Here is a 231,192-nt window from a genome sequence, read left to right on the forward strand (position 1 = left end):
AGAGGGGATGGGTCCCTAGAGCCCATCCATACCTCCATGAGCCAGCCTGTGCCCCCCTCCCTGGGACTGAACTAGGGCCAGCACCCCCTAGAGGGGTCCTGTAGCCTCCTATACACCAGTGGGATTTTGGTGCCAGGCCCTCCCTCACGTAGATCCTTCGAACTGGGGGTGCGAGGAGGGTGGATTGGTTAGGTCCGAAGCGTCCCCCCATAGGGCTCCGCAAGCTTGGGGGAGGGGCTGAGCAGATGGGAGAAGGGGGGGCAGGAGGTAGCTGCTGGGTATCAGTCTCTGCCCCTCGCTGCCGTTAGTTGGGCTGCATTGTGGGCTGGCGGGCAGCTCCCAGGACTGTCTCCTTTGTGCAGGGGCATCTTGATCGCAGCACGAGCTAGCCAGGGCATGATTGCTGAAGCCTCCCCCCACCCCGCGGTTGTTCCCCATGTTAGCCAGACTACAGTGAGCTGGGTTATGCCGGCCTGTGCTGTGGTCACATCTTCGCTACCTGTGTAGACAGCCCCATAACCACTGGAAACTGAGTTTCTAGTCTAGCCTGGTGTGTGACCTTGGGCATGTCGTGGGTCCCTCTGTACCTCAGTTTCCCCAGCTGTAAAATGGGAACAATGCTGGCCTCCTTGGGAAAGCCCTCTGAGTGCTGCCAATGGGTGGAGCGAAGGCTGGCGAGGATTAGCCTTGGTCATGTGGGCATGGTACTGTTCCAGCGGGTGGATGGGGCCATCAATTGCTTGACAGCGCTTTGTGTCCGTATGAAATCAAGTGAGGTGGTCCAGTGACAGGTGGGTGAATGGCTAAGAATCAGTGGGAAGGGAACTGGGTGCCAGGCGCTAGGTCACTGGCAAATTGAGCATATGGGGAATGAGGGTCCCCACACCCAAGTTCCCAGCACTTGCGGGTGGAGTTCACAAATGACAAAGCTCTTCTCACTTCCCTGCCAGCCAAGCCACCACTTTACTCTGGGTCCTTAACATGGGCTGTCCCTTGCCTTGCCTGGGCACTGCTCCGGGGTGGGCTTGACTCTCCTAACCCGCAATCACAGACGTGCCCAAAAAGTGGGGTTGGGGGGCACAAGCACCCAGACCCATGATCCCCCACCCTGCTGTTCTTGCCCCAAGGCCCCACCCACACACTGTCCCACACCTCCAAAATGCTCCTGAGCTACCTCTTCCTCCCAGGACCCACCCCCTACCTGTGCTCTTCTCCTGCCATTGCCTGCCTTTACACGCCTCTGGCCCCCCACTCCCTGCTCCGTGGCCCCTGGCCCTGGCCTGCCAGACCATGGGCTGGAGACTGGCATGTTTTCTACCAGCTGATGCAAGAGAGTGAGTTGTGGGATTGCAGGGGGGTGACCAGAGCACAGGCCAGGGGCACTCATAGCCCCAAGCGTTTGCATGATGTGGCCCATGCTGCTAACAACTAGCCAACCATGCCTGCTGGGGGCACCCGGCTAGGGGCTGGCAGCACAGGCACACAGCTTCTTGCCCTGCGCTGGCAGCTGTTCCTGCCCATCGCCGGAGGGGTGTTGTCCCACCTCTTCCCCCAGAGCCAGGAAGTCCCAGCTCTCCCCCCCCACCCTAACGGAATCCCCCTCCCGCTCCCGCAGAGCCAGGCACTGGAGGTACTGGATGGAAAACCCTACCTTTGAAGTGGCCGCTCCCGCCGTCTGGCCCTGCCTTGGAGGCTTGATTGCACAGGGAGCACGTGGCCTGCCAGCTCCGGGCTCACTGCAACGTATGGGGATGTGCGCTCCACTTCCACCCCAGCCCGGCACCCCTGTAGCATGGCACCAGGGGGCAACTGTTCCCCCCTCCCCACGCCTCTGCCTCCAGGAAAAAGCACACGTGCTCTGGTGGCCACTTTGTCCATAGTAATCACAACTTAAATGTGAGATAGCATTCAATGAATGTGGACGCTATCTTTCGAAAAAGCAGATGGCTTTTTCCTTGCGCTTTTGCTATGTGGACGCTCTTTTTCAAAAGACATTTTTCCGGAAGATCTCGTCCGGAAAAGCTTCTTCTGAAAGAAGCCTGCAGTCTAGACATAGCCCCACTCCTACACAGCAAAATGTGATTTATTGCCCTGCATACTTGCAGAAGTGCTACCCCAATGGTACTTTCTCACTCCAAACTGATTTGTAATTGAACAGTTGCAATTAGGACTCATCAGCTTCCACAAAGCAATTGCTACATGCCTCTCTGCCAAGAGAACAACTCTCATTCCGGTGTACTTGTGCTGTAGATCAGAGGCCAGCTCAGCACCCAGATTACTTTACACATCCAAAGGTTCTGTAGACACTGGTTTTGATCCCACACCTGCATGGCAATGCAATCCCACTGAGTGCTAGTTTCCCTAACCCAAAAGTGACTCTCTACTGTGCACAGTGGCTCTGTGACAGCCCAGTGCATTGCCACTTTGCTGCTGTCCCTGTCGCTCACATTGTCATCTGCATCTGAGCCTTCATCCTCTGCTGTTAAATGCATAAGTAGCTCTGCTGCAGTGTGTGATTTCCAAAACACATTGAACACAACATGGCTGAGAAGCCTGGGATCCATGATTTCTCACAGAAGATGCTGGAGATCGCAGCAAGGACTGTCATTCAAGTGGCACGAAAGTAAGCCAGAAGCCCCAGGAGAGCTGGGAAGTTTATTCACATTCCCAAAATGCCTAGTACTATGCTGTGTGTTCCCACAGTGCTTAGCGACTGAAGGTGATGCCGGACTTTGTGGGATGCTTACTCATATTGCTGCACTTTGTCTGTTGATAGGAGAGTTAACAATGTGGCCATGATATGTTGACAATGGGTGGCAGAAAAACAGGTTTGGCAAGTTTTCAGTTATGGCAACTTTTGCATGTGGGCAGCACTTTTGTCACCAAACCTTTCTGGTGTAGACATAGCCTCTGCCAGCTGTTGCACCAGAGTTTTAAAATGACATCAGATTAGCTGCTGGTTCTGGAAGAGAGGCACCTAGAACAAAACTACATTTTAAAAATACTCCATTGTTGTTACTTATACACACAAATTGAGACAACCATGTTTTCTAGTTTTTAACACAATTTTCTCAACTGAAGATGTACACTGTCTTTGGAAAAACTTTTTTCCAAAAAATATTTGTAACTTATGTCTGTGGGAGGCTCGAAGAGGAAACACCCAGAAACCAAGAGTAGGATTGTTTATAAAGGAGACAAACAACAGGGAACGTGACAGAAATATATATAGATCTATCTATCTATCTATAAATAAATAAAGAATATGTAGAAAGTAAATTGTGCTCTATTTGTCCTTTTTAACATTACAGTTATGCAGTGAAATTGAAATATAGCAGATTTAAAATAGGAGGTACTTTTTACAATTAATAGCTGAAACACACTGCCACAATATATTAAAGCCAAGTGCTTAACAGAGTACAAAAAGTGGATTAGGTATTGGCATAGATCAAGAAAACATGAGGTCTCAGGTCATTTCTTAGCACTGCTACAGCCTTCTTGCATACCCTTGGACAAGTCTCTTAATCTTTCCTTGCTTCAAGTTCCTACATGTAGGAATGGGGATATTTATTTATTTTCTTCCACCTCTTACATGCATTAATGATGAGTTCTCAGGGCAGGGACAATACCAAGCAAGCACAAAAGGCTCTCAATCTCTAGGGGGCTTTACAGTCTCCTGTAGTACAACAAAGTAACAGAAAAATTATAGAATTATAAATCCTCACACTCCCAGACATAAAACAGCATCTAACTGACAAGGATTAGGAAGAAACTTCCTAGTGGGCAGGTTATTTTGTAACTGTTCAGCATGGGGTTCTCGTATCTTCTTACGAGGCATATGGTTCCTTTCTCTGTGAAACAGAATACTAGACAACATGAATGGCTGGTCTCAACCAGCGTGAATGGTCCTGTGTGGAAGAAGACTTAGAACTTTGTAGGAAAGCTATTGGGGATTTTTCATATCCTCTGTGGAGCTGTGATGATGCATTGGATTGGACTTTTCTCCTTTTCCCAGTTAATAGGAAATTAAGGAAGAGGGAATCCCACTTTCTCACTGAAATTAGAGAGAAGGGCTGAGGCCCCTTTTCCCATTCCAAATTTAGCTCTATTAATCTGGGCCATGTCTGCAGTAAGGGCTCCTAATCTCTACCTCTACACATACACCTGTCCTGAATTCCACAGTGACCTGCAAATTGCACAGCAGCTTGAAATGCCTGGAAAGCCATTTGAACTCACAGGTTTGTATTCAACTCAGTTCTGCAGAGTCAGTATAATGCTATTTTAATATTCAATGAAGCCTCAATTTTTTAATGTGTCTTTTATGCTACTATGAGATTCAGCACCGTGTCAAAAATCAGGAGACTTTGCCACAGGGGGCTGATGTGTCACAAAATACATGGGGCACTAGTTATTATCAGTGTTAATGGAAAACACACCTATCCTCCTTGCACCAAACATTAAAGACACCATCCAACACCACTAAAAAGTGGGTGCTAAAATGAAACTACCCATCTCAGGTGCAGTGTGTAATTATCCACTCTCCACCCTCTTTCTCTCCATGAAAAATGTAACTGGCTATGTATATTAGTATATAGAAAAAGCAATGATTACATAAGGCAGGGGCGGGGAACCTTTTTGGGTTGGGGGCTGCTGAGCCACAGAAAAAACAGTTGGGGGCTGCACACAAGTGAGAAACAAAAAAACAAAACAAAAAACCCCACTACCAAAACCAAAACCCCCCTTACTGATGTAGTCCCCAACTAAGGGAAAAGACACTTCCCACATTCCCCGTGCACAGAGTCTATGAGGGCCCAGCCTGGTAGATTTTGTATTTCCAGCCCCGTGCTAGGGCAGCTGGGGGACTGGAGTGCCAGCACAGGCTACTCAATGATGGGGTGGGTGGCCCTGAGCCTCAGGGGCAGCACCCAGGCAAACCTGGGGTCACATCCGGGTGGGCCTTAGGTTCCTCATCTCTGTCATAAGGGAAGATGGTAAGCCTGTGAACAACAGCCAGAAATGACGAGCAGCAAGGACAAAGTGAACTTTTTTTGAGTGGCATTTTGGAAAACGCTAATAAAAATCAGCCTTGTGGAATGGTGATAGGGCTAGACAGCAGGAAGCTTCAAAGAGTGAAACTAGGTCTGTATCATTTATTGAAATGTAACATTTTACATTACATTAAAAAAATTTTAAAGGATGACTATCCTAGAGGGTGCCCTGACAACCATTAAAAACACAGGTCAAAACAAAGCAGCAGCGCCTCCCTCCCTGAACAGCAAGAAACCTTAACAAAACTGCCCCACCCCAGAGATTGGGAGAAAATAATTACATTCCACCCACACCCCCAAATGCTTGTTCAAATAAATGTCTATGCAGCGCGTGCTGAAGTGCAATAGCTTGTGAAATGGTTTCTGACCTGGGGTGCAGGAAGGGGCTGATATGTCCCTAAATCCATTGCTTCTGCTGATCCCTTTGCCCAGGAGGAGCCGTGATTTGTCTATTTTACAGCATGTACAAATTGATGTTAAGATAGACAAGTCTTCTGCTTGTATTGACAGTTTTTATTTCACCCAGAAATTATTGCTCTAGAAGCTCTGACAGCCACTCCCTCCCCTTTTTTAAAGAAACAAAGATTTGTAGACTTGTAAAAAGTCTTTGTCAGGGCTAAACAACATTTAAAAGCTTTTGTTACACCTAGACTCTGACATTTACAGTGCAGAGGAATTACTGGCTCGGAGGAAAAAAAATCACCGGACCCTCTCCACATCTATGGGCCATCCATTTGCAACTCCCCGAAAAAGAGTGGGGAAACCTTAAACACCAGAATGGCCATATTGGGTCAGATAATGATCCATCTAACCTAGTATCCTGTCCTCTGACAGTGGCTAGTGCCAGATGTTTAACTCTTTTCTCAAACATAGTAGAATTATCTAGTGTAGATACAGCAGCATATAGTCCCAATTTGTGAAAGCGGTGTAAAAGTATAAACTACATGCATATTACTGGTAGGAGCTAATCCCCAGAAGCCCCGTGTTTTCAAAAATACAGAAAAATATGTAATATGGTAATTTCCAGCTGTATGATATTACTGCACAGCTTATCAGAATTAATAACTTGCTTTTCAATGTTGGCTTTATTGAACGTCTAAGGCTAGCTAGCACTCTAGAGACCCTGTGCATCATTTACACTGGGTTGGGATTCAGTTGTTTAGCAGACGAGGAAATACTGTAACAAATGCAATGACTAATATTTAATATTAAGAAAGGGAGAAAATGGAGGTCTTAAATGAGGTGGGCAGGCAGATGACCATAGAGAAGTTGTTTCAGGCACTGTAATGGAGCAGGCACGAGCGAGATGAAAGAAAGGTACTGCCAGATACATGGGCAGGGCAAGAATAGCCTCATCCTTTCCTTGTGGCACCTCACACAAATGTAAAGTCTTCTTGTCTATTTCTCACTGCTCCACTGTGGCCTGATTAACACATTGGCTCCTCTCCCTCAATGATCAGGTACTCGCTTTGAGGGCAATACGTACAGATGTAGTTGCCCTAATTCTCCCTGCCTCTCCCATTATGGAGACAGAGAATGTGCAGGGGGAGTATTTTTACTTGAGTTGTGAGTGTCTCAGCACTGAACTGCCACTGTTTAGTGCTCTACATGTCATCACTGGAATAATTTTATCCCCTGCCTCAGCCTCTCATTAAGAAATAAGAGCAAAGTATGTCCCATCCCTAAATTGAATGTAAACTTTATCACAAATTCAAATTAAAACCAGCTTTAGCTTGTATTCTCCTTATCTAAGCATCTGGCAACACTGACAGCTTTCTTCTCTCTAAGGGTATGTCTACACTACCCTCCTAGTTCGAACTAGGGGGGTAATGTAGGCATACCGCACTTGCAAATGAAGCCCGGGATTTGAATTTCCCGGGCTTCATTTGCATAAGCAGGGAGCCGCCATTTTTAAAACCCCGCTGGTTCGAACCCCATACAGCGCGGCTACACGGGGCTCGAACTAGGTAGTTCGGACTAGGATTCCTAGGTGTACCGGTAGTTCGGAATAGGAATCCTAGTCCGAACTACCTAGTTCGAGCCCCGTGTAGCCGCCCTGCACGGGGTTCGAACTAGCGGGGTTTTTAAAATGGCGGCTCCCCGCTTATGCAAATGAAGCCCGGGAAATTCAAATCCCGGGCTTCATCTGCAAGTGCGGTATGCCTACATTACCCTCCTAGTTCGAACTAGGAGGGTAGTGTAGACATACCCTAACTGATGCACCTGGCCTCCCACCTCACCAAAAAAGAATAAAAAGTCCTTATCAAACACTGCACACTAGTCAGAGATGTGCTGTGACAACAACCAATAGTGTTGCTCCATCCATTTCCCCTGAAAACATCATCGGGCTTTTACCGCTGTTCTGTGGAAGCAGAGGATGCAGGGAAACTGTTGCAAGTTCTGCTGGCCCACTGGAGATATTGGCTTTGAATGTTGGGAGACCCTGCAAAGTGGATGCTAGCAGATACAAACAAAGAGAAGCTGAAAACTATCTGGGAATTATATTTATGTAACGTGACAGTTCCCTCCCAAATGGAGTATTTGGACCTAAATCCACTTTAATCCAAAATACTTGTGATTTGTCCTTTTCATATGTGTTCATTTTTTTTTAATTGTATCCTTTGGTATATATGGCTGTGACTATTTTCTTCCACTATTTGATCTGAGGAAGTGGGTCTGGCCCACGAAAGCTCATCTAATAAACCATCTTGTTAGTCTTTAAAGTGCTACATAGTCCTGTATTTTGTGTTAGTCTGTAACTTTAAAAACAACTTTTAAAAATGAGTAGACCTGTGGCACTTAAGAGACTAACAAAAGGTATTATGAGCTTTCGTGGGCAAAACCCACTTCTTCCTGGGTAATGTTGGCTATGTCTATGTCTAGACTACGGGGTTTTTCCAGGATACCCTGCGCTCCCCAGGCAATTGCCCTATCCTCTAGAACCCATCTCACCTCCCTACCTTAAGGACATCCCTTATCCTGCCTTTCCAATACCACAGCCTGCTCCATCCCTGGGGAAATGTTTTTTCAGAGGTATCCTGGAAAAACTCCTCCGCATCCAGGGAATGCGTCTGCTATTCCACTTTTTTGGGGGGAAGAACAGACGTGCTCTTTTGGAAGCCCTGTCTTCCTCCTCCCTCAAGGAAGAAAGACTCTTCCGAAAGAGGGTTGTTTTTTTTCCAAAATTTGTCCCAGTGTAGACGAGCCAAATTTTGGAAAAGCCTCTTCTGAAAAAAATATCGGAAAAAGGTACACAAATTGCGGAGCACAATTTGCATACCTTTTTCCAGTAAAGCCCCATCATGTAGATATAGCCTAAATCACAGAAGTCCAAAGTGGTTAAAATACCCCATCTGTAAATGGGGATACTAACTTCCTTCAAAACTGAGATGTAGGGATGTGTGCTATAGCCATACAGTATAGTAAGTCTTTTTGAGGAACTGGAGTGGGGAACTATGGGTAGGAGCTGCTTGTCTTCCAGTCCCTCTCAAACATCCCACTGAAAATGCTGAAAAGGGAGAATTGCAGTTGACTTCAGATTGTTATGACACATGTGCACATCATGCATTGCAGGTTAATAAAAGAAAGGAATCCCTTCTAGTAATCCAGGCTATGTCTACACTATGGAGTTTTTTTCCGGGATACTTAAATTCTGCCGTATCCAGGGAATGCATCTGCTCTTCCAAAAAAAATTTCGTAAGAGCAGACGCGCTCTTTCAGAAGCCCTGTATTCCTCATTTTATGAGGAATAAAGGCTGTTCTGAAAGAGGAGGTTTTTCTGACATTTGGCCCCGTGTAGACGGGCCAAATGTCAGAAAAGCCTCTTCTGAAAAAAGAATCGGAAAAAGGTACGCAAATTGCATTTTGTGTACCTTTTTCCAATCCTCCCCTCCCCAGCAGTGTAGACATAGCCCTAGGGGCTCAGACTGATAAACACATATGACTCATGAGTAGTCCCACTGACTTCACTGGGACGTCTGTGCATAGTGTGTTTGTAGGACATACATAAGGAAAAATTATACCGAGAAGTTTCAAACTGTAAAAGAGCAGCTCCGAGCTTTTATGCTTCTCCTTGTATAGTCTCCTTTTTTCACTTATTCTATAAAAAGTAGAAAGAGAACAGCAGCCATTTGAAAGTGTTTCTAGAAAGATATGTCTTTACATTCTACAGGGAGAATTATTGTTTAGATTTAATTTGTGCCTTCTCCCTAACATACTCCCTTTGGTTGGCGATGAAAAAGCAGTGGTTGTCAGGGCAAGATTTGGATCAAAAGGAATAGCGCCAATATTCCACGCTCTAATGGGGGGAAAAACACTCCTGGCTACTGTGGCACCTTAAAGATGTATTTGGTCTTAAACTTTTCTGAGTAAAAACCATCTGACAAGTGGATTTTACCCATGAAAGCTGATGTCCATCTAAATCTGTTAGTCTTTAAGGTGCCACAGGACTCCTCGGTGTTTTTACAGATACAGACTAACACAGCTCTGAGTCTTGGCTACAGCTGCTATCAGAACAGCCCATGGCAGCCATACCACGACACTTAGCAACTACCCCTGTGGTTGTGTCAGGACAGCTAACAATAATCTGGGCCCTGTCCCAGCCAGGAAATGAGAGAGTCTGTCACCCACACCATTTAGGGCTGAATGTAGCGGTGATAGAGGCAAGTGTCAGTCATAAAATGGAGGTAGTCAGTCTTTCCTCTTCGCCTCACTCTGAGCAGTTGAGGTACCAGAATGGAATCCTGCCCACATAAGAAATCCTTTGGGACTGAAGAGCAACTAGGACATTAATCCAATACCTTTCCCTGCACTCTCTGAGAAAGAAATTGAATTTATCTACAATTGTCTCCTTTTGTTTTCCACATCTGCCCTTTAGCTTCGCACAAGCCACTCTCCTCACAGTCCCCCTGGTAGATGCCTGAGGCACAGACCCTTACTCCTGGAATCCACACACTGTGTTAGTATTAGTAACAACACCAAAGGCAGTTAAGGAATCAAAATGGCCGGTGGATTTTTGTTCAGTGCCACAAGTCAGTCCACCAATAAGACTCCTTGCTCAAGAATAAACCAGGCTAGTAGGAGCCAGAAACAGAAGATTCCAATAACTGCCAAAGGTGCCATCGAACACCCTCTTCAGTGTCTTCTCCTCAGAAAGAAAGGCGAGAAACATTTGCAGTTGTCAAGATAATACTTAGGTAGCCATTTCTTACCAGCTGCTCAGTTAAGGGCTGCTGCCACTTTGCCTTCCAAAAGAGAAGCCCTGATAATCTCTGCACAGAGTCTTCCCACAATTTTTTTACCAAGCAGGAAGATCATAAAGGTCAAAATGTCAAGTCTTAACCTAGACCTGCCAAGATCTTCCAGAACTTCACAGAGTGCAATAGATCAGACGTAAGCAGGGAAGACTGCTTTTGTACCTCCTCCCAAGCATGGTAATGCCCTGCTGCCACAAAAAGGGTCAATGCAATCTGCATCAGAATAATCTTACATACAAAGTGGCTAGAAAATTCCCCCTGTGAGAGAAATGGAGGGAAATGTTCTTATTTAGAGATGGGGAAGGGAAAGAAACAGATGGGGTTGGGTAACAGGGTGGATGTAGGGGAAGAAGAATTGAGCGCGATTTAAGAGTGACAGGGAGGATAATGGAATTTGACATTTATGAAGGGAGGAAGGAGACGGTAGAGGAGGAGATCAATGTTTGCTGTGCTGAGAGCGGACGTTGGGACATTGGGGGCGGGGAGGGTTGGAGACTTGAGACTGAAGGGAGGAGTTGGGAAGATCAGAGGTAGGTTGGGATGTCCCCAATACCGCTGTAGGCATGAGAAAAGAGGACGTTTCCAAAGGTTAAAGTAAACAGGGGACTGAGGGATCTGAACAGATTGTCGAGAGGGGTATGGGAGCATTTGAAGAAGCTGGAGAAGCAGAACCAGAGTGGCAGGTTTGTAGAAATGTTGGTGGTGCCCAGCACAGGCCCAAGTCCCCCCATCCCAACCTATCTCAGGCTCTGAGAGGAAGCCTGAGTGTGGCAGGGGTCAAGGGTGCAGGCTCTGGGACAGAGTTTAGGTGCTGGATGCAGGCTGTGGGCTAGGCAGGGATTGAGGTGCAGGAGGGAGTTCAGGCTCTGGGAGGGAGTTTGGATGTGGGAGAAGGTCTGGGGTACAGGCTCTAGAATGGCTTTTAGAGGCTGTGGCAGGGGATTGCGGTATGGGAGGGGCTCTGGGAGGGCGTTTGGATGCTGGACACAGGCTCTGGGCTGGGGTAGAGGGTGGGGATGCAGGAAGGAGTGAGGGCTGAAGGCTCTGGCTGGGAGTTTAGGGGCAGAAGGGATTGAAGAGGCAGGGGTGGAGGTGGAACTTAGCTGAGGCACTCCCCTCTGGCAGTGGCTCCTAGGCAGTAGGGCAGAAAAGTCTCAACGTGCTGCTGCCTGCAGACACTGTTCCTGCAGTGCCCACTGGCCACAGGAGCACTCAGGGGCAGGGGCAGTGCATGGAGACACTCCTCCCAGAAGCACAGGGATATGCTGGCAGCCATGTGCAGAGCGAGAGCAGGCAGGAAGCTGTTCTAGCCCCATTGCAGTGAGGTGGTGGCAGGGCCCCCAGGCCCTTTTAAATCACCCAGGGGTGGCAAGTGGGGCTGTGGGATGCATGAGGGGAGGTGCACAGGAGCAACAGGCTGGGCCGGGGGAGAGACCCAGTCCCAGACCTTTACTGGAGAAGGGGCCCCAGGCCAGGAATATTCCTGGAGCCCAGGCACCATGGGTCTATATAACTTGCCACCCCTGCCCAGGAGAGTTCAAGATCATAGCAATCTGAAGACAGGAATGGTAAATCATGGAGATTTTGGACTCTTCTTTGTTCACTGGGTATTTTGGAAAAGCGACTGGCTGCGATTATGCAAATGAAGCACGGGAAATTCAAATCCACGCTTCATTTGCAATTTCGTTTGTCCTCGAAAGAGAAATGCAATACTCTTTGGCTACGTCTACACTGCAGGCTTCTTGTGAAAGAACTTGAAGAGCATCTACACTGCACATGCATTCTTAAGCAAGTAAATGTACAGTAAAGCGTCAGAACAGAGGGCTTCTTGTGCAAGAGTTTTTCCTCTCCCCATGAGGAATAAGCCCTCTTGTGCAAGAGCTCTTGCGCAAGAAGGCAGTGTGGACGGGCAACAGGGGTTTCTTGCGCAAGAAACTCCTGGGGCTAAAATGGCCACCAGAGCTTTCTTGCGCAAGACAGCGTCCACACTGCCATGGACGCTCTTGTGCAAAAGCACATCTCTTGCACAAAAGCACGTGGCATTGTGGACGCACTCTTGTGCAAGACATTTTGTGCAAGAACTCTTACTCAAAACAGTTCTTGCGCAAGAAGCCTGCTGTGTAGACGTAGCCGTTGAGATTAAGGGAAAAGATGAGAGCAGAAAATGAGGCTACATCTAGACTGCAGACTTCTTTTGGAAGAAGCTTTTTTCAGAAGAGATCTTCTGGAAAAACTCCTTCCTAAAAAGACCATCCACACTGCAAATGTGAATTGAAAAAGCGATCTGCTTTTTCGAAAGAGAGCGTCCAGACTGAATGGATGCGCTCTCACATGTAAGATGTGATTACTATGGACGGAATGGTCATCAGGGCACCTGTGCTTTTTCCTCTTTCCTCTTCTTCTGAAAGAACTCCCTCTTCCCCATCCACATGCGCCTTTTTGAGAAAGAGCTCTTTCGGAAAAAGTCTTCTTCCTTGTAGCACGAGGATTACCAATGCCGGAAAAGCTCCTGTTCTTTTGATTTTCTTGTGGAAGAACGCAATTGCAATGTGGACATTCCTCAAGTTTTGTCAGAAAAATGGCCGTTTTTCCGACAAAACTCTGTAGTGTAGACATACTCTGAGGCAGAAAATGAGGAGGTGAAAAAAGAATAGACTGAGGAATAAGAATCTGAGAGTAAGAGAGGTCTCTCAGGGTAAGAAACGCTCCAGCTAGAAGGAATCAATTTTTCCTGGAAGAAACTGGCACGATCCTAGATAAACAGGTAAGTATCACAGATATCGAGTAAAGAGGAGGATGTCAAAAGCAGAGAAGAGTTGTATGGGGTTGAAACCACAGGAGTCAGACAGGAAAAGCGAAGGTGCTAAAGCAGCAAGATGACAAAGGGGAAAGCACAATTTGTTTTTACTGCAAATCGCATACTGTCCCTTGCTTTCATGGGGAGGAGTCTGTAACTAGAAGAGAAAGTCAGTGGAATTGGATGCAAGAGGAAAATGAAGGAGGTCTTAGGGCTGCTGTTGTTTGTGGGTCAGATCCATGAAGCTCAGGAAAAGAAGTCAGGGCCATCTCCAGGAAACCATTCTCAAAATGAAGGTCCCTTCTCTTACAAGCCACCCAGCACACGTTGTGTACCTACATGTGTTCTACAATGGAATCCCACCTAAATCTCCATTTGCAGCCAGGCCAGCCTACTGCAGCAGCAGCAGAAGTCCTGAGCCCTTTAAATCACCACTGGAGCGCCGTGCCATGCACTCCAGGCAGCTTTGAGGGCTGGGGGCAGCATTCCACATTTTGGGTGGTGCTGAGAGTTGGTTGCCCTAACCCCACCCCTTCCACCTGAGGCCCCACCCCTTTCAGGAGTGCAGCACAGGCCTCTCCACACCTTGCCCAGAGGGGCAGAGAGGCTGTTGGCTCCCCTGTTTGCTGCATTGCCCATTGGGGCAGGAACATACTTCTTAGTCTGTGTTTGTATAGCATGTATATAGCATATCTCATTTAACAGTCAAGTGTGGCTGGTAGCCCATTTTCACGGCTAATCATTGCAGGTATAATGGAGGCCTATTCTGAGAGTGCCTGCCTATACCATACTCACTAAGCCATGAAAAACCCCTCCTCAGGTCCACCAGTGCCTGTTTTCTCTAGCTCTCCTTATCCCCATTTATCTTTCCAAATTTCCTCTCTTCTTAAGTTCACCCCCATCTCTTGCCTCTAAGATCAATCCCTCTCTACAGCCTCACTGTCCCTATCACTTCCCCATTATCATGGTGGAAGGAAAGGGAGAACATTCAGCTGAGGCCTTCCCTGGCTTTTGCTCTCAGTTAGTTCAAGTAATAGGGCAGGGCAAACTATTTTTCAGAAAAGGACGAGTTGCAAAGAAGTACAAGAGCACTCCCTGGAGTTAGGAGGCTGCACCATAGCAGTCTCCAACTTTTGCACACATAATTTATCAAGCCAACTGCTGTGAAGACGTGTTTGGTATTATTACAGCTGCAGCTAAATTAAGGTGTAGGTTTTGCCCTGTAATGCTCTAAACAGTTTGGATTCTTTGTGCCATGGAGGATTTGCGCCTCCCCTTGTAGGATACACCATACTTCAGTGGCAATTAGCTGAGATGATGTGATGGGGTCCAAAATCCCTGAGGATCAGAACTCCTCCGTATGGACTCCTCTAATTTGGAAAGCTTGCCCAAGTCTGCTGGAGACCACAGTTCAGGATCTGGTGAAATACTGGGAGCTTCTCTGGTGGGATGGATGTTTTATGGGACTGATGGGTTAATGAGGGTTCCTGAGCAGGTAGAAGGGAAGTACTTTGTTTGTGCAGGTGGGAAATCTTTAATGCTTTGGTATAACACCAGTACTGAATACAATACATCTTATACTTTTTTGCAGTCTTCACATCTTAATAAATAAGTGTTATGCTTATGCCCCACTCCCTCACTAATTGCCACTCAGCCTCTCTTCAGCACTATGAACCCTGTCAGCTAACATCTCCTCTTAGACCCCACTTTCTTATTACAGAAAGCAGATCCCTAACAAACCTACTTTAAAGTTTTCAGCTGTACCTTGGCTCTTATATAGTATATTGAATGCTATCAGTTGGACAGGTAGCTAACCCAAGGCCACCACAGTGGGGTGAATTTTTCATTTTATTTCATGTTCTTTCCCACTGGCCAAAAACACAAGGTTCTACCAATAGGCTGGCCAGCTAGGGCATCTCTACCCTGGGGAGTTTATTTCAAAATAACAAGGCAAGCATCCACATTACCAAGCCTGTCATTTTGAAATAATGGGCTTGTTATTTTGAAATAACTCCTGCTTTTGAAAAGGAATAAGCTTATTTCACAATAGTTATTTTGGGAGTTAATATTTTGAAGTAACCTGGTAGTGTACACATAGCCCTAGGGTGCTACACTACAGAAAGTGCCCATGTCCCCCTGCAGGTTTATATACCCTTCTCCTCTTGGCCTTACTGATTCCTTAATCTTTCTCTCCTATTCTGCTGTGCACAGCTGTAGCAAGGCCCTGGTGGTCAAAGGGCAGCCAACAATGGCCCTCCCACCCATTGCTGGCTGCCCTTCTGCCTCCCAGTCTGTGAAGGAGAACAAAATAACTTTCTGCTCCCTATTGCTATAGGGCCCCCACATGCTGCTTTGAATCCCTGCTCAGTGCTATTAGGAGTGTAGTAGGCGTTGTTGCCCACAGAAAGAAAAAAAATCTAGAAGGGATGAGAGGAAGGTGGGAAAGGATGCTTAGAAGTTATTGGAAGGGGGCAGACAGTTTAGAGAGAGAGCCTGAAAGGGAAATCCTGAAACGCATCATCTGTATGTGCTCTGGTAAGAGACCCGTATTTATTTCCTGGTCTCAGACAATAGAATTAATATCCCCAGTCACCCTCCATGTATCTATTACACAAGCTTAGGGGCATGGAGGAACCCTGTTTAAAAGGAAAAAAAAAAAGATAGTGAGCTGTTGGAGGACAGGAATGTTACCCAGTAAAGAGGAAAGAATATAAATTACATAAGAATGGCCACATTACTGGGTCAGACCAAATACTGGAACTGGGGCTGCTACTGCATCTTCTGGCTTGAAGCAGTTTCCATTATATATAGGGTTTATAGTTTGGTTCATTGACTGTCAGCATCTCCACTATAAAAACTGTTCCAGCACCCCTGCATCCAGCCTGGTATCCTGTCTTTTGCCAATGGCAGGTGCTTCAGAGAGAATGAACAGAACGGTCAATCATCAAGTGATTCATCCCCTGTCCTCCATTCTCAGCTGCTAGCAAATAGAGGCTGAGGACACTTCAGACCATGGTTTTGCATCACTGCTCATCCTGGCTAATAGACATCGATGGACCTATCCTCCATGGCTACACGTCTATACTACGCTCTCTTGCGCAAGAAAATATTCAAATGAGGCAAAGCGGTAAATATTGTCGTGCCTCATTTGCATACTTAATGAGCCACCATGTTTGCACAAAAAGGAACTGTGTAGATGGCTCCTTTTTGCACAAACATGGTGGCTCATTAAGTATGCAAATGAGGCACAGCAATATTCACCACTTCACCTCATTTGCATATTTTCTCGCGCAAGAGAACACAGTATAGACCTAGCCCCAGAGTTCATTTAGTTTTTTAGTGATCTGGGCCTTCAAAACATCCTCTGGCAAAGAGTTCCACTTGTTGACTGTATGTCAGGTAAAGATACGCATCCTTTTGTTTAAATAGGCAGAGGCTTTAAAACAATTTGGTGATACCTAGTTCCTGTGTTATGAGGAGTAAATAACACTTATTTACTTTCTCCACTGTCATGATTTATATCTCTCCTTAGTTGTTTCTTTTCCAAGTTAAAAAGTCCCAATCTTATTAATCTTTGCTCATATAGAAGCTGTTCCATACCCTAATCATTTTTACTGTCCTGTCTCCAGTCTCAATATATCTTTTTTGAGTTGGAGTAATCACATCTATATACAGTATTCAAGATATAGACAGACCATGGATTTATATAAGGGCAATATGATATTTTCAGTTTTATTATCAATCTCTTTCCTAATTATTCCCAACATTTTTTGACTGGTGTTGCACATTGGGTGGATGCAGGAGTGGTCCGAGGCCAGCTGCGGCAGCTGGCGCCCCAGGTGAAAGGCACAATCGGCGCCCCCGCCTGCACGGCCATCAATGGCCATGACGTAATCACGTAGCACCCCAGGATGGGTGTTTTCAGAGAACTATCCAATTCTAAGATCTTTCTTGGTTGTAACAGCTACTTTAGACCAAATCATTTTATATGTATAGTTGGGGTTATTTTTCAATGTGCATTACTTTGCACGTGTCAACACTGTGAGAAGGGAGAAATAAGAAAGATTGGAGAGTGGATAGCAAAACTTGAGAGGCAAAAATCAACAAGGGTCAAATATTAATAGACGGGTGGAAGAAGAGAAATGGAAGATGAAATACAATAAGTGTAAGGAAAATAATAGAATGGAGTGAGATCTGGCAGAAGGGTGAAAAGGATAAGAAAAAATTAAATCACATCTTTCACATTAATATTTAGTTTATATTTGCATGAATGCATACATGTCACAGTACAAAGGGCCATCTGTGCTGAACAACAAATAGATTCTTTTACCTGAGAGTCTACTTGAATAGGGATAGTACAGTATAGAGAGAAACAAAGCGGAGCAAACCTGCACTGGGCTGTGGTAATTTATTGATGTTCATTCCAATCTGTGTATTAGGGGAAGGGCTCATGAAGAGATGATATGTTTTTAAAAATTGTTGACTACTTTCCCTTCACCTTGTCTGGGTAGCAGGAAAATGCTTCAAAAATACTTTCTGAGAGTACCATTACACAAAGTTTGGTTTGCCCAGAACAGGGAACAAATGCATGACATTTGCCCCTCTGCCTCCTATAAGGAAGGGAAAGAAATAACATTCTTCCCTCCTCCCCCAACTTTTTAGGGCCTGCCAACAAAGAGAAAAGAACTTTTCCCCAACCCCTGCTTGAGAGCAAGGAAAAGAGAAACTCCAAGCACATGCTTTAAAAAACCACCCCTATTTAAATACCAATATTGCTTGTTAATCGTGCATGCAAAATAAACGCATAAAACAATCACAGCGGTCTGGGATGGTTTAGATTGTCCCTCACCTCAGGCTTGGGGCTCCTCTTGTGTGGTTGGTTAGTGGGGAGAAAATATTAGCAATTCCTCTTCTTCTGAGGCTTGGGAATGGGGACGTCTCTTGTATCTACCTGGTCTTATGTGACTGCTGCAAATGCACCTCACATAAATTGCGATTTTGCAACAGCCACTGGAGAACAACCACTCCCTCCAGCCCCCACTCCTTTTGCCCTTGTTTAAACAGCGAGGGCCCCAAGAAGTGATTTGTCTCCTCTCCTCTGTCATAGCATAAGGAGTCAGGGTTGGGAGAAAGGAGATAACAGAGCATTTCTATTGGGTGGGAAGGGACAGTTGGCAGCTCAGTGGGGGAGGGGAGGGTTTTAGGCAGCTGAAAGAGAGAGAGGGTAATGCACTGGGAATATACACATCTCTATTGAACCGCACTTGCAGACCACTGGAGATCTGCATCTCACAGTACTTAAACTATTCATGCTGCCACTAGTTAACAGAGGGTTTAAAGTTTCCTCAGCTATAATTATAGGATGATTTTTTTTTCAAACTTATGTCATTTGAGAATAAAGTGTGGCAAACTTGGTTTTAAACAAGCAGGTTTTGAAGTTATAAGATCACATTTGTTATGAATATAAACAAAAAAAATGTTTTTGGGCTCCAGTAGAACAACTCCCCATTTAACAATCTCCCATTTTCAACCAAACATTTGCCTTTGTGATTAAACTGAACATGATATTTCAGTTACAAAAAGGATTTTTTTGGGGGGTGAGGGGGAGGGGAAACAAGATTTTGGAATGTAAACTTTCTGGAAACTTTGTCTCTCTCTGATAGTGGTGTCAATCTCATTTTACTAGTAACTAGTGCTAGTTCTAGCTTCTACCCTCTGCATGTTTCCCTCCTGGGTTTTGGTGCCTTTCCAATAAAAATGATTACATTGTTAGATGCCCACAGTTTTGCATAATTTAACTCTGCCTTTCCCACCCCTCACACCAGCAGATGAGCAGCAGAAGAAAGTGACTTTCTTGTTTCCCAAAGCTAGAAGTCTAACAATTAAGAGATACCAGAATACAGTTGTATTTTAAAAGCAGAGGCAGAAAAGAGTCAGCTCTTAAGTTAAAAAAAAACAAACAAAAAAGCCTCCCAGTTAATTTTGTGCACTGTATCATCATCATAAATGCACCATTTACACAACTGGATTTAGATTAGAAGTCCAATATATGTTCTTTAAGGGAAATGTATTCCACCACTGCCCTTAAGTTACGTGCTAGATTGATAAATAGGAGGAACTTGTTTTATGAGCATGTGACTGTCATTAACTCTATTGGGTTAAATAACTGATTCCTATCCAACCTCCATTCTGTAGATTCCACAGTATGAAACTGACAGCTATAGTTTTATAGATAAAATGGTGTATATGTGGCCATCTGTCACCCATAGCAACAGTGTAGGTCTCTGACTAGTAGAAAAAAAATAAAAGCAGTAACTTTGCACTTACTGTAAAACAGAATACAGGCTAAAATGATTTGTTCTAAAGTTTTCCAAAGGACAGTTCTATCTCAGATAGGGTTGCCAGATGGTTTCAACAAAAATACTGGACACACTTGACATTACATCACAATTGACATTACATATTATTTAGAAAATACTGGACATTTATATTTTCTCCATTTGTTTCCCGAACAGAAAGCTCAAATACTGGACTATCTGGTTCAAAACTGGACACCTGGCAACCCTACCTACAGCATGCAGAGTTGGGGTGCATACAAGGTGAAATACCTCTAATACTCATCAGTCTAAAAGGCATTTATTTCCTTTTCCTTCCACTATCCTTTGGTACAGCCAAACACATTGCACAGTATTAGCTAGTGTATTTCTTAACACTATTCAACAGATTTGCTAGAATATGGGTGAAATTTGTCAGAAAGTACTGTGACATTTATTATAAAGCAAACAAATATTTGTGAGACTATTTTCTTTTACAGTAAAGAGACAAGACCAGTGACAGCTTAGTAAGGTAAAATAGATTAATTTTCTTATATTAATGCAAATTTCAGTTGTATCCAGCTGAAAATGTGTCAGTACTTAATTGTACTGAAACTAATAGGTAACTAAGCATTAAAGTTCTTTTCTGTATGCTGTGGAAAATAAAGATGTTAAACTGTCACCTGATTGCAGTGATAACCATAACTGATGGCCACTCAGAAAACTTAATTTGTGGCCATGTTTAAACCATTTAGCTAATTTTACAGGTACACTGCAAAGGAAAAAGAACTATAGCAAAGTAGGCAGAGATCAGTTTGAAAATCTTAAGTGCAGTGTCTCAATATTTAATTTCAACAAATGCCTCCTCTCACATAGCAACATCATATCATTATTCTATTTCATTGACAGTATGAGAGAATGCGTAATATTTTGGTTCTAAGAAAGCTTTATATCCTCAACATGTATGATGACTAAAGAGGGCAATAACGAAAAGTCTATAAAAACAACCCACAGCAAAAAAGGAGGAAATAATGCTTAACAGAAATGGTGGATGTTCATAGAATTATGTCTGTAAAAAGTCAAATTAAATACTACTAGTAAAATAACTTACTCTAATGTAACAAACATTTAACTAGACAGAAGAGGGAAATAGAAAAACCTCAATCTAGTAACCTCCCCTCTCAAACTCTAATAAAAATCTAAAACCAAAACAAAGGAAAACAGTAGTACTAAAAAAGGAAAAAAAATAGTGTAGATTAAAAAAATGTTGCATATTGAGCTATGTACATGTAGCCTTAGACTCTGGATTAGTGATTTGGTAAGACGACTATTCACTGCTAAACATCATTTGACCCACAACTTCAAAATTGCAAGCAAGCCCTATCTTGTTTTATCATCTCACAACAAACCATGAATGACTTACCCAAATTGAGCATGTGTGTACACTAATTCAGTGTTGCATTGTGGGTAACAAAAAAGTTAGGCTGCCATTTTTATTTTTAGAAGATGAAAACCCAGATGCTCTTTGATAATTTTTATGGTGGTTTCATTTATAATCTTCCCATCTCTTTTAATCACTCAAAAGTTTGAGAAAGTTATTATTTTAGGATAACGTTTTCATGCTTATTTTCTGCTTTAAAAATGACAAGTTGGAGGTATGTGTGTGTGTATATATATATGCACATATAGGGAAGGAGTGGCACTAATTAAAAAATGGTATCCTCTCAGCCCCAATAATTAAGATAGCTAAAATCTGATACTTGACAATTAACTAGTTCTTGCTGGAGTACATCCATGAACAAGCAGTCCTGTGGCACCTTAGAGACTAACAAATTTATTAGGTCATGAGCTTTTATGGGTAAAACACATTTCATCAGAACAAGTTTGTATTAAAAAAACAAAACAAAACCCACAATCTAGAAGTTAGTTGTGAACATCTGAAAGTTACTTACTGGACAGGGAAGACAATGTCACTAATTCTGAGAATTTGCACTTAAACAAAGATAGTGTTTGTGCTTTTTTCAATAGTGAGCATTTAAAAATGAACAATAATAGCTACAGAGTAGAACTTCAGTTAGTCAATATGTTCTTTGGTGAGGAACTGAGTAGGCACCTGTTGGCCTCTGACTTATTTGAGGCTGCTTTCTCTTATCAGTTAACACTTTTGTCCTATTCCTACTATTTTTAGTTACCACTCTCAGCCCCACTACTTTCCCTCAGCAAAACAAAAACACAAAAACTCAACATGACCAAAAAATTCCCAACTCTCTAGAGAAATATATTTATATAAAACAGACTATACATACTCAAAAGATTTAACACAACATTAAGAACTCAGAATTAAAACTTACAAGATCAGGATATGAACGAACTCAAAGAACTAACTTAATTTGATCATGTTATTAAATGTAGTGTTTTCTGTACCTGTTTTTTCTTAACTATGTAGCTTAATGAATGTATTTTGATATTTTAAATCTTAGAAGGATATGCACTTGGGTTACCTTCACAAAACCCTGTGAACTCTAACCTCAGTTATCTGATTTATAGTTTAAATTAGGCAACTTTAACACTGTATTAAATGATGTTATTTTGCATTTAACTTACATTAGTACAGAAGTCAACATTTTAATTTCCTATTTTGAAAAAAGATCAAGATCTTAGTTTGCCCATGATCTTATGATTTTAGCTCATTTTGATTTTAGCTTTGACTATTATTTAACATTTCAATCGAAACAGCTATGCCTCTACAAAAGAGTGATATAAAAACAGATTTTCTGAACCTTCTTGATGCTATTATTGAATGTTAAAATGAGTAATATCCAATGTTTCAACAGCATCATTCAAGGTCTTGCTTTAAGACAAAAACAAAGAATAAAAATAAACTGAAGTATTAGTATGACTTTGTAAAAATTAAGTTGTTTTAGCATTGTTAAGTTACATCAAATAATGTAGACACTATTCTGCATTTAAACTGCCACACATAAAAAATGGTCACTGAATGTTTACATATAGGTTGAAGTTTTGTAACAGGTCTGATGCAACAAAACTGATTTCCCCCCTGGCCTCTGTGACCCCTATTATATTACTTTTAATGTGCCTTCAGTGACCTTATTTTTAAAAGTGTGAATCACAAACCCCATACAAGTTCACCATGCAATAACAAAATACAATGAATACAGTATTAAACTTCTAGCCTTGTCTAAAAATAGTTTAGTTTTTCTCTGTATTTTATTGTTGCTCACAGTTCCAACTTTAGTTCACAGGAGTCTTTAAATATGAAAGACACATGGGTAAGCTGTTTCATTACTTATACTTTAGAACATAGGTTTCATCTCTTAGATTAGACATTTTAAAACAGCCTTTAAGACAACACAACTTGGATGTAAATTAGAGGTTTTGAAATCAAAATTAATAAGTTCAGGAGTAGCAGTATTTTCCCTTACCATATTAAGTTATAATTTGTGGAAATACATGTAATTATGATGATACAGGACACTTTTTGATTATGGGACTTTTTCCTTCAGTGACAAAGAATTATATTGTTGAAACATTGGTTATCAGTCTAATGAAAAAAAAATCTTTGTAGAAGTCTTAGTTACTTGGTTGGACCAGATGAAGTTTCTGAACATCTGGAAACATAAATAAATTTATTCTGACTACTTAACACTTTCAGTTCCATAACTGAGTAAAAAGGATGGTCTATGTAGTTTCATTATATATTATTGTGCAAATTATTTTATGTTTACAGTGGTTATATGTCTACATCATTTGTAGCTGGATTTTCTTAACATATTTTAAATAGCAACCAAAAAAGCTAACCAGTTACTGAGGAAATAGTTATGATATAGGTTACATGAAAAACAGACAACTGAGGACAATTTGTTTATAACTAGGCAAAGAACAGTGAAGTGACAAAAAATTACTAAGGGTATATAAGCATTGCTGTCTTCAGGAGGAACCAATAATATTGCAACTCAGTTTTTCTAGTGTATTTAGATTACCACATATCCTATTATGTATAATTTCAGCTCTTCTGCTAAATTGTGGTAAGAATTGAAGAGCAACACAATTGGATTGCAATTTAAATTACTTTATGATTTTGAGAAAAATAAAAAGCAGGAAGTAATGAAACCCTAATGCATTTTTTAAAAGTTATTGATCAAATCTTTAAGGTGTAAAATCATAAGTAACTAATTTTATCTTGTAAAGAACTATTTTGTTATTATTTCCTGGAAATGTTTACAGTTCAGTCCAATGAAATACAACTGGTAAAAGAGAGAAACAAAATCTAAACTAAATATTAATTAACTGAAATACTCTTCTCTATCTCAGTCTACAGATCAGTTACTTATAAGACATAGGACTAATTTAAAACATTTTATTAGTACTGTAAATCCTAGAAAACTTCCCAACATTAGTAAGTTTAACATTTCTTTTGTTGACATCCCAGAACAGAGTACTATTACAGGTGTAAGTCTTCTGGAGTTTTGTCAAAGACTGGCACTACATCAAATTTTTCCCACAAATCATGAGCTACATTTTGAAAATCTTACCAAAAGAAATTTAATCTATAGCTGTTGGTTGTTTAGACAGAAAGAACAGACCAAGATTCAATCATAAAGCAGTATTAAAAAAATAAATGTAAGGCTCCCTTCCTATAAGCTATGGATATTGAACAATATAAGGGCTATGTTCATCAGGTACCTCTGATGCTGAAGGATAGCTGAAAACATCAGAATGTGTTTTGCTTTATTAATATGATAGTGCAGAGCAGCTTCCCATTGTTCTCTCCAGTGGGATTTCATGCTTGGGTTGCTGTCCCATTTTATTTCATTAGTTAATACATTTTTTCCCTTGGCAACAGATCAAATGAGTAACAAATAAGAAACATACTTTGACTTCTCCCAAATGAAAAAAAATATTTAAATTAGGACAATCATTTTTATTGTCTGTGAAATAGATACTTAATTTCTTGATTTCTTATAAAGGGTTCAAATACCCTTTATTATAGAGAGGAAGCCATATAAACTATTATTATTGTCACTTGATCAAATATATCTTTGCATTTTCCTGGTTTTTTAATAGATGTGTGTTACATGAGGTTTATAGTTTCAGAGATATATTTTCAATACAATCACTATCTTCCCTCCTATGTAGTATCTATAAATTACCTACAAAATGTTAAATATTAACACACTAAACATTTTAAAGTAATTTTGAAACTCAAACTTGAAATCCATTTGTGCCATGCAAATTAATCTTGTGTGCATATCTACATGTATATTTACATGTAAACAATGTTGTATGATTAGGCTACATTTATCTTATGTAAACACACAAATATAATGAGGTTTTCATTTTACAAGATCTATTTTGGGAATGTCTAAATTAGTAAATAGAGGAAACCAGTTGCTGTATAAAAATATTCTTCCATGAAATGTAAGAGCAAGTTATTTAATTTTCCATCAAAATATATTGCACTATGACTACATTGCAATTATTTCTTTCAGATGATATTGAAATATTTATTTTGTTTCTACCATTATATTAAATTGTCTTTACACTCTTCAACAGTTCTTCTTAGCATTACAAATAAAGAGAAAAATAACTTAACTTTTTGGTATATCAATCCACAGGAGTTAATCTCCATATATTTTTATTCAGTGAAAAATATAAACAGATTTCTTTGTTATAATTATTTTACCCTAATCACTAAAGCTTGAGATAATTGAAAATTATCTACCTCGTTATTAGTAAATAGAGCACAGTACTGGTTTTGTTCATTCACTTATTGTTATGGATTCAAGATTAAAACTTCAATAAAATAGTTAACTACATAAATGTACTTCTGTAAATAGTCTAAAGAATTTCAATACTGTTGTAACTTTGCTAATAGTTAACACCAAGAAAGTATTACAATGTATTTCATCCCAGTTCACTACGTAAGATATGACCAGTTTCTACTATTTATCTGGATTTCATATTTATTTAATTTAGGTAATTTTCTTACATGTTTTTAAATAGCTATTTATACTAGTATAAAATACATCATTTAGCTCTCACTGGAGGTTTTCATTCAGTCTTACTAGCAACACAAATCAGTATGACAGGTAATGTGACCAGTGTGATTATTCCAGTTAAAACTGGGAAAAAGCTTGTGTATGCTTATATGCTTGATGATTTTGGAATGCAAGTACTAGCAATATTGATCAGATATTGGACTGTTATGTAATGGAATGATAACATCAACTGCAGCATTTTGTTGAGTGCACTTTTTCAGTCTCTCTGCTGCCCATCTTGAAGAGACTTCTGTCATTTGTTTTCTAGCTGGATTTGTTTTTATCTTAACACCAGACAATTTTTTGCAAAATTTTACAAAATTAGGCTGCATCCTCCATCCTAGAACTAGCTGTTCAGCCATAAAACTGCAGCAACCTTACCTATCCTGTAACTGTTTCAAACTAACAAAAAAAAAAAAAAAAAAAAAGAAAAAGGTTTTATAAAAGTATTGTATCCACTAAAAATAATTATGTACTGTGCTGTTAGTCTCTTTCGGATTTTTTTAAAGTATTTTAACATTTAGCTATGGAAACTGGGGAAAGATACCGGTTCCATTAGAAGCGTTTGAATATTAGCATTAGGCATTTTAAAAGTATTTTAAATACTATCTTAACGGCTAACGCAGTCAAAATGTAAAAGAGAGGCACACGACAACGGCGAGAAGCGTCACTGCTTTGTGTTGCAGCGTGGTACAAACTTACACGTTTACAAAGCCCCCAGCCCCAGCCGAACCCTCCATCAGACATGAGGGTGAACGAATCGCAGGGAGATCTACACATTGTGTCGCTGCATCCTACCCAGTAACACTTTGTTTCCTTTTTTTTTTTTTTTTTAAGGGGCCCAACGGAACAATCAGAGGAAAGAAACAAAAAACACTCAAGACAGGAAAGGGGACTGTTTTCGCGCCACAACCCCTACAGCTGCAGGGAATGCGCGCAAGAGGCCAATGAATGGGGAGAAGCGCAAACAAATCAGGCAGCCAGTGGCCCCAGCACAAACGAGGCTGGGAAAGCTGGTAGGTGCAGCTCTTAGCCAATAGGATGCAGCGCTCGCTCACAGCCTCAGAGTCATCGCTGTGAGCTCAATGCCCTGCTTACTACGATTACTACGGCTGCTCCCTCCCAGGCGCCCTGCGCTTGTTGCTAAACTGCAACCTTGCGCCTTTGCTCTACTACGTGCTGAGTTTGCTCAACTGGCTTTTGTAGCTGGAGGCGGGCAGTTTCCAGCTGGCAAAGAACTTCTGCACGATCCAATCCGTTGTCCTTATAATTAATTGGATCGTAACAATAAGGTTAATATTTATATATAGCATATATGTCTTCTGCAGCTCGATTCGTCTGTTTCCGTGTGAAATAATGTGGTGCTGCGGCAGGCAGTGAGAGATTCCCCTCCCCTCTTCAACTGCCTTTGGGGGTGTCCTCTTCGTCTAGGGTGTTAGCTTCATGCACGACTCAGTTATGCATCCATGTTCAAGCCAATTAAAGCTCTCTGCAAGCTGTAGGAAGCTTTAGTTGAGGCAAAGACAAGGCAGGGCCTTGAAAAGGGTGGAGGTGTTCAGAAGGGGGAGGGAAGAATGAGAAGGCACCAGAATGCTGACCCATTGAATTATATTTCTAACACTTGCTAATTGTGGTTTAGAGTCAGTACAGTCTTCTTCCCCCTCTCCCTAAAATTCTATGCACCTATGTTTCCTTATTTGGGGCCTAATGAAAAAAAACCCGAATCCCCTTCAATGACCTTTCAACTTGTTGCATTATATAAGACACTGTTATATTCCTAAAACAAGCACATAACCTATTCTTCACACGATTATGGATGCCAGATATAATCTTATATTCTAACATTTACCTAATGTAAATTGAACTCTGTCTAAACAGTTAAGAGTTTACTAGATCATTTGCAGGCCCTTGAAATACCTTTCTCCAATATCATTTCTATTTTTTATAACAGAGCTCAATATAGTCCTCAGTGTTTCTTTTAAAATAAAAGATTAAACAATGATCTATAATTATCTACAGAATACATACACACCTGTATCTTAAAAAAATTAACACCACCCAGTGACAGAAAAGTGTTAAAAAAATCCACATCTCATGGCAAATGCTATTGCTTCATATAAATCTATTGTGGGTACTAGTATTATGAGGAAAATAATTTCCCCAACAGACTTGTTTTCTTGATATCTATAAAAGGTAGCACGTGTTTTGTCATTGAGGGAGGGGACTCTTTAGATAAATGATTACACTTTCTGCAAGTGATAAAAGTTTAGTACAGATACTTTTACCTTTCATTTTCCTAATAAAATATTGTTTTGAAAGGCAATTGTACCAATTAAACGTTAGTCTTGTTCAGTTTCCCCATATGCGATAAAATTCAGTAACTTACATTTTTCTGTACATACTTTAAAAACATGAAAATTAACAGCTCAAATGCTTTGAATTTGGTAAAACTAGATCCAAACATTTTTAGCATAACAGATTTGCTAAATGTATAGTTAACTACGAAAATCATACAATATTTAATTTGGGCTTAATAAATAACACATCAAATTATGAGTTCTGTCAAAATATGGTCAATTAAATTTTAGGGTGCTAAATTAAATTTGTGTATGGTAATCAGAAGAGTCCCATTTATCTAATAGCACAAACAATGATTTATGTTAATGTTTAGGATTTAATTTTAAAAACACTAGCCAATTCACTTCTTTGTATTACAAATAAAACAATACAATATAGTTCTGTATAAACACGTTAAGCAGTTTTTGCCCTTTGTTATAAAAATATATTTTCAGTACATGTGGCTGATGTTAATATGCAGGCTCCCCCTCCTAACATTAGACAATTAAATATTTATCAGTTGTTGGACAACTAGTGTGTATAGACAGACACATTTCCACCTCTGACTTTAAAAAAAAAAAAGTGGGCAGCAAAACAGATTAGCAAGTTAGAAAATTAAATAAAATGTACAGATACTACATTTTAACAGTGTAAAGAGAAAATATTTGCACTGTGATTTTTAGACCACACATGTAGAAAAGAGCACATGGTGATGAATGATAAATTCAGTACAAATCCAAGTTATAAAGAAAACTAGCCAATTTTAGAGAACGCTAACTACTGTATAGTTTTGATTAACAGATAATTTAAAAAACTCCTAAAATGCATCTGTTTTTAATCAGACTATACAAGATAATATAATAAAATACAAGCTCATTTAAGAAAAATGTCTCTTCCAGAGCATAGTGCTGTAAACTGGTACTGTTGCATGAAGATTAGCTACACTAATGAACTATTTGTCCATTTTCTACAAAATGGAAATTGTTTAAAATCTAAAAGAGTGGCACACACAAATTCCTTTTATCAACTACAAGTAAAAGTCATAAAATTAACATTAAACATTGATTAAAATTATACAGACTACTTTCTTGATAAGCACTAGTAAAATTATGCATACTAGCTTATGACAAATTATTCCTTGAAAGTTACTGAATGTAACAATCCACATGTGTTTTTCACATTAATATTCCCATTTTAAAAAATGCCACATTTAATTATTCCACTCTATGCTAACTCTTCAATAACTATCTTTGCTGTGCCTTTTGTAAATTAATGTCTAGTAATACATACTGACTGTGGTGTCCAAAGTACAAACAACAAAAAAATTGTCAACATTCATCAACAACATATTTTCAGGTTAAATTAAGTTACATATATTTACTTAGTTTGTAGACATGAAGTATAAAACCAAGATATTTCTGTTTATGAATATTTCCATATAAAATACAGCTCATGTATATTTTCATTCACTGTTAACTAATACACACATTGAACTATTTTCCATGGAATGCCTATTAAAATCTACCATGGAATAAATGAAACCTTCAACTAAAGTGCATTGAATTATTAAACAAAACCTACTATTTTGCTATATTAAATACAGTGCTGGCTTTCATTTCCATATCCTTTCTTCATCTTCAGGCAACATTTTGTTTGCACTGGAAAGGCTCCACATACCCAAACCCCTCCCTTCCACAAGCCCACCATTGTACTCTTTACAAATGTTGAAAATTATGAATGGTTCTTTAAACCAAAAGGGGGAGGGGGATATCGCAAAATCGGAGGGTAACGCTGGTTGGCCAGTCTTCACATTTTCTAAGATCAGATCCACCATTAACTAGATTAAAAGAAAGGAGGACACATTTTTTTCCTTTTAGTAGAAAGGAGAAGAGCATGTTATTCTCACTCTGGACTCTCCCACTTCTTAATCATTTTCCAACTGTCCTGCGTCCCACCCCTTTGTCCTCTTCTCCGTACAGCTCCATTCCACATACATTGCAACTCATACTAATCAACCCACCAGAAACATTACCAGATGGGGGGCTCCTTCTAGGCTGGAAAGACCCTCATTTCCCCCTTCCCGCTCCCCTCCCTCATTCAGTCCCTTGTCTTTCCCCAGCGCTCAGCCAATTGCAAACAAGAAACCAGAAAGCCACCAAACATGAAATCGCAGGCAAAGGTGCTGCGCATGGAGAGATCGCTCAGGGAAGTGCTAATAAGAATATTACCCCCGCAGTTTTCCTAAGTACCCCTCCCCTCCTCGCTGGTGAGTCACCCTCGCCAAGGGCTCGAGCCAGCTTGCAGGGAGAGCAGAGTTTGCACGAACGACCCCTAAGAATAATACTGGTGGCTTCGCATCACGGGGGAAGGGTGGGGGGCGTGGGCATTATAATGGCATGTTTCCCTCCTTCCTGGAATCCCCTCGGCGATTGCCCCCGCCCCGAGAGAGCGTGCGTCTTCTCCTCCCGCAGCTGTTTGTGCTCGCTCGCTGCTCGCCGAAGAGACAGAGTTGGCCGCAGCAAAGCGAGGCCGGGCGTTATTTGCGAGTGGGCGTGTGCTCGGGGGAAGGGCCGAGCCGCCGGCCGCAGCCTGGAACAGGGGCTGAGAGGGAACACGCGCTCGGGGCCAGCGCCCATCAAACTCCCGATCTCCCTCTTTCTAGTCCCCAGCCCTCTTCAACTTGTCCCTGTGTGCTGTGCGCAGCCCGCCTCTGCCTCCTCCCCCGGCCTGTCCCTCACCCAATCTCTCCGCCTCCTCCGGTGAGTGTGTGTGTGTGAGAGCCGCCGAGCTACGGCCGCTATCTAATTGAGGAGCTGGGATTCCTCACGTGAGAAGTTGATTTGTAGTTTGAACACGTGGCTCATTCAAAAAGCCGGAATATTCAAGTAATTTTCTTCCTCCCCCCCTCTTGGTTTTTTTTTTTAATTGAGAGGCGGCGCCTCCATGCACGTAGTGTGACATTTTCGTAGCCCGCCTGCTGTCGCCGTTGCCAAACGGGCTTGGGGGCAAGACAAAAAAAGTAGTTTATCTCCCCCTCCTCCTCCTTTCTCAGCCCGCCATCCTAGTCCCCACGCTGGGTGTTTCCCCCTGGCCTCCCCTCCGCGCCCGGCTCACGCAGCATTCACTCCGGATTCCGATTTGGAGACAGTTTTTTTTTTTTTACCCCGGGAGAGAGCAAGCAAGGGAGGGTGGGAGGGACTCAGGCTGCAGATCTGATTTTTTTTCCACCTCGCTCTCTCTCGCTCGCTCTCCTCCATCGCATTTTATTTTCTCCCCCCCCTCCCCTCCTCACCTTATTTTTGCAAGCCCGGGCTGTAATTTGTTGCGCGTGTGTGGATTGTGGGTGTTTTTTTTTTAAACGAGCAAGACCATGAACAAGCTGTACATCGGCAACCTCGGCGAGAGCGTGAGCCCGCTGGACCTGGAAAGTCTCTTTAAGGAGTCCAAGATCCCCTTCACGGGCCAGTTTCTGGTGAAGACGGGATACGCGTTCGTCGACTGCCCCGATGATAACTGGGCTATGAAGGCCATCGAGGCACTTTCAGGTGAGTCTCTTCAGGAACCCCCCCCCCCCCGTCTCATTGCCCCCCGGCAGCTCCTCTTCCCTCACCCACAGAACCCCCCTTATCTCGCCGCTTCCACGCCGGGGAGACCCCGCAATCTGTCCCTGCCTTGCCAGGGGGGTGGGGGCGAGGTGGGTGCGCTGGGGGCTGCAAGGCAGGAGCTGGGGGGGGGGCTGCGGTCCCCGGGCACGGCGGCAGGTAGCGGGCACGCCGGGGTGTGACATCCCGCTGCTTTCTGGCCTCCGCAGCTCGGGGCTTGCATTGCAGCCGGGGGGCCATAGGAGGGGGCCGGGGTGCGCTAGGCTGGCTCTGGCGGCGCGGGAGGTGGCCAAGGCGGCGTTTCCCCCCCCATCGCTTCCAAGAGGCCGGGGCAGAGGCACCAGCCTGGGCCCAGACACCTACCACGCCGGGGCTCCCATAGTCCTTCCCCCGCCCCGACGGACAATCCTGGCTTCCCTGCGAGCGCCCGGGGACGCGGGGGACTTAGCAGCAAGGGGAGGCCGTGCCGTGCAATGGTTTCGGGGGGCCACGCCAAGGTTAGGGTGCGGAGGGGAAACAGCCCTTCTTCCGGCATAGTGCGCAGGGGCGGCGGGCGAGCCCTGCTCTGTGCACACAGCGCGCACCCATAGGCGCTCCCTGCCCAGCGTGTCGCCCCGGCAGCCGGGCTGCGGGCTTGGCAGAAGCCGCCTTCTGGGTGCACTTGGAAGGAGTTGGCTGGCGAAGCTCCCGGCCCCACGCGGGGTGTTGCACGGAGCCGACGCATGCTCCAGCCTTCCCTGCAGCACTGGAGAGTAACCCAAACTCGGGAGAGTAAAGGCCCCCACCCCGGGGTGAGGAGCTGGCAGGGCTCGGCGCTGGAGGGCTGCATTCCTTCGGGATTATTTATTTCGCTTTCCCTTTGCCTGCCTCTCCCGCACCCCCCGTCACTTGCAGCAGCCAGGCCGCCTCTCTGTCTCTACATCCTGTTTTTGTGAAAAAGGCAATGTAGCCTGCTTAACTCGGTTTGCAGAGGCTTGAGGAGGGGAAGCTCCTGGGGCTTTGAGGCCCCCTCTAAAATCCTGTCTTTTCATCCATCCCTTCTCCAGAAAATGCCATGAAGTTTAAATCGAGGCCTGTCGCCCTGTGGGACGCGTTGGAGGTAGCCGAGGGAGGGAGGGGTGCCCAGAATAGGCAAGTAGGGGAGACACAAGCGTTTTCACACAACCCTGAAGCATTCCCAGTGTCTTCTCTCTTTGAGCTCCAGGGCTTTGATCAGCTCATCCCAGCGAAATTTGTATCTGTATTACAGATCACTTCGAGAAAATGGGTCAAATACACGTAGAGGTACCTTTTAAAACAGCGTCTTTCACTTACCCTTTCGGCCAATTATTGTGCTAAAGGACGTATTAAAAGTGAAGTCTCTTGGCTTGTGGTTGCAATTTGCCACTATACTGTTGTTACACCAGTTATTAATAAATAAGCGAATGTGTTGCACTTTTAATTTCCTGTGCTGTTTTAAAACACCACATATTCAATTTGAGAAGAGGGGGGCAATGAGAGAGTCCTTCAAACACATTTAAAAACACTTTCCCCTAATTTTGTTTTTATTTTCAGGTAAAGTGGAACTGCATGGTAAACTCATAGAAGTTGAACATTCAGTCCCTAAAAGACAAAGGTAAATATTTTTTTTCTTGCCCTTGTCTGCTACAGCAAAATCAAAACAAAATGCTTAAGTTATGTTTGTTTCCTTGTGGATAAATGAACTACTTTATTAAATTAGAAAACCACTATTGATATCAGAAATAAATCCAGAATAATCTCTTTATATTTTTAACATATTAGTCTGCAGCCTATAGAAGCCAACCTCTTCATGGAGGAAGCAGGTTGTGATTGAAAGACTAATAATTATTACCAATGATAAATTCCTGAGAAGTGTTAAATTTTGTACATTTGCAGGAAGTGAAATGGGATGTTTTGAGCTGTGTAACAGGCAAGCACGTGAGCTTTGAACAAAGCATCTTGCAAATATACTTGTATAGATATAGTTTTTTGATCCTGCCATGCTGGAGGCTGCAGCATTTTATAGTTAAGTAGTGTAAGTTTCGTCTAGATTTAAGGAGGAATTTTCTTTACTGTTTTGATCTGGCATGTACAGACATATGAGGGAATGCTGATTTCTTTTTAGTAAAGGCATGATTTATGCACCCTTTTTTAATGTATGTGTAATTTTTGAAAAGTGAGTACTTCAGGGCTCAGTAGCATGTAGGTTGTGGGCCTGATATAAAGAACCAACACTCAGATTCTTGCAGCAAAGCAGATTAATAATTATTTACGGACTGTAGTGTTGTGTTCTCCTCCTCTCCGCCCCCCCCCCCAAGAAATATTTAGATTATAGTGTGCTCTAAGTTTTCTAGAGAGTATTAACAAAATAGATTAAACTTTGCATTTACTTGTCCCTACTCTTCATTATACAAACAGCCATACTTCCTAGATAAAATAACTTTATTTAAAAAGTGCTCCTAACACATCCGTTATACTTTTACGAAAGTATAAATTTCTAAAACAGTTTTATAAAAATGTGTGTATAAATACTAGTGGCTTTATTGTTGAGATTCTGATTGTGGGATTCATCTTTATTTAGCAGTGAAGGGAAGCTTCACTTAAGAATGTATGGTTGTTGGGTTTTTAGTTGGTTTAATGCTAGTAGGAAAATCTTTAAATGTGTGTTTATGTTGTCTGGTTAGTTTTGTTTCATCATTTTTTAATGTAGTGTTATATGCAATGTTATGCAATTTGAATGTGTCAACAGCAAGTTACAGTAGCATATTTTTAGCTTTTTGAATTTTTAGCTTTTTGAATGTATAATTTTAGTTAAGTACTTTCTTGTATACTTAAAAGGTTATTGGGGTTAACAGAAGAAAATGCAATGGCAAATGCAGGAATTCATCAGTCTCAAAAGTACATTCTAGTTTTTGTAATATATGCCAACATTGCAATTAAGTTGTAAACAGAAATTTATTAATCTGAAATACATAGAGTACACTGATACATACACTATATTAAAAAATGATTTTATGATCACAGATGTAGCTTAAAAAACTTTCTGTACCATTTTTTTATGTGTTTAAATGCATATTTCCCTGATATTAATAGAATTCAGCTGCAAATATAAAAAAACATTGTTCTTTGTGTTGGGGTTAGGCATGTTTTCATATTTGTGAACTAGCACTCCCTCTTCTAAAACTCATTTTTTTTTTTTTGGGTATGTAATTCTGTAAATTGTCAGAAACAACGTATAATACTGAGACTGAACTTAAGGTTCCAAAATATGTTGCAGAGGTACAGGTACACTCCTATTTTTATATTTATGAATATTTAGTTACCAAAAATTTCCCACTGCAATTAATGTTCGTTAAACATCATACAAACATGCTGTGTCTGGTCAGAGTATCTCTGAATTTTTTTCATAGAAAATTTGATTGCATTTCTCATAATTGTAAATAGATTTCTGCAGGTGAGAATTTTTATTTTCAAGTAAGTCAGTAACATTCATACAAAAGTAGTTTTCTTTCCTTTCAAAGCTGTGTAGTACTTCCTTTGCACCAGCTCAACAAGTTTGTTCCCCGCCCCCCCCACCATCCTTCAGTGGATCTTTCTAAGTATTGTCTACTTGTTGTGTTTCCAGAGTTACTAGATGACTTTAAAAAGTTAAGTCTTAAATGTTGAGCTACATCAGTAATTTAGGGGAAAGGAAAGTTATTTACATGTGTTCAAAAGTATGGATGTAAAAGAGAGATTTTTTAAAAAGCCTATATATCTATATGTGGTAAATATGGCAGATATAGTTACAATGAGGCAGTGTAGTCACAATTCTGTGGAGAATCCTGTGTAGGGGTGTTCAAAAGACCTATCCAGTTTGTTAGTAGGTTGAAAGTGTAGGGTTAGTTTTCTGTGGAGCCCAACTTCTACCATTGTGGGGCATTTGGTTAAATAGATGTTACAGTAAAGAAAATTATGTGAGCTATAGGTCATATCCTTTTAGCATACATAGCTATACAGTATGATAAAATTATTTCTGCATAAGAATAACAGCAAAAGTTGTTTGTAGTGCATTTACATTGTTCAGTGTATACTGATGTATTGACCTCTATCACTATGTAGTGGCCGAGTGGGAAGTTTGTACTTAATTTTTTAAAATATGCATTTTTGCATTTGTCTACATTTTCCTCCCCACCTTCTGGGGTTGGAGAGACTGTGAAAAAAGGGTGAAGATAGGGAGCTGGTAATGCATAACCTAATCATGGAAAGGAAGGTCAAGAGATGGTGTCAGTTAGGGTTGTCATAATATTGTGTTGAGTCCAGAAGGCTAGTCATTGTGAAGTGTGATTTGTTATTCCAAGTGAAATTCTTAGACTTAGTAGTCACTGTGTTTCAACCTTTGTTGTACATTCCATTCTGAAGTGAGCACACCCACATTTGCAAAAGTTACTTTTATACCTGCTGTGAAAGGCAGGCTGGGAATATGGTACTGTAGAGTGCCTATTGGAGCGTTAAGACAGATCATGGTTACATTCCAACTGTAGGTAGTGTGTGCGGTGAGCTGGTAAAGGTTTACTTGCAAGAAGAGTGGAGATTTTTGTGTGTGAGGTGTCTACTGTTGAATAAGCCAAAAGTTGATCTCTGTTTTACTACTGAAATCTCAAGGGAATGTGAAAGGGCAATGTGGAATTTTTGCATTCAGACCTTATGAATCATGGAAGACTGTTGCAGTACTTCATAGAACTTTAGGTCACTTCATTCAAAACTTGGAGAAGGCATTGTAACAATTTTGAGTGCTAGTCCTGCTTCCCAAGAGAATGCAAAGCATTGTGAATTCTGATAATCACCTCACATTAATTTGGTGTTGAGCAGCAAAAATGCAGCAAGATTGATATACATGTACACTTACGTTGGAGCCCTGCAGTGACCCCCTTTCTGTGATTCAAAAGCAGCTGGTATCTAGTGGGGCAATGTACATGCTGCAATCTGATTATTCAGATAGCACTGATGTCACTGGTGTGATGTTCAGATTCATGGCAGGGGGAGGGTAGGAAGCTGACACTAGCCACTTGAGGACTGAACATTGAGTCAGTCCTTTAAAATTTCTGAGAACATTCTTAAATCCCTGTAAAATGTGTTGATCTTACTTTACTTAAAATTGTTTTGTTTTTTTTTGCTTGCTGTGACTTCCTTTTTAGAAGCTTAAAACGCTTAGTTTACACTTCCAACTCAGATGATATGATACTAGTGAGGCATTTTCATAGCTTGGAGGTTAGATACTGTTCCTAACAGTTTGTTTTGTTTTTAAAAACAAATTAATTATCTTTTCTTTTCTTTTTTAATTTTTTGGTATTGGGAGAGAACTGATGAGGTACAAAAGGTAGATCACATTGCATTTTAATCAGTCATTTTGACCACTTGTTACAGGAAATCTAAATACGTTTCTAATTATACTTCACCTAAAGTCCCAATATGAAGTTTGGTTTGAAAAGAAATATACTTTTTTAATATAATTGCTTAGTGAGATGCATATAAGCTTCTGTCAATTGTGGATTAAAATTTGTATAGTTTTAACATGGATGTGGTAGGTGTGTTGGGAGGGAGGGAATGAATGATTTATGTTTCAAATGCTAATGGGTGATTGAGCTGTATGTGGTTATTATTTGTGAAGTGATCACATTTTTAAGTTAGGGAACAGAATACTTATGGATTTTGAGAGAGCATGTGAATATAAGGCAGGGTATGATCACCATGCTAATGTCACATGGTGTTAGTACACTACATAAAATAGCAAAATACAGAACATTATTTTTATGGACATATTCATGATCTGTTAGGCACAGTGTCGTGTTAGGTGGAGCAGATGTAGCTGAATCTCACTCATTTTGAGCTATGATAGATAATCTGTTGGAAGAATTAAGACTCAAAATTCTGCTTAACAACTCTGGTTCTTTGTGTATCATCTACATTTGTTTTTGCAGATATGAACAGTAGTGTGTTTTTTTAAGGGAATCTAATTATTAATAGTAGAAAACACAAATTTGGTCAGTTGTAGCTCTTAAACTTGTAGTATGTAGCTATAGTGAATAGAGATTATATACCCAGGTTGTGGAGAATTATATTGCGAGGAGCTACAGAAATGCAGTTTCCTACAATAATAAGATGAAAGAACCCCTTTTGTAGCAGTCTCTTAAAGTGGGGTGAAGTATAAAAAGCACATGGCTCTTAAAGTTAAGCTTTAAAGGGTTTTTTCTCTCTAAGCGGCATATAGACTCATTACTCTGAAGGCATGCTAAATGTCAATCGTTTTAAGTGAAGCATAATTGAAGGACTGTAAAACATGGTCAGGGCGTGGTTAATCAGACTTTTTCTATTTCATAATTAAAACCCTTGAAAACTACTGCAGTGAGTTCTACATGGGGGTACATTTTAGATGTTCCAGAAGCTGAAATTATTGCAGAATATTAGTGCTTGCATAGAGAGCAAGTTATTTCAGCACTACAGTCTTTCCTCAATTCCAATTAAACTCCACCCAGAAACTAGGTGGTTTGTTGTGACCTATAAATCCTTAAATTATTCGGGACTAAACTACCCAAGAAATTACTTCTCTTTTTGTGATACCTCTCCTGGTTGCAATCAGTGATGCTAATGTACCTGCAGTTTAGAAGATGAAGGGTGCCTGGTGGCAGAATATTTTCTGTGGCAGATCCTCAACTGTGGAAGTTGCTCCCCTCCCTGGCTCAAAGATTACTTCATTTTCTTTTTGGCCTTTTGTAAGGCATTGTGTGGAGATAAAGAGATATCAGAGGTCGTGTCATGGTTTGCAATTTGGGCAAATATGACATGTTGGGTGTAGAAGATTATTGGGGTGTATACACTGCAGTAAACACTTCTGGGTGGCCCAGGTTGGCTGGCCGTGTCAGATAAATCAGGCTCATACGTATGTAAAATTGCAGTATAGACGCTTGGGCTCAGGCTGTAGCCTATGCTCTGGGACAGTCCCTCTTGTAGATCCCAGAGCAAGGGAGGACTGTCCCAGAGTCCAGCATGCAGCCTGAAATAAGATGTTTACATCACAGTCTTACAACCTTGCAAACCAGGCCTTATGAGCCCAAGTCAGCTGACATGGGCTAGCCATGAATATTCAGTTGCAGTGTAGATGTATCTTTGGTATGTTTTATATACTTAAAACTTTGTTATGTAAGAATACTTAGACTGAGAATTAGCCATTCTAAAAAAGGTAAATAAATGAAAATTGAAACTGGCTACAAAATATTTGATATTATGAAGCAGAAATAAGGACATTGCTTTTCATTTTTTTCTGATAATAAGACCTAGGAATATTTGAATGCATGACAAATATTTATAAAAAGTTTACATTTCTATAATACTTCCTCAAAAACCCTCAAGGTACTCTCAGTTTTATGGTTTCTTAATTTCTATATGCATAAAAATCTATTCATGTTTCTGAGTCAGTTAATTGTCTACCACTTTATGCAGATTTGACAGTTAACTGTTGTTGAAAACTGGTATACAAATGTGACTTTTGTTCCTGCCTCATTGCTGAAGGAATGAATTTTTTTTAGAAAACTGGCCTTGTCAAGTGGAATATTTAGGAATTATGTTTATACTTGAGCCTCACGGGTCTCTTTGTGTATCTTGCCAGTTGTCAAGCATATGTATTTGTCTTGCCTTCTGTTCTGTGGTTGTTTCTGTTTGTGAACCTTCCTCTTCCTATCTGAATAGGGCAGAAGATTTCAAAGAGCTGCAGCATATAATAGAATTTAATATAGTCTTGCATTGAAGCTTATGCTGGAGATGGAGGTGATAGTAAGTAGTTCCATACTTACCAGTGTCTCTGACTTCCAATTCACCTGTTCACTGAGGCAACTGCTGTTTCCTTCTCTAAATTCATCTACTGAAATGACCAGTTTGGCTTCTAAATACTGCTTGGAAAGTAAAACTTCTGTTTTACTTTTGGCAGGTTAAGACACTTGCCACAGCTTTTAAAATCCATTTAACCAGACTTTTTTTTCTTCAGTCCACTTAATTAGTTAGTCAAGATTTGAATCAGCTAACTAATAAACACAGGAAATCTTAATGTGTACTTACTTAAGGTGTTTGTGTTATGAATCTGTTACTGGAGGCTGCTAGAGATAACCTGCATTATGGGTTTTACACCTATTATGCTTTAGTGGCAAGTGAGTTATGTTCCTCTGTATAAGGGGATATTCATCATGTTTACAATAGAAAATTTATAGTATAAGCTAAAATAAGTTATATTTTTGTCACTTTGCTTAAGCTATTTCCCCTTCAAAATGGATGTGACAAAAATCTGAACTACTGAATGTAAGTTACCTTGTGTTCTGTGTAGTTTTTTTTTTAGGAATCTTCCATATTCCCCTTTGTTTGCATGCCTACTGGTTTTAAAGGTCACTTTTTCATTTTAGAGGGTATTAGTTGAGTAAAATCCCTCTAAAAATGGCCTTTTGTAAAGATATATATGGCTATATGAAATTGCTCAAAATAAGATGGTCTCTTCAAAATAAGTATTTGGTTCTAATACTTGTAATTGGACTTTGGGTGGAGAAGTAGATGTGTTAATGTATGCTCTTGTCAAATTATTATATATGTTACACAAAATATAATTCCTTTTTTATTAGAAACGGAAGTATTTCCACATTCAGACACATGAAAGAATTTAAATAAATGAGAACTTCAATTTCTCATTTAATATTTGTTTTGGTGTGAGATGTTTGTGATTACAGTATTTCAAAGCAATCAGACAATATGCAAAACAATGTTTCAGATAAAATGCCTTTTAATCGAGGTGACATCATAATAAACCACTTGCTATTATTTAAGTAGAAAATGGTTTAGTGTCTAAAGAATTTATCAAAATTTCCTTTCTTCAGTATTAGTACAATTGTAGTTGAATATTCACTTTTGAAAGATTAATTTTCATGCTCAGTTGAACTTGTGGAATGCTATTTTAATATCAGTAAGCCTACCTTGCGTCCAATACATATTTTCCCTCTGGAAATAGCTAATTTTTTATTGTTTATGAAAGTAACACCTATTTACCAATTATGTATGTGTAGGTAAAACTCAGAAGTGGTATTTGCTAATGGTGAATTCAGAGAATTCGTATACTGCATTACCGAGTTCGTCTACTGCATTGTCAAGTACAAACTGAAAGTCTGGTTATGGCAAACCTGCACTTATGGTGTTCCATGAGCAACAAGATTTCATTGTCATTTTATATCTACAAAACTTGGTTTTAGTTTTGTTCAGTTTAAATGTTCAGAAAGGCATTTATCTGAAATGTTCGCATAAATACTTTAAAGCTGAGTTTATTTCTTTGTAACAGTTCTGTATTTATGGTATCCAAAAGGAATTTTAATCTAGCGAGGCTAGAGGACCAGTTGAAGGAAAGTGTGAGATACACAAACACTATATAACAACTTTCTCATAATGAGATCTGATCTTGCAAACCTTTTTTTCCAGCTGTGTAGTCTTCATGTGACTTTGAAGGCTTTTAGAGGAGTATGAATTGTGTCCTATCTTGGGGACTATAACTGCACAAGAAACCCAGGAAAAGTAGCCAGAGTTTTAATTGTGTTTGGTCCCCACAGTTGCCTGCTTCTTTAGAAAAAATAAAAGTTTAAACTGTTGTGGACGTTTATTTTCAGGGTAGAGCTGTTTGCTTACAAATCTTTAGTGTTCATGCTTTGAATGTGTTTTGGATGTGAAAGCAACATGATGGTTTGCTCCTTGTGAACAAACATTTCTCTTTCTCTTCCTTTTAGAATTAAGAACTATTCCAAATTAACATTATTTACAAGAAAAGAATTTTTAGTCTGTTAACTGACTTTCCTTAGCTACTAAACTTAAAACATGCTGATATCAAATACTTTTGTAATTTATCCTTCATTTTTCAGGTGAGTATAGCTACTCACCTGAGTAAAGAATGTAAGTATAATTCTGGTGGAAACTGATGGTGGCTGTTGCAGCCCTGAAATAGCAGAAGGAAACTTAAAAAAAATCCCTTATCTTTTAGAATCATATTACTCACTTTGAAGTTGTCTTCCAAATGTCTAGTTGCTAATATCGCATGTACTGTCCACAGTCTGACTTCTTGCTGTATGTGTTGCTTTGCTGCTGTACAGTACAGAACACTTAAGCTTATGCCATCCTTCTCTTCCACTGAGTTGATTCAGATATCTTGACAATGATAGTACATACGCTGTGTGAGCTTGATTTAAAAAAACAATATTCCAGCATGTGGAGAAAGCTCTTCAGTGTGTGGTCTTTTTGTTAGTGTAAATTTTGTTAGATTTTCTTAAAGCTTAACAAGTGAAAACAATTCAATATTAAAAGTATTTTGCAGCAATGCTAGTCTCTTAAAAATAAGATATTGTGTTTAAACCAGTTCATGTGACCTGCTTCACAGAAGTGATTTCTTAATGAATGTTAAGATATTTTCTCCAATTGTATAATTCAGTGACAAAGAGAAAATTTGCCATCCTTAATCAAACAAGATTCTGTTGAAGTCACCAGAAGCTTTTCTTGATTAAGGATCGTAGAATTTGGCCCTAAAAGAAACCATTTTATTTAGAATTTGCATTTGATTATATTTCATCATATATGTGCAGAAGTTCTTAACCTAGAATACTTGTAAGGGAACTAGTAATCTTTCTGCCAGGTTGGTACTTAAGTAAATATGTACCGATTTAGATTTTTATGCCCTATGAATTGCATGGTACCATAAACTAAGTATGTAATTGAATTGTCTGAATATTGGATAAAAGTTAAAACGAGGGGATCCAGAAGTGTAAGTCTGTATAGCAGAAAACAAAAGTTACAAATACTGACTTCATTATATGTCAAATCAGACAGATGGGAAATACAGCAAGCATTTTGGTTGCCTTTTTAATAAATCATGGCATTATTTTCTTAATTTATGTTTTGTCTACCAAACTGATAATTCTCTCAACTCCTGATGAGTTGAATCCCGCTTCTCAAAGAGTCAATAGCAGAGTGATATAAAGAGATCTCAAATTGTGAAGTCTCACTTTTACAAAACAAACATTTACTAGTATACTAAGTATTATTAAAGCAACAGTAATCTACAATTTTCTGAAATACAGAAGTATTACACAGTACAAGTGTGTATTACTGGTTCATTTACTCATCAAATACCCAAATTTGGTGATCCTCAGAAGTCTTTTTAGCCATTGATGGAAATTTGTAAAGTTCTGCTTTACTTCTCAATAATCTCATTTTAGATTGGCTATTTTGTGCTTGTTGGCATAAGTCTACCTGCCTTTAAAAAAAAACAAAAACAAAACAAAACAAAACACAACCCCCAAACATTTTTGGTGGGTTTGACCAATATTCAGTTTGTCTAAATATCTATGTTGTGGTATTTGGCTACTGTGGTGCAGTGTTTATTTTGCTGTTGAAACATTCTGCAAACCTTGCATTAAGTACAGAAATGGAAAGTGCCCTCTAGTATAATTTGTGTGCACGCATGTGAGTCTGCAGTTAGAGTACCGCTAAAATTGAGCCATTGTCATCTGCATGGGACAGTATTACTAAGATACGCTTCAAACATAAAGCAGTTGAATAAGTAACAGCAAAGTGCTTGGCAAAATAATAATTATGGCAGCTGTTCTAGAACTAAGATTAGTATGTTGACCCTTTTAACTACATAGATATTGACTAGTAAAGGTAACTTTATGCATGTGGCTTAGTACAGAAATGTGTTTTTTATATACTCTATTTTTCTTTGACTTCCTCTCTGACCAGTATCTTTCTTGAACATTGTTTTTTGTTCCTGCTTCCCCATTACATCATTGTATATACACAGTTCATTTATTGCACATCTTAATACTGCTGCACACGTGGGATTAAATACAGTAATTTAGCATCAGGGATGCTACTTTTCAATGCATGATCAGTAGTAGAGGTCTGTTTTACTACCAGGACTACAGGCAAATTTCTGCTGTATACCAGTGCTATGTTTTGAGTAGAAGCTTTTCAAAATGGCTATTGAAATTAACATTAAGCTATTTTGACTTTCATTAGCTGTTGAGAGTTGCTTGAAATCATGTGCGGGGTCCTGTGTCAATGAGGATACTTGTTGACTAAAACTGACTTGGATCATTATAATTTTGGGTGAGACCTCAGGGAAGGTGGGCATGTAAGATGCTGTCCAAAATTTAATGATGCTTCAGCGCATAAAGTTCCTGCAATCCTGAAAATTTAGTGAGACACAAATGGCTTAGAATGGCGTCTAATTTTTTGAAGTCTGCTATGAGTGCCCTGTCATAGGCAATATTTAAACTTAAGGTAGATAAAGCTCTTCTGATGTATTTAGTTAAGGAGAATCTTGTCTAGTTCTAAAGGACTGATTAGAAGACCTGCCTATATCTTCCTTCTTTAACATCAGTTCTATACACTTTACTTACACTCTATAGATAACATGAATTCTGTTCTTTAAGCCACTTATTTTGAGATCACTTTCTCTGTATTGAGGTTGAAAACTATAGTTCTTATTACTGCTAATTTGATTGATTGATATTGCCTTGTCAGTACATGGTATGAGTAGGCATTCATTGTTTTGAAATACTGTAAATATAAATATTTAGTTATTTTTTATGATGCAAACTAATGTAAAAATTGGATAGTAACTCCTCGTAAATACCGATAGCCTCATGTCTGGATTTTGAATGTTATTAGATTCTAATATAGCATTCCTCATGATGATCTTGGGTAATCCTGTATTTTAGTGCTCTCTTGCCTTTTCATAGTTAATAGTTTGAAAAGGCACTTGATTTTATTTAGGTCCTAACTTTTTTGTATTAGGGTGAACAGCTGATTGTCAAGATTTTAAGTGTGTTGTATTTACATTATTGTGCAAATTTCTGTCTCATGAAAGATGAGTGGAATTGTATCTTGTGGTATGGAAAGTAAGCAGTTTATCATCTTTCTATGGAAATAACACATTTTGTTAATAATGGATCTACTGAAATTATAATGTGACAAGACTATATTGTGTTGTTGGAAATTATATCTTCTCTATGTGGTAGCTAAGATCAATTTCAGTGTTCCTTTGATGTTATCTTTGAGGGCAACACAGGTAGAAATGTATCATTCCTCTGAGTAGCGTAGTTGTCAGGATAGTAGAAACATACGGTAACTTTTGGTGTGGTTCTCTGATTGTACAGTAGAATGCATGTCCTAGGGTTATGCTGTACTGTAACATGAAAAATCCTTACTTTTTTACCAGTGCAGTATCTGTTCTTTTAAAAGTTATTTGTTATAATGTCTTCAAAACATTTGTTTTCAGGCAAGTAGAAAAAGAAATAGCTTGTTTGAAAGTTTATGGTTTGGAGCTTAAATTATCTTTGTCTAAGTAACTCTTTAAACTCCATGGTAACTTTTCCTAGTCTTGTGAAGCCAATGGATGAAAATCTTTACCTTGTAAAATAAAATTCACAGCTTTTGTGCGTTTAAAAAAAATACCACACTTATATAATTTGTATATATGTAATCTTACTGTAATATATAATGTTTTGGAGCGACATCTTAAATATTATGTAGAATGATGTACGACTAAAATATCAGAATTAAACTTTTGTGATAAGTTCAGCTTATTGCCAGTGGAATGGCATATGTTAGTGACACTTTCTGTAAGGCTTGATGTAGATTTTCAGTGAACATCTTTACAATGTCTGTGAGTTAGAATATTGTTTAAATCAATGGCATAAACACAGCTTATGAAAATGCAGCATAAAAAGTAGAGCACTAAGTTACAATAACTTTTGTCATATCTGAAAAATACTATTTCTAAAAATAGTTTTACATGCTTACTGAAGTAAGCTACCTTATGTATTACCTTAAAGAAATATATTTGGGGGACATGATTTAAACACAACTTTTGTGCCAGTGCAGTTAAAGCAGTAAGACACATCTTTCTTGCCACAGTGTAGGCACAGATAAGTGTTACTTCTTTTAGACTGATTAAATCTTATTCCCCTATAAGAAGGGGGAATAGTTAATATTGGTATAAATGCATCCATGCTAGGAGTTGTACTGGTATAAATTATTTAGGGAAAGCGTGTTGTGTCGGGGATTCCTCCTTGGCTTATATGCAATGTGCCTTAAGTGGGGCCAGATTTGGTCTACTAGTTGGATCGATAGCTTCCCTTTGTCAGCGACTGACATGATGAAGTGTGAAAACTTAAAAAAACAACAAATGCTCTAGCAACACCTTAAAGACTAACAATACATGTAGATGGAATCATGAGCTCGTGTGGATACAACCCACTTGTTCAGATACAAAGAAATGTGAAGGGAACACTCATCCATGTGCTGAGGGACGTCTAATACAAAAGGTTAACATTGATACCAGATATTGTGTTGGGGCCAGGCCTTATTGTATAAAGATTTTATACGTATTCCATATATTTAGAAGTGCAAAATTGTTAGATATTGGTCAACTTGCTGAAGAAGAGAGTGTATTCTCTATTTTTAAGATGATAGGGAGTTTATTTCCAATCTGAAAGCTCTTGTTCTTTTGCCCCTTTTTGTAGGAAAAAGGAGGCAATTTTTTTTAAATCATACTCTTTAAGTAATAGAGGGATTATAGATATGGAACTAATTCCAATAGAATGTTGTTAATCTGCCCTTCCCATAATTCAAACACAATCCAGGTGAGGTTTCTAACCAGAAAAAACATTTAATGGGCATTTAAGGTAAAAATGACACTGTTGTTTTAAAAACTTGTAGGTAGTTTTTTGATAAGCAATCCTTAACTATTTACTATTTAAAACTTAGTCTAGAGAATTATTATTTTTGCTTAATTTTATATGCTCCTTTTGAAAGTATTCTGTAGTTGGGAGGTAGCAAAGAGACATGATTTAAGTTAATTTAAAAATAGATTTCAGTTTGGTGATACAATTGAATTTGGCCCTATAAGCTGTTGCTATTTCCTCTTACAGCTATTTAGCAAATTATTGTAGAAATACTAACATCTACAGAACAATTATTAAAGCATTATCAACTAATAACTAAAGTTGCCAAAATATATGAACCATTTATGATGCATTGGCTTGTCTTAATATTATTTGCTTACTGAATTTTGTAAAGTAGCAAATAAAATAGTTCTCTTACTGGTTAGTGTGAATTCGTAATTTTCTGCTGTGCTGAATAGTTTGAATGCAAATAAATCTCTGGGTAAAACTTGTTTTAAAAAACTCAAACTTGATAATGGGAATCTTCCTGTTAAGTTTACTAGGCAATCTCTTCTGTTTTGCAGGAGAAGTGAAGTATAAATTTACTTAGACTTGTTCCTGTATAGTGTCCTAGATCTAACAGTAGTCTACATCATTGTTTATTTTTTCTTCTTGGAAAGTTAGAGAGTATGGGTGAGAAGGACAGGGGGATATTTAACTACTACCAAATATAGCTTAGACAGTTAATCTCTTCTAGAAAGAAAATATTGTATAGAAATATTAAACTGTGACTTCTGTTCAAATGTGTAACCATTAAATCATTGTCCAAATATAGTATATTTTAAAATGCACCACTAGCATAAATTAGTATGAAGTTACTCTTGTAGTTAGAGGGAGGTTTTTTATTTAAAAAATAATGTGTGTAAGGTGTATCCATACAACTACACTTCCACAGCTTGTCTCCATTGGTCAAAACTTTCAGTTGCCAGAGGTGATTAGATATGGATAGAACCTAAAATAGTCATTATTCATGTGACAGTACTTTAAATACAGTGTTTGAAGAACTAAGTGCTCTTATACATTCAGTTTTTTTTGTGGGTAATACTTCCGTGTTTAAAAACAATACTTCCAAGCATTAAAAGTGTTCAGATTTTTATCATCTAGTCAAAGAAAGTAATCTGAATCGGGGGCTTCCTAATCAAATTAGAACTTTTCTCCTGTATCAGAGGTAAAAATAGCATTAATTGCACGTTTTCCAAATTGCCATTGTAAACACAGTACTCTCACAAATGTGAATTTCAACTTACAGTTAAGCTTTCCTGAATGTTCACCAACTTCTGTTATAACACTAAGATTTGTTTATCTTATGTGTTTTCCCACACTCTGTATAGTCAAGTAGAGTCCTCTGGTCTTCCATCATGGGGCTCATTCCAGTATCAGGGTCTTATTTTTCCCTCTTTGTTACTGTCCATCATATAGCAAGATGTGAGAGATTTTTTTTTTCTTCTGGAAAAGGAAAACAAGCGTGTAGAACAGTAATACTCAAACTGCAATGGTTCTGTAACCAAATTAGTTATCAGCATTACTAAAAGAACCTCAGTAGTATGAATTCATTCTCTCATTTACTGAAGTATTATATATTCATATTTAAACAGCATGATGTAATCAAATATTATTTTATTAATTATGATTGGTTAATGTACTAAAAGCATCCTCGTCAGTTAATAATTAAATCAGTGTTTTAATGTCATGTGATGCAAAGAATTGCAGCCCCACACACATTGAGAGGTGGCTTGTGGCTCCCAAGTTTCAGTCAGACTATCACTGATGTATAAAAACAAACCTCCAACTACGGAACAATTGTGTGTGTGGGGGGAGGGGGCGCGTTTTGGGACAAGTGTGCTACTTTATATAGACCTGTTGATTTCAAGGTCTAACTCTAAAAGTTTGAATCAAATTTGTATTAGCAAAGGAGATAGATCAGGATAACTTTACTTGCTAACTTTATGCTGTGGAACCTGAAGAACAGATCAGCAGAGTGTAATCAATTTTCATGATTTTACTCTAAGACTCACAGTACTGTTTTTTTCAAAGCCTTGGATACTGGCATCCTGTGGCTTGTGTGAATTTAAGATTCCATTGAAAAAAGTTTCTAGCCCTTAAAATTGTGGAGAGAACCTTGAAAATGTAACCTTAAGGGTTAAAAAACCAGAAGGCAAATGTATTTAAGCTCATCTCATGACTTTTGAATATATCTGGTAATACTTAGAAGAGAAGCACTCACTGATGGTTCAGCAGTCTTCGGGGCAGTTCAGTGACTCATCCTTCCTGGGTTAACTCTACATCATCTCTCCTTCTCCTCCTCCCTCTTTTTTTTTTTTTTGCCAGTTTTTACCACTATTGTCAATGAGTTAGATCAATGCATGCTTACTTCAACGAGGAGCTACTAGACATAGTCAAAACATCTATTTCATAAATATTCCCAGAAGTTATGGCATGTGTGCTGCCCTTTAGCTAGAAGCTGAATGTGAAGTAACTGTTAGACTTTTAAAATTACAGGCATTAGTGCGTGTATTTGCCCACAAATTGCTTTAATATATGCTTAGATGACTCTTCTTTTTCCCTCTTGTAGTGTAAAAAGAATAGAACTTGCTAGTGAATATTGTAAATGCCTCCAAACTGGCTACTGTTTCCAGTAGAGACTCTATATACACAAGTTTCAGCTTGGACCTGTTTTTTATGGCTGACTGGTGAAAACTGGTTTGTAATGGAAATGCTGATATCCTCAACATCAGCAGCACTGGTAGGCACTCAAATATTGGAGGAAGTAGAAGAGTTAATAACAATGTTGGTGTTTAAAAAAAACAAGGGGAGGGGGAGGAAGAGGGTAGAGAAGATTAACGTGTTGTTTTTAAGGAGTTTGACATCTAGGCTGTTCAGATAATTCATAAACTATTCTTTTACATGTTTGAAAGTGTCTTTCTGCTTGGAAAAGGAGGTGTTTGGTTCTTTAGGTGGATATCTTACAGTGATCCGGATACTAGTTGGTGGGGAGTGAGAGGAAAAGTAGCAAATGCTTGTATTATTTCAATACAATGGCTCAAGAAAATGAGCTTAATGGTGCTGTTGTTTGAGTGGGGGTGGAACAGGGAGAAACAGTAACTTTCAGTAAACTTGCAGCTTCTATGAAAGTGTAGTGAATGGGAATAAGGGTGAGCTGTAGAGTACAGGTTGGATAAAAGATTTTAAAATGGGATTTTTTTGTTCAAATCATCAATAAAATACAAAATTTCTCATTTAAAAGTAAGTTACAATTCAATCTTATCACAAACATGCCAGCCCTACTTAGTCTCATAAAAATGAATTAATGCCTCTGGTCTGTCCAGCTTAACTACCAGCTCTTGTTTCTTGACAGTTCTGGGCTCTCAATTTCTGTTGGTCTCCTGAGAAACGTGCCGATACGGACTGAATAGGATTGTTTTTGTTCTGTGCTTATGTGGTGGTGAACTTGGATCAAGTATAGCAGAGTTAGGTAAGACATTGTCTACAACCAGAGACAATATATAGACATTTATGGAGGCAGAATAGGAAGGAGCGTTGGAGTGAACTGGAAAGAAAAAGGAAGACACACAGTTTCCTATATTCTCCCACGTTTTTGCCACAGAAAAACTGTTATGACTTCTGGGTGTAAAAGAAACCCTATTTGGCAATATTTCGAAGAAATTCATTCTCTGGGTATAAAAAGAAAACATGTCAAGTGTAAGCAGTGCAAGAAGATGGTGCAGGACCTAGCTGTAAGAATCAAACAACATAAGGAAAACTTCTTATTGGGAGAAAATGATATGGCTATATCTGAAGAGCCATTTGGATCAACTTTGCAGTGCCTCATTCTTCAAGACTCTCTGTGCCTTTTAGAATAAATAAGATTTAACAAGTAAATTCCTAAGCTGTCTGTTACGTTGGATGTTGCTAGAAAAAAAAATCAGCTTAGTTGATCTTTATGGCTTGTATAATTAGTTAACTAGGGTTAGAATCTATCACCCAAGTATACAATACAGAACGCTGCAGTAAGAGCTACCTAGAGTTGCCATTTGCCACTAACTGTGGCTTTCATGGCCAGAGAGCCTGATCACGTCATTCTGTTGCACAGCAGGAAAATCTTTTTTTTAATATATATATAGAGAGAGACAAGCCTCTCTCTCCATCACAGACCATAATGGTGATGGCATAAGTTTATTCCCTATTTTACTTCAGCATAACCCAGCTTTCCAAAAGGAACTCCATCGTATATATGTTTTCAATAGGTCTTAGCCCTCCTCTTTTTCCACTCAAGCTCATCTGAGGTGGGTTTTGCCCACAAAAGCTCATGATACTATATGTGTTTGTTAGTCTCTAAGATGCCACAGGACTACTCGTTCTAAAATTAATTACACTTTAAGCACGGTCTTAGCTTGTTTTGATAACTTGGAATCATATCTGCATCAAAATGACAGTGGAAGTGGGAAGATGAGAGCAAGTTGTAGAAGTTTTAAGGATACCGTATATTTAGTGTTCTGAGGACTTGGATCAGAGATAATAAAATTTGAAAATTATAAGGACAGCCATGAGCTAGCAACTCAGGAGACTGCTGCAATTGCAAGTGCGAAACATGTAACATTTAGGGATGTAAGTGACTATTCGAATAGTCTCATTGGGTAGTTGAGTCATTACTTGACTAGTTGCTTGCCCCCCACACTTGTTGCCTCTATCGGAGAGGCAGTAAAGTGGGGGAACAGGAGCTGGTGCTGGGGAGAGCTGGCTTAAAAGCCAGTTCCTCCCTCCCCCCAGCCTTGTCTCCACAGAAGGAGACAGGGGAGGCAGAGGTGCAGCAGGGGGACTCAGCTGATTCCCAGCTCAGCCCAGTCCCCCTGCTGCACCTCTGCTTTTTAAACGTATTAAGAGTCATCAATGTTTAAAAGGCAGAGCTGCAGCAGGGTTAGCTCCAAAGGCTGGGAGCTAACCCCACTGTGGCTCTGCAATTTCCCCACTTATTGATAAATTCCATCCACTACTTGATTAGCTCATTAAACACAATTTAACATCCCTAGTAACATGTAAGAATTTGTTTAATAAAAGTGTGTGTGAGAGTTCTTACTATTCCTAATGTACTGCTGCTGTACCTGCAACTTGACACCAAGTTTATGTTGGTGTAAATGTTGTAAAATGCTATCCTTAGGTGTGAATTAACATATTTTAGTAATCAGATTTGCACTATTGTCTGAAGAAATATGTGAAGAAGTATAAAGGGGAAACTTGATTTAAATCAATCATTTTGTTTTAGCGATTTAAATCGCCTTGGTTTAAATAGGGATGTGAATGAGTAGTCGGCTACCTGATAAAGCAGGAGCTTATTGGGTAGTATCGACTATCACACATACACCACACCCTCCCCGCAACTGCTCTGCACTCTTAAAGGGCCTATGATTTGAGTGTCCACTATGAGCTATTTTGAACAAGTTGATCAATAATAACTTCTACATTTCATGCATTCCAGCAACTCCCACCCTCAAAAATCTAGTCTATAAAGCAGAAGGCATGAGAGAGGCGTTGCCTTTCACACACCCAAAGATTTCTCTCTTCTAATATAAATCTACACTGAAACTACATTTCTCTGCTAGGGTCAAGTAGTGTGACTGGTAAATTGTGACATAAGAATGGAGATATATAACCTTAGCCATACATGTACTTCATAGTTATTCTTAAAGTCTTTGATAGAGATCCACACACATTTAGGTATTGTGTACATCTGAGGTGTGGGGGAAATGATCTCTCTCTCTCTCTCTCTCATAAAGAAGAGGGGTAATGTCTCTTCAGGTGGTAACATAATGGCCACATTTTCATCTTGAGTGCTGCATATATAGGTATACATCTGTCCAAAACTGCCTCTGTAGTTAGGTTTGTATGTGCAGAAGGAAAATGAGAGATACATGATGCATCATGTCTGAGGGCTTGTCAATACTGGCAAGTTTTGTTGCCATAAAACCCTTCTTGGGGTACGTCTAGACTACATGCCTCTGGCGACAGAGGCATGTAGATTAGGCTACCCGACAGAGTAAAATGAAGCGGCGATTTAAATAATCGCCGCTTCATTTAAATTTACATGGCTGCCGCGTTGAGCCGACAAACAGCTGATCAGCTCTTTGTCGGCTCAGCGCGATAGTCTGGACGCTCCCCTGCCGACATGAAAGGGAGTTGTCGACAACCCAGGTATGCCTCCTGGGATGAGGCATACCTGGGTTGTCGACAACTCCCTTTGATGTCGGCAGGGGAGCGTCCAGACTATCGCGCTGAGCCGACAAAGAGCTGATCAGCTGTTTGTCGGCTCAACGCGGCAGCCATGTAAATTTAAATGAAGCGGCGATTATTTAAATCGCCGCTTCATTTTACTCTGTCGGGTAGCCTAATCTACATGCCTCTGTCGCCAGAGGCATGTAGTCTAGACGTACCCTTGGTGACACAATCTGGAGAGCATTCACATTGCAACGTGACAAAAGTCTCCCCAAATGCCCAGTTTTGGTGACAAAAAACTTCTACCTCCGTTTGATATTTGTGTGTGTGTGTGTGTCTGTGTCTGTCTGTGTCTTCCCCTCACCCTCTACTGTTAAGTCATGCACTGTGTACTACAGTAGTGTGTTTTTTTTTTTTTTTTTTGGTCACGTTCATTGAACTCCAGAATGTTTCCCACAATGCCTGATGAGTCACTCTGGCCAGCGCTTTGCACTCTGCTGCTCTGCAGCCATGTAAACAGATACGCCATTCTCATCTGTAAACTCTGGTAACTTTTAAAATACATTTCCTGCTGTCTGGCTTATTGTGTAGTGAGCACCCAGGAGATTTTGAATTTTATCAGTGTATGGGATGAAGAATCGGTGCACAGCTTTGTGTGACCCTTTATGTGAACCGGTATGATCGAGACACTCTATAGGTTGAACCTCCCTAGTTCAGCACCCTCGGGATCTGAGCGGTCCCAGATGAGGGAATTTGCTAGATCAGGGAAGGTCTCCTGCTGGCTGGGCTATACAGCTGCCCTGGACTCGCTGCCATAACCGTGGCTCCAGCAGGCCTGGCATAACTCAGCTGTGGCCCCACTGCTGGCCAGCATGTGGCCCCAATTGGGCTGCCGACCTGCTGTGGCCCCAGCTCCGCTGCCACAGCCCAAAACAGGCTTCCCTTGTGGGGCAGCCACAGCCAGGTTGCCATGGCTCTGTCCCCACTGCTGGGCCAGCACGCAGCCGCCATCGGGTTGCCACAGCACAACCTCAATGCTGGGTCAGCATGCACAAGTTGTTCTGCCCCACCTTGCTACCACCAGCTTTACCTTGCCTGGGGCTTTCAGCTGCTTGCCCTCCTGTCCAAGAACTCTCTCATTCAACAACATCCATGGTGCAGTTGCCGGACGGACGAGAGTGTCCCGGTTTAGGGAGGTGCAACCTGAACGATGCAGTGCCAGGATCAAGGAACTCCAGCAGGCATAGGAGAAGGTAAAGGAGGCAAACAGCGGTCTGGTGGCTCACCCAAAACGTGCTGCTTTGATCAACTAGACTCAGTCCTGGGTGGGGGCCCTATGTCCACAGCCAAGGAACCTGTGGATACTTCCTGTAGCACAGTCAGAAACAGGACTTAACCTAGAGGCTCTCACATTGTCATCTGCATCCAAGACTACTTCCTCTGGTACTCAGTGCTTAAGTACCTCTGCTGCAGTGTATGACGTCCTGAACGCACTGAACACAATATGGGAGAGAAGTCTGGAACCCGTGATTTCTCACAGCCTCACTCTCCATCTCTCACAGATGGAGTGTGCAGCAAGGGCTGACGCTGGAATGGTGCACAAGTAACCTGGAAGCCCTTGGAGGACTGGGGAGCAAATAGGTGGCTGAGAGCATGTTTTACACATTCCCAAAATGCCTAGTGTTACATGGCACATTCCCCCAGTACTCAGTGACTGAAGGTGGTGCCAGGCACTGTGGGATGCTTACCCACGTTGTTGTATTCTTTCTGTCGATGGGTGTTAACCGTGTGGCCATGATATGTTGAAGGAGGGTGGCAGTGTAAACATGATTTGGTGACTTTCTTTTTGGCAACTTATGAATGTAGACAGCACTTTTGTTGCCAGCTCTTTCCAGTGTAGACATAAGCCTGAGATAAGAATCAGATCCTCCAATTTAAATCTTGCATGCTTTGCATTTTTAGAGATTTCCCTTTGTTGAAAATTTAAAACCCTTCCTGTTCTGCATATAGTGATGCATGGAAGGGTGTTAAACAGGGGGTAGGGTGGGGTGCAGAAGTGTGCCATCTGTGTGTGTAACACAGCTTGTTTTGTAGGCCTCCATTTGTGAGAGTGATAATATTAGCCTCAATTGCAGCAGTAGGATTTGCAGTTCAAGGTTGTCTTCTACAGTAAAATAAAAATAAAATGGTGTATCTGTATTTTGATATAAGCTATTTATACTTAGCAACTATCTCTCTTTGGGCAGTTTGATTAAACTTGTTCATCTAGCATTTTGAGGGGAAATACTTAATTGTTTCAGGAAAAAAATCTTCATCTTAAATACTAGTAATAGTATAATGTAGGCAGCTTAAGTATTAGAAGCCTGTTCCCCAGTATTTCCTCTTCTAGCAAGCATGTTGGTTGGTTTTACAAGCTTACGGCCCAAATTAAGGTAAAATATGGTAGTTATTCCTCTTAATGTGTGTTTCTTTAGAATGCATTAGAATTTGCTTTTCTTTTTATAGAAATAATGTGAAAACTTCACTAGCCATTTGTCAACTCTAAACATAGTTTCCAGGGTAACAATCTCAAGTGTGTGTATTTTTAAAAGCTACCCAGTGTAATTCTCCTTTTAGCAAAGAGAGATGAAAACAAAATTTGGTTTTTAAAATATTTTTTCCCCTCAGAATTTCTCATTAAGAGCAAATGAACTACTATGGCCATAATTTTATTTGGATCTCATAGGTGACTTAAAATCAGAGTATTTATTCAATGTCTTTGTTAAAATGATTTTGTTTCTTGTGTGTTTCTTATCTGGTTAAAATTTAATCCTTTTTTTTTTTTTTTAAATCGTTCCAATCTCTCAAAATCACTTACTCAACTTAACTGGCAAACAAGTTGACTGTAATGAACGTTAGTTATTCCTTTGCTAGCTTAAACCCTCTCTTCCCACATTGTGATGCTACATTGGTTAGTGTTTGGTGTGACCACTTTATATTTGCTACACAGAAAATATCGTGTGTTCTTGTGAATAACTAATTTTTGTAACTGCTGAATGTGGCCCTGATTCTCCCTCTCAATCAGGAGTAAATCTGTCATAGTGGCTGAAATGATCATGGGCAAAGCAGAGGTGCTGTAATGAGTAGCCTTTAAAAGAACTCTACAGAGTGAATTAAAATGGTTATTAATGCAGTTTTTTGTTTTAGGATTAAACAGCAGGTGTAATAAATAATAAAATAAATATGTTTTTCCTGAAAGCAGCAAAATCATTTGAAATCTGATTCGTTGACAGGAATTTGCTATATGGGTAGGTGAGTGGTTAGCTTGACAATCATTGTGTCTGGAGAATCCAGTTTGAATATCTGGGTAGCTTTTTATCTACTTCAGTCCATCATTACACCACATGCTATTTGTAACAAATCTCAACTTTACATTTTAAAATACCGTTATTCATTGTCTTTTACCAAGTTCAATTTAAGTCATTAGTCAGCATATGAAGACATGGGAGGTTGCCATTTACCAGTTCTAAGTAAGCATATCTGAAATGAAATATCTTTGCATTCTTCACAAAGTTCTTACCTGTATAAATCAAGATGACTTATTTTCAGCTTTGTTTGAAGCTGAAGCTGTTGCAGGTGAGTTGAAGTAAAAGTGTAGATAGTCTAGCCTTCTGTGACTATTTGTGACCCTTTCAAATGTATGAAGTGATTTCTGTCCTATGTGAAAACCATTTTGTGTATTCTTATTCTGTATGGCTGTTGATCAGATTGAGTAGATGAGCACTGTACTATAGCTACAAACACACAACATAATTTACAAAACAGTTCAGATACAAACTCTTTGGGATAGTGAATTCATCGCTTTTTGGTGGAAGGGGTTTGTAAAAAGCTATGTGGACAATAGCAGTATATAGCACAGTCTTTTTTTAGTTGCTATAAAATGCTGGATATAAAGATTAGGAATCCTGAGCAAAAGATGGATATGTTTTTGGTATTCCCTGTAAACACATTTGCACATCAACATCTTAATCTTCCCTTCTCCCCTTCCTCTGGAAAAAAAAATTCTGTGAACTTGTTTTGGCCAGATACTACTCATTTCATCATACAGGAATGAGAATGCTGGAATTTTATTTAAGATAGAAAGCTGTGCATGACCAGAGTTTGAGCACCTTCACCACACAATTAGTTCTTGAGAAATGATAAAAGCCAATCATTTTGGTATTTCCTTTCCTTGCCAATCTCTTAGTGCTACCCTAAACCTATAGAATTCTCCTTGGCCACAAGCACTGTGGGGTCACAAAACATGTTTTGAATATACTCTCATTCATGAGTTTGTTCTAAGCTATAGAAAAATAGCTTTATAAATTTAGTAATCTGTATTGCACTCCTTTAAAGAAATGAAGTGCAATTTTCTGTCTGAGCACAGTGAAATCTGGGTAAGCATATAAAATTGATGTGGGCGCAGGATAAATCTGTTAAAAACCTTCTTCAACTCACCATTGATCTTTGTATTTGGATCCAGTTTCCAACTCTGCACCGAAAGTACAATTGAAATAAAACTATTAAAAGTTATCCTCCTCTTTTCTTCAGCTGCAGTTTTAGAGCAAGTCTAGTGCAGGAAGTAAAATACATATATATTTCATCTTGTCCAGTAGAGGGCTGTTGTGTGTATTTTGAGAGAGAGAAATGAAGGCAGTTTACATATGTCTAACTTTTGAAAAGTAACTGAACATTATTTAGAATCAGATTCATACAATCAGATTGCAATAAATATGTAACTCAAGTGAACAAGAGAAAATTGGTCACACTGACTACATTGATTCTTAAAGCTCTATTAAGATGCTCATGCACTCTTAATGTCAGGTTATCAGCAAAAATTTCATTCAATAAGCAAAACCTTAGTGTCATTTCTTTAAGTTATGGGTGACTTGCAATTGGCCTAATTTTTATAAATTATTAATAAACATAACAAAAGTAATTGAGCAAGACCAAAGAGCACAATCACATTGTAGTATTAAGCCTAGCATGCTATACATTGCCAAAGAGAGCAGTAGCAGTTAGAAGGTGTGGATTTTCATGAGCTAACAGTTAGTGAAATAGACAATGTCTCTGGAATGAGGTTTAGATTTCCATCCTCCCAGGATTGAGGCATCTTTTTTTAAATGGGAATTGCACACTAGGGATGTGACAGGTTTACTGGTAAACATCAACCTTAATGAGTGATGCTTTCCAGTTCCTGTTAACTGGTGGGGGCTGGAGTAAGGATGCAAAGTGATTAGTCGACTATCCGATAAGCATATGCTTATTGGATAGTTGACTTGACTAGTCACTTCCCCCTCTCCCCCTGCTGCCTCTATTGAAGAGAGGCAGCAAGGTGGGGAACAGGAGCCGGTGCTTGGAAGGGACTGGCTTAAAAGCTGGCTCCCCCCAGCACTGTCTCCGGGGGGAGCAGGGGTACAGAGGGAAAGTGGTGGTGCTTCTGCCTTTGAAATGTAGCAAGAGCAGGACTGTTGCTATATTTCAAAAGTAAAGCGCATGGGGCCAGCGGGGGACTGCTTGAGTCTGCAATGCCCTGCACTGGTTGCTTTTGAAATGTACAAGAGCCCCGCCCAGAGCTCTTGCATATTTCAGAAGCAAACATGGGCATAGACCAGCTGCTTGCTCTGTGCATGCTTTGTACATTTCAAAGCGGGAGGGGGGCGGCTCTTGTACATTTCAAAAGCAAGGAGCATGGCAAACTGCTTGAGTCCCCTGCTGGCCCTGTGTTTGCCATGGTGCTTCTGCCTTTGAAATGTAGCAAGAACCAGCAGGGCTCTTGCTACATTTCAAAGGCAGAGGGGCCTTTATTGACTAATCAAATAGTTGATGCAAATTGCATCGACTATTCAATTAGTTGATTGATCTAAATTTAACATCCTTAGGCTCTCCCATCTTTGATCCGTTAACCTGTTTAACATGTTTACCAAGTTAACAAATTAAATGGGATATTACTTCCCTATTCCACATATTATACACTCTAAGTGCATATTTTCTAAGAATAGAATCCTGCTCTCATAAAAGCTAAAATCAGTAATTGGGAATTGTCCCTTACTATGTACAGTATTAACAGATTTTGCATGTAATATAATTCATGCTGCTTTCTCAGATGTTATTGAAGTAAAGTTTCATGGTGATCCTGCTTGGGTATGTGTATGCAGATCTGATTAATGTAATTAAGTAATATTTTATTGGCATGACCAGTTGTACGATATTAAAGTACAACAGCGGTGGTAGGTGCTATCCTGTCCAAATATGAACAGCCTAGGGCATCAGGCATTCATCATGGGTGTACATTCTTGATCCCTCATGAGCTGCTATAAGGCATGATAAAGCATTGCTCTCCCACTTTTTTTTCCATATTGCTTTTTGGTAAAAAGCCTCAGATGTTTTTACTTAAAAGAAATAATCTTTGCACTCTTTCTACATTGTAGTAGAAAGTGTCTGCGTCTTTTCTGTCACGTTAGCTCTTGATGGCTCTGGGTTTGGACTGAAATTTCTGTGTTCTAATTGCATCTACTACAAAACAGTAATCGGAAAGGATTCCCCCACCCTGACCTTTGTACTTATATTTTTGTGATTTGGGAAGAAAAGCTAGATGATGTAAAAGCATTTTTGGCATTCCCACAAATTATAGGGGATCTAGTCATTTTCTAATGTCTTTTTTTTAAAATGCTTATATCTATGTGCTAATAAGTCAACTATTTTTGTCTCTAGTCACTTTAAAAATTGAGACTTGGTACAAGAGGTCATGAATAAAGAGAGAAAATGAGTTTTATTATGTGTCTTGTGCTTTGAGATGAAATTGAAGAAACACGATTTTCTTGCTAGATGAAATAGGAGAAGGGAATTGGGGACATGAAATTCAGCAGCTGATATGCATTCATAATTATTGCCTAGTTTTTTATCTGGTGTTGAGCTCTTTCAGTTAAGCCTGTTGATAGCATGTGGTGTGTCTTGTCAGTACATTTAGATCCTTTTGTTGCAAGTGGTGACACTCACTTAGAACACTTTAGTGAATTTTAATTGGAATCTACAAATGAGCAAGATTATAATAACATACTTTGAACCACACTGAATGGCATTTAGACTGGTACTTTACCTTGAAATGTTCTAATGCTTCATACTGTGATTACAGACTTGACTGTAAATATACATTCATTGAGTTTTAAAGTTGGGGTGATGACTGAGAGAATAGTTTGAGAATGCAGGACAGGATAGGACAAATGTGGACTTTTTAATCTCTTAATGAAAAGCCTTTAACGTGAAAGTTGCCAGTTTGCAAAGATGTTCCAAAAAGATTCATACTTTTCACATTGCTCCTTGGGCTAAAGTAGCTCCAGACTATTGCCAGTAGATTTTTTTAATTTCCAATATTTCTAAATTCAGGAGTCTGATTTATTTTTTAATTCACTTATTTTACTGAAGACCACTTTTATTTTGTCCACTTGATTGTGAGCTCCACCATGAAGTGATCAAATGTGTGTTGACCTAGTTAAGAAAGTTGGCATATATAAAATCCTTATACAACTACATTGCAGTAGGTATCTATTCATCTTCTCCATTAACTTTTGAGATGATAGCTGCTATGTTAGTCAATTTAATTGCCTATCAGAAATGGTTTATATGGAAGTGAGCTGTACAGCTAGAATACTGGGGCTAGGAATTAGCTACTGAGGAGAATGTTCATACACCAAACATGCTAAGGATACAACTGGAGTTTGGTTTAAGACAAAAGTCCTTTTTAGACTCAGTATTTCAAGATGCAAAAACTAGCCTGGAGTGGTGAGGGGGAGAGAAATCCATTCTAGCAGAAATGGTCACAGAGAAAAAGAATGCCTTCCATGCTATTGTTAAGCAAGTCTGTTCATCATAATACACTACTTGCCAGTCTGTTTTAATTGTTACTTTTTTGCAAAACCATACAGTTTTTACACCGATCACATTCTTCATAAATAAACTTTGAACTTTTAAAGCATTGAAAAAGCAAAATTGTATGTGCTTCAACCAACTATATTGTGTATTCTGAGACAAAGTTTCTTCAGCTATTTTTAGCCACCTAAGACTTAAAGCTCGTGAGGGATATAGAGTGAGACTAAGTGATACTTTTTATAGTACAGTGTTATCAAATGTAGTAATATTTTTTTTACAATGCTAGCTTACACATGCACACACACACTACCTGAGTACAGCTAGCACTGTGTTAAATCTACACACATTCTTAAGAATCCCAGGGGCTATGTGGCATCTCTGGCATTTATTTGTTCTCTTGCTTTGGGGGAAGGAAGGAGACAAAGGATTTGGCTGTGAATCTAGTCAGAATATCACTGGACTTCACTATTGTTCTAAAAACTAAATATTTTGACTGAAAACTAAGATCCATTTGAAATGAAAATATAATTAACTAATTTGTTGATTTCTACTGTGGAAGCAAAAAAAGTCAGGAATTCAGGTGTTAAAATGTGATCAATTAGGCAAGTCTTTAAATCTCAAACCAAACCTATTTATTCTATGTGTTTTTTGCAGAGGCTGTACAATACAGTAAATATTTGAAATTTCTTCTTGAAAGTGTCCTGGTATTTAAAAAAAAAATTCTCAAAAAGAGTGAGGGGTGACAAACTAGTATTTTTGTCTATGCTTTTGTGTATAGAGAGCTAGATACTTGTGTGTCTTGAGAGGTTTAAATGAAAATAGCTTTCCACTACATGTTTCTATGAAATATCATAGCTGCCAAATGTAAAACAAGTATTACTGTAACAGTTTGGACTTAATAGGGTTTTGATCAAATTTCCTCCCTTTGTTCTTAATTGTTTTGCCTTTGAGTTTTGTGGATCTGGTTCTGCCTAATTTGTTAGAAAATATGCTTAAATGTACATTTTTTTGCTGTTAATATTTTTCTGTTAACTATTTTCTTTAATTTGTCTGCAGGAGTCGAAAACTTCAAATCAGAAACATCCCACCTCACTTGCAATGGGAGGTATGAATTCACATTTTTAAATTAAGACATCCGTATCAAAAGCTTTTTCTCTTCTCCATATGACTTCATCCCTTCCCCCATCCTTCGTTGGCTTCATACATGCTGCATTTTGTTTTTTGGGGGGGAGGGGAAATCTTTTGAAAGTGTGAACAATAGTGCCTTCTAAGCAGTTCAGATAACTGCGTTCATTTCTTCTCTCTGAGTTAACATAAAAAATGTTGAAATAGATTCTTAGATGCATGCAGACTTCCTGATTCAGTCTCCTTGACTGAAGGTTTGTCTGTTCCAGTATTTTCTGGTATAGGAATTCAGTAATCTTATGAAAGTTTAGATTTAAATACTTTGGTAAAAACTTTTTAATAGCAAAACTTCAATATTAGGTCTTTGTCTTTCAAATATTTTTTTTCTTTTCCATCAGTAGCATCATTATGGTAATTCTACAAATGGGAACTGTAGTTTTCTAATACAATTAAAACATTCACCCTGTCACCAATCCATTTCCATAATAATTGCATATGATGCCAATGGATAACGTTTTACAATAGGTTGTCCTGAGGAGATACCCATCAGCTAATCTAGGACAGAGGGATACTTGAGAAACACTTACTTTTTTTTGTTTTGTAGGAAACTGTAGTAAGTCGTCATGCAAGCAAATGGAGACATGGGGGTAGAAAGAATAGTATTTATAACGTCTTCATCTGATGAAGCAGGTTGACCAGGCCTGTTCGGTTGTGTCTCTGCAGCTACTTCATCTACAAAACATATACTAGGTTTTGCCCTGGATTAGAAGAATGCAAACACAGCTCTCTCCAGTTCAGGTTCCACACTTAGTGCTTTGTGTGTGTGATCAACACAGCCCTGTTCACCTAACCCCTCCTTCTGGTTTTCATTGTCAAATCTGGAAGTTGCAAAATAAAATATGGCCCAACATTTTGATTTTAAAACGTGTCATTATCCACTGATAAGATTTGCAGACAAATCAACTCAAACTGAGGGCGTAGTAAATAACAAGGAGGATAGGGCACTGATACAGAGCAATCTGGATCTCTTGGGAGACTGGATGCAAACAAATATGGAGTTTAATACAGCTAAACATAAATGTACGTGTCTATGAACAAGATGGGGTGTTCTCTCGAAGATTTGAGGCTTGTAATAGATATCAACTGAACTTGATCTGCTAGAAGAGGTCACGTGATCTATAGGTGGACAAACAGGAATCTTGTGTAGGAATAGGGAGGTTATATTATCTTTGTATTTGGCACTGATTTTGCTGCTGCTGGAACACTGGAGTCCAAGGCTAGTGTTGAAAAATTGGAGAAGTTTCAGAGAAGAACTGAGATTTAAGGATTGGAGAATCTGCAGGACAGTGATAGACTCTAAGAGCTTGAAGCATTTATTTTAAGAAAGAGAAGGCTATGGGATGACTTGGGGGGAACAGATACCCAATAAAAATGGGCTCGTCAGTTTAGCAGAGAGAGAAGCTTTGACATACTGCATTGGCTAGAAGTTGAAGCTAGACAAATTCAAACGGGAAATAAGATGTAAGTTTTTAACAGTGAGTAATTAACAATATGAACAACTTACCAAAGGTCAAGAGAGATTTTCCATTACTGTCCACTTTAGAATCAAAATCACAGGTGCCAGAACTAGAGACGCTGGGGGTGCTGCTGCACCACCTGACTTGAAGAGGTTTCCATCATAAATACGGATTGCAGTTTTGTTTAATGGGTCTTACCATTCCCGCAATACAAATAGTTCCAGCACCCCGATCAAGATTGCTTGTTATTGTAAAAGAGATGCTCGAGGAATTACTTTGGGGAAGCTCTGTGGCCTATGTTAATGCAGGAGGTCAGACTATAGAAGATGATTGCAATGGTCCTTTCCGGCCATGAAATCTGTGAATCAGAATATCCATCATAGGTCGCTCCTCTGTTTCTGCCAGTAGCCATCTGGGTACCTTCGTGTGTTATACTACCTCTATCATTGTGGTGACGGCTTTCCATTTAAAGGCATTAGCAACAGTGAATTCACTAGTGCAGGGGTGGGCTGATGGGAGCTGCGATGGTAGGGTAGTGCACAAAGTCCCCTCCCTCCTTATTCCCGCATATGGTGTAGAGAGTCACACGGAGCAGCCAGCTGCTTTGAGCAGTCTGGGGCTATGGTACCATTGGGCTGCTCACCTGAAGCCACCAGTGTTTAACACCTCTCGGCCAGAGCCTGCCTTTGGCACCCCACCCCCTCCGACATGCTAACTCCCTGCCTCAGATCACCAGCTGAACCCTCTGTGGAACCCGCTCTCACTCCTCCCTGCGTTGCAGCTCCCTCCCTGACACTGCACCGCATCCTGCATCCTTCCCTTGAGCCAGAATCCTCTCGTGGACCCAGGTCCTGCAGTCTAATCCCCTGCCCCATGTTCCAACCCTCTCCTTCACCCAAACTCCTTCTCAGACCTCACATCCTCTCCTGCACCTCAGTCCTGTACCCTGAGCTCCCTTCTGCACTAGAGATGTGACAGGTTACTGGGTAATGCTTACCGGTTCCAGTTACCCGTTAAATGGTGGGGGCTGGGGCCAGCAGGGCTGGAGTGGCCTCCCCACCTGCTTCCCTTTTAACCAGTTAACTAATTAAACAGGATTTTACAGCCCTATTCTGCACTCAACTTCTATCCCAGACCCTACAACCCTCCACAGAAAAGTGCAGCTCTTGGCCACTTGCCAACATCTTAAAAATTATTGCTCACCTTTGTTCTAATGGACTTTATGGATTCTCTGACACTGCTATTTTGAGGGTAAAAACTCTGCCTGGGAGGGAAGGTAGGGTTTTTGGCTTTGAATGTGTGTCAGTGTTCTGAGGTTTTTTAGTAGCTTGTTGTTGTTGTTGTTGTTGTTGGTAATACTTACTAAGTAGAAGGTGGTGTCAGTATTGTCATTTTTCAGTGTCAAAACTTTTCCCCGATTTCTGAACTTTGTCATGCTGGTTGTGTCCAGTTCCTTGAAATGCTTTTATGTACCTCCATCTATTCATTGATCTCTGATTCTGGAAAAAGATAGATGTTGAACCACTCTGGTCCAGCAACATCCATGGTCTGACATGATTTTAGTTAGCTAGATGTCCACTTACCATGGATGTGGCCAAGTTTCCTGTGGTCTCATAAAGTGTGTTTACAGCCACCAGTCCTGGCTCTCTGTGTTCTGTGCTGTTACTTAGCTCTAATTTATCTCAAATGTCTACTAAGAGCCCAGTAAACAGTGAAAGTGTGGTAATGCTGCTGGAGAATATTAACCTCCCGCGGTTCAACAAATTCTCTGGTTAGGCACCAGTTGGTCCCATTACCGTCGATATTTCTAACATCACTGATAGATATCTTTCCTCTTTTTCCCTCAACTTCTAGTATACTTGATACCCCAAAATGTTTGTAACTGTTCTATGAGGGCATTTTGGGTGCATTTCAGTTAAGGTGAGCTGCTTTCTGTATGGGTTGCATCTTCCCAAAAGGTTCCTAAGGCCAGATCTACATAACGAACTAATATCTGTATAACTTCATCACCCAGGGATGTTAAAAATATACATAGCTGAGCAATGAAATTACAAGTTGTACCTCCCTGAACTGGGTCTCTCTGTAGGACCACAGATGTTCTTGGACCAGGGAGCCCAGGTATAGGGAGGTTGTGCCACGTAGCGGGGTGTGTGTGTGTGTGTGTGAAGACTCAGCTGGGAGCCAGGGTGTAAAGGGGAGGGTGGTGCAGAGGGAGTTCTGGGCTCTGCAGCTAGGCAGCAGCGGAATTCTGGGCCCGGCTGCAGAGCTTAAGGGCCCACAGCAGCAGGCAAAGAGCTGTGGCCCTGGCCATGGAGCTCGTGGTAGCAGTAGCAGCAACCATGGAGTTGGGGGACAGCAGCTGCGGAGCTCTGGCCCCAGTGGCAGCCAGGGACCTCTATCCCTGGCTGTGGAGCTCTGACTTCAGCAGCAGCAGCAGTAGCTGGGCAGGAAGGAGCAGGGCTAGGCTAGATCCTTACTGGGAAGTAGCAGGACAGCACAGGCCGTGTTGGGAGGGTCCTCCCCTGTTCTAGCAAATCTCCTTGTTTGGGACTGGTCAGGTCCCAAGGATGCTGGACAAGGGAGGTCCATGGGAGGGGAGGGGTAATACTGGTTGTAGACAGCCTTTGGTCTAAGGAAGAGCTTCTTCTCTTGTCATAGAATCTGTTTCACAGGGAGGTGGATTAACTATGACCAGGAAGAAGCTCTCCCATTGACAAGCATATGAGCATGTTCCCTAATTGTAGTGCTATATGTGAAGACAAGCCCTGAATGTCCAGTGACTTTAAACCCTGCCTATTTAACATCTCTTATTCACATGTTGAGACGCCGAAATCCTCCGTGTCTGTCTGGCTGTGTGTGTGTAGAAGCAGAAGCATGCAGGAGAGATACTTGAAGGCTTTGTCTACACTGCAGGGTTATTGCGCAAGAAACCTTTTGCGGAAGAGTTCTTGTGCAAAAACTTCTTGTGCAAAAGTGCATCCAGACCTCAGAGCACATTGCACAAGTGATGTGCTTTTGCACAAAAGAGTGTTTACACTGCATAGGCATTCTAGCGCAAGAAAGCTCTGATGGGCATTCACTGAATGGCCATCAGAACACCTGTGCTTTTTCCAATAGGGGTGTTTTGCACAAAAACCCCTCTGTAGCGTCCACACTTGCCTGTTTGCGCAAGAGCTGTAGCACAAAAAGGAGTTATTCCTCGTGGGGAGAGGAATAACTCTACCAGCAAAAGCCCTCTGTTCTGTCGATCTTCTTGCACAAAAACACGCTTGAGGTGTGGACACTCTGCTGGTGTTTGCACAAAAACAACTGTTTTTGCTCAAAAACCTTATAGTGTAGACATAGCCTAGAGGTATTTCCAGAACATGTCTATTATGTGTTCTATATCATTAATGGCCAATATGCTCCTTTTCAGTGCTTGCTAGAAGCTTTTTTTATGGGACTGAACTTGCCCTACCTTTGTGCAAAGCTTGTACGTTGCAGAGTGGTTCTCAATTGCCATGTAGTAAGCAATCATTGTTTCTCTTGATTAACCTCCCTGTCACTGCAGTCTGTTTAGATCTGATGACAATATCCCTGTGTCATGAGGGAGGTCACTTTTTGGGTCTCATTAAGGTAAATTTTTTAAATAGTAGAAGAAGATAGGGCTAAGCCTTCGCTTTAGATTATTGTAGTCCATGGGAGCCAACCTAGTGCTAAAAGCCCTTGCCAAGAGTGCCCTTTGAGTTCTGTTGAAAGGGTTTTGGATTTGTTACACTTGAAACTGCTTTTCTTGTGGCCACTTGCTTGGAGAGGAGAGTAAGAAGACTTTAAACCAGGGTTGGGGAACGCTTTTTGAATCAGGCTGCTGACCAATAGAAAAATCAGTTGGGGCCGCACATAAGTGAGAAGCTGGAGGCGTGTTGGAGCACCAGCACGGGCTCCCCAATGCTGAAGGAGAACCCTGAACCTCAGGGGGCAGAACCAGGCAAGCCAGGGGCTGCATCTGGTCCCTTGGGCTTAAGGTTTCCCACCCTTATTTTAAACTCCTTTGTCTTCATAAGGGCAAGTCTTTGCATGACTTTTTTTCTGTAGGTAGCCCTGTATGCTGTGGGCCACAAGTATCCATTGTTTCTGATGAAGATGGTCATTGCTATTCAAGTACCTGTTCTTTGAGCTGGCATAATGGAAAATGGATCCGTTTTACCTATTATTTTTTCTTCTCACAGTTGTTCTGTGCTAATCTATTTATTTTACCGTGCATATGTTGCATTGGTAGAGTTGGGGCTGTTTTAGTTCTTAGGGTTATTTTAACATGAAAATATATTGCTGGTGAAGTTTCTAACCAGTCAGCCCTTGTAGAAAGAAGGTGACAATATACAAAATCTTTGCTTTTTCCTATCTCCATAAGCTGGTGAGAGAACTCAATCGACTGCTTGCAGTGGCATAGAGGGACTTGGAGAAATGAAGTTACAAGGTAAAAAATTAATATTAGTGTGTGAATTGGTCTGTTTGTAACAAAGTTGTTTTAAGGAGGTTATTACCCTATATTGTTTTCTGTACTAAAGTCTTTTTTCAGCTCCCTTGAAAGGAAGGAATCCTGAGGGATTTTAAAAATAGGGCTGCATTTTACATGAGGAAACCCAGTCCAGTGTACTGCTGTATTGAATGGTTAGTGTACTCGTGTAGTACACTGGCGTCTTGTAGTTGGCTGTTGGTAAGTTGTATTGCGGTGATACCTAGACCCGTCAAGGATCAGGGCCCATTGGACTTAGATGTCCTTTCCCACACACCTCCATACGCCTAAAAACACACAAACTTAATTGTTTACATGCAGGTCACTGGAGTTGTGTAATTGGTTTTGTGCTAGGGAGATTTGGAAGAAGGCTCTATGAATTTATGCATTTAGGCAAACACTTGAAAATGGCTTAAATGAAGGTCATGTCTCTTTATTGTCTGAATGTAATGGCGTTACATTGTTTGAGGCCGCAATCTGCCCAAATTCAGGTCTCTGCAGGGAAGATCCTAGTTTTGCCTCCTCACTACACCAGGTTGGACATAGATCAAGTTAGAGAACTCACCAAAGATATGCAATTATTTAACCTGAATATATGCATGTTTGTATTGTGGTAGCATCTTCAGACTTCAACAAGTCAGGCACCTTTGTGCTAGACTATGTAGAAATTAGGATTGTTAGAAATCGTTTAATTTAGTAATCATGTAACTGCATCAATTCTTAGTGGTTATGTGATTTAGGAATGTTAAATATCGGTTAATTGACTACTCAATTAACCTAATGAATTCTTCTCGACTATTCTGTAGGTCCCAGGGGTGGGGCCAGTAGCCAGTACACTCCGACCCCATTCCCGAGGAGCCCTCTGCCTGGGATGCCAGGCAGAAGCTGGTCTGCGAGGGCAGCCATTTCAAAATTCAGCTCCCCTTGCATACTGGCTGACGTGATGCTGCTTCTGATACAGAGGCAGCAGCGTAGGGTGGTAGAAGCCCCTTTCTGGGGCTGGTCTGAATTCCCAGACCCTGTGCAGGCTGGAACTGAGCTGGACTGCTTGCTTGGCTGGCTGCTAAGACACTTTGTAAGACCATAAGAATGGCCATACTGGGTCAGATCAACAGTCCATCCAGCCCAGTATCCGGTCTGCCAACAGTGGCCAATACCAGATGCCACAGAGGGAGGGAACACAACAGGTAATCATCACATGATCCCTCTCCTGTCACCCATTTCCAGACAAACGGAGGCTTGGGGCCCCATTCCTAACCATCCTGGCTAATAACCATTGATGGACCTAACCTCCATGTATCCATTTAGCTTTTTTTGAGCCCTGTTAAAGTCCTAGCCTTCACCACATCCTCTGGCAAGGAGTTGCACAGATGGATTGTGCACTTAGTGAAGAAAAACTTTCTTTTTTTGTTTTAAACCTGCTGCCTATTAATTTGGTGACCCCTGGTTTTTATATTGTGGGAATAAGTAAATAACTTTTCCTTATTCGCTATTTTCACACCAGTCATGATTTTATAGACCTGTATCATATCCCCCCTTAGTCTCCTCTTTTCTAAGCTGAAAAGTCCAAGTCTTTTTAATCTCTCTTTATATGGGACCTGTTCCAAACATCTAATCATTTTTGTTGCCCTTTTCTGAACATTTTCCAGTGACAATATATCTTTTTTGAGATGAGGTGACCACATCTGTACTATTATTCAAGAGGCATTAAGATATTTTCTGTCTTATTCTCTATCCCTTTTTAAGTGATTCCTAGCATTCTACAGGCGGTCCCCGAGTTACACGGATCCGACTTACGTCGGATCCGCAGTTACGAACGGGGCCCGTCTCCCTGGTCTCCAGCAGACCAGGGAGAGGAAGCAAAGCGGCGGAGCATGCGGGCACCGGACCAACCGGCAGCGCCCCAGCTGCTGTACCACAGGCGTCCGGAGCAAAGCCGCGGAGCACGGGGGCAGCGGGACAGCCCAGACACGCCGTGGCTGTCCTGCTGCCCTCGGGCTCCGCGGCTTTGCTCTGCTTTGCTCCCCGCCTCCCTGGTCTGCAGACCACGAGGACGGAGAGCAAAGCTGCGGAACACGTGGGCTGCCCGCGTGCTCCTTGGCTTTGCTCTGCTTTGCTCCCCGTCTCCCTGGTCTGCAGACCAGGGGGACGGGGAGCAAAGCGGTGGAACACGCAGCCAGCGGACAGCCCAGATGTGTCTGGGCTGTCCGCTGCCCGCGTGCTCCTTGGCTTTGCTCTGCTTTGCTCCCCGTCTCCCTGGTCTGTAGACCAGGGAGACGGGGAGCAAAGCAGAGCAAAGCCAAGGAGCACGCGGGCAGCCCACGTGTTCCGCAGCTTTGCTCTCCGTCCCCGTGGTCTGCAGACCAGGGAGGCGGGGAGCAAAGCAGAGCAAAGCCGCGGAGCCCGAGGGCAGCAGGACAGCCACGGCGTGTCGGGGCTGTCCCGCTGCCCCCGTGCTCCGCGGCTTTGCTCCGGACGCCTGTGGTACAGCAGCTGGGGCGCTGCTGGTTGGTCCCGTAGTGCCGCTCTGGGCGCTACTGGACCAACCCGGCAGCACCCCAGCTGCTCTGCCCCAGGCGTCCTGATTCAGCCACTGCTGGTCAGTTTCAGCAGCTGCTGAATCAGGACGCCTTGGGCAGAGCAGCTTGGGTGCTGCTGGGTTGATCCAGTAGCGCCGAGGAGCGGCGGCGCTACTGGACCAACCCAGCAGCAGCCGAGCTGCTCTGCCCCAGGCGTCCCCAAGTCAGCCGCTGCTGAAACTGACCAGTGGCTGACTACAGGAAGCCCCTGCCCCGGGCTTCCTGGAATCAGCCGCTGATCAGTTTCAGCAGCAGCTGACTTGGGGATGCCTGGGGTTCTTAAGTTGAATCTGTATGTAAGTCAGAACTGGCATCCAGATTCAGCCGCTGTTGAAACTGATCAGTTTCAGCAGCGGCTGAATCTGGCCGCCAGTTCCGACTTACATACAGATTCAACTTAAGAACAAACCTACAGTCCCTATCTTGTACATAACCCGGGGACTGCCTGTATTTGCTTTTTTGACTGCTACTGCACACTGAGTGGATGTTTTCAGAGAACTGTTCACAATGACTCCAAGATCTATCTTGAGTAGTTGTAGCTAAATTAGTCCCCATCCTATTGTACATACGGTTGGGATTATTTTTTCCAATGTGAATTACTTTTCATTTATCAACATTAAATTTCATTTGCCATTTTGTTGCCCAATCACTTAGTTTTGTGAGATCTTTTTGAAGCTCTTCTCAGTCTGCTTTGGTCTTAACTATCTTGAGCAGTTTGGTATTGTCTGCAAATTTTGCCACTTCACTGATTACCCCTTTCTCTAGATAATTTTTAAATAAGTTGAATAGGATTGCTCCCAGGACAGACCCTTGGGGGCCCCCACTAGTTATCTCTACTCTGAAAACTTACTGTTTATTCCTACCCTTTGTTTCCTGTCTCTTAACCCAGTTATCAGTCCATGAAAGGACCTTCCCTCTTATCCCATGATAACTTACTTTGCTTAAGAGCCTTTGGTTAGGGACCTTGTCAAAGGCTTTCTGGAAATCTAAGTACACTATATCCACTGGTGTCAAGTATCAGAGGGGTAGCCGTGTTAGTCTGAATCTGCAAAAGCGGCGAGGAGTCCTGTGGCACCTTGTAGACTAACTGCAGTGTAGGAGCATAAGCTATCGTGGGCAAAGACCCACTTCGTCAGATGCATGTAGTGGAAATTTCCAGAGGCAGGTATAAATATGCAGGCTGGAGATGATGAGGTGGATCCAATCAAGGAAGATGAGGCCCACTTCTAGTAGCTGATCTGGAGGTGTGAATTCCAAGAGAACAGAAGCTGCTTTTGTAGTTAGCGAGCCATTCACAGTCTTTGTTTTAATCCAGAGTTGATTGTGTCAAACTTGAAGATGAACAGTAGCTCAGCAGTTTCTCTTTGAAGTCTGGTCCTGAAGTTTTTTTGCTGCAGGATGGCTACCCCGAGATCTGCAATTGTGTGTCCAGGAAGATTGAAGTGTTCCCCTATAGGTTTTTGTATGTTGCCATTCCTAATATCAGATTTGTGTCCATTGATTCTTTTACGTAGGGACTGTCCAGTTTAGCCGATGTGTGTATATAGCAGTGGGGCATTGTTGGCACATGATGGCATATATTACGTTAGTAGATGTGCAGGAGAATGTACCAGTGACAGTATGGCTGATCTGGTTAGGTCCTGTGATGGTGTTGCTGGTGTATATATGTGGGCAGAGTTGGCACTGAGGTTTGTTGCAAGGATTGGTTCCTGAGTTTGAGTTATTATGGTGCGGTGTGTAGTGGCTGGTGAGAATATGCTTCAGGTTGGTGGGTTGTCTGTGGGCAAGGACCGGCCTACCTCCCAAGGCCTGTGAAAGCGAGGGATCACTGTTCAGGATGGATTGTAGATCACTAATGATGCGTTGGAGAGGTTTTAGCTGGGGACTGTAGGTGATGGCCCGTGGTGTTCTGTTGGTTTCTTTCTTGGGCTTGTCCTGTAGCAGGAGGCTTTTGGGTACACGTCTGGCTCTGTCAATCTGTCTCCTTACTTCCTCGTGTGGGTATTGCAGTTTACAGAATGCTTGTTGAAGATCTTGTAGGTGTAGGTCTCTGTCTGAGGGTTTGGAGCATATGCGGTTGTGTATCAGTGCTTGGCTGTAAACAATGGATCGTGTGGTGTGTCCGGGATGGAAGCTGGAGGCATGCAGGTAAGTGTAGCAGTTGGTAGGTTTTCGGTATAGGGTGGTCACTTATTTGTACCGTGGTGTCCAGGAAATGGACCTCCTGTGTAGATTGGTCCATGCTGAGGTTGATGGTGGGGTGGAAGCTGTTGAAATCATGGTGAAATTCTTCCAGAGTCTCCTTCCCATGGGTCCAGATGATGAAGATGTCATCGATGTAGCGTAGATAGAGAAGGGGTGTAAATGGACGAGAGCTGAGGAAGCGTTGTTCCAGGTCAGCCATAAAAATGTTGGCGTATTGTGGGGCCATGTGGGTACCCGTAGCAGTGCCACTGGTCTGGAGATATATGTTGTCACCAAATCTGAAATAGTTGTATGTGAGGATAAATTCACAGAGTTCAGCCACCAGTTGTGCTGTGGCTTCATCAGGGAAATGATGTGGCATCAGGGAAGTCAGCATCAGCTTATGCTTCTACACTGCAGTTAGTCTATAAGGTGCCACAGGACTCCCTCGCCGCTATATCCACTGGATTCCCCCTTGTCCACGTTACTTAATCCCCTCACAGAACTCTAGCAGGTTAGCAAAGCATTTTTTCCCTTTACAGAAACGGTGTTGACTTCCCCCAACAAATTATGTTTATGTGTCTGACAATTTTATTCTTACTATAGTTTCAACTAATTTGCCCAGTACTGACGTTAGACTTGCCAGTCTCTAATTGTCAGGATCAGTTCTAGAGCCCTTTTAAAATATTGGCATCATGTTAGCTATCTTCTAGGCATTGGGTACGGAAGCTGATTTAAAGGATGGGTTATTAACCACTGTTTATAGTTCCGCAATTTCCCATTTGAGTTCTTTCAGAACTCTTGGGTGAATGCCATCTGGTCCCGGTGACTTGTTACTGTTTATCAATTTGTTCCTAAACCTCCTCTAATGACACCTCAATCTGGGACAATTCCTCAGATTTGTCACTTAAAAAGAATGGCCCAGGTTTGCACATCTCCCCAATATCCTCAGCTATGAAATCTGAAGCAAAGAATTCATTTAGCTTCTCCGCAATGACTTCTTCATAGAGTGCTTCTTTACCATGTTGATCGTCCAAGGACCCTACTGGTTGTTTAGCAGGCTTTCTGCTTCTGATGTACTTAAACATTTTGCTATTACTTTTTTTAGTTTTTGGCTAGCTGTTCTTCAAACTCCTTTTTGGCTTTTCTTATTATATTTTTATACTGAATTTGACACAATTTATGGTCCTTTCTATTTTTCTCACTAGGATTTGGCTTCCACTTTTTAAGATGTCTTTTTATCTGTCACTGCTTCTTTTACTTGGTTGTTAAGCCACGGTGGCCCTTTTTTGGTTCTCTTACTGTGCTTTTTAATTTGGGGTATACCTTTAAGTTGGACCTCTATTATGATGTTTTTTAAAAGTTTCCATGCAGCTTGCAGAGATTTTACTTTTGTTACTGTACCTTTTAATTTCTCTTTAACTTCCCCATTTTTATGTAGTTGCCCTTTCTGAAATTAAATGCTGAGGCTGTTGGGCTGTTAAGTGTTGGGCTGCTGAGGTTTCCCCCCCCCCACAACAGGGATGTTAAATTTTATTACATTATAGTCACTATTTCCAAGCGGTCCAGGTATATTTACCTCTTGAACCAGATCCTGTGCTCCACTTAGGACTAAATCAAGAATCTTTCCCCTTGTGGGTTCCAGAACCAGCTGCTCAAAGAAGCAGTCATTTAAGGTATCATAAAATTTTATTTCTATCCCGTGCTGTGCTGAGGTGACCCATATCCAGGCAGTATGGGGATAGTTGAAATCCCCCACTATTGAGGGTTTTTTTTATTTTGATACCTCTAATCTCCCTTTGCATTTCATAGTCACTATCTTTGTTCTGATCAGGGAGTCGCTAAATATCCCTACAGCTATATTATTGCTATTGGAGCATGGAATAAATATCCATAGAGATTCTATGGAACATTTAGGCTCATTTAAGATTTTTACTTCATTTGTTTCTACATTTTCTTTCACATATAGTGCCATTCCCCCACAAGCACGACCTGATCTAGCCTTCCAATATATTTGGTATGTCTATGTCTCATTGATTATCCTTATTCCACAAAGTTTCTGTGATGCTTGTTATATCAGTATCCTCCTTTATAACTAGGCAGTCTAGTTGACCCATTTTATTATTTAGACTTCTAGCATTTGTGTATAAGCACTTTACAAATTTATCATAATTTATCTGTGTGCCATTTCCTGATGTTACTCTTTTTCATTTGATTGGGTCTCATCTGATTTGACACACATTTCCATCCTCTCCTCTTGACTAGAACATAGAGCATCTCTATTAATAGACTCTCCCCTAAGAGATGTCTCTATCCGATCCATGTGTTCCTCCACACCCGTCGGATTTCCCCTAGCCCTTAGTATAAAAACAGCTCTACAACCTTTTTAATGTGAAGTGCCAGCAGTCTGGTTACATTTTGGTTTTGGTGGAGCCCATACTTTCTGTGTAGGCTTTTCCTATCCCAAAAGTTTCCCCAATTCCTAATGAATCTAAACCCCTCTTCTCTACAGCATTGTATTATCCATGCGTTGAGACTCTGAAGCTTTGCTTGCGTATCTGGCCCTGTGCGTGGAATTGGAAGCATTTCAGAGAATGCTACCATGGAGATCCTGGATTTCAATCTCTTTCCTAGCAGCCTACATTTGGCCTCCGGAGCCTCCTACCCTTCCTATGTCATTGGTACCTACATGTACCACAACCACCGGCTCCTCCCCAGCACTATACATAAATCTATATAGATGTCTCGAGAGATCCACAACTTTCGCACCAGGGAGGCAAATCACCATACGATTCTCCTGGTCATCACAAACTCAGCTATCTATCTTTCTAATGATCGAATCCCCCATTACTAATGCCTGCCTTTTCCTAATGACTGGAGTTCGCTTAGTCGGAGATGTATCTTCAGCGTGAGAGGATACCATACCATCCTATGGAAGGAGGGTCCCAACTATGGGATCATTTCCCTCTGCTCCAGTTGACTGTTCTCTTTTCATCCTCCTTAACAGTATAGGGGCTATCTGACTGGAGGTGGGACAGTGTCCCAGAAAGCCTCCCTTAGCTCCTCCAATTCAGCCACCCTGGTCTCCAAAGCCCATACATGGTCTCTGAGGGCCAGGAGCTCCTTGTACCGAATGCACACACATGCCACCCCCCTACAGGACAGGTCATAAATAATACATGCTATATTGGGTGCAATAAACAGGATAGCCCCCACTCTGCTGCTGGGCTTCTGCCTGCATTTTCTCCTACAGCTAATTAGGTTATTGATAGGGTTTTAATTTAAATCCGGTAGTTTTGGTTTTAGTATAGTTTAAAAGTTTTAAGGAATGGCAAGTGTACCTCACCCCCTGCAAACTCCCCTTCAAAACTCCATTTCAAAACTTCCTGCTAGCTGCTCCTGGTCGTTATGCTCCCTGGTCACTTGCTCAAGGGCTTTATAAAGCCCTCACCTTTCTGATAACCCTGCCCCCTGGAGTGATTATGAGACCTTTGAGATAAGTGGCTGTTTGTAGTGTGTGTTTGTGTCGGGGGTTGCTTGCTGGTTGCCTGAAAGAAACTATGTGCTGAGCATGTGTGTGTCTGTCTGTTTGGAGAGTCAAGTGCTGAGCTGTTTGTTTGAAGGACTGTGCGCTGTGGCCAGCAGTTGGAAGCTGTGAACGTCTTAACAAGGATTTGAAATCTAGAACCCTCCGTTCATTGGTCTTTAAATGCAGAGCCTCAGCAGAAGTCGGTCCCGGACTCTAGCGCAAGCTGGGACTGAGCTGGGCTGCTGGCCGGCCTGCTAAAAAAATTTCCTGGCTGGGGAAGCGAATGCGTGAAGTCTATAGCATTAACCTGTAAGCTTTTGCTTATTGATTCATTGACTACACTATTACATCCCTAATGTGATTACTCGATGCCCCCTGGTAGGGTTGCCAGGTGTCCAGTATTCACCTGGACAGTCCGGTATTTTTGGCTCCTGTCCGGTTAAAAAAAAAAAATTCAGAGAATACCAGACACCTAAAATGTCCGGTATTTTCTGAATTTTTCCCTGGACAGGAGGCGAAAATGCCTGGTAACCCTACAAACACTCAGCGCCTGGCCTCCCCCAACTCCCAACACCGCCAGCCCCCATGCTTATCTGGTTCCCCAAGGCTGCCAGCACAAAAATGGCTGCCGGCCAAAAGACCTGGGTCTTAGTGCTCAACAGCTCCTACCCTGCACTCACTTTTAAAGGGGATATGCAGTTTTAATGCTGTGTGGTTTTTTTTTTTTTTTTTTTTTTTTGTGGCTTAAGTCCTTGGAGAGGGGTGTGTGTGTGTGTGTTCGTGTTCGTGTTCGTTCGGTATTTTTGTTTCAACCATCTGGCAACCGTACCCCGCGGGGGTGGAGCAAACAGCCAGTGTGCTCCTTGCCCCACTCCTGGGGAGTCACCTGCCACCCCGTACTGTATCAGCGGTGGCAGACAGCTTCCCTGCATGCTTTTCAGTTAAAACTCAGACCCACCGGCTGGGACTGAGCTGGCCTGCTAGTCTGAGTTTTAAATGCAGAGCATGTGGGAGAGGGGGTGGGGTTGTTGTAGTTAATTGGGGTCACTTAACCAACAAGCAATAATGTGGCTGCTAGCTGGATAACTGTTTAACTGATAACATCCCTAGTACAAATATTGGCTCACTCCGGAATCAAGGCAGGAGAATGACTTGTGGCTGAGCATTCAGTTGTCCCAGTTGATGGCTTACTCTTGGAAGACTAGGTTAATAAGCGTTAGAAATTAACTAAACAAGATTTTTTTAGAGTCTTTTTTTACCATATGTTAGCATTATGCACTATATAAAAGTCCCTGCCACATGGTTAGCCCTCTTCTCTTTATTTGGAGGTATTAAAATGAATAGCAAAGGATAAGCGTAGTTCCTAAGCTCTTAGAGAAAATCACTTGCCAAATGACTGCTGCAGAACTCTGCTGGTATCAGCAGCAAAATGTAAGATTTTAAGTTATTTTTCATAGTTTTTGAACTATATGTTCTGCTTGCTAGTGGCAAATAAGCAGCTCTCCAGTGCGTGGGGGATCTAAGCCATAAAATTTCTACTGAAACTTTTTAATTTGGATGTTACAAACAAGTTAATTTTTCTTAAATATGAGCCACTGTAAACTTTTATGTTGTCTTTATGACAACTTCAATGCCTGTGTTGCTAGTAGCTTTTCTAGGAAGCAGCAGAAAAATTTCAGGTCCTTGGGTTGCTTGACTACTGCTTTGTAGATAGCAGTAGTGAAACTGTTACGTTTTAGGTCCATTTCACACAGCTTCATGGGAGAGCTATAAATAGCACCCAAAAAAGGAAGCTTAAAAAAAAGACAAATGAGGGGATTCATTTCTCTTGACTCTTCCTTTTGCAGCAGATTGGATCATGGAGAAGAGAAAACTAATTGACCCTTCCCAGCACCTTTTTTGTGGATCTTCATTTTATCGGACATGTACTAGTTACAGGCTGGTGCAAAAACGGAGCTGCTCTGCAGAGTCCACACACAGCAGTTGGGTAGAAATCCCAGTGTGCCCCCTCTTGGGCATGACTTTCCTGCTCATGTAGCAAGGATTGTGACCACCAATTCTGAAGCAATTCCTGAATGTGGAGGGAACCCTTTCTCCCTTCCCCAGTGGAAGAAAGTCTGCTTTCTGTGTGGAGTGCTCTAACTCATTTTCCAGCTCTGGAAGACAGTAACACATGGGGATTCAAGCACAGAACTAACTTGTACACTTCAGTCTTTTCTGGTCCCATTTTATAGTTTTCATCTAAAAAGCCACAGATATTTAATTTGACGCCGGAGTTGTGCACATTAATGACAGGCGAACAGACTTTGTGGTAAGGACAAGACATCTTCCAAGTCTTAGGGGCAAGGCAGAGCCAGCTTCTATTTGATTGTACCTACACATTATGGGGTAGGGTACTATTAAGAGGAGAAATGGAACCGAAGCTAGAGTGGTAGAGAGATCACTCCAGCCAGAGTAGTATTAGTTTTGCTTCCCTGTAGATTTCCCATGTATTGCTTCATTGCCTGTCCAGCCCAAGACCTATCACACTTGCCCCTGCTCTTGAACTGTTGCCAGAGATTTGCTCTGGATAAGTAATATAATATCGTACCTATTTTAGGGATGTGAATGACTGGTCGACTAGTTGACAAGCAAATGTTTATCGGATAGTTGACTAGTTCCCCCTTGCTACTTCTATCAGAAAGAGGCTGTGGGTTGGGGGAGAGGAAAGGGTATTTGAAAGCGGCAGTGCTGTGTGGAGCTTAGGGCCAGACCCTGAGCTCCATGCGGCACTGCTGCTTTGAAACACAGCATGCAGTGCAGGGCTAGCTGGGGTGTCCCCAGAATGCATGTGGCATTTCAAAGTGGTAGTGCTGCATGGAGCCTAGAGTCAGCTGGATACTTCCTTGCTGACCCCTGGCCCTGTGCAGTGCTGCCACTTTGAAATGCAGTGTGCAGCTTGAGTCTGGGCTCCCTGCGGCATTTGAAAGCAGCAGCATCGCAGGGGAGTCCCTAGCTGACTCTGGGTTCCACCTGGTGCTGCTGCTTTGAAATGTTCTGGGGAGCACAGGGCCAGCGGGGGACTGCCCCATTGGCCCCATGCTCCCTGCAGCACTTTCGCCTTGGAAGTGGCAAAATTCAAAGGTGGAAGTGCCCATCAACTAATTGAATAGTCAATGCAAATTGCATTGACTATTATTTTAGTCAATAACTCAATTTAACATCCCTAGCCTATTTTAACAAAGGGGGAAGAACGATCTAGGAAACTACATGCCTTCTGGTTTGAAACAAATTGGAACAAATTTTGAAAGAAAAAGTAGTTATGGGCATAGAGCTAAATGTTAATTAGGGTAGACTACAACATAGCTTTACAAAAGGTAGATTGGGGCAGACCAACTGATCTTCTTGGAGGAAATAATTTTCCTTTTAAGTCAAAGGAAATGCAATAATCTTGTCTACCGAGATTTTTAGAAAGGGATTTGATACAGCTCCACATGGGAAACTATTAGTTTGTTTCATGTGAGAATTGAAAGTTGGCTAAGGAACTGGTAAAAGGGGACATTATAGTAGATCATGCTGAAAAGTGAATTGTGAGACTGGCAGGAGGTTACTAGAAGAGTTCCTCAGGGATTGGTCTTGGGACCAATCTTATTTAATGTTTTCATTTGTGACCTCTGGCACAAAAGGTTGGAGTAAGATTCTAGACTTCTCTTATGGCACCACTTAAAAGATCATGTGTTCCCAAAGCATGGATAAACAACCTCTAAAATGAGAAGAATGTGGACAGAAGTTACTTTAAAAAAAAAACAACAACCTTCATTGCACTTTCTTGCTTCTGCCTCTGACTCCTTTTCATCCTACAAAAAACTGTAAAATTGTGCATGTTACTTGCCAGATATTGAGCTGCTCATTTATTTAAGGAATTTGTATACTCTGTACTCTGAGTAAGCTAGCTTAAAGTAGGGTAGGGGGATTAGATGACTCCATATAGAATTAATTGGAATCCTGGAAGAACATCTGCAAAAAGGGATATATTTGGCAGGTAAATGGGAATTAAAATTGCTACCTTCTTATCCTATTTATCTATCACAGCTATCTTTCTAGAGAAAAGAGAACTTTTCCAGGCAAGTAAAGCTGCCTTAAATATGACAGTCCAATCCTATTCGGGTTTCTGTTTCAAAGTGTGCTACAGAATTGGTATCTAACATAAACAGTGATGATCAGTGAAAAGGATTTCTTCACAATTAGCCAAAACTACAGGAAGAAATACAGAGATGGTTCCTGTAGCTCTCCGCACAAGGAATATTACATATTCCTTGCCAATGAAAATCTGGCTTTGTGCAACCAACAGACACACACAGTTAAAAATTCATCCTTAAAACTGATGCTAATGACATTTTATTCAGATATATCCGCAGCCTTCCTCAAATCAATTGAAAATCTTGCTATCTCGTGCATTCAAAATGTGATCTTCTTTGGCTTCCACTCTACTAAATGTTATTGCTTACACGTTGTAAGGAGACTGTTTTTTCGGGGAAATTAGGAAAAGCTGTTTGCGTAGGAGTTGTAGATACTAGTAGAAGATTTTGGGTCCAGTCTGACATGCAAGTCTCAGAAAAATAGAGCACAGTAAGCCCATACCAGACTGTTCTTTCTTATTGAACAGTAACTTGGTTCCAGTACACAACTTCACCAACATCCCAGAGAGTTGTCTGCATATCTAGTGGGCAGGCTGGTGTACTTTACAGCAAAGTGGGAAAAATTTCACTTAAGTCAGTTGGTCCTAGAAATAAGTCCGGGTTTAAATTCTGAAAATGAATCTAGAATTTCTTGCTATTTTGGATTTAGACATTGCAGAAAATACCCTACTATTAGAAATTCTCACAGTGTGGTAATGTTATGGAGATGCTAACTCAGAATTCCCTAAATATTTGAGAGAGTTGAAGTTTCACACAGAGATCCTCAAGCTAGGGATACAAAATCCTATTAAATTAGTTAAATGGTTAAACGTTTAAATGGTTAAAGGGTGAGGGGACTGTTCCAGGAATCCCAGACAGGAGCTGCTCTGGGGAGTGCCTCTGCCTGGGGTGCATCATGGGCCTGCCGCAGACCAGGGCTATTCCAGTTGGGTTGGAGCAGCCCACTGCCTACAGTGGACCTTGCAGTACTGAAGGTATAGCAGTAGCTATTAGCCAGGATAGGTAGGAATGGGGTCCCTAATTTCTGTTTCTCTGGAGGTGGGTGACGGGAGGGATCAGGTAAGGATTACCTGTTGTGATCCCTCCCTCTGGGGCATCTGGTATTGGCCACTGTCGGCAGACGGGATGCTGAGGTAGATAGACCTTTGGTCTGATCGAGTATGACTGTTCTTATGAAGCAACCCCCTGCCTATGACGGGTGGGAGACTGCTTCAGCCCCTACCGGTTAACTGTAACTGGTAAGCCTCACCTATTCAGGCTGAAACAAAAGACAGAACTATGTAGCACTTTAAGACTAACAAGATGGTTTATTAGGTCTGGCCCACGAAAGCTCCTCACCTAATAAACCGTCTTGTTAGTCTTCAAGTGCTACATAGTTCTGTCTTTTGTTTCAGCTAGACCAGACTAACACAGCTACATCTCTATCACTATTAAGGCTGAGGCTACCCGGTTCACTATTAACATTCCTACCTGAAGCCACTTCACTGGGATACTTATTGATCTGAATTTGTCTGGAAAGAGAGGTATCTGCCTGTTGAAATAGGACTGTGCCTCTAAACCTTTCTGCTGATTCTCCTCAAGTAACAGTCATTTGGGTTACCTACAATACATGGTATTAACCAAGTTACTAATTATTGTGGTAGGAAAGTTCATATCCCCTAGTGTAGCTACACCCATATTTGGGTACCTTATTTTTATAGGTGTTGCTACAAAGTAATCAGGTTGGCATTACTGGCAGGTGGGTTAATTCTCATGAACAAGTTGACCAAGTTCTGCCTAGTCATTAGAATATAGAATTAAGGAGTTCTAGGAAATCTTCAGAGAAGGACTCTGTCAAGAAGAGCACCCATAAGATCTAGACCCACTGTAGATAATGTTTCAAATGGGTGAAGTTAGGGAATTTCTTATGTACTAATGCACTTGAACGCCTACCATCATGAGCAGGAAGCTACAGGGGCACATGTACTTCTATATGCAACTTCCAGTCTCTTTAGTAACAAGTGAAAAAATGCATACTGTTATCCTCACACAGCGGATAACCCCACTGAAAACTCCTACAGGGCATCTGATGCCTACAGAAGAAGTTATTCCATATAGACTATTTATTTTGGTCCTGGACATCCAGCACTCTGGTACTCTGAAGAAGTGAGCTGTGCCCACGAAAGCTCATGAGACCATCTACATGTTGTGTTAGTCTTTAAAGTGCTTCCAGACGATTTGTTTTTTTTTAAGTGTATCCTGTACAGATTAACTTGGCTACCCCCTGAAGATACTGTCTACAGTTAAGCAGACAATACAACTAGCCAAACAGTGGGCAACATTATGCATAAAGCTTGATGTTTTCCTAACTAACCGTGATAATTTCCCTCTGTAGTGAATCCTTAACCCTCTATGTGAGTGGCTGAGTATTAGAAAAATGTATTCACAAATAATTTACTCCGTTGATGGGCAAGAGGGGAAGCTATTGAATAAACTGTTAAGGAATATCACAACTTGCCTTAGCAGTTGGGATCCGATTGCCTCGTTGTAGTTCCCTAAGAATTGAGTTTGCATTTGTTGCTTGTCACATTGAGCTACTGTGGTGCATGCACATGAACGGAGGGGAAAATGTATTCCACATCGCATCCTAAAGTGCTGATAGAATGGGTGGAAAAATACCTGGCATTTTGTAAAAGGGATCTTAAACATGAACAGATCAGGTTAACGGAAAATCTCTGAAGCAGACATGTTAGGGTCTGTGCTAACACAAGCAGGGACCATCACTGTCCCAGAGAGCTTATCCTTGAAAGTTTATTTTTAAATACCTTTTAATGCATCAAAGAATACTTGGCGAGATTAGACTTGTATCTGATTTGCTCAGTTGTGTTACCTGAATCTCTCTGAATTCCATCTTACTACGAAGTGGGTGCCTTTTCTGTGAATGGGGCATTTTTTGACTAATGTCTACAGGTTGTGTCTGTATCTCATTTTCTTTAGATTAAAAGAATGTTCAAACTTTCTTTTAGCACTGCTTTCCTGGTAGAGATTATGTATCATGTAGATCAGGGCTACTCAATTTTTGAAGCCCTGGGGGCCACAGTGATACTCACAGCACATGCTGAGGGCTGCAACTTAAGTGTGGTTGCATATACATGTAAATGTATATGCAAATAGCTGCTTTCACCCTGATGGGCATGAATACGGAGATTAAGCCTTAAGTCATGGTGCCAGACCCAAATGTGGCCAGTGTGAGCCAGTCAGCACCTCCAGGTTCTGCCCACGAGACTAAGCAGCCAGCACTTCCCACAATACCCCAGCACTCCTGGCACCTCCTCCCTGGGGGCTAGAAATGCCAACACCCTGTACCCATCTGTTCCAGCCAGCCCATCCGCTTGCGTCTTTCACTGCTTACCACCTGGGAAATGCCTGTGTTGAGCCCTGTGTAAACTCAAACTGTGCCGTGGGTCACGGGTCGCATGTTGAGTAGCCCTCATGTAACTCATGTACCGCCTCTCGAAGTGTGAAGGAAAGGGCTTTGTTTTCTCTTTTGACTCTAGAACATCAGTAACTTTTGTTTTCCAAACTAGAATGTTTAATAAAATGTAATGGTTGCAAACAGTTGCTGTAGAATATTGGTTAAGCCCAAATGTAGCTCACTTGTGAGTTTTTGTTCTTGTAACAGCACCCCCCTCTGATCTGGAGAGTTCATGACTGCCGTATCTACCCCTTTTCCTTCCTCCTGTTGACTACTTGGACTCTTGTATTCTGGATGGGGGATATGCAGTGTAGAGAAAAGGTGTTGTATTTGTTAATTTCTCAAAACATTCCTTTCTCATTTGACTTGTGTTTTGTATTTGTATACTTTCAGGTTTATTTGGTCAGGGTAATTGTACCTCTCTGAGTTGTATGTTGACAAGGACAGCACAAAAATGCTAGATGAGCCATTACAAATTGAATTGACACTTGCATTCCAAATTTCTTGGTGGGGACAGGGATGAAGCAGTTAAAATGATGTTTTTACAAATAATAAATATCAAAATCCTGATTGCAGGCATTGTCTACATCAGTGGTTCTCAAATTTTCTAGCCCTTGGCCCTCCTGTCTCAATGCAAACCTTTCTGTGGACCACCAGTTGCTAATGAAAACTTGCCATTAATTACAAAATGCCTGAGCCATTTTGGTACTGCTGCAGCTAGGGAGAATGGTTTAATTTAATCAGTAAGAAAGGAAATATTAACTTAAATTATTAAACCGGTTAAGCCCTTTAACTTTCTCATGTTAGTTTATCAAACTTGATTTTGAATAAAGTAAAATATTAATTTATGTCCAGCAGAAAAGGTCCCTGTGTTTTTTTTTATGGCAGGTATGGGGGAGCCTTTTCTGGGTCGGGGACCACTGACCCACAGAAAAATCATTTGAGGACCACACAAATAAGAAGCAAAAAAACCCAAAACCTCACTCCTCCAAAAAAACAAAACAAAACAAAAAACCATCCTCACTGATGTGGCCCCAACTTATAGGCCAGACTTACTCTTCTTGGGTTCCAGGATTAGTAGTAGATTTTGTGGATCCCCCTAGGCTCTGGTGTTAGGACAAAAATGGGGGTGGTTCAGTGTGTGGGACAGGGCTGCCAGTGAGAGGGATGGGGGTATAGGATCTGGTTGAGAGGCAGGGTGTAGGAGGAGGTGAATGTGCGAAGTCTGGATGGAAAAAAGGGGGCAGAAGTGGGCTGGGGGTAGGATGTCTGGTTAGGGGGGAGGGTGCAGGAGCGGGTTGGGGGTGTGATGTGGGCTCCCCACTGTGGGTGGAAGGAGGGGAGCTGAGCGCGAGTCATGGACCACCTGGAAGTTGGCTGTGGAGTGCAGTTTGAGAGCCACTGGTCTACACTGTTTAAAGTGTAGCTGCGGCAGCACTTCAGACAAAGTGTGGCCAAGGCATGGGGGAGATACCTAGTACGGTATATAAACCACCTCCACACTGGGGAGAGGTAGTCGGCAACAGTGCTTGGAATGCAGCTCCCAGCACTGTAGCCTGGTTCACACTGACACTTTACAGCTTTGTTACTTGGGGGGGAAGGGGGGCCGTGAAGTGTTTTTTCACACCCTTGAGCCGGAAAGTTACAGCGCTGTAAAGTGCCAAGACTTAAGAAGAGACTTAGCTGAAGAATCTTAACACCCAGTTTAAAGGATGTCACTCCAAAGCCTCCATATTCTCCCCAGTAGCCTGCAGTCACTTGCACATCAAGAACGCTCTAGACATATTTGACCCCTAATGTTTGTCTGCCCACAGATGACCACAGTTCAGCTTACATGACAGCGCCAAGTGCTTGGGAGGTACATTTGTAAGGCAGTATTATCAGCCTTCTAAAAGTAGTTTTAATATCACCATATTTACAGTTTTCATTCTTATCACAGCACACTGGGAATCTGTCATTCTAAAGCTTGCCTTGTCCTCTTATTGGGACCAGCTGAAAAATAACTATAATGGCATGTGTGGTACTGCGCTAGTAAAATGACTGACTCTCTTGCAAAAGCATTTATAAACTAATTTCCTCCAAGTGTAAGATACTTAAAGTTGCCTTTCAAAATCTATATTCTGCATAAATATAATGAAATTAAATTACGTGTCAGAGTGTAACTTCTAAGCTCTCTAGTCTAGGGTCAGTATTAGAAACCAGTTCTCCTACCTCAGCAGACAGCCAACAGCTGCAGATGCGTTTTCTCCCCTCTGCTGCTGTCTTCTAGTTCCACTTTCCTCACCAGCTTACATGGAGCAGATAAACAATCACTGGCAGTAATTAACTTTGTTGATGCCAAGTGAAGCTTGTAAGCCTGTGCAGTATTAAGGAACTAGATTGACTGAGCAGAGCAACAAAGAGGTACACTGACATCTAGAGATTCTCCACCTTGGCTTGGCCATGTGACCTGCTGGCTGATTTTGAAGAAGTATGAACTGATACTATTTCTAAAGATTGCCAAAGTAGGGTTTTGACCCACTTGCTTCTCTGTATGGAGAGAGCAGAAGTAAAGCTCCTCAGACATACAGAGTATTCTGGGGCTCTGAAGCTGGTTGTATTGAGTTCTCAGTGTGTAATGAAGAGGGGACAAATGTGGGTCTCTGGAGTATGAGTTGGACTGTTGGATTTTTGGCCCATGTTGGAAGAGTGAAGACAGATTAACATTTTCTGCACATAGCATAGAAAGGAATCAGTGTTTCCTTTACTTCTGAAGGAACTGAAAATTTGCCCTTGCTAAGGGTATTTATTAAAGCGCAATACACATGTGCTGGGGCAACAGGCAGGTTGGTCAGAGGTTTCTAGCTTGAATATTTCTTGAATTAGTTTCCCTTTCCAGTTTTGTTTTTTATGTAAGCTGTGTTTAAAGTTAATCTTTGGATCCCTGCATGGATACAAAATTTGGTAACCGCATCAGGATCTGCAAAAATGAGCTGTGGATACAAAGCAAATATCCACAAATTTGAAGGGTTCTAGGTTTTAAAAAAAATTGTATCTATATCTGCATTCATACCCACAAAAATGAGCCGCAGATATCTATGGATTTGCGGAGCTCGTCTAATCTTGCTGAGCAGTGCTTGTGAATCCAGTAGCTAGTAATGTCAAAATATCAGAACATTGGGGTGATGTGGGGTAGTGCCTAGTATTTGTTAAAATGTTAGTACTTGAGATATTTTATAATATTTTGTAACACGCTTTATGAATTAGTTTATATAAAGCAGAGGGAGAAAGAGCCGAAGTAAAGGGTGGGGGTTTTCAGTAGAGAGATTTTTAGGCGAAGGAGAATTCAATAGCAAAGGTAGTGTCATGACAGAAAAAAATAAATTACTTCTAAATGAAGCTTGAGCTCACAGCTTAATCCATTACATTATTATTAAAATTTATCCACACAACACTGACCTGTGCAGCTAAATGGAATGCCAGATGCACATAGGTAGTATTACCTTATAGTCAATCAGTCGGGTTAGGTATAGAAAGACTTCTGTTCTGTTCTTTCTAGTGCAGGCGGCACCCAGTTTGCATCAGTCCCAAACCAGCTTAGATTGTTTGTGCTGCAGTGTGCATGGTGTCCTGCGTTACTGGACCTATTCACCTAAGACACAGCTGAAGCCTTTATAATAAAGGTTAAAAAAGACCTTGAATGATTGAGGAGCCAAATTAGCGTGCAGTTGAATGCAAACCTAATCTTATTGTGCTTTCCTTGATCTTTATGGACTCAAGTGGTTGTAGCAGAGTATCATTCAACTCAGCTTAGGTACTCATTTCAACCTTTCTCTTTCTCTCACTCTCGCTCTCCCTTCTCCCTTCTCCCATCCAGACAATTATTAGAAGGGATGTTTGCCTGGTTTGGATGACAGTCTGAGTAATGCTCTGTAGCACCCTTTACCATTAGCCAGATGAACCTGGTGGGTTCGCTAGCCATTCCCCAGTGTCCTCATAGTCGAACATTACTATCTTCAGGATTCACAGATGCTGCTCAGCAAGATTGATTTTTACAGTGCTTAAATGTGAACCAAAATTGGAAAGGGAGACTCTTATTTTTGACTAACAGATGTATTGGGGTATAAGGTTCCATAGGAAAAACCCACTTGAGCATATTATTATTATTATTATTTTATTATAATTAATAATAATAAAGCGGTTAGTCTCTAAGGTGCTACAGGACTCCTCAATGTTTTTGCAGATACAGGCCAACACAGCTACGTCTCTAAGTCTTAGTTTTTAATGATCAGCAGTTCAATGTTTTGAGTTGTGCTTGTTTCACAGAATGAAGTTGGACTTGAATTCAAAGTGGGCATTAGTTGGGGGGGGAGTATCCCTGTGCTGGATGGTCCAATTTTGTGGATACTCAAATATTATGGCGTGCCTTGGGGGTTTTATCGCTTAGGGTAATTCTGAAGATGGTGATCATAGTGAAGGTGTGTATGAAAGAATAAGCACCCTTTGTAGCTTGCTGAAAGTGGGGAAAAAAGTAGACATTGAATAAATATGTTGTTAAAACACTTTTGGACACCATGAGAGGATTATTCGTATAAATGTGGTGAATGCAAGGCTTACTGCTGTAACTAGGTATTTTTGCGCCTGGGGCAAAATATTAATTATGTGCCCCCTCTCCTTAGGTTAGGACCCGTTGCACTTTTTACTTTTACAGCTTATTATTTTTACTTACTGCGTCTTTGCACCTCAATTTATGATGCACCCACGGCAAGTGCCTCGCTTACCACACTCTTATGGTGGCCCTGACAAGGCTCTTCCAAGTCTAGGTTTAATGTTGCCATTGTGACACTGTAATGATATAAGCAAGGAAAGTCCTAACAAGCAGAAATCTTTGTTTTTTAGGGGCTAGAATGATTTTTAAAAGTACAAGCACTTTTTTTTTTAACCTTCAAGCTTTACCCCAAATCCTCAAAGTAGCTACCAAGCCTGTCCAAAGAGTTTTGTGAGGCCCAAGGTGGTTGGCTGTGTCACGCAGCCAGGTGTCTCCCAGCCTGGGCAGTGAGCGAATGGCCAGGTGGGCGGATGTTGGGTAGTATGGGGCCCTGAAGGCATGCCTTGCTTGCTTTGCCCTAAGGCAAGGGTGGGCAAAAGGAACTCCGAGGCCGAATCCAGCCCATCAAGCGGGTGGATCTGGCCCGCAGGGGAGCGCTTGAAACCTTCTCCGCTCTGACCCCGCCCTGTGCGCAAGTGGCGTCCTTCCACTCTGCCAGGATCATGTCTTCGCACACTCAACCGCCTCCAGGCACATCAGGGTCTGGGGGCAGGGGAGGTGTGTGAAGCTTTCTTCACCCTGCTCTGGCCCTGCAAGGAGCCTGTGGCACACTCCCCCCAACCACCTGATTGGCCTGGGGTGGGGAATGTGCCAGGCCTCTTCCAGGGCATGGGTGCCTAGTCGGTGGGGGCAAAGGGACTCTCCCACCCCCAGACCAATCATGATCTGGGGGTGGGCAGCCCTGCGCCTTCTGGGGTGGCCTGGGGCTACTTCAAAAATTTTTGACGTGGCCCCCGTGCAAAAATTATTGCCCACCCCTGCCCTAAGGCCAGGCCTGGTAGCTGCTCCTAAAATGATCAGAAGTCTGTGTTTAACAATTAATAGTGATACTCTAAATAACCATTTGATTGAGTTAGCATTGTTACTGGCAGCAGGTAATCCACCCTTGTCATGTAGCTATAGGTTTAGGAAGACAGCGCTGCAGTGGTTCACTTTGGGTAGATGATTTTTATTTGTTACTTATATTACAGTTATTCACAGAAGATGAATTGTGCTGAGCACAGTCTAGATAAGGTAAGGAGACAGGCTTGCATTTCTGAAACCATAAGGACTAAAACACATACTTTTTGGTTTCAGAGAAACCAAAGGTAGTATCCCTAAAGAAGTGCTGGTATGGCTTGTATGAAACCATATTGCTCTGTCTCTTTCAGCATGCATTATTGAAGGCATGGGTAGGTGATAATTATTTGAGCAGGTGGCCTGTGTGGAAATGGGGGATTTAATTATTGTCATTGAAATTATTAGATGCTGCATCCAATGTCCAAATAGAGAAATGTATTCTCTTGGCTGTGATTGGCTAAAATCTTAAAATAGTAACTAATGAAAGCTAAGCATAACTATTCCAAGACAAAGACTATACATCTTGGAAAATCACACACAGTCATTTTCTTTATCCTGAAAATATCCCCTTAAAGAAATAATTGTGTTTAGTGCTTAAAAGCCATTTATGATTCCGTGCAATACATTACTAGTAATTAATAAGTATTTGATCCTGCTTTTTCCTATGTCTTCTACATTTTCTCTTGATTTGGTGAATACAGAAATTCTGCTTATATAAAAAAAAATTCTCAATCTTGCAAGATAAAGGAGGACACAACCCCATGGTTCTGTAACTTTCACAAATATTTTCTCAAGATGTTAGTTAATCACAGTGAACTAATGTGATGAACGATTTTTTTATCATGATTAACTTTTTAGTCTCAATTAAAAACAATTTAAATAGCATTGTTAAACAATAGAATACCAATTGAAATGTATTACCTTTTTGGATGTTCTTTCTACATTTTTCCAAAACATGTATTTTGGTTACAACACAGAATACAAAGTATATAGTACTCACTTCAGTTTATTTTGATTGGAAAATATTTGTGCTGTAAAAATGATAAACAAAAGAAATGGTATTTTTCAGTTCACCTCTGATGGACAGGAGGAGTGCTGGCCAGCATTCAGGTTGACAAAAGGGTTAAACTCAGGTAGGTAGGGGGTGCGGGCAGGCAACCAGGAGAACCAATGGCAGAAACTGTTTAAATTTGAATTGAAAAGATATACCTGCCTGCTGTTCCGTTTATGGGAATTAAGCTAGGAGCTGAGGGAAGCAAGATGAAATGCAACAAGCAGAACTACCATGCCTACATGCCTGTTGATATGCGTTTTAGTAGTTAAATTCCTGGACTGTCATTGCTTATTCAAAGCGCTGTTAAATGGGTGGAAATCAGGTAGATATTGCATTTTATTAATATAAGCAGAACTGACCAAATGGGGCCTGCACATTGTGTAGTCTTTCCTTAATCTTTGTATTCATGCCCATCAGCGTGAAAGAAGCTATTTGCCTATATATTTGCAACCACACTTGCGGCAGTTGGCATGTGCTGTATCATTGTGGCCCCTGGGGCTTCCAAAGCTGGGTAGCTCTGCTATAGAGGCAAGGTATTTAGGATCTCATGTGGCGTGCTGGAGTGGTGAACATCCCTGACAACCTCATAGAAGTACTGTGGTGCAGTTTCTTTGTTGTGAAAGTGCAATTTACAAATATAGAATTTTTTTTAATTACAATAACATAACGAATGATGTAAAACTTTAGAGCCTACAAGTCCACTCAGTCCTCCTCCTTATTCAGCTAATCACTCAAACAAGTTTGTTTATATTTGTCAGGAGATACTGTGGCCCACTTATCATTTACAATGTCACTCAAAGTTACAACATGCACTTGCGTGGCACTTTTGTAACGGGCAGTGGAAGGTATTTGTGCCAGATGTGCTAAAGGTTTGCATGACCCTTGATATTTCAGCCACCATTCCAGACGACTTACTTCCTGATGACACACTTTAAAAAAATGCATTAATTTGTATCTGAACCCCTTGGGGCAGAATTATATGTCTCCTGCTGTTTTACCCACATTCTGCCATATATTTCATGTTATAGCTGTGTCGGATGATGCCCTAGCGCGTGTTGTTCTTTTTAAGAACACTTTCACTACATATTTGGCAAAACGTAAAGAAGGTACCAGCATGAGATTTCTAAAGAATCAGAAGTGTCTTCCAAAATAGGAGAGCAATGAGGTGTTGGAGTATGCTTTCAGAAGTCTTAAGAGAGCAACACTCTGATGTGGAAGCTACAGAACCCGAACTGCTACAGGGGAAAAATATAAGCTAAAAGGCCACCACAGTGGAGAGCAGTGTAACCGATGGAAACTAAGTTGCTATGGAAGAGAGACAGACGATGTCTGAGTCCTGATACTGAATCTGATGATGCCACAGAAATCACATGAGAAACGATGATGAGTTGACAAAAGTGGTTTTGTCAGAATCCTTAATTGTTATAATTTGTCCAAATGCAGCTGCATCCATAATTATGGGTATTTCTGGCAGCTACAATTTCTCTGTGAGGGGAGGGGGAGAAGAAAAAGGAAAAAAATGCAGGTAAGAAAAAGCAGATCACACATGGGGACTCAGTTGTCAAAATGTGGGCACCAACACTTCACTTTCACCAGTCAGTCTCAAATTAGTTTATCCTCTTTATCTAGTGGCAGCTGTAACACAGTGATATTCAGAGTCAGGCTCATGAATTGCAGGTTGCTTTTTAATGCATCTCCTGCAGCTCTTTGTAGCACATATTAAAACTAATTTAATTGTTAACCAATCAGGATACGTTTACTACTCTATTAACCAATTGTAGTTGATAAAATAATACTTGGTCAGTCATTTTGCTCTTAGATAAATATATGTAAATATTCCCTGTCTCACCGTTGAAATATGACCATTAGCAATGTAAGCTTCCCCCACCCCTTGCTGCTTCTATCAGAGGCAGCAAGACAGAACGGGGGAGGGGTGAGCAGGAGCTGGTACTGGGGGGAGCTGGCTTAAAAGCTGGTTTTCCCCTCTTTCCCCACCCCACCCTCCATATTGCAGACCGGGCATGAGCCGGGAATAAGCTGTCCTGGCTCACACTGGGTCCCTCCTGCTGTGCATCAGCCTTTTAAATGTATTAAGAGTCAACATCCCTAATGACCATACTGTGCTACAGTAAATTAGACAACAAATTCACACTATTCTGGCTCTTTTACATAATTACCAGCTATGATTTCTCTCCACTTGATGAAGGTGATAGTTGCAGAGACTCAAAGTTCAATTTAATTTCCAATAATAACACTAGAATGAAGAAAAGACTTGACATACTACAAGATAATGTCAGTGCTGGGTCTGTGTGTGCACGTGCGGGTGGGGGCGCAGGAGTCAGAGCGGGGGACTGAAAGGCCTGTGGGGCTGTTACTGGCTGGTGGGGCTCTCCTCTGGTCCAGCTCTAGGGATGTCAACTACACGGGTTAACCGATAAGCATTTGTGGCTTGGTTTATTTTGTTGAGTACATGCATCTCCCCTGCATGGGAGCTGGTTTTTAAACTGGCTCTCCTCACGGACTGGTTTCTGCCTGCCACCCTGAACTGTTGCCTCTAATACAGAGGCACCAATGCGAGGTGGCAGGGGGCTCCCCAGCAGTAGTGCAGGGAGTGTACTGGCTGCTGGCCCTGCCCCAGGGACTATCGAATAGTCATGTAACTGCTAAGATTTCATGTGGTTACATGACTATTCACTTACATATCTAACATGACTATTCACTTACATATCTAACATCCCTAGTGGGCACTTACCTGGGCTGGTAGGCAGCAGCATGGAGAGCCCTAGCCCTGGCCCTAGCTAGCCATTCTCTTCCTGGTGTGACCATGCTCCTGTGGTCATTCTGCAGTACAGCTGCCCGCCACACTTGATGCCCCCAGTGGTCATTCTGCAGTATAACTATCTCTCTTATCAGCCCCTCCCTTTCCATGTTACAGAAAACAATCACATTTCCAGCACATCCCATTTTCTTGGCACAATCAAAACCTGGATTTTGCTTTAAGTTAGGGTAAGAGGAAGCTGAATACCGAATTTGGTGCTCTTACCGTTTAGAAGAAGTTGTTGAACAAACGGTCCATGGATGGACTCAGACAGACAGAGGCACAAATGCTCTAAAGTATAAATATATACATTACATCACTTTTTGTCCAAGTGAATGTGTGACCTGATCTAAAGCTTCTTGCTCTTTAAAAACAACCAAAATGGTTCATGCTGATGATTTATAATAGTGATTGATTTTCTGCTGCTTTAGAAGCTCTGAAATGTTCTTCTTGAGCATGTGACCTTGGAGGGTGTCATTTAGTAGGCTGTGCCTTTACATGTACAAGTCCTATAACTTGAAATCAATTAATAGAGATTACATGTAAATTGTTGATCTTTTGGGCACTAATGCAGCTAATCTGAGCCTGGTAACCAGAGGAATAGAAAAACATTGAATTATACTAATGATTTTAAAACCATCTTCTGTACTCTATGCAGTGAACTACATTGTTGTATAAATATAAACAGAAATATTGCACACTGTCCTCAAATCTGTGTGTATGAATGCTCAGTTATGCAACTAGATAAATTAGTGAGATAAACCACTACAATTAAACAGATGAAAATCTAACCTTCTGATAATTGGGATGATTCTGATACTTTTGTCTTATAAAGGTCAACATACAGTCATAGGAAACACATAGCTTATCAGTGGAGCAGACCCTCTTCTAGACTTCATGGCTGCCAAAAAATGTTACTCCTTAATCTTGTGTGTACTACATGTAGTACCTAACTTGTTTTGTGTAGTGAAATGAAAATAAAGTATGCTTATTCCTAAGGGTCTGATTTCATGTTATCTTCCTTTTGTCTTTTATGGAAAAGACTGCATGCTTTTTAGTTCCTGAAGAAAACCCAGGAATCGTTTATTGAACTAAATTTTTGGTACTAATGAATAAAGCAAAATGATCACTAACTTTTTTTTCTTCAGAAGGTGCTCTCTAGTAGTATGCACAGAACCATTTGAGCTTCAGTATTGCTCTGTGAATTGGTTGATTAAAACAATCAAGTCACATGCACAGTCCTTGTTACTGTGTTCCAAAAATGTTGCTTAAAAAGGATGTGCAAATGGTTGTATGTGCCAGGAACTGGCAAACTAACCAATTTTGTTACTGGAACGGAATTTGACTTTCTCACTTCTTAAATTTCTCACTTGAGTGGAAGTAAACACATCAAAAATGATCAGCAACTATCATCATGCTATTTAGATTATTTTCAAATGTTTATGCAGCAGAGAACATACTCTGTTGGGCTTTTAATTGCGTTTGGCTAATGTCAAATGACTGGAGTGAGCCAGAGAGGAAACAGCTGTTTTACCTGTAACAGAAGGCTGAGTTGCTTAATGTCCAGCAGAGTTTTCCAACTCAAAATAATATAGTTAATGCCTGTTGTGTTTTTGTGCACTGTTGGCATTCCAGCTAATAATTGCAATAGGTTTCTATAATTTCATTCATTTGGTACTGCTGCCTTTTCTTTTCTTGTTGGCTTATGATGGTTGGTAATTTCACATTATTTTTTGTTATAGTTTTGGAACTATCAAAATGGAGAGTTTGATGAAGTCTTTAAGGGTACTAACTAGGAAGTCCTTCACACAATGACTTTCTTTTTAATTGTCTAACTGGAGCAAATAAATACTCTTCTTCGTTGCTTCTTGAATGTTCCTTTTTGCGGTAGCCAGTAACTTCTTCACAACCAAGGTGGAAGACCATTTTTTAAGCATAGGTTTCAGGAGGAACACTTACTGTTTCAGGAGGAGTTCTTGAACAAACGGATTCACGGATGTATGGACAGATTCATATTTCTAAAATATGTAGTAAATGATACTCAGTAATTTAATTTTTCATTTTTACATCTTAAATTGGAGTAAAGGAAATTAGGGTTATAAAATGATTGAAAACTAAAGCTTATCAATTCCACCATTTCAGCTAGAAAATGCTTTTGAATGTATTTTAAAAATGCTATTCTGGTACCATTGCTGTATGGTCCAGAGGCTTTTTATAATAATAAAGTTTTAGGCTTTTATCATGAAATGAGCAATTTTAAAGGGATAGCATCAGGTTGTATAGTCCCCAAATTTAGTCTGGAAAGAAGAAAAAGTACAGAGGTATTAAGTCAGTTTTTCTTCACATTATGTGGTTTAAAACTTAATGCACATTTTCATCTCAACATTAATCCTGCTCTGGAAGAAATCTAATGAAGTTGTATTCACAAGAACCTTGAAGTCATCTGCTCAAAGTAGTTCAGTTTCTCTGTCCAATCTGCCTCTTTTGCATTCTAATGAGGTGTTAAGGACCGCTAAAAATACCCTTGAAAATGTATATGTGTATATATAATCAATACACAGTTGGATTGCATATATCATATATGCATTATCATTTTTTTTATTGCTTTAAAATCTGATTCTCAAATTGACATTCAAACCATTAGGAAAATAAGTTGACCTTTCATGCTTATCAAGGCTTTCTTGCTGTGTCTCTTGTATAGTAAAAGTTATTAGTGATTATTGTGAAATGTGAGAGGAGGGATACTGGATAATCTAGGGAGTTGGTGTCATAGAAATGTTGCTGATGGGCTAAGCAATCACAGTAAGAATTGGTCATGGAGAGTACCATAGATACATTTGCACAGTTCTCCCACTAGAGTGAGTTAGAACTCCACTCTACAAGAGCTATAGGGAGATAAATTCTTGAATCTTAAAGGCATTTTATTTTACATTTTGATGTCCCATCAAGCTCAGAGTTGTTGCTTTTTTGCCTTGGACAGTCCTTGGAAAGCAAATAACATCATGGTGCCTGTCTCATTGGTACTCGCTCAGAGGTTTCTCCAGTACTAGTTTACTTACTAGTACTGTGAAGTCAATTGGCTCAGCTGAAACATAATTTTATATTATTCCTTGAATCAGACATTTTGTGTGCATGCTTAGACAGGGTTCCATGGTTCCCTATTTGCCTCTGTTACAACTCATTTGGGGGAGGCAGGGGAGATTACTTGGTTTACTACTTGTCCCATGCTCCAGGGGCAGCAAGCAGCTGGAGGGGAAAGGGGAGAGTCCTCGTAATTGTCTGCCTCCCCAATTTTCCAGGAAACACATTGTCACTTCAGAGTCATGTAGTATACAGCTTTCCCAGTACTCAAGCCTGAGACTGAGAAACTGGAACAGGTAACTCAGTCAAACTCTTCAACTTCTCCTTTTGTCCAGAACAATTCCAGTTTGGATATTTTCTAAATTTAACTGGAAGAAATCTGATTTCACAGGCCTAGAAAAAGTAAAACTGTAGAATTAGTTTTATGGTGAGCTCAAGAGGCCGATCCAAAGATCTAATGCCTCAAAATTATTTGATTTTATTCTTGAGGGTTTCTTGTAAAGACACCAGCAGTTAGCTTCCTAGGGAATGTCAAAACTGTTTAAAAAATCTAAATCAAAACACCACCTTCAATAGCAAATCTCAGAGTGCAGGTCCACAGCTTTGTAGAGGTTTCAGCTAAGCTAGAAATCCAGCTCTGAAGCTCGGGACGGGGGGTAGTTTAGGACTTGAACCAGAATGTCTATTCTATGGGGTGGCTTTCAATCAGAGCACAAGAGGGAATCTGTAGATCAGAGCTCTGAGACTCGCTGACATTCTTCTCCCCTTCCTCAATGTGTTCTTGATTGGGGCTGCTTTGCAGCAGTGTCCCCTATTCCCCTCCCGCCCCACAGACACACGGCATCTGATACACAGCAAGGGGGGCAGGTGGCTCCTCTCAGCACCGGCTCCTGTCCCCAACCTTGCTGCCTTTCATAGAGGTAGTGGCGGGGGTTGGTGTGCCACAGAGAGCATGGGGATAGTGGGGACTGCTTGAGTTCCTGCTTGCCCCGTGCTTCCTGCACTTTTGTGTTGGAAATGTACAAGAGCCCTGCGGGTCTCTTGTACATTTCAAAAACAGAAGCACCATAAGCAGGAGTGAGGACTGCTTGAGTCCCCGCTCGTGCCATTTACTGCTGTGCCTCTGTACCTCTTGCTACCCGCAGAGATGGTGTTAGGGCGGGGTGGGAGGAGGGGAGAACCAGCTTTATTGGTTCTCCCCCAGCACTGGCTCTTGCTCCCTCCCCACTGCTGCTGCTCTCTGATAGAGGCAGCAAGGTGGAGGGGAGCGACTAGTCGAGTTGACTTTTGGATAAGCATCTGCAACCAGTGGGACTCCGTGGCCTACTGGGGCTCTGTGTGGCCTGACACTCATTTTGTTTACCTTTGCCCAGGTGCAAGGTTGCCAGATTCCACTGTTTTCTGTCCACGTAGTTTTTTCCTACTGATAAGCACGTGAAATGAGGTGTGTGCACTGATTGCGTACATTGACTGTGAGAGCCATGTGTTTCCTCCGCATTGTCAAAGCGCTGCGATAGTTCCGTTGACACCCCTCCCAAGTTCTAGTTATGCAAGCGCAACTAGAAAAAACTACTTTATCTTGGGAGACCGTCTTGGTTACAATATTCTTGTGGGCTCCTGAAATGGAGGGCCACTCATGCAGCCCGCTTACTAGCTTAGGTTGCCCATTGCTGGTCAATACTGCTGCAGAAACCTGTTTAAGCAGGAAGGACTTCATTTAAAGGAATGTTGACCAACTTTTTTTTTTTAAACTTCTACTAGTAACACTTCAGATAATTAAAACTCATTTTTAAATAATTCTCTTATTCCTGTTTTTGAATATCAGTCAGATTGAACAGTGACATTAGACTGGTCTGTTTTGCTTGTTAGCTCACCATGTACTGACTTCACAGAATTGCTGAGTAGAAATATCTATCCTCTCCGTTGAAAGTAAAACAATTTCCATGAAAACTGATGTAGTGCTGTTTTCTGAAAGAAATTTTGAGCCTGAAAATCAAGTTTTTAAAAAAGAATAGATTTGCATTAAGACATGCTCATATTTCATAATGATATTTTAATATTAAAATTAATTTTTCTGGATTAAATATATATAAATGCTTTTCATGTGGGGGAGCAAGAAGGTAATCCTAATTCTAATTTGATTCCTTAGTGAAAATGTGCTCCTTTTTTTAAATTTAATTTATTTTTTTTTAAAACCAGTAACAAATGAGTATTCTTCCTGATGTATATCCTGCCTCTCGTGATAACTGGAAACGTACTGTTAAAAAGTTTTTCTGTTTTTTCTGTCATTACAATTACTTGGATCTTGTTTAATGTTAATTTAGATTTCGGTGAGCTCTGCTTTTTACACTAGGATTTACCACAGTGTTTGTGGTGCATGTACGTGAAACTGAATATTAAAATGTGAATGGCCGTTTTGGATAGCTGACTGACCTGAATCTTCAGACCTAAACACTAATCATATCACTTTGAGAAACTTGGAAAATTTTTTTCACATAATCAGAGCTGGAAGTGTATGATAGAAATGTTTAGGACCACAAGGACTAACTATACTGTGGATAATAAATTAGCGTTAAAACATAACCTTTGTTCATTTCCATGCTGAGTAGTTAGCAAGCTATAACGTCCATAAACTTCTTCAGCTTTTTTTCATAACTGTGCATGCTTGATTCCTTGTGGGTTTAATAAAGTAGGACTTGCATTAATAATTGCCAGCTTTCTTCATCAGGCTTTACTGAAATGTAAAGTAGCACAAGCATTATTTTGCATAGCAATTGGCTTTCAGTACCCGGTTTCATCTTGACTGATTTAAAAATGACTGATTTCTCAATTCAGTTTCTAGTGAAGTGATCGCACCAGATATAATAATACCTAGCTCTCTCATGTCACTCTTCAGTCATAGCTTTCAGGAGAAGTAGGCATCCTTATTCCCACTTTTACAGATTGGGAAACCAAGGGACAGCTGGTCACTCAGCAAGCCATTGGAAAAGTCCAAAATAGACTATAGTATAAATGGGTATCCGTTATGTCCAGGAAGCATATAGCCAGCACTTCCCTCTCTTCTCAATCTGCTGTGTGTGGAAGCAGAGCTATGTGAGAAATGTTAAGTATTCTTTGTTCCAGAGGAATAGCCATGTTAGTCTCTTTCAGCAAAAACAAAGCTAATCTTATAGCTTTCTTTGATAGGATAACGAGCCTTGTAGATAAGGGAGAAGCGGTGGATGTCATATACCTAGACTTTAGTAAGGCATTTGATACGGTCTCGCATGATATTCTTATTGATAAACTAGGCAAATATAACTTAGGGCCACGATAAGGTGGGTGCATAATTGGCTGGATAACCGTAGTCAGAGAGTTGTTGTTAACGGTGCTAAATCCTGCTGGAAAGGGATAACAAGTGGAGTTCTGCAAGGGTCTGTTTTGGGACCCGTACTGTTCAATATCTTCATCAATGATGTAGATATTGGGATAGAGAGTACGCTTATTAAGTTTGCAGATGATACCAAACTGGGTAGGGTTGCAACTTCTTTGGAGGATAGGGACATAATTCAAAATGACCTTAGCAAGTTAGAGAAATGGTCAGAGGTAAACAGGATAAGGTTTAATAAAGAGAAATGCAAAGTGCTCCACTTAGGAAGGAACAATCAGTTCCATACATACAAGATGGGAAGCGACTGTCTAGGAAGGAGCATGGCGGAAAGGGATCTAGGGGTCATAGTGGACCACAAGTTGAATGAGTCAACAGTGTGATGCTGTTGCAAAAAAAGCAAATATGATTCTAGGTTGTATCAACAGGTGTGTTGTAAGCAAAACTCGTGAAGTCATTCTGCCACTCTACTCTGCACTAGTTAGGCCTCAGCTGGAGTACTGTGTCCAGTTCTGGGCGCCACATTTCAAGAAAGATGTGGAGAAATTGGAAAGGGTACAGAGAAGAGCGACAAGAATGATTAAAGGTTTAGAGAACATGACCTATGAAGCCAGGCTTCATGAACTGGGCTTGTTTAGTTTGGAAAAAAGAAGATTATGGGGGGACATGATAGCGGTTTTCAAATATCTAAAAGGGTGTCACAAGGAGGAAGGCGAAAATTTGTTCCTCTTGGTTTCTGAGGACAGGACAAGGAGTAATGGGCTTAAAGTGCAGCAGGGGAGGTTTAGATTGGACATTAGGAAAAAATTCCTAACTGTCAGGGTGGTCAAATATTGGAATAAATTGCCAAGGGAGGTGGTGGAATCTCCCTCTCTGGAGATATTTAAGAACAGGTTAGATAGACATCTGTCAGGGATGGTGTAGACAGAGCTTGGTCCTGCCTTGAGGGCAGGGGGCTGGACTCGATGACCTCTTGAGGTCCCTTCCAGTCCTATGATTCCATGAGAGAGTCCTTTGGTACCTTAAACACTAACAACTTTATTCAATAGTAAGCTTTTGTGGGCTGGAACCCAGCATTCCCTTTAATTTTTTATGTTAATGTATGGAATGAATTGTGTTGTGTGCACTGATATGGAGATATGCCACATATCATCTCCATATTGGTGCGCATAACAAAATTCATTCTGCGCATGGACAATCTGTGGTGGAGGTGGGACCAAGGGTTCAGCGTGTGGGAGGGGGATGAGGGTTCTAGCTGGGGGTTGAGGACTTTAGGCATTTTGGATGCAGGAGAGACCTCCAGCCTGGGGCCAAGGAGTTTGGAGTGCATGAGCAGCCTAAGGACAGGAGGGGGCATCGTTCAGGGCCTGGGCTGGAGTTAAGGTATAGGAGGGGGCTCAGGGTTGGGATGTGGGGTCTAAGAGGGAGCTAGGATGGTGGAGCAGGTTCAGGGTTGCGTGACTACTTTGGGGTGCAGGGTTTTGGAGGGATTTAGGGACATAGGGTGCAAAAGCGGACTTGGGGTTGGGGGCAGGGATGTTTACATGGGGCAGCTCCTGTTTGGTATGTATGGGAGGGAACAGGTGACTCCGTGCTTCGCATACTGCCCTGCGCTTACTCAGTGGCTCCCGTTGTGCTGATTGGCCATGACTCCCAGCCAATGGGAGCTGCGGGGGCAGTGCCTTGAGGCAGGGATGGCGTAGGGATAGAGCTTCCCAGTGACAGGGCTCCAGTAGCATGAGGGAAGGAATGGCAGCATGCAGAGCAACTCCCTCCCCTGCCACCCCGTACCATGTAGGGCTGTCCCAGAGCACAGGGGCATGAGGCTGTAACCCCTAGAGCCCTTTTTGTAATTGGGCCCTGCTGCTGGGTCTGGAGGAGTGTGCATCTCCCCGGCTGGGAGCTTCCACGGTTGGCAGCCTCCGTGCAGTAGTCTTGAGCTCTGCAAATGAGCCCAATTCAGTAAGGGTGGATTTGGCCCATTCCCAACAGTCAATGACAAGGTGTGAATACCAAAAGAGGAAAAATTACTTTTTGTAGTGAACTAGCCACACCCAGTCTCTATTCATATCCAGTTGGATGGTGTCAAGTTTGCATATGAATTCCAGCTCTGCAGTTCCATGTTGACATCTGTTTTTGAAATTTTCTTTGAATATTTTTTTAATGAAGTCGGGCAACTTTGAAGTCTGTTACTGAATGTCCATGGAGGTTGAAGTGTTCTTGTACTGGTTTATTAAATGTTGCCATTCTTGATGTCCATTTATTCTTTTATGTAGAGTCAGTCTGGTTTGGTCATTATAGATGGCAGAGGGGCATTGCTGGTACATGGTGGCATGTATCACATAAATAAATGTGCTGGTGTGGTTTGGCCCTATGATGGTGTCACTTCAATAGATGTGTGGACTGATTTGGCAGCTGGGTTTTTTGCAGGGATTGGTTCCTGAATGGGAGTTTCTATCAGTAGTTGCTGGTGATCATGGACTCCTTCCTCTTTTGCTGGTCACCCATCTCTGGAGGAAAAAAGGCAAATGTATAATACCAAGTTGACTCTTTTTCCATGTTGTTGAAGGCATTGCAAACCGCACAGCAGTCAGAGGGCTGTCTGTCTGTAGTGCGATGTTTCCATGTTGCCATTGGACTCTGTCTCATCAGGTCATAACTTATTCTAGGCCATCACCATGTCATATGATGCCTGCATTGGACTTTTTCACTACCTTGTAATGACTTGTGAGCTGGCAGAACTGTGGTAACTAACGTAGCAACATCTATTACATTTTTTCCTTCTTTCTGTCTTTGCTAGCAACTTTACTCATCCTTAGTTATCTCTTGTTGGCTTTTATGACTTGTGGATATCTGGCAGCATCCTTTGTAGAGGGGTTGCTTTTCAGTTCCTTCTCTGAGTGACTCCTCCCTCCTGTTACCACCACTTTCCTCTTGCCGATGAAAATACATACCAAGCAATTCTCAGTGGGAAAGAAAGGGTTTTACTTCCAGACGTCAGCCAGAAAATAGGATGTTTAAAATTAAGTGGAATGTGTAGGAGGCCAAAAACATGTATAAATAAATTTCACAAATCAAAGGTTTGTTTGTCTCCAGTGTTCATTTAATCAAAATCAGGGCCATCCGTTGGGGTTGCGGGGCCTGAAACAACCCTCTACCCCTTCCCGCCCCTGCTTTGCCCTGTCTCCATTCCAAACGTTTCTTCTTCCTCATCACTTTTTCCTGCTCTGCCCCTACACAACCTCGATTGCACGCCTTCCCTGAAGTCCACTCCCTCAAGAGACGCTACTCAGAGCAACCTGGACTTGCTGCGCTACCTTGAGCTTGGCTCCCAGCTGTGTTGCTCAGAGCAGTTAGCGGTGTTACTTTGGTGTGTGTGCGCGCGCGCGCGTGTGTGTGTGTGTGTGTGCGCGCGCGTGTGTGATATCGATCTGTGGGCTTTACCTCCATGAATCTGTGCTTTCTCACCCTTCTTCCCCACCTATAAAAAAGATGTTTGTGTCTTGGAGGAAGAAAACATCATCTGGTGAAACACCCTTGTTTGTAGAAAGATCCAGTTTATTCAAACTGGCTAATGAATATGAGGGAAGGAGTCTTTCTCTCTCTCTCTCTCTCTCTCTCTCTCTCTCTCGATGAAAGTGCATTCTACAATAAACTTTTAACATGCCTACATAAGGCAGTAGAAAGAATAAATGACAAAATTTACAAAAAATATACCATTAATGGTTTCCCATAGTCTTCCTCTACTCCAGATTATAGTGCCTTGTTCCTAAGCCATTGCTTTATGTGGAGAGGGAAACTATGTATAGGCTTCTTATGGCTTTTTAGTTTTTGCTTTCAGGGAGAACTTAAAACCTTAATGGTAACTGCATTTGCAAATTCAGACTACTAAGGAGATTAGAAAAGTTCAATTATTTAAAAAAAAAATGCCCCCAAGCCCACAAACTAAGTTCTTATATATCTCTAATTAAGTTAATGTAAAAACTGCATAGCTAGTGTTGGGATTGTATAAAAATTATTTTTTTGAAATCTAGTTTGTCTGGAACACTTGTTATAAAATTAGTGCGAAATTTGATATTACTCAGTTAATGACTCAAGGGGATACAGTCAAACCAAAAAGTTAAAAGTTGTTTCAGGAAATACACTTGCTCTAGACTCTCCAGGCAAACTTGATACCAGTTGTCAATTTAAAAATGTTTTCTCTTTCCTGCTGCTCTATGAAAGACCACACAAATGGGATTGCTGACTCCAAAGAAAAGTGAAACTCTCCACACAAAAAGTACTGGCAAATGAATAATTTAAAGAAAAAAACCAAAACAAAAAAAGCATATGCCAACTTAACAGGGACAAAGAGCTGACTTGATGATGTTGAAAATATTTTAGCTTGTCTTTCCTCCTCAGTAACCAATAATTCTCTGTCCCAGGAAGAAACAGTTCCCTACAGATAGGTAACGATACTAAAAAAAAATGCAGAGGAAAAAAGTAAGTTAACTTACGCTGTTAACTGGCCTCCTAAGGAACTGCTTTCTGCACTGCCGCCTCTTCTCCCTGCAAAGTAAAAAATTGTCATTTTATCAAATGTTGTCTGGATTATCTGAACCAGGTGGGTAACAACCTTGCCTTAAATGCTACAGAAAACACAAAATACTTCAGATGTCTGGATCTTTATTGACATTTTTTGTAAGCCGGTGCTGAAACGCTTATCTTTTAGGTCATTGAATCATATGAGTTAATCTAAATGTTACTGGTGTATCTGGCAGTTGAGTGTAAGCACTGGATTTTGAGTAGCTTTATTTTTGGATTCGTGTGAATTGAGTTGCACTATATTTCAGTGTTTAAAAACCAAAGTTGACACATACTCGTTTGATTACAATGGGGTTTAGGAACGTGTTAAATCATAACCACAGGATTACAGTTGCTGGGGTCCAATTGGAAGATTTTTGAGTTGTTCTCAGTTTATGGACACATCTCAAAGATTGGTCTTTATGTAACTGCCTCTACATTGCATCAGAGGGACAAGGAGAGTGAGTTGGTAATGTTCATTGGATCAGTTTTCGCTCATGAAAGAGACAAGGTTTCAGATCTGGGATAGGTACTCTCTGTGTCAAAGATACAGGGCTGCCTTTACCGAAAAACAAAACACTGAACTGCATAGGGAACCATAAAATGTGGGCACCAAATTGCCCCAAATGTTAGGGTGCCCTGTGAAGGTGGGTGCTGCTTATGAGCCCTGGTGGCCTGCCCATCCACGCCTCTCCAACAGGCTCTTCCCTGCCTCCACTTACCAAGTGGCAGCAAGTGGAGCAAGCACAGGTCAAAGGACTGTGGCCACAAGCAGGAGACAGCTGCACAGCCGGCACCTGGAGAAAAATGGCAGTTTCCCCTTCAAAGTGCCCCTTCTCTCTGGCCAGCATTGTGACCACCCTCTGCTCTTCCACAGTTCTCCAGCCAGCACCTGTGCTTCCCATCTGGTACCCTAACGCTGTCAGATGAGCCTCCCTGCCCTTCTGTCCCCCCCCACCCAGAGAGGAATTGGTTCCCTTGCCCTTTACCCCCACAGAAAAATGTGTGCCGGTGCTGGGTTGAATAGGACACCAGCATTGGTAGGGATTCCCTGCACAGATAAAAACATATACTGTATGTACCATACAAGTTTTACCTTAAAAAATCAAGAACTAATCATTTTTGGTGATGTTTAGTCATGTACTAGAACTATTTACCATAAAATACTTTTTTCCTTTAAAAGACATTCACTATAAATGTTTACAATATTTTCTACTTTAATTTAAGATTACATATATATAGTTGGTTTATAAAGAGTTAATAAATGACTAAAAATAGCTGTAACATGGTCATGAGTAGTATGTTACAGATGGTTATATGGTGAGGCAGGGATACTCAACTTTGGAAGCCCCGAGGGCCACAGTGATACTCAAAGCACATGCCAAGGGCCGCAAGTTAACTGTGGTTGCATATACATGCAAATATATATGCAAGTAGCTTCTTTCACATTGACGGGCATAAATAAAAATATTAAGACAAGACTACATAACACACAGGCCCCATTTAAGTCAGTTCTACTGATATTAATAAAATGCAATATTTACCCGATTTCCACCCATATGACAGCACTGACAATGAGCAATGACAGTCCAGGAATTGAACTAATAAAACGCATCTCAACAGAAGACCATTATACTGACTCGCCGTTGTGGAGTGTCTTCCTAGCCTCATGCTGAGTAGTCCTGATCCAGGGCTTATAAACAATTTATTGACCTGTTGTACTCTAACACTTTATAACAATAAGTGAGTATAAAAAGGTTAAAACATTATTTATAAATGAAATCTGAATTCCATTCTAGATATAAAGTGAGCCATAAATCATATATATTTTATATAATACATACCACTTCTTTAAGCAACGATCTTAACTTAAATTTATACTCTGTGAAGGATAACAAGAAAGGTTTCTACAGGCATGTTAGCAAGAAGGTGGTGATCAAAATGGGTGTGGGACCCCTAGTGGATGAGGGCAGTAACCTAGTGACAGATGATGTGGGGAAAGCTGAAGTACTCAATGCTTTCTTTGCCTCTGTCTTCACGGACAAGCTCAGTTCCCAGACTAATGTTCTAAGTGATGCAATATGGGACGAAGGTAGACAGCCCTTAGTGGGGAAAGAACAGGTTAGGAACTATTTAGAAAAGCTAAACATACATAAATCCATGGGTCTGGACTTAATACATCCGAGAGTACTGAGGGAGTTGGCAAATGTCACTGAGGAGCCTTTGGCCATTATCTTTGAAAAGTCGTAGAGATCGGGAGAGTTCCTGGATGATTGGAAAAAGGCAAATATTGTGCCCATCTTTAAGAAAGGGAAGAAGGACGATCCAGGGAACTATATGCCAGTCAGTCTTTCGTCAGTCCCTGGAAAAATCATGGAGGGGATCGTCAAGGAATCCATTTTGAAGCACTTGGAAGAGAGGAAGGTGGTCAGGAATAGTCAGCATGGATTCATGAAGGGCAAGTCATGCCTGACCAATCTGATTAGTTTCTATGATGAAGTAACTGGCTCTGTGGATATGGAGAAGTCAGTGGATGTGATCTACCTTGACTTTAGCAAGGTTTTTGATATGGTCTCCCACAATATTCTTGCCAGCAAGTGAAGGGAATGTGGATTGGATAAATGGATGGTAAGATGAATAGAAAGCTGGCTGGAAGGTCGGGCCCAGCGGGTAGTGATCAAGGGCTCGATGTCAAGATGGCGGTCGGTTTCTAGCGAAGTGCCCCAGGGTTTGGTTCTGGGACCAGTTTTGTTCAACATCTTTATTAATGACCTGGATGAGGGGATGGATTGCACCTCCAGCAAGTTTACAGATGACACTAAGCTATGGGGGAAAGGTAGACATGCTGGAGGGAATGGATAGAGTCCAGAGTGACTTAGACAAATTGGAGGATTGGGCCACAAGAAATCTGATGAGGTTCAACAAGGACAAGTGTAGAGTCCTGTACTTGGAATGAAAGAATCCCAAGCATTGTTACAGGCTGGGGACCAACTGGCTAAGAAGCAGTTCTGTAGAGAAGTCCCTGGGGGTTACAGTGGATGAGAAGCTGGATATGAGTCAACAGTGTGCCCTTGTAGCCAAGAAGGCTAATGGCATACTAGGTTGCATTAAGAGGAGCATTGCCAATCAATCCAGAGATGTGATTATTCCTCTTCACTCTGCTCTGGTGAGGCCACATCTGGAGTATTGTGTCCAGTTCTGGGCCCCCAATTACAGGAAGGATGTGGATGCATTGGAGAGGGTCCAGCGGAGGGCAACCAAAATGATTAGGGGGCTGGAGCATATGACCTACAAGTAGAGGCTGAGGGAGTTGGGTCAATTTAGTCTGCAGAAGCGAAGAGTGAGGGGGGATTTGATAGCAGCCTTCAACTTCCTGAAGGGAGGTTCCAAAGAGGCTGCAGAAAGGCTGTTCTCAGTAGTGACAGATGGCAGAACAAGGAGCAATGGTCTCAAGTTGTGGTGGGAGAGGTCCAGGTTGGATATTAGGAAAAACTATTTCACTAGGAGGGTAGTGAAGCACTGGAATGGGTTACCTAGGGAAGTAGTGGAGTCTCCATCCCTAGAGGTGTTTAAGTCTCGGCTTGACAAAGCCCTGGTTGGGTTGATTTAATTGGGATTGGTTCTGCCTTGGGCAGGGGGCTGGACTTGATGACCTTCTAAGTTCTCTTTCAGTTCTATGGTTCTGTGACTCTGACCCTCTAATTCTCTTAATCCTGTTTTTTCCCCCCTGTTGTCTTGTTCACTCCTTTTTCTTCTCCTCTAGATAGATTACCAAAGTTCAGGTTACTATCCAGGGTTGTGACTGTTGACTGCTGGAAGGCATGACAGTTAGAACTCACCTATTGATTGTGGCTTTTTGAGGCATGTTTTTTTTGGTAGTGTGCTGTCTGACAGTGTAGCAGCCTGATTTGAAGAACTGCATGTGTGTGATTGCTTATAAAACAGGCACACTCCACTTTGCATTTCATTTGCATGTAAAATTATTATGACTGTGCAGACCAACGGGAAATTGCTTGTGAATGTGGTTATCTTTTAGACTTTCTAAGGGAGAAGCTGCAGTATGGGGAATCTACACAGATGCAGCCTTATAGGCTAGTTATTTTATTAAAACTCAAGAACATCCTGTAACTTTCAAATTGTTCTCTCCCTGTGTTAACGCCTGTAAATTTACCATGAGTGTTATGATCATTGGTGAATTTTTCTAATACAATTTTTTTTTTCATTCTCTTAGAGCAGGAATCGGCAACCTATGGCATGTGATCCAATTCTTCACTGGCACGTGAGGCCGGAGCTCAGCCCTGCCCCATCTCCCCTGTGCAGCCGGGAGCCTGTGCCAGTGTTTGCTTAATGTGTGCACCCACATGGCAACACAAAAAAAGTCTAATCTAAGCCCGCCCACCACTGCAGCAGCACTCACTTTCCTCCTGCTCTGGTGGCCAGGGTCACAGGGGCCAGCTGTTGCTGGGACTGAGGCCACATTGGGGGGTGACTGCTGCCAGTGTTTTGGGCACAGACCATGTGGAGGGCAGGAGGGTTGCTGCCACAGCGTATTGAAGATGCGGCTGTGTGGGTTGCTGCTGGAGGTGGGGTTGAAGCCACGGGTGAGCGGGTTGCTGCTGCCAGGGATTGGAGCTACAGGCAGGCAGGCAGGTTGGAGATGGGGACGGGCCTATGGCCGCATTGGGGGGTGGCTGGTTGGACGGCATCCTGCAGATTGCTGAGCCCTGATTTAGAGGCTTGTGTGCTGCTTAAAGTATCAAACTATGAGCCCGAGGTTGGAGAACTCGGCAAAGCAAGGCCAAGAATAACACTAAACAGTAAAATCTGCATCTTTATTTATTTATTAATGAAGTTACTGTAAGTAGAACTATTATTGACTTTAAAAAGTATCACCGGCACTCAGACCCATATGTACAGGTGAATAAGTTGAATATCAGCACACCAACTGTGAAAGGTTGCTGACCCCTGTCCTAGAGTTAAGTGACAATTTGAACTTGGATTTTTAAAAAGACATTTCCAGCCCTCATGGTTGCAGAGAAGAGCTTGCATATATGAACCTTGCAGGCTTAAAACCCAGAAGGCATATACAACTCCCAACACATCTGGCTTAAGAAGTCTTCGAGTTTAGAAATTAAAAAAAACAACTGTGATGTCTTCACCATTGATTGATAATTTTTGAACATTTGGTATCCATAATATTGTCTAAGTATAAGGTAGCCAAACCTACACCTAGGGTGTTGCCATGCCTGTACCCCTCCCTTCTAGTTGTTGGTAGTGTCATGTGTAGTGTGTACTCACAGATGAATGCTGTAGATTTTCCAGGATCTGTTATTTACAGGTTCTAGCCTCCTGTGGCTTCCCATTAGCATTCACATTCTTATAGTAGCTGAGGATTCCATTAGGGCATCCAGAAATAAGAGGCAAATACCTTAGGCTTACTATATGTTTGTGCTGGAGTTTCCTGCAGGGGTAGCTATTCTCTCTTGTAGAACTAATGGACAAAAACTAGAATTGTAGATCTGGCAGCATAGGTGACAAGACAGGGCTACAAAGAAATACATGGGTGGAATGTTCGATGCTGGCTTGCCTTCCTGTCTCATCTTTGTGTCTGCTGCTGATCCTTTGTAAGCAACAATATGCATCTTTTGTCCAGCTATTAGGCACTTAAGTCCTTCCCACCCCTTGAAGCCCTTATTTCTTGCCTCAGCCTGGAGCCTGCACCCCAACCCCCTGCTGCAGAAGTGTATGGGGATGGGGAAGAGTAAGCCATGGAGGGAGGGGGAAATGTAGTACAGTAAACTTCCGATAATCTGGCACCTTTGGGACCTAGAGGGTACCGGATTATCAGATATGCCGGACTATCGGAAGGGGTGGTTGTGAGGGGTCTGGGGTAGGGGAGGGATGCCACCCCAGATCCCTCATAGCCCCCCCTTCTGATAGTCCGGCTCTGTCCCAGGCTTCCCTGATTCAGCCGCTGCTGAAACTGACCAGCAGCGGCTGAATTGGGGACACCTGCAGCAGAGCAGCTGGAGTGCTGCCGGGTTGGTCCGGTAGCGCCAACCCTTGGCGTGGCGAGACCAACCCGGCAGCACCCCAGCTGCTCTTGGGATAGCTTGGGGCAAAGCAGCTGGGGTGCTGCTGGGTTGGTCCCACAGCGCTGCTCCTCGGTGCTACTGGACCAACCTGGCAGCGCCCCAGCTGCTCTGTCCCAGGCGTCCAGATTCAGCCGCGGTTTAAACTGACCAGCGGCTGACTCCAGGAAGCCTGTGGTAGAGCAGCTCTGCCCTGGGCTTCCTGGAGTCAGCTGCTGGTCAGTTTCAGCAGTGCACTCCTGGGGTAGAGCAGCTGGGGTGCTGCCGGGTGGTCCCGCAGCGCCGCTCCTCGATGCTACTGGACCAACCTGGCAGCACACCAGCTGCTCTACCCCAGCTGTCCCCAAGTCAGCTGCTGCTGAAACTGATCAGCGGCTGATTCCAGGAAGCCTGGGGCAGAACAGCTCTGCTTCTAGCTTCCTGGAGTCAGCCGCTGGTCAGTTTCAGCAGCGGCTGAATTGGGGACACTTGGGGTGCTGCCCGGTTGGTTCCGCAGCCCCGAGGGGCAGCGCTAGGGGACCTACCTGGCAGTGCCCCAGGTGCTCTGCCTCCGGCTTCCCCGATTCAGCCGCTGGTCATTTTTAGCAGCAGCTGAATCAGGGAAGCTGGGGGCAGAGCAGCTCCAATGGTCCGGCTGCCTGGAGGACTTCCGGGTTTCTGATGGTGCTGGACCATCAGGAGTGCTGGACCGTCCGATGCCGGACCATCGGAGTTTTACTGTATATGGGGATGGAGCCTCAGGGGAGGGACAGGGTTGCGCGAGTGGGGGGTTCAGTTTTGTGCAAATAGAAAGTTGACAAGCCTATGTTAACTAAGGATGTTAAAATGTGGATAATCAGCTCATTGAGTAATCAATGGCATTTCCATTGACTACTTGATTAGTTGGGGGGAGGGGGGCGCTCACTACCTCCTCTGTAGCTTTGCAGTTTAAATGTAGTAGGAGCCGGGTAGCTGCCCCGTTTGTACTACATTTAACCTACAGAGCTGCAGCAGGGTTAACTCCAGGGGGCAGCGTGAGCCAGGACTGCTAACCCCACTGCAGCTCTGCCTTTTAAATGTAGGAAGAGCCATTACTGGCTCACGCCCAGTTCCATGCTGCACCTTCCCTTCCCCCCCCCCCCCCCCCCCAGTAGAGATGGTGCTGGGTGGAATTGGCTTTTAAGCTGGCTCCCCTCTGCACTGGCTCCTGTTTTCCTGTTTCTCTACCCTTCTGATAGAGGCAGCGGGGGGGGGGGGGGGGAATAGTCGAGTAGTGTCTTGACTAGTCGCTTACATCCCTAATGCTAAACTGGCCTTGTTATCTTATGATTAGCGTATGGCACTGGACATAATTGTGACTGAATGAATAGTACCTGGGACCATTTTTGGTCCCTATAGAAGTCTATGACAAATACACAATTCACGTAAGATGTCATGTTGACTATTGGCAGCTTGTTTGAATTGTCACTTACAAATTATCAAAAGGTTTTGATTCAGGAGACCTCATGGAGAATAGAGGTTTCATCCAAAACCATTCAAACAGACTGTCTGATGCTGCTGTGGAAGATTTCTCTGTGTGGAAAAAATTGGTTAATATCATGCCCTGTGCGTTCTATTTTATGACTTCATAGAATGCAGTCCTCTCAGTATTTGAATAGTTCATCCAATGCATTGGTGGGTGGATGGCAGGGGACATGGCTAATGTATGATTTCTTTTAATGTAATTGGAATTAGAGAAATTCATGAAGTAATATTGTGGAGTGTTACCATTTTATCTTCTGTGATGTACAAGTTCTTTGATGGCCTGTGCCAATGTTATAGGTGATGCACATGATAAAGAGGTTTACGTAGTCATGGGTCAGAAGAAACTTTTGGTCACGGAAATGTCTTATAAAATTTGTGTGTTACCACGGTATCCTCTATCACTTTTGTTTTAGGCTTTCTTCATACTACAAGTCTCCAAGTGGATTAATGCCTGGTTCACATTTGAACGTGCTATAGATCCTTTGGCCAATTTAGCCAATCTGGTTTTTGGCTTTCAAACTTAGCTTCTTGCCAAAGCTAAGGATGTAAGCAAGTAGTTGAGGACTTGACTGCCCAATAAGCCTAAAGTTATCAGGTAGTCAAGTGAAGTATTCAACTCTCCCCCCCTCCTTTCCCCTGCCTTGCTGCATCTATATGAGATGAAGCAAGCCGGGGAAAACAGGAGACCGTGCTGCGGGGAGCCATCTTAAAAGCCTCTTTGCCCCAACACCGTCTCCACCATCTATCAGAAAGAGGCAGGAATGGGGGCGGGGAAAGAAGGGGGTGCTTCAAAGCGGCAGTGCCATGTGGAGCCGGGGGTCAAACTCTGGGCTCTATGTGGCGCTGCAGCTTTGAAATACTGAGTGCAGCCCAGGGTCCTCAGCTGGTGCCGGGCTGCATGTGGTGTTTCAAAGTGGCAGTGCAGTGTGGAGCCCACGGTCAAATGGGGACTGCCCTGCTGATCATGGGCTCCCTGTGGTGCTGTCGCTTTGAAATGCCGCAGGGAGCACAGGGCTAGTGAGGAGCTGCTTGAGTCCCCCACTGGCCCCTTGCTCGTTGTAGCGCTTTCACCTTTGAAGTGTAGCAACAGGCCTGAGGCTGTTGCTACACTTCAAAGGCAGAGGTGCGCTTATCTAATTGCATCGACTATTAGATTAGCTGATAATCTAAATTTAACATTCCTGAAAGGGAATCATTCCTAGTTGTTGGCATTGAAAGGGTTATTGGTAAAGCCTCTGTCTGGTCTGCTACCACAGTACAGTGAAAACTTGCTGTCAAAACAAAGTATTTAAAAGCTGAATTGTATATTGATATTCATTGAAGAAAAAAGTCTGATGTTGAACCTGAGCAGCCTTTTACAGGAATACCTTTCCTGGGTTGAATACAAATGACTGGTGGTCTGTTTTTAAAGTAGAAAGTTGACTGTATGAATTCTGGTCAACATTTCCACTGTGTAAGCCAAATGGGGCCTCTCTTTGTGCATAATTTATTTTTGGCTGGTGTAAATGAACGAGATGCAACTGTGACTACTCTTTTGTAAATACTTGGCCACCACAGCTTGTGTGCCATGTGGTCATGCATCGCAAGCCAATCTCAAGGTAAATGCTGGGTCATGCGTGAGTCTACATCTGAAATGCTAAAAGTCTTAACTTCCTTACATGCTTCTGTACGAGATTTCATCCACAGCTACCTTCTGCGTTCTCATGCAGCTGATACTATGAGTACTGAATGACTGAAAAGCGTGGCCAAAAAAACCCTGTCATGATTGTGTAGATCCTGAAATGGAAAAGACTTATGTGAAGTTTTGTAGGATTCATGGATTTCTTTATAAGAGCTATGCTATCCTCAGACATTTGCAGGGCATTTTGTCTCTTATCATATCATCATTACACTTAAATTTCTCTTGAAATTTGGGTTGTTTTTTTATTTTTCTTTCAGCCCATAGTGTTTCAGTGCCAGTAATGCTCACCTAAGGCAGACTGTGTTCTGCATGGGTTTTCCTCTGGTATGAAAGTAGCACTGAGTTCCAGGGATTCCTTGCAATACTTATTCCCTGTCTCTGCTATATTAGTAGATTCCAAAGCCAGAAGGGACCATTGTGATCATCAGTCTGTATCATAGGAGTTAATGTTACACTGAGGGCAGACTATTAAAGAGATTAAATAGTCTGTTTGGGTATCACGGTAAACAGTGCCTGAGACGCAGGGACTCATCTCCACCTATAAATAGGCTTATGCTTTGTCACCCTTTTACTTCTGCCTATTGCTAATACAGGAATATTTGTTTTTAGAACTAGAATTAATTTAATTTGAAGTTGCCACAAATCCTTGCACTCTGATTTGTCTTAAAGTTCTCAGTTGGCCTCTGTGTGTTTGTCCAAAGGTAAAACAGTATACACAAATACATCTAAATAACTTTTTGTGATCCCATCAGAAGAGAACTCATGCTGCGGACCCTATTCTTTGTCGTACTGTTTAAAGGTTCCTATCCATTTGCAACTCTATTAAAATAATATCTGAGCTTCTCTGTATCACAATTAGCAGGGTACCTCTTACCCATGATTTCTAACTTCTTAATTATGACAAATTTAAGAGAGACTAGTGTTTTCTATTACATGTGTTAATATTGTCCCCTTTTTTAATAATGGCATTTCTGTTACACTTCTCTGAAATGACTTATCTGGCTTGTAGGCTCTTTGCCACAGTGAGAATATTGCAAATTTAAGTTGCCAGTTCTGATTCCTGGCTAACGTGACACTGATTTTTGTGACAACACTTTCATCTTGGGTTATCCCAAGTCTTCTAATACTCAACACAGCCACAGTTCTGGAACATGTAATACCAAACGTCTGTTAGCAAACACTTTTGTTTGGCTTTGTTTCTAATCATAAACTCTCAGAGCACTGCCCAAACATGCTCCAAATTCAGCATGTGTTTTAATTTCAGTTCTGCCACATACACACTTACCGTTTGGACTCTGCAGACTGTGAGATCTACTTACAGAACCATAAATTGTTCTATCATCAAAAGGTTTTGAAAACAAGTACTATTTTGTTTTGTGTTTTAAACTGTGGTCTTTGTAAAGTTTTTGCTCTTGTAGCTTCGGTGGTGGTGGTGAATGTATGCAGCCACCTGTTAAGCTTTCTAAAAAACAAAAAAACAAAAACAAAAAACACCACACCTCAAGGCTCAAAAGTGATGGCACTATTTTCATTATCAATTTATCCCTTAGTAAGACTTTCAAACCATCATTGTGTACTCTATCGATATGTTTTTTTTTTTTAGTCCTGGAAGGCTTCTTCACAGCCTGAGTCCTAATTCAGAAAATTCTTTGAGCAGAATTCAGTAGAAAGCCACCTTTTGTTTTTCTTAACTAGTCAGGGAATTGTTAATCCAGACGAACTATCCAGGAAACCCATCTTTGCAGATTTGTCAAATGTTGCACATCTTCCATAATGGTTTTTTGTTCAGTTACCTGGTATGTAGTTGTGTGTGCAGATTAAATATGCAGTTGCATATATCTTTATCCAGACAGTTGCATACATCTTAAACAACAACAAAAAGATTTGGTTTAGATTTGATCTACCTAAGAGCCAGCAGATCTATTTTAGCAGTTGGCCATTACAAGATTTACAAATAAGACTCAGTAGAGGGTTCAGACCACAACTTTCAAACTCACATACCTAAAATTCAGATCCTAAATTCGTAGTTGGCAATTAAATAAAATTGGCTTAATTTTTTTTCAGAGGTGCTGTGCACTTGCCGCTCCCAATGATTACAATGGGATTTGTAATGCTTCGCCCTTTTTAACTGCCTGAATGTGAATATTTAGGAGCCTAACTTTAGGCACCCATGCCTGAAAACCTTTGATTTTATTCCTAATAGCATGATAGCATATTACCATTGTATTCTAGCCATTATACATTTATGTGATATCTAGTAGAAAGAGATAGAAATGTAGCCGTGTTAGTCTGGGGTAGCTGAAGCAAAATGCAGGACAATGTAGCACTTTAAAGACTAACAAGATGGTTTATTAGATGATGAGCTTTCATGGGCCAGACCCACTTCCTCAGATCAAATAGTGGAAGAAAATAGTCACAATAGTAGAAAGAGGGATACATAATGCATTAGTCTTTTTCTGTTGTGTATGCCAGCATTGAATAAGTATACAGGCAGTCTCCGACTTATGCGGATCCGATTTATGTCGGATCCGCACTTACGAACGGGGCTTTTCTCACCCCGGAGCTCACGGGCGGCGGGTCACCACCCGTGTCCTCCGGGGCGAGAAAAGCTTCTCCCGGTCTCCCTGGTCTGCTGGGGGGTTCCAGCAGCTTTGCTGGACCCCCCCAGCAGACCAGGGGGACAGGAGCAAAGCCACCCAGGTGGCGGGGGTCCCACCGCCTGGGCGGCTTTGCTCCTGGGCAAACGAGCAAAGCCGCCCAGGTGGCGGCTTTGCTCGGGTGTCCCTGGTCTGCTGGGGGGGGGGGGGAGTCCAGCGGCTTTGCTGGACCCCCCCAGCAGACCAGGGAGACAGGAGCAAAGCCGCACAGGCGGCATCGTGCCGCCTGTGCGGCTTTGCTCGGGGGCAAAGGAGCAAAACCACACGGGCGGCGGGGTCCCTCTGGAGCCAGTTCCGACTTACATACAAATTCAACTTAAGAACAAACCTATAGTCCCTATCTTGTACGTAACCTGGGGACTGCCTGTACGGTAAATGAGAAATGTTAGAAAGTGTAGTCTGTCTTCTTTCAATTCCTAATTTACTGGTCAGAATCCTAGAATTATATTCTAGAAAAACTTTTTTAGATGGCAGATTCAGATATTGAACTGTGTTCTTATGGTGTAAAGGCTAGAAAATGTGAGTTTTTAAATGGAAAGGTTTAGTGAAAGCTAGTGTATTCTCTCGCTGTCTCCCTCTCTCTGCCACTAAACTCCACTGACTTGGTAACTTCTGTGCCCTTAGGAAAGAACATCTATGCTGCTCTGAGGCGGCTTCTCCTGATTGTGCTTCAGTGGCATTATAAGTGAAGTTCTAGCACCATCTCAACTTTCTCCACCTATCAGTGTTTTGAGATGCTTTATTTTCAAGGAGGATGTTTAATTGTGAAAGTTGGGGAAATTTTTCAGCCTCTCAGTTGGTTTAGCAGAAAATTAGCTTAATTTAAAATGAGGTTGCATTACTGCATAGCAAATTAACAGTTGGGATCTCATATTGTAATTCACTATTCTATAAAGTGCTGAGTTGATTGCAGTTCCTATTTTTAAAGACACGAGAGAGCTGTGGACACGCGTCTGCACAGAAGCACATTTTAAAAAAACTCATTTGACTTTTCTCTTACCATAGCAGCTTCTGGTAATTTTCTTGAAGCCTGATATTTGTTATGTTGCCTAGTACTGGTGTATATCTGTGTGCTGCTTTTTGTAGGATTAGCTGAATTTAAGACCATAACAGAACAGAAATATTTGCAGGTTTGTATTCTTTCAGAGAAAGAGAGACTTTTAAAATGGGATATTTAAAGGCACTTTCCCAATAAAACGATTGTATTACTTGTAAAATATGTAATATGTGTGGATTTGCATAGCTGTTTCATTCAAATATGTGACATTTGAAGTTTGTGCTGACAGTTTTCTTAAAGAACAGGATGATGGACTATGACATCAGTACTTTTTTCTCTGTTGCAGCATGCTTTTCCATACAATCTCAAATTGAAACACCCTTCTTTTTGACAAATATAATGCAAATGTTCCATTAAGTAAGTTTTGCTTGATGGAATTTTTATCATAGTCCAGAAGAGCAGTAACTGGGATGGAACATGTTTCTCATACACAATTGGATTTTTAAAAATACAGATGATTGAAAACATCATGAACTAAATATATTGAATTGTCTTAAATCTGACTGACTAGAAATTGCTTTTTAAAATGCTGTGTAACTTGAACTTTCTATCGAGCTGTGGAGGAGAATAAAATTTGGAGCTTGCAAAATCTCAATTTTATTTATAAAGTTATAGCTAGTGTATTGTGATCTATAATGTGCACAGCATATAGTTCGACTTTCTAAAGGATTTTTAATTTTATTGGAAACTTTATGCAAGGTTTTGATGGCTACAGACTTGAACACAAAGCTAACATTTGCTTTGTTGCCAGGATAAGCTGCAAACATAGATAGCTATTTGTTATATAGTTAGTGACATTTAGCAACTAAAATTAACCTGGTAGATATAAAACAATAGCAAATTTGGTTTTTTCTAACTTTTTAAAATTTATTTACTAGTGAAAATATGGTTCTGTTTATACTTTTAAGTACTACAGACAAAATGTTAAGTTTGCTTGTGAAATCCAAATGTGGAAGTCAGGAGAACAAAAGTTTGTAGATAAAGAATTTATTTCTCTGTCTACATGTTGCTTTGACAAGAAGGGCATATTAAGAAAGATAATTTTAAGACTTTTTCATGAGTGCATAAAATGAAACTTTAAATCTATGATCAGTAAAGGGTCAGAACCAAAAAGGGGAACAGGGAGCACAGGTAAAGATAATACCATGCAGCATAATAGAGCATAGGTTGCCAACTTTCTATTTAAAAAAAACCCGGACACCATTGAACCTTTCCTTTCCTGAGGCCCCACACCTGCTCACTCTATTCTCTCTCCCCCACCTCACTTACATGCTCATTTTCACTGCAAGGCCCAAACAGGTGTGTATATTGTTTGGGGAGATATATTATCTGATGTTAGAACATAAGAATGGCCATGCTGGGTCAGACCAAAGGTCCATCTAGCCCATAGTCTGCCATCAGTGACCAATGCCAGATGCTTCAGAGGGAGTGAACACAACAGGTAATCATCATGTAATCCCTCACCTGTCATCCATTTCCAGACAGAGACTAGGGACACCATTCCTACCCATCCTGGCTAGTAGCCATTGATGCACCTAACCTCCATGAATCTCTCTAGCTCTTTTTGAACCCTGTTAAAGTCCTAGTTTTCAGTGCATCCTTTACCACATCCTCTGGCAAGGAGCATTAAAAGTTCACGTTTTATTTGCTACAGGACAACTAGAGCTGGCCGCAAAATAGTCATAGTCAAAAAGAGTAGTTTTTAAAAAATGAAATTGCACAAAGGTTTTTATGGTTCTTTCCGACCCCTCTTCCCATTTTTTTTACCATCTCCATGTTTTTGTTCACTAGAGTTATTGTTACTTTTTGTGTGGAATTAGGACTAAACATTATTACAGTTGCAATGGATTCATTAAAGGCTCTCTCCTGAGAGGCAAATACAGATTCATAAAGCCCAACCACAGATATGCACCGTTCCAGATACCTGTATAATATCTGTAGAAACTGACTTCCACGCATACATGAAGATGCACCCATCTATTCATGTGCATGCATCTAACATACAGAAACACACACAGTTCCACATTTTTATTGCAATTGTTTTGTGCCTAGAGACCCAAACTAAGATTGTTACATTCGTTCTTCTAGAAATACTAGCCAACAACACTAACTTTAAAATAAATAATACATTTCTTTTAGCGGCCCCTTCTCTTTTAAAAATGTTATGAAATGAATATATGCATATTTTGTCAAATATTGTGCACAAGCCAGCAAAAGGAATAAAAATTGAAGTTAGCTGTTATTCACACACGTGCACAAGACAATCCATGCATCTTCCCTACACAGAGACACAGTCTTTTACACACACACACAATGCATGCATGTGCACATCTGCCTGCACACAGACACTTTTTTATATATATTTTCCAGGGGCTGATTCATTCAACCAGCTGGGTGGAGGATGGGCTGGAGCAGGGGAGAGGGGAGAGTGGGGAGTGAAAGAGGCCAAGGATGGGAGTGGGGGAGGGTAATGAATCATAGAATACTAGGACTGGAAGGGATTTGGAGAAGTCATCAAGTCCAGTCCCCTGCCCCCATGGCAGGACAAAATACTGTCTAGACCATCCCTGATAGACATTTATCTAACCTACTCTTAAATATCTCCAGAGATGGAGATTCCACAACCTCCCTGGGCAATTTATTCCAGTGTTTGATTACCCTGACAGTTAGGAACTTTTTCCTAATGTCCAACCTATACCTCCCTTGCTGCAGTTTAAGCCCATTGCTTCTTGTCCTATCATCAATGGTCAAGATGAACAAGTTTTCTCCCTCCTTCTTATGACACCCTTTTAGATATCTGAAAACTGCTATCATGTCCCCCTTTAATCTTCTCTTTTCTAAACTAAACAAACCCAATTCTTTTAGCCTTCCTTCATAGGTCATGTTCTCTAGACCTTTAATCATACTCATTGCTCTTCTCTGGATCCTCTCTAATTTCTCCACATCTTTCTTGAAATGCGGTGCCCAGAACTAGACACAATACTCCAATTGAGGCCTAACCAGCGCAGAGTAGAGCGGAAGAATGACTTCTTGTGTCTTGCTCACAACACACCTGTTAATGCATCCCAGAATCATGTTTGCTTTTTTTTGCAACAGCATCACACTGCTGACACATTCAGCTTGTGGTCCACTATAACCCCTAGATCCCTTTCTGCCATACTCCTTCCCAGATAGTCGCTTTCCATTCTGTATGTATGAAACTGATTTTTCCTTCCTAAGTGGAGCACTTTGCATTTCTCTTTATTAAACTTCATCCTATTTACCTCAGACCATTTCTCCAATTTGTCCAGGTCATTTTGAATTATGACCCTATCCTCCAGATTAGTCGCAACCCCTCCCAGCTTGGTATCATCTGCAAACTTAATAAGCGTACTTTCTATGCCAATATCTAAATTGTTGATGAAGATATTGAACAGAGTCGGTCTCAAAACAGACCCCTGCAGACCCCACTTGTTATACCTTTCCAGCAGGATTGTGAACCATTAATAACTACTCTCTGAGTACGGTTATCCAGCCAGTTATGCAGCCACCTTATAGTAGCCCCATCGAAGTTGTATTTACCTAGTTTATTGATAAGAATATCATGCGAGACCATATCAAACACCTTACTAAAGTCTAGGTATATCACATCCACCGCTTCTCCCTTATCCACAAGACTTGTTATCCTATCAAAGAAAGCTATCAGATTGGTTTGCCATGATTTGTTCTTTGCAAATCCATGCTGACTGCTCCCTATCATCTTGCCACTTTCCAAGTGTTTACAGATGATTTCTTTTCCAAGTGCTTACAGATGAAGGGAAGAGGAGGGCGTATGTGCAGGGGTGGATGGGGGTACAGGGGATGGTTGAAAGCTACAGGTGCATGAGAATGTTGGGGGAGGGCACAGGGCTATATAGTGAAATGATGGGAGTACAGCAGTATATGGAGAGGAATGGGGTAGAAGGATGTGGGTGGGGATGAGGGACATGGGGATGGTGACTTTGGGAGTTGGAGAGAATAGGTGGGAGAGTTGTTGGGGGTGCAAGATTGAGATGAGTACATGAGGCAGGACAGGATGGAATGGGAAAGGATGCAATGACAGGAGGATGAAGGGGCTGGGAATGAGGATGGACTTAATTGTAAAGTGTATTATTACTGTAAAAAATCACCCTGTTTTTAATTTAAGTAAAACATTCCGATTTAAATTTTTAATCCAGTTATCAAAACCATTGTTTTTTTTATCACCCTTAGATTTGAAGGGGTGTGTGTCTAACTTCTAAGCACACATCTTGCTTTTTCTTTTATTACACCAGGTTTCTGTCAATACTTGCTGATTGTGATTATTCAGACTACTACTTTTTAAAAATGGTATGTCCCATAGTAATATTGCCCACACACCAATTTATTAGTGTTCTTATTTCTCAAAGGTGGTTAAACTTCTTTGTGTTCATTCATTTTTGTGCAAGAAGACATGAGGGTAGCACCTGAGTATCTTCTGATACTACTCTTTTAAAGGCTTGGTCCAGTAGTGCTTATTCCAGGAAAAATCCCATTGTAGTTACTGCTGCCACAGAGAAGAGAGATGTACTACAGCAGATACCAGTGTGTCTTCTAATAGAGTGAAAAAAGTGAGAGGGGAAAAAGTACTTCTTAATTTAGGATGGGCCTACATATTCATATAATGTACTGAAATATCTTTGCCTACACTTTGAATCAAAGCTAAATTAAAATGCGCGTGCATTGGCAATTGTTATTTAACATGCTACTATTTCCTGATTAATGCAGTTGTTTTTATAATATTTCTATTGTAGCCAAAACAAGGAGTTACTTGCCATCTCCGGACAGTTTTATTCTTGAGATCAAGTTCCATTTTCAGCCGCATGTCAGCAACAGCTTTTCATATTTATATAAACTGAGAAGATGCTGGTTTGGTGAGCTGAGATTTTTTTTTTTTCCTTAAAGGAAAAAATTTGAATTAAATTTCTGAGATAGTAACCACATGCCATGTATCACCATACCACTAACGGCTGCTTAGCATTTATCCATTTGACTTCTCATGTTCTATGGTCCTTTTCATCTGATAAGTATATTAAGTAGAGCTTTGTGCCCTTGGTTTTATATTTGAGACAAAAAGTTATTGAAGGCAAGGGAAAAAAGGGGGCCATTCTCAATAGCTGGATGAGGTTGAGGAAATAACTAAAACTGGTACAATCTGGCAAATCAGTATTCACAGAGCTGAACTTCTACCAGTCTAGAAATAGATCAGTATTTGGTTTAGTGGTTCACACTTTGAACAGGGCATGAAAAAAATTAAAAATGTCAGCCTCAGAGTATGGCGATGAAGGGTGTACTGAATCCTCTAGAAAAATCGGCATAAGTAAATCCTAAGATACTAAAATCAGATGCCCGAGATTGGAGATGCCTCCATTGGAAAGGAAAATTATAAAAGCTGTTTAAAAGGAAATACAATTTTACTTGATGTAACCTATAGTATAAATCACAGTATGGATGCTGTTGACTACAAGAAATCCACTATTAGTAGGAAAGCAAACAAAATGCATCTAAATCTAATCAGACCCCCTTCACTTTTCTATCTGGATGTATTGACAGGGAAGAGGATGTTATCAGAATGTTAACCTCTGGATGGTGCTATAAAAAATGAGCAAAGAGTCTGACCTAATTAAATACCTAGGAACAGCCATACTGGGTCAGATCAATGGTCCATCTAGCCCAGTATCCTGTCTCTAACAGTGACCAATGCCAGATGCCCCAGAGGGAGGGAATATAACAGGTAATCTTCATGTGATCCGACCCCTGTCACCCATTTCCAGAGAAACAGAGGCTGGGGACACCATTCCCACCCATCCTGGCTAATAGCCATTGATGGACCTAACCTCCATGAGTCTATCGAGCACTTTTTTGAATCCTGTTAAAGTCTTAGCCTTCAGCACATCCTCTGGCAAGGAGTTCCAAAGGTTGACTCTGCACAACATTTAATACATTTAGCATTAAACATGAACGTTACTTTTGTGTAATCACGTGAAATTCCTCCTACCTTAATCATGCTTCATCTTCATTGCAAGGTCAGCCGGGTAGATGAGGGCACCATTTTTCTTTCCTGAGGAAAGAAAGGCACTATTCGTGTAACCTTAGGAGAAAGCTCATTTGTTGAATTAATGATGAATGCTGTAGCTGTACTGCCCAAAAGGTGACAGCAGATATCCTAGTTGTGGATTCCAAGTTGAGATTTGTAGTGTCCATTTACAAATCAAATCTTGGCTTGGCCTGCCATGCTTTCTAAATGAATGGTGCGCTTAGGGCTCTTGTAAAATGGCCACATATCAGAATATATCCACTAATCTGAAAGAGGAGGCTGATGGGGGAGGAATTAAGGGTGTTAGATAACATGTAATAGTCGGATAACTGCATGAATTCTTAGCAGTTAGTGGACTATTCTATAGTCCCCGGGGATGGCAGCCAGTGCGCTTCGGTTCCACTCCTGGGGAGCCCCTTGCCAACCTGCATTGCTGCCTCTGTATCTGTACACCCTGGTGGCACCACCGAGCCAATGCTGGGGGGAACCAGCTTTTAAGATGGCTCCCCCTGGCTCCTGCTCCCCTCCTCTTCCCAATGTGAGTAATTGACTAGATTAATTGATAGGCTTATCAGTTAATTGTCTGGTTGACTGCTCAGTCACATCCCTAGGAAGAATTCCTCCTGTCATGTATCAAGCTCATGGGTTCTACGCCAGGGGTGGGCAATAATTTTTCAAGTGGTCATGGACTGCCCCGGAAGGGGCGGGGCCTTGGATGGAAGGGGTGGGGCCTTAGAATAATAGGAGTTAAAGGCATCACGGTAGCCAGAGACGGGAGCTGCAAGCCCTTTCAGTTCCTGCTATTTAAAGGGCTTGCTGGTCCCGGCCTCACTGCTAGCCTGTTGCCTGGGAGCCGGGGACACACGAGCCCTTTCAAGTACTTCTATTTGAAGGGTTTGCATCTTCCCTGGGACTGTTGCCTGTCAGCCATGGGGAAGGCACAAACCTTTTAAATAGAAGCAGTTGAAAGGGCTTGTGTGTCCCTGGCTCCCAGGCAATGGGCTAGCATGGGGCTGGAGCGGTGAATCCTTTTAATTGCTTCTAATGAAAGGGCTTGCATGGCTTTGGCTCCCAGGCAGTGCGCTAGTGGGCGGGGCCTGGAACAGCTGGGTGGGTCAGATCAAAGCCCTAGGCAAGTCAGATTTGACCTGCTGAGTGGCTTTTGCCCACCGCACATTGTGCACCATTAGGTAAGAGTGCAAGAATATAGGAATGGAAAAACCTACTTTCCATTCATGAGGTTTTCCAGAAGGCTAAATATGATCAAAATCATCTCTCCAAATTATAATCTGGACAGTGACTCAAGGGATTGACCTTCCCTATAGCCAGAGCTCATAAAATTTTGGTTTTCACAGATTGCTGTAGCACACTGAGCCATGCTACTTCATCCCAAGCACAAAATCCTTCTCTACCATTGCCGTGCTTCAGTTTTGATGATAATTTGTTCAAAGAAAGGCATGGTCTCCTACAAGCAGAGGTAAAAGTAATTTTGCTATCGCTGTGAACAAGCAGCCAGTTGCTTGCACATGTTTCTCTTAACAGTGAGCTTTAATCCTAAAGAACAGGTGCTCACATTTCTAGCACAGCTTCTGGGCCTGGCAGCAGCACTCGTGTGACTGCAATGAGACAAAGGCAGTAATATACACGGCATATACTCTGTTTTCTAAGGCTGCTGCATCCCACTGAGTAGTATACATTGTGTATATTACTATGTAAAATGCAGCATCCTTGGGGGAGAAAGCGGAGGCCCCTCTGGCTGTACAGGCTTAAGCCTGCCACACCCAAATGATGCCTGTAGATGCTACAATCCATTCTAAATACTTGGCCTAGTCAGCGTATTTACTGCGGCATCTTGCATGCTGCAAGGACTGCTCTCCCATCGATGCCAGCTACTCTTCTTGTCTTGGTGGAGTACTGATGTTGATGGGAGATCACTCAGACATCAATTTATCATGTCTAAGCAGATGCGATACATCGACCGGTGGATTGATCACTGCAGCCTTGATCCCTGGTGAAGTGGAGATGAGACAAGCCCTAACAAAACAAAGCCAATGTAAGAGGCTTGGTCTTGGCATTAAGCCAGGAGCAGGGAACCTTTTTTGTGTTGGGGACAGACAAAAGTACACCCCCCCCCATTAATGTGTCCCCTGACTAAAGCAGAAAGACACTCCCCACCATCCCTTCACACACCAGAACCTTGGGGGGGGGGCTGGTCTAGTAGATTTTGTGGGCTCTCCTAGGCTCTGGGGTGGAGCCAAAAATGAAAAGCTCAGTATGTGGGAGGGGGCCATTGGGAAGCAGGCTTAAGGTGTGGGGTCTCGGCAGGAGGGGAGGTTGCAGGAGTGGGTTGGGCGGTGGTTGGCATATCTGAGAGGTTTAAGGATGCTAAATGGTGTTTAATTGGCTAATGGAATAGTCAATGCTACTCGATTAGTCGATTGGGGAGAGGAGGGGGTCAACTGCAGAGCCTAAGGTTACGTCTAGACTACATGCCTCTGTCACCAGAGGCATGTAGATTAGGCTACCCGACACAGTAAAATGAAGCGGCGATTTAAATAATCGCTGCTTCATTTAAATTTACACGGCTGCTGCGCTGAGCCGACAAACAGCTGATCAGCTGTTTGTCGGCTCAGCGCGATAGTCTGGACGCTCCTGGGGCCAGGAGCTAACCCTGCTATAGTTCTGCCTTTAAAATATAGTAAGAGCTGCCTAGCTCTATGAAAACAGGAAAAAAAGAGTCTGTAAAGGATAACTTGATTGTGGCGGGTTTTAAGGGTGCGAGCCTCGCACCCCCAAATCCCACGGGCTGAGCCAGCGGGGTAGGGTGGGGCTCCGCGAACCCACCGCCTTCCAAATGCCCAGTTACCCCGCCCTCTCAGCAGGCGGGGCAGCCGCCCGAAACTCGCCTGCCCACGGGCGCCAGAGCCCCGCCTCGGACTCCTTCCACTCCTGCTGCGCCGGCCCCCCGGGCCGGTGCAGAGTCAAGTCACTTACCCCGTCGTAGACGCCGGGTTCGTCCCAGGGCGAGCCTCCAGTTGCCGGGGTCGTCCCCCTTGGTCGCCCGGAAAGCCGGGTGCTTGGGGTGCCGGGAAGCCAGGATAGCTGCCCGCTCGCTTCTTCCTGCCTGGGCGTCCCGGCGCCCCTGTTATGGGCGCGGACGGGTGACGTCACGGGCGTCAGCCCCGCCCCCTCCAGGGGGTCCCTGCGCGGCTCCGGCCGAAGCGTGCCCGCGGCTTCCGCCCGGGGCGCGAACCGGGGCGCCCGCGCCGGACGCCTCCCGGGCCCCCGGGGTTTCCCCCGTCTCCTCTGGCGCGCGCCCACCCCTGCCTTTTGCCGCTGCGGAGCCGGCGGCGCCGCGCCGAGCGGCTTCTGGCCGTCCCTGGCCGCCGCTTTCTGCCGGGGAGGGGGGGCCTCCTCCGCTCCTAGTACGGACCCTGCTGGGTCCGTCACATTGATATTTTGTCATTACAGGATTTTTCTGTCATATCCCCGTATTAAGAGCTATTGTACGTTTTTCAAAACCAAAAGTACTGAAGACTCGAAAAAAGGCAGTCCACAATAAATGTCCATAACATTATAACTGTTAAAATATTTAAGTCTCAGGGCTATGCCCTTTACACACTTCCAAGAGTCATGCATGACTACATTCTGTAATTTTCGAGGAAAGTGTTGTGTTTTTTTTAAATAAGTTCTAGTTTTCCTATTTAAAATGTCTTATCATCTTTTGTAAAGTCAGTTCCTAGTTTCATAAGGAGAAATGTAAGTAATTTTTTTTCTTGGCATTTAAATACATCTGATTTTAATTAGGTGTCGTGCTGAGCTGCACACGTCTCATGTCTCTTATTTGCAAAAACAAGCTTGAGTCTTCAGTTATCAAATTACAAAGAAACATGCAAGAGGGCACCTTTATTAGGCTATCTCTTGTCTCATAACCTCAAAGTGTCCCACATTGTACTGAGCACAACTGCATCACACCTTCACTGAACAGTCTTTTCCGTTAAGCGCACAGTTTTCATTGTTCCTTCAGAGGCCACATGACCGATTCTACTACATTAACTTTCCCTGTCACCTGGCCTACCTTTCCTAACGTTGGTACTTGGAACATCAGTCACCATTGCCTGTACAAAAAATGCTGCCATGTCCCTAATTTCAAGAGGGTGAAGTGGACAACAAACCTTATTTAATCCCTCAGAGGGACAGCCATGCTCATCTATATCTGCAAAAACAATGAGGGGTCGGTTCCATGGCACCTTGAAGATTAACAGTGTACAGGCAGTCCCCGACTTACGTCGGATCCGCACTTACGAACGGAGCTTTCTCGCCCCGGAAGTCGGGGCGAGAAAGCCCCGTTCGTAAGCTGCTCCGGTGCCCCTGGTCTGCTGGAGACCGTCTCCAGCAGACCAGGGGCACCGGGCGGGTTCCCGCACTTCTGAGGCTTTGCGAGAGCAAAGCCTCAGAAGCGCGGGAACCGCTGCTGCTGCCCCTTGAGACGCGGTGCCTGTGGTCTGCTGGGGACAGTCCCAAGCAGACCACAGGCACCCGGACTGAAGCCGCAGCCGCGGGGGGGTTGCGCGCCTCTGAGGCTTTGCCAGAGCAAAGCCTCAGAGGCGCGGGGAACCGCCGCTGCTGCCGCTTCAGTCTGGGTGCCTGTGGTCAGCTGGGGACGGTCCCCAGCAGACCACAGGCTCCCGGACTGAAGCCGCAGCCGCGGGGGGGTCCCGCGGCTCTGAGGCTTTGCCAGAGCAAAGCCTCAGAGGCGCAGCACCCCGCTGCCGCTGCGGCTCTGCTCCCCATGTCCCTGGTCTGCTGGGGGGGGGGGGCGCAGCTAGTGTGCTCTTCCCCCCCCCCCCCCCCCCAGCAGACCAGGCTTTTGTTTTGGACTCTGGGGCAGAGCAGCTGGGGCGCTGCCGATTGGTCCTGCAGCGCCCGTGGGCACTACTGGACCAACCCGGCAGCACCCCAGCTGCTCTGCCCCAGGTCCTGATTCAGCCGCTGCTGGTCAGTTTCAGCAGCGGCTGAATCAGGACGCCTGGGGCAGAGCAGATGGGGTGCTGCTGGGTTGGTCCAGTAGCACCCCAGCTGCTCTGCCCCAGGCGTCCCCAAGTCAGCTTCTGCTGAAACTGACCAGCGCTGACTATAGGAAGCCCCAGACAGAGTTGCTCTGCCCCGGGCTTCCTGGAATCAGCTGCTGATCAGTTTCAGCAGCAGCTGACTTGGGGACGCCTGGGGTTCTTAAGTTGATTCTGTATGTAAGTCAGAACTGGCGGTCAGTTTCAGCAGTGTCTGAATCTGGACGCCAGTTCCGACTTACATACAGATTCAACTTAAGAACAAACCTACAGTCCCTATCTTGTACGTAACCCGGGGACTGCCTGTAATCTGTTAGTCTCTAAGGTGCCACAGGACTCCTTGTTCGTATTTAACGCGTGGCAGTGTGCTGCCGCAGTGGTTTGAAACATCATATATATAGTAGCCCAATGTCTGAGAGTCTGTAACTCTGAAATGCTGCCTGTTCCCACTTGGCAGCCTGTGCTGCATGGGAAGTGTGGGACCCAAATGGCTGCTTGCGCCGCTTGCTCCCCTGCAGCGGCCCGGCTGAGCGGCGCAGAAGTCAGCCGAGTGCCACAGTGGGAGGTGAAGAGGGGCGGGGTGGTGATGTGCGGTGTGACAGCGGCTCCAGGCCCCACACCCTGGCTGTGAACGTCACGTCACCGCCCCGCCCCCCTTCGCCTCCTGCTGTGGCGCTCAGCTGACTTCTGCACCGCTCAGCCAGGCCGTCACATGGAAGCAAGGGGCGCAAGCGACCGTTTAGGCTCCATGCTCCCCATGCAGCACGGGGAGTGCGGAGCCCAAATGGCTTTTTGGGCTCTGCGGTCCCCTGAGTGAGAGGCAGGAGTGGGAGGAGAAGAGAAAGAGAGAGACAGAGAGAGAGGCAGGAGGCGGAGGGGAGCTGAGAGAGGGGAGGCAGGAGGAGGAGGAGGAGAGAGAGAGACGGAGCAAGAGACCGGAGGCTCAGGAGAGAAGACCGACGTGGAGGAGAGACTTGAAAATCCTGTCTTATGATGGGCTAATTGCCTAGCGTTCAATAATCACTGTGCTGCTGCTACTGCTGCTTGCCTCCCTCCCTCAATTATGTTACTTTAATTTGATATTTTGTTAAGAAATCACAATTGTGCACTGATGGGCAGATGCTGGTTTAAAACTGATTCTACTTCTACCCTGATCAACAACCCACTACAGCATGTTCTTTAGTAACTCGGCATTATAATATGAGCAAACGCCATAGTCCTGTATTTTTTCCAGTTTGCCCGTTGAATCTTTTGGTATGATTTTTTTTTCCCCCCCAAGTTTCCTGCCCTGGAAATGAGGAGAGATTTCCCTAAGACAGGTGAAGCCTTTCCTACCGCTTAATCTCTTGTCTGTTCTCATGTCAATAGGTTTGCCATGAGACTGATTTTTGACTGGAATGCCTAGTTGAGAAAGGGATGCTGAGGGCTCTGGTCAGTACTGTTGATTGAACGTTAAAAGTCCAGTTGGCCAGGCAGCGGAGGTAAGGTGGGCTCCCTATGTGCCCTAGCTGTGGACAGTTCCCTGAAGTGGCTGGTGTTTCTTTAGCTCCTATGCAGAGGCAGAGCAGTGTACGTTGTTCCTGCCCTAGGCACTGGCTTTGCATCTCCCATTGACTGAGAATCATAGCCAGTGGGAGATGTGGGGGCAGTGGCTGTGGATGGAGGCAGCACACAGAGCCACCTGACCATCCTTTCATGTAGGAGCCAGAAGGAAATGCTGGATGCTTCCGGAAGCTGATGGAGGTAAACGCTATCCAGAGCTTGCATCCCGCTCCCATGCCCTGGCCTAACCCCCTATATCAACACTAAGCCCACACCCCAACTCCCATCCCTGGGGCGCCTACTGTACCCCAAACCCACAGCCCTTCCTCGGAGCCCACACTCCCAGCTGGAGCCTGCACCCTCCACCCAAACTCCACCTCAGAAGCTTATACTTCCTCCCACACTCTGAACCCCTCAGTTCTAGTTGAGAGCTTGCACTTTCCTTCCCCCTGTACCTCAACCCCTTGTCCCAGTCTGGAACCCACACCCCCAGGCAGAGCCCCTGCTCCCCCCTCTACCCCAGCCTTTTGCGTAGCATGGTGAAAACGAACAAATGTGGGGTGGGTGAGTGAGTGAGGAAAGGAGGAGAGGTGAATTGAGTGGGGGTTGGGACATCAGCAAAGGGGTAGGCTGGGGCAGAGTCTCACAAAGGGGTGGGAAAGGGTGACAGGACAAGGGTGTTTAGTGTTCTTTATTCAGAAACTTGTCAGCCCTATTTGGCAACAGCAAAACATTTAGGTGTTCTGTTTGTCAGCTTTTAAAAAGCAAATTTCACTGACTCAGCGAAAAACGAGAGTGAAATGCACACTCAACAAAAAACACACAACTGATGATTTTCATTCCCACTTCCCTTATCTTACATTGGGTGGGTGGTTTCTTAATGTCAACAATTTAACTTGAAAGGTGGCTGTATTGAGACGGGGAGGTTGTTTCTGTGAAACATTTTAGGGCCAGTAGACCTTTAAATTTGTGATTCCCTCATGCTTTGTCCATTTCTAGTCTTAAATGTGCTATTCTTATAGGGGAGTTATTGACTACAGACCATGGGGAAAGTTGTTACTGAAAGGAAAGAAATATCATTTTAGAAGAGAGCTTCCTCTTCAGAAATGGTAATGAAACAATCCACTTATCTGAATGCTTCCAGTTTCCATTTCAGGACTGTCGAACTAAAAACAAAGTCGTGTCGTGTCTTCCTCCTCCCCCCCTCCCAAAAAAATACATATTGGAACTTTGAGTTACAGAGCACTCAGATGTTTGCACAAGAGTGTCTTTGTATGTGGGATAAGGATGTAAAAGACTAGTCGACTATCCGATAAGCATTTGCTTATCAGATAGTATTTTGACTAGTCGATATCCCCCCCCCCCCCCGCCTTTGCTGCCTCTATAACATAGAGGCAGCAAAGGGGTTCTTCAGAGTGGCAGTGCTGCACAGTGGTGCTGCCATTTTGAAACCCCCAGGCAGCTTTTCAAAGGGGCAGCCACTGCTCAGCTCATCCGGGGATCAGCTGTGCGGTGGTGTCCCCTTTAAAATGCTGCCTGTGCACCTTTCACAGGGGCAGCTGTGGAGCCTGGGATCAGCTGGGAACTCCCCAGCTGACCCCAGGCTCCCTGTGCCATTTCCCCAGAACCCGGGATCAGCTGGAGAGTCCCCCCGCTGACCCTGGACTCCATGGCTTTGAAATGCACAAGGGCCCCCACTGGGGACTTTTGTGCACTTCAGAGCAGGCACCCAAGTGCAGCCCAGAATCAGCAGGACTTCCCACTGGCCCTAGGCTGTACTTGGAGTTCCGGCATTCCTTCTTTGAAATGTACAAGAGCCCTCACTGGGGCTTTTGTACATTTCAAAGGAGGAATGCGGAAGTGCCTATTGACTAGTCAATTAACTGCATCCTTAATGTGGGACTCCCCAACTTTCTCCTCAGTTGACAAAACCTAATGTTTGAGCAAAGGCAATTATTGAATCAAATGAACACTTGCCAATAAACACAAGGCCCAGAATCTCTCTTTACAATTAATAGACTTCAGTGGTTTTGAAATGTGACAGATACTGTGTTTCTAGAGCTGCAAATCTGTCTAGCCACTAAAATGTCATTGCCTCCATCTTATGGATGGATGTTTCTGCATGAAAACGTAGTCTAGACTCCATGTTCATTTAATACTTAATTTTCAGATTTTTGAATTTTTGTGCATATTATTGTGAAGTGAGAGAAGCTATTTGTGTAGAGGTGTATTTGTTAATGGTTTTAATCACAATTACATTTTCTGTAAAACTAAATGACCCAACACGAGTAGAAACAGGCATTTCTTTTTTTCTAAAGTGAAGTTAGAGAGTGGAATGTATACATTCATAACTTCAGCTTTCATTCTTAATTTGCAGCAACATGCATCATAATTTCTCAAACACTTTGGAATGATTTAAATTTTTGAATAAATTGTACTCTGTAGGCTGTAAGTAGTCAGTATTGAATTATTGGTTGTTTTTGGATACACAAATGGTATAGAGGTAGTGGAATCAATTACCCTTGGAATCAAGTTTCTGGTGTGCAGATACTTGCATTTAGGAATTCAGACATTTTGCTTTATTGTATATATTTTTTACTTCATTTTAGTGTTGATCCCACAGACATTCATGTCAATAAATACATTGACCAGAATGTCTGAATTTTCAGCCCACACTTTAAATCCTTATGCATTTTAAAGTAAAATGACTAAATGCAGTTTGAAAATATATCTTCCCATTGAACTCTGGTTTGTTTTAGTTTACTTTTTTGATATCTCATTGGCAGGGCTCGACAAATCACTGTATCTACTTGCCCGCCCCGTTCACTGGTGGCACGCGCATGCACAATGCAGGTCTTGCACATGTACAATGTGGGGCTGGCGAGTATGTTTCGCCGCCGTTTGTCAAGCCCTGTTCATTGGTATCATTTTGACATCTCAGAACTGGTTTCTTTGGTACTCTTGTTCTAAAATTTCAGTATTGTTGTCTTATTTTTCTTGGGTATGTGGCTGACCTACCTTCTATAGATCTAGGTTTGTCCGACATGGATAATTGAAGATCTTTCTTCAAAGGTGCAAAAATAGTTCTAATAAAAGTTTACAATCTCACAGTTAATTAACTATCTAATTGCAAAGGAACACATTTATCAGTAGCCACAGCTACGGATGCTCTTGGGGATAGCTTTTCACAAAAGTGTAAAAGGTACTTCTGTTCTGGAGGGTCAGGTTTTCTCCCATTTGAAGACTTCATGCCATCAGTAGATGTTCTGTTTTTGTTTTTTAGGCTTTTAGCTCTGCTTTGCTATGAACAGGCTTATTCTTATTGCAGAACCTTTTATAATTTGTTTCTGTTTCCAGTCTATTCTCCCAGCTCAGAATTTTTACAAGTACATGATTCACTTGTGCTAATGGTGCTGATCTTAGTACAGCATTTCTGATGAGAGTTGCACTGAAATTCTGTCCAACAGCAGCATTGAATGCTTTGCTTTCCTGCCCCATCCTCTTTCTTTCCTTTCTTGGGGTTTAAACTTGAACTATAATCTCCACAACAGAGGACTGGATACAGTTTCTTTTTTCCTATTCAATCAGCTGGGAATAGTGACTACAGAACATCTCTTCTCCAGCCATTAGGTGTGGAGTAGAGTTTGGACAACTAACAGAACTGTCTGTCCCACATGGCAGTATGCATCACTACCATTAGTGCTCATAATTGCTGCAGTGACAGACAAGCTGTCAGTCAATAAAAATGGTAGCTTGGTTGCAAATGATCATAACTTGATTACATTTATAATGTGCAAACAGAATAAAGTCCAGACCAATACTTGGTACTTTCTTAGAAGTCAGTTTTGCAAGGCTGAAAACGGTTGAGTCAGATCAGCTGGGAAGGAAGAGTTTAATCAGATATGTGACTGATGAGTAGAAATTGTTTAAGAACACTTTCCTAGATGCCCAAAACTTCACAGCCTTACAATTGAGGAAGACAGCCTGGTTTAAAAAACATGAGGGGATGAGGATGTGAAGGTCTCACTCACTCTCTCACACACGGAAGTTGGTAGTGAATATATATCAGAAGCTAGGAATTGTAGAAAAAAAAGGAAAAAAGCTATGGCCAGCAAAATTAAGGACAAGGAGGATTTTTACACAGTAAAAGCTTTTTTATTCAGCATGTTGGAGGAACAGAGTGTGCCAGTAAGTGGAAAATGTCTGGTTAACTAGGAGGGAGGGAGTGCAGGGCTGGAATGTGGGAGGAGGTATAGGACATGGGTTCCATGAAGGAGTTTGGGTGTGAGGGGGGGCTCTGGGCAGGATGTTGGGTCGTGGGAAGGGTTTCATGGTGTCAGATCCTGGGGGACATTCATCTCGGCTCCTGCAAGTAGTAGTGAATCAGAGGCAGCAGTGTGGGGTAACAGGGGGTCCCCAGGAGTGGGGCTTGGGAGCGCACTGGTTGCTGGCTTCGCCCCTGGAGACTATCGAGTAGTTGTGTTACTGATCATATTTGATCCAGTTATACGAATATTCAATTACACGCTATCTAACATCCCTAATGTTCATCCCTTGGATGAATGAACAGGGAAATCTTAACTACCAGTAGAGCAGTTATTTTACCTCCGTATCTTCTTCTGATATGTATAGTTGAAGAAGGATGTTAAATTGGAGAGGATTCAGAGAAGGACTTGAGGATATTTAAAGGATGAGAAAACGTGTTAAAATGATAGACTTAAGCGGTTCATTTATTTAGTGTAACAGAGTTAAGGGGTGACTTGATTAGTGTATATAAGTAACTACATGGGAGCAAAAATTTGATAATGGGCTCTTCAATCTTATGTGATCCAGTGGCTGGAATTTGAAGCTAGACAAATTCAGATTCAAAATAAGGCATGAATTTATAGACAGTGAGGGTAAATTAGCCATTGGAGCAACTTACCAGTGTTTGTGGTGGATTCTTCATCACTGGTGACTTTTAAAATCAAGATGGGCTGTTTTTCTATAAGATATTCTTTAGGAATCCTTTGGGGGCGAGCTCTATGGTCTGTGATACACAGGAGGTCAGACGAGATGATCACTATGGTCCCTTCTGGCCTTGGAATCTATGAATAAGTAATTTTGCTAGATATTGTATTTTCCTCTAAGTCCTAGTAAAATTGAAACACAAACTGAAGTTAAACCCTTGTGTTTATTATTTTAAAAATACTTACCAGTGACCCAGCATAGGGGGGAGGGTGGGAGTTTGTTACCAAACTCCAGCAGCCACTAAAGGACCATGAGCAAAGAGCCCAAATTCCATGGTGACCAGATGGGCAGTGGGCTGCCTAGTCAGAGCTAGAATAATACTGCAATGGTTTCATGGGTGTTACAGCTCTGGTGAGGGGTGGGGAGAGAAACCACCTCTCTCTTCTTTGCAGACTGTTTCAGACCCAGCTTCCCAACAATGTCCGCTGCTGTCGTAGAGGCTCTAACCTGCCACAGCTGCTGCTGCTTCTTCCCCCATAGGGAAAGCCCCCAGTGTGCATGAATCTGAGGCACCCTTTGCCCATGCCCCAGAGGCGCCATGCTTTAAGAACTTACAGGAAGCTGAAGTGTGCTCTACTCTCACTTACCTCTGTTTCTGCTGTGTTGCTCTACTCATATCCTTGAGCTACATTCCTGAGACCACAGAGACTGAGTGATTGCTGATTGGGCAGCTCACCCCCAGTTCCTTTTTAAGGCTCTTTGTTTCCTGGGGAGAAGTCAAGAAGGAAGCATGGGCTAGTGAATAGGTGTAGAGTAACCATCGTTTCAAAGTGTGGAAATGGGACACATGCAGGAGTCCTGCCCCTTGCTCCTCTTCTTTGCTTCAGGATCCATCCCTTGACCAGAGCTGTCCTGGTAGCCCAGGCTGCTGTGGGGAGCCCTGGATCCTCTACCTGCACTGGACAGCAGGAGGGGAGTTCACAGTTACAGCTCTGGACCTGGGTCTCTGCCCCCCAGGGGAGTGCTGCCTGGGATAGGTGGAGGGTCTGGGATTCCAGAGCACCTCACAGTGGCCTGGGTTCCCTGAGTGGCTCTTAGTACTGCCTGTTTTCTAGCTTCTGACCTGGCTAGTATAGGGGCCCACGGTGAGGTACTCTAAAGCCCGTCTCAGCTCCCCTCGCTTCTCCCCCTCCACAGAAGAGGCTGGTGTTGCCTGTGAGCCTTGGGCAGGCATGGAGTGGTGCTGTAGGAAATCGAGGATAAATTCTGCGCTGGAGTCATTTAGCCTGGGACTGGACCTTGAAATGTACATTTTTGCTCTGCTCTGCCCGATTAGGGATAGGTGGTCACCCACAGAGTGCTGGACTGGGCCTTCTCCTGAGGACCTGCTTGAAGGCCTTGAGAGACCTAGAGTGAGTTGCCATGGGGGTGACCCAGAGCCTGCTTGTGTGACTTCGGGCATGACACTTCAATCTGGTTATCTCCACTGCCCATCTCTAAAATGAGCATATTTTCCTACCTCACAAAGGTGTTACGAGGATAAAGTTCATTAAATGATTGTGAGGAGCTTGGCTACTGACTGATGAGCCTGTACTTTGACAGTCAGGTTTGTACGTACCAAAGCTTTGCGCATTTGCTCAGTGCTAAACACGCAAGTTGTGCGGAGCTCTGATGGATTGATAATTCTGAATGAGTTCTTCCTACCTGGGATAATTTATAAGTCACTCTCTCGCTAATGCTTATTTCCCAATGTATCTTATGCCCAGTCACACTGCACCTCTCTGAGCTAGCAGCAAGGAGTCCTGTGGCACCTTACAGACTAACTGAAGTGTTGGAGCACAAGCTTTCATGGGCAAAGACCCACTTCGTCAGATGCGAAGCGGGTCTTTGCCCACGAAAGCTTATGCTCCAACACTTCAGTTAGTCTACAAGGTGCCACAGGACTCCTCGCTGCTTTCGCAGATTCAGACTAACACGGCTACCCCTCTGATACTTGACTGTCTGAGCTGTACATCAGGAAGGCTTCAGTGTCCTCTTCATTTTGGAGATAAGCTATCTGGAAGCCAAATGTTCCCTAAACATCCATCTAGAGACACTAGACCTTAGCAATGTTTTCTGTTGGGAGGGCAGCTTATGAATGGAGGAAATGTATTTTACAGAAGATTTTGAAATAACTGAGCTTTTTAATATACTTTATGCATGACCCTTGAATTTTGAATGGTAGGGTTTTTTTAATGTTTTGCTTGTAAAGAGAGCTGAGAATTCTTCTTTGTTACTCATGAAGTGGTTGTTAAATACTTGTTCTCTTTAAAAGCCTATCCATTTGAACATGTACAGTACACAGTTGAAAAAATGTCTTTGATATAGTCTGAGTTCTAGTACTTATTTTATCAGTAGAAATTGTGATCTAAACTTGTTCCCCCCTGTAATTAGTGTTCTCTTTTCACATAGGTGTAAATGAGTACTACAGGAAATGATGCATGCTGGAAAAAGTCAAAACTCCTGGGGTAGATTTACTCAGTATCCATCACAGAAGTGATCCTTGTTTCCACAATACAAATATACAGCAGTACTCACAGAAACATTTTTCCTATATGTGGTCTCATTGACTTTTGTTGTGCTTGCCACTCTATAAACTCATTCTCAGTGCTTGTTCCAAAAGATGATTCAAAAGCCAGTTTTGCTGTAGCAATTAATTTCCTGTAGTTGCTGTAGTCTCAAGGTTTCAACTTTACTTTTCTTCTACCATTGCTTTGAAGTTTTTTAAACTAACAAGTTATGCTGTCAAACTGATAATAAGTTTGTTAGTTTAAATAATTTAAAGTGATAACATGACTAAAAAATTCTTTTTTGCACCCATAGAAAATTGTACAGGAGCAAAAGTGGCTATTTTTGCAGCCATGGCACACTTATTCAATTAGCTGCTGTTGACTCAGGAGGCCTTAAACAAGATTTCTATGAAGTATTTAAACTGACATGTAAATATACCAATGCAAAAGATCAATCCTATACAAACAGGAGAGATTTCTTCCCTTGCATTAAACCAAATTGGAAATTGAAACACAGTGGAAAGATACAGTGATGCTATGGTAGATGTTTTTAGGGAGACAGAGTATTCAAATGGAAGTAATGTTTTAGATCTGAAATATGCTCCAATACTATAAAACAAGAGCAGGTCAAAATTTCAGGTTGATGAAAAGTAGCTTTAAAATGCCCAAAGAAATTCAAATTTGGTTTTGATTTTGTTTGTCGAAAACTTTCAAAAACGTTAATGGAAAAAGTTAGAGAAGCAAAATGAACACTTTCTGACCCGCTGTATATCATATTGAAAAGAGGCATGAAATTTGCCAAACTAGATCAAAGCAACATTCTGTCTAAACCTTTATCCCGTCTCTTACAATCACAGATGTTGAATGCCTTTCTAGGAAGGTGTTAAAATGTGATTCAGTTACATAGCACAGTTCGGTGCTTTATTGGCAGTTTAAATACAGCTATGTCAATAGTGCAGAAAATATGCATTTCATCACTCTCCTAAACTCCCACAGAATTTGTCACCTCCCCCACACTTTGTACATTCTCTCACTAGGGCAGCATAAATTGGGAAGTATGAGCAGCACATTTAGCATTGGATCCTAATACTGTTACTGACATCAAATATTGATACTACAGGAATGAGGTGGTGGGAGCAGAAAAGAGAGTTGGCGATTGGTTTCTGTTCTTCCTCATGAGCTCAAATGTGTAGATGTGAATTCACAGTTGTATTAATGCTTTCCACAACAGTCCAGCAGTGAGGTCATATCTCATTTACCTGGACACACTTTCCAAAACTGGGGGAGAGAGGTTTGGGAAAATGGCTTCATCTTTAAAAATAGGGTCCTCCTCTCTGTGCTGCATTTTTTTTATGGTGAGTTCTTAATTCCAGATGGCAGTCTGTTAGTGCACTGAATCATAGACATTGATAGCTGAAGGGGAAAAGAGGTGGGGGAAATAACTAAAATGTAACACATCATAAGGCATTTAGTTGGACAGATCCTGCATTGGATAAATATGTATTTGCCTGGCTTTGTTTTATATTGGATCTCTTTTACTTTAGATAAAAGGTAAAGGGGAGCTGTCAATATGTTCACTTCCTTTTAAATATCCATTTCTTAGATAATCAATTTCTTTTAATTGCAATCCAAGATGCCAAAATCTCAAATTGTATCAGCATTGTGAGGATTGGATCACCGCTTTTAAACAAAATCTAAGCTTACCTTTTTGTCTTGCTTCTAACTAACTGTTCCTTTGGTTTTCACCAAACCCCTGTCCCAGACTGTGGTATGTAAGCAGCGATATTAGGCAGCTTCTGTGCTGATTATTGGATTTTAACTTCCCAGTTTATTTCTCCACGCTGTCTAAGGTGTGAATGCCTTTCTTAAAAAGCAAACAGAAAACCCAGCAACTTGAAGCCCTCGAATTTTGGTATTCTAGGCACTACCTCTTGTAACAATCTCCCTTTTAAAAGATGTTGAATTTTTATATTATGGCTACTATCTGTTGTTAAGGTTTGTATGCACTTAAGTTTTGCCTATTGCTGTGCTGGCAAAAAGCCTCCTAGGCTCAGGATATTATTTGCCACTATATGGGGCAGGGAGCGACTAGTCAACTGGACAGTAAACTATCCGATAAAGCATTTGCTTACGGGATAGTTGACTAGTCGTTCACATCCCAACTGCTGACCACGTTCTCTTTCTCTCCCCACCAGCTTTCATTCTCAACTCGTTTAAAGACACACACAATTTCATTTTCTCCCTTATTATGCCTGCAGCCAAAAAAACCCAAAGGCCCAAACACCAAATCTGAATGGCCAATACCGTATGACCCTCATCCCTTTGAATTGTCCTGATCCTATTGTTTGCCATCTTGATTGTGTCATAAACATGTTGTTTAACAAATTAATGTGACATCTGCACTATTTAATCTTGGTTGCTCTATGTGAGGCAAAAAAAAATCACACATAATGTTGGTAGAATCCAAATGATCAGTGGAAGAAATACGGTGTGCCCTTTCATCCTTTTTTGCTTGTAGTCCTGAGATCTTGAAGCTTATTTGCTTTGCCGTACATGCTATAATAAAAGACCTAGACCTAGAACTAGAACAATAAAAGTTGCGTGAAATACTTATGCTGCTCAGAAAGTGCAGTGTATGTTCAGCTGAACAATTTAGTTAGTAGAGTCCCTTGAATGACTAAATACGCAGAACCTGCATGGGAAATGGAGTATTTGTAAACTCACTTACACTGCTACTCAAGTGAAATTTTCTTGCTAGGCAGCCTGCAAAGCAGTTAGGATTGGGACTCGGTTTGTGTACAGTAATAGTATAATGAAGTCAGAATTGGCTTTTAGAGTCTGATGAATGAAAGTCCACAGTATAAGGCTGCAGCTTTCTGTGAGACACACATCTGTGCTATAACAAGAGAGGGAGACCAGGTTTAGACAAATGCTGGAACTAGGGCTTCAGGAAAAGGAATGACTTTTTCTTCTAGCTTAGATTAAATATTTATACAAATGAACTTTTCTTTTCAGCTGCTCATCAGAATTGCGGCTGCACCACCAACTTGGCTTTGAATTTTGTTCTGATTGCCCAACAGGGCTGTACATGGAGAGAGTGTTGCAGAAGAGCAGCTTAAACAAAACATGTTTGTTTTACAGCCGAACTAGAGGCTTTGGATTTTAGGGATGAAAATTAAGTGGCCTGGGGGGAGGGGAAGCGGGGGTTTGAGGGATGAGGCAAAACAGAGGAGGAAGTAAATCTGGAAGAGACAGGATGGGAGTAAAAATGAATGTTGATATAAAAACTTCTGGAAGGAAAACAGCACACAAAGATGAGTGAGAAGTAAAAGAGTGGAGTATTATTTTGGAAAGAGTTGTGGTAAAGGGGCTACTTCCCTCTTTCAGCAGACACTCCAGCAACTGCTGCTAATTTTTTCTAGTACAGTTAAACACAGTTTGATTAGGTGTAATCTTTCATTGTTAATCATCCTTAATGCCTTGCTGCTTGAGACTGAAAGGGCTAAGAAAATAAAGATTTACAGGGTGTCTCCTGCTGTAAGTCGTCCCAAGGATACATCCCTTCTGCACTAAAGTCATTGATGTTTGTAGGAGCTGTTGTGTTAAGTCCTCCCATTCCTTGCTATTAAGTCGTGTGCGCATGCCAAAAAAAAAAAAAGTGCAAATGGAAGTCAGCTGCAGGAAAAAAATTCTCCACTTTAAGTTGTTTCAGTACAACTCCAAGTCTTTTTGGAACATAGCTTGGACTTACAGCAAGGATGGCCTGTATAATGAAGACAGTGCCATGATTGCATGTGTCTTTGACCTATCACATTTGCCTCTGTTTTTCTTAAAGGATGTAAGATCTGCTTCCAGTCCTGGGACAGAACTTTTCGGATCTGTTTGATAAAGCAGTTCTTTGGAGAAAAAGGGAACTCAGGTTACAAGTGTGTTGAAACCATGACTGACTTTGTCCCTGCTTGTGGCAGCATAGAAGGAAACAGGGAAAATTGGAATAGAATTAGTGGTGGTAAAGGGGAACTAGGGTGAAGACGGTGCAATGCTGAATGTGCAGAATGGCTGTCTTTATTAATCACAAAAGTGTGGTGTTTCCCAGATGTGACTACTTAGAATGAATAAGAAGTTCCCACTGTGTGGGTTTTTTGTTTTGTTTTGTCTTATTAGTGTTGTGTAGGCAACATTTTGAAAAAATGAAAGGAGTTTTGGGGTTTTCCCTGAAGAATGCAGTTCTTTATAGATTAGCAGTGTCAGTTATGTGCTGTTGCAGTGAAATGCATGAACTGTAACTCTGAAACATCATTTCCCCATCTCCTTCACAGCTGCCCCTCTCTCCAGAAGCTAGTGGCATTCTGAATTCTGGTGTATATTTAAAAATCTTTAGGACAAGACATAAATTTAACGCACACATATATAACTAGTTTGCAAAATAAAGCATCTCCAGTATTTTGTAAAGCACTAGGAATTTCAGTCATGTTCTTATAACAGATGGTTAAAATAAAAACAAAAACAAAAAAATCAAGTGTAAGATGTTGCTGTTTTGAACTAGTGTAAACTGGAGTTGGCTAATGATTAGAGAGTTTAACTGGAACTTTTTAAATTTAAACTGTGAGAACTGAATAGTTACATTATTTGATAGTTCTATCAGTCAGGGATATTACAGTGCTGTTAACATAACATAAAAATAAAATAGCCTTATCAGACAATGGACTTTCTAATCTGCTATCCTATCACAAGTAAAACAGTTAGAAGCTTTTTGAACCAGAGACCTGCTTTGTTTTGCATTTTGTGCAGCATCTAGTACAATGAGACACTGATACTAATAGGTGCACTCAATAGTCCATTTATATCTATTGTGGCAAAGTTAGTGCATAAATTATCTAGGGAAGAGATTCTTTCTCTAACCCCTGGCAGTAGTTTGTTTGTCAGAAGTATGAAGTCAGAAAATCCCATGACACTTTCATATTTACACTAGCTAGAGTTACTATTTTCCATATAAATATCTGATCCTTTTTTTTTAATCCTCTTGATGTCTCAACGTCAGTGTTACTAATACAGGTTGCACCTCTAAAATCTGGGTTTCTCTGGTCCGGCAACATCAGTGGTCGGGCGGGGAGGGGGAGCGGGACGGGCAGGGAGCCTGCACCTGGCTCATCTGGGCTGCAGGGGCAGGGGACGGAGGGAGGAGTTGCCAGAAGCCCGCACATGGCTCAGCTGGGCTGGGAAGGAGCCAGGAGTTGGTGGGCAGCTCAACTGGGCTGTGGGGGGAACCAGGAAGCCCATGGGGGGGGGAGAGGAGGCTGAAATGACCCTCCTCCCCCCGTCCGGAAAAATCCCTCATCCGGGACTAGTCAGGTTCCAGGGTGCCAAACCAGGGAGGTCCAACATGTAGTTGGTTTCACACTTGAACTTACAAATACAATCAGTTTTAAATTTTGGAACCTGAGATGAATTTCAGAGAAGTCTGTTTTTATACAGGATTGTCCCAAAAGGAGTTAGCTTAAATAAAATACACAGACTAAAGTAAATTCTAGTTGTATGAAGGAAGAGTTGAAACGGTTAACTATTATGTAAGAGAAAATGCTGTCAGGAAACTCTTCAATAGTTCTTAAATGAAATAGATGGGAAAATACTGCTATTCAAAGTAGTGCTTCACAGCTAAATTTGGTGAACAATGTACTGCTACTGATGTGTCTGACTAGAAAAGTTGCATTTCAAGTGTTTGCATACATTCTCTAGTTTAATAAACGGTAGAGGAAGGAATAAACTGCAGTTCAAGTCAGAGTTGTTTTACATTGTGTTAAATGTCTGCAGGACATCAGTACATGGGTTTTTTTTGGTACATCTAATTTCTCATTGACACCATAGTTTTGAAGTCTTTTTTTATTTAATTTTGCATATTTAAATGTTTTAGTTTAATTTTGCAAATTTGTTTTAGTTATGGTTGTTAGAGATTTATGGGAATTGTGAGCTATGCTGTTCTGATGCATGTGGATTTTTTCTTGATGCCAAATGGTTTCCCTTCCCTCATCAATTTAATGTTACATATTGAACATTACATGAATATTTGGAGAGAAAATGGTGTGTACGTGACATCTTGTAGGTTGGAGATTTAGTGTTTGTTGCCCAGTGTGAATTGCACACTGCTTAGGCATTGTTTTAATACTTGAAGGCTGTGCCTAGACTGGCCAGTTTTTTCTGGAAAATCAGCCGCTTTTCTGGAAAAACTTGCAAGCTGTCTTCACTGGCCGCTTGAATTTCTGCAAAAGCACTGACTTCCTACTGTAAGAAATCAGTGCTTCTTGCAGAAATGCTATTCTGCTCCCATTCAGGCAAAAGTCCCTTTTGCACAAAGCTTTTGCGCAAAAGAGCCAGTGTAGACAGCTCAGATTTGTTTTCCGCAAAAAAGCCCCGATCGCGAAAATGGCGATCGGGGCTTTTTTGCGGAAAAGCGCGTCTAGATTGGCACGGATGCTTTTCCTCAAAAAGTGCTTTTGCGGATGCTCTGTTCAAAAATGCTTTCAACGGAAAACTTTTACGTTAAAAGCATTTCCGGAAAATAATGCCAATCTAGACGTAGGCGAACAGGATTTATGACTTGAGATAAAATGTTAAAATGTGATGAACCATAATAGTGTGATGGCTCTCTGTACCAATTGCTGCTATACCATCTTTTTCTGTTCAGCACATTCTTAATAATAAGAAAATTAAATTTAAAACAACTTGGCTTTAGGAAAAGATCAAGTGATTTCGATATAGAGGAAAAGGTAGTATTGATGGAGATGTCTAACTTTCCCAAATGTATTTGAAAACTGGCTTTGTAGAATGTTATGTTTCTCACCCTTTTCAAAAATTGGCAGTGTTTTTCCCACTATGGTTACAGAGAAGATGATTGCTTCAAATGAAACTTTAGTTATTAGACAAGGAGAGGATTGAATTGAGGTTCTTTCCCTTAATCTTTCTTCATACCTGTTTCTCCCCCTGCCCATCTTCCAAAAAACAAGGCTGTGATTTCTGTATGGTTGTCAAGTAACTGCTGCTTTTGGATCACCCAGGGCTTGTCTACATGGGGAACTTGACCAGAATATCGATTGCAGAATAGCTAATTATTTTTGTAATTCTCCTTATGTAGAAGAGAACTCGGGGGGGTGGGGGGGGTGGAAACCCCCCAAATATATGACATTTTAAATGCAGGTCTTGTAGTTGCGCTGGTTAGAATAAAGGAACAAACAGCATGTACCCGTCTCTGAATATCTTCGATACACAAGCTCAAAGTAGAAAGTTCTTTGTATATTATGTGTTCTGCTGTTTACAAGTTTCAGTGTATACTGTAATGACAGGTGGTGCCTTTTTTTGCCAAAAAATGTTGAAACTCAAATTTGCAATTTCTTTTCCCTTTGATAGGTGCTGGATAGCTTGTTAGCTCAATATGGAACAGTGGAGAACTGTGAGCAAGGTACACAAACTCAAATTGCTTTCAGATTTATAGAGGGAAGTGAGTGGGAAGTGAACTTATTTTTTTTCTTCTGTTGCATTTTTCCCTCTAGTGAACACTGACACAGAGACTGCAGTAGTAAATGTAACATATGCCAATAAGGACCAGGCTAGACAGTAAGTATATTTTTGTTCACTTTTTTATAGCTTAACTCATAAATCTGAGTTCAGCATATCTTGCTGTAAAGTAGTATGTATATTTTTCTTCTGTTCAATCACACCTTACTAAAGTTTCTCCTCTTCAACTGACAGTGAATTGAGGTATAAACTAACTTACTCTCCTGCTTGTTCAATATTTGAAATCCAGAAGGCATGTGAATTCAGAACTGGATAAAATTATTGGCCGCAACTCTTCCTCTTCGAAGCTGATCAAAATCCCACTGACTTGAATAAATACCGTAATTTTCAGTCAGCGTTTGTGGGCTTTGGATCAGGCTTGTAAAAACATTATTTAAAAACTCTTAGGGTATGTCTACGCTAGCTCATTAATTCAAGCGAGGTAGGCAAATGAGGCAACCAGAGTTGCAAATGAAGCCTGGGATTTAAATGTCCCGGGCTTTATTTGCATGTTCCCGTCCGGTCGCCATTTTGAAATTTCACTAGCCCGAACTCACTGCCGCACATGTCCTTAGTTCGAATTAACTGTTACTCCTATTGGAATGAGGAGTAACAGTTAATTTGATCTAAAGACTTAGTTCGAATTAACATGTCACTGCCACGTGTAGTCGCGGCAGTGAGTTCAGGCTAGTGAAATTTCAAAATGGCGACCGGACAGGAACATACAAATAAAGCCTGGGCTTCATTGGCAATTCCGGTCGCCTCATTTGCCTACCTAGCTCGGATTAACAAGCTAGCGTAGACATACCCTTAGTAAAAGCTAGAGGCTTTGGTTTTGCCCTTGCATTATCATTATCTTCTGAGGATATGCCCTCTCCTGATTTTTGCAAATTTTGGTTAAAATCTCACCATAAGCTTGAATGTTTTTTGAGTTGGAAAGCTGCTGATGCTTTTAAACAAACACACACTTGAAATGATCCATTTGCCTTATCCTGATTATATGAACTATTTGGCTTTTTACATTTAGCATCTATTGCCTGTTGATTTATTTGCTTATTTATAGCTACAATTTTTGGAGTCTTTGGAACCACAACTGTCATATTTTAATCTTAAATTATTTTTTATAATTTCACTTACTGCATGGAAGAAAATTGTCTGTTATTTTTGTATTAAATTAGTCATAAGAATGTATGTATAATTTTGCCTTTCCAAGATGGATTGGGGAGTGTCTTTCCTGAGACATCTTAGATATTCCATTTTCGTATCTGGGGCATAGGCATGTTCTTTTACTTTCCTCTCTTAACCACGACAGTACAAAAAACATACAGAAATTTTGGGCTCTTCTTACTTGGAAATTCCTGCCACCTTGTGGCTAACTAAAAGCAGCAATTGAGATGCACTCGTACTTCTTGCAGTACTTAACATTATACAATGTTTTTACCAACCCATAATTTGGAAATTCCATTTTGTGCCACAGATTTTTAAAAATGTTCCTGGTTTTTTTTATGCTATCTAAACTTATTTCACATGTGGAACATGTGACATAAGCAGTTTCCCTTTAAGAGGAAGTGCATCAAAGATGCAGAAATTGAGTTTCTACTTGAATTCGCTGTTTAATTTAGTTCTCCATTCAAAACTTTCACATTTTAGGAGTCTATCTTGCCACGAAATTCTATCGTAATGATTTTGTGGTGCTCTTCATGAATGTCAAGCATCAAAAGAATAAGGGATATTGGAATCAAATTTAAACTTTGTCACATGCAGAGCATGGGTATGAGAATATTAGAAAAAATGTGTCAAAATAACCTATGGAATTGGGTAATCCATGCTTTGGATCTGGAAATGGTGACGTGACTTCCTGAATGTTTCTTATTTGTTGCTATTCTTGGAATTAGATGAAACAACTGGCAAGGCAACTGTCTTGCTGCTACAATGCTCCTGTATATATTCTGTATTAAAATACAATTTGTAAAGTTAATCACAAGTAGACATAATGATGAGCTAGCCAAGTCACTAAATCATTGGGAACGAACTTTGTTATGCATTGGGAGAAGACGACAACAAATATTAAAAACAGCTCATTTTGAAGCACATGGACTAGAGCTAAAAGTAAACTTTGGAGAAGGGGCTCAAGTTAGTGTTGGAGATCCACCTGTTGAATATTGAAAAATTGTGTGGAATTTATTTTAGGATAGCTTTTCATACTTGTATTTGACAGAAACCTAAAGAGAATATATTTTGTGGATGATAAGATATGGACTCTCAAATGACAAAAGGAGAGTAGCTTCCTGATAGAAAGTGTAATTAGGACTTAAATTTAGGGACATTAACATGAAGTTATTTTACGAATTGAGTAGTGGGTAAAATTTGTATTGACTAGTCGACAGGCAGCCAGCTAAGTCCCGGCTTGCGCTGGGACCAAATCCCACTGCAGCTCTACAATTTAAAAAGCTGTAGGAGCTGGACAGCCTGCTCCCTGACTCCTACTATGTTTTAAATTGCAGAGTCGCAGCAGGTTTGGTCCTGGACCTGGTGTGAGCACGGACTCTCCATTTAAAATGTTGTAGGACCAGGCAGGCAGCCTGGCTCAGTCGCTGCTCATGCTGGGTCTGACATCAAACCCTACTGCAGTTCTGTAATTTAAAATGGAGTAGGAGCTGGGGGGAAGGCTTCCTGGCTGGCCGTGGAGAGGGACTTCTGCTGGAGCAGCCTCCCTTTTCCCCCATGCTGCTGCCTCTTATAGAGACAGAAGCATACGGGGGGAGGCAGTGGGGAAATGGCACCGCCGAGATGGTGCTGGGGGGAACTGGGCTGGCAGGCTTGGAGCTGGCACAGGCACTGTGACCAGAGTCAACCCCTTTAAGGGCTCCAGGGAGGGGGGAGGGAGAGGAGTGTTCTTGACTGAGGCCAGATTGGCCATCAGGGCACCCTGGGAAGGTTGGAGGCCCCCTATTTTGAAATAAGTATCTACACAGCACTTATTTCGAAATTGGTGGTGTTCCTCGTGGAATGAGGTTTACCAATTTCGAAATAAGCCCTCTGCTATTTTGATTTAATTTCAAAATAACGAAATGGCTGTGTAGATGCTAGGATAGTTATTTCAGAATAATGGCAGTTATTCGAAATAACTTTGCTTTGTAGACATACCCTTAGTGAGTAAGCATAAGCTTATCGGGTAGTTGAATGGAGTATCAGCTACTCGCGTCCTCTCCCCCTCCCCCTGCTGCCTCTGTGAGAGGCAGGAAGGTGGGGGAACAGGAGCCGGTGCTGGGAGGGGGAGCCACCTTAAAAGCCAATTTCCCCCCAGCACTGTGTCTGCGATGCTGCCTCCCCCCCTCACCTCTGCCAGAGGCATTGGGGAGATGGGAAGGGAAGAGAAACGGGAGAAACAGGCCGAGAGGGTCTCAAGCAGCTGCTGTTCGTGGTGGCCCTGGCCACCACAAACAAGTTGGTGTCTGAGCAGCCTCTGTTGGCGGCACACAGGTCGGCTGCTGCAAATACTGGGACTGAGCAGTCCCAGCTCACGCTGGTCTGGGACGCTGCGCCTCTGCATTTTAAATGGAGTAAAAGCCCAGCGGCTCTTAGTGCATTTAAAATGCAGAACTGCAGTGCTGGTACTCCCAGAGCCGGGATTGCTCAGGCCCAGCTCGAGCTGGCTCCTGGAGCTGTCCCCGTTGCAGCTGTGCAGAGTAGCCCTTATCGACTAATCGTGTAGTCAGTACAAATTCTGTCGACTACACAATTTGCCAGATAACTGCAATTAAACATCCTTAGTTAGAGGTGTGTGCGTGTTTAAAAAAAAAATTCTTTGAGGCCTCTCGTGAAAATTAACTGTTGAAAGGGTATGCATGGCTTTTCTCTTTTATTGACCAATGTTGAGTTTCAGGTGGCTGGTTTTTGAAAGACAGCTGAAGTTGGCTACTTGAAACAGGTTCAGGTAATGGCTGGAAAATTAATGAACTCTGATTTCAGTAATATAATGGCGGTCAGTCTGAATATTAATGATAACTGGGCTTTATGAAGCTGCTTATGGCAATTGGGACACAACGGCTGATACTGGTTTCATGTTAAGGGTATGTTTAGGATAAAAAAAGCTCTTAGGTTGCAAACTGCTGTGAGCAGAGACTTTGTTTTCATATGTATTGAAAAGGGCTTTTTATAGCGGGGCCCCGATCCTGATTGGGATATCTGGGGGCAACTGCAATGCAATGCAATGAAATATAAAGCTAGCATTTAGTAGGGTTGAATAAACAAGCAATGGCTGATGAATAACGCACAAAGCTAGCCACGTTACAGCTGCAGCCCTATTTGCTTGAGTAATAGATGGAATTTTATAGTGCATTGCTTTGTTGAAGTGTGTATTGGCAGCAACAAATAGCAGTATGCATGTTGGTAATGCTGTATCACTAGGATGATATTGGACCTGTTCACAGTTGTTTAGAATCTTTAAAAGCGTTATTGTATTGAAATAAAATGTGTCTTGGTTTTAGGTCAGAAGTGGTCTTCTGAGGCTGCATTTCGTGTTACCAAAATGTAAGGGGAAATTGCCAAGTTAAGGTTTTTTTCTCTTTAGGTTGTGATCAGATAGCTCAGATATGCCTTGGGGTGTATCTATACTACAGGTTTTTTTTTGAAAAACGTGGTCTTTTTTCGAAAAAACTTCCCCTGTGTCTAGACTGCTGCCGCATTCTTTCAAAATTAAATCGAAAGAATGTGGCGGTTTTTTTCAACCGCAGTAAACCTCATTTTACGAGGAAAACTGCCTTTTTACAAAAGAGAGCATCCAGACTGCCTGGGTGCTCTCTTTCAAAAAAGCGGCTCGCTTTTTCAAAAGAAGAGGTTGCAGTGTAGACGCTCTCTTTCGAAAGAGGCTTGTAGTCTAAACAAGAGGCTTGGTGTTCTTTGTATTTAACGCTAGCCTGTAGTCAGTGCTGAGAAAGGACTGATGCCTTTTTTTCCTGCCAGAAGAAAATTGTTTCAAGAAAGGCAGTGTTTTGAACTTGGATAATAGCATACTGAGTAAATGCTGGACATCAAATCCTGGGTGGTACAAGAGTGGATAGGGCTGCTGTCAGGGGACTCATTACTTCTTTGCTGTGTGCTCCCTGAGAGCAGATCTGGGTGGGCCATTGCTTGTTGATTCCCAAAGGTCGTGTCATTTAGAGTGCCACAGCATTCCAGCTAGTCTCCTCTCTTGTTCTATGTTTATTTGGGGCCATTGGAACAGATGATAAGGACGTGAGAGCTGTCCTTCAGCTCTGTATCTAGCTCATCCTTTATAGCCAGTGCTGTCAAAGGTGTAGCCCAAGGCAAACTTTCCAAAGTGGCGTGCCAAAATTTAACCCACCTGCCTTGGGCCACGCCACTCTCCCGGGAGAGGAGGAAGGGGCTCTCTCCACAATGCACACCGCTTGTTTTCCTGCCCTGGGCTCTACTTCGGCTTTTCCTGTGGGGAGGGGAGGAGCAGCATTCATGCACTTATCCAGAAGCTGGATGCAGCGCAGCACCTCGGGGCTCCCCTCACAGGACACCAGCACTGGCTCCAAAGTTATGGGGGGAGCAATGCTGTATCGCCAGCATGGGCTGGGGTCAGAGTGGCTTCGGGGGGCGGGGGACGAGGGATGCAGGGTAGATGGGTGACAGTGGGATGTTCAGCCCTGCTGGAGGCGGGGTCCCAGGTACCCTAGCCTCCTGACAGGGGTCTAGGCACTTAGGGACTAATGTGGCTTGGGGGTAGGGGATCCCCTACATGTTTTCCTCTCCCTTCAGCTGCCATCTGGGCAGCACTCCTCTCTAGGACAATGATTCTCAAACGTTTTGGTCTGTGGACCACCTGGCTCAATGCAAACCTTTCTGCAGATCACAAGTTGCTAATGAAGCTCACCATTAATTACAGAATTATGCCTGAGCCATTTTGCTAGTGCTGCAGCTTAGGAGAACAATTTCATTTAAATTATTAAACAGATTAAGCATTTTAACTTTCTTGTGTTAGTTGATCAAACTCCATTTTAAATAAAGTAAAGTATTAATGTTTGTCCAACAGAAAAGGTTTCAGTGTTTTCTTTATTTAGGGAAGGGCTCGGGAAACTGTTTTTGGGTCGGGGGCCACTGACTCTCAGAAAAATCAGTTGGGGACCACACAAGTGAGAAACAAAAAAACTCCTCACAAAACCCCCAATCTTCACTGATGTGACCCCCCCTTCCCCTCCCAACTGAGACACCTCACACCTCTGGCACTCCAGCCCCAGTGGGCTAGGGGATGGGACAGGAAGGACTGAGGTTCAGGGCTTCCCAAAGGACAGATTTACTTTTCTGGTGTTAGTGCATTTTGTGGACTCCTTAGGCTCTGGGTTGGGGACAAAAATGAGGGGTTCAGTGTGCAGGACAGGACTGCCAGCGAGTGGGATAGGGATGGGGGGTGCAAGAGGGCATGAGGGTGCATTGTATGGGTGGGAGGTAGGGTACAGAAGCAGGCTTGGGGGTAAAGTATCTGGTCCTAGGACAGGAAGCAAGAGCAAGGCACCTCTGCCTTTGAAAAGTAGCAAGAGCTTGAGTCCCTCGCTCGCCCCCTGGTCCCCAGTGCTTTTGCTTTTGAAATGTAGCAAGAGTCCTGCTCTTGTTACACTTCAGAGGAGGAAGCACCTCCAGTTCCCTGCTGTGCCCCTGCTCTGTCTCCCCCCCCCCCGAGATGGTGCTGGGGGGGGGGACTGGCTTTTAATCCGGCTCCTGCATCCCCCCTTTGCTGCCTCTCTCTGATAGAGGCAGAAAGTGGGGGGAGGGGAGCGACTAGTTGAGTCACTGGTTCTCTCGCCAATAAGCATGTGCTTATCTGATAGTCGACTAGTCGCTTACATCCCTACCCCACCCCCTTGCTTCCCTCTCCCCAGGCTCCTCGCTCCATGCCAGTGGGGCTGGGGGGGGGCGGAGCAGCAGCGGAGTGCATGCAGGGGTGGGGCTGTCCTGGCTCTGTGTAGGGATCCTTTGCCACCTGGTAGAGGAGGATGGGGAGCCTGGGCAGCTCTCAGGGACACACGGGGGGCAGACATGAGCTGGGAGCCGGGTCTAGTTGGGGCTTTCTTCACCTTCCCCCTCCCATGCGCCTGGAAGCTGGAGCTGTTGCTCCAAGCTTTGTGGCTGTGCGGGACTCCCCACTGTGTGGAGAAGGGGCTGAACTCCAGCCACGGGCTGCGCATGCCACTCAAAATCGGCTTGCATGCCGCTTATGGCTCACATGCTGTATGTTGCCAACCCCTGGTGTAGCAAGTATCTGGGTGAGATCAGGGCATGGATGCATTAGCAGGTGGAGGTGATGTTTACATGCTAAGGGAAGCACTCAGAAGTCAGGCTGAGTAGTCGATCTGCCTTTCCGATTGAGGATTTGTTTGGTATTTGTTTCTGATGTTGATATCCATCGGCTGGTTAATGTAGCAGCAGCGACCAGATATGTGGTTTGGGGTTTTCTTTTTGTATTTTTCAGTCTTTTTCTAGCTAGACAATTCTGACTCTTCCTTCCAGATGCTGTAAGCCTACCTACTCTGATTCTTGTGTTTGCCATCTCAAGACAGGAGTCCTGAAACACATTATACCTGGGGCTACATATCTTAAAATAATTCCGGTAACTGATACTGAATGCTCCAGCCCTCTGCAAGCCTATCTCAGTAGCCGCATGTGAGCCCAGTGCTCTGTGACTTGCATTGCTGGCTTATTGATTTCAGGTAGAGTTGAAGGGAGTGATTTTCATCTGCTGTACAAATCCCATAGTGGCTTGGGACCTCCCTACTGAGAGATCACTTCTCCTAGTGCCATATTGATCCACAATCAGCATTGGTTCTGGAGCCCTTTTATGTGAAAGAGGAGCCCCTGTCAGATCATTTACCGCAAGGGGCATTCAACTTCCTACTTTCATCATTTCCCTCCTTGGTCTAAAATCATCCACGTTTGTTGACCCTCAAGGCATGCTACAGAACCCATCTCTTGAATCAGGCTTTTACCAGGGAGGGTCATTTCATGGGTGAATATTTGGAGATGGAGAGGAAGGGCTATTGCTTGGATCTGGTTTTATTGTGGTTGGTTATTTTCTTTGGCTTGGGGATGAATATCTGCTGGCTTTATTTTTTTAACTTACAGTGTATTAATTTTTGGCTACAATGTCTAGACCTTAAAGACACATGCTTTTTCTGAAACATTTGGTGTCACTGCAAAAATTCTTGAAAATGTCAAATACTATTGCAGTACTTGCTGAAAGGGGGTAAAACTAAGGTTGCTATGGGAACCAAACCGTGAAAATCCTGAGTTTTGTGCAATTATAGTCTGTTATATTTCTATAGTGGTTTTTTATGTTGAAAACAACTCATGCAAGAAATACAGGTACTTAAATACAGATTAATATAATTATGCAAAAGAACTCCTGCCATCCAAGACATTCATGCAAATGTGGACATTTTTTCTAATGTTGTAGATATGGGTTGGGTCTGGGAGTGAAATAACTTTCCCATATGGTCTTTGATGCCATCAGAACATCAGTGGATAATTGTTTAATCTTAAGACATCAAACCTAACAGGGGAAGGTGTTGGGTTGAGCGGTTAAGACTATTGTTCAGCCTACTACAGTGTAAGAGACAGAGCGATGGACACGCTTGCTTTGAATGCTAATGAGAAGACTATAACAAGACCTGCCGCTCTTTATTTGCAACCAAGAACTGTCATGAAAACATGATGTGCCTAATATTTCTTTAATTCTAACACAGGAAGCCACTTATTTCTGAGCAAGTTAACTGATTTTATATCTAACAGATTATGATCAATGGTCTCCTTCCTCCTCTTCTCATACTGTTTTATTGCCAGTCGCTGATGGAATACTTGTACTCTGAGCTTCTTGTCCAGTTATCACCCTTTCCCATTCTTGCAGTTAACTGGCATAGATTGTTTTATTTTTTTTAACTTAACAGACTTCATAAAACGAGTTGGGGTGTCACTCCTGGTGTTATTGGGTTCATTGCTCTCTACTTAGCTCTTCTGTCTCATCTTCTCCCCTTTATCTGCACCTCTCCATTTCCACTTTTTAACAGTTGGGTAGTAGATAATTTGTAGGGCAGAGTTTGGTGGGCACCTGTGGTATCTTCTGATACAAGTTTGTCATCAGCCTCCATGAAACAGGTCTTTCAAGTGAACTGTGCTGAGGATCTTGTAAGATTTGAGCTGAGGCTGACTAAGTAGCATTTGGCCACCTCATTTTTTGTTCTATTGAATTGGTGCATTGCTATGGCACTGGCCACAGAAATGCCAGGTGGAGCTGTTCTAAAGATGTGCAGCTCTCACTATTGTCCACTCTGCAGACAAGTGCTAAATATACATGTTGCGAAGGAACAGGGAACATTTTCATCCATCCAGCTCTAAAGAATGAGGTGATGGTAGTTTGACGGAAGAATTCTTCCATGAGTCTATCAGGGCCTGTGCTGGTGCTTAGGTCCGCTTTACCCTGACTTTCAGGGGGTGTGAATTTTTCACGTTTCTGAATGACGTAGTTAGGTTCTTCAAGGGCTTCTCTATGTCCATTACACATTAGAGGTGTGTGTGCTTGCTGTGTGCACTCATGCCAAAAGTTTTTCCCTGAGCAGTATCCGTAAAGGCATCACTGCCACCCCCTGGAGTGGTGCCCATGTGGCCTGGTATAAGAGGCATTGCCCACTCCTCACACCCTCAGTTCTCTCTTGCCACCAGTGTCCATGCACAGAATGTTTGCTGCTCTTACTGGCATTGCTTAGGCTTCATTCATAGAAACTTTAGTGCTTGTGAGAGTATTTATGCCGCGAGACAGGTTCCAGACCATATTAGATTTCATCACGGTGAGGTCTTGCGTTTTCCCTGATGACAGCCGAAGCATGCCTGTTCCTGCTAGGGCACATGGCAGCATGCACTCACCTGGTCTGCCATGCCAGGCTCTGCATGCGACCCCTCCAGCAATGACTGGCATCCACCTATTTCCAGGCCAGAGACCACTTGGATAAAAACATCATAATTAGTCCCTCGATGGATCAATCCAGAGAAAGATCCTGGAAGGAGTCATTCAACAGCCATGCTCCCTCCCTTGAGTAGGTGTTGGAGACCTCAGACATGGCCTGAGGAGCACACCTCTGGGTTCTCCAAACCCAGGGGTTGTGGACCTTGCAGGAGGCAATGCTACACATAGAATACATGTCAAATGATTCAGAGCAGTTCATTTGACCTGCGGGGTCTTCCTGCCACTCCTGTTCGGGGCTGGGGGGGCGGGCGGGGTGAATTTCCTGGGAAACCCGGCCTTGATATTCTACATTAACATGTTGAGGAGGAAAGGACACTCATCAGCTCTCTTCCAAGAGGTATTCCATCTCTGGGATGCCTGTATCAGCCACAGCATCCATCTGGAAGCTGGTCACCTCCCTGGTGTCAGAATGCCCTGGCACAGTGTTGCTCAACCCCCCCCTTTTTAATAAAGTACCCCCTTTAAAAAAAAAGTTATAAGTACCCCTACTACCTACAGTTTTCAGACGCACACAATTTTTTTCTACCATTGCAACATATTTCTTTAAACAACTTAATCGTAGCCGGGTGGACAATTAAATTTTGGGTGTAAAAGTTTTCTCCAAATTTCAGTTGTGTTGACGTGTACCCCCCCAGACTTCTCTTGAGTACCTCTAAGAGTACTCATACACTGGTTGAGAAACACTGCCCTAGCATATCACCTTTTTAGGGACTTCTCTCATCACAAGTGGTTGCTCAACCCAGAAGTGGTCCACATGATTTTCCAGAGCTGGAGAACTTCTCAAGTAGACCTGTTTGCCACAATAAGCTCCTTTGCAAAATGCCTTCCTCTTGTCCTTGGGCCAAAAGTCTGATGTATGTGTTCCTGCTGATCCCTCTTCTGAGCCACATCCTAGTAAAAATCAAGAAAGACAAAACACTGGTTATCGTGGTTGATTTCTAAATTAGTGGTTACAACTCACCAAAGAGATGTTGGCCAGTTCTTTGAGTTTTTCCACTCAGTGTGCTGTTACTGTTGAAAAGGGTAATGCTATGTTAGCAACTATTAGGAAAAAAGGGTAGAAAATAAATCTGAAAATATTGTAATGACACTATATAGATCTTTGGTGCCACCCACATCTTGAATGCTGTGTCTAGTTCTGGTTGTATCATATGAAAAAGGTTATAGTGGAACTGGAAAAAGGTTCAGAGGAGAGCAGTACAAATGTTCAGTGGTATGGAATACTCTCCCTATGAGGAGAGACTAAAAAGATGAGGGCTGTTCAGTTTTGAAAAGAGCTGACTTAAGGGATGGTATGATCGAGATCTATAAAATGATGAATGGCAGAGCAAAAGCACATGGAGAAGTGTTGTTTATCCTTCCCACAATACAAAAACTAGGGGTCACCCAAAGAAATTAACAAACAGCAGATGTATAGCAAACAAGAACTTCATGCAGTGCACAGTTAACCTATGGAACTCATTTGCATGGAACACTGAGATGGCTGGGTTAAAAAAAAGAACTAGATACGATAATAGAGAATAAGCCCACCAATGACCACCAAGATGGTCAGGGAAGCAACCCCATGCCCAGGATGACCCTAAACTGCCAGAAGCTGTAAGGGGAGGACAGGACAGAGCCCTCCAGCTGTCCTGGTCTGGACACCTCCCCTGATACACTGGTACTGACCACTGTCATCAGAGACAGGATCCTAGGGCTAGATGGACCATTGGTCTGGACCAGTATGACTGCTGTTACGTTGTTTGTTAAATGGATGTTCTATAACACAGTGTTACTTCCACTCTATGCTCTCCTTGTATATGGGACTGAGTGAGAAATGCTGTTGTAACGGCTCTTTCTCCTTTTGCCCCGAAACAATGAGAATGAGGAGGAAAGTGGGAACTAGTGGAGCTTAGTGGGAGAGTTCTGGAGTAGCTAGTTAAGAGAATAGCTACAGGGGGAAGGTGCTTTTGTTTAAAAAACAATCCAGATAGTTACTAGCATTTGAAACACGATTTAGCAATTAGTGCAAATGCATTTCAACAGCTTTCTATTGTGCCAGATAGCTATTGTGTAATCTGTGTACCTGTCTCAGTGGATTTCTTGGCCAATTTTCTTACAGGGTTGCAGCATAATTGGTTGATATGATTGTAAAGGTGTTAAACTGTCTAAAATAGGTGCTGAGTGGTATTTCAACTCCTGTTGGCTAGCTGGGTTTAAAAAACATATTTTTGTCTTAGGTTTAGTCTACACTGCAAAGGCTTTGCCAGTTTAGTTCTATTAGCATAGCTAATACTAGCAAACCCTCAAGCGTAGACATGGCTTATACTGGCAGAAAGAGTTAATATGTTAATACAGTTAAGCCTCCTGCCTGATTTGAGATAAACTAACAAAAGGAGACATGGCTAATGTCATTCTGGGAGGTGATGCTCCTACCCTGAGAGGAGAAACGTGTCTGCATGTACGGTAGGGGACTGCGCTGATGAAGCTGCGAGGGCTCAGGCTTCAGAGTGTAGGCATACCCTCAAACTAGACAAGAGCATATTTCTTTCTTTGTGAATCATGCTGTGTCTGTGTAACTGTGTATCATGGATCTTGGGTTGTATAAGACCTGATCTATGTTTAAAAATGCAGTCACCATAATTGTGGCACTCAAGTGAGAAAAATCCACCTCTCTGAGCAATGTAGCTATGCTAACCTAAGTCCGGTGTAGACATAGCTAGGTTGGTGGAAGAAAGCTTCTGTTCACTGAAGTACTGTTGCTCAGGGAGGTGGAGATCCTACAGTGTTGGGAAAAGCTACTAGTGCACAGTAGTCTGTCTATACACTATGGGGTTTACAGTGCCGTAGCTATGCTACTGTAGTGTGGATAAGACCTAAGAGTAACTTTCAGTATAGGTATCAGTCTCTAGTTTCATTCATGCAGTTTATAATGAGCAGAAGCCCGTAACTGAAAGATGTTTCATTTCACAAGGACCCATGTGTAATTCTTGTATTTTTCCCCTTCATAACTATACAGAGCAATAGAAAAACTAAACGGATTCCAGCTTGAAAACTATTCCTTAAAAGTTGCATATATCCCAGATGAAATGGCAGCACAACCACCCCCCCAACAGCATCCACAGGGGAGACGTGGATTTGGACAGCGGGGTCCTCCAAGACAAGGGTCTCCTGGTGCGACCACAAGGCAGAAACCGCAGTCGGATGTTCCATTGAGGATGCTGGTTCCCACACAGTTTGTAGGAGCCATTATTGGGAAAGAAGGAGCAACTATCAGAAATATCACAAAGCAGACACAGTCCAAGTAGGTCGTTCTGCAAAATTGTGTTATGAGCTATCGTTTTTCTTTGTCTGTCATCTTGTCATTCTCGCTACAGCCAGCAAAAGTCTTTAAGTTCTTTCCCTTCCCTCTTCCCCAAAATAGTTCCCCAAAGTTCTGTGGCATATTTTTTCCTCCTAAACACATAGCCAGTCAATCCCCTCTTTTCTCATGTGTAAACTTAAATGTTCCCCCGGGGGTTGATTATCCCTTTTCATGTCTTCCAAGATATTTCTGGGGAAAGCTTGGCTTTGCAGATAGAACACATTGCAACTTACTGTTGGATAAAGTGTATGAAACTAGTTCATCAAGTATCTGCCATGTCTTGACTCCTCTTTCTAGAGTACTTGGGCTAGATCTATAATAGAAACTTTTGTTGGTATAATGTTGTCAGGGTTTTTTTATGACACACTGGAACAGAGTCTTTGTGTAGATTCATTTATACTAGCACAAAGTCCTTCTGTTGGTATAGCATGTTAAGCAGCACCTATAGTGGAAGGTTATTTTTGGTATAACTGTACTGGCAAAAGGAAGTGTGGACTAGCTAAGTAACGTCTCAGTTACATTTCTAGAGATGTTGTTTTGGAGATTCGGTGTTGGTATTTTGTTGAGATTGCCCCTGCAAAGGTGTTGCCTTGCCAACTAAAATGACAGAGTCACTCTAGCAACCTGTTTCATGGCTTATGTAGTAAAAGAGCAAACTAAAAGAACTGTGTTCAACAAACAAATTAACAAGCTGTGTTTCAGAGCCACCTTCTCTCCATGGTTTTTTTTTTTCATATGTTAACATTGGCAGACTTACTGCTCTTTCACAGCTTTGAATGAAATTAATAACAATAGAATGGTCTCCAATTTCAGAGGTGTTTTTTCACTTCTTAGGGGGTTAATGGTTAAGTTTTATGTATAGAATGTGCCTTTATCAAAGAGTAGCTTTCAGGAGACTGGAAGGGCTTTAAGTTAGTGATTGTGAAACTATGGTCCATGGACCATTGGTTGCTTGTGGAGTGCTCTCTGGTCACGGCAGTGAAGCACCTGTCAGTCTTTAAATAGGGATGCATCCTCCTAGCTCTAGCCCAATCCAGGGTGCTCTCACGGCTTGTCAAGGCTGTTTTGTTTTCCTGTCTCCTCATGTTTAGTTAGAGTTTAATGTTGTGGCTTTTGTGCCCTCCTCCCTCTGTTTCTTGAGCTATGTTTACACTGCCATATGAGTTGGCATGACTTGAGTTGCTTCTGCCTGTGAAGAAGCCACTGGCCTGAGCATTGATATACATAGTGTTATGTCAACAGGAGAGCTGCTTCTTGTTGGGTGTGGATTAAGTAAGTCAACAGAATAGCTTTTCCCCATTGGCTTAGAGATTCTGCATCGGCTTAGGGAGCTTATAGTGGTGTAGCTACACCAGTCGAGTATGGGTGTGTTTTAACCTTGAGGGATGGATTTTCTAGGGGCTTGGAAGGGAGATGAGCTGCTGATGTGCATTATGTCATGGAGGCCTTGTCGTTTCAAAAATAAGATGGGCATTATTTCACATCAAACCCTGAAATTAGTATTTAACCAGATGTTAATGGAAAAGGCTTATAGTAGCCTAAAATATCGTGTTGTTATTTTTAGTTAAGCGGATTTAAAATACTGAAAGTGGACTGATAAATTCTATTTCTCAGACCAGCAAGAACTAGGAACGTTGCCTAATGAATGTTAAGGACTAAGGCTATGATTTTGGTGCGGACATCACAGCATTCATGTATTATAATGAAGCCTGTGACTCCTTGCAATAGCAGCTCCTGTGGGCCTGGTTTCCCACTCTGGACATCATGACTTGGCCCATGTGGTCGCAATGACATTGAAGTTTGGTGATGGAGTTGGAAGGCGGGATGTGACCATTCTGAGTGGTGCTGTGACCTAGTGCATGGGATTGCAGTACTCAAGAGTTGGGTCTAGCGCTCCGCGGAACAGAAGGTGCTGCTTTCAGGGTGAGTGAGAGGTGGATTTGCTTTCCTCTTCTCACCAAGATGGGTTCACGCACAGATGCTCATTCAGTGACCTTTCTGTGACTTGGGGTTTTCCCTGAACCTCTACTGTGAAAAAGACTAAAAATAGGCTTACTCACGATCTCTGAAAAGGGCAGAAGAGAGCAGTAATGCTGACGCTGGCCGGCAGGTGAGATTTTAGAAGATGCTATCTGCCTTTTCTGTCACTGTGGGGAGGGGTACACCACAGAATTGTCACCTTTCTCTCCTTCTGCCTGACACTTGCTTTTGTGGACTCTGCACAAAATACTGCAATATGAACCAAAACGAAACTTTCATATCCAGAAAGTGTTGACAAACTGGAGGGAGTTTAAAGAACAGCAGCAGCAATGATTTTAGTGCAGGGGTGGAACCTTCTTTCAGTCAGGGGTCACTGCATCACAGAAAATTCAGGCAGGGAACACATGAACATGAGAAGCAAAACAAACAAAACATCTCACTGACTTGGCTCCCAACTGAGAAGAAGAAGAAGAAAAGACACTTCACTTACACTTAGCTCGGTGCTTGAGGACTCTGCTTCCGCTTCAGCCCCACAAGGCGGTGCCAAAGCCTGGGGTCTTGCTGAGGGGCTGGAGAGCGAGCGTGGGCTCAGCTTGCTGCAGAGATTAAAGGAGGGAGCCCTGAACTGTGCCACGGGCCAGACCAAATTAAGCCTGGAGCTGGTACTGGCCCTCAGGCCATAGGTTCCCCACCCGATGTAGGGGTTTGGAAGAATTGACTCAGCCTTCAGAAAAGTGTAGCTGTGCACCAAGGTGAGAGTGATTTGTAGTCTGCAGGTATTTGCAGGCCAGGAATAATTCATATCTTGACTAGAGTTACCCTTTGTTTGTGGTGCAGAATGGAGCCTTGATAGTGGAGCAAGAGGATGTTTAGAGTGGTACAAGGGTTATAACTAGAAGAAAGGGGATGGCACCAAGGGTATGTCTTCACTACCAAGTTCTGTCACCAAAAACTGACTTTTTGGTGACAAAACAGTGAGAGCATTAACACTGCAATGCAACTTTTTTGGGGGAAACACCCAGTTTCAGGGACAAAAATGTTCCACCCCAGGAGAGTGACTTTTTTTTTCTTTTCCCTTCCCTCTGTTGTCACCCAAGAGCCAGTGTAGACTCTGTTGACAGAACTGGCTTCGGCCAGTATCCTACAATGCCTGCCTTGAAGGCCCTGATCTCTGCTACCTTGCAGGCATGCATCCCTCTCCCCTTTCAAAGCTCCAGGAAGTTTCTGACAGCTGAGTGAGCTGCTCCCTTTGGGGAACAAAGAACAAATATTGGAAGGTTCCTGTTCTGCCCTGCACTAGGAAAACAGTGGGAGGCTGGCTGCTGCTGCAGGAGGGGGACAGACTGCTGTGCTGTGTTGACATTGCTCCGCATCAAGAGAGCTCACAGAACTGCTCACAATGCCGTCCTCAGCAGCTGCAGATGCGGTGGGAGAACTCTGAGGGAATCCTAAGAAGTGTAGGGATCAACTCTGCCTTCCCACAACACTACAGTGTGGGATACATGCCCAGAGTGCATTGCTGTGACCCCAATGTGGATATGATCTGTTGACAGAGGGAGCAAGTATGTACACCCTCTGGCGATTATTGTTTTGTCGACTGTTGATTGTCGGCATAAGTTTTGTCAACAGAACTTGGTAGTGTAGACATAGCTTGAGAATAGGAACTTTTTAGAGGTGAAACCCACGGAAATGCCATGAACATTAGTAGGATGTAAACTAGTTTTCTTAACAGAAGTGCTAGAATACTCCCATCACTGGGGAGATTAAAAAGTAGGCTAAATGAAGCACTGTAAGGAGGAATTATTCATTTGTGGAGGATGTACTGGGTGACCTAGCAGCTGTTCCCTTTCTAATTTTGTGATAAAGCCAAGTGGAAATTAACACAAATCTCCCCCAAAATATGTTTGGTAGAATCTAGTGGGGAAGGGAAAACCTACCTTCTAAAGTGTTGAGGCATATGCAGCAAAAACATAATGTGTATTTTTTTTCAAGGAAAATAGTTAACTGATGGTTTGAGTTTTATGTGGCGGTGGTAACTGTATTTGTATACTTCACCAAATGAAACCTGGATTTTGTTTTTTTAAATATCCATATTAACTCAAACTGGATTGATAACTGAGATCCTACATCCACAATAGATCAAACGCTTACAGCTACTGATTTTTTCTTTCTTCAAGAATTGATATTCATCGTAAAGAAAATGCAGGTGCTGCTGAGAAACCAATTACTATCCACTCTACTCCTGAAGGCTGCTCAACAGCTTGTAAAATTATTATGGAGATCATGCAAAAGGAAGCTCAAGATACCAAATTGTAAGTAAAAGTCTAAAGAAAGCAAAATTCCAAATATTGTTTTAATGGTGTTAAAGAAACTTGCTTTGTCAACAGTTGAAGAAGAATCTTTTCTGTGTGGCCAGTAACAGTATTTAACTTTTGGTTTAAAGGATTTAATTTTATTTCCAGTGCTATCCTTTTGGTTTAGTTAAAAAAAAAAAAACACAGTTCCAGGTGTTGGTTGCATTTTGGGTTTTTTGTTGGGACAGCCTGCAGTGAAATTCAGGATTTCATGAGCAGTTTTAATGTGGGGAGATTTTGTATGAACTTTCACAAAAGGCTCTATGTAGACCCATTAGTTTTCAACAACAAAATGCTTGCTACTTCAATCTGTGACTTCTGTTGAGTTGCTAAACTACAATTAATGTTATATGATACTTCATAAGATGCACTATTTCAGGGGTGGCCAACCCGTTAAAGGCAAAGAGCCAAAATAATGGTGGACATAGCGCAAAGAGCTAAGGGAAAAAAGTTGTCAAGGAAAAAAAACAAAAAATCACCCAACCAGCTGCCCCTTTAAATGAAAACTCCGGTTTTGCTTTTTAGTCAGATCAGGCTCCCATTGGCTGGCGCCATCGTACTGTGCCATTTTGTTTTGCCACACCGGACGGCTCCCCTACAGTTGGTGAGCCCTTTGTAGAGGTGCAGGGGTGGCTTCGCGGGCCGCGGGGTACACTTCGGAAGCTGCACTTTCTGCGATAAAGAGCCGCATGTAGCTCGCTAGCCATGGGTTGGCCACCCCTGCACTATTGGGTTCAGATTTATCTCCAACTAACTGGGAATGGGAATTGTAACGGAGCAGAATTGGCCAGTGACACAAGTCAAAATTTGTGTTTTGTTCTCCAGAAATGAAACATTTTATATAGCAAAATAGACACTAACCCGCTTGCCTTGGTTGGGCTCCATTTCAGATAGCAGGTATCATGATGTTTCTAACTAGTGGGTGTGTCATCTTTATTTAAAAAAAAAATACAAACTTGATTAATTTGGCTGCAAAGTATTTTTAAACTGTGGACACACTGAAGACAACAGCAACAGTCTTAATGAAGCAAACCGTGAAAAATACTTCTCAGAACAGTTTTTAAACCTCAGACCTGAACTACACAACTCAATTAAGTTGATACAAGACAGTGTATGTCAGTCTGTCAGTGTACACACTACAGCCTTGCTCCAACAATGTAAGTGCTCTGCTGCAGCAACATAATACTGTACCTCTGTGAGAGGTGTAGGGATTGTGTCAGTGTAGTTAGGGTGATGGTATCTGTGTAGCTGCTGTGTTGCTTACATTAGCTGTTGGTTCTGGCTCTCAGCCTTTCATGCTGCTCCTTTTCAATGGATGGAAGTGCTCCGGGTGAGGATGCACACCACTGAGAGAGGGTAGTGTGGACATCAGCCACCCTAGTAAATACTTAGGGCTACAGTGTAGACATGCTCTCATTTTTAATCTGTTAATTAAACTGTATAAGTTTTTGCAGCAAACAATGAATGAAAAACCTGCAAGTCAAATCACACTTAAAACCTTGCTTCTTTCAACAGCTTTTTGTTAGTAGGCTGTTTATCTGAATTCTGTAACTTCTATTACAGTACAGAAGAAATTCCTTTGAAGATATTAGCACATAACAATTTTGTTGGACGTCTTATTGGCAAAGAAGGAAGAAACTTAAAGAAAATCGAACAGGATACAGATACTAAAATCACAATATCGCCGTAAGTGTTTCTTCAGTTAGCTTGAACTTTCAAATGCTGTGCCTCAGAAATAGCTCCTTGGGTTTTGTAAACCAAACATGCCCCCTCCCCCAAAGGATGCAGCCTCAAGGTTTACAGGGAAGGGCCTGGTGCAGAATGGCTTCAGGGAAGCAGAGCAACACAGCAGCCTTTGCTCTGCTGCCATCTCCTTGGCCAGCCCAGTTGGCAGGAAGCGGAGCACTTAGACACCAGCACAGGTTGGCTTGGGAGATGGTGGTGGAGCGGAGCAGGCTGCATAGCTTTGCTTCCCTGCAGCTTCCATTACAGAAGTGAGTGCAGGTGGGCCTGACCCCTGTTGCTGGCCTCAGCCTGCCCATGATTCCGCGTGCTAACTTGAGTATAGAGAATCATCACTTCCATAGGATGGTTAAGGCAGCTGCTGTGCGGTTCGTGTGTGTAAATTGCCTGGGGACACAGGCAGGATTTGGGGGGTTCCTATGGGGTGGGGAGCATGCAGAGACTATCTCCCCTTCCCCACCCAAGCCCCACTGCAGGGTGCCCACTGGTCTACTAGGAGGATTTGTAGACAGGCACTGCCCTAAGGTGAATTGAGTTTCAGGCTTCTGGTGTAAAGGCTGGAGTACCAGCAACTCAGACTCCCATTCCCACTGGGATTTAAGCTGTTAAACTATTCTTGATGAGTCATTGTAAACAAGGGTTGATCTAAAAATAATATTCTAGACTAGGCAAAACCCTAGTTTAGTCCATGTTTTTAAAATGCTGTTCTGAAACTGTATTATGTGCTTTTAAAACAAGGCAAACGTTTTAAAACAGATTTGAACTCTGTATAGAATGAGTTGAAATAACATTCTTATACAGCCTATCTAGGTTGGGCTTTGGAACAAGGGAAAGGAGAAAAGCCAGTGAATAAAAAAGATGAGAATAGTAGTATTTTAGGTAGTAATTCTCTGTTGGGGTTAGGACCCTTTCTGCATGAGCCCATATCAGCTGAACTGCAGTAAGATAACCTGTCTATTGTTCATTTAGACACATGTCTGAGCAAGGGATCTGGTTTCTGCTACTAGATGCTCTCACCCAGGGGTGAAAGTGACTGCTGCAGTGAGGTGAAAGGTTTGAATATTGCTATTCGTGGGTGAGAAGAATGCAAACTTCTTTGCCTGAATAAAGTTTTGAGGAGGTGAGAGCATTAAAGGAGTGGAGGCATCAAAGGAGAGGACAGAAGAGAGAAATGGGTTAGGAAACTGGATATAAAGGAGGGGGGAAACAAGAAGTGTAATGCATAAGGGAGAAAAATAAAGGAAGAAGGGGGATAAATAAGAGAGTGGCTGAGAATTTCTCTAAAGAGGGAGAATTGGAAAACAGCCTTGAAGATGAAAGAACCTGACAGTTTTTTGTAACTGGGACAAAATGTTTGAGAGCAAGGGAAATTACCAAAAGAACAAAAAGATGCTCATGACCATTAAAGTCTTCTTGAAGACAAGAGAACTGGGAGTGAAAGACATTTTGCCTGCTGTGGGGGCAGAGTGGGAAAGCAGACAGAAAAGAGGTAATCTCTCTTCCACCCCCACCCTACCCGAAGACTCCCCAGGTACTGGTGAATTAGTGAGAGCCAGTGCATTTAGGGTGTTTTATAAAATACTATGCTCTCGTGCTTTATCGGTTGAGAGCATAAGATGTTAGACTGGACTGTGTCAGAGTGCTTCACAACTGCTACTGCATGTCCCTTAGAGCGTAAAATGGTAAACCAGAAAGTTCACACCGTTCAGGTGCAATTCTGGGTGAGGGGCGTGTTTAAGGACCGTGGAGTCTGAAGTGTCAGCTCTGCGCCCAGGGGGCTTGGACAGTGGATCTGGACATTCAGATGAAGGAGCCAGATAAAAGGTCTGTGCCCTGAAAATGACCCTTAGATTGGGGAAGTAGTTGGATTCCTTTCAAGCTCCAGAGTCTTGAAACGCCATCGGGATCCAGAGCACAGGGGCTTGGATTCCCCTGACCACAATCCTAATGGGTGGCCATGAAGAGGTAATTCTTAAAGTAGACTCCCTAGGAGTACTAAGGATGTAAAAGGTTAACCAGTTAACTGGCTAACAGGTAAGCCTATCCCTAAATGGGAGTTTCTTCTTTCTCTGCTTCTTTGGACTTTTTCCCGTGCCACATACATAGTCTTGAGTGCAGGTTTCATACCCTGCCAGACCCGCCACAGGCCCTTTCCCTCAGCAACAGACATTCAAGCTGCCTCCACTGCTTGGGAGAAACCTGCATTCCTCTAAACGTAGGGTTCAGGATTTAAAAACAGATCTGAAAACTGGAGAGAGGACAGACTGGAACTTATGAAGGGCTCTTTGAGACCCACAGAAGCCATGTTACCCCCACACATCAGTTCCATCAGTCACCTCTGGTTCAGCAGTCCCTGCAGGTTCTGAGGACTCCTCAGCCCTCCCAGGAAGAAAAGACCCCACTCTCCAGATGGAGAAAAGGAGAAGGGAGTAGTCACATCCTCAATGTGGGTCTCAGGATACCTCATATCGCAATGTGAGTATTGCAGAAGCTTCCATTCCCACTGGTACTGTGACCATGATATCGACTAAGGCTATATTGCATATTGAGAGAGCATCTAGAGCAGGACCAACATCCTGGCCCCTGACTCAGTGGCTCCAAAAGCCAGAACCAAGGCGAAGGCTTTATCTGTACTATCTTCCATCGGCGGAGGTGAAAAACAGCATTCCTATTTTGGTGCAGTCTCTAATACCACCCGATATTTTTATTCCTGAGGAATCATATACAGGGTCCTCAGTATCATCCAGGCTTCTATTTCATGGGAACTTCTGAATCTTCAGAAATCCCAAATGACCGTCATTTAGAAGTCTTGAGACGTACTGTTCTGCAGAACCTAGTCCTCTTGTGGAGCCCACTTAATCTTCCATTGATTTCTTCAGTGGCGATTTATGCGCCAGTATTGACACTGTCCCCACGCAAACTCTTTGAGGATATTGAGGGATACTTCCAGCTGGTACCATTAGAGATTTGCCAGCACCACTTCACTTCACTGTCTAAGCTTAGTAACAGTGGAGGTGCATATCTCTTCAGAGCTTGGTACTGACCTGACAACTGGTACCTATGCTATTGGCCCACTTGATGGATACAGAGCGTCTGTCATAGTTCCTCTTACTTCCAGCCTCCCGTCCTAAAGATTTATGCTGCAGAAGGAGCTCATAGTAAAAACAACACCTGATTGCCTTAGCAGGTAACGGGGTCCTGCCTCATTCCTTTATGCTTCACCACATTTGGTTTACTGGAATCTGTGGGCTCATTAAGGGACCCTTCCTGTGGGGTGCCATCCCAAAAGCCCTCACAAAGACATTGACTGATGCCCTAGGTCCTGCCACCTGGATATCCCCTCCAGAGTAGGAAGCAGTGGAAGAGGAAGAAGCACCACTGTCCCTCATAGCCTCCTCCTCATGAGATGAATCTGTTGTACCTTTCCTGTCATCTTACCCTGATGACTTTGGGGCTTTTCAAGAATTCCTGAGAAGTGAGGCATACACTTTACCTATAAAGGTGATTCAAGAAATCCAGCATTCTTTGGGTGGATATCCTTCACTCATCTCCTCAGGGCAAGATTGCCTGGCCAATCAATGAAGTAAAATCCCTATTTGAACCTAGGGGGAGTTGTTTTCTCCTTCATTTGTCCCTGAAGTCTTCGTTCCTCATAACTGTTTCTTCAGCCAGGAAGACAGAGGAACTTGGAGTTGTAGTGACCGATCCACTGTCTTATTCTACTGAAATAAGGTGACTTTATGTTCACACTGTGGCTTCCTTCCTAAAGTCTCTCCTGAATTCCATAATAATCAAGAGATTCACTAGCCACTGTTTTACTCCAAGCCTCGCTCACATTGGACATTAAGATCTCTTGTCTCTTATCTTGACAGGACCAGGCCCTTTTGGTTTCTCCTAGACTCTTCATTTCTGTTGCAGAACAAATGAGGGGACATCTAGTCTCCTCCCGAAGATGATCCAAATGGGTTCCAGGTTGTGTTGTCATGCTACAGAATCTCAGGGATTAATTCCATTCTAAGAGTTACTGTTCAGTCTATTTATGTACCTGGTCTTCGCTGCACTCTTTTTACAAGCATTATGCCTTTGTGTTTGATTCCAGGACTGATGTGAGCTTTGGTGACACTGTTTTTCATTCATATTGAATCCCCTTCCTCAGCACATTATTCCATCTTAGGGGTACAGAGAGTTTTCTGAGCTGGAGCACCCATAGGGACACTACTTGGAGAAGGCGGTTACTTACCTTGCACCGTAACTTGAGTTTTTCAACATGTGTGTCCTTATTGGAACTCCACTTCCTGCTCTTTCTTCTGTGCCTCAGAATCTCTTTGGATTTTTGTGTTTGAGAAGCAACTGGAGCGGTTGTGCATCTGCCTCTCTCTTTTGGGGCCTGATAGTGTCTGTGGACCCACAGACACTGTGAACAAAGATCTCCAATCAAGAACAGATGGGTGTGTGCATGTCCGAATGTGGGGCACCCAGAGGGGCACATCTCAAAGAACTCAGGTGACTGTACAAGGTAAGTAATCTCTCCTTGCTAGGATCTGAGACTCATTTAAGCAAATCATAAACCTTTGATGCTGAAGCACATTGCACTAATTTTAGTTCAGTCTTTTGTGAGGGAAGCTTCTGTTAGAATCATGTTTGAGTTCTTCTGCAAATTGATTGTGTATGTTGCATTGTTCCAGGGCAGACCTCCGGTTTCAGAGCTCTCCAGCCTTAACTGATAAATTTGGATTGCCATCTACTGTTTGAATGGTAATTAATTACATTTCTGTTCTGTCTGCAGACTGCAGGACTTGACACTCTATAACCCTGAACGGACTATTACAGTTAAAGGCAGTATTGAAACTTGTGCCAAGGCAGAGGAAGAAATAATGAAAAAAATCAGGGAGTCCTATGAAAATGATATTGCTGCTATGAATGTGAGTGTCTTTGTTTTTGGTGTCCTCATTTCTGGACGTTTATTTCTATGAGATTCTTGAAGCCCATATTTATATAATATTGGATCCCTTTTGCATAGGAAAAACTGAGAAAATTTACTTAGATCAAAGAAATTGAATAGTTTTACTTAAACTATTCTTCCTTTGTTGTGAAGACTTGGGAAAAAGTTTTTATTTGTATTTTGAATGTTAATTTGATGCTCTAGTAGTATGAAGTATTTGAAGAAAGTGCTTTCTAGTTTCCTGATGTTGTTCTGTTTTTAACATAAGAACAATATTGCTATGTAGTAACTTTTACTCTGTAAATGAGACTTTTCTTAGTTTTGCATTTTTTTCGTGCATAGGACTGACTTTAATTTGGCAGTAAAAGTATGCCTCTCCTATTTTGGAATGTAAAAAAAGAATGCCTGTCTATAAAGATAGTTGCTTATTATCTAATGCAAAAAAGCATTACCCTGAAATTTGACAGAGTATCAGTTAGAGATCAGTGGCCCACAGAAGACTTGGGTAAACCATCATGCAAAATGTGTAAACGTGGACAAATTGCTAACTTTGAGAACAAAAGAATAGTATAAGCATGTAGGGACAAAATCAGAAAAGGTAAGGAACAAAAGGAGTTACACTCTTAACAAGGGACATGGGGACATAACAGTACATTGTATATAAGGAGCAATAAAAAGAGAAGAGAGAGCGTAGGTTCAAGGAAGGAGAGTTAATAATGGCCGATACCAAGAAGGCATGGTGTTTAATGCTTATTTTGCTTCAGTCTTCACCAAAAAAGGTTGTTGTTCTTTACACAGTGATGACAACAAAGGGGGAAAAACACAAACCAGGAAAGGAATAGAAACTATTCAGAAATATTTATGTAAGTTAGGTGTATTCAAATCTGCAGGACCTGATGAAATTCACCCCTAGTGTACTTAAGGAATTAGCTGAACCAGTCTCAGAACTGCTAGTGATATTATCTTTAAGGACTCATAAAGGGAAGGTGAGAGTCCCAGAGGACTCGAGAAGGCAGGTATGTTTTTAAAAGGCTACAAAGAGGACCCAGGGAACTTTAACCACATTAGCCTAACTTGAATATTTGGAAAGATACTGGAACAAATTTATAAAATGGATTTTAATGACTGAGAGGATAATAGGATAAGTAGTACCCAATATGGATATGTCAAGAACACATCATGCCAAACCAACTTAAATTTTCTTTGATGGAGTTCCTGGCCTACTGAATAAGGAGAAGATGTAGTTGTGACTTTTTTGTGACTTTTTTTTGTCTATGCATGGAATAGATTATATGCACCAATATGGAGATGATGTGTGACAGATCACCTCCATATCCATGCACATGAGAAAATTGATTCTGCACATGGATGATCTGTGGCGGGAATGGGGCCAAGGGGTTTGAAAAGTGGGAGGAGGCTCATGGTTGGGGGGGGAAGGAGGGCTCTGGCTGGGGGTTCAGGCTCTGGGGTTGGGCTGGAGATGGTAGGTTTGGAGCCAGAAGGTTGGGGTGTAGGGTTGAAGGCTGTGAGGGCACTAGGTCTGGAATGGGGCTGGGGATGAGGGGTTTTGGGTACCGGCTCCCATGAGGGAGAGGAATCTCCCTTCCCCTACCATCTTCTTTCACTGCAGCAGCAGCTCTAGGCCCAGTGAGAGGCACCTCTCTGCCAGCTGTAGCAGCTTCAGTGAGGCTGGGTTGGGCTGGAGGAGGGGTGCCTCTCTGCTGGCTATGGCAATGAGGGGAGAACTTTGAGAAGGTGCCTATCCCCCAGGCATGGTAGCTCCCCACTCTGGGGTGAAGGAAGAGGGATCTCTCCCCCTGACTGGACAACTCCATGTGCGGCAGCCCCTAGTCCCTGCACAAGGCTTATTAGGCAGTTGCCCAGCTTAGAGGGAGCTCTAGTCCAAGGTATGGTACTACTCAAAATTTTCTTTAATGTCTTGGATGATAAGGTGAAGTATGTGTTGATATTTGACACCAAGGCGGGAGGTGTTGTAAGTACTTTGAAGAACTGGATTGAAATTAAAAAAAAAAGAAAAAAGACCTTCATAAATTGGAGAATTATCTGAAATCAATCAGATGAAATGCAAAACTCTACACTTAAGAAGGAAAGCCATCAAATGGACAACTACAACATAGGGAATAATTAGCTAAGCAGTAGTGCTGCTGAAAAGAACCTAGGGCAGTAGTTTTCACCCTGTGGCCCATGGAACCCTGGGAGTCCATATATACCAAACTGTACTATGTCTAAGATTTCCAAAGTGGTCTGCAAATGAAAAAAAAATTGAAAATCACTGATATAGCAGTTATGGTAGATCACAAGTTGAATGCTAATCAGAAGTGTGGTGCATTCACAAAGGCTAGCATGAGCAGGGGTATATTAACAGAAGTCTCAGACCTAAGACATGGCAGGTAATTTTTCTGCTCTACTATTCATCATTGTTGAATCTTCACCTGCAGTACTATGTCCAGTTCTAGGCACCACCTTTTAGTAAAGATGGTGACAAATTGGGGAGTGTCCAGCAGAGAGCAACCAAAATGATAAAAGGGAATAAGGATAGGTTAAAAGAACCAGAGCTGTTTGTTCTCAAGAAAGAAGACTAGAGAATGATAAATCTTCAGTATGTTACAGCTGTTATAAAGAGAATGGTAGTCGATTGTTCTCCATGTCCACTGAAGATAGGACAAGACATTATCTACTTAATCTACAGCAAGGGAGATTTAGGTTAGATATTAGGAACAACTTTTTTAGCTCTTAAGATAGATAAATTATGGAATAGTAGGTTTCTGAAGGAGGTTGTTGAATCCCCAATTACTGGAGGTTTTTAAGAACAGTTTGGAGAAATTCCTGTCAGGATTGGTCCAAGTATAATTGTTCCTGCATCCGTGCACAGGGTTGGACTAGATGACTTCTTTAAGTCCCTTCTAGCTCTAAATTTTTAAGATTCTATGGACAAATTCATAGATATAAACACTTAACCAAAACATTTTGTGCTGGGTGTCAGGTGGAAAATGTCTTTCAGTTGCCATTGTTTTCCGATTGTCCACAGTGATCAGAAATACCAGAGCTGCGTCTTCATAACCTTCGTAGTGGGTGGGAAGTATGTTGGTTTCTTTTCTAATGGTTTACAGTATTGGATAGATTTTTGTTCAGTCATTCCAAATTGGTTTGTTACATTATAACCACAGTTTTTAGCATGGTCTTTGGCAATAAAGGAAACCCTAGCTGCTAATGTCCCACAGTTTTCTTCTAGTAGTGACCATTAATGGGGTTGCTATAACAGGTTTAATACGTCAAATTGTATTGCAGGAAAATAACTTAGTGGAGGAGAGGGACAGAGGGGAGGAGGAGGAGGGAAACTGGAGCTTGACTGAAGAATCTGGAGCTGTTAGAATTCTACAACACCTCATAGTAGGCATGGTCAAATCACCCAGGAACAGTCTATTCTGGTTGTCCTCAACCTGTGGGCTGCTTGCGGCTCAGTCGGCAAACAGCTGTGGCCAGACTGAGATTCTTACGGGCATACAGGCAGTATATATGTTGTGTGGCTGCAACCCATTTAACACAGAGCTGCTTCCGCAGACCACAGTGATAAATAGTTTGAAAACCACTGATCTAGTGACATACAGCTTCTTTATAGTTAATGTTCATCCTGGGAGCACTGTGGGGAAATTTAACACTTAGCCCTCTGCAGTCCACTTGCAGTTTTAGCGATGTGGGAGGTAAGGAGAATTAGTGGTTATGGGTGAAGCGTCTCTGTTTCTAAAAGGCTATTGAATTTCTATCATCAAGCCAAGCAGGCTATTGTTTTTGTACCTCATTCCTAAGCATGCAATCTAAAGGTCTACCTGTCACTTGGATTTCTTTTCTCCAATCTTGTGGTCTATTTAATTGAAAAATAAAGATGTAGTGAGAGACCTCTGTTGGTCCATCACATTAGAGCCAAGCTTGTAACCCTTTTGCCTAAGTGAGCTATCTGGTTTATAGATCTGAAATCTGGATCCTCAAGAATGAAGTTTTAAAATAGCCTCTTTTGTAAAGATACCAAAGTTTTATTATGTTGTCTGAACTAGGATTTTGATGAAGTTTAACAACTTGCATTGTAAAGTTAAATAATTCTTCTTCTGTTGCAGCTTCAAGCACATTTAATTCCTGGATTAAATCTGAATGCCTTGGGTCTGTTCCCACCTTCTTCTTCAGGAATACCACCTCCCTCAGTCGGTGTTGCCTCTGCTGCTGCTGCTACTTCATATCCACCATTCGGGGTAAGAGAAGTCATCTTACTTTTGGCTATGTTATGTTGGCCAAAGGTTTGACTACTGTTGAAGAGTAACAGTAAATATAAGGTGATTCTGTTAAAGCTTAAAAAAAACATTGCAAAGGACCATGTATGTCAGTATTCTGACAACAGTTTACTGGTAGCAGAGTTCTGCTGTGTTTTTACTTGAGGTAATATGCAGGGTTTATTTGCTAAATGCTTTCAGCTTGGCTGGTTTATCCTGTTACCACATGAAAATTATTTAAGGTGCTTGCAGAAGAGTAAAATGCTCTGTGTGCTTTGATGTTATCTATGATTAAATTATCAGTGAAATAAAAAAGTAAGATTTGGAAAATTATGGAACCCTGTTATCTAATCACATATACAGATTTTCTTGTATATGTTTGCAGAAAAATAAGTGCAAATTTTCTCTCTTAAATGAAATAGAAAAAACACATGGTTGGAGGTTACAAGAAATAAAACAATCTATATGAAACTGTCCCTCCTATTTGGATTCTTACCATGACAAAAATATGGCATTTGATAAATTAGAATTTAATGTAGCAAAAATAAATTTTTCCTTGATTACAACATTTTTGAGTCTGCATAAAACCTACTGTATACAGCAACACTAAATACTGTAGAACCTCAGAGTTACAAACACCAGATTTATGAACTGACCAGTCAAATCATATACCTCCTCATTTGGAACCAGAAGTATGCAATGCAGTAGTAGCAGCTTGCATACACACACACAGTACTGTATTAAATGTACACTACTAATAAAAGGGAAAGCAGCATTTTTTCATAGTAAAGTTTTAAAACTCAAAGTCAATGTTCATTTGTAAACTTTTGAAACTACAACCATAATGGTTTGCGAAGCGTTATGAACAACCTCCATTCCTGAGGTGTTTGTAACTCTGAGAGTCAGTATACAGGCAGTCCCCAGGTTACATGGATCCGACTTACATCGGATCCCTACTTACAAACGGGATGAGGCAACCCCGCACTAGCTGCTTCCCCCCAGCAGACTAGGGAGACGCGAAGCTAGCGCCCCCCCCCCAGCAGACCAGGGAGACGCGGAGCGGCTTTTCTCAGCAGACACCTCAGCTTGAGAATAAAGGACTGAGGGAAGTGAGGTGTGGGAGAATAAAACTGAGCTCTGGAGAAATGTTTGGCTAGAGTTTCCCCTACAATATGAGCCAGTTCCGACTTACATACAAATTCAACTTAAGAACAAACCTACAGTCCCTATCTTGTACGTAACCCGGGGACTGCCTGTACTGCTGTTTTATACAAATCAATCTATTGGAAGGTGTGTTAGGATAGTATAAAACTCTCTGAAAAATGTGTGAGGATTGATGGTGTGTTCTTGTTTGAATTCTTTGCTCTTTAATCATAGAACCATAGAGCTGGAAGAGACCTCAGAAGGTCATCAAGTCCAGCCCCCTGCTTTAGGCAGGACTATTCCCAACTAAATCAACCCAACCAGGGCTTTGTCAAGCCGAGACTTAAACACCTCTAGGGATGGAGACTCCACTACTTTCCTAGGTAACCCATTCTAGTGCTTCACAACCCTCCTAGTGAAATAGTTTTTCCTAATATCCAACCTGGACCTTTCCCACCACAACTTGAGACCATTGCTCCTTGTTCTGCCATCTGTCACTACTGAGAACAGCAGTAGTTAATGTTCTTAGGTGGAGTGTTTGCCTGTTCCATAGTAATATTTTGCATCACATGGACCCTGCAGGAATCATTCTAACAAGGGAAAGTTCTAGTCTGCAAACTCTGGAGTTTTGGAGGCAGGGAGGTGGTAATTTTTGACCACGCCTCTATCACTAGCCTCCATGGTTACCAACTCAGTAACCATGTAACAATCAGTAAAAGATTGTTAGGTTTTCAAAATGAACTATAGAACAAGCAATGGGTAAGACTGTATAAAGCCAATAGACCTGACTGAATTCTTCACCATCATCTTCACTGAGAATCATCTAGAGTTAAATTTACTTTTAAATGTATTAATATTGCAAAACACTCAATGGGCAAAATATGCAGGGCTGCCTACTGGCTTTGGATGCCCTGTGTCAAAATCAAGGCTTGGCGGCTGCTTTGCCAGAGGGCTTTCTTGGCAAATCTCTATATCTCTATCGCTGTATTTTCCATACATGCTGTACATGAAACCAAATTCACCATGAGATAAGAACTAATGAGCTTGAACAAATAACTGAATTAAGACTGATTCATAACTACATATTATACTAGGCATTTCTTTAATATTTTTCCCAGAGAAGGAAGCCAAGGACATGTCACTGACAGAATAAATGCCTCACTCATAACCTTGTTGATGGGAATGAATGATTAGTGTAGGGAGGTTCTATACTGAACATAGTTTTTCATGTTAGTAACCTTATCAGGAAAATGTTTCAAAGGAGAGCCTGGGAGGCAGTTTATGCTATATTTATTCCCAACTATCGTACTATTAAAAGCAGTACCTCCATAAAATTTCATTAGCATTGACTATGAAACTAACCCAAAATACTTTTTCGGATCAAAAACTTAGACATGGCATCATTGCTTTGCACAAAAATGTCTTCCATAGAAGCTGTTGATGTGTCTTTTAAAAGTGATGGTTGGTTTGTTTATGCTGGCAATCAGTATTTCTCTTAGCAGTGGTAATTATCAATTTTACTTTTTTTACTTTTCTCCTTTACCTGAACATGCAAGCTGTCATGCTACGCCTGCAAGAAGTCTTTGTCTTGTTCTGTCGTATTCCTCTCTTAGCAATTTCTGTTTTGCTCCCCCCACCCCTTTTTTTTTTTTTTAAACTAAATTGCTACTTCCAATATATTTCTCTTTGAGTGCTGAGTTTGGGAACTTCCAGCTACCTTTTTTTAAGTTGGCAACATCATTACACTTTTGTCCTATTTTTCTCTATTGATCCATCCGTGCCCTTTTGACTCCTCCATTCTAGCACCACAAAACCCCCTCCCTTTAGAATTCTGGCAGGTGTCCAAGTAGAAGATTTCTGCAATAGGACATCAAAATACTGGGAAAGCCCATTAAGAGGCAAGTGCTATTTTATAATAATAATATAGAATTTTTGCAGCTGGGAAGTAGCACAGGCTATGGCATGAGTTTTTAAAACTTGCTTCCCCATCATGCTGCTACACTGTCACAGCCTCTTAAATATGCTGTTGTCCCAACTGTTAGCACAACTGGGAGTCGGATTGCATGGTAAGTAGATATGCAAAAAGCTAAGCAATACATTGGTAGAGACAAAGGGTAGGCAGCTTGGAACGTCAAGTTGGGGATCACTCTTGGAGGTTGAAAATTGGGACTGGCAACAGGAATGGGGTAGGGTGTAGTCTACTTGCATGGGGGTATCTGAACAAGGCTTCCATACCTTTGACCCTTTGGTGCTTTGATAAGTCCTGCTGCTTGAAGTCGGAGTGGTTAGTTACTTTCTGATGGCGAGTGGCAGTGCTGAACTGAGCAGGGGGAGAAGAAGTAAGTCACTAAGGCTACGTCTAGACTGCAAGCCCCTTTCGAAAGAGGCTTTTGAAAAAGATACTTTTGAAAAAACCTCTTTCGAAAAAGAGTATCTAGAATGCAATCAGTACTTTCGAAAAAGCAAGCCGCTTTTTCAGAAGAGAGCACTCAGGCAGTCTGGATGCTCTCTTTCGAAAAAGCAGAGTTTGGATTACATAGCGCTTTTTTCAAAAGAGCACTTTCGAAAAAAGGCATTACAGGCAGTCCCCGGGTTACGTACAAGATAGGGACTGTAGGTTTGTTCTTAAGTTGAATCTGTATGTAAGTCGGAACTGGCATCCAGATTCAGCCGCTGCTGAAACTGACCGCCAATTCTGACTTACATACAGAATCAACTTAAGAACCCCAAGCGTCCCCAAGTCAGCTGCTGCTGAAACTGATCAGCAGCTGATTCCAGGAAGCCTGGGGCAGAGCAACTCTGCCTCAGGCTTCCTGTAGTCAGCGCTGGTCAGTTTCAGCAGAAGCTGACTTGGGGACGCCTGGGGCAGAGCAGCTGGGGTGCTGCTGGGTTGCTCCAGTAGCGCCGCTCCTCGGCACTACTGGAGCAACCCAGCAGCACCCCATCTGCTCTGCCCCAGGTGTCCTGATTCAACCGCTGCTGAAACTGACCAGCAGCGGCTGAATCAGGACCAGAGCAGCTGGGGTGCTGCTGGGTTGCACCAGTAGCACCCAGAGCGGCGCTGCCTAGTCTGCTGGCGGGGAGGGCGTACTAGCTGCGCCCCCCCCACCCCAGCAGACCAGGAAGACTCGGGCGGCGGACCGAGATGCACCGCGGTCCCGCCGCCTGGGTCCTCCGCGGCTTTGCTCCCTGTCTCCCTGGTCTGCTGGAGACCAGCAGACCAGGGAGACGGGGAGCGCCTCTGAGGACGCCGGCAGCGGAGCAGCCCAGGCGCGCCTGGGGTGCCTCGCTGCCTGAGCCCCCCCCCCCCTTTGCAAAGCGCGGGGAAGCCGGCAGCAGGGCAGTCCAGGCGCGCCTGGGGTGCCTCGCTGCCTGTGCGCCCCCCCCCCCTCCCCCCGCGGCTTTGCAAAGCGCGGGGAAGCCGGCGGCGGGGCAGTCCAGGCGCGCCTGGGGTGCCTCGCTGCCCGAGCCCCCCCCCCCCCCCGCGGTTTTGCAAAGCGCGGGGAAGCCGGCAGCAGGGCAGTCCAGGCGCGCCTGGGGTGCCTCGCTGCCTGTGCGCCCCCCCCCCCTCCCCCCGCGGCTTTGCAAAGCGCGGGGAAGCCTGCGGCGGGGCAGTCCAGGCGCACCTGGGGTGCCCTGCCGCCGGCTTCCCCGCGCTTTGCAAAGCCGCGCGGGTGGGGGGGGGGGGGGGGGGGGCTCGCGCAGCAGGGCTGCCCCGCTGCCCGAGCCTCTGCCCCTCCGCGGCTTTGCTCTGCGTCTTCCTGGTCTGCAGACCAGGAGACGCAGAGCAAAGCCCCAGAGTACATGGGTGGCAGGACCGCGAGGTCCCGTAGTCCGTGTACTCTGGGGCAGCCCCGTTCGTAACTGCGGATCCGACGTAAGTCGGATCCGCGTAAGTCGGGGACTGCCTGTATTCCTCGTAAAACGAGGTTTTCCGCGGTCAAAAAACTTGCTGCATTCTTTCGATTGACTTTCGAAAGAACGCAGCAGCAGTCTAGATGCAGGGGAAGTTTTTTCGAAAAAACCCTGTAGTCTAGACACACCCTTACTTGGCAAAGTCAAGAGCCTTGAATAGAGGCAGCTAACAGGAGTGGCTTGGAAGTAGTTGATCAGGGCGGAGGGCTGTCCTTCCAGATTCAACTCTGTGTGTGTGTGTGTAATTTCACAATGGGCAATAATGGTATTGTAGTGATGGCTTGCAACAGAAGTCTTGGGGTTTTTTTCTTACCTGAGCTGGAAAGGATTCCTGTGCATGAAGTGCAGATAAGTGGCTGTGCTGGAAGAAAAGATCCTTGGATTGGAAAGGCAAGGGGTATATGATTGAGAATCAGACAAGCTGGGTTGTTCCTAGATATCCAGGTTTGGGAAACATCCATACTGCAGATTCCAGAAATTGGTCAGTGTTGGAGACAAGATCCTTGTCTAGATGGACCATTGGTCTGACCCACAATGGCTGTTATTGTATTTAATGCTTTATCCATCTCTCTCTTTCCTCTTGAGTGCATCTACTAGTGGAACAAAACTGGGGCAGAAATGGTGCAGGATTTGGCATAATAATGCATATAGCAGGGGATTAGGCTAGAGGGAACAGGCATTATTGGGTGAGAAGGGAACAGGATCTAGGAAAGGAGGATGAGAACAAATAGGAGCAAGTCAAAGGGGTGAAAATTCAGGGGAGAAAAGAGCAGATGGAGACAAGAGGAAACTCCAAGTAAGTTTTATAGGACAGGAAGAAGGGCACAAAGCTGGGGCACAGGACAGGCACAGAACATACCAAGGGAGGTTAATAAGAACCATAGGGGACAGGACACCACACCAGAGGTGCCTAGAGGAAAGAACCAAGGAGATCAGGAGGCAGCCAGACTTTTTGGCTGCAAGTTTCTGCCTGAACTTTATTTAGAGATCTTAATTAGTAGCATCCAGTTTCAACACGAATTTGAGAATTTGGTGGTTTTGTGCAGCCAGGTGGGGTGGTTATCCCACTGATCTGAAGTCACACCTGGTTTGTTGTTCACAATATCCTCTGCCTACCTGAAAGTTAAAGTAATGTGTATGTAATCTGCCTGCACCAAGGCTATGTTTAAACTACATTCCTCTTTAAAAAGAAGAATGTAAATGAAGCCAATGGAAAATGCAAATGAAGTGCGGATTTACAAATCTCACGCTTCATTTGCATAATTGCATAAAAGCGCTTTTTCGAAAGTTTTTCGGAAAAAAAAAAACAGTCTAGACGGGGTTCTTTAAAAAAAAAAACACACACACAAAAAGCTTTTTTGAAAGAACCCGTACTCCTGAAAAAATGAGGTGTACGGGTTCTTTCGAAAAAGGGGTTTTTTCCCTCCAAAAGAACCTCATCTAGACTGTTTCTAGATGTGCTCTCACGTGATTATGTGCTCTCATAGTGCTCTCACATGATTATGCAAATGAAGCGTGAGATTTGTAAATCTGCACTTCATTTGAATTTTTGATCGGCTTCATTTACATTCCTCTTTCGAAAGAGAAATGTAGTTTAGACATTCCCCAAGTGAGCACGCTGCAAGGATTCACTTGGAAGGGAAATTACCTGGTTCCTTTTCCAGGGAAAGTCAGGGAGTCAGATACTTGCTTTTAAAAAAGCAAAGTAGCTTGTGAAATGAATCAGGTAGTGCACATTTGTATTCTTTATGCTGTATTAGCACCTTTACATTTTGGGTTACATTATATCAGTTCAAAATGATGCATACAGCTTTCTTTCCTTTTTTTAAAAAAAAGGCCTTCTCACAAGTGTGCGCCCTCATTAGTGAGTCAGGCTGATAAATTGTGCTTTCTTTTACTCCTGCACTCCTCCTACAGGATGGGAAAGGTTGAGACAACTTTCTGTAGCCAGTGTTACTTTCCTGCAGAAGAGGTGGTGACCAAGAGGGATCTCTCTTCCCACCCCCTCATACACACACTCATCACAGGAGAAGAGCTCTGAGTTGTCAAGCTGAAAGTGATCTCCTGTCTCACTTAAGAATATGTGAGGAAATGCTTGCTGTCCTGTTCCATGAAAATAGCCTGAGGTATTGGGCCTGGGTGAGGGGAAAGTAAACTGCTTCTATTCCTACAGCAACTGAATGTGAAGTTTTACCTGAAGTTTGGCTTTTGAGATACAGGGGTTAAGAGATAAGTTCTTGCAAATAGCATGTTTAAAACCAGTGTCTTGTGCACCTGTTCATTTCATTCACTATAATTCTTCTGAGTTGCATTACAGTACTCTGGTCATTTAGGATATGTTAGTAAACAGCAGATGGTGCTGTTGTGAGAAGTGGTCCTACAGCCAAAACAGGCAGGGTTTTAGATACAGTTGTGGGGAGGATATGCATTTCTCTAGCTTTCTTTACCTCAGTTGGACCTCTGTGCAACGGGGGACCATGCTTGGTTAACATCAGAAAGAGCCAAAGCCAATGAGCAAGTCTTGGTGGACTGATGTGAGGTTGAAAAATCGCCTTCAGTGATTGATTCCAAATGAGTAAACTGTGGATTCTAAGGCTGCAGTTTGCCTGATTTCCTCAACACCCCCCCCCTTAAGTTCACTCATGCTGCTATTCACGCCTTACAACATAGAAGAAGAATTTGCTTCACTCTGCTGCATTCTGCTCTATCTTGTCTGATCTGTCTACCTCATGGAGCCAAATGAATGGCTCTCTCAACAGCAGGCCTGCTAACCAGGAGGAAGCATTTGGGGGGGTGGGGAGGCAAAGAGGGCAACTGCTGTTGGGCCCCGTGATTCTAAGGGGCATAGGGTTACACATTGCAGAGCCCCAGGCAGTGTAATCCCCGTTCCTACAGGGTGTGTGCCCTCTCCCCTCCCACCTGTCTGTCAGCTTGCCTGCACAGCAGTGCAAAAGTTTCTCATCCCTTTCATGCCTTTGACTCCTTCCATGCTGAAGTGGCTGGGTTCCTGGTGACTGAGTGACAGGAAACACTGTTTCCAGAAATGCTCAGACAGTAGGGGAGAAGGGCTGGCAGTCAGTGGAATGGACAACAGTGAAACTGGCACAGTGAACAACAGAGAGCTGGCAAGCTAGCAGCTTGATTTTTTTTCATTGTGTTGGAACCTCTGGAGCTGTTCTTGGTAGACCCTTTGACAATTTTAAGACTACTCCCATATTTCTAGGAATCACTGGCTAAACACAGACCCTGACCATTGTTAAACAAAAATGCTTCCATAATTCAACTTTGAACCAGTTTGTCCTAAGTTCTCTTTGAGATTCTCTTACTCTGGATCAAGAAATGGATTTTTTTTTAGCTTAATTGGATCTAAGAAACTCTGTGAAAGGAAAAACTTGTTTGGAATAAAATATAATTTCCTGGTGGCCCACTAAATCCTGAGCTGCCAGCTTCAGTGCCCTCTAAACGAAGGACTAGACGGGACCCACTCCTTGGAGCCCATAAGCACCATTCTTTAAGCTGACCAGCAATTGCCTCTACTGTGTGCTCAGCCCCTGCTGTCTTAGTGACGGAAACTAGGCTTCCTGCTTGGTGCAGATTAGAGATGTAAAATGCTAATTAATTTGCTAACTGGTTAAACATATTGTTTAAAAGGGGGTCAAGCAGGGGGGCTGCTCCTACCTGCTGCTGGTCTGGAGCCCCACTTCCTCCCGTCCTCCCTCTGCAGGCAAGATCTGCTCTGGCATCTCAGGCCTGCTGCAGGCAGGGGCTGCTCCATCCCAGGTAGAGCAGCTCCTGTCCGTGGTCATGGTGGGTGTTCTCTCTAAGCTGCGCAGCAGCACAGCTTCACAGGTCATTTATCAGCCTTGCCCATTCAGAGGCTCAGGGTCCATGCATGGAGCTCACCAACAGGGCGGGGCCAATTAATCACCTGTGAAGCTGTGCTGCCACACAGCTTAAAGAGAACACTGTCCATGTCCCCCTCTCCTCCCACGCACCCCAGTTAAATCTTCACATCCCTAATGCAGATACTGACACAATACTTCTGAGCTGTCCCTAACTTTTTAAAGAAATATTTTAGCTATTTTAAAACTTGGTGGAACAATAGACCTTCTGGGATGTTTTCAGAGACTGATCAGAAAACTTGGTTCTTTGCTCCCCAGTTCCTTAGAAGCAGCAGAATTATTACAGACCAAAATCTGTGGCTATTCAGATCCTGAGTGTAAACCAAAGACTTAATAGGCAACTTGCCAAGAGCTCAAGGGATACATTGAACTTGCTTGTAAACTACCATATGTTTTACATCCAAAGAAATTGTCTAGAATAGGTATTTCTGTTGTGGCCGTCAGTACAGTATTTGCTTTAGTATTTAAGCACTAAATACAACTTCATGACCTTATTAAATCAGTTAACAATAGACCTTTTTCACCCTGTTCCATAACTCACTGTTACTTTGATTCCCCCTCACCACTTTTTCTGTCATCTGTCCAAGATTAAAGAATGGTGGCTGGTTCTTAGTCTTCATTGATGAATAGTAACTTTTGTGAAGACATGGGATTTGTCATTTTCTGAAAACAGGCGTGTCTCTGAGGGATGCCCTATTGCAAGGTTGTCAGAACACATAAGGAACTAGCTCAAGCAATCTCAGAACTGCTATCAGTTATTTTGAGAACTCAGGGAGGACAGGTCCCAGAGAACTAGAAAATTCCAAAACCAAACATGATACCTATCTTGAAAAAAAGGGAAAGAGAGCACCTGAGGAATTATAGACCAATCAGTTCATACCCATGACTGACAGAAGTGTCATAGACTAGTGTGGACAGCACTTTGTTGGCAAGAGATGCTCTCCTGGCCACTTAGCTACCACTGTTTATTAGGAGTGATTTAATTATGCTGGTGAGAGAACCAGCATAGGTAAGAGTCCTGCATGGATACAAAATTAGTATCTGCATCTGCAAAAATGATCCATAGATACAAAGTGGACAGACCTGGATTTGCAGGGCTCTAAGCACTGAGTGGCTACACACAAGGCCTTACAGCTGTGCAACTGCAACAATACAGCTGTGCTGCAGTAAGGTCTGTAGTGTAGACAAAGCTTTGGCCTGAAATCAATAAGATGAAGTTCAGGAAAGACAAACACAAATTGCTACATTTACAAAGAAAAAATATCAAGTACATAACTATAGAATGGTGGGGACTAACTAGCTAGGCAGTGGTACTGCTGAAAAAAATCTGGAGGGTATAGTGACTCACATTGACTATGAACCAAGTTCATGATACAGTTGCAAACAAAGCAAGCATCATTCTTAACGGGTGTTGTATGTAAAACACAAGGCAACTGTTTCCTTTTAGTTAGCATTGGTGAGGCCTCAGTTGGATTAGTGTGTCCAGGTCTGATGCCCCCCTCTTGGAAATATGCAGAGTCCAGATAATAGCAACAAAAAATTAAAACTTTTAGAGAAGGCTTTAGGGCTGTTAAAAAGTGGACCATGATAAGTCATTCACCATGCCTTCTGAAGGTAGGTCAAGAAGTAATCTGCAATAAGGAAGATTTAGGTTGGATACTGGGAAAAAATTTCTAACTTGAAGTATTAAGTACTGGGATAGGTTACCAAACGCGGTGCGGAATTCCCATCATAGGAGGTTTTTAATAACAGGTTAGACAAACTCTTGTCAGGGATGGCCTAGGTTTGTTCAGATCTTCCTTGTCACCTCCCTATGATTCTGTGTCTGTTCCTCCTCTGCTTCTGAGAATTACAGTCTTAGCAGCATTCTTGATGGGTGCAGGTCTTTTTGTGCTTTGCAGCAATAAAGGATATCTCTTAATATAATCAGGCTCTAGTCCATTAAGGGCTTTAAAGCTTAGGGCCAAGATCTGGAGTCAGACTGACGCAGTGGAGCGTGTAGAGCACTGGTGTGACTTCCCCCCCCTTAGAACTGGCTGCTGAATAGTATTCAAGTTGGTCTCCATGTGTCTTTCAGTGCCAGGTGTTAAATTAGAGTAGTCTAACCTGGAGGTGAATTCCTTGCTCATTGTGTAGATGAAATGCAATAACCTGGACAACTAGATTATGGAAAAAGGCTTTTCTTATTTGTGGTATGTTCTCTGTGTGACCAAAACGTGTGCATCATCTGATAAAACACACAGATGCTGTACCACCTTAGTGATTGGAAAGTAGCTTCTCTCAGTGGAGAACAAAGTTATGTGTTCCAATTAACTCCTTGATTGTTTCCCTCCTCCTGAAAGCATTACTTCTGTATTACATGGGTTAAGAGTGAGCCAGTTTTTCATCCATGTGGCAATCTCCGAGATTGAATATGAGAGTCAGTATGGTGAGAGGTGAAGTTTTATAGGCATTCAAGTCTTAAAGGATATCTCACCTATGAGAACCCAGTGCCATGCTGAAATGTAGTTTATTTTCACATTAGTAGGAATACTGCCAAGTGTTGGGGAGGTCCTGAGTGCTACTAAGAATCCTATTCTCCCCCACTTCCAGGACTCTTATAATAGATAGGGATGGACACTAAGATATTTGTTTCCAGGATGGAGGCTTGTCTGCAGTTGAAGAGGTGAACAACATACCTACTTTATTTTTTTGACGGCATTCATAATTGAAAATTAATTTGCTCCTTCTATCCTTACCTTGAAGATAGAGAATACTAGCAAATGGTTTTAGAATTGGAGGATAAAGTCTAAATCAGTTCTGGATAAACTAGAAAGCTAGGGAACAGCAGACTTGGGGTTCTAGCTTATTAGGCTACATTGACCATATCACTTTATCTAATATACCAAATAGTGACCTAGGAGGGATTTACAAGAATGTTATAAATCTCAGTGAATGTCACATTGGGCCCATATAGAAACATCTTAAATAAGCTTTTCTTAACGAGCTTCTTGTTTCTAATTTAAGGCTTGAACATTGAATCTTGGTATTTGGGGCTGGGAGAGGGGGATAAACCCAGATTTTTTTCACCAGTGTCAAAAGCTTACTTTGTATAAATGCATCGATTCTTATTGTAAAGGTCTTCCAGGATACTAGATTTAATATTAGTTTCCCCTTACTGCAAACTTTTATTACAAAATAAATAAAAGCATTTACTTGTAGCTGTAGGCCAATGTAATTCTCCAAAGTGCATTGAAAAAGTGTGGTTTAAATTTTAGTTTGGGGCCTGATAGCGGTTGAATAAAACAGTTAATCAGTTTCTTATGAAGTTTTGCGCATTCTGAAGACCAAGTGAGTCACTAGTATTGAAAAATATAAATCTGCTTTGCTTTAGTGAAGGTGAATGAGATTCTGGGAGAGGGGAAATGGCAAAGAAGCACTTAACATAGTGCCTGTTGCACACAGATTCTGTTTGATTAAGTGGATTTGCTCTGTATATTTTTAAAAAAATACTATGCTAGGTTGGAGCCAAACCCTTTGGCTGGGACTGCTTCAGGCAGTCTTAAAATAGTTTTGAAGTATTTCCCTCACAACTGAAAACTGACCCTGGCTGGGAGTGGGTAGCGTGACTTGGTGAGTTTAAAATACATGCCTCATCCTGAGGTAACTGTGTTTCAGCTAATGCTGGGTAGGATTGCCAGATGGTTTAACACGAAATACTGAACACTCTTCCCTCTCTTTCTTTTCCCCACCCAAAAAAACCCCACACTGGGGGAAAAAATTCGGGGTGGGGGGGGGGACAGAAGAAAAGAGAGAAGGAAAAAAAAAAGATGGCCCCTCTTTAAGAAATGCTTTATTATTGGGGCCCTAACAGGCTGCCAGTGGCTGCCCACTATCTTGTATCCCTGCGCTGGGCCCGACAGCTCCTCTACAGAATGCAGTAAGCACCTGAGATTTTTTTACCTCCTGGCCTGGAAAAAAAGTTAAAAAATACTGGACATTTTAGGTGTCCAGTATTTTCTGATTTTTTTTTTTACCGGCCAGGAGGCGAAAATTCCGGACTGTCTGGTTCACTATCGGGCACCTGGCAGCCCTAATGCTGGGTAAGGAAACCATGTATTGGAGATTCCTAACAGAGGCAGGGCGCAGAAATGATCCAATTCCTTACCTGCAGCTGGCAAGTCTATCACAGTCCTGGGAGAAGGCAGTGGGGCTGACAGTCTCACCAGACTCCTGGGGGTGGGAGCTGCTCTGTGTCCCTGGAAGAGGCAGGTCCTTGGGCAGAAGGGGCAGGGCTGGAGCTAGGCAGCAGTCAATGCTGCCCAGAGAGCACCTTGTCTCCCCTAGGCAGCTCTTATCACTGCCCTAAGTGCATTGTGCAGCGCAGCAAACTTAAGGGGCCTGGGGCGCCGACCACTGCTGCAGTGACTCCCAGACTCTTTTGTATCACCATGCCATGGGGCAGTTGCCCCCTTTTTCCCCTCTGCCACCATCATTGGGCCTGGGAGAAGATCTGAGCCTGTGGGAAGTTAGTAAATAAAAATTCCCCACACCTGTCTGAGTGGTATTGCCACAAGGTTGCGAGTAACAGTGAAATGCTGAAGTTAGTAAGAGGAACAGAAATGGCAAAAAACAAAACAAACCACTATACTCTTTCTAATGAAAGATGGGTAGCTGCTGATGTGCTACATGTGGCTGAAGGAATTGTGCGACAGTTGAGCCTCAGCTCAGTAACCTCTGCAGAAGATAACTGATGCAGCAGAGTTGGAGGAGGAAGTGAAACTGCACTATATATAAACAAACCCCCAAATCAGATCCCTGTCCTGCCCCCGTATGTTTGCAGGGAATATGTTTACAGTTCTTATGGCTTTCGGCTTATTTCATTTTCCCTTCCTTATTCATGGTATATTCTCCAGTATCCCCCAGTTCCATCTTGCCTGGTACCCAATTCCATTCTCCTAGAGCCTTCTCACTTTTGAAGTCTTCATTGGGATGGGTCTCTATTACCCCAACTTGGGAAGGAGGTGGTTATCCTTCCATCCATATTTCAGGGAAGGTGTGTATTTGGTAGACCAGCACCCAAGGCTTAGACATTAAGAATTGCACTTAAGGACTAAGAACAAGACATTTTTGCTATGAATTGGGGAATGTACCAATTGGAAGTGACAGAGAAGAAAGACCTGGGTGTATTGGTTGATCACAGGATGACTGTGGTCAATGTGATGCAGGAGTGGAAAAGGCTAATGCAGTCCTAGGATGCATCAGGCAAGGCATTTCCACTAGGGATATGAATGGATAACCAATCGCCTTAATGGGTGAGGTTAACTGATGAGGACTGGAGCAGCTCCCTGCCTGCCACATAAACTGGCCCATAAATAGGCTTAGGTTTAAAATTAGATGAAGGTTTCTAACCATTAGAGGAGTGAAGTTCTGGAACAGCCTTCCAAGGGGAGTATTAGAGGCAGGAAAAACCTAACTGGCTTCAAGACAACTTGATAAGTTTATGGAGTGGATAGTATGATGAGAATGCCTACAATGGCATGTGACAAATCTGCCAGCAAATACTTCCAATGGCTGGTGGTATGACAGTAGATGAGGAGCACTCGAGTTTTTTACAGAGAATTCTTTCCCAAGTGTGGTCTGCTCCACATGTTCAGAGTCTAACTGATAGCCATATTTGGGGTCAGGAAGGAATTTTCCCTTGGGTCAGATTGGCAGAGACCTGGGTGTTTTCTGTCTTCCTCTGCAGCATGGGGCACAGGACACTTAGATTTAAACAAGTGTAAATGGTGGATTGTCTGTAACTTGAAGTCTTGAAATTGAGGATGTCAGTAACTCTGTCAGAGGTTCGAGATCTGTTACAGGAGTGGGTGGGTGAGGTTCTGTGGCCTGCAGCGTGCAGGTCAGACTAGATGATCATGATGGTCCCTTGTTGCGTTAGTCTGAGCCTATTAGGCCCAGAAAGCCATCCATCCATCCATCCAACCACTCCTCTGTCCAGAGCATCTGCAGAGTATGCAGCAAGAAGGACCTTACTTGGTATCTATATCCACTGAAGGCCTGGTATGGAAGAGTAGCTAATGAGCTTCTGCTGAAGGACTTGGGAGCTCTATAGAGCAATGGCTTCCCAGTTCATATTCAGATTTATGCTATGCTGTGGTCCTTCAGTTAGAAGTCCTCAAGACCACAAGAGGATGTATTTTTAGGCAAGTCTACAGCACGTCTAACTGAAGGACCACTGCATAGTACTTTCTACTAAAGCTGGGAACAGCTCACTCTGGAAGGTGAACTGCAAAGGAAATTATGGTACTTGTCTTCCTTTTTTCATATTCATTAAATACATAAAAATGTCTTGGCTTTTTTTAAACTTTAGAAATAGTAGATTGCCCCCACTTTTGGTACAGGACTTTTTGGAGGGCATTGCATTAGGGTGATACCTGTTCTAAAGCTTTTCTGGCCTTTTAGTTAAGAAGCAAGGGGACACTGAGTATTAGACTGCATGCAATGGAGAATGATTTCATCAAATTTAGTTCTCATGGTGTGAATGTAATTGTCACCCATTTCCAGTGTTACAGGTGTCATGGCTCCTTCCCCACTCTGGCATGATAAATGCAGAAGTGGGGGCCAGCAAGTGTACCCCAAAGCCTTATCTATCAGGCTTTGGTATAAAACTTCCCCCAAAATCTTAAAAACCTAGATCTTGGGAATAAAACTTTTGCTGCCACGACCCAAATGTTGCTAAAGAAACCCGGGGAAAGATCATTTAGGAAATCTCACCCCTAAACTAAAAATCAGGGCACACTATTAACCAATGCCAGGTTAATAAAAGGAAAGGAAAGAACTTTTATTATTACAACAATATTCCTGTTGCAAGCATAATGACTAGATAGGAAGGTAACAAAATATACTCATGGAGAAACTCCATGGGCCTAGAACTTAGTTACAAAGAAAAGCCAAAACATTTTAAACAGTGCCAGATCTCAGATCCCATACCCAATCCTTAAAATAATAAAACCTAACAAAACTACCTAAACTTTACCCTACTTACAGAAAATGAAGAATGGTGTCTTGGAGCGAGAGAGACATGCTTGTCCCTCTCTGTAGCTGCAGAGAACTCACTCTCAGAGACACAAAAGGGAGAAAAGAAAAAGCCAAATTCCTTTGTCCCAGTTTGAAAGTCCCACCTACATTCCTACTGGTCACTCCACCTGGCTAGGTGTAGTTAACCCCTTAATCCCCAGGCTGCTGGCTAACCCTCATAATCATGACAAGAGGTTCCTGGAAAAACAGCATGACTAAATGGCACGGCACTGAGGAGACTGAATGATTAAATGCCTAATTTGAAAGATCGTTCAAAAATTCCAGTAATTTGCACATGGTGTGGTGTTGGGTGGCTTAGTTATCACATTATGCTCTCATGTATGTCTAATGGAGAATAGCCTTCTAATAAATACAAGTGTTTTTGGTGTGGGGAAGTAATAAAAATGCAATTTGAATCTGTTTCCCTGTCATGTCTATGCTATGGTCAGATTTTGGTGTGGAGAAAGTGGAAAAAAAGCCCGTGCTTAAAACAAGCTCCCCGCTCAAAAAAAAAAAGGGGGGGGGGGAGGGCTTATCAACTTATTTGTTGTAGACAAAAATTACTAGTTAGAAGTAATTAAAAGTTGCTTTCAAAAAGGATACCTGATCGTAACGAGATATGTCTTTTATATGCCTGCAGAGTTGAATTTGAAAAACACTGATACTGATGTGTTAGAACATCACTCATTATAGGGTTCTCTCTTTCATCTCTCTTAGATTCTATCATTTGTTAAAGATTCATGCATATTCTAGGGCACCTCACAAAACAAGTAAACTGGTCTGTGCTTCAAAAAGTATTCAGTCTAAATTTAACATGAGGCAAGTGAGAGTTGTAAGCAGATATGAATAGGGAGAGCGGAGGAGGAGAGGCAGGACAAGAGTGACAGTCAGATGACACTGTTAATCAGCAAAGCATGTATGATAATCCTTCATTTACCTTAATTCTTTTTGTTGCCCATTCTTCACTTATCATAGGCAAGATGGGCAGAAGTGAGGTTTTAGTAGTGATTTGGATTTAGCCAGAGAAGTAGTGTGACAAATATATTTGAGAAGGGGCAGTGTTGCAGGCATAGGGCAACATGGCAAGAAGGGCATGGAAATACTTATTTAAAAAGGGAATAAAGTGGACTTAGGGAAATGCTTAGGAGACCAAGGCGGAGATGTTGATGAGATGGAGGGCCTTTACAGCAACATCAGGAAGTTTGCCGTTGTCTTCATGCTGTGCTTCAAATCAGTGAAATCACTCAGAGGAATGCTGGAGGTGACTTGCTGAAACAGCTTGACTCATGAGAGAGATTATTTTGGTAGTGGCATTTTGAATGGACTGGAGTGGCGCCAGGTTGGTCCTCAGAAGCCAAAAAGTTGGAGAAGGCAATAGAGTAGATCATGAGGAGGAGAGGTGTGGTGGTTGGGTTGGAAATGGAGGATTGCTGCTAAACTGAGTCCAATTCATGTAATACTTTACAGCAGTGATTCTCAATCAGGGGTACATATAACCCCAGGGGTACTTAGAGGTCTTCCAGATGGTACATCAACTAACGGAGGTATTTGCCTAGATTTACAGCAAGCAACAAGAAAAGTGCTAGCAAAGTAACTAAAATCTCATACAATGACTTGTTTGTACTGTTCTATATACTGAAATGTAAGTTCAAGTTGGACCTCCTTAGTCTGGCTCCTTCGAGACCTGACTATTCCTGAATTAGGGAGTTTGCTGAACCAGAAAAGGTCAATGCCAGTCCCTCTGCTCCCAGCTTCTGGCTCCTGCTCCCCTCCTGGCTGCCGGCCCCTCTGCTGTTGGGCTGCTAGTGGTTAGCTCCTGCTCCTGGCCACTGGTCCCCCTGCCACCAGCCAGGCTCATGGCCACCAGCCTGGCCCCAGCCAGACTCCTTACCACCAGGCTCCTCGCCCCGGCTGGCCTCCCTGCCGACGGCCTGCCTGTCTCAGGGCTCCCAGATGACAGAGCTCTCTGGTCCAGCAATATTTGCAGTCCTGCTCCAACCCTGAAGCACCCATGGGGTCCTGGACTATAGATGTTGTTGTACCAGAGAGTCCTGGAATAGAGAGGTTCAACCTGCACAGTCTTTATATTCCAGTTAGTTTATTTTATAATTATGTGATAAAATGAGAAAGTAAGACCTTTTTTTGATGTGTTGTGACATTTTTGTATTTTTGTCTGATTTTTTTTTTGTAAGCAAATAATTTTCAAGTGAGATGAAATTAGAGGTATACAAGACAAATCAGATTCTTGAAAAGGATACAGTTGTCTGGAAAGATTAGGAGACACTGCTTTAAACAAATAGGTCTAAAATGCTGATTTCTTTCAACAAATTGATACTGCTTCTGAACTACCCATCTTCACTGAAAATGAGATCAGCTAAAGAATTTACATCAGTAACTCCAAGCTATTCTTCACATTACTGTAAAGCTTAATAGATTAATGATGAGTGAATAAAAGGGCATTATCATGAGGTTTTTCATAGGCTCTGATGTAATAATGAGAGAGAGGGAGTTCTGTTTCAAGTAAGTGATTAAACATGTGATCTTACTGATGATTTAAATTGAAATAAGGATTTTAATATTCTGGTTGCTCATGTGTCTGGGAAGAAAAATGTGTAAGTTGTTGGGACCAAATGGCAATTTATTTTCATTTTAAATGCTTGTTTTTATTCTCTTTACCTGATCGTTGGAGCTTTGCCTAGAAGTGTCTCCTCTCCTCTCTTCTGATAATCCGGCACCTTTAGGACCCAGGGGGTGCTGGATTATCAGGTATGTCGGACTATTGGAAGGGGGGGGCTATGAGGGGGTGGGGTGGGGGAATGCTACCCCAGACCCCTCATAGCCCCCCCCTTCTGATAGTCTGGCTCTGCCCCAGGCGTCCCCAATTCAGCCACTGCTGGTCAGTTTCAGCAGCGGCTGAATCGTAGACACCTGGGCAGAGCAGCTGGGGTGCTGCCGGGTTGGTCCCATAGCACCGCCCTTCGGTGCTGAGAGACCAACCCGGCAGTACCCCAGCAGCTCTTGGGGACACCCGGGACAGAGCAGCTGGGGTGCTGCAGGGTTGGTTCCGCAGCGCCGAGGAGCGGCACTATGGGACCAACCCGGCAGCACCCTAGCTGCTCTGCCCCAGGCGTCCCCGATTCAGCCGCTGCTGAAACTGACCAGAATCAGCCGCTGGTCAGTTTCAGCAGCGGCTGAATCGGGGACGCCTGGGGCAAAGCAGCTGGGGTGCTGCTGGGTTGGTCCCACAGCCCTGAGGGGTAGCGCTATGGGACCAACCCGGCAGCACCCCAACTGCTCTGCCCCCGACGTCCCCGATTCAGCTGCTGATCAGTTTCAGCAGTGGCTGAATCGGGGAAGCCAGGCACAGAACAGCTCCAATTGTCCAGCAGCTGGAGCACTTCCTGGTTCCTGATGGTGCCAGACCATTGGAGTGCCGGAGCATTGGATGCCGGACCAATGGAGTTTTACTGTATATTAGCTTGTGTTTTATCAACAATGGGAAAGTAAAAATTTACAAGCATGTTCTGATTGTTTGTTTCCATTAAACTTTTGTGTGAATTACATTACTGAAATTTAAATGAGAAAATAAACTGAAATAGCTTTTTTAGTAATGTGATTCTTTGTAGATGACATGCCAGTTAAGGTACAGAACTTCAGGCAGCCGTGTTGAGAACTGTGGGACAGGTATCCAAAAGGCAGAACCACTGTTGTGTGTGTATATAGCAAAGTTTAAACCAAATCAACACAGCTAGTCTTGACATGCTGCATTATTGGTACTTCAACTGGTGCTCTCCCACTACTACTCTCATATAGGCACAGCCCTGATGGCTTTATCTCTGGGTTACTTGAAAAGAATGTAGCTATCTGAAAATAGGCTTAATGGTGAACATGTTGAATGAGAGTTAATGAAATTAATTTTGAAATTGGATGGGAATGAGTATTTAGAATAAAATCTGTTTTAAAATGAGATTTACGGATTATCTAATTCTAACAAGCTTTTGAAAACTGATCAACATCTTTAAAAATTGAAGTGGGCAGTTATTTGTGTTCCATTCACACAAAATCCCTGCTCTTGAAGCTGCTAGAGATGGTTGTTTGCAGTGGCATGAGCAAAAATACCCTTGTGTGTTGGACACAGATTTGCAGTAACTAAAAAGTATAATCTCTTTAAAATGAATATAAGGTTAAGTATCTGATTAAAATAAGATAACATAAACCACAGATGTCTGATACCCTATGTTGAGTTGGTATGGTCCTTGCGCTTTTAGAAACTCTTAACCTTTAATTTAATTTACTAGTCAGTTTTGGGACAACTGCCAAGCCACAACTGTTACATAATCTTACACACAAGGGCTCCTTGGCAGTTTTAAAGTTGGTTATTTATAATTTCTGATCACTTCTACACAAAGGAAGCTGTAAAATGTATGGATCTCCAAGGCTTGTTACGCAGTTTGGATGTCAAGGTCAATGTAACTTACCTTCAAAATTAAACAAAGAGGAAATCTAGAAATAGTTCACTTATTTAACCTTCAGTCCATGTATTTTTGCACACTTGCCCCACAGTTTAATCTGCCCACTCATAAACTGGAAAAACGCTAAGGTAGAGTTGATAGGCAAAAATGAAACATCCCTTTTTAAATAATCTCTCTCTTATTGTCTTAAAGTGGAAATGTTGAAATATCAACGTTTTTTTTAAGAGTGAAAGAACTGTCATGGGCTTGGATTTCATGATCTTCAGAAGAGCAGGTCAATTGAACATTTAAAATTTGTAGAGCATATAAGATTTCTCTCATTTTCATACATGTGTGTTCCATACCACATTCCTGTCAGTCTGGTTTGTAATGTTCAAAAACATTCATGGCATATTCTTTCTTCCTTCTCCACAGCAACAGCCTGAGTCTGAAACTGTTCATCTGTTCATCCCAGCCTTGGCGGTTGGCGCCATTATTGGCAAGCAGGGACAGCACATCAAACAACTTTCTCGTTTTGCAGGTGCATCTATTAAGGTACTATTAATTTGACTAGCTTTCTGTCTATTCCACATGATGCTTCCAGCAAGTTTTCACAAGTAACATTCCAGAGAACATGTATTCTCTCCCTTTCCATGCTCCTGTTATGTGGTAACATAATTATATTTGTTTATAAATTAATCTTTAAATGATCTAAGATAATTAGAACCATGTTTCCAAACTTCCCTTAAGCTATAAAGAAAGCTACTCTGGTGGCTTCAACTTCTTTAAAAAAGCCTTCAGTTAAGTCTGATGTGTCCAAGGCTTTCTTGCCACATTAAGGCAAAAAAACAGTGCCTCCGAATTTTCCCTTTTAATTACCAATAAATAGGGAAAACCTGTAACTACTGTGCTATGTCTCCCGGTGCCCAAAAAGGGTTGACTTGATATATTAAGTTCCTGTGGCTCCACTCTGATGGTTGGAAAATCAGTGTTGTGTTTGCTAGGCTCCTGTGGGTGGGCCAGTGTTTTATCACCTGGTTAAATTGTCACGATGACTAAAAGCACTGGAATCTGCTGGATCCTTGTTTGCACTCTGGGCGTAGCCCCAATTCAGCAATCTGTATCTAGCTGCACAGGCACTGACCCCTGAACATAGACAAGGGTGAGTGCGTGTACCAGTTCAACTAATCCAGGGAGAAAGCTTGATTTAGTTCTGTCTAGACAATCCTGACTCACCCATGATCACCTGTAAGATTAGCATCATTGCGTGTCAGTTAGTGTCCTGGTGCTGTTTGGGCTCTCCTGCTGACACGGAGGTGATGTTTTAGTAAAATTCCCTTGAATCCAGGGGTTAATATGGAACTTTGAGTGTTTGTCTATGAAGTTTGATTCAGTGCATTATAAAGTGCATCCAGAAGATGGGGCAATCTGGACTATGTGGTGTGATGTGTAAGTAATATTACAAGTGGAGGCAGTCACAATTAGCAAAGAGCCTCTTTTATGAGCTTTTCCTTACACAGGAAATTGAAGTGCTTTAATAAGGAATTATTGTATTTCTCATGTTGACCATAGTGGTTTTGTTTCCTTGTGTGGGAATGTTGCTTCTCAAATCTCTGTTGACAAGCATAGATGCCAAAGAGTGCATCACACGTCTGCACTCTAGCTTCACCCTTTCTTGTAAGAAGCTTTTATCCAAAGGTAATTTTGAGAGCCTTGCACGCTTGCATTCTTTCTGAGCACAGAGGGCTCTAAATGCAGAAGAGCCAGTGCAGAGTGTGAAGAAACTATGTAGGAGTTCCAGAACTTCTGCTCAGCTCTATAGGGGCTCATTTAGGCCCATGTCGTTGCCAGAGGAGATATCCCGAAGCTGATGGATCATTATTATTCTGGCTGTTTTCCCCATCCCACTTCCAAATGTCACCATGTTAGTGGAGGGTTCTACTGCCCCAGGATTGCAGGCTTTGATGAAAGGAGTCCTTACTTCCATGGATCCCAGCACTTCTCTCTTGTATATAGCAAATATTCTTGGCTTGTGTGTAGGAATGAGGGTTTAGCCAAATTATTGGTAGTGTATCTGTTTTAAAGTGCAGATTGATTGCTGATGGATTCATGCTCTTCACTTGCCACAAATTCCCCGTATCACATAAATTCACCAAATTATAAGCGAAACAATCTCAAACATGTCAGTCTTGGACAAATTATTTTCTCAAGCCATGTTCAATAAGCTAACTGCAAAGGTGCCTTGAAATTTGACGCTGTTTAAATACTTTATGGAAGTGCAAGGATTTGGTCTGGCTGTTGGCACATTTCCTGTTTTGATAGTTCAATGCATGTACTGCAGTTATACCCATATGTAGTTTTAAATAGGTTATCAAAATTAACGTGCAAAGCAAATAGCTACTGTATGTTGAATTTTCTAGTATAGGATATAATGTGAACAATTGTTTACCAAATTTTTACTAACCAAAGTTACATAAAAGTGATACATGGTAGCTAGTAATTTGTCTGAATTAAACCACAGCTGTTAAAAATGAAAAATGTGCCTTGGCAAAGATGAAGTCCTGTAATGTTTAATACATTATCTGCTCAACACTGGCTATGTAATACTAGCTGCAGCAATTGAAATGTCAGTTGTGATAAACAAAGGATCCATCCACAATGTCAGAGGCTGCGTTAAATTATTTAATACTACTGGAGTCTTAAGAACAACATCCACAGAAACCTTACTTTATGATGAAATAAACTGTAGCTTCTGTGGCTCCACTCTAGTGGAGCTTAATTTTTTTTCAGGAGACAAAAACATCTGTGTATCTTAGTCTGGATGAATGTTTGGATATTATCTACTGGATAGGTTGGAGCTTCCTCATCCTGATCCCGAGGGAAAAAGTCTTGCTGATGGCAAAGTCTGTTAGAAAAATGTTCCCCTTTTGATGGGATTTGTGGAGTGCATAACGTTAAAGATCTTGGTTGTTAACCATGTCCTTCCCTGGAAAGCTGTCTCTCTATACTGCTCACACACTGCCTACGAGACTTTACCATTGGCTACAGATCTTTTTGAGTGGCTATCCCTTTGTTTCAGTGTCAAGGTTTTTCAGCAGTAAGTTTGCTTGTGACAGCCATTTATTCTGTTAACTAGGACATTTGTTTAAATAAAACAAACCTTAACATGACTAAAGCTTAATGCTTCCAGTGCAATGAATGATTTTACACTTGAGGAAGAATGGAACAGTTCTACTAATATGGAAAAGTTCTTTTAGTTAGGTACCTGTCAAAACCAAGAAGCTGTGTTAATCTGAACTTTGTGTTCCAGATAGCTCCTGCTGAAGGACCTGATGCAAAGCTCAGAATGGTTATCATCACAGGACCACCAGAGGCTCAATTTAAGGTACTGTGTATGAAAGCTTCATCCCATTTGTCAATGTATATAGTGGGCTTTGCCTTGCAGGAGGGAATATCAATGAAATACTTAACTGGAAGAGGCGGCACCATTTTATTCAGAATTCTAATTAATAGTGGGTATGCTGTGTACTAGTAGTCATATCAATCCCAGGATATTAGCACACAAGGTAGGTATGGTGATATCCTTTATTGAACCAGCTTTTTGGGGAGAGACTAGCTTTTGAGCCACACAATCTAGTAAAACATATTATCTCCTCCATTGTGTGTGTGTGGGGGGGGGGTGGGGGGTGTCAAATACTACTTTGATTTTTTTCTCCCTCCCGCCCCCACCTTTCCTCTGCCAATAAAACCAGGAGGAAAAGAAACTGTTTAAGAACCACGGCCTGTTCCCATTAGAGAGAGTGGAAATTTTGCATTGTTTCCTTGTGATTAGAGTTTGACCTAATAATAAATGCACACAAGAAAAAATAACCATAGGACACTCACAATCTCCTCTATTCAAATGAACCAAGTGCAACGTATGCTGTTCCAGAGGAGCCCTGGATTGCCACACTCAGGATGATGCTCATCTCTTTCCTTGGTCAGATCATCTGAACTGTCGTCCATCCACTGGCACGCCTGTTTTGAGTTTTGCACAAGATGCAGCAAGACAGGGAATACATTATTCTTGTTGCCCCAACTAACTTGGACAATTTTGGTTCCTTAACCTCCTGTGTATGTTGGGGGGACACAGATCCATTATTCCTAGATTTCCCAATCTCCTGATTCAGGAGGATTGCAAGATCAGGCATTCTAACCCAAGCCTGCTTCATCTCAAAGCCTGGTTTTTGCATAAGGATTGCCCTTAAAACAGTCATGTTCTATAGCTGTATAGAACATCCTTTCTAATGGTAGGAAGGATTCATTTGGAATTATGTCACCAGTCGGAGGTGTTTCTCTGAGTACATCAGATTTATTTTTCCAGAAGCCATAGATATGCCTTTCATTCTGGACTATATTCTTTCCTTGAAGGCAGCAGGTTTGTCTGTCAGTTTCTTAGTGGGTACACTTGGTAGCTATCCATTCATAGCATCCACCTTCTTAGAGTTACTTGGTCTTTTCTCACACTGTGAATAGCAGATTGTGGAAAGCTTTATCAGAACCTTTCCAGCTATTTAAAAAAAAAAAAAAACCTGATCCTCAACGATACTTGAACATTGCTCTTTCTGTACTCAGTCAGCCTCTTTTTGAACCATTAAAGTCTTGTTTCGTATTTTTCTTACTCATGACATTTGTATTCCCAGTAGCCATTACCTCAGCCAGGAGGGTTGGTGAGCTTGGAGCATTGCTGACAGATCCTTCTTATCCTATATTCCATAAGGATAAGATTTTCATTAAGTTTACACCCTAAATTCATCCCCAAAATTGTCTGATTCCACCTGAACCAGCCTATTACCTGTGGTCCTTCCAAAACCTCATGCACTTTGAGGACAAAGGCTCCATTCCCTCAACATTGAGCAAGTGTTAATCTTTTACCCGAAGGGAACGAAAACCGTCAGGTAGTTACCATAGCAGAAAAGTAAGGCTGTATCCTTGGAGAATTTCAAAATGGCTATGAAATGCTCTGCTTTGTCTGAGTTGTCTAATCTCCTCTCTCCTATTGGGTTAGAGCTCGAGTAACATCTGTGGAGTCATTTTGAGGTATCTCTACTTGATATTTGTGAGGCAGCCTTAATGGAATTCAGCCCCCATGCTTGCTAGACGCTATTCCTTAATATAGGGCTGCTCTGTGTATTTTAGAACAGCAGTCCTCCTTTTGGCCGTGCCATCTTTTGAGCTCCCACCCTTCTCCTATTTGAACATTGTCAGTCCCCCACAGTGAATACACATAGGGACCAATACTTGAAGAGAAAGTTACTTATATTAACAGGAGGGTCTTTGAGATGTGTGGCCCCTTTCTCCATTCCACTATCAGCCCTTCTTCCTATTGTCTTTGGATCATTCTTGAGAAGGAACTGGGGAGGCAGTCAGTGCAGTCTGTCCTTTATGCCTTTGGTTGAAGGCATGAGTATAGAAAGGGCACGTGCATGGAGAGACTATAGTTTCAAGAACTCTAGCTGGGTGTATGGAGTGCATGAATACCTGCAGTGCAATACATCTTGAAGGACCTCCCATTACTATAAAGTTAAGCAACATCCTCGTTTCTATTTCAGCATCAGCTTGCAGATTAAGGAGAGAGTTTTCATCTCATTTTCAAGTTTTAAAAATTAGGAAGAAATGTATTTCACCCTCCTGGCTGGCACAGTGGGTGTCTGGCAGAGTCCAGTGAAGAATTGCAAAGGGTCACTTGAAGATCACACCGAGAACAGCTCACCTGGTACCCTGAAAGTGAAGAGGGACACCTATAATAGGCAGTCAGCATCATCCACAGCCTCCAAATCAGATTGTCCTCACCAAAAAAGCTGCTCCAGTCAACTCAGGCTCCTCTCCTGTCTCAACCACAATTTACAGCGGTCGAAGGAAACTACAGTGCAGATCAGAACTCTCTAGAAATTCATCAGCCTCCAGCAATTTCATTATCTTCCCTGGATGAAGCAGTTAGCCTTCCTTCTTCTGAGGTCAGGATAAGTCTTCCAGGATTTTTAAAAACACTAGTGGATTTGTCCGTAGATGTCAGCCAGGAGAAATAACACTAGCTTCTAGATACCTACATGCTTCCTTTGAGGTAATTGGACATTCCCATTAATGATGGACAGCTTGACCCAGCCAAAATGATATGGCGTATGCTGGCCTCAGCCTCACCATCAAAATGTGCCTGTTAAAAGGCTTGCATTTTTCTACCAAGACATTAAACCTGCTACTTTTGAAGTGTAGGGATCTCAGGAGAAGTCAAAGGAAGCAGGCCTGCCCAAATCTATCCCTCAGAATGTCTTGAAGAATTTAGATGTCTGTGGAGGGAAGGTGGAGAAGATTCTGCAGATTCTACCCTTTTCTTACAACATTGTTTACCAGGAACCTCAACTGGAAAGTTACTTTCACTAAAATTGCAAATAGCTATTAATATTTATTTAGCTAGAATGAAATGACTTAGAAAAAAGGATCTGAAGCAGATTTGACTGGGGAATGGTCTGGGGAAGAAATCTCAGCCAGTCTGAACAAATGCTGGTCAGGTCAGGTCTGCTATACAGAACCTAAACATCACTGGATCCAGTTTAACTGGTTGATGCTTATCAGTTAACCGACTGGTCCAGAGCAGCTCCCCGCCCGCCTGTGATGTGGCATGGTGGGCCCAGCCCAGGTGAAGCAAACTGCAGCATGGCAGTATCTCCGTTAAGTGGTCGTCTTTCCCTGCGATCCTTTATTGCGGTTCTACTTCTAGAGAGACATTCTAGCAATAATTTAAAGCGCAGCACCATTCTACTGGAAAACAGTAGAATGTTTATTGTTGATAATCACTTGATGGCTTGTCAAGACTTCTTTCAGGGTTGACTATGGTATCTTCTAGTTAGGGATGTGAATACTTCTTTCATTCAAAATAAATTGCCAAGTGCTTCTACAAGAAAAAATATTTTGCATTTTTACATAGTCTGCGTATTGTATTAATCCGTCTCCTTTTGGGCAGGTTTTAGCTTTTCTAAAAGGTGACTTGATTTCAGAATGATGCTGTCCCTTTAAAAAATATTTGTGTATGTTGCAGGCTCAAGGGAGAATCTATGGAAAACTTAAAGAAGAAAATTTCTTTGGACCTAAAGAAGAAGTGAAACTTGAGGCTCACATAAAAGTGCCATCCTATGCTGCTGGTAGAGTTATTGGTAAAGGAGGCAAAACGGCAAGTAGTCGAACAACCTAAATAACAAGACATGAGAAATCTAATTAAAGGACATGCCAAGTGTAAAATCTTTGCTAGCTAATTCACTTTTTAACTATGTGTGTGTTAATTTTAGGGTGCTATGTGCTATTGAAACTTCTTTAGTTTTTCAGGGTTTTCCTTTCTATAGCTTCCAATTCAGGTTGGTCCAATTTTAATAGAATTACCTCTTTTAAGAAACACACACAGACCCAATTGCATCCACTCAGGTGAACTACTGCATCTGCAGGGATCCATTTGCAGGTTTTGGGGCTTAAAATGGAAATACTGAACGCATTCAGAATAATAAATTCCTAATTAGTAGGGATGTGAATGGGTATCTAGAGTACTGTACATGGTTAACTGATGAACCTGGACTCAACAGTTTACCCTCTCGGTTACAAGCCAGCTCTCTCTCCCCCACCCCTCCCGGACACATAGAGAAGCCAGGGGAGGGGAAAGGCATGAGCATTGGCTCCTGTGGAGCTGTTCTTCTCTCACCTCCACCCACAGAGGTAGCGGCCCGGGAGAGAGGGGATGGGTGGAAGCTGGCTTCCCACGCATGCCTGCTCCTGCCTTCCCTTCCCCGGTAAACCTGTAACGGCCCAAAAATTCAGCGATTACACAAATAAATGCATTTTAACATCTCTACTAATTCTAGGGCTGACACTGTAGTTTTTCTCATTCCAGTAGCCCTATTGATTTCAATAGTATCACTTGAGTAAGGGTTCACAAAGGCCTTAGACCCAGTATGTATCATGCAGATGGAAAATGAAACACTACTGAGGAAAGTTTTCTTGTGTGAAACAAAGAGGAAAATTATGCTTTGGCTGTTGAGACACTCCTTGACCGTGTGGAATTTCATCCTGTCCTAGGAATGATGTTTTACATTGACCTGCTGCCACTGCATAAAATTAATTTTGTGAGGTGCTGAATATCATTGACTCTTTCATAGATTTTTAATCCAGTAGGGACCACTTTGACCTAATCTGACCACCTGGAAAGAAATTACACAATTTTCATTGGCACAGATCCACTTTGTAGCTCAGAAAGGCCTTGAAATTTACACTCCACCTAGTAAACGCAGCTGACGAGTACCTTCACTGCTGCTATCCCATCAGACCCAATGGGAGTTAACATCGTCAGGCCGCCTTTAGCGATTCCAACAGGAATAAACATGGAAGAGAGCTGTCTTTAAAGACATGGGTTCAGAGGGGCCAACAGCTTCCGCAGGCTGGGCAAAGAAGTGTGTGAACCTGCCCTGGAAGAGACAGGGCCTCAAAGGGAAGGGCAGCCAGCCCTCCATGGCACTGGAAACTCTCCCATCCCTCAGAGCTACACAGACCATGGAGCACAGTGCTCCAGCAGCAATTTCAGGAGGACTGGGGCTCTGGCTGCCACCACTGCTGCAGTAGTTCTGGGCCCCTTTGGATTGCCAGGCGCCAGGGCAACTGCCCCCTTGTCTAACAGCCTCCCCCTCCCCCAATCAACAGGTCTGCTTATGTGTATGCTGTAGAAACTTTCTAGGATGATGAGTCTGCAGCTGTCGTTTAATATGTGCATTTTGCCCTATTGTAATGTGCACAGGTCTGTATGGTCCATGGATTGAGAACCCTTGTGTCATCTTTAATATAGCGAATGGTTAGAGCAAATCACTTAGATGCTCATAAAGCATTTGGAGGTGTTTACCTGCTACTTGTCATTATTTGAACACCAATCCAGTAAATTAAAAAAGCTAAATCAGACCATGTGAAAGGTGGAACTATAATCTCCAGGGCAAAAAAACATTGTGTGTGTATATTGTACTGTCTTTGATGTGTCACCTTAGGCTATATTTGTAACTATGGGTATGTCTACACTACAAAGTTAGTTCGAACTAACGGACGTTAGTTCGAACTAACTTTAATAGGTGCTACACTAGCGCTCCGCTAGTTCGAATTTGAATCGAACTAGCGGAGCGCTTAGTTCGAACTAGGAAAACCTCATTTTACGAGGACTAACGCCTAGTTCGAACTAGCTAGTTCGAACTAAGGGCTGTGTAGCCCTTTAGTTCGAACTAGTGGGAGGCTAGCCCTCCCCAGGTTTCCCTGGTGGCCACTCTGGCCAACACCAGGGAAACTCTATGCCCCCCTCCCGGCCCCGGACCCCTTAAAGGGGCACGGGCTGGCTACGGTGCCCGTGCCAGGTGCAAGCCTGCCAGCACCCAGCCAGCAGACCCTGCACCTGGCACGGCACAGAGCCACCCACCCGATGCCCCCCAGCCCACCCCCTCTTGCCGGGACCAGGCTGGCGGCTCCCGGGAGCTTGCCCTGGACCGCAAGAGGCGGGCACCTTCCTGGGCTAGTGCGGACATCGTGGACCTTGTCCACGATCTCCGCACTAGGCACAGGAAAGTGGCCGTCTAGGGCAGGAGAGCTGCCAGCCTGGCCACCCAGGAGCAGGTGTGCATGAAAATCAAGGGGGTCCACTGAGACCCCCGACCCTGAGCCCTGAGCTTACAATGGCCGTACTGGGTCAGACCAAAGGTCCATCTAGCCCAGTAGCCTGTCTGCCGACAGAGGCCAACCCTAGGGACCCTGGAGGGGATGGACCGAAGACAATGACCAAGCCATTTGTCTCGTGCCATCCCTCTCCAGCCTTCCACAAACTTTGGGCAGGGACACCACTCCTACCCTCTGGCTAAGACTACTCCATGGACCCAACCTCCATGACTTGATCTCACTTCCCTTTAAACTCTGTTCTAGTTGTAGCCTTCACAGCCTCCTGCAGCAAGGAGTTCCACAGGTTAACTATTTGCTTTGTCAAGAAGAACAACTTTCTCTTACTAGTTTCAAGCCTGCTACCCATTCCTTTCCTTTGGTGTCCTCTAGTCCTTCTTTATGGGAACTCAGGAAGAACTTTTATGAATGCACCCTCTCCACCCAACCCCTGCTTTTAGAGACCTCTATCCTGTCCCCCCTCCGTCTCCTCTTTTCTAAGCTGAACAGTCCCAGTCTCTGTAGCCTCTCTTCATCTGGGACCTGTTCCCAACCCCTGATCATGTTAGTTGCCCTCCCCTCTCCCAGCCTTTCTCTTCCTCTCTCCCACCTCCTTTTCCCAGTCTCCCCCAGTTTTTTTTCAATAAAGACAGAGTCAATGTTGGAAGAAACGTTATCTTTATTTTGTACATCAATAAGAAGGGGGGCTAAGGAAGGGTAAGTGGAAGGAGGTGAGGGAGGAATGGGGTACGAGCCCCCGATGGGGAGGACTGGGCTGGCTCTGCGGGCTTCTGGGGGTGGAAGCTCTCCTGCAGCCCCCCAATTACTTCCTCTCCCCAGATGGCAGCCTGCGGCAAGTGCAGCTGGGCTGATGGCCGAGTGGTGTGATGTGCCCAGTGTGGGCACTCCGGGCACTCCAAGCCAGAACTTCTTTGCAAGCGGGGCACCCCTGAGAACTGTGTGTCCGGGGTGGGGGTCGGGACCCTTTAAGCGCAGCCCTCAGCTAGCCTGAGACAGTATCTCCACGCTCTAAGTCCTCCTTTTATGCCCTGCCGGCACTGCTTCCGGCCATCATTAAGCCCGGTTCAGAGTCCACTCAATGTGGACTTGCTAGTTCGAACTAGCAAAACGCTAGTTCGAACTAGTTTTTAGTTCTAGACGCGTTAGTTCGAACTAGCTTAGTTCGAATTAACTAATTCGAACTAAGTTAGTTCGAACTAACTTTGTAGTGTAGACATACCCTATCCTCTCTTCCTGCTCAAAAAAAGGTTAAAATTTGTGATATGTAATTTAAGATTCTTCATTCTTTGCTGCTTATTTAGGTTCCTAATTTACTGAGTTACTCCAAATCTCTCTTTACATTGGCCTTGCTTTTTTGGGGTGGAGAAAAATGCTTTTTTATAGACAAATATTCAGTAAGGTTGATTTCTAGTTGTATTGGTCCTGTTTTTATCTTTCAGATGACCAAAGCATTCTTTTTAAAATTTGCAGTGAATTAAAGGTGGCTTATTTTTATTTATTATTCATGTATAGGTAAATGAGCTTCAGAATTTGACAAGTGCAGAAGTTGTTGTCCCTCGTGACCAGACGCCTGATGAAAATGATCAGGTTGTTGTGAAAATAACTGGCCATTTCTATGCATGTCAAGTAAGTAGGCTTTGAGCAATTGAGTTTAAATGAATTTTTGTACCTCAAATCTTAAGTTTACACGTACCACACAGACTCCCCGATGAATAATTGCTACTACAGTAGAACCTCAAAGATACAAATACCAGAGTTCCAGACTTACTGGTCAACCAAACACCATCTGGAACCAGAAGTAATCCAACCGCAGTAGAGACGCAAAAAAATAAGAGGGGGGGGAGGGAGGAAAAGGGGAGATAAATACTTTGCTGCCTTGGGTCTTTAATACCAGAGCTTGGAGCGTCAGCCAGGATAGAGGAGCACCGCAGCTCAGGACTTCAGACCGGGAGGGTTCACTTGGGCTGGGAGCTTTAGCCTTGCTCAGTCTCAGCAAGAAACTGGCTCCTGTCTCAGTTTCAGCCCCACAATGGGTGCCAGGGCTCAGGAGTTTAACTACCAGGGAAATGGGGATGGATGCTAATCAAGGCCTGTGTTTCAGTCATTTTTCTAACATTGAATAACATTGTGATAAAATTTGCATACTTCCTTAAATGTGGTTTTTGCTTATTTGTATTGTGGTGGCATCTAGGGGGCCCCATCAGGTGCTAGGCACTTTACCCCATGGCAGTAATAACAAAAAGGACCTTGCATGCACCGATGATCTGCCACAGGGATGTCCAAGCTCCCACTGCAGCCACAGTGGCTTTAACATACATGGACCGTGTAGGGACCAACAGAGAAAACTGCTCTCCTCACAGCATGTGCCATTGCTATCTGCTAGCTCAAAGTACAACACTTCTTTCAAAATGGCACTTGGCTTACTGCATAGGAGCACACAGTCGTGCTCCCACCTAGTTTACCTCCTCCATCTGAGCAAGCTGGGGACAAACTCCTAGAATGCCTAGCAGCCTATTGCCCCATATCATCAGTGATTCAGAGAGCCAAGCTGGAGCCAGTGTTACCAGGTATCGGGTTTTCCATCAGAAAGCCTGTTAGAAGTTGGTTGGCATGGGCCTGGCTGGCTCCCTACAGCTCCCTGGAAGCAGGTGCATGTGCCTCAGCTGATTCAGCTCCTAGGTAGAGGGGCAGTCACGTGGCCTCTTCATGCTGTTGCTGCTTCTGCCCTGCCCTGAATGCCAGTTCCAAATGGCCAGCAATCGCAGGCAGTGGGAGCTGCAGAGACAGTGCCCTGGGAGGAGAAGCCAGAGGACATGTTGCATTTGTGGGGAGCTGGCCATAGTTCAACCTCCTGCCCCTGCTTAGAATCCCTCTCACACCCAAACTTTCTCCTGGAGCCTGCATGCTGAGCTCTCTCTCCTGTGTCTCAACCCCCATTTGGAGTCGAACTCCTTGACTTCAGCCGAAAGCCACTTTCTGCACCCCCATTCCCTCCACCGTCATCCCAGAGCCCTCACCCCACATCCCAGCCTGGATCCCCCTTCAATACCTTGAACCCCTCATTTCTGGCCCCATTCCAGAGTCTACATGCCCATCACAGAGCCTGTATCTCCTCCCACACCCCTGAGCCACAGCCCAGAGGCCCCTCATAAATCATCGCTACCCCCACTCCAGAGCCCATATCCCCTCCTGCAACCCAGCCCCGCCTCAGCCTGGAAATCCTTCCAACACTCTGAACCCCTCGATCCCATCTCCTTGCCTGGAGCGCCCACCCTCACTCCCTCTTGCACCCCAAACTTCTGTCCCAGCCAGGTGAAAATGAATAAAGGTGGGAGAGAGAGCAAGTGACAGAGGGAGGAAGGGATGGAATGAGCGAGGGCAGGCCCTTGAGGTGGAGCAAAGGTGTTTGGTTTTGTGCATTTGGAAAGTTGGGAACCCTCGCTGTAGCCTGAGGGCTGGGTGATAGGTGCTTTGAGTGTGTGCTGCAGTCAGAGCTCCGTCCTGCCTCCTGCACCCCACACCTCCCCATCCCCTGGGCCCCTCACACCTTCTGCAGCTGGGGCCAGAGTATTTGTCCTGCCCCATTATGTCACCCTGATTTCTGTGGGGAGATAACACAGGGCTCTAGGTTGACACAGTTTGTATCCACATGGCAGCAATGAGCCATAAAAATGGCCCACAGATACCCAGGGTTTTGCAGGGTTCTATGTCTATGGTAAGTGACAACAGGGAAAAATGACATGGTGGGTGGAAGGGAAAGACAAAGTAATGGGAAAACAAGCAAGTCTAGTATAACAAGTAGTAATTGCAGCCCAACAATGTCTTTTTTGTTTCTTCCCTACAGCTTGCCCAGAGAAAAATTCAGGAAATACTGGCTCAGGTAAGAAGGCAGCAGCAACAACAAAAAACAGCGCAAAGTGGACAGCCTCAGCCAAGACGAAAATAAAGATTTAGGAAATGGCCCATCAGAGACAGATGCCAGACCAAAGACAGACTGTGTAACAGGTTTTAAACACCTGTTGGAGTTATATGCAGAAGCTTCACCAAGCCAGTCACCTGTTTGAGGACCAGGCAACCATTGAACGCTGTCTCTGAGAATGTATTCTTTAGGCTCTCTCAAACTTTTGAAACCCAGCTTTAAAATACGGAACCCTTCACTTCCCTTTTGTTCTATTCTCACAATTTAACATAAACTTGTTAGTCTTTTTTATTGTTCTTATTCTTCCCCAGCAATTTTAGAACTTGGTTTAATGAAGCTTCCTCTTCTGAGTTCACTGGTTTAAAAAAAAAAGAAAAAAAAAAAAAAGAAAAGGCATTGCTCGGATAGGTCCAGTTGTAAAAGACGAAACACAATTGGAGGGTGGGATTTGGGATGGGGCAGGGATGGAGCAAAGGGTATTGACAAGAGTTTAAGTGTTAGTCCCAATGTTAAACAAGTGGCATTTTTTTAAAAATTTGGTTGCATTTTTACATAACACTGCCATGAATAACCTAAGGGAAGTGTTGCATGGTGTTGGCCAGAGCATAAAAAGATAAATATGCATTTTACTAAACTACCTCAGGCATTTAGTACCTCAATGAGAAATTGTTCCTTTTTGCGCTTTTTTTTGTATACTTTATAAAGCTAATAGTTCTTGAGCATTTTATTTTTTTAAAAAAAAATTAAAATTTGATCAGCCACTAGACAGGAGTACTACAGATTTTTTTGGGGGTGGGGGCTGGGGACATAGTACTATACTTCTGGCTACTGGCTGATGGGAGTAAGATGGAAAAAAAAAAGAGGATAACCTCAGATTTTCTGAGGGTTTCACCATCATTTGTTTAAAAAAAATTCAGTGAATGTTCAAAAGATAGCGAAGGATGCCAACATTCTGATAGCAGCAATGCCGTTTATTTTTCTTTGAAGATGGGATGAAAAAGTTTGACGGTACTTTTTTGGGAACAGAACAAGGAAGTGATGGCAAGAGGCTGGGGTTGAGGAAAAAATTAGGAGACTGAATTTTTTTATTACTTTTTGTGCTACTTTGATTGAATGCATGAACCCTTTGTGCCTTTGACCATCACTACCTAATAATGCTACATTTAAACATTTGCAGCCCATTTGGACTTTGCCATTCTGTTCAAAGAGCAAGCTTCATCTTCAGTTTGATAGAATACTTGATCTGCTGGAGTAGGTTTGAGGCTGTATGGTCTCTGCTTCCTGCAGATCGCATCATCCTGCTTTCAGTAACCATGATGGGGGAAGGTCAAATGCTGTTTGATCATGTTTAAAGATAACGAAAGGCTAAGTTTACATATCCAGCCGCTGTTTGTGGGCCACGCTAAGCCACTTGGAAGGTTTTAAACTATATAAAACAACCTCTAGTCTGGCTTATGTAGATGCAGCAGGATTTATGCACATTCTGCACCCAACCATTAAAGGAAGAAAAAAAAATTGTCAAAAGGCAGGGATAACAGGAAAGCTACCAAATTTTTTAATTTCAGAATGTAATTTGAATAATGATTGTGGTAATATTACACATTCAAGTTTCTACAATAAACTTCAGTCTACCTCAGTTTTAAAGATGTGGCGACACATGGTGCATAAAGACTGCTGTGCGTGTGCGCGTGCGCGCCTGTATGTGTGTGGTCTACAGAGCCATGCTATTACCTCTGAACCTTTTTTTGTGTGATGTTTTTGTGCATGAGATGATCAGAATCACCATGCTGCACTGATTTGAGGGGCACAACTAGCAAAAACATTTGTTTCATCATTTTGTTGATCTACCTCTTAGATTCATATTCAAATAGAGGCATTTCACATAGAATAGATAATTTTCCCAAAGATCATTGTTGTACAGATTAGATAATTTTGAAAATGGTCTGAAGTGTTTTTCTGCATCTCTTCTTTACTAATTGGTTTAAAAACCACAAACTTATTTTGTAGTTTTAGCAGAGAAAAATGAGGGTTTTTTTTTCCTTTTTTGACAGTGACCATCTAGCCTTTAGGAGAATTTTTTCTTGCAATGAATTTAAAGTTACTGAAGTATTAAAAAAAGTCATAGCATTTTAATTTTTGTTGAGGCTTAAGTCTAAGTCCAACAGTCTTTTCTTAATATTCGAGAAAGATTTGACTTTAATTTTCCATAAAAGTTACTTTACAAATAGGCAATGCATTTACATCTGCTGATTTAAATACTGTCATCTCTCTCAAATTTCTATACTTAGTGTGGTAAATCATGTTTTTATTTTCAATTGAGACTTGGTAATTTGGAGTATTTGGGAATAGCTAGAAAGTAAATACTGTAAATTATTTCAATATCTGCAAAGTATGGATCATTTTTCATCTGTAATGTGCCCCCCAACGCAGCTCCACTTGCCAGATGCCTCTGAATGGAATAAAGAGTTTAACTCCTATCATCAGATATAACTTGTTTTGTTTTGTTTTGTTTTTAAAGATGTGATATGAATTGCACAGGCATTTCAGTTTGCTCTGAGTTTGTCTTTGTCAATAATTAGATAAGGAATTCTGCAGCAGATTAAATCTTTAAGGTAGGGGTTTTCAAATTTTGAGTTGAAGCTTTGAAGGACGAGTGGCTAGTTGGCTGTGAAATGCTTTGTTGACCCACGTCTCTGCAGGTATGGGCAATTGCAACTCCTTTTGGCTGTGGATCGCTGTTCATGGCCAATGGGAGCTGCTTGAACCAGTGTCCGTGTTCGCACTGCTAGAATTGTTTAGCAAGATTATTTTTCCTCAAACATCTTATTAGGAGTAGGAAAAATTTCCAAACTTCTCCCTGGCGTATAGCAGCCAATACTAATTGGAACACACAGAAAAATGTTAATTCCTGGTATCTTTCACATTACCATAGCTTTCATTTCTGGTAATTTTTAACTCTCCTAAAAAAATCATTGAAATTCCTGTCTGAGGTCCCATGACAAAGCAAAGCCTTCTTCATTTGAATTATGGAATTTTGTGTCTTGGGTGATGCACTTTGGCCTCAGAGACCAAGTGCCTACTAGTATTTCTGTATATGTAACAACCAAAAATGCCAGGACATGATTTTTAATATATCTTTAGGGGAGGCTTTCTTATGCCTTTCAAACCATTTAAAATGGAAAGACAAAAATGAAAACAAGTGTCTTTCAAGAGTTTAATACACATTCAGTGGGCTACTACTACTTAGTCACGTCCACTCTTTTCACTGATTTACAAATGTAAAAATTTAGCTTTGTGACTTTTGGAAGGGATCTAAGCCTACGTGTTAAAGTAATGATACAGACAAATCTAAAATCATGTAGTTGGGATATGCCAAAAGAGCAATCTGCAATTCATTTGGCTACTCATATATTTCATTGTAACATCTGCTCAATTTGTGTACCAATCTTGTCATCAATTGGAGTATTTCTTGCCTCGTTGGCTTTTAAGAGAATTGTGCATATTTATCACATTACAGAAAATCTGCCAAAGGTGTCTTTATTAGCATTTCTAATAAGAGTTACTATGATAGTCTCTCAAGCTAAACTTCATGTTGTACCAGCATTAATCACTAGCTCCTGGGTTCATGGCCTTTTGTTTTAATCAACAATTAGTTTGAATTGTCTGCTATGTTGGTGTTAGAATAATAGGATTCATAGGATAATGACACATGGTGCTAATGCACATGATCAGCTTGAGGGTATATGACAGTACCTGAACACATTCCAAAATTGCATTGGTATTACAACTACAGCGTAGCCCAACAGTTACATAATTTCTGAATGCAACTGGATCTTGTGTGATTTCTACTTGTTTGCCTGCAATAGAGGCTTTGTGATGCTGTTTGGGGCTACTTAAGATTTCAGTGTCATTTTGTATAGAGTATCTGCTGTAGGGCTCTTTCCTCACCCTTTTGTGTGCTTTTGTGTGTAAAGCTGGGGATGCTTTGTGGAGAGATTACATTTCTACTTGATTTTATTTCACATTAAGAGCAGATTTTATTGGCAAAATAATCTGAAATCGCTTTGGACTGGATATTAGGAAAAGCACTGAGGCACCCAGAAAGCACATTACTACTTACAGTACTTCACAACATGTTATCAATTCTGAACATGAAGGAGCCTCAACTCATTGTTAGTATAGCAGACTGTACCCTAGGTGGAATGTGTGTCTCCAAGAGCACAGTGCTTTTGTTTACAAAGCATCTAATTTAATGCTGATTTGGAGAAAAGCATTTTTTCTTTCTGGATGTGCCCACTTTAGCCCAGTTTAACAAGACTGGCCACTCTCCTCTTCACTCCTCTCCTCCCTTCTTTCTTAAATCAGTGGCCTTTTCCTACCTAATGACTTCAAGGCATCCCTTTGGAATAAATTTGGCCATGTCTGCTAGGTAAAGCTTCAACATAAGCCAGGGTAGTTTTAAGCATAGTTTTCCAAGCTTCTTCCTAATGCATGTGGGGTTTTTTTCAAGTTCTTGGGCAGGAGCTGTTTGGTTATAGCTTCACTACCTTCTTTACTTTCTCATAAAATCTACTACAGGGCTCATCTACATGCCATGCTAAAGTGTAGTAGCGGTTATCAGTTTAATATCTGATATGTTCTCTGAGAACTTTATATTAAATGGATCTTTGAAGCAGGGGCTCAGAACAGGAGCTTGCTCTGTCCACTCTGCGCATCCACCTGTAGTGCTGAGTTAATGCACAGCAAGCCAGGTTATCAGTTTACAGCACTACAGCCTGCCACCCACAAAAACATTTCAAACAGCAGAACAGGAAAACCTCACCATTCACAAATATGGGGAACCATGGCTCCCTGGCTTCAAGAGCTGCAGGGACCTCACCATGGTTCCCAGCAGCTGTAGGAAACTCACTGCAGTTCCCCCAGCTTCCACTGCCCTGAACAGGAGACACCTCCCCTTCTCCCCCCAATGAACATGTAAACTTTGAATAGCAATTCTGCAAATTGTGAGGGTCTCCTGTACATGAGCATGCATGCTGGAACTCCTTGAATATGACTCATTAGTACAGTTTTAGCTTTATACTTTAGCTTGCCCTATGCCAACAGTATAAATAAGCCCTCTTAAATACTACTTTGATCAGGTTGTACTTTAACCTTAAATCAAACGAGGTTGAGTTCTGCTCACTAGATATCCATTCCAGTAAATGGTGTCAGACACAGTAAATTAACTTTCAAATCAATGTAATTTTATGTAACACCTTGATTACTAGAGTTTTTCACATACAGTGACAGTAGACAAAAACATTTTTTGCATTAAAACCAAACACTGGCAGGAAGATTCAGGGTCCAGAAGAGTACCTGAAGTTACTTTTTAATTGAGGTTCATGCCATTTCTCCCGTTAAAATAGCTGCGAATCTTCCCTCTAATTCAGTATACTTTCAGCTACAACTGAGATGCTGACTACTTCAGTCACAAGATCCCTTGTGCTTCTAGAAGAACAAGGGGGCTGAAATCACCTCCTCAGTCAATTGCCAACTTGAATCATTGTACCTATAATTCTAGACAGATGCAAGTAGGTAATCCATGTCCTACAGCCATAATGTTGCAAGCCTTGCCCCTCAAACTGCACAACAGTGGTGGGACATTCAAGCACAGTGGCTCTTTTCTGTCCCCTCTTTCAAAAATTAACCAAGAAATTGCTTGTTTCATTCTTTTAATCTTGAAGTGGTGAGTGCTATATCAGCATTACTTGTAAATCCCTTTTATGAAGGAAAGATTTTGATCATTGCTGCTTGTTAGTGAGTCCAAATATGAAATCATCTGGTAATGATGCTGGAACCATCTGTGCTAACTGGTCGTCATAAGAACGCAAAGTCCATAACTTTTCCAACTCATAAATCTCTCTTGTCTCTGGAAGCATGAAATGGATGACTATGCTACCTGTACAGGACAGAAAGATACAAGAAGTCAAAAAAGGACAACTGCCATGGACAACTGTAGGTTGCTTTTTGCTAGAGGAAATTCCAAGTACAGGTTAAATTTGACATGAAGTACAAATATTTTGTTGACATGAATTAAGCTGCCAATCTTTTTACCTCCATGTATGCTGCACTTTTTACAGGAAAATGTAACTTAATGGGAACACTTCCATATCCATCTTTGTGTAATGCCAATACAATGCATTCATAGAAAACAAAGGTGTGTGTGTGTGTGTGTGTGTGTGTAAAATGAATATTATACATTCAATATAAATTGAATAAAAGACCTGTTAGAATACACACATTTTACCACATTGTGTAGGTTTTGAATCTTGTGGAAATTTAAAAGTAGGGATGTTAAATATTAATTAATTGAATAGTTGATTAACCTCATGAGCTCTTATAGGTTACTTGACTATTCTGTAGTTCCCAGGGGTGAGGCTGGCAGCCAGTGTGCTCTGGCCCTACTCCTGATGAGCCCTCTGCCACGCCACGCTGCTGTCTCTTATCAGAGGCAGTAGCGTGGGGTGTCTGGTGGGAGCTGGTTTTGCAAGGGGAGCCAGTTTAAAAGTCAGTTCCTCTTGCAGACTAGCTCCCACCTGGCACCCTGACAGCAATGTGGGTTGGCAGCAGCCCATTTCGGGGGGAGGGACTGAACCAGGCTGGCTGCTTGTCTGGCTCCTAATACACTTTAAATATAGAGCTGCAGATGGGATAGGTCCTGGACCATCCTGCTAAACAATTTACTGGCAAGGGAGTGGGGGGGGGGGGGGGGGGAATGGCTGTAGTCTATAGCATTAACCTATAAGCTTTTGGTTAATCGACTACACTATTACATCCCTACAATGAAGCTTAAAAGTAATCCTTTAGAATGTTAACTACATTCAGATTAACAAGACCCTAGTAAATTATGTAAAATTGTTTAATCTTTAGGCTTTTCAGTTGGCTTGCAGAAGCATGAAGTAGGAAGAACAGATATAGCATGCTGATCAAACTTCACACCTGAAAATGAAACAGAACCTACCAGCAAAGAAGTTACAGGTTCAGCTGCCTTATAAAAGTTTCAGAGGGGTAGCCATATTAATTTATCTACAAAAACAGGAAGTCCCGTGGCACCTTAAGATTAACATTTATTGGGGCATAAGTTTTTGTGGACAAAACTCACTATATGCATCTGATAGAGAGTCTTTCCCACAAAAGCTTATGCCCTAATAAATCTGGTCTTTAGCAATTCTCATTCTTGTAAAAGTTGTATGGGAAAATATGCCTTAAGTTTTGAACAAGGTGGATGCAGTGCAAAAACTACATTATATGAAAGTGTACAGTACACATTTTATAAACTAAGCCAATGAGAAATCATGACCTTGTATGCAATGTAGGATTCACATTTCTCAGCGTAAAACACTTAGGGTACGTCTACACTACATGCCTCTGTCGGCAGAGGCATGTAGATTTGTTTATTCAGCAAAGGTAAATGAAGCCACGATTTAAATGATTGCGGCTTCATTTACATTTACATGGCTGCCGCGCTGAGCCGACAAACAGCTGATCAGCTGTTTGTCGGCTCACCGCTAGTCTGGATGTTCCCCCTGTCGACATCAAAGCCCTTTGTCCGCAGCCCCAGTAAACCTCATTCCACGATCAGCTGTTTGTCGGCTCAGCGCTGCAGCCATGAAAATGAAGCCGCGATCATTTAAATCGCGGCTTCATTTACCTTTGCCTACAACCCTAATCTACATGCCTCTGCCGACAGAGGCATGTAGTCTAGACACAGCCTTAGAGGCACATGTCAAAATTTCTGATCACTGATTTTAGAGCTCAAAATCTCATTATATTAGAGCGATAGTGTCCAACACACTAGCCATTAGCCACATGTGGCTATTAGGCCAGTTGAGTGTGACTTTCGCTACAGCAGTAGCCGTAGTGGCTACTGCTTCAGAACTGGTTGGACACCGCAGTATTAGAGTGTTTGTGTAGGATGTGGCTCTAGCGTCCAGCAATAATACTCAAGCCAACTAACTAGCCATCTGTAGAGTTATACTCTAAAATAACAAAAGTTTGTCCAGACTAGGGTTGTAATTATTTCATTGTTGCATACTTTGACATACAGCTTTTAAAATGATAGATCTGGTTCCTCTCCCTTGAACACATTCATCAGAACATTGTACATTAGAGCAGTGGTTACCAACCGCCGGGCCGCGGTCCTCTGGCTGCCTAGCCACAGTGGCTCTGGGGGATGGAGCTGAGGTACACCGCTCTCACCGTGGCTGTTGAGAGAGGCGTGTCCTGCCCTGCCTCTCAGCCAACCAGCACCAAGCAGGGGCAGGATCTCCTCCCAGCCATGAAAGAGCACTTCCTGCATGGCCCTCCTACCGTGCAGGGAAGCACTCTTCCGCAGTTGGGAGGAGACCCCGTGGTGCATAGTCCCAGCACTGCTCAGCGAATGGCTCTTTCGTGGCTAGAGGAGACCCCTGCCCAGCAATGGTTGGCTAAGAGGCGGGGCAAGGCAGGACACACACTTCTCCCAACAGCCATAGCGGGAGGGGAGGTGCTGGGTGGTGTACCCCAGCCCTGGCCCCCACGCCATCACAGGCAGCAGCATAGGTAAGGGAGGCAGACAAGCACTGGAGGCTCTAGGGGCGGGACTAGTGCTGAAGGGCTCTGGAGCCTGAGCTAGTAATGGGAGGGACACTATGGGGGCAGGGCTGGCATGGGGGGGAGGAGAGGGGCGCGGCCGCGAGACTCTGGGGATGGGGCTAATATTGGGGGCTGGTACTAGGGGGGTTGAGTGCAGGGATCTCTGGGATCAGTGGTTGGTGCTGGGGAATAGTGGAGGGGTGGGGACTCTGAGGGCTTGGCTTTTTGCAGACCAGTAATGTTTAATTTCAATATTCATAGTTTGCATAATGATATGCAAATAAAATATTGCCAGTCCACCAAAAGTTTCGCTAGTACCAAAAAGTTTGGGAACTACTGTATTAGAGGAACTGAGAAATGATTTAGTATTAAGAATCTATTAGCCAGCATCTAGTCTGAATTGAGTACTTCAGTACTATTATTCTCTAGAGAAAATCAGCAATTGAATAACATTCTTAGAGAAATGTATAATTACTAAAACACTCTTACATATCTCCTCCTTCCACAACTTTTGATCCTAACACTTGAGAACTAAGAGCTATTTTTAGCTAATGCAGAGTTGTTACTCCACGGTGTTCAATGCCATATTCAATGCCATATTCCTCTGCTGTAAAACTTAACTGGGAGAGAGGCAATAACATTACAATTGGAGCTACAGGGAGGTAAATATTGGGACCTATTTGTAGCAATAAGAATTTACCAGTGAAATGCTGTTTGACCCACAGATCACATGGAACTAGAATCTATTAAATAAATATTTACCAAAATCAATGCACATCCAGTCATCTGTATCTTTCCCTTCAATCAGAACGTGAGGATTATTTTCTTGTTTCATCTGCTTGTACTGTAAAAGAAGCAGCAAATCAGGATGAAGACAGATACTTCCAAATGTCTGTTCTAAAGAAATTAACTTCGAACATCTCACCAGTGAGATGGCCACCAGACAACGATACCCAGCTCTAGTGCCCATAAACGATGTTAATTTTGAGAGAGATTAAAAAAGTCTGGGAAACATGACTTTTCCTTTCAAAGAGCTTCATCTATTTTGTTTATTCAAAGGAATTTAAAAAGATGAAGATCACAGTCTACACCGTACTGCCAGATAATTTCTCTTTTTAGGAGACAAAGACATAGAAGATCCAATGACCAGAAACTGATGGTAGAAAACAAACTGGAAATAAGATGTGTATATATTAGCAATAAGCAAAATTACCCATTGGATCGGCTGACCAAAGAACATGGTAAAATCTCTATCTGCAATCTTTAGTACTAGATGCCTTCCTAAAAAGTAGGTTGTAGTTCAACCAAAAGATCTTGGATTCAAGATAAGAATTACTTATTCTATGGCTTGTTATGCAAGTAGTCAGGCTGAAGGTTTGCAATGATCCCTTCTGCCCTTAATTTATGAGAACAACTATCTACAAATAGTGCTGAGAAAATAAGCAGAAAGTGGCCGGCTAGGGAGCTGGTACTACATCAAGAGGGAAATGGTATCAAAGGCAGAACTGAATTGGTTTTGACAGTGTACAGGCACCCAAGATAGGAAAGACCCTGTGCTGACAAAGTTAAAAGCTAAACTTGAAGGTAAGATCTTACTTACGGCAGGTCAACACTACTCGGGGAGATTGATATAAGTTACTCAACTTCAATTATGTGAACAGTGTAGTTGAAGTCAATGTGCTTAGCTCTGGTATGTCAACAGGAGATGCTCTCCCATCAGCTCCCCTTGCTCTTCTCATTCAGGAGCTGAACAGAAGTCACTGGGAGAGAGACTAGTGGTCAATTTAGTGTGGTTATACTAGACTTGATAAAGGACTCCCTGTGGACTGATTGCTGCCCAAGCATTTACAGGTGGGAGAAAAATGGACCAAACCACCTGCTGGGCCCTCCTGCCCCAAAATTCTCTCAGGTTTGTTAAACCTCATGGTTTGTCCTCAAGACTCATTTTCAGGCACTCTCTCATAGCTGCCCAAATCTCATCTTCAGTTTACCCATGAAAGGGGAACCCAAATCTCCTCCGAGGCTCTCCCCTTTGTCAGGGACTTCTTCCTCCTGGACAGCTTCTTCTAAGTATTACAGAGCTAGAGCTACAGTCATTAGCCATTGGAACAGGAGAAGGCTGCAGTCCTGAAACAAAAAGCCCCCCACTAGGATGGAGAGAGAGGTGAGAGAAGGCTATTAGGTTAAAAAGCACTGGTGTCCGCAAGGGGACATGAAAATGGCAGGACTGACCTATGAGCCTGACCAGGCAGGTGAGAGGATGCAAGGTAAGCATTCCATTTAGTATGCTGACATGTCACTCTCACTTCCACTCCGGGAGCCTCAAGCTGCCTGCCTATAGCGCTGAAGAGAGTATGGCATGAGCCCTGCCTTAGGGGCACAGAGCAGAGTTCAGCTCTACTCTTGCAGTCTTACCTCTCTCCCTGTTAAAACCCACCACTTTGGAAGGAAAAAACAGGAACCAGCAAGGAGGCGGAAACGAGTAGGATTATAAGGGAGGGAAAGATTCAGAGGGGAAAAAACTAGCATGAAGAGGGTGACAAGTTCAAAGGGACACATATGCTTATGTGACCAATGTCAGACTGAGGAAGGCAGATCAAGGGGAATATAGGAAATGAAAAGGAAAACGGGTTAATCTTTTCGATATTTGTGGCTAGGTGAATCAGCAGCCAGGGCAAGTAGTCTGTGTTGCATACGTAAATCCATGCCCGACTCTTACAAGGCATGAAACCTCTTCCAACTGCAGTAAATCTTTTAGGTAGACCTGTGGTGTTATAAACCTCTTCAACTCCCCCACCTCCCTTTTTTCCCTCCCAATTCAAAAATCATCAGAATAAAAGCTCCCTTGATTTAGATGTGATGAGTAGATGGGCTGCACCATCTGTGTATTGCAAGAGATTAGTATGTACAATTCTAACTAAAGGAGGGCTGCTGCTCCTCTCTTCCCTCTAGACAGACACAACACTAACGCCTGTTGAATGTGCAACTTCCATTCAAGAGGAGCTATCTAAATCCTATGGAGTGTGCAAGCTTCACAGGAAGTATGCACTTGGTTTAAGATGATCTAAAATAGCAGTCGTCACACTATGGTTAGCAGAATAAAGTATCTTTGAGAACCAGGCACAAGGGGAAGGATCTGGGTGTTATGAGATGGGAAATTTGTAAGATCCAAAAGCAGTATGCAAAATCTTTGCTCTAAAGTCAATGCTTTTAGCTCGCCTCAGAGGCGCAGAAGAGTTCTGTTTTATGAAAGAAGCCCAAATAGCTGACCTGTTCTTATGAAAAATCAAATCTTAGACCTCTAGGGCAACATCAGTACAGTTCTGTGCAGGTTTTTGTGTAAGACAAGATTGAGTCTACATGCCTAGGTTTCCAATGCAGCACAGTGTTAGGAGATGTGTGAGATTCATCTCCCCCACAAAACTGGCAGGTAGTTTGACCTAAATCTTAGACCCCATGAAATCCATCCTTTACTGACCTTATACCCCCTTGGCAGCATAGGCAGAAATTATACCAGCGGCTCTCAAACTGGTAACCTGCCCTGAGCACAACCCTGCGCTGAAGGAGATGGGGGCAGCCACTCAGTACAATAGGTAGTAAATAAGATTCTTACAAACCACCACTGTGCTCATTACAAAGTTAGAATGAGTATGATGTAGATAGCTGCATTCCCAGCTTCAGGGTGGCTTTAGGGCAGTGATTCTCTAGGTGGGCTGCACAGCCGCCCGTGTAAGCCGCTGTCAGGCCTGTATTGCTTCCTGCCATACCCCTTCTCTGGAAATGGCAAACTGCATCCAATGAGAGCTGATTGTCCCTAGCCACAGAGCCTCTTTAGATAAACAGAGCAGCGTGGGGACATAGAAACAATTCCATGAAGCAGCTGGTCTCATCCTCTCTACACCAGAGCTGGATTCTGTTTGTACAAAAAGGGGCAGTCTACTCCAGAGTGCAGACCATGCCTGCCTTTGTAGAAATCTGGTATGTAAGTAATAAAGCCATTTTTGCTTAGGTCCCTCAGATGTAATTTAAACTTTGAACACTCCACAATGTCACAGATGATAGAACAATTATCACTCTACCTTCCAGTTACCATCCTCCCTAGATTCCCATTCCCCAAAACACTGCACTGCAGTCTGCCAGGAAGGATGATGAGAGATCTCCAATCACAACCTATCCTTTATATTTTGTTTCCTTACCTCAGAAAGCAGGTTAGTTTTAACATCACCTATTTGTACCAAGGGTAATGCTGCATCAAAATAGCGAACCTCCCCTTGTCTGGTAGCTGCCTGAGCTTCTAATTAGACCAAGAAGGAGAATACTCTATTTGCAAAAGCAAGAATTAAACTTATTACAACATACATTTCCAGTTAGCAAATTCCTCAGAATCTAAAGTCAGTAAAGAGTAGAAGTAATTGCCCTACCATTTTAAGCGTGTAGTGTGCCATAGCATGAAGATGTCTTGCAGAGGAACCACTCACAATTATAAAATAATCACTGTATCTCATTTCTGGAGGCAACTGGATAACACAAATGTTGCTAGCATTTTCTTGCCTCAGTAGAGCGGTGACAAAATCAATACTGAACTTGGAAAGAGCATGATCTGAAACAAAGAAAAAGACTAAATTGTGATTTCTTTTTTTAAACATTACAAAAACTGTCAACTTAAACTTACTGGAAAAATATGAAGAGTGAGAAGGAACTAAATTATAATTATGGTGCCTGAGATGATGCTAAGAAACAAGGATTGAAATGCAAACTCCAGTTGCCTGAGAGAAACGGAATTCCTGGAAGTTAAACAGGAAACTGAACAGATACTAGACATCAGTTACTTATATAGTACCCATAGCATGCTAGATACTTCTTTGACAACTACAGTAGAACTTCAGAGTTAGCAACAGCAGCATTACAAATTGTCCAGCCAACCATATACTGCATTTGGAACTAGGGATGTAATACAGAAGTCAATTTAACTGATAAGTAAAAGCTTATCATAATGCTATAGACTACACCCAGTAAATTTTTTAGCAGGCTAGTCAGCAGTCAACTAGTCGCTTCCCTCCACTTTCTGTCTCTGTATCAGAGGCAGCGGGGGGGGGGGGGGGGCGGGTTGGAGCCAGGTTAAAAGCCAGTTCCCCCAGCACCATCTCCGCAGAAGCACAGCAGGGACATAATGCAAGCGGGGCCCTTGCTACATTTAAAAGTCCGAGGCAGTGTCATGGGGAATCCTGGGTGAGCAGGGACTCAAGCAGTCCCCGCTTGTTTCTCTTCCCTGTTGCGCCTCTGCCTTTTAAATGTACTAAGAGCTGCAGGCAGAGGTGCAACCAGGATAGCGAGTGCCCGGCTCCACCACTTGACTAACCAAGTAGTTGATGGAACGTCCACAGATTACTCAGTTGATTAATTGAAGTTGGACATCTCTACTTCTAAAGCTCCTTGCTCTCATTGCCATACCCTGATGTCACCATTATCTTGTCATTTCCAACAGACTGTAAAGCCCTATCCACATGCCTACCAATTTAACAAAATCAGTTCAGAAACTGACATATTAGTGTAACCCCCTGTGCAGAGACATTTTTAAACCAGTTTTTGTTTCTAAATAGATTTATTCAAATGGTTACAACTTGTGTGGGTAACTAGGCCTGACTAGGTAGGGCAAGGTCTGTTTCTATGTCAGTAAGTTGCAATGCCCCTTCCCCATTGCTGAGTTCATACTCATCACCGCTCAGCCTCAATACAGAGAAAAAGCCAAATGAAGCAGTAATTAATAAAATGAAACCTTGTAGATATGAAAGTGATCAGAGGCTTCTAGAACAAATGCATGAACCTGCCAGACACACAATGACTGCTACAGCCAAGGTCTTCTCCAGATGAGGTTTGCTGATACAGCTATCCCAGCAAGCTCTACGGCTGTGTCTAGACTGGCAAGCTTTTGCGCAAAATCTTGCCACCTGTCTACACTGGCCGCAAGTATGTGCAAGAACACTGACTTTGTACTGTACAAAATCAGTGCTGCTTGTGCAAATACTCTGATGCTCCCACTCAAGGATAAGCTCTCTTGCGCAAGTATTCTTGCGCAAGAGGGCCAGTGTAAACAGCCAAGTTAATTTCTTGTGCAAGAAAGCCCGATAGCTAAAATGGCCATCAGAGCTTTCTTGCCAAGAAAGCGTCTACACTGGCACAGATTCTTTTGCACAAAAGCATCCATGCCAATGTAGACGCTCTCTTGCGCAAATACTTTTAACAGGAAAAACTGTTAAGTATTTGCGCAAAATCTTGCCAGTCTAGATGCAGCCTACTCGTGCCGACACCCCTTACTGCCATTATAGCTTATTTCCTGCGGGGAAGAGTACACATACTGGCTGTGTCTACACTTGCATGAATTTCCGGAAATGCTTAAAACGGAATACTATTCCGTTTTCAGTTTTCCCGGAAAAGGAGCGTCTTCATTGGCAGGCTGCTTTTCCGGAAAAGTGTCTGTGGCCAATGTAGATGCGCTTTTCCGGAAAAGAGCCCCGATCGCCATTTTCGCGATCGGGGCTTTTTTCCGGAAAAGACTACTGGGCTGTCTACACTGGCCCTTTTCCGGAACAGTGTTCCGGAATAAGGACTTATGCCCGAGCGGTAGCAGAAGAGTTTTTCCGGAATAGTGGCTGATTTTGTACAGCAGAGCATCGTTGCTTTTCCGGAAATTCAAGGGCCAGTGTAGACAGCTCGCAGCTTATTCCGGAAAAGCGGCTGATTTTTCCGGAATAAGTGGCCCAGTGTAGAGACAGCCACTGAGTTTTAATGCAAGTATCCATAAGTTTCTACAAGTGTGGAAAGAGTAGTCCCTCTGGCTCACCATGACCCCTTCCCATTGACATATCAACAATAATTTAGGGGAGGCCTGGCTCACATCTGTGGCAAAAGAACGTAACTCCTCCTTCAGCAGAGATGTGTGAAAACTTGGTACAGTACACATACCTCTACCAAAAGCTAGATTGAACTTGGACACTTCACTAGATTGCTCCATTCAAGTTTTGATCCCTTTCCTCCCCCTTTTCTGCCAGTCCCCAGCAGAAATTAGAGTATATAACATGAATACAAATCACCTGCAAAGATTTGGATTCTATAGCTGAAGAGGACCTTTTACTGCAGGAAACAGTTTATTTTTTCCCTTTCCCCGTGTTCTGTTTTAACCCTGTGCCATTGGTTTGCCTACGGGGGATTGATTTTGTGTCACAAAGTCAAGAGTCATAGGTCAGAGAAGAGGGACTTTTAGTTTTAAAATATATTCTTGATCAAATATGCAGAATCTTTGGGTCTACTGTAACAATATTTTATCTACAGCTCAGTTGGATATTTTTGCTAATCCTTTTATTTTTTATTTAAAAAAACACTTAGGCTGCGTCTAGATTGGCATGATTTTCCGTAAATGCTTTTAACGGAAAAGTTTTCCATTAAAAGTATTTTCAGAACAGAGCGTCTAGATTGGCATGGACGCTTTTCCGCAAAAGCACTTTTTGCGGAAAAACGTCTGTGTCAATCTAGACGCGCTTTTCTGCAAAAAAGCCCTGATCGCCATTTTCGTGATCGGGGCTTTTTTGTGGAAAACAAATCTGAGCTGTCTACACTGGCCCTTTTGCGCAAAAGGGACTTTTGCCTGAACCAGAGCAGAATAGTATTTCCGCAAGAAGCACTGATTTCTTACAGTAGAAAGTCAGTGCTTTTGCGGAAATTCAAGAGGCCAGTGTAGACAGCTGGCAAGTTTTTCTGGAAAAGCGGCTGATTTTCCAGAAAAACTGGCCAGTCTAGACACAGCCTTATTGTGAAAAGGTACTGAATTCCTAGCAGTGAAACACTGGGCTTTATTGGAAGAAGGATCTCTTAGGCCAAGTTTTTACTGCACAGTAACTTGACAGTTTATCAGCTCCCAGCGCTGTAACTCCCGAGGTGTCTGCAATGGCAAGGCACTTCATGCACACTAGCTCTGCAGTTGCTGTGCTCTAGGTAAACCACCTTGGCAAAAAGCATAGAGCTTGCTGCACCCTGGATACAGCACTAGGGGGCCAATGCAGACACTTGTTTATTTCATTGTGACTGACTTGTGGAAATAGACCATAATCCCTCAAGTCCCCTCTTTTCTTTGTTTGGAACTTGGCTGTCTGCCCTGCAGGCATGTGCATATCCCCTTTCAGAGCTCTGTTTTGGACAGCCTGCATGCTGATTTGCTCCAAGACACACAGCAAACCATTCAGCTGAAATGCTTGTGCTGTTGAACACAGAGGCAGGCATGTGAATGAGACTGCCATGCAAGGATTGGGGCAGGGAGCCTGAAATGTCAGGGTTTCCCCCTTCCCCTGCCTCAGGAGGGGTTGATTTCTACCACTAAGTGAACTTACAAGACAGTATGGTGACCTTCCCAAAACAGAGTCTTTCTGTCCCCCTCCCCTGCATACACACACACACTCCCTGTCACATACTCTCCCCTCCTCACAGACTTATGTTGAAAAGCAACTGTTAGGCTGTGTCTACACTGGCAAGTTATTCCGGAAAATCAGCCGCTTTTCCAGAAAAACTTGCCAGCTGTCTACACTGGTCGCTTGAATTTCTGGAAAAGCACTGACTATCTAATGTAAAGTCATCAGTGCTTTTCCGGAAAAACTATGCTGCTCCCGTTCGGGCAAAAGTCTTTTTCCGGAAAACTGTTCCGGAAAAGGGCCAGTGTAGACAGCACAGTAGTGTTTTCCGCAAAAAAGCCCAGATTGTGAAAGTGACGATCAGGGCTTTTTTGCGGAAAAGCGCATCTAGATTAGCCACGGACGCTTTTCCGGAAAAACTGCTTTTCCGGAAAAGCGTCCTGCCACTCTAGACGTGCTTTTCCAAAAATGCTTTTAACTGAAAACTTTTCCGTTAAAAGCATTTTCAGAAAATCATGCCAGTGTAGACGTAGCCTTAATGTAGCAGGATGACCATGGAGCAATAGGATTGGGAAATCTGCATCCTGTGATGCTGACTGCTCCACGTGGCATTGCAAACCCTTCCCGAAGCACCCTGTGGCCAGTTGCACAGTGGGATAGCTACCACAACACACTGCTCTCTGTGCCTAGGGATGTAATTGACTAGTTGCTTCCCCGCTCCCCTTATCAGAGAGAGGCAGCAAGCCAGTTCCCCCAGCACCGTCTCTGCAGGGGGTGGGGAGGCAGAGGCTCAATGTGGAAACAGCGTAAACGGAGAAAGAAACAGTCCCTGCTCATCCCAGGTTCTGACTGCTGTGCTTCTGCCTTTGAAATGCAGCAAAAGTCCCATGGATTCCCCCTCGCCCTGTGTTCCCTGCTGCTGCTCTGCCTTTTAAACTTCGTAAAAGCCTACGTTTAAAAGGCAGAGGTGCAGTCAGGACAGCGAACACCCCATAGCCCTCGTATCGACTGGTTGATAGAAATTCCATCAACTACTCAAGTAGCTGATTAATCAAAATTTAACATCCCTATCTGTGCCACTGGAAGAGCTGCTACCGTGGACATGCTAAGCTAAACCATCAAAAGGAGCACAGTCTGGACACACAATAGTCGTTTCCCTGCAGTGCCCTGTGAGTAACACTGTAACTACCAGAGTTTTACAGCTGCCAGTACAGCCATGGCCTTAGCGATGCTAAATGACAGGCAATAGTACAAATGATCCCACTGAAGATTCTTAGAATGAGAATTAACTTTTAAACAAGAGCCATGCACATCACATGCAGAGTCAAGGACCACCCTTCCTCTGTGTGTGTGTGTGTGTAGACAGATGTTAAGATTTACACTCTGGAAAAGGAGGAAGGGAGACAAGCCCTTCCCTCCTCACTTACGGGGTGGGGAGAATAGACTTTTTCAGAGAATTTACACACATCCACTGCAGTGATACAAGATGTTGCTTCCTCTTCCAAAGAGAAAATTAGAACAATCTGCACAACCCCTCCCCAAGAGTGTTCCAGCTAGTTTACTCCAAAAGGTGTAGAAGTAGTGACCCTTGCGCGCGTGAACTGGCTCTCTCCTGGCCCGGCACCCTCACCTGCCTGGATCGGAGCCTAGAGCTGCCTGGAGCACATGGCGCTGGGTAGGGGGTGGAGGGAAAGTCTGGCTCAGCGCAGGCACAACCAATGCTCAACGTGCTAGGCGGAGCCCAACGTCCAGGTGCCTGGTCTCCCCAGGCCAGACACTGCCGAGGGCGCAGGCGGCGGCCAGGGCAGGGGACGGGAAGTTCAGCCCGGAGGGGCGGGGCGGACGTCCCCACCCCGCACATGCCGTACCTGGGGCCCTGTGCTCTCGCTCGGCTCCTCCTCCCGCCCGCTGCTCCGCGCTGGGCCCGCCGCTCAGGGCCCGCCCCGCCGGCCCTGCCCAGCCCGGAGCGCGGCGCACAGCGGGGGCCCGGCCCGGCCCCGCAGGGCGCAGCAGCAGCCCCCGCAGCCAGCGGCTGCCCCGCCACATGTCGCCCGGACGCTGGACAGAACGCGGCTGCCGCGAGCGTTCCAAGCCCCCCTCCCCCGCAACGATTGGCTGCCGAGCCTCCCGCCTCCTACGCTGACTGGCTGCGCGGCGGCGAGCTGACGCAGGCGCAGTGACTGATGCGGGGGGGGGGGGGTGAGGGCTACTCTGAGCCTGGGCCGTGCGCTGCGCTGTCCATTGCTTATACGAACCCGGGGGGCACTGCAGTGCAGGGGCTTTGACACTCCATAGCCACCGCACCGCTGGTTTTGCCCTGTCACTTATGCAAGTAAAATTGCTTGACATAGGCACTTGATCTCTGGGCCTCTTTCATGACACATTCAGCAGGACGCCCCAGTGCTCGAGAGTGGAGAGTTACATGGGTTGGTGGTGCCTGGGCTTAGGAATATTCCTGTCCTGGAATCCTGCTCCCCCCCCCCCTAAGTTTGGGGCCAGGTCTCTCTTGCCCTGCTTGCTGCCTCCATGTGCCTCCCGGGTGCATCGACTGCTCCCACCTGCCACTCCTATATCATTTAAAAGGCCCCCACTGCCACCATTGGCAGCACAGCAGGGCTACAACAGTTTCCAGACTGCTCTCACTCCCTGCATGGCTGCTGGCGCACCCCGGTGGCCCCTGGACAGGGTGTGCGGGGTCTCCACACACTGCCCTGCCCTGAGCACCACTGCAACCTGTTGCAGAAGTGGCGCTTGCAGGCGACAGCGCAGAGTCCTCTCAACCCTCCTGCATAGAAACCACTGCCAAAGGGAGGTACCCCAGATAAACACTGTACCTCTCCCCCTCCCCTGCATCTCCACCTCATCACCTATCACCCTTTCCAGCCCTCAAATTCCCTCCAGAGCCCACATTCTGCACCCCAATCCTGAGAACCCCTAGCCTAGAGCATGCGCCCAGCACCAGTGTTCCCTGGTAACTGTGCACCTGTGCAGCTGCTCAGAAGAGATTAAAATGCTGTCCTTGATTAGCAGAGCACCCACAGCTAGATTCTTTATTTCTACTGGTAATGTACATTTACACATGCCTCGAAGCACATAGCAATGTATTCCGCACATGGATGGAAAAGATTAGTGGGAACATTGCCCAGCACCCAAACTCCCTCCAGCAGCCCTAACCCCTGCCCCAGCTCAGAGCCTGCACCCATCGCCCAACCAGGGCCGGCTTTAGGAAGTGCGGGGCCCAATTTGAACAATTTTGACGGGCGCCGCAGCAGACAGCAATTTTGGTTGAGAAAAAAAAAAAACCACGAACACAAAAGTTTCAAAGGGGGCCCCAGGAATTTTGGTCGAGCAGCCAAAAAAAAAAAAACCAACGCACACAAAAAATCCCCAGCTACCTCCGCCGCCAAACTCCGGAGGTAGTAGCTAACACACACACACCCCGGAGCACAGGGAAACCCTGCGCTTGACTCACACCTCCTGTGGCACAGGCAGCCGCTGCACTCCTCCTCCGGGGCCTATGCCTTCTCCCACAGTGCTCCTGGCACACTTCCGGCTTCAGGGCACGGGGCCCCTTTAGGCACGTGGCCCGATTCGGGGGAATCAGGCAAATCATTCTGAAGCCAGCCCTGCACCCAACCTGTACCCTACAGCCTGCACTCCAGATAACTTCCCACATCCAAACTCTCTCTCAGAGCCTTCACCCCTCCTCTACCCAAATTCTCTCCCAGAGCTTTAAGCAGGTGAGGAAAAGGGACTTGGACCCATGGTAGGCACCACCAAAATTTCTACAAATCATACACTCCTGCAAGACCCTCAAATGATTTGAAAAAATAAACTGAGCAGAAAGCAAATACATGCCCTCCATCCCCAGCTTTCCTCTTAAAAAAAATCTCAGGATTTATAAACCAATCTCAGGCTTTTGTGGGGGGAACTAACTCATGATTTTTCAACACTTGGGGTTGGCAATGGATCCCCTTTCCCGCCCTCCCACATACTTCTCATTTTGCCCTCTGACTCAGTCCCCTGCTGTTAGCATCCCTCTCTTTCTCATTGTTCTTAGTCTGTGTAGGAGCAGCTGTACTAACAGCTGCAGAAGAACCCAGGCTCATCTGGGTAGAAAGGAAAAAAAGTGAACTGACAATCAGTGACATGTTCCCAGTATTTTACCAGAAATATTACCGTTTTCCTATTATAAAAGCAGTGCTCCAGGAGTGCTGCATGTTGGAGGGGGAAGGATTGGAGAATCTAGTTCTCTAAACTAAAATCTTTTTTTATGGCACATGAAGAAAGAAAGCAAAAACCACTTGCCAAACAGATTAATGTAAAGAACCTGTTGTTTGCAGAAACTAGAGCTCTTTACAATTTGATATATAATCTCTATGCAAGTATCATTTCATCCATCACTGAAATGCAGCTAACTGTGTGGTGAAACACAGCAACTCTTTAAAAGTACAGAGCAACACTACACTATGGTGTAGGTCAGGAAGAAAAAGAATGTGTTTTCCAAGAGAACTAGTAGGGGAGATTTACATAGAATAAAATTTCCAGAGTTGCAGTTTGACCAACACATCAGAATTACCTGCCTTGGACTCTTTAATGATCAGCACTGATTACCATGATGTATGTAGCCTGATATAGGGACAGCTTAAATAATGGAGACCATCAAGCCGTTGCAGTGTACACTATGGTTAGCCAGAGCCCAGTCTGCTGTTTCTTGTGTGAAGTTCAGAGTACAGAATACAAAGTGCAGAATCCTTGGAGGCAAAAATTAGTATTATCTATACTGCCACCGTCAAGACCGCTTTTCCATTTATTATCCAAAAGATAGTGCCTTCTGCAGTATTGTGCTGGGGATCATCATCACCCTTCACGCCCACTGGCGTATAGGGCAGCAACAAAGGTCCTCCACTTCTGTCTGTCTCTGGCCAGCCTCTCAATAGTGCCTCAAGTGTAATTCATGCTCTTCATTTCTACTTCAGTGGTCCAGCACCATGTTGTCTTGGGTCATCCTCATTTCCGCTTCCCTTCAGGGGTCCAGTGCACAGCAATCTTCGTGATGAAGCTTCCATCTTTCCTGAGCACGTGCCTAATCCATCTCCAGCATCTTTTCATAATGATCGTAGCCAAATCATCTTGTTTATACCATGCAAGCAGGTCCCGATTTGAAATTATTCTTGGCCAAAAAATAAGGAGGATCCTCCGAAGACTTCTGGTGTGAAAAGTCGACAATTTATTGACGTCATACGCTGTCATCTGCCAGCATTCCGATCCAGTGTTGATAAAACTCAGCTCCGATACAACTTCAGTTTGGTATGGAAGCTGTATTGTGATGACTTCCATACAGCATTCAGACTCATGAAGACATTTCTGGCTTTACTGAGTCTGCTCTGGATATCGCTTCTGACGCCTCCGTCTTGCCTGATAATACTACCCAAGTATGTAAAGCTCTCTGTGATAGGTAGGTCATGGCCATTGATCTTAACTGATGATGGTACCTCAATATTTAGGGTCATGATTTCTGTCTTCTTCTGGCTAACTCTTAATCCGACCTGTTTTCTGAAGGTGCAGAGTCGATATATCTTCTCTTGCATATGATGATGCTTATGGGAGAGCAGCACAAGGTCATCAGCAAAATCAAGGTCCTCTAATGTGGAGAAGACAGTCCATCTGATGCTTCTTGGCTCATCTTCCGTTGTACACAGCATAACACAGTATATGACTAAGTTAAAGAGCGTCGGAGACATGACGCATCCCTGCCTTACTCCAGTCTTAACTTCGAAGCGTAGATCATTGTTCCCCACACTGCATGTGAAATTGTTATAAAAGCTCTTAATGAGCTGTACTACTTCTTGTGGTATTCCATATACTCTCAGAATACGCCAAAGACTATCCCTGTTATAGGCTTTTTCAAAATCAATAAAGTTGATGAACAACTGCCTCTGCCATTCAATGCATTGCTCAATGATGTTACGCAGTACAAAAATTTGATCTACACACCCCCTTCCCTTACGAAATCCAGCTTGTTCTTTCCTCAGTGATTTATCAACAGCATCTACAATCTGCTGAATAATGATCTTAGCAAGGATCTTGCTTGGCACTGAAAGGAGAATGATGCCGCGCCAGTTGTTTCAGTCATTGAGTGCTCCCTTCTTGGGTATCTTAACAATAATTCCATTTGTCCATTCCTCTGGCACCTGCTTCCCTTCCCATATTGCTGTAAAGAGCAATTGGAGAATAGTGGCTGCAAGTTCTGGGTCTGCCTTGAACTGTTCAGCATTAAGATTATTGTGTCCTGGAGCTTTACCATTCCTTAAGGATCTTATTGCCATACTAATTTCTTCCATTTTTGGTGGAGCAGTATTTATGTCAAGGTCTGTTTCCGCTTCTAGAATATTGGCTTCTTCTTCTGATGGTGGCCTGTTTAGAACTTCCTGAAAATATTCTGCCTAACGAGCCTCTTGTTCCCTCTCTGTTGTAAGTAGATTTCCTTGTTTGTCCTGACAGGGACACATGCACTGGCATGATATTTACCGCATACAAGCTTGGTGATTTTAAAAACCATTCCTTGCTCTCTTCAAGTAGTTGCTTCTTCAGCTTATTCTGCTAGTTCCTCTATATGAGCTCTCTTATCAGCTCTCACCAATTTCTTAACTTGCCGGTCTGCTTCTTTGTATTGCTGCAGGTATCTTTCTTTCAGTCTTCCTGATTTAGCATCTGAAACAAAAAACAGGACTATGTAGCACTTTAAAGACTAACAAGATGGTTTATTAGGTGATGAGCTTTCGTGGGCCAGACCCACTTCCTCAG

At 42.7% G+C, this 231,192-nt stretch overlaps 2 protein-coding genes and 1 pseudogene across 2 annotated transcripts; 2 read left to right on the forward strand and 1 right to left on the reverse strand.

Moving 5' to 3' along the window:
* The first annotated feature begins 30,230 nt into the window (after window positions 1-30,230).
* Window positions 30,231-209,863, forward strand: IGF2BP3 (insulin like growth factor 2 mRNA binding protein 3). Its single transcript, XM_075922211.2, has 16 exons — window positions 30,231-30,566; window positions 31,175-31,352; window positions 32,964-33,024; window positions 61,340-61,388; window positions 144,449-144,500; window positions 144,592-144,655; window positions 157,615-157,899; window positions 162,117-162,251; window positions 163,857-163,979; window positions 168,823-168,958; window positions 173,112-173,243; window positions 194,167-194,286; window positions 197,042-197,116; window positions 200,807-200,938; window positions 204,967-205,080; window positions 207,299-209,863. Exons 2-16 carry the CDS (start codon window positions 31,178-31,180, stop codon window positions 207,398-207,400), a joined length of 1,755 nt encoding a protein of 584 aa, XP_075778326.1. The 5' UTR covers window positions 30,231-30,566; window positions 31,175-31,177; the 3' UTR covers window positions 207,401-209,863.
* Window positions 209,864-211,941: 2,078 nt separating this feature from the next.
* On the forward strand, window positions 211,942-212,119 carry LOC112543914 (U2 spliceosomal RNA; annotated as a pseudogene).
* A 475-nt stretch (window positions 212,120-212,594) lies between these two features.
* On the reverse strand, window positions 212,595-226,482 carry MALSU1 (mitochondrial assembly of ribosomal large subunit 1). The gene is made up of 4 exons (XM_025179087.3): window positions 226,254-226,482; window positions 220,408-220,586; window positions 216,749-216,830; window positions 212,595-213,311 (listed from the first exon to the last, which is right to left on the reverse strand). Exons 1-4 carry the CDS (start codon window positions 226,429-226,431, stop codon window positions 213,154-213,156), a joined length of 597 nt encoding a protein of 198 aa, XP_025034872.3. The 5' UTR covers window positions 226,432-226,482; the 3' UTR covers window positions 212,595-213,153.
* Window positions 226,483-231,192: the final 4,710 nt, after the last annotated feature.

Source organism: Pelodiscus sinensis, chromosome 2, assembly GCF_052426305.1.
Source record: "Pelodiscus sinensis isolate ZL-2025 chromosome 2, ASM5242630v1, whole genome shotgun sequence".
Taxonomy (NCBI): Eukaryota; Metazoa; Chordata; order Testudines; family Trionychidae; genus Pelodiscus; species Pelodiscus sinensis.

Bases quoted from the DNA above. Each gene is read 5' to 3' on its own strand.
- IGF2BP3 (XM_075922211.2), top strand. From the start codon at position 31,178: ATGAACAAGCTGTACATCGGCAACCTCGGCGAGAGCGTGAGCCCGCTG. The intron at 61,389-144,448 runs GTATGAATTCAC...TCCCTTTGATAG, and splicing joins CACCTCACTTGCAATGGGAG to GTGCTGGATAGCTTGTTAGC. The intron at 144,656-157,614 runs GTAAGTATATTT...ATAACTATACAG, and splicing joins AATAAGGACCAGGCTAGACA to AGCAATAGAAAAACTAAACG.
- MALSU1 (XM_025179087.3), bottom strand. From the start codon at position 226,431: ATGTGGCGGGGCAGCCGCTGGCTGCGGGGGCTGCTGCTGCGCCCTGCG. The intron at 216,831-220,407 runs GTAGGGCAATTA...CTTCTTTTACAG, and splicing joins CACACTACACGCTTAAAATG to TACAAGCAGATGAAACAAGA. The intron at 213,312-216,748 runs GTAAATATTTAT...TGTCCTGTACAG, and splicing joins CTGGATGTGCATTGATTTTG to GTAGCATAGTCATCCATTTC.